Here is a 288,358-nt window from a genome sequence, read left to right as displayed (position 1 = left end):
TCTTTTATAACTGCGCGAAAAGCATGTATTCGTGCTTAAAACAACGAAACAAGCTGTTTTAGACCAAGACGGGCTAGATTTGAACACATCGATTTTACAAGTGTCCGTGTGATAAGCGCCAAAACGTTTTCTCTCATAACTGCGCGAAAAGTATGTATTCGTGCTTAAGATAACGAAACAAGCTGTTTTAGACCAAAACGAGCTTGATCTGAACACATCGGTTTTACAAGTATCCATGTGATACGCTTCAAAACGTTTTCTCTCATAACTGCGCGAAAAGCATGTATTCTTGCTTAATGCAGCGAAACAAGCTGTTTTAGATCAAAACGAGCTAAATCTGAACACATCGGTTTTACAAGTGTCCGTGCGATACGCGTCAAAACGTTTTCTCATAACTGCGCGAAAAGCATGTATTGGTGCTTAAAACAACGAAACAAGCTGTTTTAGACCGAAACGAGATAAATCTGAACACAACGGTTTTACAAGTGTCCATGTGATACGCGCTAAAACTTTTTCTCTTATAACTGCGCGAAAACTATGTATTCGTGCTTAAAACAACGAAACAAGCTGTTTTAGACCAAAACGAGCTAGATATGAACACATCGGCTTTACAAATGTCCATGTGATACGCTTCAAAACTTTTTCTCTTATAACCGCGCGAAAACATGTTTTGTGAGCTTAAAACATCGAAACAAGCTGTTTTAGACCGAAACGAGATAAATCTGAACACATAGGTTCTACAAGTGTCCGTGTGATACGCGTCAAAACTTTTTCTCTCATAACTGTGCGAAAAGCATGTATTCGTGCTTAATGCAACAAACAAGCTGTTTTAGACCAAAAAGAGCTAGATCTGAACACATCGGTTTTACAAGTGTCAGCGTGATACGCGTCAAAACTTTTTCTCATAACTGCGCGGAAAGCATCTGTTCCTTAAAAAAACGAAACAAGCTGTTTTAGACCAAACCGAGCTAGATCTGAACACGTCGGTTTTACAAGTGTCCGTGTGATACGCGTCAAAACGTTTTCTCTCATAACTGCGCGAAAAGCATGTATTCGTGCTCAATACAACAAAACAAGGTGTTTTAGACCGAAACGTGCTAAATCTGAACACACATTCTACAAGTGTCCGTGTGATACTCGTCAAAACGTTTTCTCTCTTAACTGCGCGAAAAGCATTTATTCGTGCTTAATACAACGAAACAAGCTGTTTTATACCGAAACGAGCTAGATCTGAACACATCGGTCAAAACGTTTTCTCTCATAACTGCGCGGAAAGCATCTATTCTTGCTTAAAACAACGAAACAAGCTGTTTTAGACCGAAACGAGCTAAATCTGAACACATCGGTTTTACAAGTGTCCGTGTGATACGCGTCAAAACGTTTTCTCTCATAACTGCGCGAAAAGCATGTATTCTTGCTTAATACAAAGAAACAAGCTGTTTTAGACCAAAACGAGCTAGATCTGAACACATCGGTTTTACAAGTGTCCATGTGATACGCGTCAAATCTTTTTCTCTCATAACTGCGCGGAAAGCATCTATTCTTGCTTAAAACAAAGAAACAAGCTGTGTTAGACTGAAACGAGCTAAATCTGAACACATCGGTTTTACAAGTGTCCATGTGATACGCGTGAAAACTTTTTCTCTCATAACTGCGCGGAAAGCGTCTATTCTTGCTGAAAACAACGAAGCAAGTTGTTTTAGACCGAAACGAGCGAAATCTGATACATCAGTTTTACAATGTCCATGTGATACGCGTCAAAACTTTTTCATCATCATCATCATCATTTATTTACCCTTAAAGGCCCTTGGTTTAGGGCATTACATAAGGGGGGAGTAGTCGTTACATATACAATGGTACAACAAAAATCAATACAAAGTGCAGGGTTCTTGTTAAACATTAACATCATTACAAGCATCAACACTAATAAAGACACAGCGGCTCAAGAACAACTTGGAAAAAACAAAAAAAAACAAAAAACAGACGCATACACATTCAAAAACACGGCAAAATATCTCAGCCCTTAAAATGTGCTGTTAATAAGTGCCTGAATTTATTAGGTTTTACTTCAGTGACTATGGAATCGGGTAAGTCATTCCACAATGTAATGGAGCTAGGTAAAAAGGATTTAATAAATGAGTTTGTGGAGCCATGTGTGCGCTGCAAACTTAAAGAATTGAAATGTCGGCGTGAGGTGCGAAGCGGCAGGTGTAATACAGAATTTCTTAGCTGTGGGAACGTATGGTACAATTTGTGAAATAGGCAAAGCTGTGAAATTTTACGCCGTAGTGCCAGGGGTTGAAGATCAAGGGATGCCTTGATAAGAGTTATACTGTGTCGTCTGTCATACTGCGATGTGATAAAACGGGCTGCGCGATTCTGGATGGCTTCAAGCTCATCGACTAGATATTTCTGATGGGGATTCCAGATCGCCGAGGCATATTCGAGTTTCGAACGGATGAATGTTACGTATGCGAGTTGACGGATAGAACGGGGTGAAAAAGCGAGGGATCGTCTGATAAACCCAAGCAACTTGGAAGCATCTGTACAAAGTTTTGCAATGTGCTCAGACCATGTTAGTTTGTTGTTCACGATGATTCCAAGATACCTGTATGATTCTGTTTCAGAGAGTGGTGTAGAATTTAATGAATACGGATAGCTGAGGTTATTTCGCTTTCTTGATACATGCATGAACTTACATTTGGAAATGTTCAGTGTCATAAGCCATGACGTACACCAGGTTTCTACGAGATTTAGGTCGCGGTGAAGCAGAGTGTGATCATCGGGAGTAGATATGCGGCGGTAAAGGACGCAATCGTCTGCGAAGAGGCGGATACAAGATGATATGGCATTAGGAAGATCATTTATAAAAATCAGAAAATGGAGTGGTCCCAGCACCGATCCCTGGGGGACACCAGAGATGACTGTAGTATTTTGCGATCTGTGGTTCTCTATTACTGTATATTGTGAGCGTTCGCGGAGAAAGCAGTCAATCCATATCAAGATTAAAGGGTTAATGTGGAGGCAGGACAGTTTTGCCATTAAACGCTGATGTGGAACGCGATCGAGGGGTTTAGAGAAGTCTAGGTAAATGACGTCAGTTTGAAAGGAAGAATCTAAGTTTAAGTGAAGGTCTGTGGTGAATTCAAAAAGCTGGGACTCGCAAGAATGGCCTGTTCTAAAACCATGGTGTTTTTCATAAAAGAAAGCATTATTGTCGAGGTGTGATGCGATCTGCGAATACAAAATGTGCTCCAGTAACTTGCATGGAATAGATGTTAATGAAATTGGGCAGTAATTAGAAGGATCGGATTGATTGCCTGCCTTAAATACTGGGGTTACTTTACTAGTTTTCCAATTATTTGGTATTTCGCCGTTTGAAACAGACTGCTGAAAAATAGTGTGCAAAATACGGCTAGAAATACTCACGGTGCCCTTCAATATTTTGGCAGTTATGTTGTCTGGCCCAGGAGCGCTTGACAACTTAAGGTTGTCGATGAGTTTAGCGATACCCTCATGGGTTATAAAAACTGGTGGCATTTGGGAAAAATTAGTGGCAGGTATTGGGGGAATACCAAGTGCAGGTTCGTGGGTGAACACGGAGGAGAAATATGAATTCATGACATCTGCGCGCTCAATATCAGGAACATGTAAGCCATCATGGTTAACCAAAGAAATGTTTTGAGTACGGCTTTTGCACGGGGTCACCAGATTCCAGAACTTTTGGGGGTTAACTGGCATAATGTTTTCAAGATCTTCGTGAAACAATTTCTTTTTAGAACGTCGTAGTATGCTAATGTATTCATGTAGGCATTTGCTGTACGTTTCCCATTTTTCTACAGCATTTGTGTGCTGGGCCGCGCGATAGAGGCGCTTCTTTCTGTTTGCTAACTGTCGCAAGGCGTTGTTATACCAGGGCTTGTTACAGTCACCACGTATGCAGACAAGGGGGACATAGGTTTCGACAAGAGATAAGATTTTATTTTTGTAGAGCAACCAGTTTTGTTCTACTGATCCAATGGGTGCGGCCTGCTGGAAAAGGTGGAAAAAAGTTTCTAACTCACGGTTAATAGTGCGAAAATCTGCTTTATTGTAGTCGCGGATGTACTTTGTGGAGCGTTGCTTTGTGAGGATAGGAACGGAAAAATTGAACACAAGCACCTCGTGATAACTTAGACCAGTGATGCTAGTTAATGACTCAATTAACTCCGGTTTGGAAGCGAAAACAAGATCTAGAATGTTGTCGCCACGAGTAGGCACTTTAACTGTCAGGGTGAAGTTAAACGTGAGGACTAAGTCAATAAAATTCGTCGACGGACCGGACCGTGCTGACAAGGTTTCCCAGTCGATATCTTGAAAGTTAAAGTCTCCACAAAGTAGGAAGTTCGCATGGACAAACCGAGATTGCAGATCAAGTAGGACGGAGCGAAGGTCGGTAAGAAAGGAGGAGTCGCAATTAGGAGGCCGATAACAAACAACAATAATGTTCGTACAGCTAGGAAGGGCCAGTTTAACGCAAAGTATCTAGTGAGAGAAACTAACATGGACGGATGATGTATGCAATTCTGATTTCGAGAGAAGAAGAACGCCGCCACCCCTTCTTCCCGCTCTGTCGCGCCTGTAAGCAATAAAAGGTTTCGTTTCGGAAAGAAGTTCTGTGTCCTCGATATCTGGAGTTAGCCAAGACTCTGTGAAAATAGCAATGTCCGCGGAACTATCTGCAAGAAGGGACCCTATTGCTTCTTTCTTTGGGAGGTAACTGCGGATATTTGTCAATAATAGAGTCATGTTCTTAGAAGACCGCGCATTTCTGTCAGCAAATGATGATTGACGAGGATTGGCACGTAGTGAGCGGAAAACAGGTGGTGGTGATAGCTATGATGACGATAGCTCTGATACAGTATCGGTTGTGTCATTGTAGACGTATTGCTTGCTACCAATAATAAGTTTGTTGAAACGTATCTTGAATGTAGCGCTAGATTGCTGAGCATACGCAAAAAGTTTTTTCCAGGCCAATCTGACACGGGCTGAATAATCTTCGCGAACGGTATACCCTGAATTTTTAAGCTGAGATGTTGCTGAAAGTATTAAGGATTTGGTTTTGAAATGCGAAAATTTTACAATAATGGGGCGTTTCTTTGCTTCCGTGTAACGACCCATTCGGTGCGCGCGCTCAATGTCAGCCGGATCAATTGTCACAGAAAGTTTGTCGCGGCAGAAGGAAACGACATGTTCTTCAGATTGCGCCCACGTTTCTTCTTTTACATCCGAAATTCCAAAAAAGATTAGGTTCGACCTGCGGAGGCGGTTCTCCGCGTCATCACATTTTTCGGCGAGCTGTTTGATTTCAAACGTAAGCTTAGTACTGTTCTGGCTTGTATTATTGTGCGGGCAGGGGCTACTCGATTGAACATTCCCAATATTTCTTTCCAAATCATCGACACGCAGCGACAGACGATTGACAGTTTCTTCTATGTTAGACTGCTCACCACAAATAGCTGACAACTCGGCAATTATTGTGGCATGAGATTGCTCGAGGCGAGCGAAAGCTTCAGAAATATCCTCTAATGACACAGGGGGCCAAGGGTTAAGTTCAATATCGGCTGACTGAACAAGCATAAAAAAACAAGGAATGCATTAAAGTAGTGGAAACATGACAGGCGAAGCATTCGGCGACAACAATCAAGCATTTCAGGGGGCACGCCACCGCGAGCAAGAACGGGTCATTTGAACGGAACGATACCGAGGACGGCAGGTAACTAACCTGCGTAAGAAGGGGCGAAATCATGACCAAATTCCGAGCGGTGATGTGCCCCAAGTGGCTCCAGAGCAGATGCGTCTTTTGTAGTCGATGCGTATCTCCCGCGCTAATAGTTCCGCCAGGTTGCCAGATGTCGTACTTGACGAGCGGCTGGAACGGCGGTGGAAGGCAGGTTTCAAGTTCTTCGTGGACAGTGACGGAAAGGTTCCAAGGTGAGTCGATGAAATCGAAGAATCCAAGGGGATAGTTGAAGCAGGAAGGCGGTGGGGTGGTGCAGAGCAGAATAAAAGCCTGCGTAAGAAGGGGCGAAATCATGACCAAGTTCCGAGCGGTGATGTGCCCAATGTTTACAACTCTTATAACTGCGCGAAAAGCATATATTCTTGCTTAAAACAACGAAACAAGCTGTTTTAGACCGAAACGAGCTAAATCTGAACACAGATTCTACATGTGTCCGTGTGATACGTGTCAAAACGTTTTCTCTCACAACTGAGCGAAAAGCATGCCTAATACAAGGAAACAAGCTGTTTTAGACCGAGACGAGCTAAATAAACATTGGTTTTACAAGTGTCCATGTGATACGCGAAAAAACTTTTTCCCTTTTCTCTTATAACTGCGCAAAAACCATGTATTCGTGCTTAAAATAACGAAACAACCTGTTTTAGATCGAAACGAGCTAAATCTGAATACATCTTTTTTACAAGTGTTCATGTGATAGGCGTCAAAAATTTTTCTCATAACTGCGCGGAAAGCATCTATTGCTTAAAGCAACGAAACAAGCTGTTTTAGACCGAAACGAGCTAGATCTGAACACGTCGGTTTTACAAGTCCGTGTGATACGCGTCAAAACGTTTTCTCATAACTGCGCGAAAAGCATGTACTGGTGCTTAAAACAACGAACAAGCTGTTTTAGACCGAAACGAGCTAAATCTGAACACATTGGTTTTACAAGTGCATGTGAGACGCGTCAAAACTTTTTCCCTGATAACTGCGCGAAAAGCATGTATTCGTGCTTAAAACAACGAAACAAGCTGTTTTAGACCAAAACGAGCTAAATCTGAGCACATCGGTTTTACAAGTATCCACGTGATACGCGTCAAAACTTTTTCTTTTATAACTGCGCGAAAAGCACCTATTCTTGCTTAAAAACACGAAACAAGCTGTTTTAGACCAAAACGAGCTAGATCTGAAAACATCGGTTTTACAAGTGTTCGTGTCATACGCGTCAAAACGTTTTCTCTCATAACTGCGCGAAAAGTATGTATTCGTGCCTAATACAACGAAACAAGCTGCTTTAGACCAAAACGAGCTAGATCTGATCACATCGGTTTTACAAGTATCCATGTGATACGCTTCAAAACATTTTCTCTCATAACTGCGCGGAAAGCATCTATTCTTGCTTAAAACAAAGAAACAAGCTGTTTTGGACCGAAACGAGCTAAATCGGTTTTACAAGTGTCCATGTGATACGCGTCAAAACTTTTTCTTTCATAACTGCGAGAAAAGCATATATTCTTGATTAAAACATCGAAACAAGCTGTTTTAGACCGAAACGAGCTAAATCTGAACACAGATTTTACAAATGTCCGTGTGATACGTGTCAAAACGTTTTCTCTCACAACTGAGCGAAAAGCATGTATTCGTGCCAAGTACAAGGAAACAAGCTGTTTTAGACAGACACGAGCTAAATGTGAACACATCCGTTTTACAAGTGTTCATATGAGACGCGTCAAAACTTTTTCTCTCATAACTGCGCGAAAAGCATGTATTCGTGCTTAATACAACGAAACAAGCTGTTTTAGACCAAAAAGAGATAGATCTGAACACATCGGTTTTACAAGTGTCCGTGTGAATCGTGTCAAAACGTTTTCTCTCATAACTGCGCGAAAAGCATGTATTCTTGCTTAATACAACGAAACAAGCTGTTTTACACCGAAACGAGCTAAATCTGAACACATCGGTTTTACAAGTGTCCATGTGATACACGTCAAAACTTTCGCTTATAACTGCGCGAAAAGCATGTATTGGTGCTTAATACAACGAAACAAGCTGTTTTAGACAAAAACGAGCTAGATCTGAGCACATCGGACTTACAAGTGTCCGTGTGATACGCGTCAAAACGTTTTCTCTCATAACTGCGCGAAAAGTATGTATTCGTGCTTAATACAACGAAACAAGCTGTTTTAGACCAAAACGAGCTAGATCTGAACACATCGGTTTTACAAGTATCCATGTGATACGCTTCAAAACTTTTTCTCTCATAACTGCGCGGAAACCATCTATTCTTGCTTAAAACAAAGAAACAAGCTGTTTTAGACCGAAACGAGCTAAATCTGTTTTACAAGTGTCCATGTGATACGCGTCAAAACTTTTTCTTTCATAACTGCGCGAAAAGCATATATTCTTGCTTATAACAACGAAACAAGCTGTTTTAGACCGAAACGAGCTAAATCTGAACACAGATTTTACAAGTGTCCGTGTGATACGTGTCAAAACGTTTTCTCTCACAACTGAGCGAAAAGCATGTATTCGTGCCAAATACAAGGCAACAAGCTGTTTTAGACCAAAACGAGCTAGATCTGAACACATCGGTTTTTTAAGTGTCCGTGTGATACGCGTCAAAACGTTTTCTCTCATAACTGCGCGAAAAGCATGTATTCGTGCTTAATACAACGAAACAAGCTGTTTTAGACCGAAACGAGCTAAATCTGAACACATCGGTTTTACAAGTGTCCATGTGATATGCGTCAAACCTTTTTCTCTGATAACTGCGCGGAATGCATCTATTCTTGCGTTAAACAACGAAACAAGCTGTTTTAGACCGAAACGAGCTAAATCGGAACACCGATTCTACAAGTGTCCGTGTGATACACGTCAAAACGTTTTCTCATAACTGCGCGAAAAGCATGTATTCGTGCCTAAACAAACGAAACAAGCTGTTTTAGACCAAAACGAGCTAAATCTGAACACATCGGTTTTACAAGTATCCATGTGATACGCGTCAAAACTTTTTCTTTTATAACTGCGCGAAAAGCATGTATTCGTGCTTAAGACAACGAAACAAGCTGTTTTAGACCAAGATGAGCTAGATCTGAACACATTGGTTTTACAAGTGTCCGTGTGATGCGCGTCAAACCTTTTTCTCTCATAACTGCGCATAAAGCATCTGTTCTTGCTTAAAACAACGAAACAAGCTGTTTTATACCAAAACGAGCTAGGTCTGAACACATTGGTTTTACAAGTGTCCGTGTGATACGCGTCAAACCGTTTTCTCTTATAACTGCGCGAAAAGCATGTATTCGTGCTTAATACAACGAAACAAGCTGTTTTGGACCGAAGCGAGCTAAATCTGAACACATAGGCTCTACAAGTGTCCGTGTGATACCCGTCATAACGTTTTCTCTCATAACTGCGCGAAAAGCATGTATTCGTGCTTAATACAACGAAACAAGCTGTTTTGGACCGAAACGAGCTAAATCTGAAAACATCGGTTTTACAAGTCCGTGTGATACGCGTCAAAACTTTTTCCCTGATAACTGCGCGAAAAGCATGTATTCGTGCTTAAAACAACGAAAGAAGCTGTTTTAGACCAAAACGAGCTAAATCTGAACACATCGGTTTTACAAGTATCCGCGTGATACGCGTCAAAACTTTTTCTTTTAAAACTGCGCGAAAAGCACGTATTCTTGCTTAAAACAACGAAACAAGCTGTTTTAGACCAAAACGAGCTAGATCTGAAAACATCGGTTTTACAAGTGTCCGTGTGATACGCGTCAAAACGTTTTCTCTCATAACTGCGCGAAAAGTATGTATTCGTGCTTAATACAAAGAAACAAGCTGCTTTAGACCAAAACAAGCTAGATCTGATCACATCGGTTTTACAAGTATCCATGTGATACGCTTCAAAACTTTTTCTCTCATAAATGCGCGGAAAGCATCTATTCTTGATTAAAACAAAGAAACAAGCTGTTTTAGACCGAAACGAGCTAAATCGGTTTTACAAGTGTCCATGTGATACGCGTCAAAACTTTTTCTTTCATAACTGCGCGAAAAGCATATATTCTTGCTTAAAACAACGAAACAAGCTGTTTTAGACCGAAACGAGCTAAATCTGAACACAGATTTTACAAGTGTCCGTGTGATACGTGTCAAAACGTTTTCTCTCACAACTGAGCGAAAAGCATGTATTCGTGCCAAATACAAGGAAACAAGCTGTTTTAGACAGACACGAGCTAAATATGAACACATCCGTTTTACAAGTGTTCATATGAGACGCGTCAAAACTTTTTCTCTCATAACTGCGCGAAAAGCATGTATTCGTGCTTAATACAACGAAACAAGCTGTTTTAGACCAAAAAGAGCTAGATCTGAACACATCGGTTTTACAAGTGTCCGTGTGATACGCGTCAAAACGTTTTCTCTCATAACTGCGCGAAAAGCATGTATTCTTGCTTAATACAACGAAACAAGCTGTTTTACACCGAAACGAGCTAAATCTGAACACATCGGTTTTACAAGTGTCCATGTGATACACGTCAAAACTTTCGCTTATAACTGCGCGAAAACCATGTATTGGTGCTTAATACAACGAAACAAGCTGTTTTAGACCAAAACGAGCTAGATCTGAGCACATCGGACTTACAAGTGTCCGTGTGATACGCGTCAAAACGTTTTCTCTCATAACTGCGCGAAAAGTATGTATTCGTGCTTAATACAACGAAACAAGCTGTTTTAGACCAAAACGAGCTAGATCTGAACACATCGGTTTTACAAGTATCCATGTGATACGCTTCAAAACTTTTTCTCTCATAACTACGCGGAAACCATCTATTCTTGCTTAAAACAAAGAAGCAAGCTGTTTTAGACCGAAACGAGCTAAATCTGTTTTACAAGTGTCCACGTGATACGCGTCAAAACTTTTTCTTTCATAACTGCGCGAAAAGCATATATTCTTGCTTATAACAACGAAACAAGCTGTTTTAGACCGAAACGAGCTAAATCTGAACACAGATTTTACAAGTGTCCGTGTGATACGTGTCAAAACGTTTTCTCTCACAACTGAGCGAAAAGCATGTATTCGTGCCAAATACAAGGAAACAAGCTGTTTTAGACCAAAACGAGCTAGATCTGAACACATCGGTTTTTTAAGTGTCCGTGTGATACGCGTCAAAACGTTTTCTCTCATAACTGCGCGAAAAGCATGTATTCGTGCTTAATACAACGAAACAAGCTGTTTTAGACCGAAACGAGCTAAATCTGAACACATCGGTTTTACAAGTGTCCATGTGATATGCGTCAAACCTTTTTCTCTGATAACTGCGCGGAATGCATCTATTCTTGCGTTAAACAACTAAACAAGCTGTGTTAGACCGAAACGAGCTAAATAAGAACACCGATTCTACAAGTGTCCGTGTGATACACGTCAAAACGTTTTCTCATAACTGCGCGAAAAGCATGTATTCGTGCCTAAACAAACGAAACAAGCTGTTTTAGACCAAAACGAGCTAAATCTGAACACATCGGTTTTACAAATATCCTTGTGATACGCGTCAAAACTTTTTCTTTTATAACTGCGCGAAAAGCATGTATTCGTGCTTAAGACATTGAAACAAGCTGTTTTAGACCAAGACGAGCTAGATCTGAACACATTGGTTTTACAAGTGTCCGTGTGATACGCGTCAAAACGTTTTCTCTCATAACTGCGCGATAAGTATGTATTCGTGCTTAAGACAACGAAACAAGCTGGTTTAGACCAAAACGAGCTAGATCTGAACACATCGGTTTTACAAGTATCCATGTGATACGCTTCAAAACTTTTTCAGTCATAACTGCTCGGAAAGCATCTATTCTTGCTTAAAACAAATAAAAAAGCTGTTTTAGACCGAAACGAACTAAATCTGAACACATCGGTTTTACAAGTGTCCATGTGATACGCGTCAAAACTTTTTCTCTTATTACTGCGCGAAGGCATGTATTCGTGCTTAAAACAACGAAACACGCTGTTTTAGACCAAAACGAGCTAGATCTGACACATCGGTTTTACAAGTGTCCATGTGATGCGCGTCAAACCTTTTTCTCTCATAACTGCGCATAAAGCATCTGTTCTTGCTTAAAACAACGAAACAAGCTGTTTTAGACCAAAACTAGCTAGGTCTGAACACATTGGTTTTACAACTGTCCGTGTGATACGCGTCAAACCGTTTTCTCTTATAACTGCGCGAAAAGCATGTATTCGTGCTTAATATAACGAAACAAGCTGTTTTGGACCGAAGCGAGCTAAATCTGAACACATAGGCTCTACAAGTGTCCGTGTGATACGCGTCATAACGTTTTCTCTCATAACTGCGCGAAAAGCATGTATTCGTGCTTAATACAACGAAACAAGCTGTTTTGGACCGAAACGAGCTAAATCTGAAAACATCGGTTTTACAAGTCCGTGTGATACGCGTCAAAACTTTTTCCCTGATAACTGCGCAAAAAGCATGTATTCGTGCTTAAAACAACGAAACAAGCTGTTTTAGACCAAAACGAGCTAAATCTGAACACATCGGTTTTACAAGTATCCACGTGATACCCGTCAAAACTTTTTCGTTTATAACTGCGCGAAAAGCACGTATTCTTGCTTAAAACAACGAAACAAGCTGTTTTAGACCAAAACGAGCTAGATCTGAAAACATCGGTTTTACAAGTGTCCGTGTGATACGCGCCAAAACGTTTTCTCTCATAACTGCGCGAAAAGTACGTATTCGTGCTTAATACAAAGAAACAAGCTGCTTTAGACCAAAACAAGCTAGATCTGATCACATCGGTTTTACAAGTATCCATGTGATACGCTTCAAAACTTTTTCTCTCATAACTGCGCGGAAAGCATCTATTCTTGATTAAAACAAAGAAACAAGCTGTTTTAGACCGAAACGAGCAAAATCGGTTTTACAAGTGTCCATGTGATACGCATCAAAACTTTTTCTTTCATAACTGCGCGAAAAGCATATATTCTTGCTTAAAACAACGAAACAAGCTGTTTTAGACGGAAACGAGCTAAATCTGAACACAGATTATACAAGTGTCCGTGTGATACGTGTCAAAACGTTTTCTCTCACAACTGAGCGAAAAGCATGTATTCGTGCCAAATACAAGGAAACAAGCTGTTTTAGACAGACACGAGCTAAATATGAACACATCCGTTTTACAAGTGTTCATATGAGACGCGTCAAAACTTTTTCTCTCATAACTGCGCGAAAAGCATGTATTCGTGCTTAATACAACGAAACAAGCTGTTTTAGACAGACACGAGCTAAATATGAACACATCCGTTTTACAAGTGTTCATATGAGACGCGTCAAAACTTTTTCTCTCATAACTGCGCGAAAAGCATGTATTCGTGCTTATTACAACGAAACAAGCTGTTTTAGACCAAAAAGAGCTAGATCTGAACACATCGGTTTTACAAGTGTCCGTGTGATACGCGTCAAAACGTTTTCTCTCATAACTGCGCGAAAAGCATGTATTCTTGCTTAATACAACGAAACAAGCTGTTTTACACCGAAACGAGCTAAATCTGAACACATCGGTTTTACAAGTGTCCATGTGATACACGTCAAAACTTTCGCTTATAACTGCGCGAAAAGCATGTATTGGTGCTTAATACAACGAAACAAGCTGTTTTAGACCAAAACGAGCTAGATCTGAGCACATCGGACTTACAAGTGTCCGTGTGATACGCGTCAAAACGTTTTCTCTCATAACTGCGCGAAAAGTATGTATTCGTGCTTAATACAACGAAACAAGCTGTTTTAGACCAAAACGAGCTAGATCTGAACACATCGGTTTTACAAGTATCCATGTGATACGCTTCAAAACTTTTTCTCTCATAACTGCGCGGAAACCATCTATTCTTGCTTAAAACAAAGAAACAAGCTGTTTTAGACCGAAACGAGCTAAATCTGTTTTACAAGTGTCCATGTGATACGCGTCAAAACTTTTTCTTTCATAACTGCGCGAAAAGCATATATTCTTGCTTATAACAACGAAACAAGCTGTTTTAGACCGAAACGAGCTAAATCTGAACACAGATTCTACAAGTGTCCATGTGATAGGCGTCAAAACATTTTCCCTTATAACTAAGCGAAAAGCATGTATTCGTGCTTAATACAACAAAACAAGCTGTTTTAGACCAAAACGAGCTAGATCTGAACACATCGGTTTTACAAGTGTCCGTGTGATACGCGTCAAAACGTTTTCTCTCATAACTGCGCGAAAAGCATGTATTCGTGCCTAATACAAGGAAAAAAGCTGTTTTAGACCGAGAAGGGCTAAATATGAACACATCGGTTTTACAAGTGTCCATGTGATACGCGTCAAAACTTTTTCTCTTATTACTGCGCGAAGGCATGTATTCGTGCTTAAAACAACGAAACAAGCTGTTTTAGACCAAAACGAGCTAGATCTGAACACATCGGTTTTACAAGTGTCCATGTGATGCGCGTCAAACCTTTTTCTCTCATAACTGCGCATAAAGCATCTGTTCTTGCTTAAAACAACGAAACAAGCTGTTTTAGACCAAAACGAGCTAGGTCTGAACACATTGGTTTTACAAGTGTCCGTGTGATACGCGTCAAACCGTTTTCTCTTATAACTGCGCGAAAAGCATGTATTCGTGCTTAATACAACGAAACAAGCTGTTTTAGACCGAAACGAGCTAAATTTGAGCCCATCCGTTTTACAAGTGTTCACGTGATACGCGTCAAAACTTTTTCTCTGATAACTGCGCGAAAAGCATCTATTCTTGCTTAAAACAACAAAACACTCTGTTTTAGACCGCAACGAGCTAAGTCTGAACACAGATTCTACAAGTGTCCGTGTGATACGCGTTAAAACGTTTTCTCTCAACATCGCGAAAAGCATTTATTCATGCTTAATAGAACGAAACAAGCTATTTTAGAACGAAACGAGCTAAATCTGAACACATCGGTTTTACAAGTGCATGTGATACGCATCAAAACTTTTTCCCTGATAACTGCGCGAAAAGCATGTATTCGTGCTTAAAACAACGATACAAGCTGTTTTAGACCAAAACGAGCTAAATCTGAACACATCGGTTTTAAAAGTATCCATGTGATACGCGTTTAAACTTTTTCTCTCATAACTGCGCGGAAAGCATCTATTCTTGCTTAAAACAAAGAAACAAGCTGTTTTAGACCGAAACGAGCTAAATCTGAACACATCGGTTTTACAAGTGTCCACGTGATACGCGTTAAAACTTTTTCTCTGATAACTGCGCGGAAAGCATCTATTCTTGCTTAAAACAACGAAACAAGCTGTTTTAGACCAAAACGAGCTAAATCGGAACACAGATTCTACAAGTGTCCGTTTGATACGCGTCAAAACGTTTTCTCATAACTGCGCGAAAAGCATGTATTGGTGCTTAAAACATCGAACAAGCTGTTTTAGACCGAAAAGAGCTAAATCTGAACACATCGGTTTTACAAGTGCATGTGATACGCATCAAAACTTTTTCCCTGCTAACTGCGCGAAAAGCATGTATTCGTGCTTAAAACAACGATACAAGCTGTTTTAGACCAAAACGAGCTAAATCTGAACACATCGGTTTTACAAGTATCCATGTGATACGCGTCAAAAGTTTTTCTCTTATAACTGCGCGGAAAGCATCTATCCTTTCTTAAAACAACGAAACAAGCTGTTTTAGACCGAAACGAGCTAAATCTGGACACATCAATTTTACAAGTGCATGTGATATGCGTCAAAACTTTTTCTCTGATAACTGCGCGGAAAGCATCTATTCTTGCTTAAAACAACGAAACAAGCTGTTTTAGACCGCAACGAGCTAAGTCTGAACACAGATTCTACAAGATTCCGTGTGATACGCGTTAAAACGTTTTCTCTCAACCTCGCGAAAAGCATTTATTCATGCTGTTTTGGATCGAAACGAGCTAAATGTGAACACATCGGTTTTACAAGTGTCCGTGTGATACGCGTCAAAACGTTTTCTCTCATAACTGCGCGAAAAGCATGTATTCGTGCTTAATATAACGAAACAAGCTGTTTTAGACCGAAACGAGCTAAATCTGAACACACATTCTACAAGTGTCCGTGTGATACGCGTCAAAACGTTTTCTCTCATAACTGCGCCAAAAGCATTTATTCGTGCTTAATACAACGAAACAAGCTGTTTTAGACCGAAGCGAGCTAGATCTGAACACATCGGTCAAAACGTTTTCTCTCATAACTGCCCGGAAAGCATCTATTCTTGCTTAAAACAATGAAACAAGCTGTTTTAGACCGAAACGAGCTAAACCTGAACTCATCGGTTTTACAAGTGTCCATGTGATACGCGTCAAAACCTTTTCTCTGATAACTGCGCCGAAAGCATCTATTCTTGCTTAAAACAACGAAACAAGCTGTTTTAGACCGAAAAGAGCTAAATCTGAACACATCGTTTTTAGAAGTGTCCGTGTGATACGCGTCAAAACGTTTTCTCTCATAACTGCGCGAAAAGCATGTATTCGTGCTTAATACAACGAAACAAGCTGTTTTAGACCTTAACGAGCTAAATCTGAACACATCCGTTTTACAAGTGTTCATGTGATACGCGTCAAAAATTTTTCTCATAACTGCGCGGAAAGCATCTATTGCTTAAAACAACGAAACAAGCTGTTTTAGACCGAAACGAGCTAGATCTGAACAGGTCGGTTTTACAAGTGTCCATTTGATACGCGTCAAAACTTTTTCTCTCATAACTGCGCGAAAAGTATGTATTCGTGCTTAAGACAACGAAACAAGCTGGTTTAGACCAAAACGAACTAGATCTGAACACATCGGTTTTACAAGTATCCATGTGATACGCTTCAAAACTTTTTCTTTTCTCTCATAACTGCGCGGAAAGCATCTATTCTTGCTTAAAACGAAGAAACAAGCTGTTTTAGACCGAAACGAGCTAAATCTGAACACATCGGTTTTACAAGTGCCCATGTGATACGCGTCAAAACTTTTTCTCTTATTACTGCGCGAAAGCATGTATTCGTGCTTAAAACAACGAAACAAGCTGTTTTAGACCAAAACGAGCTAGATCTGAACACATCGGTTTTACAAGTGTCCATGTGATACGCGTCAAACCTTTTTCTCTCATAACTGCGCATAAACATCTGTTCTTGCTTAAAACAACGAAACAAGCTGTTTTAGACCAAAACGAGCTAGGTCTGAACACATTGGTTTTACAAGTGTCCGTGTGATACGCGTCAAACCGTTTTCTCTTATAACTGCGCGAAAAGCATGTATTCGTGCTTAATACAACGAAACAAGCTCTTTTGGACCGAAGCGAGCTAAATCTGAACACATAGGCTCTACAAGTGTCCGTGTGATACGCGTCAAAACGTTTTCTCTCATAACTGCGCGAAAAGCATGTATTCGTGCTTAATACAACGAAACAAGCTGTTTTAGACCGAAACGAGCTAAATCTGAACCCATCCGTTTTACAAGTGTTCACGTGATAAGCGTCAAAACTTTTTCTCTCATAACTGCGCGGAAAGCATCTATTCTTGCTTAAAACAACGAAACAAGCTGTTTTAGACCGCAACGAGCTAAGTCTGAACACAGATTCTACAAGTGTCCGTGTGATACGCGTTAAAGCGTTTTCTCTCAACCTCGCGAAAAGCATTTATTCATGCTTAATACAACGAAACAAGCTGTTTTGGAACGAAACGAGCTAAATCTGAACACATCGGTTTTACAAGTGTCCGTGTGATACGCGTCAAAACGTTTTCTCATAACGGCGCGAAAAGCATGTATTCGTTCATAAAACAACGAACAAGCTGTTTTAGAGCGAAACGAACTAAATCTGAACACATCGGTTTTACAAGTATCCATGTGATACGCGTCAAAACTTTTTCCTTTATAACTGCGCGAAAAGCATCTATTCGTGGTTAAGACAACGAAACAAGCTGTTTTAGACCAAGACGAGCTAGATCTGAACACATTGGTTTAACAAGTGTCCGTGTGATACGCGTCAAAACGTTTTCTCTCATAACTGCGCGAAAAGTATGTATTCGTGCTTAAGACAACGAAACAAGCTGGTTCAGACCAAAACGAGCTAGATCTGAACACATCGGTTTTACAAGTATCCATGTGATACGCTTCAAAACTTTTTCTCTCATAACTGCGCGGAAAGCATCTATTCTTGCTTAAAACAAAGAAACAAGCTGTTTTAGACCGAAACGAGCTAAAAATGAACACATCGGTTTTACAAGTGTCCATGTGATACGCAACAAAACTTTTTCTCTTATTACTTCGCGAAAGCATGTATTCGTGCTTAAAACAACGAAACAAGCTGTTTTAGACCAAAACGAGCTAGATCTGAACACATCGGTTTTACAAGTGTCCATGTGATACGCGTCAAACCTTTTTCTCTCATAACTGCGCATAAAGCATCTGTTCTTGCTTAAAACAACGAAACAAGCTGTTTTAGACCAAAACGAGCTAAGTCTGAACACATTGGTTTTACAAGTGTCCGTGTGATACGCGTCAAACCGTTTTCTCTTATAACTGCGCGAAAAGCATGTATTCGTGCTTAAAACGAAACAAGCTGTTTTGGACCGAAGCGAGCTAAATTTGAACACAGGCTCTACAAGTGTCCGTGTGATACGCGTCAAAACGTTTTCTCTCAAAACTGCGCGAAAAGCATGTATTCGTGCTTAATACAACGAAACAAGCTGTTTTAGACCGAAACGAGCTAAATCTGAGCCCATCCGTTTTACAAGTGTTCACGTGATACGCGTCAAAACTTTTTCTCTGATAACTGCGCGAAAAGCATCTATTCTTGCTTAAAACAACAAAACACTCTGTTTTAGACCGCAACGAGCTAAGTCTGAACACAGATTCTACAAGTGTCCGTGTGATACGCGTTAAAACGTTTTCTCTCAACCTCGCGAAAAGCATTTATTCATGCTTAATAGAACGAAACAAGCTGTTTTAGAACGAAACGAGCTAGATCTGAACACATCGGTTTTACAAGTGTCCGTATAATACGCGTCAAAACGTTTTCTCTCATAACTGCGCGAAAAGCATGTATTCGTGCTTAAAACAACAAAACACTCTGTTTTAGACCGCAACGAGCTAAGTCTGAACACAGATTCTACAAGTGTCCGTGTGATACGCGTTAAAACGTTTTCTCTCAACATCGCGAAAAGCATTTATTCATGCTTAATAGAACGAAACAAGCTATTTTAGAACGAAACGAGCTAAATCTGAACACATCGGTTTTACAAGTGCATGTGATACGCATCAAAACTTTTTCCCTGATGACTGCGCGAAAAGCATTATTCGTGCTTAAAACAACGATACAAGCTGTTTTAGACCAAAACGAGCTAAATCTGAACACATCGGTTTTACAAGTATCCATGTGATACGCGTCTAAACTTTTTCTCTCATAACTGCGCGGAAAGCATCTATTCTTGCTTAAAACAAAGAAACAAGCTGTTTTAGACCGAAACGAGCTAAATCTGAACACATCGGTTTTACAAGTGTCCACGTGATACGCGTTAAAACTTTTTCTCTGATAACTGCGCGGAAAGCATCTATTCTTGCCTAAAACAACGAAACAAGCTGTTTTAGACCAAAACGAGCTAAATCGGAACACAGATTCTACAAGTGTCCGTTTGATACGCGTCAAAACGTTTTCTCATAACTGCGCGAAAAGCATGTATTGGTGCTTAAAACATCGAACAAGCTGTTTTAGACCGAAAAGAGCTAAATCTGAACACATCGGTTTTACAAGTGCATGTGATACGCATCAAAACTTTTTCCCTGCTAACTGCGCGAAAAGCATGTATTCGTGCTTAAAACAACGATACAAGCTGTTTTAGACCAAAACGAGCTAAATCTGAACACATCGGTTTTACAAGTATCCATGTGATACGCGTCAAAAGTTTTTCTCTTATAACTGCGCGGAAAGCATCTATCCTTTCTTAAAACAACGAACCAAGCTGTTTTAGACCCAAACGAGCTAAATCTGGACACATCAATTTTACAAGTGCATGTGATATGCGTCAAAACTTTTTCTCTGATAACTGCGCGGAAAGCATCTATTCTTGCTTAAAACAACGAAACAAGCTGTTTTAGACCGCAACGAGCTAAGTCTGAACACAGATTCTACAAGATTCCGTGTGATACGCGTTAAAACGTTTTCTCTCAACCTCGCGAAAAGCATTTATTCATGCTGTTTTGGATCGAAACGAGCTAAATGTGAACACATCGGTTTTACAAGTGTCCGTGTGATACGCGTCAAAACGTTTTCTCTCATAACTGCGCGAAAAGCATGTATTCGTGCTTAATATAACGAAACAAGCTGTTTTAGACCGAAACGAGCTAAATCTGAACACACATTCTACAAGTGTCCGTGTGATACGCGTCAAAACGTTTTCTCTCATAACTGCGCCAAAAGCATTTATTCGTGCTTAATACAACGAAACAAGCTGTTTTAGACCGAAGCGAGCTAGATCTGAACACATCGGTCAAAACGTTTTCTCTCATAACTGCCCGGAAAGCATCTATTCTTGCTTAAAACAACGAAACAAGCTGTTTTAGACCGAAACGAGCTAAACCTGAACTCATCGGTTTTACAAGTGTCCATGTGATACGCGTCAAAACCTTTTCTCTGATAACTGCGCGGAAAGCATCTATTGCTTAAAACAACGAAACAAGCTGTTTTAGACCGAAACGAGCCAGATCTGAACAGGTCGGTTTTACAAGTGTCCATTTGATACGCGTCAAAACTTTTTCTCTCATAACTGCGCGAAAAGTATGTATTCGTGCTTAAGACAACGAAACAAGCTGGTTTAGACCAAAACGAACTAGATCTGAACACATCGGTTTTACAAGTATCCATGTGATACGCTTCAAAACTTTTTCTTTTCTCTCATAACTGCGCGGAAAGCATCTATTCTTGCTTAAAACAAAGAAACAAGCTGTTTTAGACCGAAACGAGCTAAAAATGAACACATCGGTTTTACAAGTGTCCATGTGATACGCAACAAAACTTTTTCTCTTATTACTTCGCGAAAGCATGTATTCGTGCTTAAAACAACGAAACAAGCTGTTTTAGACCAAAACGAGCTAGATCTGAACACATCGGTTTTACAAGTGTCCATGTGATACGCGTCAAACCTTTTTCTCTCATAACTGCGCATAAAGCATCTGTTCTTGCTTAAAACAACGAAACAAGCTGTTTTAGACCAAAACGAGCTAAGTCTGAACACATTGGTTTTACAAGTGTCCGTGTGATACGCGTCAAACCGTTTTCTCTTATAACTGCGCGAAAAGCATGTATTCGTGCTTAAAACGAAACAAGCTGTTTTGGACCGAAGCGAGCTAAATTTGAACACAGGCTCTACAAGTGTCCGTGTGATACGCGTCAAAACGTTTTCTCTCAAAACTGCGCGAAAAGCATGTATTCGTGCTTAATACAACGAAACAAGCTGTTTTAGACCGAAACGAGGTAAATCTGAGCCCATCCGTTTTACAAGTGTTCACGTGATACGCGTCAAAACTTTTTCTCTGATAACTGCGCGAAAAGCATCTATTCTTGCTTAAAACAACAAAACACTCTGTTTTAGACCGCAACGAGCTAAGTCTGAACACAGATTCTACAAGTGTCCGTGTGATACGCGTTAAAACGTTTTCTCTCAACCTCGCGAAAAGCATTTATTCATGCTTAATAGAACGAAACAAGCTGTTTTAGAACGAAACGAGCTAGATCTGAACACATCGGTTTTACAAGTGTCCGTATAATACGCGTCAAAACGTTTTCTCTCATAACTGCGCGAAAAGCATGTATTCGTGCTTAAAACAACAAAACACTCTGTTTTAGACCGCAACGAGCTAAGTCTGAACACAGATTCTACAAGTGTCCGTGTGATACGCGTTAAAACGTTTTCTCTCAACATCGCGAAAAGCATTTATTCATGCTTAATAGAACGAAACAAGCTATTTTAGAACGAAACGAGCTAAATCTGAACACATCGGTTTTACAAGTGCATGTGATACGCATCAAAACTTTTTCCCTGATGACTGCGCGAAAAGCATTATTCGTGCTTAAAACAACGATACAAGCTGTTTTAGACCAAAACGAGCTAAATCTGAACACATCGGTTTTACAAGTATCCATGTGATACGCGTCTAAACTTTTTCTCTCATAACTGCGCGGAAAGCATCTATTCTTGCTTAAAACAAAGAAACAAGCTGTTTTAGACCGAAACGAGCTAAATCTGAACACATCGGTTTTACAAGTGTCCACGTGATACGCGTTAAAACTTTTTCTCTGATAACTGCGCGGAAAGCATCTATTCTTGCTTAAAACAACGAAACAAGCTGTTTTAGACCAAAACGAGCTAAATCGGAACACAGATTCTACAAGTGTCCGTTTGATACGCGTCAAAACGTTTTCTCATAACTGCGCGAAAAGCATGTATTGGTGCTTAAAACATCGAACAAGCTGTTTTAGACCGAAAAGAGCTAAATCTGAACACATCGGTTTTACAAGTGCATGTGATACGCATCAAAACTTTTTCCCTGCTAACTGCGCGAAAAGCATGTATTCGTGCTTAAAACAACGATACAAGCTGTTTTAGACCAAAACGAGCTAAATCTGAACACATCGGTTTTACAAGTATCCATGTGATACGCGTCAAAAGTTTTTCTCTTATAACTGCGCGGAAAGCATCTATCCTTTCTTAAAACAACGAACCAAGCTGTTTTAGACCCAAACGAGCTAAATCTGGACACATCAATTTTACAAGTGCATGTGATATGCGTCAAAACTTTTTCTCTGATAACTGCGCGGAAAGCATCTATTCTTGCTTAAAACAACGAAACAAGCTGTTTTAGACCGCAACGAGCTAAGTCTGAACACAGATTCTACAAGATTCCGTGTGATACGCGTTAAAACGTTTTCTCTCAACCTCGCGAAAAGCATTTATTCATGCTGTTTTGGATCGAAACGAGCTAAATGTGAACACATCGGTTTTACAAGTGTCCGTGTGATACGCGTCAAAACGTTTTCTCTCATAACTGCGCGAAAAGCATGTATTCGTGCTTAATATAACGAAACAAGCTGTTTTAGACCGAAACGAGCTAAATCTGAACACACATTCTACAAGTGTCCGTGTGATACGCGTCAAAACGTTTTCTCTCATAACTGCGCCAAAAGCATTTATTCGTGCTTAATACAACGAAACAAGCTGTTTTAGACCGAAGCGAGCTAGATCTGAACACATCGGTCAAAACGTTTTCTCTCATAACTGCCCGGAAAGCATCTATTCTTGCTTAAAACAACGAAACAAGCTGTTTTAGACCGAAACGAGCTAAATCTGAACACATCGGTTTTACAAGTGCCCATGTGATACGCGTCAAAACTTTTTCCCTGATAACTGCGCGAAAAGCATGTATTCGTGCTTAAAACAACGATACAAGCTGTTTTAGACCAAAACGAGCTAAATCTGAACACATCGGTTTTACAAGTATCCATGTGATACGCGTCTAAACTTTTTCTCTCATAACTGCGCGGAAAGCATCTATTCTTGCTTAAAACAAAGAAACAAGCTGTTTAGACCGAAACGAGCTAAATCTGAACACATCGGTTTTACAAGTGTCCATGTGATACGCGTTAAAACTTTTTCTCTGATAACTGCGCGGAAAGCATCTATTCTTGCTTAAAACAACGAAACAAGCTGTTTTAGACCAAAACGAGCTAAATCGGAACACAGATTCTACAAGTGTCCGTTTGATACGCGTCAAAACGTTTTCTCATAACTGCGCGAAAAGCATGTATTGGTGCCTAAAACATCGAACAAGCTGTTTTAGACCGAAAAGAGCTAAATCTGAACACATCGGTTTTACAAGTGCATGTGATACGCATCAAAACTTTTCCCTGCTAACTGCGCGAACAGCATGTATTCGTGCTTAAAACAACGATACAAGCTGTTTTAGACCAAAACGAGCTAAATCTGAACACATCGGTTTTACAAGTATCCATGTGATACGCGTCAAAAGTTTTTCTCTTATAACTGCGCGAAAAGCATTTATTCTTGCTTAATACAACGAAACAAGCTGTTTTAGACCGAAACGAGCTAAATCTGAACCCATCAGTTTTACAAGTGTTCACGTGATACGCGTCAAAACTTTTTCTCTCATAACTACGCGGAAAGCATCTATCCTTTCTTAAAACAACGAAACAAGCTGTTTTAGACCGCAACGAGCTAAGTCTGAACACAGATTCTACAAGATTCCGTGTGATACGCGTTAAAACGTTTTCTCTCAACCTAGCGAAAAGCATTTATTCATGCTTAATACAACGAAACACGCTGTTTTAGAACGAAACGAGCTAAATCTGAACACATCGGTTTTACAAGTGTCCGTGTGATACGCGTCAAAACGTTTTCTCATAACGGCGCGAAAAGCATGTATTGGTTCATAAAACAACGAACAAGCTGTTTTAGACCGAAACGAACTAAATCTGAACTCATCGGTTCTACAAGTGCATGTGATACGCGTAAAAAACTTTTTCCCTGATAACTGCGCCAAAAGCATGTATTCGTGCTTAAAACAACGAAACAAGCTGTTTTAGACCAAAACGAGCTAGATATGAACGCATCGGTTTTACAAGTGTCTATGTGATACCCGTCAAAACTTTTTCTCTGATAACTGCGCGGAAAGCATCTATTCTTGCTTAAAACAACGAAACAAGCTGTTCTAGGCCGAAACGAGCTAAATCTAAACACATAGATTCTACAAGTGTCCGTGTGATACGCGTTAAAACTTTTTCTCTGATAACTGCGCGGAAAGCATCTATTCTTGCTTAAAACAACGAAACAAGCTGTTTTAGACCAAAACGAGCTAAATCTGAACACATCGGTTTTACAAGTATCCATGTGATACGCGTCAAAACTTTTTCTTTTATAACTGCGCGAAAAGCATGTATTCGTGCTTAAAACAACGAAACAAGCTGTTTTAGACCAAGACGAGCTAGATTTGAACACATCGGTTTTACAAGTGTCCGTGTGATAAGCGTCAAAACGTTTGCTCTCATAACTGCGCGAAAAGTATGTATTCGTGCTTAAGACAACGAAACAAGCTGTTTTAGACCAAAACGAGCTAGATCTGAACACATCGGTTTTACAAGTGTCCGTGTGATACGCGTCAAAACGTTTTCTCTCATAACTGCGCGAAAAGCAAGCAGGTATTCTTGCTTAATACAACGAAACAAGCTGTTTTAGACCAAAACGAGCTAGATCTGAACACATCGGTTTCACAAGTGTCCATGTGATACACGTCAAAACTTTTTCTCTTATAACTGCGCGAAAAGCATGTATTGGTGCTTAATACAACGAAACAAGCTGTTTTAGACCAAAACGAGCTAGATCTGAACACATCGGTTTTACAAGTGTCCGTATAATACGCGTCAAAACGTTTTCTCTCATAACTGCGCGAAAAGCATGTATTCGTGCTTAATACAACGAAACAAGCTGTTTTGGACCGAAACGAGCTAAATCTGAACACATCGGTTTTACAAGTGTCCATGTGATACGCCTCAAAACGTTTTCTCTCATAACTGCGCGAAAAGCATGTATTCGTGCTTGATATAACGAAACAAGCTGTTTTAGACCGAAACGAGCTAAATCTGAACACACATTCTACAAGTGTCCGTGTGATACGCGTCAAAACGTTTTCTCTCATAACTGCGCGAAAAGCATTTATTCGTGCTTAATACAACGAAACAAGCTGTTTTAGACCGAAACGAGCTAGATATGAACACTTCGGTCAAAACGTTTTCTCTCATAACTGCGCGGAAAGCATCTATTCTTGCTTAAAACAATGAAACAAGCTGTTTTAGACCGAAACGAGCTAAACCTGAACTCATCGGTTTTACAAGTGTCCATGTGATACGCGTCAAAACTTTTTCTCTGATAACTACGCCGAAAGCATCTATTCTTGCTTAAAACAACGAAACAAACTGTTTTAGACCGAAAAGAGCTAAATCTGAACACATCGTTTTTAGAAGTGTCCGTGTGATACGCGTCAAAACGTTTTCTCTCATAACTGCGCGAAAAGCATGTATTCGTGCTTAATACAACGAAACAAGCTGTTTTAGACCTTAACGAGCTAAATCTGAACACATCCGTTTTACAAGTGTTCATGTGATACGCGTCGAAAATTTTTCTCATATCTGCGCGGAAAGCATCTATTGCTTAAAACAACGAACAAGCTGTTTTAGACCGAAACGAACTAAATCTGAACTCATCGGTTCTACAAGTGCATGTGATACGCGTAAAAAACTTTTTCCCTGATAACTGCGCGAAAAGCATGTATTCGTGCTTAAAACAACGAAACAAGCTGTTTTAGACCAAAACGAGCTAGATATGAACACATCGGTTTTACAAGTGTCTATGTGATACCCGTCAAAACTTTTTCTCTGATAACTGCGCGGAAAGCATCTATTCTTGCTTAAAACAACGAAACAAGCTGTTCTAGACCGAAACGAGCTAAATCTGAACCCATCGGTTTTACAAGTGTTCATGTGATACGCGTCAAAACTTTTTCTCATAATTGCGCGGAAAGCAGGTATTCTTGCTTAATACAACGAAACAAGCTGTTTTAGACCAAAACGAGCTAGATCTGAACACATCGGTTTCACAAGTGTCCATGTGATACACGTCAAAACTTTTTCTCTTATAACTGCGCGAAAAGCATGTATTGGTGCTTAATACAACGAAACAAGCTGTTTTAGACCAAAACGAGCTAGATCTGAACACATCGGTTTTACAAGTGTCCGTATAATACGCGTCAAAACGTTTTCTCTCATAACTGCGCGAAAAGCATGTATTCGTGCTTAATACAACGAAACAAGCTGTTTTGGACCGAAACGAGCTAAATCTGAACACATCGGTTTTACAAGTGTCCATGTGATACGCCTCAAAACGTTTTCTCTCATAACTGCGCGAAAAGCATGTATTCGTGCTTGATATAACGAAACAAGCTGTTTTAGACCGAAACGAGCTAAATCTGAACACACATTCTACAAGTGTCCGTGTGATACGCGTCAAAACGTTTTCTCTCATAACTGCGCGAAAAGCATTTATTCGTGCTTAATACAACGAAACAAGCTGTTTTAGACCGAAACGAGCTAGATATGAACACTTCGGTCAAAACGTTTTCTCTCATAACTGCGCGGAAAGCATCTATTCTTGCTTAAAACAATGAAACAAGCTGTTTTAGACCGAAACGAGCTAAACCTGAACTCATCGGTTTTACAAGTGTCCATGTGATACGCGTCAAAACTTTTTCTCTGATAACTGCGCCGAAAGCATCTATTCTTGCTTAAAACGACGAAACAAACTGTTTTAGACCGAAAAGAGCTAAATCTGAACACATCGTTTTTAGAAGTGTCCGTGTGATACGCGTCGAAAATTTTTCTCATATCTGCGCGGAAAGCATCTATTGCTTAAAACAACGAACAAGCTGTTTTAGACCGAAACGAACTAAATCTGAACTCATCGATTCTACAAGTGCATGTGATACGCGTAAAAAACTTTTTCCCTGATAACTGCGCGAAAAGCATGTATTCGTGCTTAAAACAACGAAACAAGCTGTTTTAGACCAAAACGAGCTAGATATGAACACATCGGTTTTACAAGTGTCTATGTGATACCCGTCAAAACTTTTTCTCTGATAACTGCGCGGAAAGCATCTATTTTTGCTTAAAACAACGAAACAAGCTGTTCTAGACCGAAACGAGCTAAATCTGAACACATCGGTTTTACAAGTGTTCATGTGATACGCGTCAAAACTTTTTCTCATAATTGCGCGGAAAGCATCTATTGCTTAAAACAACGAAACAAGCTGTTTTAGACCGAAACGAGCTAGATCTGAACACGTCGGTTTTACAAGTGTCCATGTGATACGCGTCAAAACTTTTTCTATCATAACTTCGCGGAAAGCATATATACTTGCTTAAAACAACGAAACACGCTGTTTTGGACTGAAACGAGCTAAATCTGAACACATAGATTCTACAAGTGTCCGTGTGATACGCGTTAAAACTTTTTCTCTGATAACTGCGCGGAAAGCATCTATTCTTGCTTAAAACAAAGAAACAAGCTGTTTTAGACCGAAACGAGCTAAATCTGAACACATCGGTTTTACAAGTGTCCATGTGATACGCGTTAAAACTTTTTCTCTGATAACTGCGCGGAAAGCATCTATTCTTGCTTAAAACAACGAAACAAGCTGTTTTAGACCAAAACGAGCTAAATCGGAACACAGATTCTACAAGTGTCCGTTTGATACGCGTCAAAACGTTTTCTCATAACTGCGCGAAAAGCATGTATTGGTGCCTAAAACATCGAACAAGCTGTTTTAGACCGAAAAGAGCTAAATCTGAACACATCGGTTTTACAAGTGCATGTGATACGCATCAAAACTTTTCCCTGCTAACTGCGCGAACAGCATGTATTCGTGCTTAAAACAACGATACAAGCTGTTTTAGACCAAAACGAGCTAAATCTGAACACATCGGTTTTACAAGTATCCATGTGATACGCGTCAAAAGTTTTTCTCTTATAACTGCGCGAAAAGCATTTATTCGTGCTTAATACAACGAAACAAGCTGTTTTATACCGAAACGAGCTAAATCTGAACCCATCCGTTTTACAAGTGTTCACGTGATACGCGTCAAAACTTTTTCTCTCATAACTGCGCGGAAAGCATCTATCCTTTCTTAAAACAACGAAACAAGCTGTTTTAGACCGCAACGAGCTAAGTCTGAAAACAGATTCTACAAGATTCCGTGTAATACGCGTTAAAACGTTTTCTCTCAACCTCGCGAAAAGCATTTATTCATGCTTAATACAACGAAACACGCTGTTTTAGAACGAAACGAGCTAAATCTGAAAACATCGGTTTTACAAGTGTCCGTGTGATACGCGTCAAAACGTTTTCTCATAACGGCGCGAAAAGCATGTATTGGTTCATAAAACAACGAACAAGCTGTTTTAGACCGAAACGAACTAAATCTGAACTCATCGGTTCTACAAGTGCATGTGATACGCGTAAAAAACTTTTCCCTGATAACTGCGCGAAAAGCATGTATTCGTGCTTAAAACAACGAAACAAGCTGTTTTAGACCAAAACGAGCTAGATATGAACACATCGGTTTTACAAGTGTCTATGTGATACCCGTCAAAACTTTTTCTCTGATAACTGCGCGGAAAGCATCTATTCTTGCTTAAAACAACGAAACAAGCTGTTCTAGACCGAAACGAGCTAAATCTAAACACATAGATTCTACAAGTGTCCGTGTGATACGCGTTAAAACTTTTTCTCTGATAACTGCGCGGAAAGCATCTATTCTTGCTTAAAACAACGAAACAAGCTGTTTTAGACCAAAACGAGCTAAATCTGAACACATCGGTTTTACAAGTATCCATGTGATACGCGTCAAAACTTTTTCTTTTATAACTGCGCGAAAAGCATGTATTCGTGCTTAAAACAACGAAACAAGCTGTTTTAGACCAAGACGAGCTAGATTTGAACACATCGGTTTTACAAGTGTCCGTGTGATAAGCGTCAAAACGTTTGCTCTCATAACTGCGCGAAAAGTATGTATTCGTGCTTAAGACAACGAAACAAGCTGTTTTAGACCAAAACGAGCTAGATCTGAACACATCGGTTTTACAAGTGTCCGTGTGATACGCGTCAAAACGTTTTCTCTCATAACTGCGCGAAAAGCAGGTATTCTTGCTTAATACAACGAAACAAGCTGTTTTAGACCAAAACGAGCTAGATCTGAACACATCGGTTTCACAAGTGTCCATGTGATACACGTCAAAACTTTTTCTCTTAAAACTGCGCGAAAAGCATGTATTGGTGCTTAATACAACGAAACAAGCTGTTTTAGACCAAAACGAGCTAGATCTGAACACATCGGTTTTACAAGTGTCCGTATAATACGCGTCAAAACGTTTTCTCTCATAACTGCGCGAAAAGCATGTATTCGTGCTTAATACAACGAAACAAGCTGTTTTGGACCGAAACGAGCTAAATCTGAACACATCGGTTTTACAAGTGTCCATGTGATACGCCTCAAAACGTTTTCTCTCATAACTGCGCGAAAAGCATGTATTCGTGCTTGATATAACGAAACAAGCTGTTTTAGACCGAAACGAGCTAAATCTGAACACACATTCTACAAATGTCCGTGTGATACGCGTCAAAACGTTTTCTCTCATAACTGCGCGAAAAGCATTTATTCGTGCTTAATACAACGAAACAAGCTGTTTTAGACCGAAACGAGCTAGATATGAACACTTCGGTCAAAACGTTTTCTCTCATAACTGCGCGGAAAGCATCTATTCTTGCTTAAAACAATGAAACAAGCTGTTTTAGACCGAAACGAGCTAAACCTGAACTCATCGGTTTTACAAGTGTCCATGTGATACGCGTCAAAACTTTTTCTCTGATAACTGCGCCGAAAGCATCTATTCTTGCTTAAAACAACGAAACAAACTGTTTCAGACCGAAAAGAGCTAAATCTGAACACATCGTTTTTAGAAGTGTCCGTGTGATACCCGTCAAAACGTTTTCTCTCATAACTGCGCGAAAAGCATGTATTCGTGCTTAATACAACGAAACAAGCTGTTTTAGACCTTAAAGAGCTAAATCTGAACACATCCGTTTTACAAGTGTCTATGTGATACCCGTCAAAACTTTTTCTCTGATAACTGCGCGGAAAGCATCTATTCTTGCTTAAAACAACGAAACAAGCTGTTCTAGACCGAAACGAGCTAAATCTGAACACATCGGGTTTACAAGTGTTCATGTGATACGCGTCAAAACTTTTTCTCATAATTGCGCGGAGAGCATCTATTGCTTAAAACAACGAAACAAGCTGTTTTAGACCGAAACGAGCTAGATCTGAACACGTCGGTTTTACAAGTGTCCATGTGATACGCGTCAAAACTTTTTCTATCATAACTTCGCGGAAAGCATATATTCTTGCTTAAAACAACGAAACACGCTGTTTTGGACTGAAACGAGCTAAATCTGAACACATAGATTCTACAAGTGTCCGTGTGATACGCGTTAAAACTTTTTCTCTGATAACTGCGCGGAAAGCATCTATTCTTGCTTAAAACAACGAAACAAGCTGTTTTAGACCAAAACGAGCTAAATCGGAACACAGATTCTACAAGTGTCCGTTTGATACGCGTCAAAACGTTTTCTCATAACTGCGCGAAAAGCATGTATTGGTGCTTAAAACATCGAACAAGCTGTTTTAGACCGAAAAGAGCTAAATCTGAACACATCGGTTTTACAAGTGCATATGATACGCATCAAAACTTTTTCCCTGATAACTGCGCGAAAAGCATGTATTCGTGCTTAAAACAACGATACAAGCTGTTTTAGACCAAAACGAGCTAAATCTGAACACATCGGTTTTACAAGTATCCATGTGATACGCGTCAAAACTTTTTCTTTTATAACTGCGCGAAAAGCATGTATTCGTGCTTAAAACAACGAAACAAGCTGTTTTAGACCAAGACGAGCTAGATTTGAACACATCGGTTTTACAAGTGTCCGTGTGATAAGCGTCAAAACGTTTGCTCTCATAACTGCGCGAAAAGTATGTGTTCGTGCTTAAGACAACGAAACAAGCTGTTTTAGACCAAAACGAGCTAGATCTGAACACATCAGTTTTACAAGTATCCATGTGATACGCTTCAAAAGGTTTTCTCTCATAACTTCGCGGAAAGCATCTATTCTTGCTTAATACAACGAAACAAGCTGTTTTAGACCAAAACGAGCTAGATCTGAACACATCGGTTTTACAAGTGTCCGTGTGATACGCGTCAAAACGTTTTCTCTCATAACTGCGCGAAAAGCAGGTATTCTTGCTTAATACAACGAAACAAGCTGTTTTAGACCAAAACGAGCTAGATCTGAACACATCGGTTTTACAAGTATCTATGTGATACGCGTCAAATCTTTTTCATTACTGCGCGGAAAGCATCTATTCTTGCTTAAAACAAAGAAACAAGCTGTTTTAGACCAAAACGAGCTTGATCTGAACACATCGGTTTTACAAGTGTCCGTATGATACGCGTCAAAACGTTTTCTCTCATAACTGCGCGAAAAGCATGTATTCGTGCTTAATACAACGAAACAAGCTGTTTTGGACCGAAAGGAGCTAAATCTGAACACATCGTTTTTAGAAGTGTCCGTGTGATACGCGTCAAAACGTTTTCTCTCATAACTGCGCGAAAAGCATGTATTCGTGCTTAATACAACGAAACAAGCTGTTTTAGACCTTAACGAGCTAAATCTGAACACATCCGTTTTACAAGTGTTCATGTGATACGCGTCGAAAATTTTTCTCATATCTGCGCGGAAAGCATCTATTGCTTAAAACAACGAACAAGCTGTTTTAGACCGAAACGAACTAAATCTGAACTCATCGATTCTACAAGTGCATGTGATACGCGTAAAAAACTTTTTCCCTGATAACTGCGCGAAAAGCATGTATTCGTGCTTAAAACAACGAAACAAGCTGTTTTAGACCAAAACGAGCTAGATATGAACACATCGGTTTTACAAGTGTCTATGTGATACCCGTCAAAACTTTTTCTCTGATAACTGCGCGGAAAGCATCTATTCTTGCTTAAAACAACGAAACAAGCTGTTCTAGACCGAAACGAGCTAAATCTGAACACATCGGTTTTACAAGTGTTCATGTGATACGCGTCAAAACTTTTTCTCATAATTGCGCGGAAAGCATCTATTGCTTAAACCAACGAAACAAGCTGTTTTAGACCGAAACGAGCTAGATCTGAACACGTCGGTTTTACAAGTGTCCATGTGATACGCGTCAAAACTTTTTCTATCATAACTTCGCGGAAAGCATATATTCTTGCTTAAAACAACGAAACACGCTGTTTTGGACTGAAACGAGCTAAATCTGAACACATAGATTCTACAAGTGTCCGTGTGATACGCGTTAAAACTTTTTCTTTGATAACTGCGCGGAAAGCATCTATTCTTGCTTAAAACAAAGAAACAAGCTGTTTTAGACCGAAACGAGCTAAATCTGAACACATCGGTTTTACAAGTGTCCATGTGATACGCGTTAAAACTTTTTCTCTGATAACTGCGCGGAAAGCATCTATTCTTGCTTAAAACAACGAAACAAGCTGTTTTAGACCAAAACGAGCTAAATCGGAACACAGATTCTACAAGTGTCCGTTTGATACGCGTCAAAACGTTTTCTCATAACTGCGCGAAAAGCATGTATTGGTGCCTAAAACATCGAACAAGCTGTTTTAGACCGAAAAGAGCTAAATCTGAACACATCGGTTTTACAAGTGCATGTGATACGCATCAAAACTTTTCCCTGCTAACTGCGCGAACAGCATGTATTCGTGCTTAAAACAACGATACAAGCTGTTTTAGACCAAAACGAGCTTAATCTGAACACATCGGTTTTACAAGTATCCATGTGATACGCGTCAAAAGTTTTTCTCTTATAACTGCGCGAAAAGCATTTATTCGTGCTTAATACAACGAAACAAGCTGTTTTAGACCGAAACGAGCTAAATCTGAACCCATCCGTTTTACAAGTGTTCACGTGATACGCGTCAAAACTTTTTCTCTCATAACTGCGCGGAAAGCATCTATCCTTTCTTAAAACAACGAAACAAGCTGTTTTAGACCGCAACCAGCTAAGTCTGAACACAGATTCTACAAGATTCCGTGTGATACGCGTTAAAACGTTTTCTCTCAACCTCGCGAAAAGCATTTATTCATGCTTAATACAACGAAACACGCTGTTTTAGAACGAAACGAGCTAAATCTGAAAATATCGGTTTTACAAGTGTCCGTGTGATACGCGTCAAAACGTTTTCTCATAACGGCGCGAAAAGCATGTATTGGTTCATAAAACAACGAACAAGCTGTTTTAGACCGAAACGAACTAAATCTGAACTCATCGGTTCTACAAGTGCATGTGATACGCGTAAAAAACTTTTCCCTGATAACTGCGCGAAAAGCATGTATTCGTGCTTAAAACAACGAAACAAGCTGTTTTAGACCAAAACGAGCTAGATATGAACACATCGGTTTTACAAGTGTCTATGTGATACCCGTCAAAACTTTTTCTCTGATAACTGCGCGGAAAGCATCTATTCTTGCTTAAAACAACGAAACAAGCTGTTCTAGACCGAAACGAGCTAAATCTAAACACATAGATTCTACAAGTGTCCGTGTGATACGCGTTAAAACTTTTTCTCTGATAACTGCGCGGAAAGCATCTATTCTTGCTTAAAACAACGAAACAAGCTGTTTTAGACCAAAACGAGCTAAATCTGAACACATCGGTTTTACAAGTATCCATGTGATACGCGTCAAAACTTTTTCTTTTATAACTGCGCGAAAAGCATGTATTCGTGCTTAAAACAACGAAACAAGCTGTTTTAGACCAAGACGAGCTAGATTTGAACACATCGGTTTTACAAGTGTCCGTGTGATAAGCGTCAAAACGTTTGCTCTCATAACTGCGCGAAAAGTATGTATTCGTGCTTAAGACAACGAAACAAGCTGTTTTAGACCAAAACGAGCTAGATCTGAACACATCGGTTTTACAAGTGTCCGTGTGATACGCGTCAAAACGTTTTCTCTCATAACTGCGCGAAAAGCAGGTATTCTTGCTTAATACAACGAAACAAGCTGTTTTAGACCAAAACGAGCTAGATCTGAACACATCGGTTTCACAAGTGTCCATGTGATACACATCAAAACTTTTTCTCTTAAAACTGCGCGAAAAGCATGTATTGGTGCTTAATACAACGAAACAAGCTGTTTTAGACCAAAACGAGCTAGATCTGAACACATCGGTTTTACAAGTGTCCGTATAATACGCGTCAAAACGTTTTCTCTCATAACTGCGCGAAAAGCATGTATTCGTGCTTAATACAACGAAACAAGCTGTTTTGGACCGAAACGAGCTAAATCTGAACACATCGGTTTTACAAGTGTCCATGTGATACGCCTCAAAACGTTTTCTCTCATAACTGCGCGAAAAGCATGTATTCGTGCTTGATATAACGAAACAAGCTGTTTTAGACCGAAACGAGCTAAATCTGAACACACATTCTACAAATGTCCGTGTGATACGCGTCAAAACGTTTTCTCTCATAACTGCGCGAAAAGCATTTATTCGTGCTTAATACAACGAAACAAGCTGTTTTAGACCGAAACGAGCTAGATATGAACACTTCGGTCAAAACGTTTTCTCTCATAACTGCGCGGAAAGCATCTATTCTTGCTTAAAACAATGAAACAAGCTGTTTTAGACCGAAACGAGCTAAACCTGAACTCATCGGTTTTACAAGTGTCCATGTGATACGCGTCAAAACTTTTTCTCTGATAACTGCGCCGAAAGCATCTATTCTTGCTTAAAACAACGAAACAAACTGTTTTAGACCGAAAAGAGCTAAATCTGAACACATCGTTTTTAGAAGTGTCCGTGTGATACCCGTCAAAACGTTTTCTCTCATAACTGCGCGAAAAGCATGTATTCGTGCTTAATACAACGAAACAAGCTGTTTTAGACCTTAAAGAGCTAAATCTGAACACATCCGTTTTACAAGTGTCTATGTGATACCCGTCAAAACTTTTTCTCTGATAACTGCGCGGAAAGCATCTATTCTTGCTTAAAACAACGAAACAAGCTGTTCTAGACCGAAACGAGCTAAATCTGAACACATCGGGTTTACAAGTGTTCATGTGATACGCGTCAAAACTTTTTCTCATAATTGCGCGGAAAGCATCTATTGCTTAAAACAACGGAACAAGCTGTTTTAGACCGAAACGAGCTAGATCTGAACACGTCGGTTTTACAAGTGTCCATGTGATACGCGTCAAAACTTTTTCTATCATAACTTCGCGGAAAGCATATATTCTTGCTTAAAACAACGAAACACGCTGTTTTGGACTGAAACGAGCTAAATCTGAACACATAGATTCTACAAGTGTCCGTGTGATACGCGTTAAAACTTTTTCTCTGATAACTGCGCGGAAAGCATCTATTCTTGCTTAAAACAACGAAACAAGCTGTTTTAGACCAAAACGAGCTAAATCGGAACACAGATTCTACAAGTGTCCGTTTGATACGCGTCAAAACGTTTTCTCATAACTGCGCGAAAAGCATGTATTGGTGCTTAAAACATCGAACAAGCTGTTTTAGACCGAAAAGAGCTAAATCTGAACACATCGGTTTTACAAGTGCATATGATACGCATCAAAACTTTTTCCCTGATAACTGCGCGAAAAGCATGTATTCGTGCTTAAAACAACGATACAAGCTGTTTTAGACCAAAACGAGCTAAATCTGAACACATCGGTTTTACAAGTATCCATGTGATACGCGTCAAAACTTTTTCTTTTATAACTGCTCGAAAAGCATGTATTCGTGCTTAAAACAACGAAACAAGCTGTTTTAGACCAAGACGAGCTAGATTTGAACACATCGGTTTTACAAGTGTCCGTGTGATAAGCGTCAAAACGTTTGCTCTCATAACTGCGCGAAAAGTATGTGTTCGTGCTTAAGACAACGAAACAAGCTGTTTTAGACCAAAACGAGCTAGATCTGAACACATCAGTTTTACAAGTATCCATGTGATACGCTTCAAAAGGTTTTCTCTCATAACTGCGCGGAAAGCATCTATTCTTGCTTAATACAACGAAACAAGCTGTTTTAGACCAAAACGAGCTAGATCTGAACACATCGGTTTTACAAGTGTCCGTGTGATACGCGTCAAAACGTTTTCTCTCATAACTGCGCGAAAAGCAGGTATTCTTGCTTAATACAACGAAACAAGCTGTTTTAGACCAAAACGAGCTAGATCTGAACACATCGGTTTTACAAGTATCTATGTGATACGCGTCAAATCTTTTTCATTACTGCGCGGAAAGCATCTATTCTTGCTTAAAACAAAGAAACAAGCTGTTTTAGACCAAAACGAGCTTGATCTGAACACATCGGTTTTACAAGTGTCCGTATGATACGCGTCAAAACGTTTTCTCTCATAACTGCGCGAAAAGCATGTATTCGTGCTTAATACAACGAAACAAGCTGTTTTGGACCGAAAGGAGCTAAATCTGAACACATCGGTTTTACAAGGGTCCGTGTGATACGCCTCAAAACGTTTTCTCTCATAACTGCGCGAAAAGCATGTATTCGTGCTTATATAACGAAACAAGCTGTTTTATACCGAAACGAGCTAAATCTGAACACACATTCTACAAGTGTCCGTGTGATACGCGTCAAAACGTTTTCTCTCATAACTGCGCGAAAAGCATTTATTCGTGCTTAATACAACGAAACAAGCTGTTTTAGACCGAAACGAGCTAGATATGAACACATCGGTCAAAACGTTTTCTCTCATAACTGCGCGGAAAGCATCTATTCTTGCTTAAAACAATGAAACAAGCTGTTTTAGACCGAAACGAGCTAAACCTGAACTCATCGGTTTTACAAGTGTCCATGTGATACGCGTCAAAACTTTTTCTCTGATAACTGCGCCGAAAGCATCTACTCTTGCTTAATACAACGAAACAAGCTGTTTTAGACCGAAAAGAGCTAAATCTGAACACATCGTTTTTAGAAGTGTCCGTGAGATACGCGTCAAAACGTTTTCTCTCATAACTGCGCGAAAAGCATGTATTCGTGCTTAATACAACGAAACAAGCTGTTTTAGACCTTAACGAGCTAAATCTGAACACATACGTTTTACAAGTGTTCATGTGATACGCGTCGAAAATTTTTCTCATAACTGCGCGGAAAGCATCTATTGCTTAAAACAACGAAACAAGCTGTTTTAGACCGAAACGAGCTAGATCTGAACAGGTCGGTTTTACAAGTGTCCATTTGATACGCGTCAAAACTTTTTCTCTCATAACTGCGCGGAAAGCATCTATTCTTGCTTAAAACAAAGAAACAAGCTGTTTTAGACCGAAACGAGATAAATCTGAACACATCGGTTTTACAAGTGTCCATGTGATACGCGTCAAAACTTTTTCTCTTATTACTGCGCGAAAGCATGTATTCGTGCTTAAAACAGCGAAACAAGCTGTTTTAGACCAAAACGAGCTAGATCTGAACACATCGGTATTACAAGTGTCCATGTGATACGCGTCAAACCTTTTTCTCTCATAACTGCGCATAAAGCATCTGTGCTTGCTTAAAACAACGAAACAAGCTGTTTTAGACCAAAACGAGCTAAATCTGAACACATCGGTTTTACAAGTATCCATGTGATACGCGCCAAAACGTTTTCTTTTATAACTGCGCGAAAAGCATGTATTCGTGCTTAAAACAACGAAACAAGCTGATTTAGACCAAGACGGGCTAGATTTGAACACATCGGTTTTACAAGTGTCCGTGTGACACGCGTCAAAACGTTCTCTCTCATAACTGAGCGAAAAGCGTGCATTCGTGCTTAATACAACGAAACAAGCTGTTTTAGACTGAAACGAGCTAAATCTGAACACATCGGTTTTACAAGTGTCCATGTGATACGCGTGAAAACATTTTCTCTCATAACTGCGCGGAAAGCGTCTATTCTTGCTTAAAACAACGAAACAAGCTGTTTTAGACCGAAACGAGCGAAATCTGAATACATCAGTTTTACAATGTCCATGTGGTACGCGTCAAAACTTTTTCTCTTATAGCTGCGAGAAAAGCATATATTCTTGCTTAAAACAACGAAACAAGCTGTTTTAGACCGAAACGAGCTAAATCTGAACACAGATTCTACAAGTGTCCGTGTGATACGTTTCAAAACGTTTTCTCTCACAACTGAGCGAAAAGCATGTATTCGTGCCTAATACAAGGAAACAAGCTGTTTTAGACCGAGACGAGCTATATAAACATTGGTTTTACAAATGTCCATGTGATACGCGTCAAAATTTTTTCTCTTATAACTGCTCGGAAACCATGTATTCGTGCTTAAAGTAACGAAACAAGCTGTTTTAGACCTTAACGAGCTAAATCGGAACACATCCGTTTTACAAGTGTTCATGTGATACGCGTCAAAACTTTTTCTTTTATAACTGAGCGAAAAGCATGTATTCGTGCTTAATACAACGAAACAAGCTGTTTTAGACCAAAACTAGCTAGATCTGAACACATAGGTTTTACAAGTGTCCGTGTGATATGCGTCAAAACGTTTTCTCTCATAACTGCGCGTAAAGCATGTCTTCGTGCTTAATACAACGAAACAAGCTGTTTTAGACCAGAACGAGCTATATCTGAACCCATCGGTTTTACAAGTTTCCATGTGATACGCGTCAAAACGTTTTCTCTCATAACGGCGGGGAAAGCATCTATTCTTGCTTAAAACAAAGAAACCAGCTGTTTTAGATCGAAACGAGGTAAATCTGAACACATCGGTTTTACGTGTCCATGTGATAGGCGTCAAACCTTTTTCTCTTATAACTGCGCGAAAAGCATTTATTCGTGCTTAATACAACGAAACAAGCTATTTTAGACCGAAACGAGCTAGATCTGAACACATCGGATTTACAAGTGGCCGTGTGATACGCGTCAAAACTTTCTCTCATAACTGAGCGAAAAGCATGTATTCGTGCTTAATGCAACGAAACAAGCTGTTTTAGACCGAAACGAGCTAAATCTGAACACATCGGTTTTACAAGTGTCCGTATGATACGCGTCAAAACGTTTTCTCTCATAACTGAGCGAAAAGTATGTATTCGTGCTTAATACAACGAAACAAGCTGTTTTAGACCAAAACGAGCTAGATCTGAACACATCGGTTTTACAAGTGTCCATGTGATACGCGTCAAAACGTTTTCTCTCATAACGGCGGGGAAAGCATCTATTCTTGCTTAAAACAAAGAAACAAGCTGTTTTAGATCGAAACGAGGTAAATCTGAACACATCGGTTTTACGTGTCCATGTGATAGGCGTCAAACCTTTTTCTCTTTTAACTGCGCGAAAAGCATTTATTCGTGCTTAATACAACGAAACAAGCTATTTTAGACTGAAACGAGCTAGATCTGAACACATCGGATTTACAAGTGGCCGTTTGATACGCGTCAAAACTTTTTCTCTCATACCTGAGCGAAAAGCATGTATTCGTGCTTAATGCAACCAAACAACCTGTTTTAGACCGAAACGAGCTAAATCTGAACACATCGGTTTTACAAGTGTCAGTGTGATACGCGTCAAAACGTTTTCTCTCATAACTGAGCGAAAAGTATGTATTCGTGCTTAATACAACGAAACAAGCTGTTTTAGACCGAAACGAGCTAGATATGAACACATCGGTCAAAACGTTTTCTCTCATAACTGCGCGGAAAGCATCTATTCTTGCTTAAAACAATGAAACAAGCTGTTTTAGACCGAAACGAGCTAAACCTGAACTCATCGGTTTTACAAGTGTCCATGTGATACGCGTCAAAACTTTTTCTCTGATAACTGCGCCGAAAGCATCTATTCTTGCTTAAAACAACGAAACAAGCTGTTTTAGACCGAAAAGAGCTAAATCTGAACACATCGTTTTTAGAAGTGTCCGTGTGATACGCGTCAAAACGTTTTCTCTCATAACTGTGCGAAAAGCATGTATTCGTGCTTAATACAACGAAACAAGCTGTTTTAGACCTTAACGAGCTAAATCTGAACACATCCGTTTTACAAGTGTTCATGTGATACGCGTCGAAAATTTTTCTCATAACTGCGCGGAAAGCATCTATTGCTTAAAACAACGAAACAAGCTGTTTTAGACCGAAACGAGCTAGATCTGAACAGGTCGGTTTTACAAGTGTCCATTTGATACGCGTCAAAACTTTTTCTCTCATAACTGCGCGAAAAGTATGTATTCGTGCTTAAGACAACGAAACAAGCTGGTTTAGACCAAAACAAGCTAGATCTGAACACATCGGTTTTACAAGTATCCATGTGATACGCTTCAAAACTTTTTCTCTCATAACTGCGCGGAAAGCATCTATTCTTGCTTAAAACAAAGAAACAAGCTGTTTTAGACCGAAACGAGATAAATCTGAACACATCGGTTTTACAAGTGTCCATGTGATACGCGTCAAAACTTTTTCTCTTATTACTGCGCGAAAGCATGTATTCGTGCTTAAAACAACGAAACAAGCTGTTTTAGACCAAAACGAGCTAGATCTGAACACATCGGTATTACAAGTGTCCATGTGATACGCGTCAAACCTTTTTCTCTCATAACTGCGCATAAAGCATCTGTTCTTGCTTAAAACAACGAAACAAGCTGTTTTAGACCAAAACGAGCTAAATCTGAACACATCGGTTTTACATGTATCCATGTGATACGCGTCAAAACGTTTTCTTTTATAACTGCTCGAAAAGCATGTATTCGTGCTTAAAACAACGAAACAAGCTGATTTAGACCAAGACGGGCTAGATTTGAACACATCGGTTTTACAAGTGTCCGTGTGACACGCGTCAAAACGTTCTCTCTCATAACTGAGCGAAAAGCATGCATTCGTGCTTAATACAACGAAACAAGCTGTTTTAGACTGAAACGAGCTAAATCTGAACACATCGGTTTTACAAGTGTCCATGTGATACGCGTGAAAACGTTTTCTCTCATAACTGCGCGGAAAGCGTCTATTCTTGCTTAAAACAACGAAACAAGCTGTTTTAGACCGAAACGAGCGAAATCTGAATACATCAGTTTTACAATGTCCATGTGGTACGCGTCAAAACTTTTTCTCTTATAGCTGCGAGAAAAGCATATATTCTTGCTTAAAACAACGAAACAAGCTGTTTTAGACCGAAACGAGCTAAATCTGAACACAGATTCTACAAGTGTCCGTGTGATACGTTTCAAAACGTTTTCTCTCACAACTGAGCGAAAAGCATGTATTCGTGCCTAATACAAGGAAACAAGCTGTTTTAGACCGAGACGAGCTAAATAAACATTGGTTTTACAAATGTCCATGTGATACGCGTCAAAACTTTTTCTCTTATAACTGCTCGAAAACCATGTATTCGTGCTTAATGTAACGAAACAAGCTGTTTTAGACCTTAACGAGCTAAATCGGAACACATCCGTTTTACAAGTGTTCATGTGATACGCGTCAAAACTTTTTCTTTTATAACTGAGCGAAAAGCATGTATTCGTGCTTAATACAACGAAACAAGCTGTTTTAGACCAAAACTAGCTAGATCTGAACACATAGGTTTTACAAGTGTCCGTGGGATATGCGTCAAAACGTTTTCTCTCATAACTGCGCGTAAAGCATGTCTTCGTGCTTAATACAACGAAACAAGCTGTTTTAGACCAGAACGAGCTATATCTGAACCCATCGGTTTTACAAGTGTCCATGTGATACGCGTCAAAACGTTTTCTCTCATAACGGCGGGGAAAGCATCTATTCTTGCTTAAAACAAAGAAACCAGCTGTTTTAGATCGAAACGAGGTAAATCTGAACACATCGGTTTTACGTGTCCATGTGATAGGCGTCAAACCTTTTTCTCTCATAACTGAGCGAAAAGCATGTATTCGTGCTTAATGCAACGAAACAAGCTGTTTTAGACCGAAACGAGCTAAATCTGAACACATCGGTTTTACAAGTGTCCGTGTGATACGCGTCAAAACGTTTTCTCTCATAACTGAGCGAAAAGTATGTATTCGTGCTTAATACAACGAAACAAGCTGTTTTAGACCAAAACGAGCTAGATCTGAACACATCGGTTTTACAAGTGTCCGTGTGATACGCGTCAAAACGTTTTCTCTCATAACTGCGCGAAAAGCATGTATTCTTTCTTAATACAACGAAACAAGCTGTTTTAGACCAAAACGAGCTAGATCTGAACACATCGGTTTTACAAGTGTCCATGTGATACGCGTCAAATCTTTTTCTCTCATAACTGCGCGGAAAGCATCCATTCTTGCTTAAAACAAAGAAACAAGCTGTTTTAGACCGAAACGAGCTAAATCTGAACACATCGGTTTTACAAGTGTCCATGTGATACACGTCAAAACTTTTTCTCTTATAACTGCGCGAAAAGCATGTATTGGTGCTTAATACAACGAAACAAGCTGTTTTAGACCAAAACGAGCTAGATCTGAACACATCGGTTTTACAAGTGTCCGTGTGATACGCGTCAAAACGTTTTCTCTCATAACTGCACGAAAAGCATGTATTCGTGCTTAATACAACGAAACAACCTGTTTTTTAATAAGACCTTTGCACAAAAAAGGCTCTAAAAGAGATTTTAATAATTACAGGCCAATTGCGATCTTGTCCGCCATCGCTTGTATCATGGAGAAAATTGTACACGTCGGCATGACGTCCTTTTGTTATAAGTACCATCTACTAAATCCCGCCCAGTATGGTTTCCGCAAAGGTAAAAGTACCATAAGCCTACTAGAAGATTTTCATGATTTAATCTGTAAAGAAATAGATAACAATAACACTGTCCTTACACTTTTTATTGATTTGCAAAAAGCGTTTGATACTATTAACCACAATTTACTATTAGCCAAACTCGATAATTTTGGTTTCAGAGGTCCTTATATGTCGTTTTTCAAGAGCTACTTTACTGATCGAGAACAATGCATTCTAATAGGCGAATCATATAGTACAATGTTACGCGTTTCTACCGGTGTTCCTCAGGGCTCAGTTTTATGACCGTTATTATTCAATATTTACGTCAATGACGTGACCTATCTTCCTTTAAGCTCTCAGATTTTTTTATATGCAGATGACACTGCTCTTGTGATACCAAGTGAAACTTATGAAGAAGCATGTAGCAGGATGCAACGGGATGTTCATTTTTTGATAGAATGGTTCAACGCTAATCAGATTTATACTAATATCTCAAATACCTGCCTTCTTTGCTTTCATAGTCCATACAAACAACTTAAAATATGCTCTAATATATATCTTCATGATAAGAATTGTTCATACTGTTCATGCCCACCTTTGGAACTTAAATCGAGCTTCAAGTATCTTGGCATGACATTTGATGAAACTCTGTCATGGAATTTTCATATTCAAGAGCTAGCCAAACGTTTGCGTCTGGTGTGTGTTTATATGTATGCCCTACGATCTATCTGCGATCTGTCGGTTCGAAAAATGGTTTATAAAGGGTTAGGAGAATCCATATTGCGATATGGAATAACAATTTACGGAACCGCATCATTATATAAACTAAACATACTAAGCCGCAAACTGTACAGAATTGCATCTAATCTCGCCTACGGAACTATCTGTCATGATAAAGCAGTTATAGCTAGTATGGAACATTTTGAGATGCTACCTGTACACAACCAATTTATTTTTGACATATTGCGAAAAAATTTCTTCCACAGCGTCTTTAAAATCGACAACATCAAAGTACGGCCTCTCCGTCAGTCGGAAAAATACGTCTTACCACGGATTTACACTAATTATGGAAAAAAAACCCGCAGTCATTATGTTCCTTATTACTTCTATAAGATACAAACCACCCCAAGCATTAATGAATTAAAACAAATTAACAAGTTTCTTCGGTCGTGGTTGAATAGTAATATCGAGTGACAAATTTCTGATCTATTTTTTTCCATGTTCTCAGCGTTGTCATTTCATGCATGAAAGTGATAATTGTGGAATGCTTTCTTTCACTCCACGTCTCTTGTACATGTGTTCGCCTTGCAATTTCTGTGTCTGTCTGGTTCGAGCTCTTTTGTGTGTTTTTGTGTTTATATTTTATTGCATCGCGGTAGCAATTTGTGAGTCTATGTCTTGTTCGAGCTCTATTTTTGTGTTTCTATTTTTATTTCACTGAATCATGTACTTCACACCCCGGCTGCCCAGCCACGCACACAAGCGATAACGCTTACGCGGGCTGGAGCATGTACTTGTGAATGGAAGTGAATAAAATATATTATTATTATTATTATTATTATTATTATTATTATTATTATTATTATTATTATTATTATTATTATTATTATTATTATTATTATTATTATTGATCGTATGTTATTAATTTGGACATCCCAATTAAGCGATTCCGAGAAAGTTACTCCCAGACATTTGATAGTACGCACGATTTCAGTATAGTTGTTCCCAAACCTAAGCATAATATCTTTTACAACTTTGTTTTTCGCTCGAAATACTATGCCTTTAGTTTTGCTTGTGTTCACCTTTAGGTAATTTTCCTGCGACCACTGACACATGTATTGCAAAAACTCATTGCCTCTAGAGGATAAATCATCTTCTCTACTACCCGTAATGAGCACCGTAAGGTCATCAGCGTAGGCAGTAAGGTTCACCGGTAGCTTAGTGTAAAATATATCATTTAAGTAAACTAAAAACAACAAAGGGCCTAAGATGCTGCCTTGCGGCACGCCCGATTTTATGTATTGGCCATCAGACAGAAACATCATTGTGTGCTACAATTTGTTTACGATGTTGAAGGTATGACCGTATCAAATAATTAGGAATCCCTCTTATACCATAGTTGTTTAGTTTGTTTGCTAGCAAGTCATGATTGACTAAATCAAAGGCTTTGGAAAAGTCAATATATATTCCGAGGACAAGGAGCTTGCCTTCAAATGCATTTATGATGAGTTCCTTTTGCTTGAGCAGTGCAAACTCAGTGGATCTTTTCGGTCTAAAACCGAACTGATCATTAGATAGAACGGAATGCTTATCTAAAAAGTTGGTTATTCTCGTGTGAATAATTTTTCTATGCCTTTAGAAATTACCGGTAGAATAGAAATTGGCCTATAATTTGACAATTCAGAGGTATCGCCTCCTTTGTGTATCACGATAACTTTTGCAATCTGCATCTGCTTAGGAAATACTCCACTATTGAGACAAAGGTTGAATATGTATGTTAATATTGGGGCTAACAAATCAATTACATACTTTAGAGGTTTTATTTGAAAACCGTTAATATCTAAAGCCCTAATGTTTTTAAGATTTCTGAATACAGAAATTATTTCATTTTCGGTTGTAGGGGACATAAAAGTCGACATCGAGACTCCTGGTGCTTGGTGAATGGACGTGTTTGTTGAATTAATAGGAGAGCTTGCTGTATTTGTGATATTCACAAAGAAATCATTAAAAGCATTTGAGAGATCCTGGCCTGTCAGCACAGCACCATCGCGCATAATGCAGTTTGGACCACTGTTGTAGCGACGTCCAAGCAGTTTACCTAGTTGATGCCATCGATGCTGAGGGTTTGTGCTAGAATTATCTGAGAATGAATAGCTGAAGTATTCGTACTTGGCTTGACGTAGTTCTTTGGTCAAGTTATTGCGATATTTCTTATATTGAGACAATTTCACGGGATCCTTGAATTTAATGAATTGCGCATATAGTTTCGTTCTTCTTTCTATTTTTTTCAATAAGGCATTTGTAATCCATGGTTTCTTCGATTTTCGTTTGCGCCAGCATTTTAAAGGAAAGCGGTTTTGATATATTTGGTTTAACACAATCATTAGTGCATCGTACGCAACATCTGCGTCATGTAGCGACAATATATGTGAGAAGTTGGCAGTACATATTTCATTACGAAAGGTGTCCAGGGATTTTGAATAAATGCAGTGATAATAAGACACCGGTGATTTAGAAGCATGTTTAGGGTTGGTATTAGCAATAAAGGCAAATACTGGAAAATGATCACTGATGTCAGTTATCAAAACTCCGGAAGTTATAGTGTTTTTATCGTTGTTAGTGATAATTAAATCTAAAGTAGTTGAAGTGGAACAAGTTACGCGCGTTGGTACAGTAATTACATTCACAAGAGCGTAAGAATCAAATAAAGAAGCAAATTCTGCCTGCTCTGGTGACGCAGTACGCATATCAATATTCATATATCACCAGAAAGGTATAGCATGTGCTCATTTATAGACACATAATCAAAAAGTGCTTCTAACGATGAAAACAAATTTTCAATTTTTCCGTCTGGGGGGCGGTAGACAACACAAAATATATTTTTGTCACTCTGAACGGTTAACACTTCACAGTCCGGAGTGCAGTACGTGAATTTCTCAAGTATTGTTGCAGGAAGCGAATTCACAATTTGCAGAGATACACCACCACCTCTTCGAGTTTCCCTGTTATTAGCAAAGTGAGTATAATTGTCTAGCACAAAGTATGTCGAATCAAGGTACCAGGTTTCAGTAAACATTATTGCATGGAACGAAAAATTAAGGGAAGTAAGCATGCTATGTATTTCATCAGTCTTGTTGCACACAGAACGACAGTTCATATGAAAAACAGCAAAGCTATTTTTACAGTAAACGCTATCTAGATCTGCGATAGAAGGAAGTTCGAGGCATCTCATGGGGGCATTCATGTTTTTAGCTTATTTTATTCAAGTCATTCGAGCTAGTGATCCTTAGTCTGGCACTGTGTTCAGATTTGCGGGCATAAATGTGCCCATCACGCACCCAAACAAACTTCCAATTTGTTTCACGCTTTTTGGCAATGGCCTGCTCAAGGAGGCGCTTCCGTTCAGGACTCAGGTGCTCATTGACGTAAACGGGAACAGATTCAGAAAACCGAAGTTCATTAGCCGTTAGGCGCTTTCGTCTTCCTTTCTCCAACACAGCATTTCGTTTCCTTCGGAGTGCGAACTGGACAATAATGCTCTTTGCAGTTTGGCTTCCTGGCATTGAAACCCGGTGGCACACGTCAATATCAGATGGTGATATGGGTTCCCCAATATAGTCACCAAGCTTCATCATGATTTCCGTCAGTTTTTCATTAGCATTCACTGGTATTCCTTTTATTTCTATATTGGCGTTTCGCGAGTACTGTTCGCAGTCCACGATTCGAGACTCGTTCGATTGCGCTTGACTTTCTATTTGATCACAACGTGAATTTAGGTTGTCATTTTCTGTGCGCAAGCGTTTATTTTCTTCTAGAACTGCTTTCAGATTAGTTACCATCTCATCAAATTTGTCATCAGTAAACTTTAGATTAGCTTTTATTTCTCTGAGTTCATTTCGAAGGTCCCGTTCCAGAGAATCTTTCAGATTCTTGAGGTCGATCTTAATTTCTGTCTTCAGGTCCTCAAAGGCACATGCCAATTCTTTGCTTATTTTTGCCATGATCGCCAACAGTAAGTTACAACAAACACTGATATGCTATCGTATGGCAGCAGTGGCGTGGTACTATTTCAAGTGCAGTGACGAAGTTGCAAAAGGAGTAAACAAATGTCACCAACCTGCAGCAAAAAGATATTGCTGTCAGTCCATGCGGATGATCCAGTGCTGTTCACGCCACTGCTGCCATTTGGTCGGTGTCCGACAAGGTCCCGGTATTTGTAGCCTTTCCGCTGATGACGTCAAAATGTTTCAGCAAACCAGCAGCTAGGACCAGACCGCACGTGTCGTCTTGTGGTCAGCGCTTTGCTCGGGGTAGCGGCCGAAGGGCGAAACTTGACCGCACGTGGCAGGTAGGCCCAGGACGTATATAGAAAACGGATGATCAGAATGAACTGATAACCGAACCTGCAGCAAAAAGATATTGCTGTCAGTCCATGCGGATGATCCAGTGCTGTTCACGCCACTGCTGCCATTTTGCTAAATCCCCGGACAAACGTCAAGAGCAGGAAAACCGGCAACAGAATAGGCATCTTTGTGACCTTGCTCGTGCCGGTGGCGAGCCCCAACTGGCCTCTGTGCGGCGGCTCATTATATAGGCTAGGCGGATCACCCCCGCTGATAGTAGCGCATGGCTGACAGGCGAAGAAGATGTCGATGTCAGGAACAGGTGAGTGGATGGTGTCGTGGCTCTCCGTCGCTTGGGGATCAGGAAAACAGTAGTCCGGGTCGCTGAAGGGTAAGCCTGGATGGAGTCGGCCGAAAGTACGTTGCTAAATCCCCAGACGAACGTCAAGAGCCGGAAAACCGGCAACAGAATAGGCATCTTTGTGACCTTGCTCGTGCCGGTGGCGAGCCCCAACTGGCCTCTGTGCGGCGGCTCATTATATAGGCTAGGCGGATCACCCCCACTGATAGTAGCGCATGGCTGACAGGCGAAGAAGCTGTCGATGTCAGGAACAGGTGAGTGGATGGTGTCGTGGCTCTCCGTCGCGTGGGGATCAGGAAAACAGTAGTCCGGGTCGCTGAAGGGTAAAGCCTGGATGGAGTCGGCCGAAAGTACGTTGCTAAATCCCCAGACGAACGTCAGGAGCCGGAAAACCGGCAACAGAATAGGCATCTTTGTGACCTTGCTCGTGCCGGTGGCGAGCCCCAACTGGCCTCTGTGCGGCGGCTCATTATATAGGCTAGGCGGATCACCCCCGCTGATAGTAGCGCATGGCTGACAGGCGAAGAAGCTGTCGATGTCAGGAACAGGTGAGTGGATGGTGTCGTGGCTCTCCGTCGCGTGGGGATCAGGAAAACAGTAGTCCGGGTCGCTGAAGGGTAAAGCCTGGATGGAGTCGGCCGAAAGTACATTGCTAAATCCCCAGACGAACGTCAAGAGCCGGAAAACCGGCAACAGAATAGGCATCTTTGTGACCTTGCTCGTGCCGGTGGCGAGCCCCAACTGGCCTCTGTGCGGCGGCTCATTATATAGGCTAGGCAGATCACCCCCGCTGATAGTAGCGCATGGCTGACAGGCGAAGAAGCTGTCGATGTCAGGAACAGGTGAGTGGATGGTGTCGTGGCTCTCCGTCGCGTGGGGATCAGGAAAACAGTAGTCCGGGTCGCTGAAGGGTAAAGCCTGGATGGAGTCGGCCGAAAGTACATTGCTAAATCCCCAGACGAACGTCAAGAGCCGGAAAACCGGCAACAGAATAGGCATCTTTGTGACCTTGCTAGTGCCGGTGGCGAGCCCCAACTGGCCTCTGTGCGGCGGCTCATTATATAGGCTAGGCGGATCACCCCCGCTGATAGTAGCGCATGGCTGACAGGCGAAGAAGCTGTCGATGTCAGGAACAGGTGAGTGGATGGTGTCGTGGCTCTCCGTCGCGTGGGGATCAGGAAAACAGTAGTCCGGGTCGCTGAAGGGTAAAGCCTGGATGGAGTCGGCCGAAAGTACGTTGCTAAATCCCCAGACGAACGTCAAGAGCCGGAAAACCGGCAACAGAATAGGCATCTTTGTGACCTTGCTCGTGCCGGTGGCGAGCCCCAACTGGCCTCTGTGCGGCGGCTCATTGTATAGGCTAGGCGGATCACCCCCGCTGATAGTAGTGCATGGCTGACAGGCGAAGAAGCTGTCGATGTCAGGAACAGGTGAGTGGATGGTGTCGTGGCTCTCCGTCGCGTGGGGATCAGGAAAACAGTAGTCCGGGTCGCTGAAGGGTAAAGCCTGGATGGAGTCGGCCGAAAGTACATTGCTAAATCCCCAAACGAACGTCAAGAGCCGGAAAACCGGCAACAGAATAGGCATCTTTGTGACCTTGCTCGTGCCGGTGGCGAGCCCCAACTGGCCTCTGTGCGGCGGCTCATTATATAGGCTAGGCGGATCACCCCCGCTGATAGTAGCGCATGGCTGACAGGCGAAGAAGCTGTCGATGTCAGGAACAGGTGAGTGGATGGTGTCGTGGCTCTCCGTCGCGTGGGGATCAGGAAAACAGTAGTCCGGGTCGCTGAAGGGTAAAGCCTGGATGGAGTCGGCCGAAAGTACGTTGCTAAATCCCCAGACGAACGTCAAGAGCCGGAAAACCGGCAACAGAATAGGCATCTTTGTGACCTTGCTCGTGCCGGTGGCGAGCCCCAACTGGCCTCTGTGCGGCGGCTCATTATATAGGCTAGGCGGATCACCCCCACTGATAGTAGCGCATGGCTGACAGGCGAAGAAGCTGTCGATGTCAGGAACAGGTGAGTGGATGGTGTCGTGGCTCTCCGTCGCGTGGGGATCAGGAAAACAGTAGTCCGGGTCGCTGAAGGGTAAAGCCTGGATGGAGTCGGCCGAAAGTACGTTGCTAAATCCCCAGACGAACGTCAGGAGCCGGAAAACCGGCAACAGAATAGGCATCTTTGTGACCTTGCTCGTGCCGGTGGCGAGCCCCAACTGGCCTCTGTGCGGCGGCTCATTATATAGGCTAGGCGGATCACCCCCGCTGATAGTAGCGCATGGCTGACAGGCGAAGAAGCTGTCGATGTCAGGAACAGGTGAGTGGATGGTGTCGTGGCTCTCCGTCGCGTGGGGATCAGGAAAACAGTAGTCCGGGTCGCTGAAGGGTAAAGCCTGGATGGAGTCGGCCGAAAGTACATTGCTAAATCCCCAGACGAACGTCAAGAGCCGGAAAACCGGCAACAGAATAGGCATCTTTGTGACCTTGCTCGTGCCGGTGGCGAGCCCCAACTGGCCTCTGTGCGGCGGCTCATTATATAGGCTAGGCAGATCACCCCCGCTGATAGTAGCGCATGGCTGACAGGCGAAGAAGCTGTCGATGTCAGGAACAGGTGAGTGGATGGTGTCGTGGCTCTCCGTCGCGTGGGGATCAGGAAAACAGTAGTCCGGGTCGCTGAAGGGTAAAGCCTGGATGGAGTCGGCCGAAAGTACATTGCTAAATCCCCAGACGAACGTCAAGAGCCGGAAAACCGGCAACAGAATAGGCATCTTTGTGACCTTGCTAGTGCCGGTGGCGAGCCCCAACTGGCCTCTGTGCGGCGGCTCATTATATAGGCTAGGCGGATCACCCCCGCTGATAGTAGCGCATGGCTGACAGGCGAAGAAGCTGTCGATGTCAGGAACAGGTGAGTGGATGGTGTCGTGGCTCTCCGTCGCGTGGGGATCAGGAAAACAGTAGTCCGGGTCGCTGAAGGGTAAAGCCTGGATGGAGTCGGCCGAAAGTACGTTGCTAAATCCCCAGACGAACGTCAAGAGCCGGAAAACCGGCAACAGAATAGGCATCTTTGTGACCTTGCTCGTGCCGGTGGCGAGCCCCAACTGGCCTCTGTGCGGCGGCTCATTGTATAGGCTAGGCGGATCACCCCCGCTGATAGTAGTGCATGGCTGACAGGCGAAGAAGCTGTCGATGTCAGGAACAGGTGAGTGGATGGTGTCGTGGCTCTCCGTCGCGTGGGGATCAGGAAAACAGTAGTCCGGGTCGCTGAAGGGTAAAGCCTGGATGGAGTCGGCCGAAAGTACATTGCTAAATCCCCAAACGAACGTCAAGAGCCGGAAAACCGGCAACAGAATAGGCATCTTTGTGACCTTGCTCGTGCCGGTGGCGAGCCCCAACTGGCCTCTGTGCGGCGGCTCATTATATAGGCTAGGCGGATCACCCCCGCTGATAGTAGCGCATGGCTGACAGGCGAAGAAGCTGTCGATGTCAGGAACAGGTGAGTGGATGGTGTCGTGGCTCTCCGTCGCGTGGGGATCAGGAAAACAGTAGTCCGGGTCGCTGAAGGGTAAAGCCTGGATGGAGTCGGCCGAAAGTACGTTGCTAAATCCCCAGACGAACGTCAAGAGCCGGAAAACCGGCAACAGAATAGGCATCTTTGTGACCTTGCTCGTGCCGGTGGCGAGCCCCAACTGGCCTCTGTGCGGCGGCTCATTATATAGGCTAGGCGGATCACCCCCGCTGATAGTAGCGCATGGCTGACAGGCGAAGAAGCTGTCGATGTCAGGAACAGGTGAGTGGATGGTGTCGTGGCTCTCCGTCGCGTGGGGATCAGGAAAACAGTAGTCCGGGTCGCTGAAGGGTAAAGCCTGGATGGAGTCGGCCGAAAGTACGTTGCTAAATCCCCAGACGAACGTCAAGAGCCGGAAAACCGGCAACAGAATAGGCATCTTTGTAACCTTGCACGTGCCGGTGGCGAGCCCCAACTGGCCTCTGTGCGGCGGCTCATTATATAGGCTAGGCGGATCACCCCCGCTGATAGTAGCGCATGGCTGACAGGCGAAGAAGCTGTCGATGTCAGGAACAGGTGAGTGGATGGTGTCGTGGCTCTCCGTCGCGTGGGGATCAGGAAAACAGTAGTCCGGGTCGCTGAAGGGTAAAGCCTGGATGGAGTCGGCCGAAAGTACGTTGCTAAATCCCCAGACGAACGTCAAGAGCCGGAAAACCGGCAACAGAATAGGCATCTTTGTGACCTTGCTCGTGCCGGTGGCGAGCCCCAACTGGCCTCTGTGCGGCGGCTCATTATATAGGCTAGGCGGATCACCCCCGCTGATAGTAGCGCATGGCTGACAGGCGAAGAAGCTGTCGATGTCAGGAACAGGTGAGTGGATGGTGTCGTGGCTCTCCGTCGCGTGGGGATCAGGAAAACAGTAGTCCGGGTCGCTGAAGGGTAAAGCCTGGATGGAGTCGGCCGAAAGTAGATTGCTAAATCCCCAGACGAACGTCAAGAGCCGGAAAACCGGCAACAGAATAGGCATCTTTGTGACCTTGCTCGTGCCGGTGGCGAGCCCCAACTGGCCTCTGTGCGGCGGCTCATTATATAGGCTAGGCGGATCACCCCCGCTGATAGTAGCGCATGGCTGACAGGCGAAGAAGCTGTCGATGTCAGGAACAGGTGAGTGGATGGTGTCGTGGCTCTCCATCGCGTAGGGATCAGGAAAACAGTAGTCCGGGTCGCTGAAGGGTAAAGCCTGGATGGAGTCGGCCGAAAGTACGTTGCTAAATCCCCAGACGAACGTCAAGAGCCGGAAAACCGGCAACAGAATAGGCATCTTTGTGACCTTGCTCGTGCCGGTGGCGAGCCCCAACTGGCCTCTGTGCGGCGGCTCATTATATAGGCTAGGCGGATCACCCCCGCTGATAGTAGCGCATGGCTGACAGGCGAAGAAGCTGTCGATGTCAGGAACAGGTGAGTGGATGGTGTCGTGGCTCTCCGTCGCGTGGGGATCAGGAAAACAGTAGTCCGGGTCGCTGAAGGGTAAAGCCTGGATGGAGTCGGCCGAAAGTACATTGCTAAATCCCCAGACGAACGTCAAGAGCCGGAAAACCGGCAACAGAATAGGCATCTTTGTGACCTTGCTCGTGCCGGTGGCGAGCCCCAACTGGCCTCTGTGCGGCGGCTCATTATATAGGCTAGGCGGATCACCCCCGCTGATAGTAGCGCATGGCTGACAGGCGAAGAAGCTGTCGATGTCAGGAACAGGTGAGTGGATGGTGTCGTGGCTCTCCGTCGCGTGGGGATCAGGAAAACAGTAGTCCGGGTCGCTGAAGGGTAAAGCCTGGATGGAGTCGGCCGAAAGTACGTTGCTAAATCCCCAGACGAACGTCAAGAGCCGGAAAACCGGCAACAGAATAGGCATCTTTGTGACCTTGCTCGTGCCGGTGGCGAGCCCCAACTGGCCTCTGTGCGGCGGCTCATTATATAGGCTAGGCGGATCACCCCCGCTGATAGTAGCGCATGGCTGACAGGCGAAGAAGCTGTCGATGTCAGGAACAGGTGAGTGGATGGTGTCGTGGCTCTCCGTCGCGTGGGGATCAGGAAAACAGTAGTCCGGGTCGCTGAAGGGTAAAGCCTGGATGGAGTCGGCCGAAAGTACGTTGCTAAATCCCCAGACGAACGTCAAGAGCCGGAAAACCGGCAACAGAATAGGCATCTTTGTGACCTTGCTCGTGCCGGTGGCGAGCCCCAACTGGCCTCTGTGCGGCGGCTCATTATATAGGCTAGGCGGATCACCCCCGCTGATAGTAGCGCATGGCTGACAGGCGAAGAAGCTGTCGGTGTCAGGAACAGGTGAGTGGATGGTGTCGTGGCTCTCCGTCGCGTGGGGATCAGGAAAACAGTAGTCCGGGTCGCTGAAGGGTAAAGCCTGGATGGAGTCGGCCGAAAGTACGTTGCTAAATCCCCAGACGAACGTCAAGAGCCGGAAAACCGGCAACAGAATAGACATCTTTGTGACCTTGCTCGTGCCGGTGGCGAGCCCCAACTGGCCTCTGTGCGGCGGCTGATTATATAGGTTAGGCGGATCACCCCCGCTGATAGTAGCGCATGGCTGACAGGCGAAGAAGCTGTCGATGTCAGGAACAGGTGAGTGGATGGTGTCGTGGCTCTCCGTCGCGTGGGGATCAGGAAAACAGTAGTCCGGGTCGCTGAAGGGTAAAGCCTGGATGGAGTCGGCCGAAAGTACGTTGCTAAATCCCCAGACGAACGTCAAGAGCCGGAAAACCGGCAACAGAATAGGCATCTTTGTGACCTTGCTCGTGCCGGTGGCGAGCCCCAACTGGCCTCTGTGCGGCGGCTCATTATATAGGCTAGGCGGATCACCCCCGCTGATAGTAGCGCATGGCTGACAGGCGAAGAAGCTGTCGATGTCAGGAACAGGTGAGTGGATGGTGTCGTGGCTCTCCGTCGCGTGGGGATCAGGAAAACAGTAGTCCGGGTCGCTGAAGAATAAAGCCTGGATGGAGTCGGTCGAAAGTACGTTGCTAAATCCCCAGACGAACGTCAAGAGCCGGAAAACCGGCAACAGAATAGGCATCTTTGTAACCTTGCACGTGCCGGTGGCGAGCCCCAACTGGCCTCTGTGCAGCGGCTCATTATATAGGCTAGGCGGATCACCCCCGCTGATAGTAGCGCATGGCTGACAGGCGAAGAAGCTGTCGATGTCAGGAACAGGTGAGTGGATGGTGTCGTGGCTCTCCGTCGCGTGGGGATCAGGAAAACAGTAGTCCGGGTCGCTGAAGGGTAAAGCCTGGATGGAGTCGGCAGAAAGTACGTTGCTAAATCCCCAGACGAACGTCAAGAGCCGGAAAACCGGCAACAGAATAGGCATCTTTGTGACCTTGCTCGTGCCGGTGGCGAGCCCCAACTGGCCTCTGTGCGGCGGCTCATTATATAGGCTAGGCGGATCACCCCCGCTGATAGTAGCGCATGGCTGACAGGCGAAGAAGCTGTCGATGTCAGGAAAAGGTGAGTGGATGGTGTCGTGGCTCTCCGTCACGTGGGGATCAGGAAAACAGTAGTCCGGGTCGCTGAAGGGTAAAGCCTGGATGGAGTCGGCCGAAAGTACGTTGCTAAATCCCCAGACGAACGTCAAGAGCCGGAAAACCGGCAACAGAATAGGCATCTTTGTGACCTTGCTCGTGCCGGTGGCGAGCCCCAACTGGCCTCTGTGCGGCGGCTCATTATATAGGCTAGGCGGATCACCCCCGCTGATAGTAGCGCATGGCTGACAGGCGAAGAAGCTGTCGGTGTCAGGAACAGGTGAGTGGATGGTGTCGTGGCTCTCCGTCGCGTGGGGATCAGGAAAACAGTAGTCCGGGTCGCTGAAGGGTAAAGCCTGGATGGAGTCGGCCGAAAGTACGTTGCTAAATCCCCAGACGAACGTCAAGAGCCGGAAAACCGGCAACAGAATAGACATCTTTGTGACCTTGCTCGTGCCGGTGGCGAGCCCCAACTGGCCTCTGTGCGGCGGCTCATTATATAGGTTAGGCGGATCACCCCCGCTGATAGTAGCGCATGGCTGACAGGCGAAGAAGCTGTCGATGTCAGGAACAGGTGAGTGGATGGTGTCGTGGCTCTCCGTCGCGTGGGGATCAGGAAAACAGTAGTCCGGGTCGCTGAAGGGTAAAGCCTGGATGGAGTCGGCCGAAAGTACGTTGCTAAATCCCCAGACGAACGTCAAGAGCCGGAAAACCGGCAACAGAATAGGCATCTTTGTGACCTTGCTCGTGCCGGTGGCGAGCCCCAACTGGCCTCTGTGCGGCGGCTCATTATATAGGCTAGGCGGATCACCCCCGCTGATAGTAGCGCATGGCTGACAGGCGAAGAAGCTGTCGATGTCAGGAACAGGTGAGTGGATGGTGTCGTGGCTCTCCGTCGCGTGGGGATCAGGAAAACAGTAGTCCGGGTCGCTGAAGGGTAAAGCCTGGATGGAGTCGGCCGAAAGTACGTTGCTAAATCCCCAGACGAACGTCAAGAGCCGGAAAACCGGCAACAGAATAGGCATCTTTGTAACCTTGCACGTGCCGGTGGCGAGCCCCAACTGGCCTCTGTGCGGCGGCTCATTATATAGGCTAGGCGGATCACCCCCGCTGATAGTAGCGCATGGCTGACAGGCGAAGAAGCTGTCGATGTCAGGAACAGGTGAGTGGATGGTGTCGTGGCTCTCCGTCGCGTGGGGATCAGGAAAACAGTAGTCCGGGTCGCTGAAGGGTAAAGCCTGGATGGAGTCGGCCGAAAGTACGTTGCTAAATCCCCAGACGAACGTCAAGAGCCGGAAAACCGGCAACAGAATAGGCATCTTTGTGACCTTGCTCGTGCCGGTGGCGAGCCCCAACTGGCCTCTGTGCGGCGGCTCATTATATAGGCTAGGCGGATCACCCCCGCTGATAGTAGCGCATGGCTGACAGGCGAAGAAGCTGTCGGTGTCAGGAACAGGTGAGTGGATGGTGTCGTGGCTCTCCGTCGCGTGGGGATCAGGAAAACAGTAGTCCGGGTCGCTGAAGGGTAAAGCCTGGATGGAGTCGGCCGAAAGTACGTTGCTAAATCCCCAGACGAACGTCAAGAGCCGGAAAACCGGCAACAGAATAGACATCTTTGTGACCTTGCTCGTGCCGGTGGCGAGCCCCAACTGGCCTCTGTGCGGCGGCTCATTATATAGGTTAGGCGGATCACCCCCGCTGATAGTAGCGCATGGCTGACAGGCGAAGAAGCTGTCGATGTCAGGAACAGGTGAGTGGATGGTGTCGTGGCTCTCCGTCGCGTGGGGATCAGGAAAACAGTAGTCCGGGTCGCTGAAGGGTAAAGCCTGGATGGAGTCGGCCGAAAGTACGTTGCTAAATCCCCAGACGAACGTCAAGAGCCGGAAAACCGGCAACAGAATAGGCATCTTTGTGACCTTGCTCGTGCCGGTGGCGAGCCCCAACTGGCCTCTGTGCGGCGGCTCATTATATAGGCTAGGCGGATCACCCCCGCTGATAGTAGCGCATGGCTGACAGGCGAAGAAGCTGTCGATGTCAGGAACAGGTGAGTGGATGGTGTCGTGGCTCTCCGTCGCGTGGGGATCAGGAAAACAGTAGTCCGGGTCGCTGAAGGGTAAAGCCTGGATGGAGTCGGCCGAAAGTACGTTGCTAAATCCCCAGACGAACGTCAAGAGCCGGAAAACCGGCAACAGAATAGGCATCTTTGTAACCTTGCACGTGCCGGTGGCGAGCCCCAACTGGCCTCTGTGCGGCGGCTCATTATATAGGCTAGGCGGATCACCCCCGCTGATAGTAGCGCATGGCTGACAGGCGAAGAAGCTGTCGATGTCAGGAACAGGTGAGTGGATGGTGTCGTGGCTCTCCGTCGCGTGGGGATCAGGAAAACAGTAGTCCGGGTCGCTGAAGGGTAAAGCCTGGATGGAGTCGGCCGAAAGTACGTTGCTAAATCCCCAGACGAACGTCAAGAGCCGGAAAACCGGCAACAGAATAGGCATCTTTGTGACCTTGCTCGTGCCGGTGGCGAGCCCCAACTGGCCTCTGTGCGGCGGCTCATTATATAGGCTAGGCGGATCACCCCCGCTGATAGTAGCGCATGGCTGACAGGCGAAGAAGCTGTCGATGTCAGGAACAGGTGAGTGGATGGTGTCGTGGCTCTCCGTCGCGTGGGGATCAGGAAAACAGTAGTCCGGGTCGCTGAAGGGTAAAGCCTGGATGGAGTCGGCCGAAAGTAGATTGCTAAATCCCCAGACGAACGTCAAGAGCCGGAAGACCGGCAACAGAATAGGCATCTTTGTGACCTTGCTCGTGCCGGTGGCGAGCCCCAACTGGCCTCTGTGCGGCGGCTCATTATATAGGCTAGGCGGATCACCCCCGCTGATAGTAGCGCATGGCTGACAGGCGAAGAAGCTGTCGATGTCAGGAACAGGTGAGTGGATGGTGTCGTGGCTCTCCATCGCGTAGGGATCAGGAAAACAGTAGTCCGGGTCGCTGAAGGGTAAAGCCTGGATGGAGTCGGCCGAAAGTACGTTGCTAAATCCCCAGACGAACGTCAAGAGCCGGAAAACCGGCAACAGAATAGGCATCTTTGTGACCTTGCTCGTGCCGGTGGCGAGCCCCAACTGGCCTCTGTGCGGCGGCTCATTATATAGGCTAGGCGGATCACCCCCGCTGATAGTAGCGCATGGCTGACAGGCGAAGAAGCTGTCGATGTCAGGAACAGGTGAGTGGATGGTGTCGTGGCTCTCCGTCGCGTGGGGATCAGGAAAACAGTAGTCCGGGTCGCTGAAGGGTAAAGCCTGGATGGAGTCGGCCGAAAGTACATTGCTAAATCCCCAGACGAACGTCAAGAGCCGGAAAACCGGCAACAGAATAGGCATCTTTGTGACCTTGCTCGTGCCGGTGGCGAGCCCCAACTGGCCTCTGTGCGGCGGCTCATTATATAGGCTAGGCGGATCACCCCCGCTGATAGTAGCGCATGGCTGACAGGCGAAGAAGCTGTCGATGTCAGGAACAGGTGAGTGGATGGTGTCGTGGCTCTCCGTCGCGTGGGGATCAGGAAAACAGTAGTCCGGGTCGCTGAAGGGTAAAGCCTGGATGGAGTCGGCCGAAAGTACGTTGCTAAATCCCCAGACGAACGTCAAGAGCCGGAAAACCGGCAACAGAATAGGCATCTTTGTGACCTTGCTCGTGCCGGTGGCGAGCCCCAACTGGCCTCTGTGCGGCGGCTCATTATATAGGCTAGGCGGATCACCCCCGCTGATAGTAGCGCATGGCTGACAGGCGAAGAAGCTGTCGATGTCAGGAACAGGTGAGTGGATGGTGTCGTGGCTCTCCGTCGCGTGGGGATCAGGAAAACAGTAGTCCGGGTCGCTGAAGGGTAAAGCCTGGATGGAGTCGGCCGAAAGTACGTTGCTAAATCCCCAGACGAACGTCAAGAGCCGGAAAACCGGCAACAGAATAGGCATCTTTGTGACCTTGCTCGTGCCGGTGGCGAGCCCCAACTGGCCTCTGTGCGGCGGCTCATTATATAGGCTAGGCGGATCACCCCCGCTGATAGTAGCGCATGGCTGACAGGCGAAGAAGCTGTCGGTGTCAGGAACAGGTGAGTGGATGGTGTCGTGGCTCTCCGTCGCGTGGGGATCAGGAAAACAGTAGTCCGGGTCGCTGAAGGGTAAAGCCTGGATGGAGTCGGCCGAAAGTACGTTGCTAAATCCCCAGACGAACGTCAAGAGCCGGAAAACCGGCAACAGAATAGACATCTTTGTGACCTTGCTCGTGCCGGTGGCGAGCCCCAACTGGCCTCTGTGCGGCGGCTCATTATATAGGTTAGGCGGATCACCCCCGCTGATAGTAGCGCATGGCTGACAGGCGAAGAAGCTGTCGATGTCAGGAACAGGTGAGTGGATGGTGTCGTGGCTCTCCGTCGCGTGGGGATCAGGAAAACAGTAGTCCGGGTCGCTGAAGGGTAAAGCCTGGATGGAGTCGGCCGAAAGTACGTTGCTAAATCCCCAGACGAACGTCAAGAGCCGGAAAACCGGCAACAGAATAGGCATCTTTGTGACCTTGCTCGTGCCGGTGGCGAGCCCCAACTGGCCTCTGTGCGGCGGCTCATTATATAGGCTAGGCGGATCACCCCCGCTGATAGTAGCGCATGGCTGACAGGCGAAGAAGCTGTCGATGTCAGGAACAGGTGAGTGGATGGTGTCGTGGCTCTCCGTCGCGTGGGGATCAGGAAAACAGTAGTCCGGGTCGCTGAAGGGTAAAGCCTGGATGGAGTCGGCCGAAAGTACGTTTCTAAATCCCCAGACGAACGTCAAGAGCCGGAAAACCGGCAACAGAATAGGCATCTTTGTGACCTTGCTCGTGCCGGTGGCGAGCCCCAACTGGCCTCTGTGCGGCGGCTCATTATATAGGCTAGGCGGATCACCCCCGCTGATAGTAGCGCATGGCTGACAGGCGAAGAAGCTGTCGATGTCAGGAACAGGTGAGTGGATGGTGTCGTTGCTCTCCGTCGCGTAGGGATCAGGAAAACAGTAGTCCGGGTCGCTGAAGGGTAAAGCCTGGATGGAGTCGGCCGAAAGTACGTTGCTAAATCCCCAGACGAACGTCAAGAGCCGGAAAACCGGCAACAGAATAGGCATCTTTGTGACCTTGCTCGTGCCGGTGGCGAGCCCCAACTGGCCTCTGTGCGGCGGCTCATTATATAGGCTAGGCGGATCACCCCCGCTGATAGTAGCGCATGGCTGACAGGCGAAGAAGCTGTCGATGTCAGGAACAGGTGAGTGGATGGTGTCGTGGCTCTCCGTCGCGTGGGGATCAGGAAAACAGTAATCCGGGTCGCTGAAGGGTAAAGCCTGGATGGAGTCGGCCGAAAGTACATTGCTAAATCCCCAGACGAACGTCAAGAGCCGGAAAACCGGCAACAGAATAGGCATCTTTGTGACCTTGCTCGTGCCGGTGGCGAGCCCCAACTGGCCTCTGTGCGGCGGCTCATTATATAGGCTAGGCGGATCACCCCCGCTGATAGTAGCGCATGGCTGACAGGCGAAGAAGCTGTCGATGTCAGGAACAGGTGAGTGGATGGTGTCGTGGCTCTCCGTCGCGTGGAGATAAGGAAAAAAGCAGTCCGGGTCGCTGAAGGGTAAAGCCTGGATGGAGTCGGCCGAAAGTACGTTGCTAAATCCCCAGACGAACGTCAAGAGCCGGAAAACCGGCAACAGAATAGGCATCTTTGTGACCTTGCTCGTGCCGGTGGCGAGCCCCAACTGGCCTCTGTGCGGCGGCTCATTATATAGGCTAGGCGGATCACCCCCGCTGATAGTAGCGCATGGCTGACAGGCGAAGAAGCTGTCGATGTCAGGAACAGGTGAGTGGATGGTGTCGTGGCTCTCCGTCGCGTGGGGATCAGGAAAACGGTAGTCCGGGTCGCTGAAGGGTAAAGCCTGGATGGAGTCGGCCGAAAGTACGTTGCTAAATCCCCAGACGAACGTCAAGAGCCGGAAAACCGGCAACAGAATAGGCATCTTTGTGACCTTGCTCGTGCCGGTGGCGAGCCCCAACTGGCCTCTGTGTGGCGGCTCATTATATAGGCTAGGCGGATCACCCCCGCTTATAGTAGCGCATGGCTGACAGGCGAAGAAGCTGTCGATGTCAGGAACAGGTGAGTGGATGGTGTCGTGGCTCTCCGTCGCGTGGGGATCAGGAAAACGGTAGTCCGGGTCGCTGAAGGGTAAAGCCTGGATGGAGTCGGCCGAAAGTACGTTGCTAAATCCCCAGACGAACGTCAAGAGCCGGAAAACCGGCAACAGAATAGGCATCTTTGTGACCTTGCTCGTGCCGGTGGCGAGCCCCAACTGGCCTCTGTGCGGCGGCTCATTATATAGGTTAGGCGGATCACTTCCGCTGATAGTAGCGCATGGCTGACAGGCGAAGAAGCTGTCGATGTCAGGAACAGGTGAGTGGATGGTGTCGTGGCTCTCCGTCGCGTGGGGATCAGGAAAACTGTAGTCCGGGTCGCTGAAGGGTAAAGCCTGGATGGAGTCGGCCGAAAGTACGTTGCTAAATCCCCAGACGAACGTCAAGAGCCGGAAAACCGGCAACAGAATAGGCATCTTTGTGACCTTGCTCGTGCCGGTGGCGAGCCCCAACTGGCCTCTGTGCGGCGGCTCATTATATAGGCTAGGCGGATCACCCCCGCTGATAGTAGCGCATGGCTGACAGGCAAAGAAGCTGTCGATGTCAGGAACAGGTGAGTGGATGGTGTCGTGGCTCTCCGTCGCGTGGGGATCAGGAAAACAGTAGTCCGGGTCGCTGAAGGGTAAAGCCTGGATGGAGTCGGCCGAAAGTACGTTGCTAAATCCCCAGACGAACGTCAAGAGCCGGAAAACCGGCAACAGAATAGGCATCTTTGTGACCTTGCTCGTGCCGGTGGCGAGCCCCAACTGGCCTCTGTGCGGCGGCTCATTATATAGGCTAGGCGGATCACCCCCGCTGATAGTAGCGCATGGCTGACAGGCGAAGAAGCTGTCGATGTCAGGAACAGGTGAGTGGATGGTGTCGTGGCTCTCCGTCGCGTGGGGATCAGGAAAACAGTAGTCCGGGTCGCTGAAGGGTAAAGCCTGGATGGAGTCGTCCTGGAATGCTGGGCCATGCTAAAAGCATTTTGAAGTGTTTCTGCGCATCCTACCGAGATGGCACAATGTTTCAAGGCACTGCCTGCAGCTATTCAGGGGGCGTTGCTTATGTGGCTCTCGGTGCAGAAAAAGTACGTTTTTCGGGGAATCTCTCTTTGGTCATCTTATGGCAACGTTCTGCAATCAAATTTTCTCTTACGGTGTCTGATATAACTTTGTTTTTCGGTTTGTGCTTGGCTAAGTATGAAATTAACGTCAGCTTTTAGCAGCGCTGTTGTTCTTGCTGCATTTTATTGCAAGGTAGCTATTAGCAAGTGTAATTTGCATAAGCTTCTGTAATCTACATGCCAGGCGAGAGGAGCAGTGCCGTTGGCTCGCTTTGGTGCAAATGGCCTCAGTGTGCCGCATTGTGACCCCACTACCCATGCTGTTACTAGAAAGGCCCAGGTTTGAACCACGTTTCAGATAGTCTGTGGATTGATGGATAGATGGACAAAATCTGCATGCAGAGAGATGAAAATAATTTTTAAATGCATTCCTACATTAAACATAGGTTACATAGTCCCCTGCATAGCTTGGTTGGTACAGCAATGTATGCGACATATGGAGAACACGGGTTCGGATCGCCCATGCAGTACGTGGTAGAGCCACCGCAGTGGCTTAGTGTTTATGATCTTATCTTAGTGTTGTGAACTTATCTGGAGGCAGTTACTACGATGTTCCTCGTACTCCTAGTTGCTTTGGGACATTAAGCCCCATAAAACCAAACCCATCATACTGTTTTCAACTTTTTAATCAGCTTTCAGTGAGAAAATGATTATGCTTGCAGTATACACAAGTATCTGTACCCACCTATAAGAACTGTCATTACCATACGGAGCTATCTATCCATGCGATCCTTCTTTGTAAGCACCGAGGAAGGCCATACTTCTCTTCACTATAGCTACCGCGGCGTCCCGCAGGGCGGTGTACTTAGCCCCGTGCTATTTAATCTAACACTAATTGCTCTCCTTGAGCACGTGCCAACCACATTCAGGCTATCAATGTACGCGGATGACATCTGCATATGGACATCTGCAGTAACACGCCTACAGTTGCGAGCGAGAATTCAGAGAGCCGCCACACAAACTGTTATCTACCTCCGTAATCGAGGCCTGGAAATTTCCTCCGAGAAATGCGCACTACTGCCATTTACGCGCACACCCATGGCAAACTACAGTGTAAAGATAAATGGCCAAATAATACGACGGGTCCGATCGTACAAGTTTCTAGGCGTCATAATCGACAGGGTCTTGTCATGGAGCCCACACATATCATACGTGAAAAAACGGTTGACAGGCATCTGCCACCTGTTCAAGTTTTTCGCTGGCAAGACCTGGGGAATGTCGCCTAGTGCCATGTTACATCTGTACAGGGTGCTTTTTCTAGGATTTCTGCGATACAGCTTGCCAGCAATAAACAACACAGGCAAAACGAATCTACGCACAATACAGTCTTCAAGGTCAAGTGCTCCGGATCTGTCTAGGCCTGCCTCAGAGTGCTTCAACAGTGGCTACGATAGCAATCGCTAGAGACCACCTTGTCAAGACCCACATTGAAATTGAAGTACTCAGGACCCATATAAGGCATCTAGCCAGGAATCCTCGTCACCATTTAGCCTCTCTACCAGCGGACAGGCCACACACATCTTTCAGCCAAACGATAACTGCATATGATGAATCATTACCAGCTTGTTTCACTCCGGCTGCGAGACCTTCGATCCCTCCATGGTGCCTCGCTCAGCCAAAAATCAACCTCGCAATACCTGGTATCTCGAAAAAAGCTGACCTGTCATCACCAGCCCTTAGACAGCTCACGCTACTACATTTGTACGAGAACTACCGTGACTCAACGCATATTTACACTGATGGATCTGTCCTTCCAAGCAGCTCCGCGGGGGCAATCGTCATTGCAGCGAAAGCTACAACAATCAAATTTAAGACGACCCACGCGACAACATCGACGGCAGCAGAGCTCGCAGCGCTCTTAACTGCCCTTCATCACATTGGTGATGAACCGCCACACAAATGGACAATATTCTGCGATTCGAAGGCGGCACTGCAGTCTCTACTGTCAGCTCTACGACGCGGACCGCACGAACAACTAATCTTCCATATTACAGAGACGTTACACCATATAAGTGATGCCGGCCATGAAATAACGTTCCAGTGGCTTCCAAGTCACTGTGGGATTATCGGCAATGAACGGGCGGATCACGCTGCCCGCTCAGCCCACACTCAGGAGCGCCACGTCCCAATTCCTCTTTCTAGAACTGACGCAGCACGGAAGCTCCGCCTACTTGCTCGGCAGTGCACCGAGTCGCAATGGAATGAGCCACATTTAAGAAATACGCTACTGTACTCACTTGATCCAACATTAAGTCTTCGAGCGCCATCACAGCTTCGCCGTAGAGACGCCACGCTTTCATATCGACTTTGGTTGGGTGTTGCCTTTACTAAAGCCTATGCCTTCCGCATAGGGACGACCGACACCCCAACCTGTGACCACTGCGGTCATGAAGAATCAAATGGCCATATATTGTGCTCCTGCCCGCAGTACAGTCCACAGAGGGCATGCCTTAGCCACGAACTTGACCAACTGGAAGACCAACCGCTATCCGAAAAAAAATTCTACAACATCGAAAGGACCTACCGTCGCAGAAGAAGGCCGTGCAAGCGCTTTTGCGCTTCTTACAATCTACCGGCCAGTGTGAAAGACTTAAACTGGAACGCCTTGTGTGTGTGTGTGTCTCCATGTGTGCACGTTCCTTTTTTTGCGTTTTCCTCTCTGTCATCTTTCTAACCCCTATACCCCATCCCCAGTGTAGGGTAGCAAACCGGAGACTCACATCTGGTTAACCTCCCTGCGTTTCCTTTTCATTCTCTCTCTCTCTTTTGTGACCTTGCTCATAGCGATGTTGAGCCCCAACTGGCCTCTGTGCGGCGGCTGATTATATAGGCTAGGCGTATCACCAGCGCTGATAGCACTTGGTTGACAGGCGAAGAAGCTGTCGATGTCAGGAACAGGTGAGTGGTTGGTGTCGCGGCTCTCCGTCGTCTGGGGATCAGGAAAACAGTAGTCCGGGTCGCTGAAGGATAAAGCCTGGATGGAGTCGGCCGAAAGTTTGTTGCTAAATCTCCAGAACATCAAGAGCAGGAGAACATTCAACAGAATAGGCATCTTCGTGACCTTGCTCGTAGCGGTGGCATGCCCCAACTGGCCTGTGAGGCGGCTGATTATAAAGGCTAGGCGTATCACCCGCGCTGATAGTGAGTGGATGGTGTTGTATCCCGTACCGTTGGGGAACTGCCCGGTCCGACTGCCCGGAGCAGCCGGAGCACCACCACGTCAAGCACCCGCCACGTACATACTTCGACCAACTCTCTTTTATTCCAGTTCAATGATGAATATATATACAGATGTGCGAGTCAGCTGACCAGATAGGGCGCATGCCTAGCGCCACCTAGTTTATACAAACATAACTACAGAATACAATACCACATTATTCCCCCTCAAAAGAGTTAGCAACTAACACTGGAAAAACACAATAAACACTCAATGTCTTTCATAGTCTTTAAACCACACTGGTGGTCTTCTTTGTCTCGTCGAATGCCTCAGTCCTGGAACGTCCCTTTCAACTGGCGTCTGAACAGATGGCTGCTGGGGTGGGTCGTGGTTCTCCTGCTGTGGTTCGCCAAGTGTTTTTGCTGATTCAGGCGAACAACTTTTCGGAACTGTAGGTGGTGGAACTGGTTGGGGGCAAGGTACCAGCCGACTCCGATTCCATGTGCGGCCATCATTGAGCTTGTAGGTATCTTGACCACATTGGTCCACAATGGTGAATGGACTCGAGTAGCTCAGAGCGCCCTTAGGCACGTGACCAGGCAACTTGACTCTCACCGGTTGACCTGTTGTTAATGGAGAGTACTTTGCAGCTCGTCGACGGTCAGTGTAAGTCTTACTTGCTTGTTGCCTTTGTGCTACTCTGCTGTGGATGGACTTCATCGCTGCCTGCGGATCTTGAAAAAACTCTTTACCTGGCGCTCCTACAAGATCAAGTTTTGTTCTGGGATGACGGCCGTGAAGAAGGACGGAAGGCTTCACTCCTGTGGTCGCATGCGGTGTGAAACGGTAGACTCCCAGGTATTCGGTGATAGCTTCCTTCAAAGGCCGATGTTCTTGTGCGCAGACTTGAACGTACTCTTTGAGTACTCGATTAAACCTCTCTACCTGCCCGTTAGCTTGCGGATGATAGACTGCCGAATACGTATGAGCGATGCCACGTTCTTTGAGGAAACTGTCAAACTCCAAGGCTGTAAACTGAGCACCATGATCACTCACAATCTCGTCTGGATATCCTTCCCTGCTGAAGATGCTTCGCAGAAAGGAGATGACTGTTGCAGTTGTCACCCTTGCTGAGAAACAAACCTCAGGCCACTTGCTGTAGTAATCGATGGCTGTAATGGCAAAACGGCAATCTGCCGGCACTTCGGAAAAAGGGCCCACAATATCGATGCCTAGCTTCTGCCATGGTGCAGATGGGAATGCAACTGGCTGCAGAGGTGGTGTCACGGGTTTTGCAGACTTGTCAACAGATTGGCATACCGCGCAGGATGCAATGAATTGTTCTACTTGCTTGCACATAGCAGGCCACCAGTATTGCTCACATAGTCGCTGCTTTGTCCTCGTTATTCCCGGATGAGACTCGTGGGCTGCGTCAAGAAGCCGTGCTACGAGGGACGAAGGTACTACAAATTTGTCACCACGAAGCAGGAGGTCTCCAACGACTGAGAGCTCAGTTTGCACCCGGTAGAACGGAACTGCTTCGGCAGGCAACATCTTCACTGCGGGCCATGCCGATGTCACCCACTTTATAACCTGCTGCAGCAACGGGTCCTGCATCGTTTCAATGACAAACTCTTCATGAGTAATGCATGTTGAGACAACACAAACAGTCTCTTCTTCCTCTTCCTCCACACGACCTGGAAGGGGCATCCTTGAAAGAGCATCAGCAACAGTATTCTTGTCACCCTTGTGAAATTCAATCGTGAAGTTGTATGCCAACAGCCTGGCGTGCCACCTCGCAATCCGGAACGGTCGGCGACCTACTCCCTTTGTACTAAGGAGTGTGACCAGAGCCTGGTGATCGGTGCGTAATATGAATGAACGACCCCAAAGGTACACTCTCCAATATTCGCATGCCCACAAGCAAGCAAGGGCTTCCAATTCCCCTACAGAATACTTCTGTTCCTGTGAAGTAAGCCTGCGAGAAGCAAAAGCAATCGTCACCAGTTCATCATTCCTTGTCTGTTGCAACACTGCTCCCAAGCCAATGGATGAGGCATCCGTAGTGACAATAATGTCACCCGCAGGATCAAATAGCTGTAAACATCTTGTGGCCAGGGAACATTTCAGTTGCTCGAAACAAGCTTGTCTTGCAGGGTTCCATGTGAATGTGGCATTCTTACGTAGCAACTCTCGAAGAGGCTCGACAACCACCGCATAGTCAGGTATAAATTTGGCGTAGTAGCCTACCATGCCCAAGAATGAACGCAGAGTACCGACATTTGTTGGGGCTGGCACAGCCTTGATGGCGTCAATGTTACTTTGTAAAGGGCGTATTCCCTTGTGACTGATCCTGTGACCAAGGAAGTCGACTTCTTGCACATTAAAAATGCATTTGTCATTCAACTTCAATCCAGCCTTTGCAATCAAGTGCAAAACTTGTTTCAAATTCTTGAAGTGCTCTTCACGTGTGCTTCCGCACACAATGACATCATCTATGTAGCACAAAGTGTTTTTGCAGTTCTGCAAAATAGTGGCCATCATTTTCTGAAACGCAGACGGTGCTGATGCAAGACCGAAACAGACGCGCTTGAATCTGTACAGTCCACTATCGGTTATGAAGGTAGTCAGTTCCCTGCTTTCAGGGCTTAGCAGAACTTGGTGATATGCAGCTGCTAAATCAATCTTTGAAAAGTAATTTGCGCCATGAAGTTTGTGCAATATTTCTTCCGTGTGCGGCAGTGGAAATTTGTCAACGACAATCGCTTTGTTTGGTTCGCGCAGATCGACACAAATTCTTATCTTGCCGTTTTTCTTTGCTACTACTACGATTGGAGACACCCATTCAGACGTGTCAATCTTTTCTATGACATCTTCTTGCTCAAGGCGCTGCAGCTCTTCGCGTACTCGGTCTCGCATTGAAAATGGCAAACGCCGCAACTTAGCAACAACAGGCGTGATTCCTTCTCTTATCTTGACCTTATGGACAAAATTTGTTGCAAGCCCTAACTTGCCATCAAACAAGTGCGGAAACTGGCAAAACAGTTCACGGTCAAGGCCTTCTGGCGCTTGCGTAATATGGGTGCATTGTAATGACGTACCGTTGATTTGCAGACGCAGCGTTTCGACAGCGTCGATGCCGAGAATGTCAGTACCGTCCTTGACGACGTAGAAGAGAATGTCGGCCTGCCGATCCTGGAAGATGACTGGCGCCGTGAAACACCCCTCGATGGTTATTCTGCGGCGAGAGAAATCGTAGAGTGACGCTGATGTTGGCTGCAAAGGGAAGCGTTTCAACCTTGAATACGTGGCGTTCGACAGAATGGAGACAGCAGAACCCGTGTCTACGAGGAAACGTATAGGAACATCTTGTACGAAGACTTCTGTGTGTATCCCTCCTTTGCACTGCCGGTCGAGAAGCAACACGTTGAGATCGCCGGATGCACTGCAGGTGTCGACTTCTCGGACAGCAAGGGCCCTTTCGTCAGGCATGCCGCTTCTACAGACACGCTGAAAATGTCCTCGTTTGCCACATTTGCTGCAAGTTTTACCCCGCGCCTTGCATGTCTTGGAATCTGCAAGATGCCCTGAAGACCCGCAACGGAAACAGGACTTCGGCTGCTGCGAACGCGGTAACTGCGTTTCTGAGCGGCATGGCATCCGATGTTTTTCGACCTTTTGAACGCTCGCAGCCGATGACTGCAGCTCAAGTGAGTATTTCGTGGCTTCTTCGATACTGTTTGCAATAGCCAGTGCGCGTTCAAGAGTGAGCGAAGTGCCTTCAAGCAGTAAGCGTTCCCGAAGAACAGGGTTGCACGTTTTCGCTACAAGTTGGTCACGAATAAAATCGTCAGCCTGCTTACCGAAGTCGCAACTTAATGCCAGCTCACGCAACGCCGTGACGAACGCTGTTGCAGTCTCCCCGGGCAGTTGGGTGCGTTGTCCGAACCGATGCCGCTCCACGACGACGTTCGTTTTAGAAGTGAAGTAAGCGTCCAACGTAGCCACCGCTGCATCGTACTCGTCGCTCGTACCGCTTCCTTCCTTTCCTTCTGTAGGCGGCGTCGACGATTTCTCCTCCGGCAACGCGTAGTACAAGCGTTGGCCTTCCACACCCAAACAGTGTAGCAGCAAAGCTTTACGGCGCGCAGGTGGGTGAGCGTCGCTCCCGGACGCCAGGAGATAGTTCTTGAAAAGGCGGTGCCACTGCGTCCAAGGAATGGCGGGCTTCCCGGGCGTCGGCAGGAACTCGGGCGGTTGATGCAGGCTCATTGCTTCCGCGTTCGGTTACTTCACCACTCGTCGCCAACTGTTGTATCCCGTACCGTTGGGGAACTGCCCGGTCCGACTGCCCGGAGCACCCGCCACGTACATACTTCGACCAACTCTCTTTTATTCCAGTTCAATGATGAATATATACAGATGTGCGAGTCAGCTGACCAGATGGATGGATGGATGGATGGATACGGCTGAACCCTTTACATCGGGCGGTGGCTCAAGCCACCTAGCCATGTCTTGTGAAATTTTACTCCTGTCTTGCTTTTAGCCACCAATCAGATAACCTTCGCTTGGTTACGTCTAACCTCATAAAATCCACTTTCCCTTCACTATCCCTAAACCCCAATGCCTTGGGTAAGTCAGCCCCGCTGCCTTCCACTGTAGGGTGAAGCCCTTTACAGAAAAGTATCAAGTGTTCAGCCGTTTCCTCCTCCTCTCCGCACGCAATGCACAAAGTGTCTATCCCCTGGTACCTGACTCTATACTTCTTAGTCCGCAAAACTCCAGTCCTGGCCTCAAACAACAAAGAACTTCCCCTACAATTATCATAGATATTTTCTTTGACAATTTCCTGTTTAAAGGTCCGGTATGTTTCTAGTGCCGATTTCGTCAGCATCCCTGTTTTCCACAAAGCTCTCTCTGTTCCTTTAACCTTTTTCTTAACCGATAATTGCTGATTTGCCCCCTTACTGCTGTCCAGATATTTGCTTGTCAATTTTCTAGTTCGCTTTCTCCATTTCGTGTCAACATTCTTTATATACAGGTATCTGAAAACTTTCCTAGCCCACCGCTTTTCCTCCATCCTTCTCAATCGTTCCTCAAATGCTATCTTACTGCTAGCCTCTCTGCTCTCGAAAGACGCCCATCCCATATCACCCTGTACCCCCTGATTTGGTGTATTGCCATGTGCTCCCAAAGCTAACCTCCCTACTCCCCGTTGCCTAATTTCCAGCCTTGCTTGAACATCTGGCCTCATACACAGGACCGCATTCCCGAAGGTCAGGCTAGGGACCATCACCCCTTTCCAGATCCCTCTTACCACCTCATACCTATTGTAATTCCACAGTGCCCTATTTTTCATGACAGCTGCGTTCCTACTAGCTTTATTCATTACATATTTTTCATGCTCTGTCAGATACTCACCGCTGTTATTTATCCACACCCCAAGATACTTGTACTCATTCACTACCTTTAGCACGAACTCCTGTATTCTATGCTCGCCGCCCTCTTCATTAAATGTCATGACTGCAGATTTTTCCTTACTATACTTGAAGCCTAATCTATCTCCCTCTGTACTGCATATGTCTAACAACTTCTGCAGGTCTTCCTTGTTGTCAGCCATTATCACTATATCGTCCGCATATATTAGTCCCGGTAATGTCTGTTTAATCAATTCCCTTTGCTTGAAAAAAGATAGGTTGAAACCTAGTCCGCTCCCCTCTAGCTTGGCCTCCAAACCTTGCAGGTACAACATGAACAACAAAGGGGACAGAGGACATCCTTGTCTAAGCCCCCGCTGTATCTCTACAGGCCCTGATACATTTTTTTCCCATTTTATGAGCACTCTTTTACCTCTATATATATCTTTTAAAAGATTAATTACTCCATTTTCCACATCCAATGTGCCCAATATGTCCCACAAATGCTCCTGAGTAACGTTGTCATAGGCTCCCCTAATATCCAGAAATGCTAGCAATAAGGGCCTATGTTCCTTTTCCGCAATTTCTATACACTGTGTCAATGAAAATAGATTGTCCTCCAACCTCCTTTGTTTCCGGAACCCATTCTGTAGTTCCCCTAGCACCCCCTCGTTCTCCACCCAAGCCTGCAGTCTATCCTTTATAATTTGCATCACCACCCTGTAAACCACAGACGTCACTGTTATGGGGCGATAGTTACTTACGTCTGCTTTGTCCCCCTTTCCCTTATATATCATGTTCATTCTACTTAATCGCCATTCATCGGGGACTTTCTCATCCACTATCATTTTGTTCACTACCTGTATTAATGTTTGCTTGGATTTTGGTCCTAACTTCTTTATCAACATAATCGGGATACCATCTGGTCCTGTTGATGTGCCACTAGGAACCTTCTTCTCTGCCCTTTCCCACTCTCCTTGCTCAAGTGAAGCTATTGCTGTAACCGGTCTATCCTCCTTCGATAAATTATGTACCACGTGCTTTGCTGAAAATTTTTCCGTCATCCTTGTTCCTATGTGTTTTATTGCTTCATCCCCTTCTAGTCGAATACCCTCATCTGTAACAATAAACCTTTGTTCTAGCCTAGTTTTATTACTCATTGCATTTAGATGTTTCCAGAATTTTTGGGCTGCTTTTCTATCCTTTTTATTTACTTTTGACATCCATTGGGCACCCTTTCTTCTAATTTTCTCATTAATCAAATAGGATGCGTCCCTTCTACACTTTATGAAGGTATCCCATTTTCTGTCTACTTCGGGTTTTGGTTCCCCCCTCTTCTTGGAATATCTGTGTTCCCTGGCGCATGCCTAGCGCCACCTAGTTTATACAAACATAACTACAGAATACAATACCACAGATGGTGCTTTCGCGCTTCTCGGACAGGGCGTGAAAAGTCCTCCCATATGCTGTAATCTGTGCCTTTAAACTTACGGCCATTTAAAAGAATCAGTTCCTTGGTTTTAAGAAATGTAAATTTGACTATTATGGGCCGAATGCGGTCAGGAGAATGGCGTCAGAGACGGTGAGCCCTCTCAATTTCGTTGGGGTCAATGGATAAGTCTAAGTGATCACAGCAGAGGTGGAGGACTGTTTCCTCAGATTCGGGGTATGTTTAGTTGCTACAAGGTGCTACAACACTTGATCTACCCGGTTCTTCGTGAACACAATCTCGGCTATAGTACTCATGCGCGCTCAACTCGCTGTCACTTGACTCTACCAGAGCCCTTGAACGTCCCGGTTGCGGTTCCAATTCGTCATGAGCAGTGACCACACTCTGTCCTAGTGGTGTGTCTACACATTCCATTCCGCGGTCCATGCTGGAACGATCTCCTGAGGAGATCGCGCCGAATTCAATAACCAAAGCAGAGCGATCATCTGGCTTATGTTGCGCTGCTTCACAAGAAGGTCTCTGTTCTCGTATGGTTCTTTCTAAGTCGATCTCACGAACTAATGGCTGAATGAGGGCATCAAGTCTACGATGCCTCTGAGTTCGCGAAAGCGCGTCAATGGCCTTTCGTTTTCTTTCCATACGTGCGTAACCTCAACTCACTCAAAAAGAGACTTCTCGGCCAGGACAGCCTTAGCGCCGACAGCAAATAAACAAGATAAATTGCGTCTTCAGCAGGGTACACAAAGGCAGCGCTGAGAAAAAAGAACGGCGTACAGAGTTCCTCTCATTAAACTTTCAGAGGCCATACTGCACGTATGATATGCGAGACCGCAAACATATTGGCCAAACTGAAACTATGGGACCATGTTTACTCACACCTGGAAACAAGGTGTTGCAGGAGTAACGAAGAGCGCCTCCACTTGCCTTCACTCGTCGCACACAACGCGGTAGTAACGCAGCACTTGCTCGCTCACAATGACATTGACCGCGCAGAAACAAACGAGCTTAGTTCAAGCGCTGGAACCGAAAAAGGCGCGCGCAAGATGCAGTCACGTGGTGCCGATCTGTTGCAACCAACCACCTAGTGACGATCAGTAGTTAAAACCATTAAAGAAAACATTACTTGAAATACCAGCAAAAAGCAACATAAAATTGTTAATGTAATATAATAAATTTATTTTTTATTCTGATGATTGCTTATGACATGCGCTTGTTTCATTATGGTTGCGCGAAAAGCTAACGATAGCCAAAGCCAACCGCAGCCAGTCGTGTGTTTTCTTGAAACGTGGTTTCGTGTTTGGTCGTATACAGTAAATGCGGGCCCATTTTTTTGTCTGCGTGTTCCTTGCTCTGTCGTGTGTATGATTTTAATTATGTGCACAAGCTGCAGCAAACCAGCCCGTCTTTGTACCATGTACGCCACAACGGAAAGCCTTCATGTACTGAACGCGGTGACCGGCGGTGGCGGACAGAATGTGTACGGCACACGCGTTACAGCCTTGCAAAAAGCCCTGCATAAGCATCCGTGGCACGATCTGTGAATTAAAATGACACGTTGATCTCTGAAAACAATTTTTATTGCCTAGCTCAGGCGAAGTGCGACTGACGCTGTTCGATTGTATCGGAATTGGGTTGCTTTTCGCGCCGCATGACAACAGACGCGGATTCCTGTTATATATATTGCATATTTACATGCATTCGTCGGCCGCGGTGCTCCCTGTTTCTATCTCCCGTAACAAATGGCACACGTCTTCGCATGTTCTCAAAAGGGACGTTTAGAAGAAGTTCACTAATAAACCTATTGATGTCTATTAAACGTTCGAACAGGGAACAAGACGTCTGCGGCCGTTTGTAGCTGTTTCTAGATTTCTCAGAGACGTTTTGTGTTTCGTGGGTATGCGCATGCTCGATATCCAAGACATATTTGATTACCACGATCGCTGGTTATCGCCGACATATAGAGTAGAAAAGAAAAAAAAGTAAATTCACAATAGATTGAAGCGCGTGCTTTTTGCCAGGTATGCAATTTCTACTCGTGAGGGCTATTGAAGGGGAGCTCACGCATCTCTCTCCTGCTTCATCGATACAGAAAGCCTCAAATATTTCCCTATCAATCTGCTTGTCGAATCGCCTCAGCACGCGAGTGCTGTGAAAAAGAGGGGTGCACTCTTCCTCCTCTATTTCGCCATCTTTCGTCGTTTTGCACTTGCGGCATTGGGCCACCAAATGGCCACCTCCCATCAGCGCTGCGATTGTTCTATGCTTCCGCAGTCTTTCAATCAGGCACTGGCCCGTCTGGCCTATGTAGCACTTGCCACAAGACAGTGGTATCAGGTAGACCACTCCAATTAATGATGCAGTTAACAAACAGACGCGTGCTTGGTTCCACAAGCTCTGGCTTCCTTTTTGGTGTTCACCACGCGGCACATCCTGGAGATTTTGAAAGGCACCGAGAAAACAGCGCGTACGCCGCACTTTCCCGCCACCTTTTTGAGGCGATGGGACAGGCCATGAATGTATGGCACACACACAGGTCGTCCCTGGGAACCATCAGTGCTGAGGTGTGCTGACCTACGTTCATGCCTTACCTCTTTGACAAGGGTCTCGGCGATGGACGTGAGAGTGCCGTCTGGGAAGCCAGTACTGCTCAGTACTGCCTGTTGTTGAACACTGAAGTTCACCTTGTGTTCGCATGATTTCTGAAGGGCGGCTCTCAAGCAGTTCAAAGCTATCCCTCTCAACAATTTTTGAATGGGCCGAAATATAGCTTAGGATTGGCTTTTTTGACCAAGGACCATATGTCCAACAGACCGAATGATCATTAAAATTAATGTTTAAATCAAGGTACTGCAAGCATCCTTCAATCGGAACCTGACGAGATAATCTGTCCCTAAATTTGCACAACCTTTAAAAACATTAAAAACGCCCTCCACAATTCAATCTCTTTCCTCAGGCGTCACTCCTTTCAACAGAACACGATAATCGTCGACATATCTAAAAATTTTTGCAACAAAGGTCTTGTCAGTGCGCGAAAAGATTTTTTTTGATACAGGCTAAAAACAGGTCACTTAAAACTGGAGCAATGCACGAACCAATGCATATACCTTGCTTCTGTACGTAGGAGTCAACTTTAAAACCAACACAAGAGTAGAGGAAAGATAAAAACTCAGCAGTTCCAAGTTGTCAACTGACAAACCAGAATTCTGGAAGGTGACTGGAATATGGGACTCGATGCTCTCCCTAACAGCGATAACAGAGCTCTGCCTGAGGTATGGAGTAGAAAATTCCTCCACGTCAATAGAAAACCCGTAACGCATATCTGCGCTGTCCTCGTGTGTCGAAAGAAAATCAATAACCTCATTCGAGGTCCTTGCAAGAAAAGGATCATTCCATTGCAGCAGGTTAAGGCTCTCTTGCAGGAACTTCGAGAGTTCACCCTGCCAGCAGCCCTGCTCAGTGACAATAGCTCTCAGAGGTATCCCTTCCTTATGTGTCTTGGCTGAGAAAAACAAGCTTAGCTTGTCCCTTTTCATACCCATAATACTTCTGGCGAGGCTATCAAGGCTATTTTCTTCGCCTTTGCCGGGACACTCTTGGAGTGCACAAAATCTTTTTCCACAGCTCTGCATGCTTTTTCACTGAACGTTGATGCAGGCATAACAACAAATCAACCTTCTTTATCGGAAACGAGTAACTTGAGATCCTTTTCCTTTAAAAATTCTACTGTATCTTTTACCGCCAATCTTAAGGCTGATTTCTGCAGTTTTGAGGGGAGGCATTCCACAGTTTCTGACACACACCTACTCTTATCGCTGCTAGTGCGGCTCGCTATGTGCCTGACCTTGCCTAAAAGAGAAGCAGGCGATTCCTCCGGTTAAATGCTAAATTTAGGTCCGAGTTTCAGCACTTCCTCGACTTCAGCAGGTAGCGGTTCCTGTCCAATGCAAGTTATCTGCGCAGACTTAGTAGGCACTTTTCTACTACAATTCTTCCAGGCAATAAGGGTTGGTAGGCACTGCTTCCACAGAAAATCACAAGCATGTGAAGCCTCGCGAGTTCTTGTCCTAAGCACAACTTCCCAGTCATGCTGAGCACTCACTTGCGACGAGACGACACGCAGGCAATCATGCAAGTACCTTACTTGCCGCCACAGCTCTGACCTCATAATCTTGACGATGCGTCTTGCATGTTGAACTGAAGGAGCACAGGGGGCAAACAAGGCTTGAACTTCCAACAGAACCAAGCGATTGTTCACCGCGGGAGAATCCTGGCACGCACGTTGTGATGGCTAGCAAATTCACATATGTAGTTGGGAGGTCACGTAAAAGAAAGTGAGGGAGAACAGGGCCCAATGTACTAGAAAGGAGCGTGATTAAAGAATTACGTTGGGCTAGTTGGTGCTTTTAATCCACAGACTGCGACATATCACTAGCGTTAAAATTCTATTGTATCACTAGCATTAAAATCTATTGTGAATTTACTTTTCTTTTGTACTCTATATGTCGGCGATAACCAGCGATAGTGTTAATCAAATTTGTCTCGTATATCGAGCATGCGCAGATGCGCATAGTGATTTCTTATACGTGTGCAATAAACAGCAGTTGAAGTCTAGCGTCTGTCCTGTGTTTTTGCTCTTTGTCCTTCGTATTTTAACACTAGTAACATGTCGCAGTCTGTGGATCAAAAGCACCAACTAGCCCAACTTAATTCTTTAATGACGCTGTAGCTATCGCGTCACTCCAAATTTAACCAGAGCTAAACCACCGCCAATTTTTTTTTCCCCAGGTTGCTCTTGAACTGCTCTGTCTTCAATGTTGATGTTTCATGTTTTTAGAATAGTTGCAACATGAACCCAGTGCCTTGCATTTCTGCTTGTTATTATTGACTAATACATTCTGTCTCGGCTGCTCCCCCTTATGTAATGCCCTAACCCAAGGGCCTTTCAGGGTAAATAAATGATCAATCATGATAATGACGGATTTTGCCAATGTCTGTCCAAGGTCTCTCTCTCTGTGAACGTGAAGCGTAAAAAGTTGGCGATGCAATGAGGCGGTGTGGCCACACAGCTGCAGCCAATGACAGAGTGGCTCATATCGCAGTTGCGGCTGTCACCGGGCAGTGTTGTACAGCGCGTTACTCTGGACTGTCACTCCATTTGCCAGAGCAAAAGTACTTGTCGGCTTGCCTTGCATACACCTAGACCAACCAAAATCCACGCTCTCCATGGGACGCATTCTTCGCTGCAATGTTTATCCCAACACATGAAGGTAGCGTGGTGGCTCTTGCTTGGCTCCATCCTCAACAGTGATGCATCGGAGTGTTGCCGAATGAGATCCTAATTGGGTAGGGCCCAGACCTCTGTAGGTGCGGACTGCGCGCGAACGCTTCACTCGTGCCACTTTCATTCGAGGACTTGTACAGAATGGTGCACTACATTTATTACTACTGTCTGGCCAAAAGCATTTTATTTGGGTTTAAGTAGCCGGGGAAATAACACTGGGTTCCATGGCATTAGTGCCACAGAGAAAAGCATGACAGACGCCACTTTTCATGAATATTCTGTTTACTACGCATAGGCACAATGGAGCCTTGCAGCTGCCACAGGGATAGGCAGGCATACAACACTCACTGGTGACATCAGGGCCATCACACATGGTGGCCAAGAACAGTTCAGCGTATTCAAGTGGAATTTATTGCCGCCATCTGGACAGACATACAGCATGCTACACTACAAACACTCAAATTTACAGCAAAGCATCTGTATACTATTTGTATACATATCACTCTATAAATACCCCGAAAAAAGGAAACAAAATTAAAAGGCGCCAATATGTGCCAAGAGGCCTTCCTCAGCCCCCTGCCCTGAATCCACAATGTACAATTCAAAAGAGCCCTGCGTGGGCCTGGGCCAGAGCTTTTGGCCCAAGCCCAGAGGCAAAGTTTGAGATTTCCACAGCAAGCCAGCATGTATCAGTGGCCATTATCAAGTTATACACAAATAACCACACTAGTGATGCCAAAACCGCTGGCCGCCATGTATATGATGCTAACAGATTGCTTAGCTGATCAGGGCAGATTTGCAATGAGAATAAGCCCTCAATACCCAGGTGTTGTGCCCGAAACACACTTTCTGCACAGGACTGGTTTTGCAGGCACACAGATACTGCGGACTATGACTGCAGAACCCTTGGTGCACATGATTGCAATGAATGTCTCCATCCCTTCGGCAGATGCCGAGTGACAACACGGAAGTGCAGCCCACCTCTTCTATTTCTCATTCGACGGTGGAAAAAGAGGGAAAAAAAGAAAGCCCCAAAAAGCAAACAAGTTCCTCCTGGTGGTGTTTTAAAATGCCAGAGGCACGAACTCTTGCGGGCTTGACAGCGCACGCTGTTTCAGGTGAGTCCTCCTAATTTGGGAGAGGAAAAAAAAGCAAAGTTATGCTACAGCTGCACAACCTGTCCAGCAAAGCTGGTGTAACACTGTCTGGTAGGAATTTTTGCACTGCTCTCAAAATAACATAAATGCCGGCACAGCCAAGAGAAACTGCCAGCAATGGTGCAATGAACACACCAAGAATGGAAAACACAAAAACGCCACATAGCATGCCTCATCCTGGAGCTCTGCCTGTCCACTTCCTGCTTGGCGATGCTAGCAGGACTGAGAAATTTGACTGATCACTGTAAATGATGCAAGTTTCAAGAAACCCTCATTCTTGTCTGTGCAGGCTGACACAAGAGCATTACAAGTGTCCAAGCATGAGATCCAGGGAGCATGGTGCAAGCATCAGTATCCCGTTAACTGGCCTTGCAAATAAGATAGAAATCCATCTGCACTCAAGCTGAGAAACTGAAAAGACAGAGCTCAAGGAAGAAACATCTCAAAACATGTTTTTCCATGTTTCTTGGGCCATTTTTTGCACGTTCCATGGCACAGTCACCAGTGGTGCAATGCATGTCTGACGGTGTGACTTTATAAGCAGCACCCCTCTGTCAGGTATAGCCAGCAACAACACCGGTATAGCACAATGAATACAATGTTTTGTTTGTAAGCTTGAAAAAACTCCAGCTGCGAGTGCAGTGTCAGGTCTGTCCCTTCGGGATGTACATACACCTAGCGAGCAACGCTGTTGCATGTAAGAATCAGAATTGAAGATATAGCCGAGACCTGGTTTCCCCACCACAATGCCACTGGGATATGTAGAGTACTCACCTTCAAGGTGACTCTACATTGACTTTTCAAGATGACTTTGAAGCAGACACCAGATTCACAGTTAATATACCCCTCTGTATGTACCAAACTGTGAAAATGAGGGCTGAGCCGTCATCATCATCAGAAGGAAAAAACCTCTCCCTTATCTCGCCCTGTCCTGTGCCAGCTGCCCTGCCCTCTTATCCCAGCAAACTTGCGAATTTCATTTGATGATATCATTGTCCACCACCCGCTGCCTTCTCTCGGTCCACCACCCTGAGGGAGCATTGCCCACCCTGCACACCATTTCTCCTTCTTGATTGATGTCCTTAACTTGAGTTAGGTCCCTGACACACTGTTCCTGAATGTTACAACTTTGCATAGCACAGCTCTTAAGCACTCGTTTGCGGGTTGAGCTGCACTGCATACAGGTAAACCATGTTAAAAAAAATTAAAAATTGCCGCAAATGAGATTCGAACCCGCGGCACTGCAAACAAACCAGCTTCGCTGGCCACTGCACGAGAGCACTATGCTATCGCCGCAGGCGGCCACACCTTGTGTTAGGCTGCAACACACTCTCGCACTGTACAATGCACATCCTTGTCTTCTACAAAAGACTGCTACCGAACTAATATACACATTCTCGCGCACTGTGTACTGCACATCGTCTTCTTCATCAACTAATACCACTATCAAACTAATATCGTCACCAGACGTGCCGATGACCCAGCAGAGCAAAACAGTGAGCCTACAGAGACAGAGCACTCGGCTATCGCTGCATTCAATCACGCCTAGTGCTAAACTGCAACACACTCTCACACTGTGCGTTGCACATTGCCGTCGTCTTCTACAAAAGCTGCTATCGAACTTGTTGTGTTCGGAATTAAGAGGTATGGAAGTTGCGCATTAAGCCTGCATGGTGGGGTGCTCAAGACTGGCAACAATAAGCAAGTAGACCCATTTTTGCTCTGCCTTGCTCAGTGCGACTTATCTTTGGCGCAGCTGCAGCCATGACCAAGCTTTAATATAAGTGATGAACCCTAAGCGACTGGGCTCAGTGAGGCAACAGGGATCGCGCGCTAATGCAGATTCCTGCTTACGGTCCAGGTTGCCCTGTTAGCCACAGCCAGTGCGTCAAAGTTCTCAAGTATGTGTGAATACTTAGGACCGGATGACAGCAAAGGTGGCTCCGTCGGTGAAAGCTGCCCATTAACGGACACAGACTTTCTGCCGGACATGTGCAGTGTTCCACATAAGGAATTTTCCTCATCGAAAATGTCACGAGCATGGGCTATAAAAGACCGTCCTCAGCGATACTTCACCAGCGGGCTCGGCGAGCCGACGGAGATCATATTGTTAATGCAATGATTCCTGCTTACTGTCCAGGTTGGTAGATTTTGTTCGTACAGAAGGGACAAAACATGTCTTGTCATTACGCCGAGCACACATACAGTTTTGACCATTGCTTATGAGTGCTTCTGTGCGTTGATGCTATTGCTCTGCGGAGACATTAGAGACATTTAGTATAGCGTATGAGCGCTTGCGTACGCTATACGCAAGCATTTAGCGGGAGGTAAAAGAGGTCGCACGACCACTTTTAGTTTATCGTATGGTAACCTGAACGCAACGATAGCGTAGGTTGCAGTGGCGCCATCTGGTGTTAAATTGTGAACATATGTTGCGACAAAATGTTTTCTATTTAGCCAAGGCGTGGCCAAGGTTGTCCAAGTCGCATCACGCAGATAGCCGGTTGCGTGGCCAAATGGTTCGTGCTCTGCACAGTGGAGGTAGGGCCCGACTTTTTTTAGGTAACCAAACCGAGCGAGGTTCTTAATAACGTCATGGTGCGTACTAGCATCTTTTCGGACCCCTACTGCCTAGCGTTTTTAAGCTGGGACGACATCGAAGCCGTGATGATGCGCGAGCGTGAACAGCAACGCAGACTCTATGCATCCAGGCGCGGCCTGCTGAATCTGGACACCATGCCGACAGCACGTTCCGAAGTCACTTTAGGTTCGAGAACGCAGACTTTCGAATGCTTGTGAACGCTTTAGAAGTGCCCGGGCAGTGAACGGCTTTCCGCAGGCGAAATTCACATTTCTCAAAATGTTTTTCCACTGTGCAGCGTCCTTGAAGGGATTTTGTGCGTTTACCTCCCTAAGTAACGCTAAATCGTCTGCGAATGTAAATCGCAGGCGAGCGGAATTTTTTTGCGCTGTAAACACGGTGGCTGCCATCTGAGAAGTACGACCACGATGTCAACGCACACACGTACTACGAGCACTGCGACGCAGCAATGCTGCGACGGGCTTGGTGGCTAGCCTAGACGGACCAGCTAACCGCCGAAACGGCTACTTTTGGCAAGGCTGCGACTACATTTCCTTAAGAATCCAAATCAAGGAAATCCACAGTCGGTTCTGTCTTGTTGGGGTTAAGAGCTGCGGAATCGTTACACAGAATCGAAAATTGGGCAAGTTTATCGCTCTTTCTTTATGCTGTTGGCGAGGCGAGGCAAAGTGAATATCACGTGTGCCATTCAAAGCAATGAATATGCGTAAAAACCCAATAACATTGACGAATACTCTCTGAAGAGGGGGACGTGGGCGCCGCCATCTTGACAACGCTATTTTTCCTAGCGTACGCAAGAGTAGGCACGCTAAATTCTAGAAATAGCGTACGTAACGCGCACGTACGCTAAACCTCGGTTTGCAATAGCGTTTAGCGCATGCGCAGTACGAAGCACGCTATTTTATAGCGTACGCTATACTAAACATCTCTATTGAGCAAAACCTTGGTTCCGATTGTCACGGAATTGCTTCAGCAACTTGTTGAAGGTCAGCAAGCTATACGCAGTGATTTGGCCAATGTGATCAGTAGACTAGAGCAGACAGAAAAAGCTCTCGCAAACTCTGTCATGCACGTGAATGAACTTGAGAAAACATAAAAGAAATATGCGCCAAAACGAAGGAAATGGATAACCTACATGAAAAAGCTTAGCATAAGTCCAAGAATCATTGAAATCACAGAAGGCTAGCTTAGTTGATCGAGAGGATAAAACTGGCAGGAGCAATTTGATTGTCTTTGACATTAAAAAATAAGAAAACGAGACTGAAAAAATATTGTGCAGTAAGGTGATAAGCTTGGACTTGCCTGTCATTCAGTGGAGCGCATTCAGAGGTAGGTGCAAATTCACCAGTTATCTTATAAGTGGAAACCCGTTCATACGTTTTTCACCGGACCGCGAAAAAAAAAACGTAACAGCCGGGAAAATGCAACAGTGAGGAAAGGTCCGAAAATTAATGAAAACAGTGCAGCTTTACATTGAAGAAATTTATTACGACATCACGTGAGCTTAGGTCTTAAAAAAATCGAGAATGGTCGATTGCCGTTTTTTCCGCTCGCTGGAAAACGCGTTTCTCGATGGCCTGGAAAGCCGCATTACTCTCAGCGTCGCTTTGAGGTGCGACATACCTGCGGAGGAGGTCCAGAACCACGACCGCTTCTCCAAATTTCGGGTCCGCCAACTCCCCGGAATCATGCGGCTCGTGCTCCTCGTCGTCATCACAGTCTGAGGCTTCACTCGCGACCGAGTCTGCAACGATCTCGGCGATACTCTGACATTTGGATGTCACGACAGCAGCATCCACCACGACGTAGTTGTCACACGTAAGCAGTGCTGTGCAGTTGAAGCGCTCACTGCAGTCCACGCTGAAGCGGCATTTCCTTGTATCTCGGCACGCTTCGAGACGATGCTGTTAAGCGTCGAGGGTGGCAGACCAAGATCCTTGGCGATGTCAACTCTTTTCCGCGCTGGCTGCCTGTCGACTGCGTTGAGAACATCCAGCTTTTCCTCGAGGGAAAGCGCCTTGCGCTTGCGCGACGCCATGAAAGGACGACAAATCGCTCGCGGTGTTAGCGAGGCCCGATGAGGCATAGGCAGCGTAGGTGTTGACGGGAGGACACGGACGACTCGGATGGGTTGAACCGCACAAACAAGAAAGACTAGATTAGCGAGGCCTGACGAGGCGTAGGCAGCGTAGCTGTTGACGGAAGGACACGGACGACTCGGATGGGTTGAACCGCACAAACAAGACTCGATTGCTGCGGGCCCGTGGGTTTTACTCGCTTCGGCTGACGAGGCAGTGGCCATCTAGTGGCAATCTCTCCAACTCACGTTCGGCTTTTTATGGCCTCCGAGATTACCCACACGCGTGCAAGGGGGTGATCTCGGAGGCCATGGTCTTGTAGCCAATTTCGTAGCCAAGCCTGGCCAAGACTCGTCAAAATGGCGGTTGGCGCGCGTTGCCCGGCCGGGTTCGGGGTGCCAGGTTGCGCGTATCACGCGGGAACGTTTGCACAGCTACAACGTAACAGCGGGGTACCCAATACATTGGATCCCATGGGAGCTATGCCGGGATCGGACGAAAACGATGTAACAGCCGGGAAAACGCAGCAGTGAGGAACGTAACAGCGGGGTTCTACTGTATTTCCAGCATTACTTTGAAAAACAACAAGTGTGGAGCAATGCTGGAAAGCTAAAAAGGACCAGCATGTCTATCCAGAATGACTATTCTGCTGAAACAGTTAAAAGGCATAAATTACTTTGGCAGAGTGCAAAAATGGCAATCACAATGGCAAGGTTTCCTTTACTAATGATAAACTGCTAATTGATAACAACTACCTATAACAGCGCCTATGAGGGGAGGCAAGAGTTCTGAAAGATAGCGGTTGCAGGCCCAAGCACAGGAACTACATGTGTTGCCTGTAAACTCCAGAAGTACTAAGAATAAAACCGATGCCCTTGAGCTACTGCTCCTTTCTTATGATGCACATATTCTTGTTCGTTCAGAAACATGGCTGGATGATAAAATAAATGACAAGATTATTCCCCCCCCCCCCCGACTGTCAGATGTTTTGAAGGGATCATGGTTCAAGGGGCAGGGGTATCGCAGTTATTGTTAAGTCATCTATCCAATGTTATTTTCAAGTCTTCTGTCCTTGGCAAAATTCCTGATCACGAAAGCCTCGTGCTGGGGCTTGACCTGTTTGTTATGTGCGGTTTACCATGCTCCACAATCTGAAATCGTGTTTCATTGAAAGCTTATGCGATCATTTGCTAGCCAAACGTGAAAATGGTGCAATTATGACAGGGGATTTCAATTTACCAGGCTTGGACTGGGAGAGTCCAGCTTAGAGGAGCTGTGTTTTTGGTGATGTAATTATGGAGATTATTAGTTTTAAGCCTTAACCAAATTGTGTGTGACTGTACCTGCAGAGATGACCTCCTAGATTTGTTTTTTTTTGTGACTGAATTGTTTTTTAATGGTGAAGTGAGCCTGGTATTTCAGATCACCATTCGTTGTTTTTGTAGCGATAGCTACATTATTGTAGCATTTTGAGCCTTCAGCATGGCGCCGTGGCTGTGCCGTCATGCTGTTGCTTGGTGCGGAGCAGCTGCCAGCGGCGCGGCGCCGTGGCTGATCACGTGGTTCGTCACCAGGTTGGTCATGTGACCAGCCACGTGGTGCAGAGCAGCTGCTGCTGCCGGCGGCGCAGCACACCGGCGAAACCGAGCTGCCACAGCTGTGGGTATGCGCTGTGTCAAGTGGCACGAAGATTAAGAAGGAACGCCCAGCGAAACGGAGCGGCGAAAGACTGACTTTGCAATTCAACTCAGCAAGTTCCACCCGGCCAGCTGTAGCTATCGCGTCACTCCAGGTTTAATGAGAGCTAAATCACTGCCAATTTTTATTTTTTTAGGCACAGAATTTCACGAGTGTTTCTACTCCAGAAGAGGCACTGCACATACAAGCATACTTTACCTTGATGTACAATTACCATATGGCCTTTTTTCAAGTGCAATTAAGAAAAAATTTCGTTCAAAATGCCTGTTTTCATAGAGGCTACCTGTACAATAAATACTGCACGGTACAGTGCCCATAATGCATTTTCAGGACTAGAAAACATTTTTTCCCATATAAGACGTGTGAATACCAAAGCTGAGCTTTTAGCTTGATGGTATGTGGCTAGGTGTATCACTCGGTGCTAAAAGCTGTACCTACTGCAAGGAGACCGCTGTACAACAATGCATAAGAAATATTGTAAGGTGCAGTGGCTACAATGACTGCTGAGTGACAGAACATCTTCACTGATAGACAAAGATGTGTAAACATTACAGACACATCATCAAGGAGATGGCGTGAGAGTAGAGGTTATTTTACAATAACAAAACATGCAACACCATGACTGGGAATGCTCTACAGTTCTAAGAATATAAGGGCAGCTCCACTATGGGAAATCTTGAGCACTTGCTCATTCTCCCATAAGTGACACCTAGCTTGCTTTGCGATAACACAAGGCTATGAAGTCTTGCCCGTGATGACACGAGATGATGACAATGCCAAATGGCCGGACAAGCTCCTTATGCTATCACATATGTGTGACAAGTGTAACTGTTTTCAAGCTACTTTTCCTCTAGGTATTTAATATCCTAGTCATGTTCAACTGGTTGTTCCCTTTCCTACTTGAGCGGCCTGTATACAAGGTGCCTCAGGTAAGATGGACCATAATTTAAAAACAAGAAAACCTAGGTGTTCTTCCAAGCTGAAAGAAAGTGTACGTTGTTAGAAGCTATGTAAAGTATTTAAAGCCCTTCAAACACTGCCCTCCCCAAACCCAGCGATACCAACATCACTTTATATTACACATCAGCGCCCTTTCCTACCTACCTCACTGCCCTGGATCATACACAAACTTGAACATTGCCTCTACAAATTTATTTTGGAGAATTCATGAGCTGTGTACCAGCGAACGTGAACAAACTTGCTCAACTTTCTGCCCGGTTGTAAATAGCATCTACACAAGCCATACAAGCAAACTACTACTTGCCTGGTTGACCCCGGATCTATTAGATCAGCAAATGATGTTAATGAAACAAGCTCGTTCGCTCCTTGGTGCTAATAGAAAAGTTATCAAATCAAGTGCTTCCTTTCTGTCTAAACAAACTAAGTGAAGCATAAACATCACAATTTCTGCATCTTGCACAGCAAAAAAAAAGAAAGAAACTATTGCAACAACTGAACATCAACCGAACAGAACACCACCACCAACGGAACATCAAGTGCTTAGCCCAATGTGGGCGGCATCACTTGGTTACGAGGCAGAAGAGTGATTGTTGCCACAGGGGCAGGTCGTGTCGGCTCTCATTACCCACACCAAAATCGCTAGCTATCAGCAGCTGTCTGCTCCTGTCAGCCAGCAGTTGCTTCTGTGTGATGATTCATGGTCGTCTGGTATTTTGTAAAGAAAAATAAACAGAACCAGTCGTCACATGGTCAACGATAGTAGGCGCCGACCGAGAACAAAGACTAAATTTGTCTTCGTCGATTTTCGGGCCGAGCGTTCCTTGCAAGTTGATCTCCGCAGGCCCGTAGCATTCACTGCCTTCAAACAGATTTTTCCGCGCACTTAAGACATCTGCAAACAACCTTGACTTTAGATGACACGCAAAAAACAGCAACTAGCCATGGAATAAGCTGTTTTCTTGCAGGCCGCCATGTTCCAGGGTTCGTAGCAGTTTTAGTTGAAAAAATTCAAGGGTTTTCAAGGACTTTCAAGGCCCTGGCATACCAATTTCAAGGACCTCAAAAAATGTTGTGTTTAGCAGCTCAAACCAAAAAAGAAATTCAACAGCAAAATCATTCATTGTATTGAAAAACAAAAAAGGAAAGAGGCATATACCACCTTAAAACACATATCAGTAAACAGACACACATTTCCTTGAAGCACACACTCGTTAAGTATATCAAGAAAGCGCTTGAAGTTTTTCCGCAATTGCACGATCAATTGCTTGAAGGTCCTGCATCTTTCGCAGTTTTTCTAAGACTGTTTGATTTCATAATATATGTGTTGCCATTTGCTGCTTCAGCTTTTTCGGAGTAACTGTCTGCAGCTGCCATCAGGACCGCAATAGTTTTTTCTAGTTTCTTTTTCTTGTGTCAGTTGGCTTCAATTTCCAATAAGGCTTCTCTTTGACTGTCTCAACTGCTGAGCTTCTTGCTCCTTCTGTTCCTCCAAATACGCTTGGTACCGGTTCCAAGCGGCTGCTTGGAACCGGGAACAAGGATGCTTCCCGCCTTATTTATGGCATCACACACAATTCTTCGCGCCGTTTCCTTCATGTTTTCAATGAAGATGTGGCGATTAATGCTAAATCCTCTTTCTACAGTAGCTTGACCATGACTTAAAATAAGCAGAACTTTGACCACACCCCAGAGGTTTGAGCATGAAGTATGGAACTTCAAAAGATTGCAAAAAAACTCATCCAAACTTTTGGAATGCTTCTCAAATGATCCAAGGGTGTGCTTTTCTTCCTGGAGCAACTCTGTGTACTCGGCAAGAACTGCATCTCGCTGGTGCTCGCTCAACCAGTTCGCTTCAATGAGGGCATCCAAAACTTTCCTGAAGCCTGTAAGGCACTCATCAGGCCTTGAACACATCTGTATAGGATCTAAAGAGAGGGCCCTAACAAGAGGGTATCTTAGTGTGCTTTTATCCAAAATCTTCTTCGTTGCATTAATCAGAAACTGTTAGCACTCCATCTTAAATGCAAACACATCCTTTACACTTATCTTGACAGCTTTCACAACTTGTTCTGCTGCAATGTCTACTTTTTCAAGGGGAGCATGATTCTTTGGATCATCGATGTCAATCTTGTGGGGACCTGCCCTGCAGCCCCCTGTGTTTGCTTTCCCACGAGGCACCATGCAGCGGCAGTCTCACCTCGAGGATGAACACATTCCCTTGTCAGTTACATTAACTGGCAAGAGAGGGCCCCAGCATCGCTACGCGGGAGACTTCCAAAGCTTGCGCGCGGGAGAGGGGGCATGGGGCTCTTCGGCTGGGATCGTCGGCGCGAGCGGACGTGTCGCTCGCGGCTCCGCTCTTCACCGGCGGTGCGAGGAAGAGACAGGGAGACAGGCTCCCGTACTCGTCCCGTCCGGCCTTCGGAGTATTCCTTACCCTAGCGTGGGCGAACATTCGCTCGGAACCTTGCTGGTGAGTCGGACGACCTCGATTCATTAGCGTACCTTGTTGATAGCTGGCGTTATTGTTTCTGTAGCAATAAATGCCTGTTTGTGTCAGCCAATGTGTCGTTCCTTTGTTCCCTCAGAGCAAGGCCCGCCGTGGTTGGCGTGCGCTCGGTAGCGTACGCGATCACGGGGTGGGGTCCGGGCGGCTTTGAACCATGTCAGCCGCGATTGAGTAGGGAGAACGTATTTATATCTCCCCAAATCAGCCCCACATCTGGCGCCCAACGTGGGGCCCGCTCTTGGAACATTGGACGACTGTCAGTTCGGTTCGAGGAACGCTCTTTGTCCGGACTTGACAAGTGCTAGGCCTAGAGTGAATTTTGATCGCTAGGACCTGCGGCATGCTTTCTTGAGTGCGAGGTGTATTGCACTGCAGCATGTTTGAACTTTTTCACATGCTCAGCACATTTTTTCCCTGGAGTTTCTTCATGAGAACCACTTGGTCCGCATCAAGGGAGCGCGAGGCCTAGCGCCCGCGGAGTTGCCGAACCAGAAGCGAGTGAGTACGGAAGCCGCGTGGGTGGTCCGAGTTTCTGTATATATTTTCTCTACTGTCTCTTTTTCGACTCTGGGAGTCGCGGCTCCGGGAACCGGGTGGCCTGGGGCCACAGGTGCCGCTACGAGCTCGCTGGTATTGCAGCTCGGCACCGGACGCTCCGACACCATCCGATACGGTGGGCGCCGACCGCTCAGGAGCTGCTTCGAGCAGTGAGCGGGGTAGGAGTACCCCACAAAGCTGATGTCTCCTCGCGGCTGCGCGCACGTACCCCGTTTCGGGTCTTTGTTGTGTTCACGGTCGTTGTCGGAGTGGTAGTTAGGCCTAATGCTTTTCGGAGCTGCCTGCACCACGTCAGAAGAGGCACGACCACCGGACCGTGGTGCTGAGAGGGGGCGCACTTTGCTGCACACCCGTTTTTTTTTGTACCCTCGCACGAACTGAGCAGTCACGTTCAACTCAAGAAAGGGCTTTGTTCACTCGAAGTGTGCATTTACACAGGCGCCGACACGTTTTGCTAGCGAGTTAGGCATTGTGCCACGAGGCCCTTGTGGATGCCGTTTCCCCTCCCGTGACCTACGTTAAAGGCACGCCGAGAGCGTTTCGGCAATTTTGCAGATCCGGTGGAGCCACCCAGGCTTGCTGTCCGGTGCACATCGTCTCGCTGCCATCTGCTGCGACGGAGCGGCCTGTATCCCGTTCGCCGCATCCATCCGGGGCAGCTGTGGCGAGAACAGTCAGCAGTCACCTCCGGCTGCTGCTGCCCTGGCGACCACTGCAGAATCCTGGCCTGCAGTTTTCCCACCGGCCTTCGATTCGCGGGCCTGCGGACACGGTAGTCCGCGGGCCATGCGAGTCGTCTCAGCGGAGGCCTTCACGCCGCTTTCGGAATACCGCGGAAGTCTGCGTGGACGCTGTGGGCGTGACCTCTGCTGCAAGACGTGCCTCAAGGACATGAAGACCAGGAGACTCCTCCATAGCATGTACTTTCAGGCGCGTGGGTCTACTTAAGGTTGGGGGGATGTGGGGACCAGCCCTTCAGCCCCCTGAGTTTGCTTTCCCGCGAGGCACCGTGCAGCGGCAGTCTCACCTCGAGGATGAACGCATTCCCTTGTCAGTTACATTAACTGGCAAGAGAGGGCGCCAGCATCGCTGCACGGGAGACTGCCGAAGCCAGCGCGCGGGAGAGGGGGCAGGAGGGCTTCGGCTGGGATCGTCGGCGCGAGCAGACGTTTCGCTCGCGGCTCCGCTTTTCGCCGACGGGGCGATGAAGCGACGGGGAGACAGGCTCCCGTACTCGTCCCGTCCGGCCTTCGGAGTATTCCTTGCCCTAGCGTGGGCGAACATTCGCTCGGAACCTTGCTGGTGAGTCGGACAACCTCGATTCATTAGCGTACCTTGTTGCTAGCTGGCGTTATTGTTTCTGTAGCAATAAATGCCTGTTTGTGTCAGCCAACGTGTCGTTCGTTTGTTCCCTCAGAGCAAGGCCCGCCGTGGTTGGCGTGCGCTCGGTAGCGTACGCGATCACGGGGTGGGGTCCGGGCGGCTTTGAACCGTGTCAGCCGCGATTGAGTGGGGAGAACGTATTTATATCTCCCCAAATCAACCCCACAATCTTCACGAGGCTGAAGATTGCAGCAGACGCTGCTACCACAGAGCACTTCACAAACCTTGTCAGTTTTCTCACAACACTTTCAACGTCGTTTGCTAAAAAGAACACCAGAGGTTTTTCAGCATGGTATTCAGTCAAAAATGGCCTGAATACCACTGCAATTCCCAGAGTAAATTGAAGCTTTGCTGGCGTCAGCGGATCAGCGCAGACATCACACACACGTTGGAATGCAATACACTTAGGCAAACTTACTTGTTCACATCGGGCCACAAAAGAATGGCGCGCTCAATAAGAGGTGCATTTTCAACCCAGCGATACGAGACAAAGTTGAGAGGGCATGTTGTCTGGCCATTAACAGAGGCAAAGTCATCTCTCCGTGCAGGTGCATCGTGAAACAGGCCGCTTAGGCTTGAAAGGAGGGTATCCAGGCACCACTTGCTGGCAACAACACCTGCTCTGTACGCATTGTGCAGAGTGTGAAGACCACAAGTCCCCAACTCCAGGCACTGAACTTGATAGTTGTTCTGAAGGTGACTTTGAAATTTTTGAAACGTTTCAAATTCACATTGGACCCATCCATAGACAAGTGAACCATTTTTGAAAGTAGCAAACAATCCAAGGCACTCAAAAGCTTTTCCTGAATGTCTTCTGCAGCACTGTGTCCCATGAAGACTGATGTACGGTACCTGGTAGTTACACGTTCAGAAACGGCATCCCAGTACCGCACGTGGATATCCATCTGCTTCCACTGAAGGTAGTCGTTCAGTGACTCATCGAACAGGACAGCGTAAGAGCTGCACTGCTCTATTTCGCGCTGCGAACACGAGAGAAAATACGGCGACAGGCAGTGACAAAGGACGTACGCGCATTTCTTTTCACCGCAGGAGAAGGCTTTCGCGATTTCGCTGTCGGGAAAAATCTTTTGAAGTAGTTCCCCTGTGTGCGAAGACAAATTGTACGAGTAATGGGAAGATGCCACTTTAAATGTCCACAGTACCTCGGCATCGGTCACAAGTTCGTTCATACTGCACGCATGACGCAAGTCTGATGACACTGAAGGCATGACGCTTTCTGGTCGCTCACTGACGGTAGCCGCCACGTAGTTCCGAATCGAGTTTCCTTGCGCTCCATTTTTTACATTAGCAATGTGCTTTGCGCTTCTCATGTGACTTTTAAGTGCCGACCTGCCCATGGAGGAAACGCCAAATGCTTTACAACACACCCTACACTTCGCGCGATGACAGTCCGAGGGATCCGAAGCAATCCACTGCTTATAAACATTATAGTCCAGCCAGGACCACTGAAACTTGCACCTTTCTGGCATAGCGAAAAAACTCGGGAAGTTTTCTTCACAGCCTGTGAACCACGCTAACCACCAGGAAATGGTCTAGAAACAAGTACACTGGATTGACATGGATTAGGACTTGTTGAATGTAGCCCAGTCAATTCCGCTAAGCCTAGCCAAGGGTAAAATTCAAGGACTTCCCAGCACCTAAAAAAATTCGAGGGTTTCCAAGGCCTTGAATATAGAATATAGTTTTAAAAATCACGGGTTTTTAAGGGTTTCAAGCTCCTCTACGAACCCTGTGAATCACGCTATACCACTGACAGCGCGCCCTGATGACATAAGAAGTTACCCTACAGCAAATTTAATTGCAGAACTGAGAACACTTCTAATTTTCATTCGTGTTGTTGACTTTTCGACACAGTTTATTACCAAAATAAAACATTTGTTTTCTTCATTGCGTTTCTGTGAATTTATAGACATGTTCCCTCTTAACCGCTGACAGCACACCTTCGTGGCAACAAAAGTGACTGACCAGAAAACTTAACTGAAAAACTGAGAACACTGCTTGTTTTGCTTGGTGTTGCTGCATCTGAGATACATTTTCTTAACAAAATAAAACAATACTAATTTTATTTGGTGCGCCTTTACAGCAAAACTTTAGCCTACGGTCCCTTGCCGTGCAAATAAATGCTTGCGGGGTGGAGCACTGCTACTAGCCACCACAACCTTGCTTCTAATCGGTTGATCCCGCGGTCGGCGCCTTTCGGTGCCATCATTTTGACGTCATGCTCTCAAACTTGAGAGCGATTTAGAGAGCGGTACTGAATACTGCCCCTGTTTGGCCCACATAGGCCTTCCCGCATGACAGCGGTATTTAATACACCACCCCGACGCAGCAATTAGTGAACTACTTGCCATGTTTGATGCGGCAACCACTCTTGTCCTTGCTCGCAATGCGCGCTGTGCCAGCTTGCGTGGGGCCGAGAAAACAACCGGCACACCATGTCTGTTGGCCACTTTTTTCAAGCGGTGGGCTACCTTGTGCTCATAAGGCACTACCTAAGGTTTGACAGCCTCTTTTCTGCTGCCACATGGCTGCTGCAACGTGGTGCCTTTCATAGTATGTAAGAGCAATACGTCTGCGACGTTAGCAATGCATATGTGATCCTCTTCAAATCGGAAATGGCATATCTTGAACATTTTTGAAAAAGACAGTGCATGACGACAGGACACGCTCGAAATGCTAGCATACCAACAAGCCCAAAGTTCTACTTTATTAATATTGTCACAGGCCAGACGGAGAACAGTCGTAGACGTAGAGGGGGACCGCAGAACGGCCGAGGTTTTTAATCGCCCAGAACAGAGCCAGCTCGAGCGCGCCTCACGCGAACGCGACCACTTCGTCCTCGTCACGGCTTAGCGCGCAGGTAGCTCGAGCCAGGTCCGTGGCATTAGTCCCCCGAAAAAGAAGAGCATCGTCCCGATGCGAGGGTATGTACAAAGCAGAAAACGAACAGGAAAAGCAGGAAGACAATGTTTAAAAAAAGAAAGGAACAAAAAGAAACAAATTAAAACGCAGAACCCGAACACAGTTTAAAGTGTAGCGTCATCGCTCTCACGCGAGAAGTATGGCTTAAGTCGCATTACATGCACAATGTCAGTCCGTGGTTGCCGACGACCGGTAGCCACAGTTCCAAGTGGAACAACCTCATAATCCACGTTTCCAACACGACGGAGCACCTCATAAGGTCCGAAATATCGGTGCAGCAGTTTTTCGGACAATCCCTTTTGGCGGACAGGGGTCCACACCCACACACGGTCACCGATGTTGTAGGTAACCTCCCTGTGGCGCCGGTTGTAACGTCTGGAGTCCGTGTCTTGTTGAGCTGTGATGTGCAAACGAGCAAGCTGACGAGCTTGCTCGGCTTGTTCGACAAAGGAGCCCGCATCTGGTGTCAAGTCATCATCCACGCACGGGAGCATGGCGTCCAGCATCATCCGCACTTCTCTGCCGTAGACTAGACGGAATGGTGTAAAGCGGGTTGTTGAGTCGCAGTGTTGTACGCGAATGTGATGTAGGGGAGTATTTGGTCCCAGGTTCTGTGCTCCACATCCACGCACATGGAAATCATGTCGGCCAGTGTTTTATTCAGGCGTTCTGTGAGCCCATTTGTTTGGGGATGGTATGCTGTCGTTGTTCGATGGCTGGTGTGACTCAGCTCAAAGATGTCGTGGACAAGCTGAGCTGTAAATGCCTTCCCTCGATCTGTGATGACGACGGACGGAGCGCCGTGTCGAAGCACTATTGCACGCATAAAGAAGTGCGCAACTTCGAACGCTGTGCCTTGAGGGAGAGCCTGCGTTTCGGCGTAACGCGTCAGGTAATCGGTTGCAACAGCTATCCATCTGTTTCCTCCCGACGACAAGGGAAATGGTCCGAGGAGGTCCATGCCGACTTGTTCAAAGGGTATGTTAGGAGGCATGATAGGTTGCAACATGCCAGGCGGTTTCAGAGGCGGCGTCTTCCTACGCTGGCACTCACGGCAGGTCCGAATATATCGCTTCACACATGAGGCAAGGTTGGGCCAATAGTAGTTCTGCCGCACTCTGGCAAGTGTGCGCGTGAATCCAAGGTGCCCAGAGGTCGGCTCGTCGTGGCAGGCGAGGAGGATCTCGTGGCGGAGGGCGGCTGGTATAACCAGAAGGTAGCTCTTACCACTGGAGGCGGAGTTTTTCTTATACAACACTCCGCCTCGAAGACATAGGGATGGCAGCCTACGAGCCAGGTGGGAGGGTATCGAGGGATGGTGACCTTCTAGATGCTCCATGATCAGCTTCAACTCGTCGTCCGCACGTTGTTGTGCGATGATGTCGGACGACGTGACTGCACCAAGGAATGCTTCGTCTTCTGCGTTACCTTCGTAAGGTTGCAAGGGTGAACGCGACAAGCTGTCAGCGTCGGTGTGCTTGCGACCAGACTTGTAGATGATCGTGAAGTCAAATTCCTGTAAGCGTAATGCCCAACGTGCTAGGCGGCCACATGGGTCCTTCAAGTTTGTCAACCAGCACAATGAGTGGTGGTCAGTAATAATCTTGAACTGCCTGCCATACAGATAGGGGCGGAACTTTGTGATGGCCCATACTACGGCCAAACATTCCTTCTCAGTTGTAGAGTAGTTACACTCTGCACGGGAAAGTGCACGGCTAGCATAAGGGATTACTTTTTCGACACCGTTCGGACGCTGGACGAGAACCGCTCCAAGACCGACGTTGCTGGCGTCCGTGTGAATTTCAGTGGCGGCATCATCGTCAAAATGGGCTAGTACTGGTGGTGATTGTAGCCGACGTCGTAGATCGTCAAAAGCAGTTTGCTGCTCGGCACCCAACAGAAATGGCTCCTCATCTCGTGTCAAGCGCGTCAGAGGACTGGCCAGCTTAGGAAAGTTTTTTATGAAACGTCGGTAGTACGAACAAAGGCCTAGAAATCGTCGGACGGCTTTTTTATCAGTGGGAACCGGGAAGTCCGCGACGGCAGAAATTTTGTCAGGGTCTGGCCGGATGCCCTCGGAGCTGACGACATGCCCGAGAAACTTCAATTCAGTAAATCCAAAATGGCATTTTTGCGGCTTTAGAGTAAGATGAGCTGATCGGACGGCTTCTAACACCACTCTGAGCCGCTGCAAATGTTCCGAAAACGTTGTTGAAAAAATGATTACATCATCCAGGTATACTAGACATGTTTGCCATTTAAGGCCGGTGAGCACGGTATCCATCATTCGCTGGAACGTTGCTGGAGCACAGCAGAGTCCGAAGGGGAGCACACGAAATTCATAGAGGCCGTCCGGGGTGACAAAGGCGGTTTTCTCCCGGTCCCTCTCATCAACTTCTATTTGCCAATATCCGCTGCGCAGATCTACCGAAGAAAAGTATTTTGCTTGGCGCAGTCTGTCGAGGGAATCATCTATACGAGGTAGCGGATAGACATCTTTTTTTGTTACGCTGTTAAGTTTTCTGTAATCCACACAGAAGCGCAGCGTGCCATCCTTCTTTTTTACGAGAACGACAGGAGACGACCAGGGACTATTCGATGGCTGGATTATGCCGTCATTGAGCATCTCCTTCACTTGCGTTTGGATGGCCTCCCGCTCTCGGGGAGATACGCGATAAGGCTGTTGACGTATTGGGCGCGCGCCATCGTGCGTGACTATCCGATGCTTAGTGATGGGCGTCTGACGTACCTTAGACGACGAGGTAAAGCAGTCCTTAAACTGCAGCAACAATTCTTGCAATTGCTGCCTTTCTGCGGGCGGGAGGCCCTCGTTTATGTGAACGGCGCGTACTGCCTCTTCGTCAACTTCACCAGGCGTGTCTTCTAGGCATGCGAAACACTCAGCCACCTCTTGGACGGGGTCGACGTGGGCGATGGCTGTGCCACCAAATAAATGGCGGTGTTCATTACTGAAATTGGTCACGAGGACTTCAGTGCGACCGTCAGATAGAAAGGCGAGCCCTCTTGCTACGCAAACACCCATGATGAGCAAAAGAGAGACATTTGGCTCAACAACACGTTGTCCGCAATGTGGCGCGTCGCAAGTGACCCTAGCCAGAATACTCGCCCGTGGAGGCACCGTTACGGCATCGTCGGATATACGCAGTGCGGCTCTGCAATTCTCGGGGGCGGGTTTGGTGGCAGCGAGTTCAGTTGAAAATGTAACCAATCGATTTCGAAGGTCTATAGTCGCACCATTTTCTCGAAGAAAGTCGAGACCGAGAATGACGTCTCGTGAGCATTCAGGCAAAATGAGGAACGTTGCCACGAACGTGCATCCGCGCACCGTAATTCTTGCCGTACACATTCCGAGCGGCGTAACCACGTGGCCACCAGCCGTACGTATCTGTGACCCTGCCCAAGGCATCATAACTTTCTTCAGCACCTTAGCCATCCTACCGCTCATTATCGAGTAATTCGCACCCGTATCCACTAGTGCGCTAACCTCCTTAGAGTCAATCAGCACGGGTATGTCAAGGGAGACCTTGGTCTTACCAGACCCAGTCGTCGGCGCCGTCTTCGTCGTCGTCATCGGTATCGTGGTCGTCGATTCGGGAAGGGTCAGTCGGCGCGTCGGTGGAAGCTTTTCGGCAATACGGCGTTCGGCGGCCTCGCCTCCAAAGGTCGCCTGTTCTAGTTTCCCCGGTGCGGGCTCGAGGACCCACGCTGTGCACCAGGTCCATAACCGGACTGATGAGGCGACGGATGGCGAGGTGAGGGCGATCGGGACGTTCGGCGCGGAGGAGGTGGTGAACCACGCCGGCGGGTGACGTATTCGTCAAACTCCTGGAGGCTGTTCGGCATGCCGCGGACGGGGACTACCTGCAGACAAGCCTCGCAATCCCAGAGGCCGATATGGACACCGCCGGAAGATGTGACCGGCCTCGCCACAATGGTAACACAGGGGACGTCGGTCTGGCGCACGCCAAATATCGGTCTTCCTCGGCGCCTGTCCTCGAGCTTGCCAGTAGGGAACCGGCTGCTCGGCGTGTACTGCGACTACCGAAGGGGCATACGGTGGCGCGCAGGGAACCGGCGCAGGACGGCGCAGCACGTCCGCATACGTCGCTGGCGGCCAAGCAGCTGGCTGTGGTGGCGGCTCTACTGGAGCGACGGGCGATCTGAGCGCCTGCTGAACTTCCTCCCGAATGGCGCTAGTCAGAGAGTCCACAGGAAAAATCCCCTGAAGTTTCTGCAGCTCCTCACGGACCACAGAACGCACGATGTCCCGAAGGGAGCTTGTATTGGCCCCCGAAGCAGCATCCAGGGGGTGTAGAGCCGAGATAGGGTTTAGCTGCCGGTCGTAGAAATTGTACCGTTGCTGGAGCGCCCTCTCCATGAGCACGGCCTCGGAGAGGAACTCAGCGACTGTTCTGGGCGGGCTTCGCACAAGACCGCAGAACAATTGCTCTTTCACACCTCTCATCAGGTGTCTGAGCTTTTTCTCTTCCGTCATGGTCGGGTCCGCTCGGTTGCAGAGGCGCGTCGCTTCCTCCACGTACATCGCTACGTTCTCGTTTGGTAGCTGAATGCGAGCGGTCAATTCACGCTCGGCCTGTTCACGGCGATCGCTGCTGGTGTAAGTCTCCAACAGCTGGCGACGAAAGTCCTGCCACGTCGTTAGACTCGTCTCGCGGTTTTCGTACCAGATCCGAGCGGCGTCTTCTAAGCTGAAGTAAACGTTCCGGATCTTAGCACTGTCGTCCCAGCCGTTGAAACGCGCAACGCGCTCGAACTGATCAAGCCAGTCTTGGGCGTCCTCCGAGTATCCGCCGTGAAATGGCTTCGGGATCCGGGGATTTTGCAGGCTCACAAAAGAAGAAGGTATGAACGGGCGCTGTCTGACCTTGCTGCCGTGGTCGTAGCCATGGGTGCGCTCTCTTGAGGCTGGAGTCCGAATTCTGGAGACAAGCCGCGGAGCCTGCAGCTGACACGATGGACGGGGGTTCGCACAAGAGGCACCGGGCTTGTGCTTCGGCTCTCCGAGGAAGGATGGAGCATCAGCCTAGAATACCCAAGCGACCTCCACCAGATGTCACAGGCCAGACGGAGAACAGTCGTAGACGTAGAGGGGAACCGCAGAACGGCCGAGGTTTTTAATCGCCCAGAACAGAGCCAGCTCGAGCGCGCCTCACGCGAACGCGACCACTTCGTCCTCGTCACGGCTTAGCGCGCAGGTAGCTCGAGCCAGGTCCGTGGCAATATCTTGAACAGTTTTGTTGATAATTTTGTGTGAACTGGTATCTGCACATGACTTGGTTTTGTAGTGATAGCTACATTACGCTAGCATTTCGAGCCTTCAGTGTGGCCACCGGGGCGGCACCATGGCTGGTCACGAGGTTGGTCCTGAGGTTGGTCACGTGGTGCGGAGCAGCTGCCGGCGAAACCAAGTGGGGGTGGAGTGGAGAGGGGGAGAGAGTGAAACCACGCCCAGGGACAAAGGTGAAGAAGGAACGCCCAGCGAAACGGAGCGGCGAAAGACTGACTTTGCAAATTCGACTGAGCGAGTTCCACTCGGCCAGCCGTAACTATCGCGTCACTCCAGGTTTAACAAGAGCTTAACCACAGCCAAATTTTTTCCTTATATTTGCTGCGCTGTCAGTAAATAAAGTTACACGAAGTTTAGCGCTAGTCCTGTGCGGTCCTTTCTTGTGTTCGTCTTGGTTGCACTACAGTTCTTTTGTTACAACATGCACCATCTAGCCCAACAAAAAGTTCTTCTAAAAAGTTTTTCCAAATCAATGATTTCTACATCCTGTAAGCTTTTAGAGCACATCGCGGCCTGCTTTAAAAACGACTTTTTTAAATGAAAAGAATATCCTATCACCTTTACAGCATGGATTCAGGAAGAGTATGTCAACCATTACTCAACTAGTTACGGCATATGATTTCTTTAGAGTGCTGGAAAACTAGGGACAGATCGATGTTCTTTTTTTTGGACATGGAAAAAGCTTTCGATAATATTGGGTTTGGATTAGGGGGTATAACGTCCCAAGGCGACTCGATAAGGTGCCACATTCAAAGCTCCTTCATAAATTGCAGTTAAATGGTCTTCCCTTGTATCATGTTGAATGGGCCAGAGCATATTTAATTGGTAAAACACAGTCTGTTGATGTGAATGGAACCTTTTCTGAATCGCTTGCTGTTACTTCCAAAGTGCCTTAGGGTAGTGTGTTAGGACCACTGATGTTTTTAATATATATAAATGATTTAATAGATACCATTCCACGGTCTGCATCAATAAAATTGTTCACTGATGACTGCGTTGTATATAAAGAAAGTGTCAACTGGAGACCATCAACTGCTCCAAGAATCTTTGCTCAAAATATGTCACTGGCGTGAAGAATGGAATTATGGATTTAAACAGTCAGTATGCTACTCCGAGTTACGAGGAAAAAAAATTCTACTAGTTACCAATATCGTCTTCACAACAGTAATATTAGACAGACATAATTATCTAGGAACCACTCTTAACAACTGATTAACCTGGGGCACTCATACCTCTGAGATCTGTTCAGCTGCTTTCTCGAAGGTTTGTTTTTTGAGACGCAAATTAAAACATACTGAAGCAGAATTGACATCTGAGCTAGTTGGTTTTTCATTTTCAAAAATTATATAAAGCGCACTTAGGACAACAGACAAGGGAGACCAAACAACACAAGCGCTTGTGTTGTTTGGTCTCCCTTGTCTGTTGTCCTAAGTGCGCTTTATATAATTTTTGAAAATTAAAATATACTCCTGGAAATATTAAACTCTCGGCTTATGAAACTTTCGTCAGGTCTAAACTTCAATATTCGTCCGAAATTTGAGACCTACACACTAAGAAAGTTATCTATCAACTACAGCTTATTCAAAGAAAGGCAGTACGTTGCATTTTTCATAAATACAAAATGCCCGACTCCCCAACACAGCTCATGAAAGACAATAGCATCTGATTACCTCATAAAACTAAACCGTATTTCTTTCCTTCACAAAATTTTGGCAGGTAAACTTGGCATTTCTCTCCCTTCATTCGTCCACTGCTCGAAGGACCCACCATAGTAGGAAGCACTCTTTACAGTCTCTTTTTGCCAAAATTAATGCCTTTAAGCCCAGTTTCTTCCCTTAAACAATAGCTGATTGGAACGTGCTTCCTGAATCGAATTTTCACTCTCTTAACATGGAAAAGGCGCTACAAACGTTGTTGCTTCACTAGTGTGACGATTCGTGCACATGCACCGGTGCCACGGCGAGCCGGTCAGTGACTTTTCCTGGAGACGGTTGGCCGCGCCGTCCTGGCATCGGGTCGCAGCGGAGAGACATGACCATATTTGGTTGTGGCGGAGAAACATGACCATATATGGTAGCCGTCGATGGCCCTGCCGAACGACGCTTGAGTGTCCCCGTCATTATGCACCCCTCGAGAGCCACGGGGGAGTGGACAAAGGCGCGGCCACGGCTGAAGAAAGAAGCAAAGGCTTTAAAAGCGGAAGCCGACGGGAGGAAGGGGGGAGCGATCGGGGGCGAGCGGACGAGAGGGCCGGAGACGGAGCGAGGCAGAAGACTGGGGCTGCGCATTGACCTGAGCCCGGGGTCTAGCCGTCGCTAACGTTCGACCTTCGCCAACGCGCCTCCACGCCTGGCAGCTCATCCAACGACCAGCCGAGAACGAGGGCAGCACAGCCACGAGGAACTCCCAGCCCGGCCGCTGCAGACAACCAGCCATTCATCGAGCCCGTGCCACACCATGCTGACTCAGCCCCGGCGACGACGAGCCCAGCTTCTGTCCCGTAAGCAGCATCGAGCCAGATGCTTTAATTAAATCACTTCAAAATCATTCTGGAGTCTGTGCATCAATCTCCTCATGCCCAGTGTGGACCCAGGGCCATTTTAAGAAACTGGTTCATCACACTAGAAAGGAAGCGACCTTCCTGTACTTATTTTTAGTATGTATTGATATACAGCCAAACCCACTCATAACAATACAGCTTTTAACAATATATCGGGTATAGCAATGAACAGCCGCGGCACCGTCACCTTTGCAATGTGTTCTATGGTAAAATAAACCGCTTATAACAATGCTATCATACTAGATTGTCGGTTATAACAATTAAATGTAGTCATTTGGAGCCAACCCTCAAAAAAAAAAACTCACAAACGCAGCTACCACACCAGCCAAACTACGCTTACGGCGCAAAAAACGCGCGCGCGTATGCGGAGCCGCCCGCACAGCGGCCACAGCGGCTGCGAAAAGATCACGTGACGATGCATATGAGGCATATGAGGCGAGGGGCATGGGGTGAGCCGGAGAAGCTTGTATGACTCGGAGGAGGAGAAAAGACGGGCACTTTCCTCTGGGCAGAGGTAGAGAGGGTAGGGAGGCGCTTCCTTTTGTTGCATTTGTATCCGCGCGGGGAGCAGTCCATTCTGAGGGTGCGCCGCCCGTTGAAAACGCGCCACGGCATTTCAGCGTGGGCTGCCCCATCTTTCCCACTTTCTTTGGCTCCTGCTTCACGAGCTGCACATGTACTGAGGGCAGCGTACAGTGTCAAAGCACGTGCGTTGCCAGCGTGGTTTTTATCATCTGCCATCACCGGCCTCGGTCCTGCTGGTTCTGCACGCCCATCGGATTCCTCCCCAGAGTTCAACAATGGATGATTCTCCTTCATCAAGAAGCGCAGCCAGCGTAGCTCTACTGGATCAACTGCCGCAGAAGAGAAAGCAAGCGGCAATATCTTTGGAAACGAAGAGGAACATTTTGAGGGAGCAATGAGGTGGTGAAAAAGTGTGCAACTTAGTACGCAAGTACGGCCTGTCACAGCCGTCGGTTTCAACCATTATCCGCAACGCGCTCAAGATGACTGAAAACGAATGCCATGCTAGTGCTGGCCATGCTATGGAGGACGGCCGGAAGAGGATTCGGCATTGTGCCTACAAAGACGTGGAGGAGGCACTGTATCAGTGGTTCCTTGGCGCACGTGCTATGAACTTGCCAATTAGTGGCCCGATTTTAGCGGAGAAGGCGAAGCACTTTGCGTATATCTTTCAAAACACCGATTTCCAGCCTGGTGGTGGCTGGATTCAGCGCTTCAAGGAGAGGCACGGAATCGTCTACAAGGCAGTCGTGGGCAAGGCAGGGTCGCTCGATGTCAACGCTAGACGGAAGTGGTTGGGAAGAGACACTGCCGTACATCCGCGAAGCATATGCAGACCGGGACTTTCACAATGGTGACGAGACCGGGCTATTCTTCGAAATGCTTCCGTCGAAGACGCATGCACTCAAAGGCGATCCCTGTAAGGGCGGCAAGCAGAGCAAATTGCGGCCACCGTTTTCCTCTGTGCGAATATGGACGGCAGCGACAAGTGCCCCGCCTTCGTAATTGGAAAATCTAGGAATCCCCGCTCTTTCCGTGGCACTGCAAAGGATTCCAGTTCGTTACCGTGATAATAAGAAAGCGTGGATGACGCGTGAACTTTTTCGCGAGTGGCTGTGCGAGTTCGGTCAGCAGATGCAGCATGAAGGCAGGAAAATGGCGTTGGTCCTTGATAACTGTACTGCACACCAGACTGCCCAGAAGCTGTCGCATGTGAAAATTTTCTTCCTGCCGCCGAACACGACTGCAGGCTTGCAGCTCATGGACGCAGGCGTGATTGCATGCTTCAAGGCATTGTATCGCCGGCGTGTGTTGAGCAGGCTTGCTCTTAACCTGAACATTGCTGTGCGTAAATGCCGACCCACTCCAGACTTTAAGATTTCACTCCTGATGGCTGTTCAATTCATTTTTGGGGCATGGGCAGAAGTCAGCTCCTCCACCGCCATGAATTGCTTCCGAAAAGCGGGCTTCGCCGGGGATATCAGTGACGCGGAGGGTCGCGAAGCTCCTGCCGATGGAGCGATTACAGAACTTTGGTCTAGGGTGCACGGTGATGACGGCGACACGGAATGGCTTGAATTCTTGCACGCCGACGATGCAGTCACCACAAACGAAGAATTGACTGACAAGGCGATCGTTGCAGCAGTCACCGGCACGGAAGACGATGACAGCAGCGAAGACGAAGATGAACCGAAGCCTGTACAAGTTGTCTCTCATCAGGAGGCCTCAAGAATGATAGAGTCCCTGCGGGACTTCATTTTTGCAAAAAAAAACCTTTCACTCGGACATGTCCAACATTTGGATGCCCTCCAGAACGATGTCAGCAAGATTGCCGCGAAGCAGTGGAAACTCGGCGATTGCGGGTTTGTTTCAGCAAAGAAGTGAGAAGTGCAAGCTATTTTGCCCTATTTAAATGCTTTCAAGTTTTCATGTTTTCTTTTTTTTTCGGGCACTAAGGGATTTTTCAAGCTGAGAGGCAGCCGCAGCAACCTTCTCGTATTTTTTACAATGCCCCTTTCGGTGCCACCAAAACGATGCCTCGGCGGAGCTCGCATGTCACTTGCCGTCCATGACCCCTCTTTGCAGTTGTTACGCTTTTTTTCGTGCAACCCGTTTATAACAATTATCGGTTATAACAATGAAATTTTCGTGGCATTTGAACATTGTTATAAGTGGACTTGACTGTATTCGTCTTTGCTAGGGTGGGTATCTTTTAGATTTTATTTCGTTAAGTGTCACATGCAATGTATGTTTTTTTTCCACACGGTGTTCTGATTTGTGTTTTTGATGCCCCTCCTGCCTGGGATAATTTTGGCCTGCAGTACTGTGAAATAAATAAATAAATAAACCTGTCTTAACACTGGCGATAAGGGTGGGACCCTCATTCGATGTCAACACTGCAGCCGCCAAGGGAAGCTGAGACATCACTGGTGCCCACCTGCACAGCATGGCCGCCACCCCCACCGAGGCGTACATTGAAGCTTTTGACTTCCCCCACCCCGAGGACTGGGAAGATTACACACAGCGGTTCGAGCTTTTCCTGGAGGCGCATGGTTTACAAACATAACTGAACAAAGTGCGAAGGTAACATATGGATGAAGAAAAGATACACAAGGAGAGGAGCTAACTCGCAACTCAAGTTTATTCAAGATAAGTACACGTATAAATAGGAACACAAACAGCACAAAAAAACACACCAATCTTCATATTTCACACTATGCATTGAAATCAAATCACTAAGATCATCATTGCAACCCAGGTGCTGAGGCCAAAAAAGCAAATTTCCTATCAGTCAGTCCTACAGAAGTTTGACAGATACCATAGCGCTATTCAAGCGCATGTGAAGGGCTTCTGTGAGTTCACGAACCAACTGGTCATTGTGCCTAAAAAGGATGGTTGCGCTGCCAAAGAGCGGTGTGCACTGTTTCTTTTCCTTTTTGTCATTAGTACCGCATGTGAGGCAATGCTGCAGCAGGTTATTCAGGGAATCTCCCCAAAGTAACCTCGTGTGCTCTCCTAATCTTTCATGAATACAACGCCCGGTCTTGCGTATGTATAAAGCAGCACAGGAGAGTGGCAACTTGTAGAGAATCCCGACGCCCCTTGGAACGAACGGGGCTGTGTGCTTAATGATGCACTCATTTCTTTTTTCTTTTTCCACCACTCTCCCTCCAGCGCACCTGAGAATAGACTGCACCCAGCTTCCCAGGTGCAGAAAAGACCACCGAGGCGTTGTAGCACCCTGCTACATTTTTAAGCACATGCGCAATTCGGTGCACGTATGGTAGCGCTGCAACTCTTTTACGCTCTGTGACCAAGGGTTTTGGTCCTGGTGCAGCCTTGATCAACTTTAATAACCTGCCGTACGCTTGCATGATCACATGCTCAGGGTATCATGAAACAAATGCACACTGGTCTTTGGCAGGCACAATGACCAATTGGTTCGTGAACTCACGGAAGCCCTTCACATGTGCTTGAATAGTGCTAATTGTATCAGTCAAACTTCTGCAGGACTGACTGATAGGGAATTTGCATTTTTGGCCTCACCACCTGGGTTGCAAATGATGGTCTCAGTGGTTTGATTTCTATGTGTGGTGTCAACTACGAAGGTTGGTGGGTTTGTGTTTTTTTGTGCTATCTGTGTTCCTATACATACGTGTACTTATCTTGAATAAACTTGAGTTGCAAGTTAGCGCCTCACCTTGTGTATCTTTTCTTCATCCATATATTACCTTCGTGCTTTTTTCAGCTATGCATTTCAACCAACTCGTCTCCGATCTTCTGGGTATTAGTACAGACGATGGTAAGAAGTGGTACACATTCCTTAGTCATGCTCCAGCTGGTGACAGGGCTTGTTGTGTCTGCCCAACTCAAGGATACGCTGTTTGTAACAATGGGAGCACCTAGCCCTGAAGCCACGAGGCAATACGAGTTCCGCCGCCACGACCAGGCATGCGGAGAGCCCGCAGCCACACACCTTGCTGCCCTTCGAACCACGGCGCAGCATTGCCATATCACCGCCCACGACATCGCGCTTCGAGACCACTTTGTGTTCGGGTTGTGGAATGACAGGGTGATGCGACAACTTTTGGCCAAGAAAGAAGTGACCTCCGCTAGTGCTGCATCAGGGAATCAGCACGGATGTCAACAACGAGCAAGACACCACCGAAGGTGTCCTACAGTTGCCGAACATTCCTGTCCAGCGAACAGACTCTGCAGGAACAGGGGGTCCCCATGAATGACGTCTATGCCATTTCTGTGATGCCAAGCGTAGGGAATGTGGAGACACTGGTCACATGTTGAGAGTCTGCCGTCCTCAAAGGCCACAGGACTACTGTCAGGACTGCGAAACTTACGGCAGGACGCCTTGCATGAGCATTTCGTACTGCAACGACCAAACGTCGACCGCTATCCACGATGTGCCTGCACCTGCCCGAAGGAAGATACATGTGACGGTGAAAATTGAAGGCAAGCCATGTCGAATGCAGGTGGTCAACCTTTTCACTCATCTCTGATGCCAGGCGGATGTTCCCAAATGCCCGTTTACCAACGCTGAAACTGCTTGATATGATGTAGCCAATCGCATAGCTGTGTACGGATATGGCACATTCAGACTTTTACGGCCTATTACGTCTTATCATTGTCCAAGCCTGCTTGGACAGGACTGGTTCCCCGAGCTTGGTATCAACATCAAACAGCCATTCCACTCGATTGCTGACATAGTTAGGTTCAGTGTTTGATGGGGTGTTACAAAGGGCCACCTGAGCAGTTTGCACTCAATCCTGAGGTTGCCCCAATTTAGGCATCAAGAATAGCTTTCGCATTTTGTCCAAAAACTGATGCAGAGATGGACAAGCTCATACAGCAAGGGATCCTGGAGCCCCTAACATCATCAACCCCTTGAAGGCTAATGGGGACGTCCGTATCTCTTCAGACTACAAGTGCACAATAAACAAAGCATAGCAGCAACATGCATATCCAGTACCGGTGGTCAGCCATCTGCTGGCATCCCTCCCTGGTGGAACCGTTTTTGCTACAGTGACTCATCGGGGAGCTTTCCATTTCCATAGACTTCAATTTGGGGTCAGCAATTGCACCCGGCATTCCTCAGTGTCTCATAGAAAACCTTCTGCGGGGAGTACGTAGGGTCAATGCGTACTCCGATGATGGGGCTTCACAAGAAGAGCTGCTCGGTCGCCTTCAAGAAGGTCTCGGACGATTCCAAGCTGTGGGGCTCAAGGTCAAGAAAGAAAAATGCCAACTCGAGGTCGCTCAAGTAGATTCTTTAGGGTTTTGAGTCGATGCCGAGGGAATTCATCAGACGCCTGAAAAGGCTCAAGTGATCATGAGTGCACCATGCCCAGTAGGTAAGACTGGGCTACACGCCTTCCTGGGGCTCCTCAACTTGTACCATGCGTTTCTTCCCCACAAGGCAGCTGTTGCAGAACCACTGCCCCGAATCTTGAACAAGAAAGCAACCTGGGGTCTCGGATCATACACAGCAGAGAGCATTTGATAATGTGAAGCGACTACTGTCATCCAACCAGGTCTTAACGCACTTGATGAAAAGAAAACACTTATCCTGGCTTGTGACGCCTCTTCATATGGGCTATGCTGAGCCACAAAATGCCTGATGGCAGGGAAGCACCAAACACGTTCTATTCAAGGATGCTGTCTACTACTGGGTGGAATTATGCTCAGATTGATAAAGAGGCACTTGCAGTAGTTGCAGGTGTAAAAAAGTTCCATGTCTACGTATTTTCCGCCCATTCCAGATCCACACAGACCACAAGCCACTTCTTGGGTTGTTCATGCCAGACGCCACAGGCGTTATCAACTCGAACTGGCCCATTTTTCTGAAAGGGTACTCTCTCCTCCACCAGCCTGGAAAACCATGCCGCAGAACAAACCAGCACCCTGATGATGCTCTTGGACACTCTTCCAGAACCTCCAGTCCATGCGGCTGACATACTCTGGCAAGGACCATTTCATATCCTATGTAATCAACTGGGCATGGAAGGGGTGGCCACCAAGGCCCAACATGAGTTCTGAGTTCACACCATTTCCGGCCAGGCAACATCAACTGTCGGCCCACAAAAGCTGTTTGCTGTGGGGTGACCACGTGGTGATTCCCCAGAAGCTACTCCTTGAAGCCTTGCATGCCGGGCATTGTTCGGATGAAGGCACTGGCCCGCAGTTATGTATGGTGGCCGGGAATCAGTGCAGCTATTGAGGAATGGGTGCGAAAATGCTCTCCGTGTCAGGAGACACGGCCAGAGATGCCCAGAGCAACACACAGTCTGACAATGGGCCTCAGCTTATGTCTGCCTGGTTCTGGGGTTTCCTCAATGCCAACCTAATGCGCCACGTGACCTTTTCATCTTTCTACAAATGGCCAAGCTGAAAGGAAGGTGCAAACCACCAAGGAGGCAGGGAGGTTGGACTAGCAGATTTCATAATGCAACATGCAACCCCAAACAGAGGCACAGGACATTCACCAGCCAAACTTTTGAGGGGCCATACTGGACCGACCGCATCCAGACAGGGCCCCACACAAGTCCTCCCAGCATACAGGACAGCTGCCGATGCAAAGTTCATTCCAGCCTTAAGACCCTGTTTTTGCACACAACTATGGTCAGGGTCCTCCATGGCTCGCCCCTGGGATAGCGCAAGCCACAGGCCCAATCTCCTATGAAGTTACTCTACTCTTCTAGATAGTCGAGTGTTGCGCGTTGTCCAGCTCCATCGCCGGCCCATGTGGGGGACCAGTGCCCACAGAACCACAGCCAGACAGTCACCGGAAGTTTATCCCATGCAAGGGACACCACTAGACAAAAGGGAGCAGATGATACAGCCACACCACAAATTGTGCCAATGGGCCTGCTGATCGCTCACAGCAAGCTCAGAGGGCCCACCTGAGGGACTCTGGCCGACAGCAGAGTCCAAGGGACGTTGTGTTCCCAATCAAGTGGTGTGCAAGACTGGCAACAATGAGCAAGTAGACCCATTTTGGGCTGCCTTGCTCAGTGCGACCTTTACCTCTGGCGCAGCTGGAGCCGTGACCAAGTTTAATAGAAGTTGTGATGAACCTGACTTAGCGCAACTAATATACACATTCTCACGTGCTGCGCATTGCACATCGTCGTCTCCATCAACTGATACTACTATCCAACTAATATCGCCACCTGATGTGCGGATGACCCAGCAAAGCAAAACAATGAGCCTACACAGCCTGAGACACCAACAGAGCTGCACTCAAATTTCGCATTAGGGAGAATCGTAATCATCATTATAATTTTTTAAAAAAGGATCATACTTTTATAGCTGCACCTGCTTACTCTAATAAAACACCAACACCAAGCTTCAACACCACCATTCTTATTTCATGATGGATTCTGATGAAAATTTGAGCTTTAGTAATGCTCGCAAACTTAAGTGCACAAATATACAGCATTATATCAGCAAGTTTTTTTCTACAAATTTTTTCTCTCCTAGACCTTGTGGAAAGCCTGCAGGCTCGACAAAATGGTAGAAGACTGGTTCAGCATTCACTGCATTTCTGAATGCGTGCTACGTGGAATGGAGACCTACTCCGCAAGGTGAGCAAATCTATTAGAAAATTGGAAAGGAGAAAAACGCTGGTTTTCCAAGCAGTTCCTCGATGCACAGTGCCACTGCTCGTCATGAAACAATTTTTTCAGAGTGCTTCCCCGTTGATTTGAGCAATGAAACTTTGGGGCTGCATAAAAAAAAAACGAGATGCACTGGTGGATATGGTGATATTAAAAAATCCAATTTTCTGTTTTTTTTTCTGCTCTATGAAAGCAATGTTCCCCCAGGGTACATTTTGAAACTTGATTTTTTTTTGTGCGTATGGCTTCAATGTTTACTTGTGGACTTGTAGAAAATGTGGCAGCCTTACTTTCTGGCACAAACCATCTCAATTACAAAAGGGGCCACTCCTTTGAGTGCAGCACAGTGGGGTGCAGTAGAACTTTCTGACGGGCTAGTTGGTACATCTCTATTAAACAGCATGCGCTAATAGGATGTACACAGGAAACTTGGAGACAGAGGAAAGAAGCGGTTCTTTCCTCTGTCTCCAAGTTTCCTGTGTACGTCCTATTAGCGCACACTGTTTAATAGTAGGGTGCACATGACAGGCATCAAACAAATGACTCAGGATCACATGCACAGGTTAAACACTGCATGTGCAGGCCAGCTTGATGACTCACCCGAGTGCGGTGACACCCACTGCAGCGTCTTCGGCTTCCTCCCTCTGGGGGCTCTTGACAAAGTTGCGGCACGATGCCAGCTTGGACTCCAGGGTCTGCCAGGAGGGAAGGCGGGGTGGGGGTGGGGGGAGGGTGGAGGGGAGGAGACAGACACCCATGTGGGGGGAAGAGAGCACCCAGGCCACTGTTGGTTTCCACAGGGTGACACGATGGGCATGCACACACTCACATGCCAGAGTCTCCAACAAAGCCAATGGTGCCTACCAATCAGCCATGATAGTCGGCTGACACCATTTGATCAAGTTGCATCAAACTATGAGATGCACTTTTGGAAGCCACGCTGCAGTCAGTGTGTGTGCTGAGACAGGCATACAACACTTAAGTAATAAGAGCTACAGCCGCAGCACATACCAAGTGGCCCCTTTAAGTGTGGCCAGAAATGACAACACCGGCTGTGGAAGCTTTTTGCCTGGGCACCATGGAAAGTGGATATTTACACCACAGCACGAGGTGCCATTAAAAGCCACACACAAAACGAATCCGCCGCCCCCCCCACACACACACACTGGCAGCAACTTACTGAGAACAATGGGGTACTGCACAAGGCTAACCTCCTCCATTTGTTGAAATTCGGGCTTGTTGGTTCATACTACGGAGCAATAGGACAAACAGGACAAGGAACCAAGAAGGAGTAGACAACACAGTGTCTACTCATTCTTGGTCCCTGGTCTCTGGCTCTGAACTCTTCCATCTGGCTGGTGCAATGCCAGGAACATGCCCCTAGGCTACAGCTGCCAGAAATGATGTCTCAGTCCTGTCTGGCACACATCGGCTCAGAAGTTGCTTTTCTTTGCACTGTACAAAAAGGTAATTAAAAGCATGAACCCCCCTGTTGTTTACAGTCCACCAGAGGGCTTTGCAGTGCATCACATCTTGGTACTGTGGAAGAGCGCTTGAGTAAACCTGAAAGGGGCAGCAAACTGGCTAGACAGTAAACAGTTTAACTGCAGCATGGCACTTAAGACCCTCATCACAATAGGTTGCTGCATGTACCATGGTGTTGAGAGTCAGTTGCTCTGCACTGCTGAAAAAACTTAGACACACTACAGATGGTGCCACTGGTGATTTATGTCAAGTCCACCCGAGAAGAGAACCTCAACTCAATGCCAGCTAGCCGTTCAGCACCTTCAGTGCAGACACCTCAAGTAAACAAAGGTACAACGGAAAAAAAAAGACCACTTTTAATCAGCACCTGAGTAGTGGTACAACAAGAGAGAAGGTGCCAATGCAGCAGCAGCAATCTTTGGTGGGAAAACAGCAAAACGAACAAAAGTACTAAGACAGAGGGAAGGCATAGCAGGTGTTGCTTACGGATTTCGCTAGCGACTTCGTTTTTGCTTCAAACAGAACAGTGTCTAGAGGGGTGGCAGAAACAGAAACAGAAGCATGCAAGCACTGTCCATATACAATGGCTACAAACATAGCACATACAGCATTTTTTGCTGTGTCATTCATAAACACTCATGAATCAAGGAGGACCATTTGCCCGTCAAGAACCTCCCATGAAGCTGCAAACCAATACCTGAGAATGACATTCTTGGCTCGTGTGCTGCCATGTGGGTTTATGTCTATTTTTCCAACCAAAAAAGTGGGATATTCTGCAAGACATTTCTGAGATTACCTCTGAGCAATTCTGGCGAGATTTTGTGCTCAACTGGTCATAATCGGGTGAAAATTGTTTATTGCTTTTCAGGCACCATCTGCACTACAATGTATGCATGATAACATTAAATCTGGACATGTAGCATCAGTTACAAACTTGTGGCATGGGTACTTTGCAAACAGATGCTAATCAGAAAGCAGCCTTTTCTTTATAGGAAATCCATTTGTGAGCTGCCCCCCAAGACAGGCTAGTGTGACCAACAGTTGTTGTGACACAGTAGAATGACGATACTGGGCTAGGATGGGCATGCAAGGCTGCAGCAAATGAGCACCACCTTGTTGGTACCATCTGACCAGCTCAAGATGCCTTTTAATATTATTACTACGTGTTAATACCTCATGTGCAAACTACAAATATTTGCTGCACTGGCTAGTTTACCAATTAATGTTATCGCAGTGCTCACAAAAAAAAAAAAGATGCACAACAAGCGCTACAAGGTCTTTGCCAATTAGGAAAGCAGTAGCATGCCAGTATGTGGCATGTTACCAAGCTCTGCACCATAAAGGGGCACTCTGACATTTTTTTTCCCCCTGCCGATTATGGTGATCCAAATGAATGCAATTCAGAGACCAAAGTGAAAAAGAATGATAGAAATTGGCATATGCAAGTGAGAACATTTGAAATACAAGCAGGTAAACAGACTGGATTGCACAGCAATGATATTGGGCACACATGCAGGGGAAGCCTAGTTAACCTTGTTTGTTGACTGCGCTTTCTCTTTTCCACTGCCTCCTCAGCACATGCGCAGCCAAGAGACAAGCAGCATTATTTTTCACAAGTTATGTCCTGCTGCAGTGGACGATGATCCTGTCCCAATAAATCCACCTTGGAATTACCCGAAGGCTGCAATGGCCCAGTCAAGAACTGCTAGCCTGACAGTGAATTTATTTGGTCACAGATTGGGCAATGGCTGATAACGAGAGCAGCATTGACTGCTTTATACTGTCAGGACTGCCTCGCAAGAGTCACGAAGCGATAGATATGGTGGAGCACCACTGCGTCAAACCAATCAACAGCGCCACATGTGACAAGTTTTGGCACAAGAGATCAAAGGAATGGGAAGAGAACATTAGCTGGGTAGCCGCCATCGCTGCAACCATTTCGACCATCTCTAGGCACATCAGTCATACCTGGATGCAGCCTCCTGAATAAACCGGTGTGAGACCCGCAGCGACCGAATCAGCGGGCTTGCATCGGCACTGGCTTGGCTTGAGCCAGCAGTTGGAATTATCGGAATTGACGGGGTCGAATCACCCAGCTCTTACTGTCACTGTTTTCTATTGGGTTAGCTGGCATCTGGCAGCATAGCCACTACCTAAAATATTTAATATTATAATCACACTGGGTGATGAGACATCACTGAGACAACCTCAAAATCATACTGCCAAAATCGGCAGCCTGACAACGCATGCAGCCCAATAAACCGGGACGTGCCTGAACTAAGGGCACATACTGTCAGTGTAAAATTAAACAGAAAGAAGGCAAATGAAATGGGAAAAGAAAAAAATTTACTGAATGCTAGCAGACTGGATTTTTACTGGAAGTAAAGGACACACCATCATCATCATCATCATCAGCCCCCTGCTACGATAGGCCTCCCTGGGAGTCCAGTCCTTTGACACCATTCAACCGTGCAAAAGCAAACTGAGCGCATTGCACCTAGCAGAGATTCCTTTGTCTCAGGCGAATTTAGCATCACTCATGTCGTAAACACTTTGGTATGCCACATAGTAATCGCAGTAAATAATATTTCACGAGACAGTGAGTCTAATAGCATGTGTCCACCATTTCTCAGCAAACAGATTTTCTGAATGGTGCAAACATTGTTTTTCCGCCACAAGTTCAAGCGTAATATGCCTCTTCCCAATAGAAATTGACTCCATAATCTTTCGCAGGTTTGCTTCACAAGTCCTGGCATTTTGATCTCGCTATTTTCATCAAATGTGACACTTTGTACGAAATTTTACACACCCCTGTAAAAAATTAACCACTGGTACTTTGGGCTGGAAAAGTAACAAATTAATTAACATAGGGGGAAATTATTTGTTTAAGATGGAAGGAAGGGTTGGGGCAAGAAAAACAGCAATGCTCTGCCATGCTTGAAATAGCCCCTTTTGAAAGTTAGCCTTTGTGAATGAGCAGTGAGCTGTGCCAGCCTCAGGGGGATCAACCACTTTGCAACGGTGACTTGGCCTGCATTTGCTACAAACCTCCTCGTGCACCAAAACGGGATGAGAGATGCATTTGGCTTACCTAGCTGGCTCACAAGCCACCACAACTACAACGTTCTCCTTTTAAGGATTATTTCTGTTCCTCACAGGAGACCAGCATTTCTTGCTTCTTCATTCATTCTGCACAGCTGCAAGTGATACTGGCTGCAAGTGATTTTTGTTTGCTAATGCTTGTTGTCTAACCACTGTTGCCTACACAGGCAGCAGAGTAAAAGATACTCTTATTCCTGGATAATGTGGTAACTACGCTTGTAATTTTGCCAAACACTCATCACATGCGACAATGACTGAAGAGGGTCAGCCAGGGCAAATCCTCCGCAGTGCAGTTTCCTCCGTGCTGAAGACAAAGCAGATGCTGACAGAAAGCAGTTCACACCTCCTGTCAACAAGTACAAGAAGCGAGTGCCAATAAATGTCTCTGTCTTGAGGCCCATTTTTCAAAAATCCTGGTGGGCTTGCATCATCTGGGTTGTTACAACTTCACCCCCCTCTTGTTGTTTAGAAAATGGGGTTACAAATACCTGCACTGCCAATGCATGTTCAAGTCCTCAGATGACACACTTCCTGAATTCAGCACTGAGTAAAATCACATGCACAAAAACAAACCAAAAGTGAACAACAGAAAGGGGCCCTAGTGGTTGCTAGCTCGATCGGCACGCAGGTGGGGAGTCGCAAACAAGCTTCCGTCTGCTGCCGTGGTGCTCTGGCGTCGACGCGGTGTTGCAGCGGCCACTGTTACCATGGTCTGAAAGCAGAGGAGTCCATGTCGCATTCTACACTTGGTCCATGGCCTCGAGACAATGAAGGCGCCGCAACACAAACGCACCACCTCCCAACAAATGGCCACCAAATAGTCCGTTTCATTGGCCAGTGCAACTGAGCTAAGCCTACACTTGTGAGCATGAGAAGAGGCAGCTGGAAACCCCAGTCTGGTGAGGGGGCACGCTTCCACAGACATGCCCACATCTGTGCCTTCAAGAGCACCTTGGCCCGGCTGATGCAGTCTCAGCACCTTTTTATTTCTTCCAAAAACTTATGCTTGGCACATATGACAAGGCATTCCCTTGACAACAGTGCTACAGTCGATTCCATGTTTTTCGGCCCCACACCAGACGACTGGATCCCTTAATGCGATACAGCACGAATAAAGACGGGGACGAAGCGAGACAAGACACCTAGTGGGATAAGATCGCCCAAACAGCTGCTGCTGCTGCCAAGCCCACCCAGCAACAGCACGCCACAAGCAAAGCCTTTCCTTCCAGTCATGCCACATTCCCTCACAACAGCCTTCCGTCATGTCTGCGCCAAACCCCACAGAAGACCATTCACGGGTGCCTGCAGAGCACGGCCCTGAGAGCAGCTTCCATGGTCTGCAGTGACCACAATTAATTAAGGATGCGAGGAATCCTTATAATTTCCAGGAAAACAACAGACAAGCGCACACCTCCTTGCCATGGTGCATAAACAGGTCATCTCAGTGTTACTGATGGATCGCTTATGTTATCATGAATATGAAAGGCTTCTAAAATTTCATGTTCTAGCTGGTCTTTAAGTTTGCCGGGGATGACAGTGTTAGAAGGAGTGCATGTGCCTTCCTCCAATGATCACTGCAATGGAAATTACTGTGCTCACTTAAGTAGAACATGTTGGGGGGCTAGTTGGTGCATATCAAGAGAACTAACAGGTGCCAAATCAGACAGCAAGAGAGACTTTACAGGCGCAACTTTCAACTGTTTATTTTTTGCAGCGTGAGCGAGTGCCTATAAGCAGGTGTACATCAAGAGGGTAAGGAGAACCCACCCATGCGCACAAGGAAATGCGTTTCAGGAAGAAACAGCAGCCCACACATGTCTCACCTCATTCTTTCTAAGAAAACACTTTCATTCTTATACATGATGATTGAAGGGGTGCTTACACAATCACTAGCCTTTTCACAAGGGTGTGGTTGCGGGCTAGTTGGTATAACATAGCTGAAAAGGGAGCAGCGCGAACACAGGACGAAGAGAGGAACGTAGGCAGCGCCTGTGTCGTACGTTCCTCTCTTCGTCCTGTGTTCGCGCTGTTCCCTTTTCAGCACTAGCCTTTTCTCTGATAAGGAAAGCCTGGATCTTATCATTACTCCTTTTTAAGATATTGCTGTCTTTCAGCCTGGCCACCCAAGTGCTCTTGTCTTCTTTACTGGGAATTTGGAGCTTTTTTCCAGAGTTCCTGACTTGTTTGGCAAATGCTTCAGAGGCACCTGGCAAGCTACTGACAGCAAGTATTTGCGGCTGCCTCTCAAAGATCCTTTTCTGGACAATCACTGCTTTTCAGCATCTCAAATCCGCCACCTGAGCGTTTTTCATAAATGTCCAAGATTTATATTACTCTATCCCGCATGGAAACCTTCTCCAAGATGTCCGAGACGAAATTGCTGGCACAGACAAGATAAGCTTACAGAATTCCTCTGAGATCAGCATAGAGAACTTTATTACCTTGCTTGAATTCTACCTGAAATCGTCAGCGATATCCTTCGAGGGAAAGCCGCATAAAGGAAAACCTGACAGAAAAGGCAATACTCAAAATTCTAAGGTATGTGGACGACTACCTCATCATATTAGATGCTTCCTCAGAAAGCAATATTGAAGGCTTCGTGCCCGAGATTGTCAATATGTTCACCGCAGAGTCTAACGGCCTGAAGTTTACATGGGAACTCCCTCAGGGTAACAGCATCCAGTTCCTGGATCTTCAGATCATCACCTTTGGTCAATCCAGTCGCAATCTGTGCAACCCGCACACGAAAACAAGTACAACCAGCACACAAAAAAAAGGTCTTCCATACGAAAGCGCTCACTCCAAACTGATAAAGCGTGGAATTATAGCACCACTTCTTCGAGCGGCGCTCAACAAGAGCTATCCGCAGTTCATAAAAAAAAACATCTTCAAAACCCAGATCCCCCATACGGATCGAAACCAAGATCACCTGTATCTTTTTGCAATTTTCGAAACCCACCTTTCCCCTTTTCGACTGACCAAGGAACTACTGAATGAAGGGCAGTTACGTTTCCTGGACATGACAATCATCACTCGTGGCGAGCACCTCTGCTGGCACTATGAGCCTCGAGCTCGCGAAAGTTTTCTGCCATACACCTCCGCGCACTACAAGATCGTCAAAAGGCAGGTCGTCTCAGGAAACATCAAGAATGCCATCACCAGGTCGTGCAAGCACCAATTGCAGGAAAGTTTCCTAGCGCGGATTGAACGGCTGGAGTTAGATGGATTTCCAAAATCTGTCTTGTACAGTGTTGCTGAAGAATTATTGAACGGCTGCCGAAATCCTACGAACTGCAAAAAATTTGAGCAAAGGAATGGACAGTAAGTCGCAGTCATCCCGTACATTCGTTCTCACACAAACTCAAGCACGTTGCACGCAGAGTGGGAGTACATGTGATGCTTAGTGCCCCATGCAAGCTGCCGCATCTGTGCAAAAAGGTGAACTCTTCGGGCCCCCGAAGGGTTGCATGCAGCAAAAGGCATGAGAAGCATTTTGTTGATTGCTGTACCCTGGTGGCTTATGAGGTGCCCTTTTCTTGCGGAACCTCGTACGTTGGTCAGACGGGGCGCCGTACAAATGATCGCCCCAGGGAGCACCGCCTCATCCTTGGAGGACATTGTTCCCAAAAGCGACCTGGTCTTACACTACAGATTGTGCGAGAACTGCGTCCCCCTTTTTCAACAGTGCAAAATTCTCAGATGCTACACCGAGCAACGCACGAGGGAAATCTATGAGGTCCTTGTCATTGCGCGCAAGGGATCTTCATGTGCCAGCAAACCTTCCGTTTCATTATCATGCCACAAGCTGAACTATCTTAACTCAGACTGACGAGCTTGGCACCCTTGCCTTGACGTCGTTGCTTTTTCCTTTTCTGCGCCTGTGCATCAGTCTTTTTTCCGCGTATTTTTTTTTATTCGGTCTCGCACTAAATACACTTGGTTGTTAGTCAGCGCTCAAGCCTGTCTGTATTTATCAGCATTGACGGTGCGGGCTGGGCAACATTATTTTTATTTCTTTTTTATATGCCCACACTAATATATGTCTTTCTTAGTCCTGTGTTTATTGCGCTGTTTTTCCTACAGAATAGTGTACAGCATTTATTTATCCTGTGGTAGCATTTACATTTGACAACAAAAGACTTGGGGAACACGAGAGAACTATAGAAAACAAAGAAAGACAAGAGCATACCGTCAGTCAGCCTTTGTTTAGAAGTGGAAGAACCAAACTTGAGAGAGAAATAATTGACGCCTTTCATATTTCCAACACTGGAGACAGCACAGCTTCAGTTCTACTGTTGAGGGAAGACTCCTAGATGGACACGTGTAAATTTGTCATTTTTGGTGGGAGTGGCATTCGCCTCAAGTGTCCTTACTCCGCTTGTTCACCCTCTTGACTGGCCATTTTGGTTTATGAACAATTTGCTTCTCTTGAGATTGCTTTTGGTACAATGAGGAGAGTGACAAGTTTCAGTGAGTTTTTTTGTGTTTTTAGGTTTCTTGACACTGCTTTTGGTACGACGGGTTTAAGCACTGCCATTGCTAAGACATGTTTTCGACACTACTTTTGCTACAACAGTTATATATAACGACAGTTATAAGATATGTTATAATGCACATACTTTCATTGTTTACCTCATGATTCATCACTTTTGCCTGCTGCTCTAAGGGGGTCGATGTCTATCAGATTTAGATGTGATGACTCTGGAAGCCTTCTTGGTGATGCATTACTGACACAAAGTGTGCACGTGTTTGAATCTTTTCATCTTCGTGATTGCCCTCACTGGTATATATATAGCTGGCTTCTTGAAATTAAACCAGTTAGAAGTTGCGCGCTGAACACATCATACGTGTTTCTTCATTTTTGTCCTCTACATGCCTTACCAGAGATGAACCAACTTGCCCAACTCACTTATGACGTGCTTTTTTTAGCTGTGCTCTGAGCAGGCATGCGAAAACTGTTGGATCTCGTGAATTGTAGCTATGTGGCTGTTTTGAATATAAAATGTAGTTGTGAAACAGCGCTCGTCTATCAGTTCCTTTTTGTCTTTCGTCCATTTGTGCTGTTCCACCCAAAATTTAAAAAAATACCATATGCTCTTTCTTGGTCTGCCCGCACTACAGCGATTACTAACGAAGCTAATCATGCCCTGTCTTGCAATATAATTTACCATCAGCTTTATCTTCTAGCAAACTAGTTAGCTTGTTCGTTCGAAGCTGTAATATGAATGTGCTGCATGGGAACCTGATATTTCTTATGTGACTAAAACACTTGAATTAGTGAAAAACCACACAGTTCTGAGTCGTGCACTCAAATTACTTTTACCATTCTAGTTGTCCCTGCATGAAATCTAAAGCCAACATGGCTAACGTTGAGATATGACGGAAAATTCACAAACTGAGCCTCTTTCATATACAGTCGACGAACAAAAATTTGGACACCTTATTTTTGGGACATGCTTGATTATTCGGACCTTTTCGCGGCACCGCGGCATGGCCCATAGAGCCAATGTATAAGAGCGCTTGAAATTTCGGAGGCACGGGAACTGGCTGCTCGATTTTTTCGGACCTTGTTCGCACTCGCCGTCAATACCCAAGCCGCCATATATACCGTATTTATTCGCGTAATGAACCCACTTCCAGAAAAGTTGACATCAGTTTGGGGAAGGGTTCATTACACGGGAAAAAAAAGTTTCGAACAGGTTTTTTTTTGGAAGGGTCAAGATTTCACATATCACCCTCCCTCCCTCCAGTCATCAACAAACGTAAGCGGTCAGACCGGTTTGTGTTCGCGCCGCTGCTGTCAGCATCGTTCACTGACGCGATCCCGCAATTTTGTGGCAGCCGGCGGCGCCGGCCATTTGCGTCGAGACAAGGCGAACATGCTGAACACCGGCCCTGAAGGTCACGCGCGCGTAGAATTCGTAATGCGAATGACTATGCCTTATCTTACAGCATACAACGTCTTGGCGCGCTGCGAAGTTCGCCGAGCGCGCCGCGCCCTCCCCTCCCGCCACCCCTCTGGCAGGAGCTGTGAAAAGAAGATAAACAAGTGATGGTATCGGCATCCGGGAGCATCTTGGCGCGCTGCAAAGGTCTGCACTGTGGATGGCGCGAAAACTGAGGAACCAGCTACAAAAAGCTGAAGGCTGAAAAGAAAAAGTAAATTCTGACCGACAAAAGTGTGTGTGTGTGTGTGTGGGGGGGGGGGGGGGGGGGGTCATTATGCGAGTGGGCCCATTACGCGAGTAAATACGGTAATGCGTACAGTGGAACCTCATTAATTCAAACTGCGGGTGAGATCGAAAACTTGATCAAACAAAACTAAATTCAAGCTTAAAGGAAGCCTTTTAACTTCAGATGCTGAAATTCTGCGCGAGTGAGTCGGTACATTGCGCCCGCATGATTTTGAATCCGTACTGTTTTTGAATGTCTCTTCCGCTGCACGAACTTGAACAGTAGTAAGAGTTCGCGGGACTCATCTGTGTCTTTCGTCATGGATACAGAAAGAGGTAGCAGCGAAGCGCGTGGGAGGCGTACGGCTCCACGGGAACGGTCAGCGCGGGAGGAGATGGTGGTGCATTTCAAAGCGAGGTCAGCGTACCCGCGGCAAAACGCACGCAACCCTGACTTTTCTATCGTAACACCGTAAACAACTGGCGTTTTGATGACAGACAAGACGCCTCTCATTTACGCAAGCCACCGCATAGCGCATATCACCGGATACGATGCCGATTTCGGCCCTAGTGGCTAGGCCTAATTACGAAGGCCAACGCCGACAGGGCGCTAGCTCCGGCTGTTTCTCGCTTCTTATTGTTTCGCCATCTTCGCGTTCTCGTTCCAGGCCCATCGTACAGCGGGCGCAGCACAGTTCCCGAAGCGGCGTGTTCGCTTTCCCATTTAGACTTTATCCCAACCCGTGCGTTCATCGGCGACATGCCGCGGGCAGCACAGCCAGGCCGAGCTCATGAAAGCGGTCGCCGTCCTCGTCCGTGCACATGTCGCGCGACGAAATTTAGTCATGAGGAGCTTTAGAATGTGAGCAATATAAACCTGATGCCTTCCTCCGGCATATTGGTAACAAGTTCGTGATTTTTATCGATGAAATTTGATTTTCCGGACTGCCCGATTTTTCGGTCGTTTTCGCGGTCCCTTAAGAGTCCGAAAAATCGGCCGTCTACTATTTTACCACTTATGCCTCACAAAAGACCTCTCCTCCTACAGTCCAGACAGCAGTGGAGTGGAATGGCCAGTGCCACATTCCACACCATCCTTTGGAAAATATGTCATTCATTTCCATTTATTCTCCCCTCATGTAAATACCAAAAATTATCTTGTTTTTGCATTGCATGCCCTGCCCATACCCATTTCTCCGAATCCTTGGTTTCGAATAGGATGTTGTTACCACCCTTGTTCTCCGACTCACTCTTAACCTATCTTCATAGCTCACTTGGCTGTCCTCAACTTAATTTCATCCCTTTTCATCAGTCTCTGAGCTTCTACCCCATAGGTGAGTACTGGTAGGATACAGGTGTTGCATAGTTTCTTCTTGAGCCTCAGACTACCTGCCAAATGACACCATTCTTATTCTTCTGGTTATAGATTTAACGATCAGAGATTTATCAACTCTCCCACTGCCCTTGTGTAAAAATACAGGATATATAACGATGAAATTACTGCCGAAATAGAGGATACAATGATAAGATTCTGGTCACCCAGAAGGTGTTTACTCCCAAAATTTGTCTGAAAGTTTGGTAAAAAATAAAGTAGCTTGAAACGAATGATGTGAACACTCCACTAACGGACTGGCATAGCAGAATCCATGAGTGGGGTATCACCTTTTCAATCACTGGAGGGAGGAGAGAAGAGCTTGCTTGGCCACACAAACCTAGTTACCACCCATTTGTGCATTCGTGAACTGGGTAACAACTAAGCACAAGACGATGAAAAGGGTTAAGACAAAGAGATAGGAACACACACGGCGTTAGTAAGTGTCATGTGTGTTCCTTTCTCTGTCTTGACACTTTCACGCAGTTTACCCTTTCCACTCGGTATGAACCAACTAGCCCCAATAAATCCTGCTGCAACAAAACGATATCCCGCCTCACACTGTACAAACCTGTACAAACCCGCTGTACAAACCTGTACAAACTGTAGAAACCCGCAGCACAAACCTTGGCAGCGCGCCAGGCCATACATCTTTTCATAGGTGGGCTCGGCAAACTTGGCAGTGCACCAAGATACTGTGCACCCTTGACAGGAGCGCAGGTGGCTACATGCATGGGGAATACTAGGTGGGTGTTTTCTTTTGGCCTTCTCTTTTTTTGCCAGTTCTGATATAACGATAATCAGTGATAACAATCGTATTTTCCGGTTTTCTCAACATCGTTATAAGAGGACTGCCCTGTGAACCAGATCTGCGGGCACTATACCTGCCCTGAGTAAATGTACTGCCAGACAAATTCCAATGCTACCCTGCCTATTGTAAACTGTTGTGTCTGTCTGAGGCTCTTGAACCTTACTTTAGTTATCTGCCCATTGATTTCCAGACGCACCCCCCAGCCACCGTGGTGGCTAAGTGGTTATGATGCTCGGCTGCTGTCCCGAAAGTCACAGGTTCGATCCTGGTCGCGGCATCCGAATTTTGATGGAAGTGAAATTCTAAAGGCCCGTGTACTGTGCGATGTCAGTGCATGTTAAAAAACCCCAGGTGGTAGAAATTGGCGGAGCCCTCCACTACGGCGTCCCTCATCGCCTGAGTTGCTTTGGGACGTTAAACCCCATACACCAAACCAAACCAGACACACCCTGCCCCTCTGGGTTTTCCAGAGTTTGGCACCTCTTCAGTGCCCACAATGCAGAACTCAGCAGAGCTCCTACGGCCGATGTGGCCTTTATTGATGCAAAAAACAAGTCCTATGCCACGCTGAACTGCGAGAGGAAGCTTGGTCTGGACCGCACTCTGTGCTCGACAATGTGCTGCCCATCTCTGTCCAGACGGACACGCAACACGACAATGTGGAACTGCAGCAGCAACCATTGCCAGAGGATTCAACGGCAAGCGCAGACATTACCGTCCACGTGGGTGTACGAAAGCAATGACGACCCAAGTCCAGTGTCGTGATGCGGGGATGTGAGTGCATGGTGCCACACAGTTGAAAGCAAATCACATTCCAACAATGGCATGGGGCACCCCCATGGTGCAAGGAACAGGGAGGAGGGGTGGGAAACAAGGAAAAGAAAAAAAGAAGCAGCATTCTCTACATCACCCTCTTGAGACACACATGCAATGCAGCATTAACAAAATTAAACAAAATGTGATATGCTGTCAAGTGTGACCATTGGCACTGCACTTTGCTGTGCAGCATCCTCTACAATTAATGCCCCCTCCATCGTTGCCTCCCCTCACGTACATCCTCAAACTCATGTCAGTGCATACTGCCATTCTTATCCGAATAGTACGTGACAATGTGCACTTTAACCAAGTGCTCTTCTCAGGCCTCTCCTGCAAGGCTGTTGTGATCACCACTTTTACAGGCGCCACAAGTTGGAGAAGCTTTTAGCGGCATAGTACTACCAGTGTTGGCTAACACCAAAGAACAGACAAATTATGATAACTAGTAAAATGATTAACTAAATTCCAAGTTAACTTTTCAACTATTGCTGACCTGACTGCAATTATAGATTTGTACGTGGACGTTAGTGATAGCCATATCAGTTATAAGAATTTCAAAAACGCGATTCCCTCACGGCTATGGCTCAACTAATTTTCCATTTAGATCATCATCTGAAAGTTGAAGAATACCAGCTCCATATATATATTTAAAAACTCATTCTTTCTTAAAACACTGCATGACTGTCTTAGCCCCGCCACCTTTTGAAAGATCCCGCTTTTCCCCACATTTGGCCGTCGTCTGTCAGAAAGCTGCCCACCTGACCACTGCAATGGGGCCAGGGGGTTGTGTATAACCACGAACGCTATGCTAGGACCAGGATCAATTTTTCTTGAGCTGAGCAGTTCCAGTGGAAGCCCCTTGGGTGGAGTAATTTGCTCCCTTATTACAAGATTAGTTGTAGGAAGCATCCTACTGAAGGGCTCCTGCAAAAATCCTAAAAAACCACCTACCTAAAACCTAAAAATCTAAAACCTAAAAATCCGCCTCTTGGCACAGTGTTTATGCTGAGTGTGTTATGGAATGATGTTATACACAACTGCTTCCAACATTCTGGTTTCTGCTGTGCCGGAGAAGATGGAGCAAATGCTTTAAAGGGTGAGTTCGACGAAGCTGTCTTGCTGATTTGTGGAACTAGTTTTCCCAATTTCCTGGTGCTATTTGTGATAAGGCAACCATAGGCGAGTGTCTCCGCGGACGACGGTTGCAAAGACACCGTTGCCGGTGTTGCGAATAACCAGGACAAAACTGATGCAAATTTTGATAAGGATTTGACAGAACTTGTGCCCACATGCTCCGTGCACTGAGCATGGTACTGCGTATCGATAAAAGGCTGCGGTCTCAGCTGTTCAGAGCCCATTGATAACATTGAAAAATGTGTTTTCTCTGAAGCAGTTGAGATGAAGAAACATAATTCATGACTATTTCGCTCAGTAATCTGCACGCATTAAGTGGCTATCATAGAAATACATTTTTTTTTCTGCCTCAACATGTTTGTATGTTGTTAAATTTACTGCTATTTTTATATCGAATTACAGGTTATCTTGAACTCGAAGGCGTTTTTTTGGAGAGTTTGATACATGCGGGTTCGACTGTGTGACACTTTCTCTCTTTACCATGACAATTTGTTTTTTAGCATGCCTTCTTTGGCACCTGTTAATTCTCAGATTAGAATGCTTTGTTTTTTGCACAGCGTGCCATCTGCATGACAACGTATGCTTCGCCCTGTATCCTCCCCTACAAACATGGCCTAAACCAAGAGAGAAATGCCAAAGCGGCTCATTAAACCAGGCACCACACCTGCCGAGGCCTAGTTGTTCCCTGTCCCCATTCTGAACTTTTCTTACCACATTCCTCCCTTCATGCCTATTCATGTCACCAGATGGAGCAGAAAAGAGGCTGCTTATGTGCTGTGAAAGCGAAAGTATTAGTGCGTCATCATGAGCATTCAACCTATACTCCGTTTAAAACATCATGTGGAACGCTGTCAAAGCTAACGCTCCCCTTTGCACTGCCTGCATCTGTGACCGAAAAGTAGTGCACTAGTTGTGGTGAGCGAAACGTAGGAAATGCTTTCCCTGTAGGCTTACCACCTGACACATTTGTCATAATCTTGATTAAATGCACTGTTATTGCTGACAACACGATGTCGCTTTCATGTGCCTTAGACCACTGGGGCACAGAACAAGTGCGGAGTAACATGCCTCCCTTTATTTTCCCGTCCGGACTACTTCTATACCTTCCACAGCATTGCATTTGATGTATGAAATAAAGAATAGCCACAGGTTGAACACTGAGAAATGAAACGGAGACGCGCCTCCAAACACTGATTCCACAAAGGTCCGACTGAAACATTCTCACACACTGTTCAAATACCTGTCGCGAGCTAGCCTCCAACCCAACTAAGAAATGCATGCTATATAGGAGAAACCATATTGTTACGGGGATGTTACGGCGGTAAGTCTATATTGGCGGCTGCTCTGAGATGGCCAGCACTCAGCTCAGAACCGAGCGCCCAGCTACCAACTGTCAACGTCGTCGTCGTTCAGCGCACCGCCACTTCTTCGTTCATGATTCGTCCACTTGTAACACTATCCCCATCGGCTGAAAGCAACGTCCTGGTGCGTGTTAGGCGGGCGATGTCGATGGTGGGTGATAGGGCTTGAGGCGAGCTACATGAACGACTTCGGACTTGAGTGGAGCGGACGTCGACTTTGGGTGCAGCGGCGTGATTTCATACGTTACGTTGGTCACTGCCCGTAATACACGATAAGGACCTGTGTAGCGCGGCAGAAGTTTTTCACATAACCCTACACGACGGGATGGGAGCCATAGCAAGACGAGAGATCCGGCAGGGTATCGCACATCACGGTGCAGGCCATCGTAGCGGTGTTTTTGAGCCTCTTGGGAGGCGGAGAGCTTGTGTCGAGCAACCTGGCGGGCGACGTCTGCTCGGGCGATAGCGTCACGCGCATATGTAGTGACAGGGCCAGCTGTGGGCAGCAGAGTGTCGAAGGGCAGTAAGGGGTCTCGTCCAAAGAGAAGATAGAAGGGCGAGTAACCAGCGGTATCATGGCGCGAAGAGTTGTAGGCGAAGGTGACAAAAGGCAAGCTTATGCCCCAGTCCCGGTGGTCGTCGGATACGTACATGGCGAGCATGTCTGTCAGCGTGCGGTTGAGACGCTCCGTAAGGCCGTTCGTCTGAGGATGATAAGCAGTGGTGAACTTGTGACGAACGGAGCACGAACGAAGGATTTCGTCAACAACTCGGGAAAGGAAGCAGCGGCCACGGTCGGTAAGGAGTTGACGGGGAGCGCCATGGTGTAATATGACGTCGTGCAGAAGGAAGTCAGTGACGTCAGTGGCGCAGCTGGTTGGAATGGCGCGAGTGATCACGTACCGCGTGGCATAATCGGTGGCGACGGCAATCCACTTGTTCCCCGTGGAGGACTCCGGGAAGGGCCCAAGTAAATCTAACCCAACACGAGAAAACGGGTCGGTCGGGATGGGGATCGGCTGCAGGTGTCCAGACGGCAGGACAGCGGGCTTTTTTCGGCGCTGACAGACGTCGCAAGCGGCGACGTAGCGTTGGACGGAGCGGTACAGACCAGGCCAGAAGAAACGCCGGCGCACGCGGTCGTACGTACGGGAGACATCAAGATGACCAGCCATAGGTGCGTCATGCAGTTGTTCGAGGATAGTGGACTGTAGGTGGCGGGGAACAACGAGCAAGTGCTCAGCGCCATCAGGTCGCATGTTGCGGCGGTACAGCGTGTTCCCGTCCAGCAAAAACCGGGCCAGAGAAGTGTCGCGGCGGTCGGTGCTGAGGCGGCCGATGAGAGAGGTGAGGGTGGGATCCAAGCGCTGTTCGTCGGCAATGTGGGAGAGGTCGGAGATGGAGAGGACACAGGCATCCGACTCACAGTCTGTAGAAGGAGGATCAACGGGATAGCGGGACAGGCAGTCTGCATCTTGATGGAGGCGACCGGACTTGTGAACCACGGAAAAGGTGTATTCTTGCAATCGCAATGCCCACTGGCCAAGACGGCCAGTAGGGTCCTTGAGAGATGAGAGCCAACACAGGGCGTGGTGGTCGGTTATAACAGTGCATGGGCGGCCGAACAAGTATGTGCGGAATTTTCCAATGGCCCAAACAAGAGCCAGGCACTCGCGTTCTGTGATGGAGTAATTCTTCTCGGCGGAAGAAAGAAGACGGCTGGCATACGCAATCACGCAGTGCTGGCCGCGTTGTCGCTGAGCAAGGATGGCGCCAATTCCGTGACCACTGGCATCGGTGCGAAGTTCAGTCGGGGCAGACGGGTTGAAATGGGCCAATACAGAAGGGTTGGTGAGGACGGCGATAAGGCTGGAGAATGCAGTAGCCTGCTCTGGGCCCCAGGAAAAAGGAACGCCTTTCTGCAACAGATTGGTGAGAGGGCGAGCGACGGCTGCGAAGTTCGGGACGAACCGGCGAAAGTAGGAACAGAGACCGATGAAGCTGCGGACATCACTGGGCGAGCGGGGACAGGGAAAAGCACTGACGGCACGAACTTTATCAGGGTCAGGTTGTATGCCACTCGCATTCACCAAATGGCCGAGGACTTTGAGTTCGCGGCGGCCGAAAGTGCATTTTTTTTAGTTGAGTTGAAGACCTGCGCGGCGGAAAAGTGCCAAGATGGACGAAAGGCGAAGCAGGTTGGTTTCAAAGGAGGGCGAGAAAACAATTACATCATCTAAGTAACAAAGGCAGGTCGTCCACTTGAAGCCCCGGAGTAACGAGTCCATCATCCGTTCAAATGTGGCAGGGGCGTTACAAAGGCCGAAGGGCATGACCTTAAAATGGTAAAGGCCATCAGGGGTGACGAAAGCTGTTTTCTCGCGGTCTCTTGCGTCAGCAGAGATTTGCCAATACCCGCTACGAAGGTCGATGAAAGAAAAGTAGCGGGCGCCATGTAAACAGTCCAGGGCATCATCTATGCGCGGAAGGGGATAGACGTCTTTCTTCGTGACCTTGTTGAGATGACGATAGTCGACGCAAAACCGCCAAGTTTGGTCTTTCTTTTTCACGAGCACGACAGGAGATGCCCAAGGGCTGTTTGAAGGCTCGATGATATCGTTGGCCAACATCTTGTCCACCTCCCGCTGGATGATCTGGCGCTCTGGTAGCGACACACGATAAGGCCTCCGGTGTATAGGTCTGGCATCGCCGGTGTCAATGCGGTGAGTCACTACCGATGTTTGACCCAGAGGAGCAGAAGCGAAGTCAAAAATGTCGGAGTAGGACACCAAAAGGTTGTGAAGATCCTGTGCATGCTCGGGGCTCAGGTCAGAAGCAATCATCGCAGAATTGGATTGCGGAACGTTGGCCGGGATGTCGGCCGCTTGAGAGACAGTAGAAGGCGGTCCAGGTGAGAGAGCAGTGACGGTACAGTCGGTGAGAGAAGACAAAGTAGCAAGCGATATGCCTGCAGGAAGAACTTGTGGTGACAAGCTGAAGTTGAGGACAGGAAGGGAGGTGCTATTCTTGGTGACGGTCACGATGAGGTGCGGAAGAACAACATTGCGGGAGAGAACGACATCGGCGAGTGGACAGGCAAGATAATCCCCATCAGGAACCGCAGGAAATGGGGACATAGGCAGATAAACGGCAGAGTCGGGGGGCAGGCGAGCGTACTCGGTGGAGCGAAGGCGGGGCGTGGAGCTTGAGGGTGTGTCGGCTGAGCTGAGAGGCAGGTCCAATCGTAGAAGGCCGCTGGAGCAGTCGATAAGGGCAGAGTGAGCGGTTAGAAAGTCTAGACCAAGGATCACATTGTGAGGGCAGTGTTCGAGGACGGTGAACAAAACTGGGATGTGACGATCGGCAAGAGTGACGCGGGCAGTGCACAGGCCAGTGACGGCAGCAGTGCTGCCATCGGCAACGCGAACGGTGGGCGAAGCGGCAGGGGTCTGAACTTTTTTGAGGCGACGGCAAAAGGATGAGCTAAGAACCGAGACTTGGGCACCAGTGTCAATGAGGGCAGAAACAGGAACACCGTCCACAAAAACGTCGAGCAGATTACAGGGCGAAGGCTGGGTCAGTAGAGGATTTTCAGGTCGGGGCACCAATGCAGCATCACCTCCGGGAGCTCCACTGGCTAGTTTCCCGCGAAGCGGCCTGCAGAGGACGGTGAGTAACTGCGGTGCGGAAGAGGCGAGCGGGAACGGTGGGCTGTCGGGGAGGGAGAGCGGCTGGTTCTACGAGGAGGCGGTGTGGACTCGGCGCTGGGTGGGTCATTCCGAGGCGTGAAGCGACGTCCATAGTCATAACGGCGGTCGACGTAGGGCAAAGGTCGGGGAGGTGCGGACCAACGGCTGCGGCAGTGGCGGGAGATGTGGCCTACGCGCGAGCACGTAAAGCAGATCGGCCGGTCGTCAGGGGTACGCCACTCATCCGGATTGCGATACCTTGTGTAACTTGGGACGAAGGTGTTGCGGGCCGTAGCAGTAGCGACCACGGGAGAGATGGGGCTCGCACTCCGAGGTTCGACGGGACGATGGCTGGAGGGCATGCCCAAGTTGGCGACCTCCTGGCGGACGACAGCTTGAATAAGGGATATTGTGGCCAGGGTGTTGTCCGACAAGGGCGCGTTGGGCGTAACAGGAGCCAGCGCCTCCAGTTCACGGCGCACGATGCGAGTCACGTTGTCGGGGTTGGAAGGCTGCCTTAGTGTCGGCAGATCCTAGCAACTGGAACTGGCAGCTGTGTTAGGCAGGCGGTCGAAGCGGTGTGCAATGCGCCGGTGCTTGGCCTGCTCGAAGCGTCGACACACCTGCAGAACGGAGTCAACCGTAGAGCAGTCCCGGCAGAGATGAAGGTGGAAGGCATCGTCGGCAATGCCTTTAAGAATGTGGCCTACCTTATCGTCTTCGGTCATGTTGGGATCGACCTTTCGGCACAGTGCCAAGACGTCTTGAATGTATGTAATATATGATTCAGTGGCCGTTTGGGCGCGAGCTGCAAGTTCTTTTTTGGCAACAAGCTGACGGCCAACTGGTTTCCCAAACAGGCCGCGGAGCTTTCGCTTGCAGGCATCCCACGTGGCAATCTCTTCTTCGTGTGTTTCGAACCAGACGCGTGCGGTGCCGGCGAGATAAAATATTACATTGGCCAGCATCGGCGTGGCGTCCCACCTGTTGTGCTGGGTAACACGCTCATAAAGCGAGAGCCAGTCCTCGACGTCCACGCCATCTGTACCGCAGAATGTGCCCGGGTCGCGAGGGTGGGCTACGACGACAGTTGGCGTGGCAGGCGCAGACGGAGGGGCCGGGTCGGTAGTCATCTCGCCGGTTCGGCCCGTCGTCTCGTCGGCTCGTCGGGTCGTCGGCATGTCGGCTCGAACCCGCGACCTCCACCAAAAGATGTTACGGGGATGTTACGGCAGTAAGTCTATATTGGCGGCTGCTCTGAGATGGCCAGCACTCAGCTCAGAACCGAGCGCCCAGCTACCAACTGTCAACGTCGTCGTCGTTCAGCGCACCGCCACTTCTTCGTTCATGATTCGTCCACTTTAACAATATGACACCACCCGCAATGATTGAGTCACAATTTTAATATGGAAATCGGTTTCGAGGAGAGCAAATGGCACAGTAACTGTCTCACATCTCGGTGGACGCCTCAACTGCGCCTTAAGGAAAGAGGTGAAGTCTGGGAAGGTATACATTTGAAGGTGCATATGTCACTGGTTCGAATCCCTGTCGCAAGCTAGCCTCCTGCTTGACCAGAACATGTAAGCTATATGCAAAGAGAAATCATATGACACTACCCCGAACGCTGTACGACGAACGGTTGCTCACATCGTTGGTACGAATGTAGTCGGGAATACTGGCACAACATTGAGGTCAGCCAGTGGGGGATATATGAGGGATCAAACTTATATGATTGTCTGAAATTGCGACGCTTGGCTTGATGTCACCCTATCTTTCTTGTCATCAAGTACACACACCCCACCAGCGCTTCTCGTAATGGGGCCTTAAAATGGTCACCCACATGAGAGCTGACTCACAACTGGCTGCTCATGAGCACAGAATGTGCATTACAGTGAACTGGAATAGGGGCAGTGTGCTCACTGCACAGCCTGGAGTGAAGCCACCGCTGTCGTGTTCACTGCAGCAAGGCCGGGAAAGCGGTCCAAGATTGCAGCTTGCATCATGCTTGTGTTCAACATTAGCAGATGAAGGTTTAATAAAATCCTCATAAGCGCGAAGGCAGGGCTGAGTCAAGTGTGTGGAGCGCAGCTGCATAGCGGCCACCACTTTGTGATTTCAAGCACTCATCAGCTGAAATGGCGGACTCGACGCTCAGCATCGTCCTACCAGCGCAACTTAAAGCAAATGGGTTCAGCAGCACAGCGATCGCTCGAGCTAACCAGTCCTTCTTCATGATGCAGCTCTTCCGATTCGTACCTCTACTGCCGCTTCTGGATGGTCCGGTCGATCCCCTGCCCTGTCCTGATGCTGGCTGGAAAACGCACCTGGAATCAGCTCTGCTGACATGGTCGATTGGAGCGCGGCCCTGCTTGGAACCATCACACACGGAATTCGGCGCGCTGCGGGACGACAGCTCGTCACGATCAGCGCAGCACCACTGATTTTCACCACCGTATCTGGACGTTACCTCATCATTACCAAGTGACAAGTGCCACACAAATCAACCAGGATATAAAGCCCCTTCACCCAGACACCTCTTTCAGTGGGTTCGGCAGCGGATCGCTCGAGCTAACCAGCCCTCCTTCCTCATGATGCAGCTCTTCTGGTTCGTACCTCTACTGCCGCTTCTGGATGGTCTGGTCGATCCCTTGCCCTGTCCTTCTGATGCTGGCTGGAAAACGCACCTGGAATCAGCTCTGCTGACATGGTCGATTGGAGTGCGGCCCTTCTTGGAGCCATCACACACCGAATTCTGCGCACTGCGGGACGACAGCTCGTCACGATCAGCGCAGCACCACTGATTTTCACCACCGTATCTGGAAATTACCTCATCATTACCAAGTGACAAGTGCCATGCAAATCAACCAGGATATAAAGCCCCTTCACCCAGACGCCTCTTTCAGTGGGTTCGGCAGCATGGCGATCGCTCGAGCTAACCAGCCCTTCTTCATGATGCAGCTCTTCTGGTTCGTATCTCTACTGCCGCTTCTGGATGGTCCAGTCGATCCCCTGCCCTGTCCTTCTGATGCTGGCTGGAAAACGCACCAGGAATCAGCTCTGCTGACATGGTCGATTGGAGAGCAGCCCTTCTTGGAACCATCACACAAGGAATTCTGCGTGCTGCGGGACGATAGCTCGTCACGATCAGCGCAGCACCACTGATTTGCACCACAGTATCTGGAAGTTACCTCACCATTAGCAAGTGACAAGTGCCGCGCAAATCAACCAGGATATAAAGCCTCTTCACCCAGACGCCTCTTTCAGTGGGTTCGGCAGCACGGCGATGACTCGAGCTAACCGACCCTTCTTCTCAAGGTGCAGGTAACAAACTGTCACTGCCTTTTTGCCAAGAGGTCGAGTTACCGGGGGTCCCTTGATCACATAGAGCGCCGCATGGAAGGACTGTGGCTTAAGTACGGTTAAAATTGCGTAATGTCCTATTGTAGATCTCTGAAAGACTACCACGTGTCCTGTTAAGAGCATGCTTCGTGTTATGTGTATGAAAAGATTCTAAAAGAAGGCGCGATGATAAGTTTTTCTCTGTGGCAATGACTGATGCTTCGTCCCAATCGATGGTGTGTCCCGTTGATACGCTGTGTTCCGCCAAAGCATTAGGTGTGGAGTGGCCGTTCATGACGTCATTCTGATGCTCTCTGAGCCTGCGTCTGAAGTTTCCAGTTTCTCCAATGTAAGCGGTGTTACAGACTTGACACGGTATCTTGTTTTCTGCCCTTGTCCAGGACGGGAGGCGTGAGTGGAGTGCTCTTGGCTTTTCATTAGCTGCTGAGGATATCCATTGTTTTTCAAATCTTGCTTCACTTTGTCGATTTCGCAGCGGAGTTTTTCTTGGGTCGAGCATAGGGTGAAAGCGCGATTAAAAAGCGATTTGGTGACTGACCGCTTGTGACCAATTGGATGAGCGGACTGAAAGTTGACGAGCGAGCATTCCTTATGCTTCCTAGGTAGGCGACGCACTTTCACGCATCTTCAAAGGCTATGATGTGCACATTTCTCATGTGCCTACCAGCAACTCAAAACAACAGCTGGTCCGGGTAAAAGATCGTCTAGATCTCTCAAGGTACCCGGGCGTAGTATACAAGATACCGTGTCAAGTCTGTAACGCCGCTTACATTGGCGAAACTGGAAACTTCAGACGCAGGCTCAGAGAGCATCAGAATGACGTCACGAACGGCCACTCCACATCTAATGCTTTGGCGGAACACAGCGTATCAACGGGACACACCATCGATTGGGACGAAGCATCAGTCATTGCCACAGAGAAAAACTTATCATCGCGCCTTCTTTTAGAATCTCTTCATACAAATAACACGAAGCATGCTCTTAACAGGACACGTGGAAATCTTCCAGAGATCTACAATCGGACATTACGCAATTTTAACCGTACTAAAGCCACTGTCCTTCCATGCGGCGCTCTACGTGATCAAGGGACCCGTACAGGCCTCGAAACGTCATGTTTCCTTTTTTCATCGAAACTTTTGGCAAGTGTATGTTTATTTCTACAATGCTCGCCCCTCGCCAGACGGTATTCCGTCAAACTCTGGACTATATTTATACTGTATTGTGTTGTGTTGGGTTTACTGGCACATAGGGAGCTAATACCCCTGTCACACTAGCACATCTAATGTCATGCCATTAATCGGCTGCTACACAGGAATATTTAATGTCATGATTTTCGAATAACATTTGCCATCAGATGAGTTTGGGGAACTCATTCGCAATTGATGTCGAACGGAAATGTGTGCTCTGGACACCATATGCGCAGCAGAAACAAGCGACGCGAAAAAATAGTGTGCGCAGTGCCAAAGATAGGAATTGCATTTATTTAGTTCTGCTAAAAATGTTAATTTTGGTGCGAACCTCTTCACACTAGAAGCTGTTGTGGATAGCTGTTACTCTCGGTCCCAGCAGCAGCCAACGGTAACGGCCGAGCATGAAGCAGGGCCTTTCCCGCGACCATCGATCATTTTGGGTTGCGTGCTTCTTGCTGGTTGGAGTTCCATGTTTGTTTAGCTCGGAAATACTTAACGATGTAAATGAGCACTTCACCCTTTGGAAGTCATTTACACACACTCCGCGCGCCGCTATGTCAGCTATTTTCTTTGTTCACATTTATCGGATTTGTGGTTGACTTTGTACTTGGCTTGGCTTTTAATGTCTAATGAGCTGCAGAATGGCCAGAAATAATATTTTAAGGTTATAATATTGCACAGAAATGTTCTCACCCGCTTTTAAAACACTACACAACAATTTCAAACATCATTTATGTGTGCTGATGTGTTTGAATTGGACTTTTTTTTTTCACTAGTTGTCACTGCCATCATTTTCGAATGACATTATTTTTTACCATGTACCACCGAAAGAGACCGAATGACATTCGATTGGAATGACATTAAATTACAGGGGTATAAGGCTATCATGCGCCAAGCACAAGGTACAGTTAAACCTGAATATAACGAAGCTGAAAAAAGTCCAGGATTTTTCGTTTCATGCAACTTTTGCGAGAAAGCCCGAAAGGGTAATGCAGAACGGAAACCAAAATTAGAAATAAATGTAGATGAAATCCCCGTGAAAATGTTTTACAGAAAGCCCCATTGCTTGAAGTCATATAAACACGGCGATATCTTCCGCAATCGCGCTGATAGCGCGACTGCTGCAGCAGCCTCCGTCACCTCCGCCGCAGCTCGCACAACGCCGCTACGAGTGGGAGAGGTGGGGGCACCGGTCGAGCTAGAGGAGAGTGCACGTGGTCGTTCCGCCGCCGTAGACCGGCCGTGGAGGCACATGCTTCTTGCCATATGTTCCCCCTCTCGGTCTGCCCGCCGCTGTTGCCCCAAGAAACGGACTCTTCCCCCTGCGTCGCTGGCGCTCTCCGCCGTCCCCGCTCCAGAGTCCCGACACGCAAGAGCTATCAGCACCGATATCACGCGAGCAACATACCACGCGCCGACGATGGGCGCGCACTGCTCGTGCCATTTCACATTTGTTATGCCCCATCATTTTTCGCTCCTTCTGAGCATGAACTGTTGTAATGCCACGTGATATCACGTTCCAAGAGCAACGGAGATGCACCGACGGCACTAGAGCACGACGCGTTGTCTCAACTGTGGTCTCTTGACATTCCTTTCATGTGAGTCATTTGGTGCTTCATTGTCGTGAAACTCTTCTGTCAAATTTCGTAACTGAGCACAAGTTAACAAAAGGTCTGCTTAGCGAGTTCGTTATATCAAGGTCAACTGCCGCAACACGTTCGTTACATGGAGGTCTCAAATACACGTGTTTCAATGGGGGAAGCGTTGGGGAATTAAAAACTGTTACATCGAGCAATTCACTATATGGAGGTTTGTAACATCCAGGTTTAACTGTGTAGAAGTCTTGTGCAGAATTTCATAAAAATGTGAAAAGTGATTGGTAGTGTAGAGGGCCTAAAACGTTTTACTACCTAGTGATGACAAAGGAACGACATTTTAAAAATGACCACTAGTAAAATTTTTAAAGCAGGTCAGCAGGTCAGGTAACCTCAGTGACCATCCTTGGCTGAGCAATGATCTCGAGTCTCCCAACAAACCAAATAAAGACCTCAGCCTTCTGCTCTGGAATGAAAAAGTGGCTGAGGTTTGGCTAAGAGAGCCTGTTTGTGATAATAAATTACTCTATTTTATCGAATCTGCAGCTTGCTTAAAACATCTGCTCTCTTTAAGAACATGTGACAAGGTAACGAGTGCATCTTCAACTAAGAGCAATGTGGGATGGAATGGCATGTGTTGGTTGTAAAAAACTGCAAAATGCTTTTTCCTTACTGCTTCGAGTTTTCTGCATTAAAATAGAACATGTTTAACTGTTAATTCATCTCTACATAATTTACATTTGGGTTTTTTGTTTTGTAATATGAAGTTATGTGTGAGGTGTATGTGTCCTATACAAAGACAGCACATAATCACTTCCTTGAAACATTGGTGTTGGGTGCATGACTTCCATTCGCCTAAAGCTGGCTTTACAAAGTGTAGTTTATTATTTGCTTTATTGTTCCACGCTGAATGCCATTTTTGTCTTAAGTTACAATGAATAAAGTTGATATGCACTCCACTCAACCGCTTATTTTTGCTCCGGTTCATTTCCAACTTTCCACTTCCGGTTCATTTCCATTTGTTGCCATGCACGTGACTAAAGCCTGTGTCCCAAACTCTGTTAGGAAGCCCAGCATCTTGACAATAAACAAACTGCCCAAGGGTGTCCCACAGTTCGGGAGGCAACGCTTACACCCATGCACGTCACTAAAGCCTGTGTCCCAAACTCTGTTGGGAAGCCCAGCATCTTGGCAATAAACAAACTGCCCAAGGGTGTCGCACAGTTTGGGAGGCAACGCTTATACCCCTGTCACATGGCCAGTTTCAATGGCCATTGAGTCGAGTGCCTTCGGAATTCTCAATTGCCACCCAACTCGAAGGAGTTGTGTCGCTGCTGCACGGAAAATCTCTATGGCCATTGAAATGGTTCTCGTGTCTTACTTGGCGCCAAGCTTGTGTGGTGCCACAATCGCTACTTTCGATTTTGCGCAAATAACAAAAATATTTTATAAATTCTGAGGAAAAAACAGCGCAAAATCACACAGGACTAAGAAAGAAAGACAGACTCGAGCGCTGAATAACAGGTTGTTAGTCAGCGCTCGAGTCTGTATGTCTTTCTTAGTCCTGTGTGTTTCTGCGCTGTTTTTTCCTCAGAATGTCTCACCAACTTGCCCAACAATACACCTTGATGTATTTTATAAATATATACTAAATGCTGAAATATGCGCATGTCGCTTAAAACCGTTTTAGTTTCACGTATGTGACGTTGCGCAATGTTGCCGCGTTGTTCCTAGCGCCATCTACTCACAGGTGCAGACACTGTTGTAACCACTCTAATACAAGATGAGTCAAAACCAAGCCAGTTGAACTGCATCAAAGCGCTGCTTCGTCAGGCTTAGCAGCTGGCAAATCGCCGTTATATCTGAAAATAAAAAGCTATTTGTCTCTTGAAACTTTATGCGAGGGTAGGAGTGGGCAAACTGAAGGCGAATACAACAGTTTAGAATATGATATTGCTTTCAGGGATTAGTGACAAAGCTGTTATTGCTGTGAAGCGGGCGGGCAGGGCGCCGCCATGTTGTCGACGCTACATACGCAAGCAACGCAAAGACCACAACGTAAAAATTAATGCACTTAATGCGCTTAAAACCAGACAGATACAGTTTTAAAATTAATGTACAGACTGCTTGCATTAAAGTTTAGGCGAATGATGTTTGTTCATGCTTTTGTACCGTGAATGTATCGTGTACGAAAGTGCACTTGGCGCCACTTGAAGCAACGCTAGCAACCTTGGCAAGCCCTCAAAGGCCTTTGAAATCTCGATGGAGTTCCGCGCTGCTCCGTTGACTCGATAGCCTATTAACTCGATGGCCACTAAAACTGGCCATGTAGCAGCGCTCGATTGCCTTTGAGTCGATAGACTACCGGTTTGAGGGCCTTCGAAATGTGACAGGGGTATCAAAGGACAAATCCTTCCAGGCACCTGCTGGGTCACCACAGATGGTGTGGCACAGCAAGAGAGAGCAAGAGAGCATTTTCTCCCCGTCTGTGTTGCTACAAAGCGTCTGTCGTGGGCTACCTATGCACTTTCCAACAACAGGAAAGGGCTACGCAGACAGGCTGCTGAGGTGAGAGCAGAGAGCTTTCTAACCCTTGATGGTGGGAGAACAAAACCAAGCAAAGGCAGGCCTTCGCAACCCAGTGGCAGCTCTGGACAACACTTGTGTCTGGCTACGATGCAACGAGAAAGTAACACTCACACCGACTTTGCGCAGCAGGTCACCCACAATGTTGAGGGCTGACACCCGTGCGGAAGGCGTCAGCGGTGTCTGGCCAGTCGGAACACCCAGGCTGGGTGGCGGTGGCTGCTGCGATGCCCCACTGCCAGAAGACACTGCAAGGGCAAAGATGTTCGCTTTTATGGCGCAAAAAGCAGCTAAGGCTACAGTTGAACAGTTTGCTGGCTATGTTGACACCTTCCAAAAATTTTCAACATGCAATTTTTACTTCCTATACCAAACAAAACTAATATATGGTAGACTACTTTTAAGACAATCTTGAAAGACCAGAAAATCTGGTTATGTTATCAGAAGTTTGTTTTCATAGAAGTGCCCCTAAAAAACTAAAATGATTCGCGAATGCAAAATAAAATGAAGAGCGATAGCTAAGTTAGTAATAAGGGAGTGATTACTCATTGCCAATGAGTAATTACTCCCATATTACAAATCTACTCCACCTTGGGGGATTCCCCTAAACATTTCACCGATAGCTAAGTTGTTTTCACCAATGCTTTCGACAAATTACCACCCACATCACTCTGCGATCGTCTGCCATGGCCCTTCGAAGGTCGCCCCCCTCCCCCCTCATAACGGTTTCGAGGACCAAAAGCCGTCGGTACAAATCCCTCACACACACCAGGCTTCAACTCAACAAACAACTTTGTGCGCCGAATCGAACCGATTCATTTGCCACCACTCCAAACCCTCTGCGCAAACGGGTGGGCAACAATTTTGTCACCAATGGCAACCCAAAGTGGCACCAGTCACCAGCTCAGACGGTACATATATAGCGGAACGCCAGCACACGGGGGTTAACTGGCTGGCATTAAAAGGACGACAGCATGCACGTGGTCACGTGAATGGGTGGTCACGTGAATGGGTGGTCACATTTTGTTGACCTGAGATTTCCGGCTGCCATCTTGAAACCTCCGACGGACAAGAAATTTTCAAATGTGAGTAGTAAGAGCTAACACTCTTAAAAGATATGTGAGCATGCAAGATGAAATGAACGGCTGTGCAAATCAGGACACAGACAAGAAAGAGACACCACATGCACACAATAGTGCGCATGTGGTGTCTCTTTCTTGTCTGTGTCCTGATTTGCACAGCCGTTCATTTCATCATGCACCAACTTGCCCCTCAGGCTGTTATTCTGAGCATGCAGGTGTATCCATACAGTTCAATAAAACATTTTGCTGGGTGAGTTGGTTCATTTTGCTCGAGGGGATGCTTGTCGCGCTACAAGCATCCCCTCGAGTATCCATACAGCATTATGTTACAAGAAAACAATTAATAAAATAGTCTTCCAGAGAGAAAATAATGGCATGAAGAGGCTGAAACAAGCTCGCAATGTCTTACTTGAGAACAGCACTGATGTAGTAATTTTTTCTCACTGTATTCGCAGCGGCTGCTATTTGCTTTCCATACTGCTCAGAGTGCTTCGAAGGTGCCCAACAGAGTAGCTATGCGTCTTGCTCCTTCCGCAGCACATCACCAGCCGCTTTCCATACACCGGCCATCTCTGCGCTGCTAAAACACGTGTTGCAATGCCACATCAGTTGCAAATGTGGCCCCAATGCCGAGATGCGACCATGTTGTGATAATGCCCAGCCTCTTCCAGACCAATAAAAAATTTTCCCCCAAGAATGTTTCCTCAGACTCTCGAGCGAAGATGCCATCTTGTGGCGTGCACTTTTTTGCCTATTTTTAATGTGACAGCATTAGAGCCGACGTCACACCAAAACTCCTCAGTCAGATATCAAGAAATTGCTCAAATCAGTGATGTCAAAGGTCCCAAATATGAAAATCCATACCACCGGAGCTGGGAGGCAGTGATAGTAACGATCACTACTGGAAAGGACAAGCGCAGCAGGGGGTGTGAGGTGGCCAGATGATGTAATAAATCAAACACTTTAAGGTCACGAACGAGATAAGATTCTATGCCAGAGTGAACACATGCTGAACACTGCATTAGACCCCAACACCACCTGCGTGTTTAAATGCCAGTCTGTGCTTTGGACGTCTTCCATCCATGCACAATGGATCCAGAACACACCGCTTAAAATGAATCAAATTGGCACTTTTTCTATCCTTAACAGTGCGCCCCACGAGTGCAAGTCGCCATGGTTCATGTTCACGTGAAAAAAAAACAGCGAGAAAAGACGCAAGACCAGAGGAAGACACACACAGACTGTCGTCGGACTTTCAACTGAATTTATTAAGGTTCCACCACATATTTATAGCCACTACTTGCGCAGGCGCACATACATGCCACATTCAACAAAGTCCGGACGTCATTACTGGCCAGATAAAAAATTCCATTCTTTGTCAGCGAGAATAACAGATGGGTCACTGATACAAACACGCAGTTCGGAGCTTGGCATCCCTGGTGGAAAGCCTTAGTGACTGTTTTCCCAGTGCCAATGCTGCTTTCTCGATTGACATAGAGGACTTGTTTTATTCAATACCGCAGGACGAGCTTCTACAAGCAGTGCGTGATGTGATTGAGACCAACGGGATTGTTGCATTCCAGAACAAATGCGGAATAGCACTCGACTCTTTCCTGGAACTGCTGGGTGTGTACCTAAGGTCCACTATCATACAGCACGGCGACAACTACATTGTACAGAGGCAAGGCATCTGCATAGGATCGAGTGTAGCGCCTGTACTGTGTAACGTTTTTTTGGCCAAGTTCGATTCGTTGCTGCAGAAAGCACTTCAAGACAAGCGTGTTGTAAAAATTTTTCGATATGTGGATGACTTTTTAATCATTTTAAACTTATCATCAACTGACCAGCTAACCTCTGCTCTGTGGCGGACCGGATTTTAAATGTTTTTAGTGCCTGTTCAATGAACATGGTCTTCACCAAAGATTTACCCTCTGACAACACCATTAGATATCTAGATTTAGAACTCAAGTTTTTAGCTGACAAACCCGTTTGCTGGAAGTATGCCCCTCGGTCTAAAAAGGCACTTTTGCCTTATGCTTCCGCTCACTCGAAGCTGGTAAAACGTGGCATTGCCAACCTGTGTTTCTCAAATGCACTGAGAAAAAGTTGACCGCATGCTATGCAGCAGAGTCTTGCCGAGCAGGTAGTTCGACTAGAGGCCTCTGGGTTTCCTTCCTCTTTGCTGTTGGCGGTCGCTGAAACCTTGGGCAAGAAAATGAAGAAGCCGCCAATACCGAGCACCCAACAGAGAGGACAAGGAACTTTGAGGTGATTCCCTACTACCATGGAATTTCGCATGGACTGAAAAAGGATTCCCAAAAATTTGGAGTGAATTTGGTGTTTTCGGCCCCCTGAAAGCTTTCCAGCCTTTGCGTCCGTATCTCCGGCTCCAAGCGACAACCTGCCTGCAAAACTAAGCACCAAACAAAGTTCACGAAGTGTGCTGTGGGTGTAGTATACTCTATCCCTACTTCTTGTGGGAAAATTTACATTGGGCAGACGAGGCAATGTTTGAACGAGCGACTCAGAGAACATGGCAGAACGCTGCGCTTAGGTACAGGGAGCAACCTGGCCATACATGTCAAGGAGTGCAAAAATTGCTCAGCTTTGCTGAACACTGCTACCATTATCGGCCGCGGGAAATCCAGGCACGAACGCGAGCTGTTAGAGGCGTTTTTAATCAAAAATAATGAGCGTGTTTATATCAGCGACCCATCTGTTATTCTCACTGACAAAGAATGGAATTTTTCATCTGGCTAGTAATGACGTCCGGACTTTGCTGAATGTGGCATGTATGTGCGCCTGCACAAGTAGTGGCTATAAATACGTGGTGGAACCTTAATAAATTCAGTTGAAAGTCCGGCGACAGTCTGTGTGCGTCTTCCTCTGGTCTTGCGTCTTTTCTCGCTGTTTTTTTTTTCACGTGAACATGTACCAACTCGCCCAACAATTCACGCTTCTGAGCCATGGTTCATCCACAGTTGCTGCAAAAGTTCATCTTAAGCAGACTTGTTTTTATATCGAGTCTTATGAGAAACCAGCCAAATGGTCTCATCTTATCCGAGGATTTGCATTAACCAAATTCATCTGAACGCAGGTCTACTGTGTTGAGAATCGGCACATAGAAATACATTTTGCCTCAAGATTTCACAATTGTGACTTTTATAATACAGTAGAACCTCAATTCACGGCTTTCGGAGACAACGTGAAACCGTTGCATAATCTAATCTCACACAAGTGACGCATTCGTGTAATAAATGCATCTGCTACTCTGGCCTTCAAAAACTATATAAAGTTCTTTTCCCCGCGAGTCATAGAAGCGCCCATTTTTGTTCCGCGAGAGTTCACGCAGACAGGCTTTTCACCATTGACGTTCCAGAAATATGGCTGCTCTGATGCTTCAAAGACATATTGAGGCGTGCAGCAAAACCATGCCAGCGTACTTTCCATTCAGACTTCCTAGCTGTCACTTCGCAGCAGTAGTATCTCCACAAAGAATTCGGATCATAAAATGAAAAAAGAAAACACGATGGCCGCCTGTGAAGCGCATGCGCCAGTGGCACAGCGATGTGCCACCTACCTACCAGGTGACGGCACGCTGCTTGCTCGGTGTTGTTAGGCCTAACATGCTCCACGCTGAGGCCAGAGTGGAAAGCACTTTCGAACTTTATTCTTTATTCAATTTTTACCCCACTTAGCCCGAAGGCGCTACAGCAGGGGGGCTGCAATGATGAAAAAAACACACATCTTCATTTATACAGCACACTTGCTGACCTGAAAAGCGATTCCATTCACTGATAGAACGTACAAAAAATGAATTTGCATACACATTAGTTCTGGTACTGTATTCCAAAATCTTAAAGCAGTGATTAATACGAGAAGAGACATAATGGGGCCTGTGTAAATATTTTTCCTTTTGAATGCCGGTTTTATCACGACATATTTGATACAGCAGTTTAAGGCGCAATTTTCTTCTCCGAGAAGAAAGACTTGGCCACTCTAATTCATTTTTCATGTCGGTACAGCTATCACCTCTGGAGTGTTGACATAGGACAAACCTTGCAGCCCTGTTTTCGATTTTTTCAAGCTTATTGCTCAGTGTTATTTGCCATGGGTCCCACACCGCACATGCATATTCGAGCATGGGTCGAACGTATGTGACAAAAGCAGTTGATTTTAGTTGAGGCAGCGCGTGAACAAAATTTCATTCTAAAAATTTTCGGGTCTTTGCTGCCTTCGCGACTACCGTGTCAATATCAGTATTCCAAGAACAATCGGCCAAAAATGTCACACCCAAATATTTATACTGTGATTTTTGCATCTGTGTATTGTTGTTGATGGTGTACTGAGATGTTAACTTCGTTTTTTTACGTGTGATGGTAACGTGCACACACTTTTTGGTGTTTAAATTCATTCTCCACTGCGAGTACCATTCAAGAACAAATGATAAATCCCATTGTAACTGGGCAACATCACATTTCTCCACTGCGAGTACCATTCAAGAACACATGATAAATCCCATTGTAACTGGGCAACATCACATTCATTTCTAATTCTTCCATATGAAACACAATCAACAGCAAACAACTGTATATTAGAACCGATCCCTGAACAGATGTCATTTCATCATCATCATCAGCCTGACTAACCCACTGCGGGGCAAAGGCCACTTCCCATGTCTCTCCAATTAACCATGTCCTTTGCATGCTGCGCCCACCCTATGCCTGCAAACTTCCTAATCTCATCCGCCCACCTAACCTTCTGTCGGCCCCTGCTACGCTTGCCTTCTCTTGGAATCCACTCCATTACCCTTAACACGTTCACTGCGTAGCCCCTTATCATAGTTTTGATCTCTATGCGTCGTGACCTACCGGTGGGTCACCCGATGTTTTCCGCGGGTGCGGCGTGACACACCGGCTGTTTTTTCCGCCTGCTGAAAGATGGCTCTACTGGCACTTTCAGCCGCAGCAGCTTGCACGGGCTACTTAAATCATGTATGCTAGCACAGAAAATCATCACGTGGTTCACTTGGCCCGTGCATTTCCAGGAAGTTGCTTTCCCTGGGGCCGCATTTTATAAGAATCCATTGTCCATTTTCCGCTCCATTTCTCGTGACGTAAGCCTGACGGAATCATCAGACTAAAGCAGTAACCGCATGAGGCGAAAATTCGCGGCGACACGCCGTGCGATGGCATCGCGCGGTGGGCTGAGGGCCGCCGAGGCACTGTCGCTCATCGCGTCGCCAAGGTTCTGGGTTTACAGAAAATTTCGCCCATCGCCCGGAAGTACCGTGTGAGACTAGCCAATGACGGTAGGCCTTGCGGGTGTGTAACTTCCGATCCGTTTTGCGCGCGAAAGTAGAATTTTTTTTTTTCAGCGGAGCAACAGCCGACGCATCCCTCACCATGGCAGCTATGCAAGAATTTAATGAAAGGCTCATTAATGAAGTTCAAAAGTAAAGGGTGTTGTGGGTATGTCCTACACGCACTATAAGTCGCAAGAGCGCAGGAATGTCGCCTGGCGCCTCATCGTAGCGTCCCTCGGGCGCGCTTGTCTGCGTCACGTGACTTCGTGTAGTCGACTTAAAATAAAATTATTACCTAAATATATTTTTTCAATGTTTTTATTGTGTTTTATCTTGTATGAAGCCTTAAGAGCGTTGTTCTACGCGTTAACGCAAAATGGCTGAACACTGAAGCTGCCGCAATCGAGCAACACTGAAAATGCGCCGCTCCGACGCCGAGTTCCGTCGCTTCGTGCGGTTTGCGCCAGCGGCAGGGATGGGCGACGGCGGTGTCATCGCGCGACGTATCGCCAAGGAATATCGCCTCATGCGGTTATCGCTTAAAGCAGCAGTCGACCAATCACAGAAATGAAAAGTAGCAGATACCGGCGTGGATGATAGTTTTCGCCATTCGTTGCGCGCTGTGGTTTAATATGGGCTGCAAGGTGCATCCAATAGTGAGGTCCAGTCGCCAATGGCCCTGGTCGCTTCCCACGGACGTTTGAACGGCACGGCTATGTCATCGAACAATATAATGACCTGACGTAAAGGACCAAATGGATCATAAAAACAAAATGGATAATGGATCCTTGTAGCATACGGCATCTGGAGAATTTATCGAGTCATTACCGCGACTCTGCTCGCTTCATCCCCAGTGAACGCGAACGAAGCGCGTTCTCAAGGATGTCCTTGAAAAACGGCGCCCTTTCTGTCTACAAAATTTCTGCTTTATGTAACTAGAGCGCGGCCAAGAGTTTCAGTTGTTCTGGTCCGAACAAGTGCCAGAGGCGCTTGTTGCTCTCGCACCCTCGATTCTTCTTTCTTTTCCTGGGCATGCACAAGTTTCCACAATAAAGAGTTTGCATTTTGAAGCCGTTGCCTGCTACATTTACTACCCACCGACCAGCTCCCGTTTGTGGGACAACGCCACGTGACCCTGCTTTTCAGCATTCACTAAGCACCAAGATTCAAGACCAAGACCTCAAACTCGACATTTTATTGAAGTACTTCCAGAATAATTTTCGAAGGAAAAAAAAAACAGTTCAAATCACAGCATTTGCAACTAAACGTCTTACGTGCCACCAGCTCACGATGTCTAAAACGTAGTCTATGTTCAGGACTTCTACTCATGCAGAAGATTGAAACATGGCAAACACATAAATGGCCTTCCCGCGCAATTTGCGCAAAATGTAACAACTTTCTTCGCCATTACCCTTGCCTGCTCTGGACTTCTGCGAGCTCTCAGCGATGCATAGCATCCAGTACATCTCCTTCGGACAGACCGTGCAGGTCCATCGGCCTTTTTCAGCGTATGGGCGCGCTTTGTTCCACGTGTCCTTTCGGTCTCAATCTGAGCTGTGGCAAAGAGTGCGTGTGCCAACTCCTCGCGGAATTCCATGATTGGCGACTTTTTACCGACCTCCATTGAATGGACAACCCATGCGTTCACAACTGCAGTTCCAACGATGAGCTCCACCGCAGCTTTCCTATACCACTTGAGCCCTTTTCGTAGGCAGGAGTAGTAGGACGTCATTTGGTCACTGTAGTCTACGCCCTTTTTCGCCACGTTGTAGTCGAGGACTGTGCGCGGTTTCATGATCGGCTCACCCTTTCTCGTTTTTTTTCCAATGTCAACAGCTGGCGTCATGCTCAGCAACTGTCGTCATCATGAGGATGGATGGCTTACCATTCAATAACACACACTGTCAGCGAGAAGATAGATAGTTTTTGATCCAGGCAAGAACTGTACAGTCAATATTTAGTGCGACAAGCAAAGAGTGGGAAACAGTATCAAATGCTTTGTGAAAGTCCAGGAAAAGGCAATCTATTTGTCCGCCGTTGTCCATATCAGATGCGAGGTCATGATAAAATTCAATCAGTTGTGTTGTGCAAGATAAACCCTTACGGAAACCATGTTGTTGTGAAGCCAGCAAGTTGTTTGTTACTAAGTGCGTCGTTATCTCTTTGTATGGAATGTGTTCCAAAATTTTACACAGTATGGACGTAAGCGAAATTGGTCTATAGTTACATCCTTTTTTGGCCCACCTTTATGAATGGGAACAATGTGTGCACGTTTCCAGTCGTCTGGAAGGGTACCGGAAGAGAGAGACTTGGTGTAGATTACACAGAGATAAAGGAAAATCGGTTCAGCACATCTCTTTAGATTTCCAGGAGAAATTTCGTCAGGTCCAACTGCCTGCCTTACCATCACTAATTTTGTTTAGCAATGCTCTGATTCCATTTACACTTAGCTCTACTGAATTCATAGTTGGGACTGAACTTATGTATGATAATGGACTATAGCTTTGTTTTGGTAAATACACTGAACAAAAGTAGTTATTTATACAAGTAGCCTTCTCAGTGTCGTGCAATAATGACCCATTATTAAAGACAATTTCGGTGATGCCCGTTGGCTCTGCTCCGCAGCCTTTCATATGCTGCCGAACGCCTTAGCATTCGCTTTGTGTCTATGTGTCTTGTTGACATTGCGCATGTGCGCTGTTTTTTCGTGACTGTATATATGACGTGCTTCTTCCCAATAAAAAATCAATTGTAAGTTCAGTGCTGGTTTGTGTGTCTCGTCTCCTAGTTGGTCTGTGTGTGCTGTTGCGCTGTTGAATCACCACCATTCACTTTTATTTTACTGCCGAGGTTTTCAAAATAGCGCCCCTTAGCTTTCTTTATATTTTGCTTGTATTCGCGGTTTATAGCACGCAGATTAGATTATCAAAGTGGCAATTACCCTTAGTTCTCTGGTATTTTAAAAATACATGCTTTCTTTTCCGAACTATTCTTAAGATACGCGCTGTCATCCGCGGCTTGTTAAGCTTTTTAAGTTTAATGTGCTCGATGCTAGGAATGCAGGCACTGGCAAGCTCCTTGAGTTTAACTCTTCTGTAAAGCTACTCCACAATTCCTGAACGTCGCAATCATCAGAAAGGCATTCAAAAACTGGCAGATGATCAAAAACTTTCGTTGATATTTCGTTGATATAATCCCCTCGCTCATATAGGTACACTTTTCTGGTTTCTTTTTTCCTTTTCCTGCTACTTATTGCTTTAACACTTGCGATGACAGCATGATGGTCGCTTATTATCGGAATGACACGTACAAAATTCACAAAATTTGGTGGGTTACGAAAAATCAAATCTAATATGTTTGTGTCACGAGTTGAATCCACGACATACTACGTTACTCCAGAAGAATCAGTAATACTTTTCATCTCCAAGTTTAAGCTTCCACCAGCTGTGAGCTCACAGGTGCTGTCGCGCCACTTTAGATCAGGCAAGTTGAATTCACCTGCCAATAAAAAAGTATGAAAAGATGCCTCGGAAACGATATCATCTATAATCTGAAGGGTGTTGACGGTCAAGTTTGGTGGCTGATAAAAAGCACCTGCAGCAAAAGAAGAACTGTCTGGCAAGGTAATTTTGCACCATACTGATTCCACAGCGTCATGGCGTATATCTAGTTCACATGAGTTTAAAGAGCGACGAACTAGAAGAAAGGCGCCACCCGCACGGGACCTGTCTTTCCGATAAGCAATGAAGTCACTGAGAAACACTTCACTATCGCTAATGGAAAGGTCTAGCCAAGATGCAGTCCCAAAGACTATATCGGCCTTCTGCAATTCACTGTTACTGCAGCCAGATCAAAATTTTCGTGCCCTTTTTTCCCATGTTTCGGTCATTTATTTTTCACAATTTCAACAACTTCTCCTTTTTCTTTACCCCACCGAAACGTCTTGCCATTAGCAACCACTTTATCAATGCTTAGTTAACTCGAGTTTTTCCATCCATTTTAATAACCTTCGCATACTCCCAAAGCCATTTATGAATATTTCTTGTTTCAGATGAGCTATCTTGGTCGATGCTGTATGAAGTTCCTTTGAGAACGTTAGATTTTGTAGCGAAAGCTACACTGGCCAAAAACTCGCAATTTCGCCGTGCTTGCATTCCCACCGTGCTCGCATTCCCAGGTGGTCGCACCGCACCAGGTGACCAACCACGTGACCAACCACGTGACGAACCACCTGACCAGCCACGGCGCCGTGCCGCCGGCAGCTGCTCCATACCACGTGATGGACCACTTGGTCGGTGGCAGGAGCCACTGAAACCCCCGCACACTCACTGAATAAAAAAAACCCCTGTGTCGAGGCTGGCAATCGAACCATGGCCTTTGGCGTTTCAGGCGAAGACGCTACCACTCCACCACGACGGCTCGCATGTAGTGAATGCGCGCCTTTCATATATTAACCCTTCCAAACCAGATGTCGCCGCGCTTTTGCTACGTATATCCTGGCCTGTCGATGGTGCTGTCAATGAAGGTTATCCAAAAGTGCGTGCTACAGTTGGTGTCCCTCGGTCAACATCAAACATGAGTGCAGCTACAAAGGTGACAGCAACCTGCAGCAACAGAAGAGGTGTAAGTTGCATGTCGGCAAGCGTGCCGGCTCAAAATCCCTGCCACTGATGCCACTGGTGATCATAAAAATGTCTAATCTTGTTACCGCCTCTACAATAACTTCATGCTAGCATGAATGTATAGTTGATTTCCCTAATGTCTTCGTCAGTGAAGTGCACAGCAAAATGGGCCAGGCGATCGAGACGCCTTGCACCGACAGCCGCGGGTCGCATGCGCAGAGTTCGAGTCGTGGCAGAGGCCATCGTGGCCCCATTTGCATCATTGCGTGCACGAGGGTGTCGGAGGTGGTGGCGAGTCGTTTTTTTTTTCTTGGCCGGTCAGCGAGTTGATCGCACCACTAAAGAAACTTGCCGATGACTGCAAGTTTGCATTGTTTCGTGAGCGGATGCTACGGGACCGAATCGTGAGTGTAATCAACGACATCACAATGCAGACTTGGCTGCTGGAAACGGCAGAGTTGGAGTTCAAAGCCACGAGGGCCTTTAAGGTATGTAAATAAATAAATAAACAAAGGATACCATCACTGCCATGAAGGCTGCAAAGAAAGATTCCCATGCATTATGTGTGGATAACGGCACCACTCTGTCAATTATCAGAGAGATGAAGTTTAAGGAGCTGTTTTCTTCGGCGACACTGGAGCCATTGGAGGTTCAGCTCACATGATTTTTTGGCAACACAAAGCCGGTGGTGGGCAAGTTCGCGGCAACCGTGAAGCTTGGTGAGAACGAGTATGCGCTGCCTTAGTTCGTTGTGAAGTGTCCGTGTCTTACACTGTTCGGAAGAAGCTGAATGAAGGAATTTCAGCTTGGGATCGGCAAGCCAGAAGCAGTCAATGCAGTGACGTCCACGAAAGAAGCGGTGAGCCAAATTTTTCTGAGGAACTGAGCACCTTTGATGCTGTGACCACTCAGATTGCCGTGCAAGAGGGTGCTAAGCCAAGATTTTTCAAGCCGCAGGTTGTCCCGTTGATGCTACGAGACAGAGTTGCCTAGGAGTTGCAGAGAATGGAGCGTGAGGGAGTCATCCGACCTGAGAAGACATCCGAATGGGCCGCGCCCATCATTCCCGTAGTGAAGCATAAATGGCCGTGCTGGTCTGTGTGGCAACTTCAAGATGACAGTCAACCCCTAACGGTCGTATCCAATCCCTTCCATCGAGGAGCTGCTTGCAAGGCTGACAGGGGGAGCTAAGTTTAAAGAGCTCGGCCTGAGATGTGCCTACCAGCAATACGATGTATAACCACCAACTCGCCCAATCCTCAGTTCTCCTACCAGCAGGTCGAGCTCCACAAATGCTCTCAAAGGTTTGTTACCACCAACACCCCGAAGGGCTTGTACCAGTTCACCAGACTTCCGTTTGGTGCGTCATTGCCCCCGTTTCGAAATGAGATGGAGAGCCAATCTTGACCCTGCCACAGTATACTTCGATGGCATACTGGTGACCGGCACCAACTGCAGCGATCATTAGGCTCATGTGTCCCAAGTCCTGGAGCCAGGCTGAAGCCTTCCATATGCGAGTTCCTGGTACCTAAGGCTATGTATCTGGGGCACGTCATAAGTACAGCTGGCCATAAACCGAATCCAACAGAGATCAAAGCTGTGTAATGGCAGGGTGGTACTGGGCGTACGAGGAGGAGCACACAAAAGCAAAGAGTTGCTCAGGTCCTCTAGAGTTTTAGCACATTGTGACATTGCAAGGCCGACAGTGCTGATCAACCATGCCTCTCCTTATGATTAGAGCATTAAATTGGGCTCGCTGGTATTTGCTTGCCGCATTCATTTTCTGAGCGATTTAAAAACACAAACACTACATGTAAGACAAATGCACAAGGGACACCTGCTAGACTTTAACTAACTTTTACTGGAAGCATACAAGACATTTATAGCTTTCACTGAGCAAACGCAGGTGCCTCGTCATTTGCAACAGGTCTAACTACCCCCTCCCCCCTCCTGCGTGGCATGTGATTGCACTGATAATCAATTTCTTTCACTGCCAATGCCAGGCAAGGGGTGCTAATGCACATGTCGTTCGCCTCCTGAATTTGAAAGGCTTCAATAATTTCCCTTTCTTTTTTTCTAAGCTCCCATGTACATCACAGACTTAGCATCGTATGCCGGGAAACAATGCTCGCAACTTTTTCTGCTCCTCCGGCCAGTGATGAAACAGCCCTTTGGCGCTCTGTTATCCGGTAGTTCATGGCATGCCAGCGAAAACACGAGGCCGCATACACAAGAAAAAGGTGGTAGGCAGGGACGGACGCTGGACTTACTTTCAACTGTGCTTTATTGAAACAGACACTGCCACACAAACCTTCTGACGCATGCGCATCTTGACATCCTCCTGTCACTTGCAATGATGTCAACCCTTATCAGCTTGCTAGTATGCACACTCCTTGTTTGTGAGACACAAGGAAGTGTCATTAATGCAGTTTTCTTTCTGATTGCTGATGTGAAAGGCTTCTAGGATTTCACGCTCATATCTGGTCCTTCCCTCCCAGCACTGTCACATGCGAGTATGTTTTTGCAGGCTAGTTGGTGCCTAAGCATTCTGGGTTTTTTGCGCAAAAGACACGACACAAAAGAAACAAGGTAGACAGGACAAGCGCTTACTAACAACTCAGGTGTTTATTGATGGAACATTTGCTTAAATACAGCAGCTGCTCTTATCAAACAAGAAGAGGGAAAGAAGAGCCTTCGCATACATATATATCATAACAGCACAGATCCCATCATCGCACGAGAGAAGGCATGTGTCGAGCTCTAATTCTGCGCAAGATAACTGATTTCTTTTTTTGAGAGCACAATTGAAGGATTGCTGACACACGAGTTACCCGATTTTTCTATCTCATTAGCCTCAATTATCTCTCTTCCAAGTTGTGTCTTGCACCGGCGCAGTACTGACGTTTTTTCGAGCGCGGGAGTGCAGTTGCGGCAATTCCTAATATGGTCAATCATTTTCAATCTTCTTGTTTGATAAGAGCAGCTGCTGTATTTAAGCTGTATTTCAATCTTCTTGTTTGATAAGAGCAGCTGCTGTATTTAAGCAAATGTTCCATCAATAAACACCTGAGTTGTTAGTAAGCGCTTGTCCTGTCTACCTTGTTTCTTTTGTGTCGTGTCTTTTGCGCAAAAAACCCAGAATACTGTCACATGATTGAGCACTTATCGCAGCTATGGCAGTGAGGTGGCAAATGCCTACCTTGGCAGTGATGTGTTGTGTTCTTGCAGTCACCTGTTAGTACAACTGCCTATGTGGTCTATACACACTATGCCGCAGGTCAGTACGCCACAAGAGATTTCACATGTCTGACTTTGCACTCACTTTTCTTCCTTCCCTCATTCCTAATCATCGTGCACAGGGCAGCCAGATTGCAAGGTGCTGAAAACACAAGACTGGGAAATTTGATGCATGCATGGCATTACCTCCCGGTTTTTGCGCCTGCTGGCCTTCACACACCCTGACTTTCCTGCACCCAGTTTCGCCTTGAGAACGGAAAGCCTGCTGTGTCAGGCCATGCGGTCCCTCTTGACCAGCTTGGAATGATTCGATGCTTTCTCTGTTTGGGGTGCGAACACCCAGCAGACATGATCATTGGTTAACCATCAAGGAAGGGCGCGCACATGGAGTGGAACCCGGTGGTTTTGAATTGTGTCAGCCGCGGGGAAAACGTATTTATCTCCCCCTCTTACAAACCTCACACTGCGGAAAGCGAAAATGGTGGCGCGAAACAACTGTAAAACTAAGCTCGCTCTCCCATATGTTTGTACAGCCGAAACAACAGCTAAACCAAGTCAAATGTCTTACTCGGTTTAATGTTCGTTGAAACCCTGCAATTTTTTTTTCCTAAGGCCAGCTCCCCCCTTAAGGCGAACTTTTGCAGCAACCGCAAACCGCAGTGACCCTGCCCAACAGCAACCACTTATGGTTCACCCGCACAGCACTGCCATGGAGAGAAAAAATAGGGACAATCAATTGGACTGGTGTGAAGGAAATGAGATAGCATTCTTCTTTCACTGAACAATCTATTCAGTCCTGATTCAATTACAATTTTTTTTTTTCTTTCTGACTCTGGGTCCACTGTCTTTCACTCCCCAATCTGTCTTCCCATTTCAACAACGCAAAATGTGCCACACTGATAGATCTTAACGAGCCCTCTTACCACTACCGGCGGCGCACTGGTTAAGTAATGGGCCACTGCCCCTGCAAGAGGCTCAAAAGCAGAGAGGTTAGAAGAATTATAAATGGAATTTAAGAAAATGGCAAATTTACAGACCGATTTACAGCCCCATTGAAGAAATACAAGGAAAAAAAAAAACAAGCATGGTGTCAGCTGCCAGCACCCAGTTTCAAAGCGGATGCTCCATTTATCATACTGAGCAATGCGAGAAGGAGCAGCTCCAGCAAGCCTCATTTTTGCACAGAGAGTTCTTTGGGAGGCTGCATATTTTGCAGAGCCATTTTCATTCTCCCTAGAGACAGCGCCGGACAGTTTTTGCCTTCTTGGCCCTCCTAATGCTATCACATCAAAAAGACACGCACGTGTCTTGTAGGGAAGCCTGCACAGTGATCTGATCTCTTCACAGCACGCGTGCTGCCTCCAACAGACTAAGCGCCACACATGCGCTGAGCACACCTGCTCGCTGCTTCAAAGAAGAACAACTCTATAAATAATGTTAGCAAAATCCAGTAGTTGAGCATTTCGCGGTTTTGTTGTTGCTTGTCTGGTGGCAAAAGGTCCATTTATTGCTAACGGATTTGGATTCAAAGTTTGTGGAAATATGGGGGGACAGCCTTCCGCCTCGCACTCCCACTACGCGGATGCTGCGTTTCCGCTCGCTAACCGCGGAGGGATTCGTGCTCTAGAGAACAAAGGGAGGGACGACAAAGCATGAAGACTCATATGCTGTTTATTACACTTGCAATTAATACACAGAGCGGGCCAGCTAGCTACAGAACATCAACGAGGCATTCCTCGGAACTAGAGGGCTACATAAGAAGGGCTTCTGGCTTGGGCAGGGGCACGACTTCGGAGGTATCGGCGGCAAACGTTTGTATGCGGCAACAATGGCGGCTGGGTCTTCCCGTGCGCACCGCGTTCTTGGGGCAAAGCCATCCCCAAGCATCTGCTGGGGAAAGTGCCGAGAGCAAGCGTTTGCTGCGCTCACTTCGCTGTCTGGAACCAGAAGCCATGGCACGACGGATCTCTGTGCGCCTGCCGCGAAGGATGACGAGAACGTGCGGCTGCAACCGCTCGTGACACTGGCCGGATCCTGACCTTGGAGGTGGCGCTCCCGTCACATCCCCCATGAGGGAGAGCTCCCCCCTCACCCAGCCGGTGCTGTCCTGAAGCACGATGGTCGAAATGGAGGGAGGAAACAGGTTCTCCACAAGTTGAAAAACATTTTCCTGCCAAGACGGGACTCTCTGACGATGAAACAGCCGAAAGTGATGTAAACTGACATAAATGTGGACTCCATGATTACTGGCTGCTGGCGGTACAGCCTAACAGCAGCCAGAATGACAACTACTGCCGGCTGGACGTTGGTCCTTTTGCATGGCGAGGGAACAGCACAAGACCGTATGTCTAGAGAGATAATTGAAGCCATCAAAATCCGTCGTGCCAAGGATTACTGTGTTAGTACACTGTGTCTATCTGTCTTTCTAAGAAACAATTCAAGTTCCTAAGCACATGCGCTATGACTGGTCGCTTGGCTCGAATGTATCACTGTTCCTATCATTGTGTTTTATAGTTTAACTCCTGGATTTTTGGACTTTTGGCCCACTTTTTATTATCCGACTGGTTTATTATCCGACACTTAAGCGGGCTAATTCCCATATATGTGGAACATCATTCTCTACTTCACATTCACAGATCCCTGAGAGTCCTCACACCCCTCCTGGCACACCGGTTAAGCGACGCGCCACTGCCCTGCGATGGCAGGCGCTCCCAGCCTTGTGCGGCCCAGGTTGCTCTTCCCGAGCGACCAATCATTAATTAATTCAACTGCCATCTGTCACGGCAGGCAGGTTGTGATGACGCCGCAAGGTCAGGTGACCTAAATGGAGTCGCGTGCCCGGCGCGAGGAGGAAAAGGAGCTTATGCAGTTGATACTGCAAGTAAGTGCGCGCCTGCCTTGGCGCGAAGAACGAACAGATGTGGACCGCGCCTAAAAGTGAGGGGCTTTAACCGCTGTCTGTGAGCCCGAGCCGCCGTTTAAGCTTCAGAGAAGCGCGCCCGCTCGAATCCTGGGAGGACACCAATCGACCAGCCATGGACCAGCGAGGCAACGTGCGCCGACCTGCAGAGCGGCCCCGTCGTGTCCCGGGCACTGTGCCCGGTCAACAAATTGTGTTTTGTTTGTTTGTCTCTCTCTGAGTTAGTGCACGCTAGGTGCAAAGATTTTGTTGAATTGTAATCTCTGTCGATTGTTACTCTGCACGAGTTGCATTGTTTTGTAATTCACTTTGCATGTGCTCATACGAGTGATTGTGAAGTCCTCTGTATCGTCTCTTTGCTGTATAAACTTTGTTTTGTTTTGTGAACCTTTGGCTCCGACCCATTCTCTGGCTTGAGACCAGCGAAAGCTGAGCACCAAACGATCATCCCCTTGTCACTTGGTATACCTGGTCTCTGGCTGAGCTTGCCACGCTGAGTCGAGGACTGAGACCGCTTGCCCCACACGCTCTAAGGGTGTGTGGGAGTGCACGCAAAAGTGCGCGAAGTGGTGACAGCCAGTCATCCTGACCACAGGTGCGTGCTGCGGCGCCAACTTGGTCTGAGCAGTTCCTATGCACTTGTAAATTGAGATGCATTTTACACTGACGCAGCGTAGTAACACGTGTCACAGAGATGGCCAGATATCGGCACACTGGAGTTAGTACTACACCTTGGACAGAAAAAGAGCACACACAAATAGCAGCCGTTGCGGATACAGTGAGAGAAAAGAATAAATCAATGCCATTTCCAGGTAGGATAATGTGAGCTTGTTGCATGATGCTCTCTCACTGCAAGGCCATTTTATGTATTGCTTGCATGTAATTGTAAACATCTATATCTTGTCTGGGACATTTGTGTTATCGGCAGTAGTCAGGCAGTAGGCACACTGAGCAGCAGCGTGCAACTAGCACTGCACCCAAGTCGTGCATCAGCAGTGGCGCAATAGTAAACCTCGTCAGCCATAAACAGACGCATAAATTCTGCAAACAAATTTTGTTCCTTTTGTGATATGAATAGCCGGAAATTCATACGGTCGAGATTCTACTCTATTACACGATCCCCTTGATAGAATTCTATATATCTGATATACAATGCACCGTGCTCTCGAAATAAAATTTCAGTAGGCAGCAGGTGTAGCTAAACCTGGATATAACCATAACCAAGTTGAAAAAGTCCGGGATTTTCGTTACATCCTGTGCCGTACAGGCACGACAATGGCATGCTCATGATAGCAGTTAAATACACCGACACAAAACATAGCACTGATAAATTTTCAAATGCTGTCTACCGACAGCACACATAAGATACCTTAAATGCTTGCACGAGGTACCTCAACAGCGAAATGGCTTTCAAATCAACTACCCTATATACGCGTAATGAACCCACTTTTTTTCCAGGAAAGTTGACATCAGTTTGGGAGGAGGGTTCATTACGCAGGAAAAAAGGTTTCAACAAATTTTTTTGGAAGGGTCGATATTTCATATCATACCTCCTTTCCTCATCAACAAACGCAAGTGGGCGGTCAGAGGCGTTTGTGCCGCTGGTGTTTAGCATCCCATCATTCACTTTGAAGCGATCCCGCAATTTTGAATCGCATCCAGATAAAGCAAACATGCTGAACACCGGCCCTGAAGGTCAGGCACGCCTATGCGAGGTTAAAAAAAAAAAAACACAGGACGGTGACAAGTGCCTAATCCGAATGACTATGCCTTAGCTTACAGCACACGTCTTGGTGCTCTGCCAAGTTCGCCGAGCGCGCTGCGCTCTCCCCAACCCCCTCCCCCCATCGATAAACAAGTGGTGGTGGTGTTATCAGGGGCTGGCAGCATCATGGCGCGTTGCCAAGATGTGCGCTGTGGACGGCGCAAGAACTGAGGAACCGGCTACAAAAAGCTAAAGGCTGAAAAAGAAGAAGTAAATTCTGGCCGACAAAAGTAGGGGTGGGTTCATTATGCGAGTGGGTTCATTAAGCTAAAATACGGTAATAGCCAAAAACAGAAAGACTGTGACGCACTGCCCCCGGTGGTGCCAAAAGAGTACGAGATGATGTGCTACAACTTCCTTGGAAGCAACAACATGCATCTGAGAATCATGAGCCAAAGTATGTTGGCCTCTAGCACATGAAACTGCCTGCAGAGCGAACGAACTGTTGAGCAGCACTCTGTGTGCTCTTCAAAGTTCTGCCTCTTTGTTTACCCTCAAACAGTGGCAACACACAGGCACTGGGGGGCTTTTCCAGGCTTGTTAGTTCCTGGCAAACAAAACAGACTTGAGAAGTTTTATTCTTGAAATGAGCCACATCTGGAAAATGCCGTATATGCTTGTGCAAGGGCCGAACTCTCTTGTTTTTCAGGTTTTGACAGGGCATGGCCCTTACATGGAAAAATCGGCACATTTCTCAGCCTACAGCAGAGACACGCGTCCCCACTACACCCACTACAGAGCAAAGGCCACGCTCATATCTCTCCAATTAACCCTGTCCTATGCCAGCTGCGGCCACGCTATTACCTGCCTCCTCTTGGAATTCACTCCATTACATTCAAGGACCAGCGGTTATCTTGCCTTCGCATTACATGCCCTGCCCATGTCCATTTCTCCTGCGTTTGTTCCCTCACCCACTCTGCCCGTTTCTGGTCTCTTAACGTTAGACCTATCATTTTTCATTCCATAGCTCGCTGCGTTGTCCTCAACTTAAGCTGAAACCTTTTTGTTAGCCTCCACGTTTCTGCTCCATAGGTGAGTAGTACCGGTAACGTAAAGCTATTGGTCTTCAGGGATATTGCTTAACTACCATTCATAACCTGGCAGAATATGCCACATGCACTCCACCCCATTCTTATTCTTCTAGTTCTTTAACTCTAAAGATTCGGATGTGCGGTCACTACCAGTCCTAAGTAGACATATTCCCTCTGCCTGTCTAAGTCATTGATCATGCTTTGCAATTCAATGTGATCAGCAAGTCACTGATTATTTAGGTATTATCCCCAGCTGTTCCCAATCCAGGGCTCTGAATGCATCCTGTAAACAGGTGGTGAACAGCAGTGGTAAGGTCTTGTCTCCCTGCGTGACAACCTTCCTTACTGGTTTATGGGGTTTAACATCTCAGAGCGACTCGGGCTATGAGGGACATCGTAGTGAAGGGCTCCTGAAATTTCAAGCACCTAGGGTTCTTTGATGTGCACTGACATCGCACAGTACATGGGCCTCTAGCATGTCGATTTCATTGACATGCGACCATCATGCAGAAAGGTTGAAATGCGGGCCAGTTGGTTCATAGTAACTTGACCATCATGGCCGGGATCGAACCTGCTCCTTTCGGGTCAGCAGCAGAGCGCCATCACCACTGAGCCCCCACAGCGGCCCCCTTCCTTATTGCAATTATACTGCTGACTTTATGGACGACTATGGGGGCTATGCAGCCGTTATAGATATCTTTCAGTATTAGGGCACATCCTATGCCCTGATCCCATAATCATTCAAATACATTGCGCATCAAAAGTATGGATGACGGGCGAGTGCCCGACGACTGGTGCGAGTTAACCACCCGGAGTAAGATAGCTTGCTAGATCAGTTTACTGCCAAAACGTCCCGTGCACTCCACAATCCAGTCTCGCAGAAATCGATCATACATTCATTTGAAAGTGAGCTTATTGTGCAATCGTAAACTGGTTAGACCTTTCATGATACACCGTGAAAAAGCACCTTCGCTGTGGCCTCGATGCAAAGTATGCTATTCCACTGGCACCAGAGCCTGGCGGGCAGCCACAGCACACCATCCCTCTAGCTTTAGTGCAGCATAATGCTTTGTCCTTTCTTGTGAGAATACCAAGCACACAAGATGAGGCGGCAGCGCTGATGCTTCATGTGTTCGCGAGTCCAGTGCATGCATCTATGGTCATACAGTTATCGTCTATTCACTCCCATTGGAGCTCACTCCGATCAAAATTATGCACAGATAAAACGATTCTTTTGGCTGACAGTTGCTTCTTTTTTTGGGGGGAAAACCGGTTGCAGTTGGAGGTGGGGCCCTTACACGAGTACTGTATAACTGTATATACTCGTATATAGTACTGTATAAATGTATATACTCGTGTAAGAGCAGCACCCGTTCATCTGCTCGTCTTTCTTCTGCTGCGCTACATGCATTCCCAATAGCCGGATAGGAAGAGATGAGCGAAAAATCTGGAGACATACATTGCAGCTACGTGCGGGCTAGTTGGTGGTTCATACTTCTTTTAAACAGCGCAAAAGACGCGGACGCAGGACACACACAGCGCGGTGTGTGTCCTGTGTGTCCCTTCTGCTTCCGCGTCTTTTAAAAGAACTAGAAAAGAAGAGGCCTGCTCTCACATTTATCTGCTTGTGTTGAAGTACAGTGGTGCCCCTGATGGCACAATCATTTCTAAGCATTATTTCTATACACAGAGCTGGAAAGCAAGTGTAGAAAAAGTTCCATGAAAACAGTCGTACCCAAAGTAGTGACTTAATTATTTGCATAATTTCTCATTAAATCCAACTAACATGTAAAGCACACCATATATTGATAGCTTTGTATGAATAATAGCAAACGAGTCCTGACCCTTGGGGCTTCCTCCCTCGGTGGCCAGACGGTTGGAGTCAGCCAGGCCTGGAGTGTAGCTGCCCCTGTGGTGGGGTGTGTCCCGCCGTGGAGGGCTGTCCCCTTCTGCCTCTTTGTGCACACTCTGCTGGATCATCAGCTCCTGTTTCAGGTCTGCAAAGGGGCAATGCCCGCTAGTTCTCACTCTCGTTGACCGCTTCGGAGTCAACTCGCAGTGCATTAGCAGCTCAGGAGCCTGCATGCCCAAGGCCCACATATTTTATCCTTGCTGCCAAACAAGCTCAACTCCACCCCAGAAACACTACTTAATGCTGCAGCTGTCATGGTAATAAGAGAGTAATTACTCATTGGCATCCACCTAAGCACACACATACGGCTACAAAGGAAAGAAACTTGCTAGTTAAAGAAAAATTCGTCCTGGTCCGGGGTTTGAACCCGGGACCATCGCTACAACGGAGCAGTTGCTGCTCGACCAACTGAGCTAACCGGGACGGCAAGCTTATGGTAGGGCGAGAGCGAAATGATCAATAACTGGAAGTGGGAACAGTGTTGGTCAGATGTTTTAGAGGAATCCCCCAAGGTGGAAAAGATTTGTAATAAGGAGTAATTACTCATTGACATCCATCCCAGCGCTGCGCTCGGGTGGATGTCAATGAGTAATTACTCCCTTATTACAAATCTACTCCCCCTTGGGGGATACAATTAAACAATAAAGGCCGAGTTTGGGCAAGTTGGTTTTCCATGCTGAACGTAAAAGCGTAAAAACAAAGACTTAGAATAAGACACACAACACGAGCGCTCACTTCCAACTGATCTTTATTACATGCAAGAAACAGAACATTTGACCAGCTGTAATAGTGTGCTTTATCATTTGCTGGGTACAGTCAAACCCTGCTACTACTAACACCACTGTAGCGAAATTTAAGCCACAAAGAAGTACCGCATTTACTCGCATAATTTGCATGCCCCTAAATTATTAAAAAGAACATTTACTTGCATAGTTTTCGCTCTCTGATGCACCAGCATACTGGCATGCATGCGGGTGCGTGCAGGGTAGGCTTCGGAAGATCGGAGCAGCTTTTGCAGCTGTGCCGTGAGTGGTGTCAAAAAAAGTCAGGATTCGTTTGTAAATTGATTCCGGTAGTGAAGAAGAGTCAACTGCGCACCAGCACTCACTTTCCCACATTAACGGCTATGTGAGCAAACTTCTAATAACCTCCCAAGCTTGTGTCACGCAAGAATGTGAAACTAGCGAACTGCCTTGTAGTACATTGGCCTCTGACTGCTGGCTTTGGGATTGCATCGTTCCACGCTCATCACTCTGAGCTGCACACACGCTATCATGCCATCACGCTGGGAACATAGCTAAATAACATGGTGGGGGGGGGGGGGGGGTTCAGCTTATATATGGAGTCAACTTTCTTTTGGCCAGTGACAGGAGCGAGTTGTGGGGTCGACTTTTACACGGCAATATATCGTACACATTGCGCATTATGACCTCTGTAGAGTTTTTTAGGACGTGTTCGTGAAATCTCCATGTAATTTGCGCACCCCCTTTATGAAGCCTTAATTCTAGGGAAAAAAAGTGCACAAATTATGCGAGTAGATACAATATTGCAGCGAAACTTCGTAATGTTTGTTCAAGCGGCGGTAATAGACGCAGAATACAAGTGCGCCGTCTTTCTTCCTCACTAGAACAACCGGTGCCGCCCATGGGCTGTTTGATGGCTGGACGTCGTCGTCGCGAAGCATTTCTTCCACTTGGTTCCGAATGGCTTGTCGCTCTTACGGTGACACACGGCAGTGGCTTTGGCGGAGAGGTCGGGCGTGCTGGTTGGCAATTGGTGTTCGATGGACCTTTGGCGATGACGAAAAGCATTCGCTGTAGCTTCGAAGCAGAATGCGAATCTGGACTTGTCTGTTCCGGGGCAGGGCTGAGTTTATATCCATGACGTGCTTGCGACCTTCCTTAGGTGAATCTTCTGGGGCTCGATCGAAGAGGGTGAATGCGTCACGAACGTCGGATAGGTCGTCAAAGAAAGCAATCTTTGTTCCTTTGTTAACATGCAGTTATTCTTCAGTGAAACTCGTCAGCAGCACTTCAGCATAAATGTGCAATACCTCTTGCTATATCGATTCTTCGCTCTAGAAGCAACTCAGTGTTCCTTTCGATGAAAGCTTCCATGTTCTTGGCACCCGTGGCACCTACGGCGACCATGATGCTTGATCGGGGTGGGACTCTCACTTGTTCATCCAGGACACTCGGGGCAACATGCTGCTCCACCAGATGTGCTGCGCTGGGGTAGAGGGAGAGGAGGTGTCACCTCGCGGGGGGTATATATATACACGCTTCGGTGCAGAGTGTTGTAGCCGTTACGGAGAGTGCAAGAGAGACGCCAGAAGAACGCGCCGCACTACTCGAGAAGCGTTGTAACGAAGATGCGGCTAGAAGAGGTCATGCCGCGTCCCGGAGTGACTTTTCAACTGCGGAAGAGACCGGTTTGAGTTCTCGAGAGCATCGGAATGAGACGCTGCATAGATGACGTGCCGAGGAAACGAAGCTTTCGCTATTCAACTACGGTCAACCAGAGCTAAACCACAGCCAGTTTTTGTTTTCAGTTTAGAACGTGAGGGGGCGCCGTGAAAAATGAAACTTTGAATTGCCGCAGCAGCGTCAGCCGGCGAACATCGAGTCCGAATCGCCGCCCGCTCCTCGAAATCCGACAATGAGTGCTTTGGCTGGTGTCGGTTCCGGTTTTTGCGACGAAAGCAGTGGTGATAAGTCAAAACTGATGTACAAACGTCAGATTTTGGTTCCGACAGCGAGAATTCGTCTCACGGGCCTAGAACATCAGCATGCATTCGCACGTAAGTTTTGTTTTCGTTCGTTCTCTGTTTTCTGCGGAGCATGCGGTTTGTAACTGATGAGTGCGGTTTATTATTGTGCTTCAGGGCCTTCACAACGTATGGCCAACACAGTTTGCCAAATTCTCAAGGTCACGTCACATTTCTTCAACCGAGACAACGGCCAGGTGTCCATGTCGGCGCATCACTGCGAAGCGGCGTTCGGAGATTCGCTCAACCTCTTCGCTTCTTCTTGATGTTCTTCACACCAGAGGTGATGAAGTCTCTGTATGAAAACACTAATAAGTATGCTTAGATGAAGTTTTTGGACAGGCAAGCATACGCTTGGCCTGACAGCTCATGGGAAGAGGTGAATTCGTTGGACAAGTTCATTGGAATCATTATACACATGGAATTGTTGACCTGCCGCGACTATATCTCTATTGGAATACAGGAATCATCTATTCTGGCCTTCAGCCACCAAATAGCATTTGTTGAAGTCAGTTTTTCGCTTTGCTTGTTTTTCTGCACTTAGCGGACATGGAGGATTCAGTGGTGGCTGCCTCTATTGGCAAGACTTGAAAGTGCCCTGGCTTTTGAACCACATCAATGAAAGTTCATCGATCCTGATGTTCCAGAGCTTGCCCAAAATGCCAAATTTGGTCAGCTGGTTTTCAGGAAGCAGCTCATTTAACAAATCTTAGAGTATGGATGAAGTAGAAGTCCACGCCCCCAATCCTCCCATAGAATCATTTGTCACCAACCGAAAAAAAAAAAGAAAGAAGGAACTGCAAGCTCTGCTATCAGAGAACAAAACATGAACAAACATCAAACGTTATGTGCAGCACCTGTCAAGTCTACCTCTGATTCACTCTGATTCACATCTTCACGTGATTGCTTTTCACAGTGGCGCCACAGTGATGACGGCTGACTTGACCAGCTGTGGAAAGTGCAATAATTTTTCCTCAGAGCTGAGACTTGGAGGAATGACAGCTATAAGCATGTGAACCAGTTTGCCTATTCACGCTTAGTGCAGCTGGTAATTTTTGTTTTTTTTTCTACTTTTTCTGTTTTTGCCACATTTGACTAATAAACGTTCAAGCACTTTTGCAAACACGCTCTGCTGTTTGTTTCATTCAGAAGTGTAACTAATAAGCTACAATTTCATGTGTTGCAATATGCGCTGGGTTTGTTACTTGTGAAAGAAAATTTTCTTTCAGTACACTCCAAATCGTCCATATTTCCGTGGTAGCGAAAGAGTTAAAAAAAGTGCCCAAAACTAGCCAATTCCAGTTGTTTTTTCAACAACCTGCAAACTGAAAATCTATGCCCTAGGGCGAATGGTGAACGAAGCACAAGAGGCTGCCTAACGAATCGCAAATTCAAATATGTTGGTTGCAAGGTTGGAATCATTTATGAAATACTACCTCTTACTTGCGGAAGAGTGTACGTTGGGCAATGTGGACGTTGTTTAAATAAGCGCTTACGGGAACAAGAAAGGTGCCTTGAGCAGGGGCCCGGAACGAACTTGGTTGTTCGTTGTAGGTCTTGCGATCGACTGGGGACATGCGCGCCATCACTAAAACAGACACAAGTAATCGGAATAGGCAATGATGAGTCAACGCGGGTGTTGATTGAGGCATTCCACATCAGGGCATTCCACATCAGGAAGAAGGGGCCTAATTGTGTCAGTAGCCCTTTGGTGAAGCTGTACTCTAACGAGTACAACACTTACCTGACGAGGGTGTGAGATCGACAGCCTCCCTGGCATTGCGCATGTATGCAGTCTTTGGCATGTGTGCAGTTTCTGCACATGGAATCAGTGCATAAAATGACTGTTCCTTCTGCCAATAAAAATTAGTTGAGAGTAGCGCTCCTTCGTCTTGTGTTCTGTCCTCGTCCTTTCTTAGTTGTTTTGTGCTAAAAGTATTCTTTTTCATCATTATAACGAAGTCAGCGGGACGGTGAAAAAATTCGTTATAAGCGGTAATTCGATATGAGCGACAGCCCGAGAAAATCTATCAGGCGAGTGCAATCCCTGCTCTAATCTGACCAAGCACTGCACGAGGCCATGGTCACCACCCATGTATTCAACATTCGGGGTATTTCGAATCACGAAGGCCACGGTAAGAATAGACTAGGTGCCTGAATGGCGGCGCCTCTCCAGCGGGCGATGTTGACGACCACCGGGTCGTGTTTTCAGGGAGTGCCGTGAGATGGCGCTGGCAGGTTAGAGGGTCAGCAGGCAGCACAAGCGCGCGGGCGGCCGCAGTTGGTGGAGAAGCAGTGATCGCTGCACTTTTGCGCGTTTTTTTTTTTGCGCATTACATTTTCCGTCATGCACTCGTGTGCACTGTGGTAATGGGCAAAAGCTGTTTTGTTCCCCGCTGCTCTACGGGATACAAGTCCGGCCGCGACAAGTTCTCTCTCTTCTCAGCGCCAAAGGATGAAGAGCGACTACACGTGTGGCGACGCGCCATCCCAAGAAAGGATCGTCTACTGCAGGCGACAGACTACGTGTGTGAGCGGCATTTCGAGCCTCACCTTGTTTCAAAGACTTGGACTGCAGAGCACAATGGACACGTCCTGGTAAGCACGCCTCGTCGAGCTTTATTAGCAAAGGACGCCGTGCCCACGAGGTTTCCCGATTGCCCTGCTTATCTGTCTAAAACTCTGAAAAGCAGGAAGCGGCCAGCCGAGAGACAGCTGCTCGCCCCATCGAAAAAGAAAAACAGCCCATTGTGTGTCAGCTCCAGTTGCGACAATTCCGACAAGGTCCAGGATCTTTGCATGCCATGAGTACCAGTGCGCGGTGATGGCTGCACGAACGCAACCGAAGTTCAAGAGGAAGCCGGGCCTTCTGCGGCAGTGGCACCTTCAGCTTTTGATATGTTGTTCGACGACCCGTCACTCGTATGCCTGCCCTCCAAATCGTGGGGATATCATCGTATTGAAATGGGTGAGGCAAAGAGCATCGTCTTCCTAGAGTTGACGCAAACTAGGACCCCTCAGAACCGCTCTTCCAAGCCAGCACTTGCGGTTTCTGTGCGAAGCACATCGGAAGCTTGTCCTCCAGAGAGTATTGGCGCCGGTGGTTTGTTCGCCGCTCCGCGGCTTGTTGAAATTGACGAGACCATGGAGGTCCGCACAGTGCTGATGGGGAGGTCTGTTTCCATTGAAAAGCTCCAACATTCAAACAGTTTGGCAGCAGTTGGGGACGTGAAGTCCTTTTTACAGTACGTGCAAAATATCAAACTTTGCGCTGGTGGACCAAGCACTGCTGAATACCCCCAAGCAGAACCAAAGAGTGCCTTCATCGAAATCAGCAGCAAGTGGCGCCACAAGGAATATGAATTCTTCCTGAGTGGCGAGGTGTCAGTTTGCCAAAAATGCCTCAGTCTGTCAGACACTTTGAGGATCCACCAAACACGGGCATTGAAGAAAAAGAGCAGCTCAAATCCAGGTGGTATTCACTTTTAGCCTTCCCAGCAAAGCAGTGAAAGACTTGCTGCACTGCGGTGGGCAAATTATGCCCTGAAGAGATCGAAAAACCGCCTTCTTCACCGCTTTAAGGACCTTTCGTTACAGCTTAAGGAAGCCTGTGAATGTTTGCAAAAGATTTCTGAGGAAGAGCTCGAGACCAAGCTTTGCAAGCTTGAGCTTCCAAGTGTGCAACTAACTGCAATCAAGGAATTCTTAGCTGCAGCAAGGCTCGCCAACAAGAAAATTCGTCGCTACACTAAAGATTGGCTCCTGATGTGCCTCTTGTTGCATATACGAAGCCCATCAGCGTACACATTCCTACGTGAAAACAATGTGCTCCCTCTTCCATGTGTGACAACAGTGCGGAAATATCTTAGCATGATCAGGGTGAAATGCAGCTTTGATAGCAGATTTTTTGCTGCATTTAAAAGAAAGATGGCTACCAAAGAAGAATATCAGCGTCACGGTACCTTGGTCTTTGATGAAATGTGTGTGAGAAAGGAAATGCGTGTTCATTCGAAATCGATGACCTATGTAGGGTTCAGTGACTTTGGTGATGGTGTAGGGACTAGTGATGACCTCACTGACCCCGGACTCGTGTTTGCATACCGAGCATTCGGAGACCGGTAGGTGTTTGCCAGCAAAGGACCGACAAAAGGAACAATGCTTGCACAGCTTGTTTTGAAAGCTGTTTTTATGCTGGAGGAGGCTGGCGCTTTAGTTGATGCAGTGGTGTGTGACGGAGCAGCCACCAACCGGTATATGTGAAAAGAGTTTGGAGTAAGTGGCAGCCTAAACTGCACCAAAAGCTCCTTCACACACCCTGTTGATGACAAGCGCAGCATTTTTGTTTTTTCAGATGCTCCGCACCTTATGAAGTGTGTGCGGAACCGTTTGCATGCTCAAAAGCTTTTGAACTTTCATGGTGGTCGTGTCCAGTGGGCACGCTATGATAAGCTGTTTGTTGAGGACAAAAAGCAGCCTGAACACTTGCGTGTTTGCCACAAGCTTACATATGCTCATCTCAATCCATCAAACACTGAAAATGCGAAAATGCGAGTAAAGCTCGCTACCCAGCTGTTCAGTCGAAGTGTGGCTAGTGGGTTGGAGTTTTAACAGAAAGACAATTGGACTGGAGAATGTTGAAGCAACTGTGGAATTCACTTTGAAATTTAATGATCTGTTCGATGCTCTTAACCGGAATTATCCTAAAGAAGGAATCACTACAGGAAGCAAGGGCTTGAGAGTTCTTGCCTCTTTCTTGTACTGGTTGAACAAGTGGGAGGGAGAAGTGGTGGCTGGGAGGATATCCCGTGCACATTTTTTTACCGATCAGACTGCAGCAGGCCTGCGTGTCACAGTTCTTTCAGCTTTAGAGCTAACAAGGTATTTGCTGAAACACTGTGGCTTTAGGTATGTCTTGACTGGCAAATTTAACCAAGATATACTGGAGCATTTTTTTGGGACCATCCACCAAGCAGGAGGTCAGAATGACCATCTCTCCTTGCCCACTTTTCTTCAGTTGTACAATATGCTTTCAGTGTACACTCTGATAAAACCGCCAAAGTTCGGAAACTGTCAGGTAGAGCAAGCTCGAGAAGCATGTGCTCACATTGGCTGATCTCAAGTTTGAATTTCAGGCAGACGAAAATCAAGAGACTCGTCTTCAGCAGTTGAAATGCAAAATGGATGGTTTGGTTGCCGCTGAGGTTGAGTGTGATGAGGCTTTTCACGAGATCTACTCAAAGCCAGAGGCAGTTGACTGCATTGTCTATTACTTGGCTGGTTTTATGTGCAGAAAAATTCTTAAGTATTCAACTTGCTCAGTGTGCCTACAGAGAAGAGAGTGAGATTCATGCTCCGCCTGAAAGCATACTCTTGAATTTTAAAACGAGAGGTAGCCTCCTACATCCAAAGATTCGAATTTTTTCTTTGCTGCAGGTGGCTGAAAAAGAGTTTCAGCAACATGCCAACTCATGAATGCATATGAGCTGACAGTAGAGGCTATGCTGGAAAAGCATACCTTCTCGATGCCATGCAGGGACCACAAAGAAGGCATTATGGCAAATTTGTTGCACTATTATATAGTTATGAGGATGACGCAGGTCTGCAAACAAAGAAAGATAGACTACAAGACAAACATGCAGCATCTCAGGAAGCTTTCTAAGCTTGTCTAGGATGAACATCTTTGAGAGCTTGTAGAACTGTTTCCTCATGTGCTACCATGCTTATAACGTGTGAAGTAATAAATTTTCTTTTTCTGTGTTCCCGGCAGTGTTGCGTGAAATTTCAAAGACACGGCCTGCAAATGTTACTTGGCGTGTGTGTGCGCTCGCAGTGAACACGCAGCATCGGCGACGCAGGTACTAGAAAAAAGCGGCCGGGAGCTCGCGCAGGGTCGTAATTTTTGCGTTAATATGGAGCTGCAAACCAAGATACCTACAGGCCTCTGACGAATAATGCGAGAGGGAAAAATGTGTACGGAACAACGATCGCCTTCCTTTATTTAGCAGGAGCCCGTTAGTCTGACATGTGCGGCTAGAGACAGCCTTGACATCCAAATCGCTTGCAGTTAGAAACCACTTCCCAAGCATTTTGCATTCCGCAATAGCCGGATTGTTTTGCATTCGTAACAAAGCTGAGCAATAGTAAACACGCAGTCTCTACGGATCACTAGTTGCGAAGCACATTTAGGTCTGGATAAGGCTACTAAGCTTAGATATCTAAAAGGATATACCTAACTTTGCTTCCCAAAGGCTCGCCAGAACCTCAGACTGGTACACAGGCATATACGGAATAATTTACAAGCGATTCTTTAACGCACGCGCATGTTTGAGGAGCCCCGCGTGCCGCGCCAGAGGCTGTGGTTGACCCCCCAATGATCCGCGCCATCTGCCGAGAGAGACGTAAACCACGACCAAAAAAATCGCCGCCGCGGCAGCCTCGTTCGGACACTTAGTCTATTCTTCCCCCGTGACGAAGGTAGTGGCCGCTTTTAAGAGGGGGGGGTTGACTTTCGAATGACTACAAAAGTATCGCGCTGGAAAGCGCTGCAAATGCAGTGGCTCGAGTCTGAGGTTGTGTTTGCTGTGCTCAAAAAACGATTAGCCACTCATTGTGGGTATGCAGCGCAATCATGAAAACTAAACGGTTTTGCAGTAGGGGCTTTGCATGTTACTGGGCACCATTGTTGACGACACCATGCTAATTCTACGGTTCGAGTGTCAGTGTCCACGCAGCGTCGCGTACGCGCCGTAAACAAATGTCTAGGAACAAAATTCAGTGACTCTACCCCGCATTAGACCGTTTGTCTAGTCGGGTAGCACGATTCGAGCATGATCAGCTCGAGAAAATCGCCGGGGAAACACCATGGTTGCGTTAACCCACTATGTTGACAGCCTAACTCGCCGCTGGCAACGCTCAGATTATTCATGTTTTCGGCAAGTTATTGGTCGATTTGCACCGTCAAAAGTGCAACGAAGCTAGGGACGGCAGCCAGGGACTACGGCAGCCCGGCGCGTCTGACGTTGGCGTCGGTACCGAAAGCTTGGCTCTCAGTGGTTTGTGACTTGCAGTCGCAATACTGGAAAATCAAGCATTCAGCGACTGGCCTGCGACTGTCACTTTTCGACCAATGCAACCATTTGCGACTGTCGATTTTCAACCAAAACGATCGCACAACCTCTGCGACTTGCAAATGTGAAGGGACCGACAATCGGAGGGACACTTCTTTCGTGCTTTTCGGCCCAGAAGTGCTCTTTAGAGCGGCAAAACTTGGCTCATCAAGTGCACCCCATGGAATGCTACGGCGCAAGTCTGCCCGCGGTCTTTTGACCACTTATCGGCATCCGCGACACCGCTGTTTTCCGGTATCCAAAAGCGTCAAAAAAACTTCATTTTTGTGTGGATTCTATCACGGGGGGACGCCAGTGATGCGATTGCGACCGAGATTAACGGTCGGGCGCACTGCACCATGGAATTTGTTTGCTCCGTTGTAAACAGCTGGAGGCACTCGGCACTCACTTGGCACCTGCTACTAGGCAGGTCGTGAGTTTGGTACTTTTGTGGCCTGATCTATGCCTGCATGAGACTAATTCGTCGGCAGTATAAATTTGATACTGCATACGCAAAAGGGTCACTGCCACTCGGCGGCGGCGATGCTTCCGCTCGACACTTCGCTCTAAGTGGGTCAAGCTTTTTGTGCGTTTTCGAGTAATGCAGCTAAAATGCATGTGTTTGGGTCAGGACCAGAAGAAATTTCGAATAAAGCGATATTTTGAGTAAAGCGATTTCGTTATAACAAGATTACTGTACTACAAAAATCGCACCAAGGCGCTGATTCTGAGACGGCAAATAAACATTGTTCCTGAACTATGCTGCAGTGGGGGCTTCTTTGCTGTTCATGATGCTTCCTCTTTTCGAGTCCGTTCTGTCCCCCCCCCCCCTCAGCTTTGTCGCGCCAGTTGTGCCACTCACCTCGTGTCTCATCCTTGAGCCGCTGCACCATGAAGCTCATAGCCTCCTTGTCGTCCAGCTCACTCTCCAGGAAGGCATTGCGCTCAATGGCCTGCAACAGACAGACACTACTGTCATTCAGTCCAAACAACTCTGCATGTGCTCAGCTGCAAAATGAACAAGGCAACAGTTAAGACTGAGTGCATGTAATCTACCATCCCACTGAGATGAGCAAACAATGCGACAACATTTTGCTGATTTTTCACGGACTCCACATGCAATTTGTTAGCAGGACCCTTGCAGCACAACAGGACGACACAGAGAGAGGGTGCACACAGGGTGCAAAACAGTGCATTTTATTTACTCTGATTATTCACTCAATACCAGCATCACAGCCTTGAGGAAACGTGCTGATCTTCAAGAATGATACCTCCGCCGTAAATTTTCACCCTTATCACTTTTTCACAAGCTGTATCATCACTCAGCACTTCATACCGACTTTTTCTGTTTGCCGTCTTCCATTTTTGACCAATGCGATCATTCTTTCAAAGTTAAGCGCTTGTCATGTCGTACATTTAACCACGCACATTCATTCATACCACGTACTATAACTGACAGGAACGCTTTGCCATTACATGTTACTACTGTTATTGACCCTGATAAATTTTATAAACTGATGTCTGCCACTACTAGTTCTTAACTTCATTGCGGTCTTTGTTGTCAATTCACTGAGTCTTCTTCCTTTGTATTGTTATGGATTCATGTATTATGTTTCCATGAAGTTGTATAGTTGGTATTAACTATTTCACTGTCTGCTTCTCTCAGGGTGTCTACCAAGTTGAGGTTTCCAAATTCCCCGAGTGTTCCAGGTTTTCCCCGAGTGCATTTGTAAAATTCCCTGAGTGACACAGTACTTTGTTTTATGCGAAAACAAGCCGACACAAAGCCGCCTGATGGTATCACTCTCCAGTAAGCATGTTAAAAAATAAAACAACAATTTAATCCTATTTGAATAGTAAGAAGTAGTATTTATTTCTTTAAAAAAAGGGGAGAGATTAGCAAAATGCATAACAAATCGAATATCTTCGAAAAAATGTTAAAACAAACTGCGAATCGAACTGAAGATTTTAAAGTACGAACTATAAAAGGAAGATGCATGCGGAAACAAATAGTTTCAAATGTGAGATATTTCTATCTACTGATAGTAACCGCAATGGTAAGGGATCTGAACTGTAGCGTCACAAGTGTGATTCTCTCTCAGCAAGTCTATTCAGACGAACTGCAGATTATAGAAACCTTAGTTTGCAGAAGTGAAAGAGCGACATTCCTCAAGTAACACTGGGAAGGCAACCTCAAGTTCGTGCACAAAACGCTTCAGTGTTCTTTCACTGCTTTAGAGAGTTTATTTTCGTTTGGATGAGGGACAGTTGCATCTCAGTGTCAGCCAACACTTTGTTTTCAAGGAGAGGGCTGAGTCGGGCTGGTTGGTTCATGTTGAAATGGTATGCAAAACAGCGCTGACGGACGGGACGGAAGAAGGCGAGACAGACACATGCGCTGAACTAACAACCAAAAGGTTTATTGCGAAAGAGGGGGCAATATAAAGCATAGAAGGGAAGAAGAAATGCGGTGCAAAACATGATATGGCATACATTCGGGATATCATCACTGATTAAGAAAAGCGATCTCCTGTGGGAATAGAGCCACCGATGGTTGGCTTACACATGAGTTGCCTAATGCATGAATGTGAAAGGCCTCCGATATCAGGCGCGAGGTATGATCGTTATATTTGGCGATGATAGTTGTTTGGTTCAAAAACGCCTCACATTCTTCGCAATCTGCGAAATGAATGACCATATTATTTCGGCGTGACTTGTTTTCAATGTCTTTCGCGTGTTCGCGTAGCCGATCGTTGACGCACCGTCCGGTCTCTCCGATGTAGAAACGGCCGCATGACAGTGGGACCTTGTACACTACACCACAGCAACAGTTGACAAATTTGTTTCTGTGTTTCTTCTGACAAGACTTCTTTCCACTCTCCTGATTCACTCTCTTGCACAGGCCTCCCAACTTGGTCCTGGCAGAGAAAAGGAGCTTTACGCCGGCTTTGTTTACAATCTTTTTCAGGTTATGCGAAACTTGGTGAACATACGGAATACATGTTATGTGCTTAGTGTCCAGTTTGCGCGTCTCCTTCTGAATTCTGCATTCTTTTAATATCGACTCTGCTATGCTAGATAAGATCTTCGTCGGGTATCCCGCAGCGGTAAGCCTAGTAACCTGCGCGTCAAAGCTGGCTTGGGTCTTATGTGCACATGATCTAAACAGAGCGGCTTTCATGCATGTTTTCGCTATCCCGCGCTTGACTATCTTAGAGTGGGCCAACCGGAAGGGGAGCAGGCTTTTCTGGGAGCGCAGGGAGTATATCCAACACACATGGTCACACGATAGCACAAGTTCCAGATCCAAAAACCTTAGTTTGTTGTTAGTAGGTAGCTCTGTGGTCAATTGTAGGTTGTTAAGTTCAGTACTGAACACGTCAAGAATCTGAGCAACAGTTTGTTGGGCATTACTTTTGCGATAAAATACTAAAAAGTCATCTACATAACGCATAACCTTAACAACGGTGCCGTCCAGCTTGGCTTGAAGTTGTCTATCGCACGAAGCTAAGAACAGATCGCTGAGAAGGGGAGCGAGGCTGGATCCAATACAAACACCTTGTTTTTGGATGAAAAAACTATCATCAACTCTAGCAAACGTGGACTGTAAATAAAAGCGGAGCATTTCTAGAAACATGCTAACGTTTATACCACTAGAGTTCTGGAACTTGGTGCCTCCGTGACGGTCGATGCACTTGCTGATTTCTGCGATCACCGCGCTTTGCGGCAGGGAGTAGTACAAGTCCTTGACATCCACCGAAAACACGCCAACGTGGGCAGGACACTCGTTTTGAAGGAATTCTGACACGGTCTCCGGCTTTCTGATGAGGAAAGGATCTTCAATCTCAAGGTGCGACAGGCACTTCTGCAGGAACACCGCTACCTCGCGCTGCCACGTTCCTCGTTCGGACACAATGACACGGAAGGGGCAGCTTACTTTATGCGTCTTGGCGCTGAAGAAGACGAAAAGGCTAGATGCCTTCGACGCTTTGACGGAAGAGGCCAGTCTTGCTTCTATGCTTTATATTGCCCCCTCTTTCGCAATAAACCATTTGGTTGTTAGTTCAGCGCATGTGTCTGTCTCGCCTTCTTCCGTCCCGTCCGTCAGCGCTGTTTTGCATACCATTTCCACTTTGTTTTCTCAGCTCAAGCTCTTTCACAGAAGCGGCAGCACGCTTCCTTAGCCGTTCCTTCCTCAGTGCATCGGCCCTTTCTACTCTCGTCCTGTTCAGCTCCTCTTTCCACCGTGCGTTCGCCCCACGGACCATTTGGAGCAACCTCTTGGTCAGCTGAATGTTGGCAACTGTTGTACATGATTCGATGGGTGACTAAAGGCTGTTCCTTTCGATTTTCAACAAGGCATTCCTTGTTAATAGAAAATCCCCAATCGAAAGACGCATTTCCATGCGAAAGAGACAGAATCACATTCACAAATCTGAACAGGTCTTTGTTCGAACCACATATGCCTGCCCAAAGGGCATCCACCCGATGCGTGCTCCTATTGAAATTTTTCAATGCCGCTTGCGTCGAGGCTAGGGAGCATGCATGCTTGTAGGACCGCATTGCCCCGTCAGCTTCTGTTCCTGTCATCCATTGGTGCTCCATTATTACTTCAAGTGCATCATTTAGACACCGTTCCTCGAGATCGGGAATCAGCGCCGGGCATGCGGGATCCAGAGATGACGATCCCCTTGCCAGCTTGAACCTCAACGGCGACCTCTCCGTGATCTTTTTGGTACAGTTCCTCACGAAAGTGGCGCAGTCCCTTCTAAACCCTAGGATAGCCAAATCTGAAAGTTTCGGGGCCTTTCGGAGTGCATTCTTCGTAGCGAACCCAAGGTCAACCTTGGGCGTCACAACTACGTTCGCAGCAAGGTCCCTGTGCTGTCACGAGTCCAGTCCGAATTTCCCGCCTAGGCGCCGACTTCATCTGCAAACACTGGACTCCTCTCAGCTCTTTTTCTTTCTTTCCCCCATGCGCTTTCACTCTCGCATGAGTACTTTCTCCCTCTTTAAAGCTCCCTCCCAGAGTTTTATGTTACGCGACTCGTGACTCTTTCATTCTTTCAACCGCGCTGCATGAGTGTGGCAGCACCATGTTTTTACGGCTTGTAAATGCCTGGATAAAGTTTAATTTTCTTTGCGTTTGCGACCTGTCATCTATATGAGGAGTGGCCGCAGCCGCAACACATGCCATGGAATCAAAATAGTCTATGTCCGCCATGTCCAATGGACTGTCCGCCGCCATTAATACTTCTTTCTTTACTATTCTACTCATTAGTGATCATAGAAAGTTCTCCAAAGCTGCGCCAAGAAATGGAAGCATAGGCAAATCAGTCAGGAACTGAGCCAGGAACGGCTGCAGTTCCTCCGTGATGCCAAGCATACAGGTTAGCTTTGCGGAGGATCGCGAATGGCTGTTTCCACCACGCAGTGACTGGAGCTGGCCAGTCGGCTGTTCTCGCTTCGACACGACTTGACGTACACTTTTAGGTACGGCAGAATCTCAATAGCTCTTGAAATCACACAAACATTTTCAAGCCATCGCAGAGCGCAAAACTTCACAGGGTAAATGTTGCTCCCGGTTACGTGTGCGTATTAAGCACGTTGGGCAGGTACACATTTGAGTAAGTTGTACAAAGCATGAAGGAATTCCACGAGCTGCCAACCTGTTGCCGCGTGTCCGGTTTTGAAAGCACCGTTCACAACACGAATGCCACAGCTACCGACTTCGAGAATACAACGGCCGTCACTGGATTTACAAAGTTCTTTTATGATCTCACGGAGAAATTTTATATTTACATTTGGCCCATCCATTGAGACCTGAAGAATTTTTGATCAGGAGAAACCATCTGTGGAAGTTTTAAAAGTGGACACCAATACTTCCGCCCGCATGCGCCCCAGAAAGCATGGCGTCAAGCAATGTGTTTTCACGCTCTACCATTACCCCCTGAACAGCTCTCAGGCCTGTGCCCACAATTTTGACGTCACATCCGGCAGGCTGACACTTGCAGAAGCCGCATCGCCAGCGACATGATTTTAGACCCTGCTGTTCTTTCTTTCACGCTCCCTGCGCCGCGCAGGCCGGGCAGCGGCGTGGTCGCGTTTGTTGTCTCTCGTCGTTGTTTTGCGGAAATTTTGTTTCCGTGTGCGATGTGCAGTGGACACTAAAATGCCGAACAAGTGTTGTGTGCCGGGGTGCTCCGGCAATTACGATACGGGCAGAAAGATACAAGTGCTTTCTTTCCCAAAAGACGACGACACCTTCAAGAAGTGGTTACGCACCATTCCAAGGAAGGACTTCGTGCCCACTTCGTACACTAAGGCAAGTAATGTTTATGGTACTGTTATGTGCTCCTGGTTGCTTTTACTTAATCTGCACGTTTATTGTGATACTTCCGAAGTCCAGATGGATTGATTGTGGCCACATTTCTTTGCTGCAAACACGCTTATAGACAAAGGGGCTAGCATTAGGCTATTTTAATAAGTGGATTCTGAGATGTTTACGAAACGTTTGTACGTTCGTGCAGGTTTGCGCCGATCATTTCGACGCTTCATGCATTGAGACGACGACATCGTACACGGATCCAAGAACAGGAAATGTTCTTACAGTTCGATTGCCAGTACCGCGGTTGCACCTTGGATCGGTGCCTACCGTATTTCCCAACTGCCCTTCGTACCTTTCAGCACCAGACGACAGCAAGAGAGAAGCACCTGATGCTAAGAGGAGCCAACTAGAAGCTTCCCAACTCGCCCATGTGGTCAAAGGATTACTGGCGTCATATGAAGCGGAGCAGGAGAGAGACCAATTTTTGTCACTCAAAGAACTAAAGGCGCGCCTGCAAGTGGCCTTAGTGTCAGTGCAGTGGACTGTGATTGATAAAGAAAAGTGTACGATGTTTTTGAACATCATCAACGATCATGAACCTTGGTTGAAGGCGTCATTGACAGTGTTCGAAAACCTCCAAGTCTCAGCCTGCTACCAAGGATCCGCGATCAAGAATCTTGGTAGCGCTGTCGTGCCAGACTCGGTTTGCAAAGTAAGCTCCTTGTTGGAAATTTTGAACAACCTGTGCATGCTGCCTGACGAGTCTGGCGAGCATTGTAGTTCTCGCCACCTGTTGCTTGCAGTAAATTCCCTTCTAGACAAATTGGAAGCAAGCATCAATGAAAACAAGAAAGAGGCCGTGAAATTTTTAAAGGAACAGCTAACACTGTTCTCTGCAGAGCGTATTCAGTACAGCACACAGGTAATGATGTTTGCATTCATTCTCCACACAATATCACCGCATGCCTACAAGTATTTGAGAAAAACAAGTACACTAGCCTTGCCCCATCCGAGCACTATTAGAAAGTGTGCTCATCTGTACAAATGTGCCCAGAAATTGATTCTTGTGATGCAACTTTTCTTCAGTATGTCTCCCAGAGATTTACACATCTGCAGCCACATGAAAAGGCAGTGAGATTGATGCTTGACGAAATTCATATCAAGCCTTGTTTTGATTATAAGGGGGGCAGCATATGTGGTGCTGCAGTGAATTCCAGCGAGGCAGCCACATCTATACACGTGTTTATGATACAAATTCTGCTGAGCCCATTCAAGGAGGTAGCACACATTCTTCCGGTAAAAACCATACAGAGCGATCAACTTCATGCCATATTGAAGAAGGTGATCATACGCTTAGAAGAGATTGGGTACAGGGTCATAGCCGTTGTTTGTGGCAATACCTCTCTAAACAGAAAGGTAATGAAGATGTTTCTGCCAAAGCCAATGCTTCGTCCTGTTTACCCACATCCGGCAGATCCAGATCGGCCATTATTTTATGTGGTAGATGCTGTACATCTTTTGAAGCGTATCAGAAACAATTGGCCGAATCAGAAAAATGCGGGGACTTGCTTTCTCTACCCACGCTTTGAGCTTTCAAACAATGATGTTCGTCCTGAACGCAAAATGACTGCCTCATTTAAGAATTTGAGAGATTTACATAAAGAGGAGTCATCTCTACTGATAAAGTCTGGGTATGGCCTGACATCCAAGGCACTTAATCCGAGCAACTTGGAACGGCAAAATGTGAAGCTGGTACTGCAGGTTTTTAATCCGCACGCAGCCACAGCCCTGGCAGATCGCAGTGGTGAAGCTGATTTTCAACATGCGGCAGCAACAGCAGATTTCATCAAAATCATTCTTCACTGGTGGAGTATTGTCAACGTAAAAACGCCAAATAAAGGCTTCCATCATCGTACTGTTTACGAAGAACCCATGTCTTGCAGTACAGATGACCCAAAAGTAGCTTTTCTGTAATGTTTCATTACCTGGCTTGATGTCTGGGAATTTTATGGGCATGACACTGGGGTCCTTACCCAGGACACATTGAGTGCCCTAAGGCTATCTGCTCAATCATTACTGGCATTGGCAAGGTACTGCATAAGTGAACTTCATTTTAAGTACGCCCTACTAGGGAAAGTTCAAACGGATCCTCTCGAGAGTCGTTTTGGACAGTACCGGCAAATGGCTGGTGGGCAGTACCACATATCTGTTCGACAGCTTTGTGAGACAGAGGGCAGAATTCGCCTTCAAAATGCCCTGCCAAAGATGAGCACTGATGACTTCAGAAACATCGAAGAGACAGTGTCAGAAATGTAGGAACCTCCTTTAGTGTTCAAGTTGTAGACGCTGACCTTGATGCACTCAGAGAACGAATGCCAGTTATTGGTTATGTTGGCGGGTATTGTGCACATGCTACAATGGAAGTTTTAAAGTGTGAAAGTTGCTGAGGACACTTGGTTGTTACCAGAAGTGAGACGAAAATGGAAGAAGACACCCATTCCTTAATCGCACAACTGTACAGAGGTGGACTCAAGTTTCCCTCTACCCTTGTGATTATAATAGTCATGTACACGGAGGTTGTAGTTGCAAAGCTTGTGACACAAATTGCCTGCACACAATTTCTCCATGGGCACAACCAAAGGAATGTTGTTCGGCAACTGACGCTCAACTCTCTACCGAGGCTTGAGGACATAGATGCATGTGAAAATGGGCATGCCTACGAGCTCCTTGTCACACTTGTTCCAAACTGTGCAGCAAACATAATGCTTAACAGCTTATGCAAACAAAGGAATGATCAACTTCATATTATAAAAGAACAGAAGGCAGAAAACAGAAAAGCCCAAATCTTTCTTGAAAAGTAATTTTCCATAACTTGTACACTGCACATTTAATTACTTTAAATTGCACTGCAGGTAGTTTATTGCAGTTTCCTCATGTGATTTCTTTGGCGAACTTCTGCCTGTTGTAGTGCAATGGGCCTTCTTTTGTTAGCGTCATGCATGCTTTCTAGCCCGGAGTTTAAATGACAGTTCTTTGTTTTTAATCTGAAATTTTAAAGTATTTTGGCAATTAAGTTAAATGTTGTTTTTTTACTGAGCTGAACCTCAGACAGTGCCTGCTGTGGCAGGTGAATGACTTATTTGTCATACCTTTTGTTTGTATGTGCTCTTCTTGTGCAGTGTCTATTATTGTACTATTGTTGCAGTGTCTATTATATATTATTGTATTAGTGTCTATATTATTGTGCAATGCAGTTTGTGCAGTGGATACTTTGTGCATTCCTGTACCTGCAGCGGTGAAATAAGTGGTTCTTTGTGTCACTTATTTATTATAACCTAGTGCACAGTTTAGTCACAGGAGTGATTAATGTACTGTGGTTTCTTTGCATGTCTTCGACTATACAAAGTAATATGTTGTGTTTTATGCTATTGAAGGGCGGCCACATACTGTGAAAAATGGATGAAATAATATTTTCTTCTAACCTACAGTTAAGATGCAAGCATGGTTTTCGTTGTCTACTTCTTGGCATTGCAATGTGCTATGTTTTGCTTCCTCTCATTCATCTGAAACTCGTACCGTGCCACAGTGCCTACTTTAATATACAGATTGGTATTGTAACTATGTGTATCTCTTATCGGTGCAACAACTTGTTTCGGCTGTCAGATGTTTACGATTTTATAGCATGCAGTATAAATGGCAACACCCGTCTACATTACAGCGCAATATCATTTTCTGTCTGTCATGCATTTTGGCCGCGAATGATGTGTAGTCGTAAATATCTGTAAATATGCATACAGACAGAGTCTGCTGTGATAAATAAATATGTATAATTCTGTCCGTAATCTTAATTATTTGTCTTTGCCCTGATAAATCGCGCGGACATGGCGGTCGACGAGCCTGTCTGTGGCATCAGTTCCCGCGAGGCGAGCACGCGGCAATCGCTCGCGGCCCTCAGCCGGCGCGCAGTGACGACGTTGACGTCGCATCACTTGACGCGCAGGCCTGAAAGCTGTTCAGGGGGTAATGGCTCTACTCTACATCCGACCAAAAGCGAACCAACATGTATATTTACTTTTTGTGCAATTTTGTTTAACGATTCATCAAACGCCATGACGAGGTGGGAGGCTTGGCTTACTTCCGACATGAGGTTCTGCTTGAAGAAAAGTCCATGGCCATAGACAATAGTATATCCTACCTTGTCTTTGCCAAGCTGCATTTTCTTGGCTGTAGCTGATGATGGGAACATCAAAGGGAACAGAGAAGCCGATGCCGTGGCCGCACGGAGTGATGTGTGCGTAATAACAGCGTTGAGGCACCATAGCACTTTGGCATTTATGACCTCTGAGTCACGCTGAGATATCCTTTGCTGTACGATCGGGTAGGATGTCCATCGTAGTAGTTGAAGCACTTGAAGGATGCGCAGAAACTGATGGCACTGGCCCGGCATTGGTCACAACGGTGGTCGACGGTGTCAAAAATGAGGCCAGTTCTCACAACGTTTTGTTGGAGCTGTACACTCGGAAACAAAGGAAAACAAGGGGAGGACGCTGGCCGGCGAACCGTAGGAAGCGCAGGCTGTGCCGTCAGCCACAGTGCCGGGGAAGCACGGGAAAGTGTCCGCTTTCAATGCAGTACGCTTCGAAATTGGAAGCGCCACTGGCACCACAAAAACGCAAAGCTTTTTGCCACCTTGCTGGGATGCTCCACTTGCTGAGGAAAAAAAACAGTCAAAAGACGTGAAGTCGTCGTATGTGCGCCTCGTCTCTTCGCTTTGTTCCATCTTTTGTCTGGTTTTTTTTTTTCCTGAACATGTACCAACTGACCCAGATTTCAACTCTGCTGCTCCACTTGACAACACAACTTTGGAGGCCAGCAGTCGCTGAGGAGAGGACGTGTAACGCCGCACTGGACAATCCCTGCAATGCCAGTCCGCACTGTTTACACGAGGCAGCATTATCGCGGCTTTAGTTCCTTTTATGTAGAACTGCAGCTAATTTTCCCTGATATAAGCACAAATCCCCTGAGTTTTTCCAGATTATCCAAATTTCCTGAGAATTCCCAGTTTTCACTGTTTTCCCAGTTGGTAGACACCCTGTTCTCTGCTCAAACGTTGCTTATCTTGATTTTGTTTTTCCCTTATGCTCGAATGTTAATTATTACTAATTATTATTTTCCTTCCAATGTCATATGCTGTATTTTTCCTTTTCGTGGCTTTTTTTTATGATTTGCGTGTAACAGACCCCTCCCCAAAGGGTATTTTGTACAAATAAAAAAATAATACAGTGCTTCTAAGCTAAACCAGCTTCGTAGTAACTGAGCCACACTGCCTTGTGACTCAGTGCCTGCATCATGCACAGTGCTACTTGGAGCACCTGCGTAGTGCCACGCTTGCAGCAAGGAGAAGGCAAGAGCAATCGGGACCTAGGTCCACAAACAGGCTATGTAAGCTCTCCGCTGCTTGTGTAGGGCAAACACAGGATGTTTTGGTTTTATGGTGTTTAACGTCCCAAAGCGACTTAGGCTATGAAGGACACCGTAGTGAAGGGCTTTGGAAATTTAGGCCACCTGGAGTTCTTCAACGCGCACTGACATCGCACAGTACATGGACCTCTAGCATTTTGCCTCCATCAAAATGTGACTGCCATGGCAGGGGTCAAACACAGGATATGAGAGGCACCATCATCACCAGCAGCAGAAGCAGCACCCCACAACGCTCCACACTGCGCCTGGTCATGCCCTGTTTGCAACCAGTGTACTCCACCCATATAGCCAGTCTTCCTTTTTCTTAATGCGAAAGCATTATATGCCTCAGTTGTGTCCACAAAACTTGTCCGAAAAACTTGTCCGCAAAATGTGTCCACACGATGACGTCACTCCAGATGAGCGTGTAAAAGCTTAATGATAATTCCAGATGAGCGTGTAAAAGCTTAATGATAATAAGTAGTAAATTGCTAGTGTTATATGACGTGAAGAAGAATGTCACACTGTTCATTAGTAAAAGCAGTTAAGGAATTCGCACAATTAGGAAAAAATGAGTTAATTAGCAAAAGCTGAAAATGAAATTAAAAATGATGACATCAACACTAATTAATTATGGAAAGAGACATTTTGGGGCACAAAAACCACATCCGCTGGTTTAAGCATCAGCTATCGCAGGTGCAGATGAAATCCTAGCGATGTCGTGACTAGGTGGCCTCAATGTGGTGGCAATATTCCCATCATGGTGGGTGGAACAGCACGAACAGACGATAGACGAGAAGAGAAGACACAGACAAGCGCTGACTCGCAACTAATGTTTTTATTAAGAAGAACATACATTTTATATTCAAAAAACACGTGATATATCAGGCACATAGCAATTGCATTGGCACTTTTCAATGGTTACCTCGCTGAAATCAATGGTTACATCATGAATTATCTAAAAAAGACACCTCCTTATCAACAAGAATCAAGGAAGGCTGGCTCACACACTCTACTTGTCTTTTCCTAATGAAATATGCCTCCATTATTTCCCTGGTTGTTTTTTCTCTATGGCGAAACAAAATCTTTGTTTTGGTGACCAGGGGGCGGCATTTTTTCTTTTTCTCCTGTTTTCCGCACTCTCGGCAGTGATCTTTCAAATGGGAATAACTCGAATCCGAGAGCGAATTCAAGTGTTCCCACAACCGAATATTAATGCAATGACCGGTTTGGCCTATGTAAACTTTCTTGCAAGAGAGTGGAAGCTCATAAACGACTGAACATGCGCAATCGACCAACCGTGACCTGTGCGCCACTTGGCAATGGAACGGGCTAGCTCTTTTTATATGTTCGTGGCGATTCCTAATGGCTCGGCATAGCCCACTCAACTTATACGGCGCCGAAAAAACATCGTCTACTTCGAAACGGTCAGCCACATTTTTCAAATTGTGCGCTATCTTGTGTGCATATGGAATAACAGCTAGATTCTTATGTGACCTTTCATTTTTTGGTTTCACAAATTCTGCCCTTACCAATCGCAAAAGTTTTTCACAAGTTGATCAAATACCAATGTCTGGAAAACCTGTGCTTTTTAGCCTACGTACTTGTGACAGCACACTATCTGTAACGCAATGGTGACATGAATGCTGAAGGCTAGAGTGAATGCAAGACATCGCAATTCCATTTTTTACAATCTTCGAGTGCCCGGATGAATAGTTTAAAACAGGTTTTTGGGACCTTGGTGAATACTCCCAACACACGTGGTCATTTTTGAAAAACAATTTGAGGCTTAAAAACTGGAGAGCATCGTTTGATGGAACCTCAAAGGTGAATGACAACCCCTTAGCATTCTCACGAAAGAGCTTCAATATGTCCACTAGCCTCCTGCTGAAGTTTTCTTTCTCAACCAGTACTAGAAAACCGTCTACAAATCTGAAAATGCGTATCGCCAGTCCATCGATGTGTTTGTTAATAGCTCTATCAAATTGACCTAGGAAAATATTGCTTAATGTGGGCGCCACCTTCGATCCAATACATATGCCCTTTTTTTGGACATACACTTCATCTCGCCACCCAACATATGTGGACTTCAAATAAAACGACAATATTTCAAGAAAGGTCTCGACAGATACCCGGCATTGACCCATAAAACGCACTTCATCATTTTCTTCAGCGATGCACTTTTTGACTGCTTTCAACATTCCTTTTTGAGGCAGAGAATAATATAGGTCTTTAATGTCGACACTGAAGCTTAAACACAATCCCGGATTGCTAAGCTTTAGGAACTGGGTCAACCTATCTGTCTTATCAACCACAAATGGATCGTTCACAGTTAACTTTGAAAGATGCTTTTGCAAGTAACTTGATACAGAGTATTGCCAAGTGCCTGCTTCAGAAACGATGGCTCTGAAAGGAATGTTGCTTTTATGAGTTTTTGCAGAGAAAAACAAATCTAACTTATCACGTTTCATTTTCAGTGTAGTCCCGAGATTACATTCGTTTACATTGAAACGGCCCGCTCTTTTACACCACTGCAATCCACATTAACTCGTTTGAAGCACTTCTCAACGGCTTCCAAAGCCTTTTCTGCATAGATGCCTTCTGGGGCTACAACAAAATGACCTTCTTTATCGGACAAAATAAGCCGCAATTTGCTGCAATCGAAAAACTCAACCAGGGCACGCAAGTCCTTACTCCTTCGTGACGCTCCCGGTGAAGCTACCAGGGCGTTGACGCTCTCTTCTAGGAATCTCGGGCGTGCTCCCTCGACGACCTTCCTGGAGATGCTCCTGGAGAGGGCCAACCTTTCCACCGGCGAAAATACAGGCTCCTTAGAGAACTTTGGTCCCTGCTCAAGGGTCTTCCGATGTTGCTGTGGTAGATGCGCACCGGCCAGCAGCTGCACTTTTCCAACTGGTGCTTCTGTCTTCCTCTTCCTAGGAAGATGCGGAATGGCGGATGCCCACAAAATTTCCGTTGTCTGTTGTGAGGTGATGAGCCACTCCTTGTACATCCTGTGTCGTTGATGTTCACTGCCAAAGTTTCCACAAGCCACCCGCAAGCATTCTTTGAAGTAGCGAGCCTGTCGCCATAACTCAGAGCGAAGAATGCAGCACATCCTTCTGGAATGCCCCACTGACAGCTGTAATGGACCGCAATAGACTTGCAAACCCGTAGGGCAAAGCCCATTCTTGAAGTGCCAAGCAACCACTCGTGCTCTGCGGTGTGTATTGCGGTCCGTTACAGCTGTCAGCGGGGCATTCCAGAAGGATGTGCCGCATTCTGCGCTCCGAGTTATGGCGACAGGCTCGCTACTTCAAAGAATGCTTGTGGGTGGCTTGTGGAAACTTTGGCAGTGAACGTCAACGACACAGGATGTACAAGGAGTGGCTCATCACCTCACAACAGACAACGGAAATTTTGTGGGCATCCGCCATTCCGCATCTTCCTAGGAAGAGGAAGACAGAAGCACCAGTTGGAAAAGTGCAGCTGCTGGCCGGTGCGCATCTACCACAGCAACATCGGAAGACCCTTGAGCAGGGACCAAAGTTCTCTCAGGAGCCTGTATTTTCGCCGGTGGAAAGGTTGGCCCTCTCCAGGAGCATCTCCAGGAAGGTCGTCGAGGGAGCACGCCCGAGATTCCTAGAAGAGAGCGTCAACGCCCTGGTAGCTTCACCGGGAGCGTCACGAAGGAGTAAGGACTTGCGTGCCCTGGTTGAGTTTTTCGATTGCAGCAAATTGCGGCTTATTTTGTCCGATAAAGAAGGTCATTTTGTTGTAGCCCCAGAAGGCATCTATGCAGAAAAGGCTTTGGAAGCCGTTGAGAAGTGCTTCAAACGAGTTAATGTGGATTGCAGTGGTGTAAAAGAGCGGGCCGTTTCAATGTAAACGAATGTAATCTCGGGCCTTTGGCGACGACTACACTGAAAATGAAAGGTGATAAGTTAGATTTGTTTTTCTCAGCAAAAACTTACAAAAGCAACATTCCTTTCAGAGTCATCGTTTCTGAAGCAGGCACTTGGCAATACTCTGTATCAAGTTACTTGCAAAAGCATCTTTCAAAGTTAACTGTGAACGATCCATTTGTGGTTGATAAGACAGATAGGTTGACCCAGTTCCTAGAGCTTAGCAATCCGGGATTGTGTTTAGGCTTCAGTGTCGACATTGAAGACCTATATTATTCTCTGCCTCAAAAAGGAATGTTGAAAGCAGTCAAAAAGTGCATCGCTGAAGAAAATGAAGAAGTGTGTTTTATGGGTCAATGCGGGGTATCTGTCGAGACCTTTCTTGAAATATTGTCGTTTTATTTGAAGTCCACATATGTTGGGTGGCGAGATGAAGTGTATGTCCAAAAAAAGGGCATATGTATTGGATCGAAGGTGGCGCCCACATTAAGCAATATTTTCCTAGGTCAATTTGATAGAGCTATTAACAAACACATCGATGGACTGGCGATACGCATTTTCAGATTTGTAGACGATTTTCTAGTACTGGTTGAGAAAGAAAACTTCAGCAGGAGGCTAGTGGACATATTGAAGCTCTTTCGTGAGAATGCTAAGGGGTTGTCATTCACCTTTGAGGTTCCATCAAACGATGCTCTCCAGTTTTTAGGCCTCAAATTGTTTTTCAAAAATGACCACGTGTGTTGGGAGTATTCACCAAGGTCCCAAAAACCTGTTTTAAACTATTCATCCGGGCACTCGAAGATTGTAAAAAATGGAATTGCGATGTCTTGCATTCACTCTAGCCTTCAGCATTCATGTCACCATTGCGTTACAGATAGTGTGCTGTCACAAGTACGTAGGCTAAAAAGCACAGGTTTTCCAGACATTGTTATTTCATCAACTTGTGAAAAACTTTTGCAATTGGTAAGGGCAGAATTTGTGAAACCAAAAAATGAAAGGTCACATAAGAATCTAGCTGTTGTTCCATATGCACACAAGATAGCGCACAATTTGAAAAATGTGGCTGGTCGTTTCGAAGTAGACGATGTTTTTTCGGCGCCGTATAAGTTGAGTGGGCTATGCCGAGCCATTAGCAATCGCCACGAACATATAAAAAGAGCTAGCCCGTTCCATTTAACAGAGTATACTGAGGGGCCAGTTGGTCAAACATATTATAAACAAGGATTTGAAGTTTTTAAAACGCACTTGAGTTTTCTTAGCAGCTTTTATTATCTATCACTCTTTCTCTTTTCTCCTTTTTTATCTTTTTCCACACATTTTAAGATTATCAGTTTGTTTTTACCTTGTTTTATGCTATGCGCATGCGTGTTGTTGCTCTGGGATGGGCTGTGGTTTACTGTCGCATTTCATTCATTTCAGTTGCAAGTGTAGCAACCGTCCTGTCTTCGCCCTTCTACGTCCCGTTCCATTGCCAAGTGGCGCACAGGTCACGGTTGGTCGATTGCGCATGTTCAGTCGTTTATGAGCTTCCACTCTCTTGCAAGAAAGTTTACATATCACTGCCGAGAGTGCGGAAAACAGGAGAAAAAGAAAAAATGCCGCCCGCTGGTCACCAAAACAAAGATTTTGTTTCGCCATAGAGAAAAAACAACCAGGGAAATAATGGAGGCATATTTCATTCGGAAAAGACAAGTAGAGTGTGTGAGCCAGCCTTCCTTGATTCTTGCTGATAAGGAGGTGTCTTTTTTAGATAATTCATGATGTAACCATTGATTTCAGCGAGGTAACAATTGAAAAGTGCCAATGCAATTGCTATGTGCCTGATATATCACGTGTTTTTTGAATATAAAATGTATGTTCTTCTTAACAAAAACATTAGTTGCGAGTCAGCGCTTGTCTGTGTCTTCTCTTCTTGTCTATCGTCTGTTCGCGCTGTTCCACCCACCATGAACTGTTACCAACTAGCCCAACTTTCCATCCCTCGGCAGTATTCCCGAATACATTCAGCAAAATTTTGAGCAACTGTTCGTAGAACAGCATTCTGGGTGGTGTCATAGCATTTCTCTTTGCACATAGCTTATATGTTTTAGTCAAGTTGGAGTCTAGATTGCAACACGTGTTCAGACCAATGACATATGCACCATCAATTGCATGCTTTCTGAGACTTGCGACCTATTCAGACCAATGACATATGCACCATCAATTGCATGCTTTAAGGCGAGGTTGAGGTGTCCACCAAGATGTCCAGAACTACTGCCTCCTTTCCTTTCCTCAAAACACATGCTTTCGCATTTCTCTGTAAGAAGACCATGGATGCAAAAAAGAAGACGTGTAAAACATGAGAAAGAACATGTGCATATATGAAGTACTTCCGAGATATTTTTTAGCACACGCAAAAGCACATTTGCCTTTCTGTACAGAAAACATGAAAGACCTACATTCACATAGTGTTTCCTGCTGACAACGAGTATGCATGTGTGTGTCTGCGTAAGCACATACTAAATAAAATTGAACCCTGATATAACGTGCTCAATATAATCAAGTTTGCGATGCAACAAGCTTTCATTGTTTCAGTTTCTTGCTTTTATTGGAATGTATGTATTTTTTCCCTCAGTTTAATAAAGTAGTTTCGTGGACACAAAAAGCAAATTCAGGCAAATTCCACCATTTTGTAAACTTAAAATATTTTTACTTGTAAAAACGTGAAAATTGCTAGAGGTAGCAACCTATGGGTGCCACATAACAGCAATGCTCTTGAGCAAATGTGAGCCAAAAATAGTTTGGTTTATGGGAATTTAACGTCCCAAAGTGACTCTGGCTATGAGGGACGCCGTAGTGAAAGGCTTTGGAAATTTTGACCACCTGGAGTTCTTTAACGTGCACTGATATCGCACAGTACACGGGCCTCTAGAATTTAGTCTCCATCAAAATTAAACTGCCGTGGCCAGGATCCCACCCATGTACTTCGGGTCAGCAGCCGAGCCCCATAACCACTGAGCCAACGCGGCGGCTGAGGCAAAAATAGACTTCATGGCCGCACCATGAAGTCGGTTACCTTGTGCAAAGCTTTTACTATCGGGGACAAAAGCCTTGAGGATGCAGGGAAAGCGATCTTGGCGCATAGGTGTAATGCCTGCTAGCAAATATTTTGTTTCACTGCACCACATTTGAGTCCAACTACCGCTTCCACAAGTTTGGTTTGGTTTGGTTTATCGGGGTTTAATGTCCCAAAGCGACTCAGGCTATGAGAGACGCCGTAGTGAAGGGCTCCGGAAATTTCGACCACCTGGGGTTCTTTAACGTGCACTGACATCGCACAGCACACGGGCCTCTAGAATTTCGCCTCCATCGAAATTCCACTGCCGCGGCCAGGATCGAACCCGCGTCTTTCGGGTCAGCAGCCGAGCGCCATAACCACTCAGCCACCGCGGCGGCTGCTTCCACAAGTTTGGTTCGGATGAACAACGTAATAACGGAGCTGTCGTCTTTGCTCCCGGATAGTTTTGTCCTCGACAGTACAATGGAAGTTTCTTGTTGTGAACAATGCTTGCCATAACTCGCTGCTGTGCCTCAGTGTCAGTGCTCGACTGCTGATCCAGAGGCAGCCACATATTGGTGGAGGTGAAACGCAAGGAACCCAAGTACTGTCTCGCATAGCATCAACAACACCGCGCTAGCCCGTGCAGTTGCACTAAGCGCAGTATACTACTGTGCGACGTCAGTGCATGCTTAACAACCACAGTGGTCGAAATTTCCAGAGCCCTCCACTACAGTGCCCCTCATACCCAATGGGACGTTAAACCCCTTCAATCAGTCTACACCATCATGCCTGCTCCCGTGAAGTGCAGATACAGTCGAAGGTCACACCTGGCGCACACACTGTCTATGGCAAAGTGCAAAAAGTACATTATAGACCAGATTCTTTTACCCTCGCATGCAGGCTCCTACTCTGGACACCATCTGTTGGCGCATGTGGCCTAGTGGAGTGCGGGTCGCGCTGACACCGTGCGTAGAACACGTGTTTACGTGTTCTTTGGTTCCATCGCAGATGCACTCCATCATATGTAGGTGTAATAAGGGAGTAATTACTCACTGACATCCACCCGGGCGCAGTCATACGGCTACAAAGGAAAGCTATAGAGCTAAGGTGACATACAAGGGTAGTTAACCAGGTAGGGTGTAGACGGCAAGCCGGTACTTATAAGCAGGTTTCTGCGCTGGCATGTCGTTTGTTGCAGTCCTTTGCATGCGCTATCACCTATGATAATTTTATGCATCAGAATGTAGATTTATTGATTTGACTCGATAGTGTAGTGATGTGCAAACAGTAACCATATCAGCCAGCTGCATGCAGACTGAAGGTTGTCGAGGCGAAGCACGTGTTTTCGATCACCAGTACGTTTTTCGCGCCCATGCGCTGAGCTTGCAATTATTCCCATTAAGTAAAATTCGTGTAAGGGAATGTAAGCACGACCGCTACCAATTCAAGTTGCTATTTCTGCATGTTTTTCAGAGGGGTCAGCAGGGTAAAAGGCTAACCGTGGTTTCCGGTATCTTTCTGCTGTTGGTATCTGCCTGAATCACAGCAAAATATACACGACTTTATGGTATTCTGCGACACTTGGCCAAAAGGCTACGCGATGCTGTCACGCGCGCTGAGAGCTTCAGAAAAAAATAAATGCGACTCTGGGCTGCAGAATTCGTGAAAGCTGGCTTCTCTGCAAATATTTATTCAAGCTTTGATAAATTAAGCGAAAATATGTTTTTATGCGCCAGGTAACATAAATCATGAAAAAATTTGTTTTCTGTTAGCCCTGCGGTTAAGTTGAGCTCACAACGATAATTTGTAGTCACTGGAACACCACCACGCAGGAGACAACAAAGCCCAATTTGTGGGTGCTTTATGGCCGGCAAGAAGGATTAGGAGCATATTGGAATTGGAACTGCATGCTAGCCATACACCTAATGCTTGATATTGACCAAAAAACTTTTTTCAGCGACGGAGCACCAAGATGGTAGCGATAACATAAGTGCGTGATAAACACCGGCACAACTAACGTGAATGTCAAACTAAACGTCATGATTCAGGCATCAATTTTATCCTTTTGATAATGCAAAAATTCCCTGCAACGCTACCGAGTTGTGGAAGTATGCTTGGCAATGTTTCTTTAGTGCCCAAAGGGCAGTAAATCATGGCTATATGCAGGCGTGCCAGTAAATGGCCACACTGGAGAACAACAGTTCTGGCTTCTGGCCTATAGCACAAAGCAAGCCAAACCAGCTGCACCACTGTTTTGCAGGGACCTCCTTCGTGCACGTCCTGTTCCCATGAGAACACGTGATGGTTTGCACCACTATTTTGCAGGGACCTCCTTGCACGTCCTGTTGCCACGAGAACACGTGATGGTTTGCAGAGTTGCTCGAGAGGGAGGTGTGCGCATCTTCGGCTGGGCTGTGCCCATTTTCATGACGAGATCTTTCATGTAATTAGCCGCGTCAGCCTTGACACTGTCTTGCTTTACTCCCCGCCAGAGTGTGATGGATTCTCGTCGCAACAGAACAACACGAAGTTATGGGGCTCCAAAGCACAACAGTGGACTCGTGCACAGTCAAGCCGGAATGAAACACAACAAACAATACCTACAAACCAAGTACTATATTTGCCCTCTTTAATGCCAGCTGTACTATATAGCCAGTGTGGCTTTCGTTCATGGATAATGAAGCAAGAAATGTATAGAAGCATAGACAATCCGGCTTGTTGGTTCATTTCAAGGGCAAAAAATGTGGCACAAAAAAGACAAGGACTCGGCAAGACAACACACACAGTGCTAACTTCCAACAAAGATTTATTTCGCAAAGGAAGGGTGGTTTTTTTATACTGACTTATCATACATGCGCCATCAAAGCATGCACTAGTAAAGCATATCAGCCAGATATGAGAGCTCCTTTGGCAACACAGCGACTGAAGGGCTAGCCACACAGTCATCTGCCAGCAAGGAAATCCATTCAGCTTCAAGGATTCCCCCTGTTAAACGCTTTTTGTGCACTCTTAAGACCACACATTTTTTGAGGAGCGGTATGCAATGACAAACACAGCAATGGGCTGACAAACCTTTCCCACACATATCCTTTACGTCCCGCCCATGCTCCCGAAGCCTATCGTTCAGGCATCTGCCTGTTTGTCCTACATCTGCTTGCCACAGGAAAGAGGAATCTGGTGTACGACATTTCCAATGCAATCAATAAATCTATTTTTATGTTTCTTCGTACAGCCAACCGCCTTTTTGAATTGTCAAATTTTTTGTGCACAAATGATTCAATTCCTTTAGGGGCCGAAAAAACCACTCTAGCTCCCGAACGCTGCGCTATTTTTTTAGATTATGGGACAGCCGATGAAAGCAAGGAATGATGGCAACTTTTTCTTATTTACGCGTATCCTGTTGATTGTCCTGCACTTTTTTCTGGCAGAATTTTTTTAGAGTGCCTTCCGCAACAGAGACCAGGACATGGGAAGGGTATCCAGCATTCTCCAGCCGCTTACACTGATGAGAAAAACTTTCATGCATGAGGTGCCGACAGGACTTCATGAGAACTAAGAAATGAAAGGCGAGCAATGGACCTTTTTACGAGTTTAGAGAGCGCTGAATGAAAAGGTAACAATGGTTTTTCCAACGAGGTAAAAAGATATATTCATAAGCTCCTAAAAAGATCCATCGCTCGCCTTTCCTTTCTTAATTCTCTCATGAAGTCCTGCCCGCACGTCATGCATGAAAGTTTTTCTAATCAGTGCAAGTGGCTGGAGAACGCTGGATACCCTTCCCTTGTTCTGTTCTCTACTGCGGAAGGCGTTCTAAAAACATTCTGCCAGAAAAAACAGCAGGACAATCAACAGGATACGCGTAAATAAGAAAAAGTTGCCGTCATTCCTTGCTTTTATCGGCTGTCCCATAGTCTAAGAAAATAGCGCAGGGTTCGGAAGCTAGAGTGGTTTTTTTTGGCCCTTAAAAGAGTTGAGTCATTTATGCACAAAAAATTTGACAATCCAAAAATGTGTGTGGTCTTAAATGTGCACAAAAACTGCTAAACAGCAGAAATCATTGAAGCTGAATGGATTTCCTTGTTGGAAGATGACTGTGGCTAGCCCTTCAGTCGCTCTGTTGCCAAAGGAACTCTCATATCTGGCTGATATGCTTTGCTAGTGCATGCTTTGATGGCGCATTTATGATAAGTCAGTATAAAAAAACCACCCTTCCTTAGCGATATAAATCTTTGTTGGAAGTTAGCACTGTGTGTGTTGTCTTGCATAGTCCTTGTCTTTCTTGCGCTACATTTTTACCCTTGAAGTAAGGTATATTTGTGAACTGGCTCCAACGAAAGCAATATATCGCTGCACAGTATAAAAATCCCAAGTGTATGTTGGAGTTTCACTTCAGTTCGATTATTACACGCAGGCAGAGGATATCTAGTAATTTCATCCAAAAAAACTAAATACGAATTTGCAGTATTTGATATAAAAGACTTAGTTTCCACGATTTCATGATGAAAAAAATGCGAAGGGAACATGAAAGATGGACATAACGATGCAGACATGCGTGGCATTCAGTCCGTCTTTGGCCTTTCATCATTTTTGGTCATTGATTTACACGAAAAAATTTTTTCTCTTTATTCCAAGCGAAAACCTTGGTTGCCCACACCAAGCTATCTGTGAACATTTAATGCTGAGAAATAAACTGCCTTTCATTTTTCCTTAAGCTCACAACGATGCTTCGTTTATGGCACTGGACTCTCATTAAATGCTTCAATGTGCTGAAACAAGTAGTGCCGAAAGAAAATGATTTCCCTTCTCATTTAACTGATGAGAGTTTAAAGATCACAGTTGGTTACATCAGTCGTGCAATTAGCATTCGATAAAGGGCGCGAATAATCAAACAAGAATAACATTGCCAAGCTAGTAGTTTGCGCAAGCTTTTGACATTCATTGCAGCGTGTTGTTTTGAACGTGCGAACCTGCGCGCTAAGCTACTAACAGTCAGCAATGCAATAAGCGGGCTTAATTGCAGGATGGGTGTTTTGCATATACAAAATTCACTGAGACTTGACAAGTCCTTCAGGACGCACATACTATTAGGCACTGCAAGAGAGCACCGCATGAGAGAGTGAAATCCCCGCAGCGTAGAGGCATCTCACTGTAGCCCTGAATGGCTTCTTCGGCCTGCCACCACCACAGTGTTGCTTGGTGCCATTAATAAACTTCTGCAGCGCCCCTTGGTTTCGTACTATTTGGTGAGGGTACCCACTTCGTGGCATTCGCTGCAGCAACACATGAAGCTGACTATAATTTTTCTATGGCGGAATTTACCTCCAGCCATCGGTCAAGATTTTGAGACATTTGCAATTCATTAAACCTCCAGCTATCAGTCAAGGTTTCAAGATGATCCAGAAAGGAAAACAGTAGCGCCGAAAAAACACACAGACACATTAGAAGAACGACGTAGCACGAGCGCTAACTTCATCTGACTTTTTTCCTTGAAAAGCGAGCCAATATACAGAAAAATCTAGGCATGCGCAGACAGAAATCTGACGTGCTATCAACAAAACCGTTCAAGATATACAATCTCAGCCCAAACAAGGTTCACAGACGGATCGCTGACAAACTCTTTTTCTCTTTTCCTGATGTGGCACGCCTCTAAAACCTCTCGTGCCCTACTATCACCGCTCCTGCTCAGAATCTTTACCTCATCAAGTCGTGGTTCACACTTTTTACATTGTTTGCAATTTCCCCCCGCCGAATGTTCCGCCGCTCGGTGACACACCTTGCACTCTGCGCAGTGTTTGGGTAGATGCGCTCCTCCTGCTTCTTTGAGCGAGCGCGCATGCTCTGCTGCACGGTCATTGATGCACCTGCCCAATGGGCCCACATAGGCCTTCCCGCAGGTCAGTGGTATCTCATAGGCCACACCGGTGCAGCACTTCACAAAGCGTTTCCTATGATTTTTGCTGCAACCGTTCCTCTTTCCATCGCTGGCTACGCCTGCGCAGACCTGACCAAGCTTCCGTGGAGCCGAAAACACGACTGGCACGCCATGCCTATTTGCCACCGTTTTTACGTTGTGGGCGACCCTGTGCACATACGGTACAACTTCAGGTTTCGCAGCTTGCCTCTTTCGCTCCGATGGCCGCTTAAACATGGCGCCCTTGACTTTTTGTAGGAGGCCTTCTGCAACGCCTGTGATTACCAAGCTTGGGAACCCGGCCTCGAGGGCCATACTGCCAACATACAGTAATAACTAAGGAAAAATAACGAATCCTGGGAGCCTCGCCCCCCATTGCGCAAATCACAAATGTTCACCTTACTTTGAACGGACTACAATTTTAGCTCGGGCAAAGGACAAGAAAGAAAGAGAAATAAAAGAAGCCTTTGAGATATGGGAGGCCAGTGAAGACGAGAGCATAAGCACACCCTCGGTGTTATCAAGTGAGGAGTTACATCTAATCAAGAAACGAAGGAGCGTGCGACACAGCCGTTGGCAATGAATTGATTGTTTCAGCATGTGAAGGAATGTATTTATGTACCCTCGTACCAGAACAGACCTCAGTTGTTAGTTCGCGCTTGTCCTGTGTCCCCCGTTCTCACAGTTGTCATTTTGTTAGGGTGTAGCATGTTATTGACACCAAAAGCTTGTGATATAACCAAGTTTTTTTCTGGAAAGCACTACTTCGGTTTATTAAGGTTCAAGTATATAAACAAACCAATACTTCTGTAATGCCCGCAGCCTGCGCAAAGTATGCGATTCGATGGATGAAATAAGAACGACACTGCTTTGCTGGCCGTGTAGCAAACACACACAGCGTGAATGAAATTGCCGCGTGCAACGGCTGCATGCAGCCAAAAGGCATGAGGCAAAAGCTGCAGTGTTTGCGACTAACCTTTCTCAGTATCATACTTTCCTTGTATTTCGATGGCCCATCGAGATGGCGAAATAGAGTTTATTCTTGAATACTGTACGTCACTTGCCACCTCTGCATAAATCTTGCCTCACTTTTACTCCATTTTCTGGCTTATGAAAGCATTGTTTTCTGTAGAAATGACATATCTGATATCCTATCAGGCTAGCCTGATAGGACAATAAATCGCACCATTCAAAGATATTAAAATGCAGAATTATTGTTTCATCCTTGTCATCGGCGTTGTCAAAGTCATGGCACCATGCCATGAAACAAAGCTTCGATGATCAGGTTAAGAGGCTTATGGATGCAGGTTACCGAGATGAACTCATCACTTTGGGGTGCAATAAAAAAATTAAAAAGCTGAAAACCTTGGCTTTGCCGCGTTCTTCACAGAAGGAACAAGAGAGGAAAAAGTTTGCAGTTCTTTCCGGTGTACACCACCTGTCACATGGTCTTAAAAGTGTGGCCCATAGGTATGAAGTTGGTGCTGCTTTTCGGCCCCAAATAAGCTCAATAAAATTTGTTCAATTGTAGAAAATAAGGCTCACAATCCTAATAAATCTGTAGCGCCTTGTGGCATTTAGCATGACAAGAAATTTTTGCTGTCCTTTGACGGCGTAGTGTATAAAATACCTCTGTCCTGTGGTCAAATCTATTTAGGTCAAACGGGACGGTGCATTAACACACGACTCAGAGAACATCTTAACTCATTAGATTCCGCCTGCTCCACTAATTTAGTTGATCATTGCCGAGAGTGTCAATCCTGCTTTCCTTCCTTATACTACAGTGACATATTGTATAAACACCCCGACCAATTGACCAGGGAAATCGTAGAAGCCTAACAAATTAGAAAGAAACCAAGATTGTGTGTCGGCAAACCATCCCTGCTCCTGCATGATAGTGAGGTTGCCTATCTTGACCGAACATAGTAGCACGTGCCTTGTGTTTTTGTTGTTTGGTTTTTGCCTGTTCCCTTATATTTTTCTGTTTCCTGTGATTGAGCTTTAGTTGAGAGTCAACGCTTGTCCTGTGTTTTCAACCCTTTGTCCCCGTTTTTCGCGCTTCTATTTCTCAATATATATCATCAGCTCGCCCGCCTAGCTATCATGTTGAATCTATTCTTTGCCCCTCACCTTTTATGTCAGCCAGACAGGTAGATGTCTGAATGTATGTCTACTAGTACACAAAAACAAGGTAGAAAGTATAGCCGTACCTAGGAACCTGGCGGCCCACTGTTGAGTCTGCTGCAAAGGAAAATGTCGGCCGATATATGGAGGCTGTCAGGAGGCTGTCAAATTTTGGCCAAGAGCAGATCCCGGCTAACAAGGGAGATTATAGAAACATTGTGAAACACCGTGCTCCATGTGTCAGTGACCAGTCTGTTTCATTAAACCCCAATACCTAACCCATGGATTGTAAATCTACATTTTTCAGTCATCACACGGTCTCTTTTTCCTAAGTTGTCATGCTTTGTTTTCAGTATATATTGACCATTTCCTTGAATAAACTCATGAGTTGGTAGTCAGCGCTCTGCGTGTGTTGCACTTGTCATTTTCTCATTGCAATGTGATCCCGGGCGGATCTGCCCACTTGTGTTCTCCAACCTTCCAGGGCCTCCTTCCAGTGTCTTCTTGCAACCTGGCCCTCCTCCCCCACACAAGAGTAGTGGATACCCACCTGGTTCAGCTTGGATTCAAACTCTTCGAGGGATGCCACAGTGGCCCTGCACAGCAAGAGGAGGAGGGGTCAGAATGGCAGAAATTAATCCAACTGATACGCACTCGCTTGCCCTGCCAAACAAAGGCAAAGCCAGAGACCACACCATCCATGACACTTTCCCAAAGCACCATAATCAGCAGGCTACACTATACCATCATTGCAAATGGAGCCTCCAATATCTTTTTATTAGGAAATAAAACCTGACAGTCTGAAAAAATTGGCATCCATTCCTCAGAATATGCTTTCTCCAAGCCCTATCATGGCTTTCCAAAATGGTCCTGCTTCAGCAAAGCACTGACGGTAACTGCTCTCACAGAGGCATCGCTAGGGCCACCATCCTTTCTCTTGCACCCAGCGCAGTTAATACCAATGTCAGTGCTGTATTCTTTCTTTTTTTGGCTTTTCTCAAGTGGGGTAGTGTGGGCTGAGAGACGCACACTGTGCTGCTGGCTGAAACTGTCCGGTGCGGCCTCGGTTATTCACTGCATCTGAGACGTACGTAGTGCTGTTGCCCTAATGTAGCAATGCCCTTGTTTGAAATAAGCAAGCACTGTTGTAACTGCAACTGTGGCCCCAGCTGTTTGGAAAATTTCGAATATGAATTGAATGTCTGAATGAGAAAAAATGGTTTCGAATAATGAATGCCTGTTCAGGAAGGAAAGGGAAATGAAGAACGGCAGATTGGGCGAGTTGGAAATGCTCCATATTAAAACAGCGGTAAGCAACAAAGACCAAGATCGAAAGGAACACACACAACGGCGCTGATGTAGCGCCGCTGTGTGTTCCCTTCGTTCTTGGTCCTTGTTGCTTAGCGCTGTTTTAATAATAACGAAAAATGACCTCGGAAAAAGTTAAACAAGCAAACATTGTTTTCTTTGTTTTTTTGTTTTTACATACAGCAGACTCTCGATGATGTGAAGCTCACAGGGTCGCAAAATATATTCATACTATCATCGTAAACAAACAAAATACATATGCAGAAGCATGGGAAATACAGTGCCACAAGATCTGTTTATGATTGACTACGTCAGCAATGCACGGGTTTTCGGAGCACCCAAAATTATGCACAATGTACACAATGCACTCTGAACATAGAGTTTAATAAATTTGTTATCACCTCACATTTTGTATCCACCATTATCGTATCGTCAAGATTCCGCTCTAGCATAAGGCTTTTGCAGCTGAACTTAACTCACCGCTTGGCCCGCTCAAGGTCATCATTGGACTGCTCCAGCTCTCGGATGTAGTTGTGCATCTCCTCGCGGGAGGCAGAGACCTCGGCCAGCTGCGACTGCAGGTCGTGCACCTGACGGGTGCCCTCCCGCTGCACCTGCTGAAGCTTTTCCTGCAGGTTCTCGTTGTCCGCCTGCAGGCGCCCGACTGCTGCCCGCAACTCCCGGTTGGAGGCCTCGAACTGCTCCAGCTGCGTCTCCAGCTCTGCCTCCAGGTCCCGGCTGCTTGCCTGGAACTCCTCCAGCTCCAGCTGGGCCTCACGCCACCTGCACGGCAGTCACTTAAGCATCTTCTGCAGCACCCTTCCAGTTTATTTTCAGACTAGAGTTGACTCTCAATCATTTAAACTCAAAGAGAACAAAAATATTTTTTATTTAAGGGGCCATAGCAAAATCGATTATGGTAATCATGCTTTGTAATTGCGCACAGCAGACTGCTTCACTACATGGCCAATCATTGATTTAATTTGGTCATCTCTTAAGGGCCTCTGCATCCGCATGATCAATTTTTGGATGCATGTCACACAGGAAGAGATATAACACGCGGAGTTCCTGAGCACCTTTGGGAAGTCTCTGCCACCTAACAAGGAGTAGCCATTCTTTGTAACAAAGCAGCACACGTCTAAATGATGGCATCTCAAAATGGCCAATTCCAAGTGTGCACCGAGTCAGTTCCCAAAGAGATCTAGGGAACTCAATTCAAGAGCCCCTGTTGCTAGAAATTACCGTAAAATTCCAAACAAGTGCCCCCACCCATGCAAGGGACCCCCCTTATTTTACCATTAATTTCACGTTTCTGTGCCATTCCGGGAAAGCGCCCCCCCGACCGCTCCGCACCCTATCACACACCGTGCCCAGGCAACACTGGCCTGCCCCATCTAGTCCAAGAATCTGACCCAATCCAATCCTGCTTTTCAAGCCTTTCGCATGCCATTTGTCTTGTTTTGGCATTGTCAAGTCGGCAATGCATTCGTACACAGTGGTGAAGAAAATTGAGGTCATACAATGACATCGGGAAAACGGAAGGAACGTTCACCAAATGTCTCGAGACTTCAAGCTCGACCGGAAACGGATACGGGAATAGGACAAGAATTTTGAGAAGTTGCTACAGCAAACCTACAGGAAAGCAAAAGAAAAACTTTGAAGAAAGTTGAGTCATGGCCAGAGATGGGCATCCTCACGAGGGCGAACTTTCATGACGGCGTCCTCACCCTCGCCTCATAAGGATTTCACTCGGTGAGGTGAGCGTGAGGGAGGATGGGCGCATGAAAATACGTGAGGGTGAGGGAGGAAAAACATGGTGAGGCGAGGACGAGGAAGGGAAGACATGATGAGGTGAGGGTGAGGGAGGGCAAGATGCACTGTCTGAGGGTGAGGGTGGCGGCCTGAACCCTACCCCGGGCTAATGCTTTTGTCTGTGCCGCCCGTTATGAATTCCTATTTAAAGCGCTACTTCTTGGGGTGAAGGTTCCTGGGGAAGACGTAGTTTCTGCACTCTGGAGGTACACGAGGTGAACACGGAACACGGGTGCAGCACACCTTCTCCATCGCCGTGATGTACTACACCACCGAAAAATGCGCTCTTCTAACTCAAAAACCTTTTTTTTTTTTAATTGTGTAAAGCATTCGGTGATATACCCTGTATAGTGCGCCAACAAGGGGCCACTGGCCGGGCCAAGCGGGCGGCCGCCAGTCCAACGGGAACCATGGCACCGGAGTCACCAATTTCATTATCAGCCCCAAGTCTGTCGCATGATTAGAGTGAAGAGTAAAACACGTAGAAATTACACCTAGCAAGGTAGTAAGGCTGCTGAATTCCCAAGTTCTAGGCCTTCTTTGCAGGAACGAAGTCCAATTTCAGCTCAGTGAGGTTTCACAGAATTGGCTACAGCGCAAAAAATGCTTTTGCCAAATTTCACTGCCAAATCAAAGCCTGTTGTCGGCGTCGGTGTGGAATTCTTTTATTCTTTGAAAACTTTTGAAAGCACTGCGACACTGGACACAAAGAGAAAGGAATGAAGGACAAGCGCTTGTCCTTCGTGTCTTTGTCTTTGTGTCCCCTGTCGCAGCGCTTTCGAAAGTTTTCAAAGATGTACCAACTAGCTAAATTGCACGTGCTCTTTTATTCACGCTGTGAGTAGTTCAGTCCAGTCATATCTTCTTTCTACTTTCTATTTTCTCTGGAATTGGGGCATAGGAAAGCAGTGCTACAATTTGGCGGGCAAAGCCGACCACTATAGTATTACCATGAAAATAAAGCAGCACCTTAACCACCTTGGTCTGAATCATCGCTCGCTCCGCCTTGCATTTTACGATGTGCTAAAGAAGAAAAAGTTATGCTCACAGAAGAAGAAGGAGAAGGGACATCGCGCCCCGTTCGTGTCGTTCGTGGCTGTCCCTGTTCCCACAGGCGGGCGTGGTCTCACTGGGCGGTGACTGTTCGTATCACTAGCTTCTGATTGCTTGATTGTCTTTCGCTTTTGCAGGGCGCTTGCAGGTCGCTAGGGGCGCATGTCGACGTCCTCTCCTGGCCAGGGGAACTCCCCCTGGTCGGCCAGCCTCCCCCCTAACCAACTCCCCCTGGACACCTTCTTTCGGGGTGGCGTCGGCACTATTCCCGTGGCCTTGGTTCCATCGGATGGTGGCGCCATTCGACTCAATAACCCGGATGCGGTTCAGACTGCGCTACAGGCGATTACGCCTCATTTCTTAAAAATCTGTGATGTCCGGCAGTACGGCAAAGGAGGCGTGGTGTGCAGGTCAGCCGACCAGGCCTGCATCATGGATTTGTTAACGTGTACAGCTTTTGGAAGCCAGTCAGTAAGCGCATTTACACCGCCGCACTTGGCGTGCTCTAAAGGGCTGGTGCGAGGGGTTGACCCACGCCTTAGCCCTAAGGAAACGCTAGAGAAACTCTCCTCCGCAGGGGTGATTTCTGTACATCGGTGCACTCGGGTAGTTGAGGAAACAAAACTTCCAACTGAAACGGTAATTGCCACCTTTGCGGGTCTCTCCTGTCCATCTGAGTTGAAGGTGTGGCCCCTGGTCTTCAGGGTCGATCCGTATTCTTCAAGGCCACTTCAATGCCGCAACTGCTGGAGGTTTGGCCACAGTGCGAATGCCTGCAAGTCGAGCTCAAGGTGCAGTGTGTGTGGTGGTAATCATGACCGTGTAGGAAGGTGTTCAAAAGATGAGATGTGTTGCTTGTGCAGCGGTAGTCACTCCGCCACATATTCTAATTGTCCTGCAAGGGCTGAGGAGGTTAAGGTGCTGGAAGTGTTAGAAAAGCGCCGGTGCTCAAGGCGCGAGGCTATGACTATTGCTAAGGAAAGGACGTACGGGTACTCAAGTGTGGCAGCACGGCAGACGACTGCGGTCGTGGATTCAAGCCTGTCAGATGCGACTGCTACAGCGGTTGAAAAGGCAATGGCCAAGGTCATGGATCGGCTAGTGAATTCAGTAAGAGTGCATATCGCAAGTCATGGTGGCGCAAATGACCTCTTCAATAATGACCTCCAATGCTGCGTTGAAGTCATCCGTGGATCCTGCAGTACCTACTGAACTCAGTGCGGAGACGCCTTCCCTTATTTCAATGCAGCCGCAAAAAGAGCGCACGCCTCCAACTCATGTACCTGAAGTCACGACCGGAGCAATTGATGGGTGTGTTGAGCTGATGGAGCTCGATGCTCGAGCTCAGAAACGTAGCCGGTCTCCTTTGGCCGTTGCTGGTCCGTCTAGCTCCCCTCAATCCAAAACAAAAAAGAGTAATTCAGGAAAAACTGGTCACCACAGCATTTTGGAAAAGGCAGTTGCTGCTGCAGATCTCTCGGCAGAATAGGGTCTCTGAGAGTGCTGCAGTGGAACTGCCGTTCCATTCAATCAGCTTTCACTGATTTAGTAACTCTTTCAAATCGATTTTCTCCTCGTCATTGCGCTTCAAGAAACCTGGTTGTCGAAAGAGTTTTCATTTCAAATGGAACATTATCGAATTTTTAGAATGGACCGCCCATCAAGGGGGGGCGGTTTGCTTCTGCTGGTTTCATCCAGATTCTGTCACAAGGCACGATTGGTGTTTCAGCGGGTGGACGCTCATTGCGAAATTCAGGCAGTGGATCTTTCAGTTCCTGGTTTCCATCCCATTACTGTCGCAAATGTATATTTTTCATCTGGGGTTCATGACACACGGCCATTAGATTCCTTGCTCTCTGTCAGCAGATCACCTGTGTTGCTTGTTGGGGATTTCAATTCGCATCACTTGACTTGGGGTTATCGAACAGACCAGTGCGGTTTGCGTTTATGGGATTGGGCTTGTGTGAATAACCTAAACTGTCATAACTCGGGTTTTGCGACCTTTCTCCGTGGGCACTCCCGATCAGCATTGGATTTAACGTTTTCAACCCAAGGGGTAGCAGTTTCCTCCTGGACTCCGATTGACTCTGCAACAAGCAGTGACCATTTCCCACTCACTTTTGACATTGTGTGTCCGATGACTTCTATCGGCGGATTCAGTTGCACCCTAGTCGACTACAAGTTCAAAAGTTCACTCAGTTCAGAACTACACTCTTTGCCGAATTTGTCTCAGGAGAGCAGGGTGTTAGGCTTATGCTCTATTTTAGATCGGGTACGGAGGCAATCAGAGTTTACAGTGTGCGATAGCATAGGCACTTCTCAGAGCCCTTGGTGGAATGCAGAATGTTCAAAGGATTATAGGCGGCGCAAGGCAGCCTGGAAGAAACTTATCCATAATCAATGTCCCCGGAATTGGATCGATTATAAGTTTCTTGCAGCTACCTTCAAGCGCACAGTCGCTAGGGCAAAAGAAAAATATGATGAAGAGAATTATGACCATCTATCAAAATCTAATAACAGACAAGCCTTGTTTCGCGTTCTGAGGTCAAGGAACAGGCTGCCACCGCCTCACAACATTCCCTCTAATGTGCTGACTCCAGTAGAGCTTGCCAGGTCATTAGAAGAAATTGGCAAAGGCTTGGAACACCGTTTTTCGGCTGCGCTCTCTCGCCCACAACTGCTTGGGAATCACTATGATGATTTCCTTAATGTCTCGGTTTCTGAGCTCTCCCAGGTGATAAATCGGTTACCTTCTGCAGCTCCTGGTCCTGACCGTGTCACCTCTGCGATGATTAAAATACTGTTCGACGAATCCCCCAATGCTATATTGGAGCTGGTAAATTACTCTATTAGAACCCCATAGATCCCGGATGTATGGCGTGTTTCCAAAATTATCCCGGTGCTTAAAAAGCCAGGCGAAGGGTTGGTCTTAGACAACATTCGACCAATTTCATTGACATCGAATCTGGTGAAATTGGTTGAACGCGTGCTGTATGGACGAATCATGCCCATTATTACTGAAAAGGGACTACTTAACCCTTGCCAGATTGGTTTCAAGCCTGGGTGCTCTATATGGTGTGCGCATACTGACCTCGAAAGCCGTGTCCGACTAGCGCGCCTGCGTCGACAGTATGCTGCGCTGGTAACTCTAGACATCTCGAAAGCATATGACAGTGTCGAACATGGGCCTCTGATGTACAGACTACGTGCTCTGGGCTTGCCAAGTTATTTTGTGGAATGGGTGTCAGCTTTCCTGGCTGACAGAGAATTTTATTGTTGTCAACGCGGAGTTTCTACAAAGAAATTTCATCAATCTAGAGGTGTGCCTCAAGGTGCAGTTCTCTCCCCTGTTCTATTCAACCTCTTATTCAGTTCGATTCCGACTTCCCCTGACGTGACTACGTACGTGTATGCAGACGATATAGCTTTCTTTGCTGCTGCGAGTGATTTACATTCTGTGTATACGGTTTTACAGTCATATTTAAATTCCCTTGACCGATGGTTATCTGAATTACACTTAAGTCTTAATGTAAACAAGTGCGCTTTGTTACCTTTTCCGGTTACTCAACAGGTACACATTTCATTGTCTTATCGTCATCATGTCATTCCTCAGGTATGTTCCCTAAAGTATCTCGGGGTAACTTATGACTCCTCTCTCTCTTGGCGGTCACATATAGATTAGGTTGCTGCGAAAGGCATTCGGGCGGTAGGCCTTCTGCGAAGGATGAGTAGCCCTCGCTGCGGTATGCGCAGACATGCTCTTCTCCTGATTTACAAAATGTATATCCGGCCAATCTTGGAATTCGGTTGCGTTTTGTTTTCTGGAGCAGCTGCATACAAACTGCGCCCACTTCTGCTCCTAGAGCGAGAAGCTCTGCGCCTGTGTTTGGGTCTCCCTAAATACGTGGCAAACAATGTTTTGTATCTGGAAGCGCGGGTGCCGTCTCTTACTGCAAGGTTTCGCCTTTAGACAGTACAAACGTTTTTAAAGTTTTGCGACTCGGAGCAGCATGCATCCGAGTTGATCTTCCTAGGGCAGCGAGCGGAGTTCTTGGGTGTCGGATGGTCTCACCTTCAAACTCCCCAAATCTGTTTCGTGATGACATTTATCCACGTAATGCAAAATTACTGCCTTTCTCATGGTTAAATGGTATGTTGCAGGATTATTTGTCGACCTTCAGCTCACATGTTGCAATTGCGACTGATGGCTCGGTGTGTGCAGAAAAGGCAGGTGTAGGTATTTACTCCCAGTCCCTTGACTGGTCTTTTTCTTTCCGTCTCCAAGATTTCACTCCTATCTATCTGGCTGAGTTTCTAGCAGTGGTTCTCGCTCTGCGCAAGGTACCAATTTCTTTATCAGCAGTCATAATAATTACGGACTCGTTATCTTTAAGCACTTCCCTCTCGGCGTCCACTAAATCGCAGCTCTTTCGGATTCTAAAATTCCTGATCCCTCCACACATCACATCAATTCGATTTCTTTGGGTTCCTGGGCACAGGGGTCTTCTATTAAATGAATCAGCTGATGCTTTAGCGAAGGCAGCCCTGAGTGGACCGATTGTTGACCCGCTTCCAACAACTGCTTACATCACGGCGGCACGCTTTCGACGGTACACTGTAATGAACGAATTGGGCGCATCAGTGCTTACTTCCTTGGACGACTTCCAGCACCTACTGTTCCCATGGAGAAGCTCAGTCTGGCGATCGCGCAATCTTGAAGTTTCCTTCACGAGGCTTCGTTGCCGAGTGCCGCAACTAAACTTTTACCTATACAGGCCTGGCCTGGCGATCTCCCCATTGTGTCCGTATTGTGCGGAGCCGGAAACAATAGAGCACTTTCTTCTTTTTTGCCGTCGCTACTCATCGATTAGGAGGCGACTATTAGAAGTTCCAATACAGAATCTCAGTTTGCGCCTGTCTTCTGCGGTTGTTCTGTCTCTTGGCGCTTCTATGCTTGGCCATACCAATGGGAATGTTTGCTCTGCCGTTCAAAATTATCTACTAGAATCAAAACGTCTACCTTCATGAGCTTTCGTCCTGCCCATCCCATTATCAGCTTCTGTATTTCGGTTTTTACAACCTCTTATAGTAATCCCTACCCCTTCTTTGCCTAAATTTTAGTTTGTATGACCCCCCTAACCTCCTGCAACCACCTCGGCTACGAAAACTGTGCGATCCAAATTTTGGTAGGTCATCCCATGCTTGCCACATGCAACTGGTCATTTAAATAGTCACCGCATGGTTATGGCCAATCCCCCTTGTCGGTATGTGCCATTGTGTGAGGTCAACAACAACAACAACAACAAATGTCTTGGTTTATTTCTGTCCCTGCTAAGACCTGTGACCGTGTAATCGTGCGCCTGGTTTTATGAACCAAATTTCTAGCAGGCATGGTAAGGAATTGACACTCAGTGTTTGAGTAAGGCGTAGACGTACAAGGAAAAAAATCATGGGCGGTTTCGCTTGGGGTTAACCATGAATTATCGTATGCTAGCACCGTTAGTCCTGTTTCACATGGTTTATCTTGACTTTCTATGCTGTTGCTTGGCCTGATCATGCTTACTTTAGTTACTATGTCATATGATGTAAGTTTGCGTGTTACTTCATCATTTTCGACTTGTACTGCCGTAGAGTTGGTCATTCTGTATATTAACAGTACCTGGGAGTCCTGATTCCGCTGCTGACGCAGAGGTGCAGCGGTTAAGCTACGCGCCACTGCCCTGCAATGGCAGGTGCTGCCATCCGTGGGCTGTGAGACCTATGTTGTTCCTGAGGACTCTCGCGACTAATCATTAAATTGAACTGCCACGGTGGGCAGTTTGCTCACAATCCGATGGGCAGTTTGTGATGACGCCACGACGTCATGTGACCAAGGTGGCCTACGTGCTAGAAGCAGGCTTCGGACAGACAGACAACCACTTTTCGGCGGATTGGAAGCGCTAGAGCACTAAAATGGCAACCACAGGAATCGTTCACTCCAGACTCAGGGAGTTAGTGATTACTATTATTCAGCCCAAATGCTGTATTTTAGCGAGCAGTTTGATTTTCAGGTAGCCTCAATAATGTTTCACTGCAGCGGAAAGCCGTAACCGCACTGGGGAAAGACACTAAACAAATAAAAAATTTTAAAGCAGGGGGAGCGGGATCCGAACTCGCGGCAGCACTAAAAAATCAGTTCCGCTGGCCGCTACTTCAGACCACTACGCTGTCACCACAATATTTTCTTAAGCATGACATTTATAAGATTCAAAATATATTCTATTTACATCATCTAAATTATTTACAAAGCTTTTAAAATATGCCACGAAACGCATCGCAAAACGACAGCAACAGAGCAGTAGACGCAAGGTATAGGCTGGTCACAGCCCCACGAAGGATTGCCACTCCGGTTTTAAGTCGGTCTATTCATACATTTCTCCAATTTGAACAATCAGTTGTGAGAAATCCTAACAACCTGCCTGTACGAACTGCCAAGCTCTCGTGCTGTGCTTGCAATGTCATCTTCGTCACGTAGCTGCATTCACGAGAAGTTGCTGTTGAAAGTGCCAGTCTCTCGCGCTGCAGATTGAAAGCGTGGTCATCATCATCTTCCATCCGTGCGCGTGGAAGCATCATCAGACGAGCATGTAGCAAGCCGCACAAAATGGCGGAAGATTAGAAGCAGTGAAATTCAAAACACTCAGTGCAATCACAATCTGGTAACGGTAATTAGGCAACCGAAAAAATTTCCTTGTTCTGAGTCTATTCTGTACGTGCTTAGCACTTACTGTAATTATCATGGTAAACACTACTGATTGTAACAAATTAGAACTGTAGCGCAACCAAGACGAACACAAGAAAGGGGCACACAGGACTAGCACTAAACTTCATCTAAGTTTATTCACTGGCAGCGCAGCAAATATAAGGAAAAACCAGAGCACGTGCTGATACCAGTTCACACACACCACTATCAACGGAACCATTCAAGATATGCCATCTCCGATTTGTATAGATTCACAAGACGTATCGCTAACACAATATACACCTCTCTTCCTTATATGAAATGTCTCCAGTAGTTCCCTTGCCCTTGTATCTTTGCTTTTACCTAAAATCTTTATCTCATGAAACCGTGGTTGACACTTTTTTCAAGACTGGCAACTAGCCTGCGGCAAATGTTCTGCCGCTCGAGGGCACTCAAAACACTCAGCGCAGTGCTGAGGAAGATGTGCACCACTTAGGTCTTTCAATGAGCACGCGTGCTCATCTGCCCTTTCACTGATGCTCCGCCCTGTTTGGCCCACATAGAGCAGGAGGTTGTGCGCTAAAACAGACGTTCACAGGAAAAAGGAGATTGTCACATATATTAAGGAGCCTAAATTAAATTTTAAAGGAAAAAGGTGTGAAGAAGACAACGTGAATTAACCCAAGAATAAAGAAGAGGAAGAAGAAGCATTCGGCGAGGTGGAGGGAGACGATTGGTGGAGAAGCATTCGGTGAGGTGGAGAGAGATGATTGGTGGAGAAGAGAAGAAGACGAAGACAAGGCTTACGTGGACTAACACCGAGGCTATAAAAGGGCGAGTGAGAGCGAGGCACGGGGGGGAACAGCAGAGAAGCGGAGGCTCCGGCGGGTCAGGGCCACCTTGGCTGGAAGAGAGTGACGCCGGCTACTGCTCCGGTGGGCTCGCGTTCTACGACTCCGTATCGTGGACTTCCTGCCGTGCCTGAGCCCGTTCCGGGGAGTCGACAGAGGACGCTACCACCTGCTACGGCCAGGGGTGTCTCCAGTGGTGTTGCCACCCATCCGGGTGGTGCCCCCAAAGCCAACAACACCGGCATCACCTCCACGGGCACTTGGACCTGGAGCTTGTACGACGCAGCCAGCAACACCAGCCTAAGCGCGTCGAACGCAGCCAGCGACGCCAGCTCAAGCACGGCGAACGCCGCCTCAACGCCGCCTACTGGATCCATAACGCCGCAGCCACACCGAACCAACCGTGAGCACGAACGCCGACCGCTAATAGTAGAACACTAGTAGTAGACGCTAGTAGCAGTGTGTCCGGGTCGTGTGTATTTATAGTCTTTGTGCTTTGTGTTAGTTTTGTTAGTTTTGTGTTCTAGTATGTGTTCCACGTAGGGTGTGTTAAATGTGCGTGTGTGTGGGTACACCCGTCTCCTAGTCCATTCTTTCAGTCCTAGTGTTCTCCGGAGAGATCCGTGACAAAGATAAGTGGCGAGCCTGTGCCCGGATACATTTCCTTTTTTGCTTTGTCTCGGATCTTTCCGATCTCTCGACGGCAGAAAGGATGGATTTGGCAAGAACGTTAGAGCTGGCGCTCAAGCTAGGGTTAAGCAAGGAAGAGGCGATGCATCTCTATGAGGAGGAGGGAAAGAGGCAGAGAGAGGAAAGGGCGCAAGCACGCGCAGACGCTCATGAAGCATAACGCGAGGCGAAAAGAGCTCGTGAGGCAGAAGAGCGCGAGGCGAAAAGAGCTCGCGAGGCAGAGAGAAGAGCTCGCGAGGCGGAAGAGCGAGAAGAGAAAAGAGCTCGCGAGGCAGAAGAACAGGAGAAAAGAAGGATAGAACGGGAGGAGTTTATTTTGTGGAAACAGGCACATGTCGCGGGAGGATATGAGGAGATCACGGACAATGATCAGCGTTCCTTAGCGGGTACAGAATCTCCTAGACCAGCCAGAGTTTGTCCAAGGAAGCTGATGGCTCCTTTCGATGTCAAAAGAGATGATCTGGACGCATATCTGCAACGATTCAAGCGGATAGCTTTGGGGCAAGGCTGGGAGTGCTGTGAATGGGCCACGGCATTGAGCATGTGTTTAGTCGGAGAGGCGCTGAATGTGTTTGGAAGGATGCCCGCTGCTGATTCCATGGACTACGAGGAAGTCAAAAAGGCACTCCTCCAAAGATTCAGGCTTACGGCAGACGGTTTTCGTGAGAGATTTTGAACCGTGAAACCTGAGGATTCGGAAACCGCGAAGCAGTTTTCCTGCAGGCTGATTAACTATTTTGATAGGTGGCTTAATATGTCGAACACAGGAAAGAGTTTTGAAGGTACGCATGACAAGTTGGTCACAGAGCAATTTTTAGCGTGTTGCAGTTCAAAGCTGGCGCTATTCCTGAAGGAAAGAAAGTTGTGTTCGTTGGAAGAGTTCGCCGACACTGCTGACCAATTCCTCGAGGCTCAAGGGTTAAGGAATTTGAGTAAGGCGAAAGAGGAAAGCCAAAAGACCCTAGAGACAGATGCGGCAAAACCAAGAGCATATGGCGGTGCATCTAAGGCGCCAGTAAGGTGTTTTCTCTGCGGCAAGGTGGGACACCGTGCAGCTGACTGTCGGACTAGTAGCGCTGCCCAAAAAACATAAATTGTGTGTCAAGGTTGTAAGAGGAAGGGTCGTACTCTGGATGAGTGCCGATACAGAACGCAGGACCGAGCTGCATGCGTTGTCGACTCAAAGGTAGAACTTGTCACGCCACCCGAAGTTCCACAGCTGAAAGGAGAGCAAACGCCGCTGGAAAATGAGGCAGTGAGTGGGACACCCAAGTCGAAAGCAGCAATGCCGGTGGTGGTTGGGCAAATAGGGGACAGTTCTATATTGGCGCTTAGAGACAGCGGAGCTAACACAGTCTTGGCTCGTAGAAGCCTGGTGAAGGACGAGGATCTTACAGGGGAAGCGTCGGCCGTCACTCTGGTAGACAGCACAGTAAGGTACCTTCCTGAAGCTAGGATTCTAGTGTCCACGCCATATTATACTGGGCAGATAGTGACAAAATGCGTAGACCAACCCATCTACGATCTCATCTTGGGGAACATTACGGGTGCAAGAGGTGTCGAAGACCCCGATCCCGAGTGGAGGATGCTCGACGGTGAAGAACATCCAAAGGAGGAAAGGCCTGCGAAAGCTCAGACGGATGCAGTCAGTTTCTCGTCGGCAGTGGAGACGAGAGCTCAAGCGACAGCCCGAGCAACGCAGCGTCCGCTCTCCACTCCTGTTACGATGTGCTTGAGCGTAACACCGGGCGAAATTGCAATTAGGCAAAAAGAAGACCCGAGCCTAAAGACCTGCTTCGAAAGAGTCGGGGAAAAAGTGAAAAGAAAGAAGAGAAAAAATGGTGTCTAGGATCACCGAGGAGTTCTTTTGGCCGGGTGTTCAGAGAGAAGCGCATCAGAAACTCTTACTACATAGACCTACCTTCCCGCATGACAGCAGCATCTAGTAAACCACCCCGATGCAGCAATTCGTGAACTTCTTTGCATGTTTGACGCGGCAACCACTCTTGTCTTTGCTCGCAATGCACGCGCAGAGCTGTGTCAGCTTGTGTGGGGCCGAGAAAGCAACCGGCACGCCATGTTTGTTAGCCACTTTTTTCAAGTGGTGGGCTACCTTCAGCACATATGGCACTACCTCCGGTTTGACAGCCGTTTCTCTGCTGACACATTGGCTGCTGCAACTTGATGGTTTTCATCTTCTGTAAGAGGGCTTCAGCAACCGCTGTGATGACTGTGCCTGGGAACCCTGCCGACAGTAATCTGTCTACCTGCTTGTCATAGCTCCCTTGCATAGTATGACAGCACGATTTCATGAGAGACAATTCAAGGCAAAGCTTGGCAATGGCGCGTTTCACAGTTTTCGACTGAGCCGAAGCATACGGTAGTAGCTCCTTCTGTGCTCGCGGTGCATATTGCCAGCATGCGTGACATTCACCCACAGAGATGTTTATGTCTAAAAACTGTAAATAACCTCGCACAGCCCATTCATGCATGAACCTCAGTCCCCCTCCCATTTCTGTAAAGGTATTTAACACTGTGCTCACAGCGTCTGTGCAAGTCAACTCATTCTGTTTTTTAAAAACTACCAGGAAATCGTCAACATACCTAAAAACTTTCAGAACCCCTTTCCCCATTAAACTTACATCAAGGGCGCGGTCAATAGACGTTAGAAAAATGTTAGTAAGTACAGGCGCTATGCAGGATCCAATGCAGATCCCTTGTCTTTGGCGTTAAAATTTGTTGCCGTAAGAGACAAACGTCACACTGAGGTAAAATTCAAGTATCCTCATAAAATTATCAATTGAAACCCCTAAGGAAATCTGAAATTGAACAGCATCGCTCTCTTCTATAGCTATTCTTACAGCTGCAAACAACTCACTGTGGGGCACAGAATAAAATAAATCTTCTACATCGACAGAAAACACATAGCCAATGGAAGCATTTCCTTCTAGAAAACTAATAACATCTTTTGAACTCTTAGTATGAAAAGGATCAAATACAGGAAGATGACTGAGGTGCTTTTGCAGGTATCTGCTTAGATTAAGCTGCCAAGTGTCCGTCTCGCTAACGACAGATCTAAAAAAGGCACTGACGGTTTATGCGTTTTCGCAGTAAAAAAACACTGTAAGTGATGCTTTTTACTGTTCATGATGCTAGGAGCAGCAATGGCGCAGAGGCAGAGCGTCCGTCTCGGGTGCAAGAGGACCGGGGCTCAAATCCTGGTGCCGCGCAATTCTCCACCGGGTTTAAAAAAAAAACAAGCGTGTCGATGGAATTGCGTAACCAGGCCTGGGGTGCGGCCTGATCTCGGTGACCAATACCGACAGCGCACTCCCTCGCCAGAACAGGACTTGGCCACCCTGGTGTAGTACTTGGCCACAACCTTTTATGAACAAACTAATTAACCCTCGGCCCTCAGTCCCCAGCGGCTGCGGAGCAACTGACCACGGCAGCAGTCAGACCTGTGACGCAGCAGAGGGTGCTAAGAGTTTCTGGCTCCGGACAGGCCGCCATTGGAATCTGAACCTAGCAACGTTTAACGGTAGAACTTTATCTAGTGAGGCTAGCCTAGTAGTGCTGTTGGAGGAATTAGCGGGAATTAAATGGGATGTCATAGGGCTTAGCGAAGTGAGGAGGACAGGTGAGGCGTATACAGCACTAAAGGATGGACACAAACTGTGCTATTGCGGATTAGCGGATAGACGAGAACTAGGTGTGGGATTCCTTATTAATCAGGATATAGCTGGCAACGTAGAGGAGCTCCATAGCACTAACGAGAGGGTAGCAGCTGTCATCCAAAAATTGTATTTCCTGAACGAGAAGGTGCCGTTGCACATGCGCTTTAGGGTGTGATCCATTGTACATGTTGCCTATATCTTGAATGTGTCTGTCTGGAATAAAACCAGTTGATGTCTAGCGTTCGTGGTGTCCGTCTTTCTTTCTTTTGTCCTTGTCTTTAGCGCTAGTTACCATGTGCATTGAACCTAAAGATCACCAACTAGCCCAGTTGTCCGCTTTAAAAGCTATAGTAATTAAGCTGAATAGGAGGTACAAGCTGAAAGTGGTGCAGGCCTACGCGTCCACATCCAGCCATGATGACCAGACCGCTGAAAGTTTCTACGAGTACGTAGAATCGGCAATGAATAAAGTAAAATAACAGTGCATTGTACTGATGGACGACTTCAAAGCGAAGGTGGGAAAGAAGCAGGCTGACGACCACGCGTTAGGTGACTATGGCATAGGTTCTAGAAATAGCAGGGGAGATCTATTAGTCGAATTTTCAGATAGAAATAATTTACGGATCATGAATACCTTCTTCCGCAAATGCGAAAACAGGAAGTGGACCTGGAAGAGTCCGAATGGTGAGGCTAAAAATGAAATCGACTTCATACTATGCACTAAACCTGGCATCGTTCAGGATGTGGCCGTCCTCGGAAAGGTGCGTTGTAGCGACCACAGAATGGTAAGGTCTCGAATTAGCTTAGACTTGAAGAGGGAATGGAAGAAGCTAGTGAAGAGGAAGTCCATTAATGAGTTAGCCGTAAGGGGGAAAGTACAGGCGTCTAGGATAGCACTGCAAAACAGATATTCGGCTTTAACTGAGGAAGACGATCTTGATGTTCATACAATGAACGACAATCTCACAGCCATCACTACGAGGTGCGCAGTAGAAGTAGGCGGTAGGAGAGTTCGACAGGATACCGGAAAGCTATCTCAGGTGACGAAAGATCTGATTAAGAAGCGCCAAAGCATGAGGGCATCTAACCCTACCGACAGATTAGAACTGACAGAGTTATCAAAGTTAATAAATAAGCGCAAGGTAGTCGACATAACAAAGTTTAATATGGAGAGAATCGAGCATGCTCTAAAGAATGGAGGTATCCTAAAAGCGGTGAAGAGGAAACTAGGCATAGGTAAAAACCAGATGTATGCATTAAGAGACAAGCAGGGCAATGTCATTAGCAATATGGATAAGATAGTTAACGTAGCCGAAGAGCTCTACACAGACCTGTACAGTAGTCAATGTAATCAGAGCGTTAATGAGAAAGACAGTAGTGCACAGCAATGCGTCATCCCGACAGCAATGAAAGATGAAGCAAAGAAAGCCTTAGGAGCAATGGAAAGGGGAAAAGCAGCTGGGGAGGATCAGGTAACAACAGATCTGTTGAAGGATGGAGAGGACATCGTGCTAGAAAAACTAGTCACCCTGTATACGCAATGCCTTATGACCTCGACTGTACCAGAAGCTTGGAAGAATGCAAACGTTATCTTAATTCACAAGAAGGGAGACGCCAAGGACTTGAAAAATTACAGACCGATCAGCTTACTATCCGTTGCCTACAAAGTATTTACTAAGGTAATCGCTAATAGAGTCAGGGAAACCTTAGACTTTAATCAACCAAATGATCAGGCAGGCTTTCGTAAAGGATATTCCACAATAGATCATATTCACACTATCAATCAGGTGACAGAGAAATGTGCAGAATATAACCAATCCATATATATAGCCTTCATTGATTACGAGAAAGCATTCCACTCAGTGGAATCCTCAGCAGTCATAAAGGCATTGCGTAATCAGGGTGTAAAAGAGCCTTATGTCAAAATACTGAAAAATATATATAGCAACTGCACATCTACCATAGTCCTCCATAAACTCGGCAATAAAATTGCAATAAGAAAGGGCGTCAGGCAAGAAGACACGATCTCGCCGATGCTATTCACCGCCTGTTTACACGAGGCATTCCGAGCCATGAATTGGGAGCAGTTGGGAATAAGAATAAATGGAGAATACCTAAATAATCTCCATACGATAGCAAGGCGGGCGAGTTGGTGATACATATTTGAAAATGTACCGCGCGGAAAACAGGGACTTCAAGGGTAGAAACCACAGGACAAGTGCTGACTAATCGCGCTGAAATAATTTGCGATTCGCTGATGACATTGCCTTGCTGAGTCACTCAGGAGGTGAACTGCAAATCATGATCAATGAGTTAGACAGGCAGAGCAGAACGATGGGTCTAAAAATGAACATGCAGAAAACCAAAATAATGTTCAACAGCCCAGCAAGGGAACAACAGTTCACAATTGGCAGCGAGAGCCTGGAAGTTGTGACGGAATACGTCTACTTGAGGCAGGTAGTGACAGCTGATCCGGATCATGAGAGGGAGATAACTAGAAGGATAAGAATGGGGTGGAGCGCATATGGCAAGTTCTCGCAGCTCACGAGTGGCAGTTTACCAATTTTCCTCGAGAGAAAAGTGTACAACAGCTGTATCTTGCCGGTACTCACCTACGGGGCAGAAACGTGGAGGCTAACGAAAAGAGTTCAGCTTAAGTTAAGGGCAACGCAGCAAGCCATGGAAAGAAAAATGATAGGTGTAACGTTAAAAGACCAGAAGTAGGCAGAGTGAGTGAGAGAACAAACGCGGGTTAATGACATCCTAGTCGAAATCAAGAGGAAGAAATAGGCTTGGGCAGGGTATGCGATGCGAAGGCAAAATAACCACTGGTCAACAGATTGGATTCCAAGAGAAAGTAAGCGTAGCAGGGGGCGGCAGAAGGTTAGGTGGGCAGATGAGATTAAGAAGTTAGCAGGCAAAGGGTGGATGCAGCTGGCAAAGGACAGGGTTAATTGGAGAGACATGGTAGAGGCCTTTGCCCTGCAGTGGGCGTAGTCAGGCTGATGATGATGAAGACGATGATGCTACTCGCTAGCCTGTCCAATTTCAAGTCCTTGCCCATTTGGACTGCCTTGCCTTTCACTCTCGTGGCACTGGCTTTCATAGGAACAAAGTTTTTGGCAATAGCTTCACCGGCTCTGAGACCAAACTCTTCCTTGGTGAATACCACAAATCCGCCCTCCTTGTCGGCTTGGAGAAGCTGGAGGTTGTTTCCCCTGAAGTAGGACACTACTTTCGTCATGGTATGCTTGTTAGCCCTTCTGCCAATGTTGCACGTAGATCTTGTTAACGCATCCACTCCATCCAGTAGGCAACTTGCTTTGTTTTCTTCACAAGTCTTTCCCACTATACGCCTATTCAAGGCCAAAAACTCGTGCGCTTCAACATGCGCCTCATGGCTAAACTTCGGTTCTTTGCTGAAAATTTGGTTTACTTCACTAGGAAATTCAACTTCCCCCACAATAGTCACCAGTCCCTTTACCTGCGTCTTGCTCTTCGTCACAGCGGTCCGTGTCACTTGGTTGAGTGTGTGGGCCCACTAAAACTCCGTCATTCTTCCAATTAGGCGGCGAATTGCTTGGAGCTTCGTCTCTGCTAGCCATCTCGGATCCATGTTGTAGCATATTGTGCGCACGTGGTCTTCGCACCTTCTAATCTGTCGCCACAGCTGATGTTTCAAAAACATGCACAACCGCTTCAGAAGACCTACCGGAGGCTGCAAGTAACCAAAAAGTGCACTCACTCTGTGCAGGTCTTCTAACTCAGTGCAGGTCTTCTGAAGCGGTTGTGCAGGTTTTTGAAAGATCAGCTGTGGCGACAGATTAGAAGGTGCGAAGACCATGTGCGCACGCTATGCTACAACATGGGTCCGAGATGGCTAGCAGAGATGAAGCTCCAAGCAATTCGCCGCCTAATTGGAAGAATGACGGAGTTTTAGTGGGCCCACACACTCAACCAAGTGACGCGGACCGCTGTGACGAAGAGCAAGACGCAGGTAAAGAGACCGGTGACTATTGTGTGGGAAGTTGAACTTCCGAGTGAAGTAAACCAAATTTTGAGCAAAGAACCGAAGTTTAGCCATGAGGCGCATGTTGAACCGCACGAGTTTTTGGATTGAATAGGCGTATAGCAGGAAAGACTTGTGAAGAAAACAAAGCAAGTTGCCTACTGGATGGAGTGGATGCGTTAACAAGATCTACGTGCAAAAGTGGCAGAAGGCCTAACAAGCATACCATGACGAAAGTAGTGTCCTACTTCAGGGGAAACAACCTACAGCTTCTCCAAGCCGACAAGGAGGGCGGATTTGTGGTGTTCACCGAGGAAGACTTTGGTCTCAGAGCCGGTGAAGCTATTGTCAAAAACTTTTTTCCTATGAAAGCCAGTGCCACGAGAGCGAAAGGCAAGGCAGCCCAAATGTGCAAGAACTTGAAATTGGACAGACTAGCGACTAGCATCACAAAAAGTAAAAAGAATGCGCCAACAGTGTTTCTTTACTGCGAAAACGCATAAACCGTCAGTGCCGTTTAGATCTGTCGTTAGCGAGACGGACACTTGGCAGCTTAATCTAAGCAGATACCTGCAAAAGCACCTCAGTCATCTTCCTGTATTTGATCCTTTTCATACTAAGAGTTCAAAAGATGTTATTAGTTTTCTAGAAGGAAATGCTTCCATTGGCTATGTGTTTTCTGTCGATGTAGAAGATTTATTTTATTCAGTGCACCACAATGAGTTGTTTGCAGCTGTAAGAGTAGCTATAGAAGAGAGCGATGCTGTTCAATTTCAGAACTCCTCAGGGGTTTCAATAGATAATTTATAAGTTTTAAAAATTTCGAAAGCGCTGTTACGGGGGACATCAAGAGAAAGAAAACGAAGGACAAGCACTTTTCTTTCTCTTGGTGTCCCCCGTAGCAGCGCTTTCGAAAGTTTTAAAATGATGTACCAACTCGCTCAACTGTCCGTGTTACTATAATTTATGAGGATGCTTGAATTTTACCTCAGTGTGACATTTGTCTCTTACCGCAACAAATTTTATCGCCAAAGACAAGGGATCTGCATTGGATCCTGCGTAGCGCCTGAACTTACTAACATTTTTCTAACGTCTACTGACCGCACCCTTGATGTGTAAGTTTAATGGGGAAGGGGGTTCTGAAAGTTTTTAGGTATGTTGACGATTTCCTGGTAGTTTTTAAAAAACAGAATGAGTTGACTTGCACAGACGCTGTGAGCACAGTGTTAAATACCTTTACAGAAATGGGAGGGGGACTGAGGTTCATGCATGAATGGGCTGTGCGAGGTTATTTACAGTTTTTAGACATAAACATCTCTGTGGGTGAATGTCACGCATGCTGGCAATATGCACCGCGAGCACAGAAGGAGCTACTACCGTATGCTTCGGCTCAGTCGAAAACTGTGAAACGCGCCATTGCCAAGCTTTGCCTTGAATTGTCTCTCATAAAATCGTGCTGTCATACTATGCAAGGGAGCTATGACAAGCAGGTAGACAGATTACTGTCGGCAGGGTTCCCAGGCACAGTCATCACAGCGGTTGCTGAAGCCCTCTTACAGAAGATGAAAACCATCAAGTTGCAGCAGCCAATGTGTCAGCAGAGAAACGGCTGTCAAACCGGAGGTAGTGCCATATGTGCTGAAGGTAGCCCACCACTTGAAAAAAGTGGCTAACAAACATGGCGTGCCGGTTGCTTTCTCGGCCCCACACAAGCTGACACAGCTCTGCGCGTGCATTGCGAGCAAAGACAAGAGTGGTTGCCGCGTCAAACATGCAAAGAAGTTCACGAATTGCTGCATCGGGGTGGTTTACCAGATGCCGCTGTCATGCGGGAAGGTAGGTCTATGTGGGCCAAACAGGGCGGTGCATCAATGAAAGGGCACGTGAGCACGCGTGCTAACTGAAAAGACCTAAGCGGTGCACATCTTCCTCAGCACTGCGCTGAGTGTCTTGAGTGCCCTCGAGCGGCAGAGCATTTGGCGCAGGCTAGTTGCCAGTCCTGCAAAAAGTGTAAACCACGGTTTCATGAAATAAAGATTTTAGGTAAAAGCAAAGATGCTAGGGCAAGGGAACTACTGGAGGCATTTCATATAAGGAAGAGAGGTGTATACTCTCTTAGCGATACGTCTGTGAATCTATACAAATCGGAGATGGCATATCTTGAACGGTTGCGCTGATAGTGATGTGTGTGAACTGGTATCTGCACGTGCTCTGGTTTTTCCTTATATTTGCTGCGCTGCCAGTGAATAAAGTTAGCTAGTCCTGTGTGCCCCTTTCTTGCGTTCGTCTTGGTTGCGCTACAGCTCTAATTTGTTACAACATGCACCATCTAGCCCAACAACCTGTAATGTCCCGTCAGGGACCCTTGAGGTTCAAATAAATAAAACAAAATAAATAAAAACAAAAAGTTCTTCTAAACATTACTGATTGTTTTCTAAATACTCTTGGCGTACATTAGTTTTTGTACACAGACACAACAACGCGCTGACAGATTTTAGCCGTCCATTTTAGCACAGTGGGCATGGCAGCAGCAAACGAGGCATCATGCTAAGCACTCCTTTCTGAAATGAACGGCGGCGCAAACAAGGACAATAACAAGAAAGAAAGAGACACCAAATGCGCACACTACCAACTGTTTATTGCGTGGAAAGGTGGCATATTTAAACTTTCAGCTCAAGCATGTGACATCGCATTATTGCTCCGAGCGCAACACGTGGAGAAAAATCATCAACATCAGGAAAACGAACAATAAAATTTAACCCCTGCATAAAAAAGTAACAGATTCTGATATAAGCAATTAAAAAACTAAAAGAAGGGGTCAATCTCATAGAAAAAGCAGTGTCACACGATCATAGCAATAGCAGAGTCATACATGAGAAGCAAAAGCAGTCAGACAGTAAAAACCAATAACAAATAACAATCGTAGCAAAAGCAGAGTCAAAGAAAGGAAGCAAAAGCAGTCAGACACCGAAAAAACAACAAACACTAAAAAGATAAACCCAATAAAAAAATAAACAGACGGCCACTAGAAAAGGAGAGCTGAAATGTCCCACTGAGCATGATGTCACAAAAAACCATCAAGAAATGAAACTTCATTTTTATGGAGGGATATCAAAGATTCGCTAACACAACTGCTTCCCTTCTTTTTAATCATAAAAGCCTCAAGAATTTCACGTGCCACCAGATCGCGACTCCTTCCGAGAATCCTTATTCCATAAGCCTTGGCTCGCACTTGCATTCTTTACAATGAGGAGGCAAATTCGACCCGCCTTTGTTTTCTAGCGTTTCTCATGCTCCCGCGCCCTGTCGTTAATGCAGCGTCCCGTCTGGATTATAGACCCTTCCACACGGCAGTGGGATTTCATATACCACTCCAACGGCACAGGATACGAAATTCTTGCCGTGCCTCTTTTCGCACAGAGCTTTCTTTTTCTGGCTAATCCGGGAGCATAACCCGCTCAGCTTTTTCGGCGCGGAGAAAACGACAGGAACGTCGCACCGGCCAGCAACCTTCTTCAAACTGCGCGCCACTCGGTGTATATAGGGGACCACTTGTGGTCTTCTTGATCATGGCTTAGCAAGGGATTTTTTCTTCTTGCCTTTCATTTTTTGAAGGAGGGTCTCTGCTACGCTGCAAACGACAGAACACGGGAAGCCAGCCATTTGAAGCCTTTCGATCTGATGGTTGAAGCTAGCTTCAGCCATATAAGCACAAGACTTAAGCAATGCAGCCTGGAGGCAAAGTGAAGCGATAGCCCTTTTAACTGTCTTTGAGTGCGCTGATACGTACGGAAGCAGTTCCTTTTTTGCTCGGGGGGAATACATCCAACACACTCGCCCATCTGAAAACTTGATATTAATATCTAAAAACTTCAGGCTGTTGTTGTCTGGTAGTTCATGAGTAAAATCCAGCCCTTTTCCTTGTTGTCTAAAAACGGATAGGACTCTTTCCACTGTGCTGGGGAGCGTCAATGCAGAGTTAATACTTTTTAGTATCACCAAGAAGTCGTCCACGTATCTAAAAATTCGCAGGACTGGGCCACTGTCAAAGGAAGAAGCTAAAGTACGGTCAGTAGTTGATAAAAATATATTACACAACGCAGGGGTAACACAGGAACCGATGAAAATGCCTCTTCTCTGCAAGTACATTTCTGTTTCAAAGCAAACAAACGTAGACCTAAAGTAAAATTCAAGTAGTGATAAAAAACTGTCCACACTTAGTCCAGCTGAGTACTGAAATGCAATGGCCCCATTAGATTCAATACACTCCCGTACGGATTTGAACAGGTCACTGTGCGGGACTGAATAGAATAAATCTTCCACATCCGCTCACTAACAATGGTTCTGAAAGGCATGTCTTCCTTATGGGTTTTCACGGTAAAAAATACATCATGGGACCCTTTCTTGCAATTGCTGATTTCCTTGGCCAGCCTGGAGAGCTGTAGGTCATCACAAAGCGAGATGGTTTTCGTTTTCATAATGGCTTTCGTTTGGCTTTCGTTTTCGAGATGGCTTTCGTTTTCATGGCTTTCGAGCATAACCCACTCAGCTTTTTAGGCGCAGAGAAAACGACAGGAACGTCGAACCAGCCAGCAGCCTTCTTCAAGCTGTGCGCCACTCGGTGTATATAGGGGACCCCTTGTGGTCTCCTCGATCTCGGCTTAGAATCGGGTTTTTTCTTTTTGCCTTCAATTTTTTTTTTGAAGGAAGGTCTCTGCTATGGACAAAGAAGGCGGTTTTGCGGTGGTTCCGGTTGGACTATTCAAAGAAAAGGCGACGCAGGCCATATTAAAGAACTTTGTTCAGGTGAAGAAGAGTGCTTGTAGTGTGAAAACGAAAGCCATCTCGCTTTGTGATGACCTTCAGCTCTCCAGCATGGCCAAGGAAATCAGCAATTGCAAGAAAGGGTCCCTTGATGTATTGTTTACCGTGAATACCTATAAGCAAGACCTCCCTTTCAGAACCATTGCTAGTGAGCCGGACTCTTGGCAACAAAAGGTGAGCAAGTTTCTTCTGAAGCATTTGGAAGGACTGGAAGTGGATGATCCCTTCACCACCAAGAATTCTACAGAGGCGACTGCTTTTTTAAAAGACCAGTCTTCTATTCGATACTTGTTTTCTGTGGATGTGGAAGATTTATTCTATTCAGTCCCGCACAGTGACCTGTTCAAATCCGTACGGGAGTGTATTGAATCTAATGGGGCCATTGCATTTCAGTACTCAGCTGGACTAAGTGTGGACAATTTTTTATCACTACTTGAATTTTACTTTAGGTTTACGTTTGTTTGCTTTGAAACAGAAATGTACTTGCAGAGAAGAGGCATTTTCATCGGTTCCTGTGTTACCCCTGCGCTGTGTAATATATTTTTATCAACTATTGACCGTGCTTTAGCTTCTTCCTTTGACAGTGGCCCAGTCCTGCGAATTTTTAGATACATGGACGACTTCTTGGTGATACTAAAAAGTACTAACTTTGCACTGACGCTCCCCAGCACAGTAGAAAAAATCTTATCCGTTTTTAGACAACAAGGAAAAGGGCTGACTTTTACTCATGAAGTACCAGACAACAACAGCCTGCAGTTTTAGATATTAATATCAAATTTTAGAAGGGCGAGTGTGTTGGATGTATTCCCCCCCGAGCAAAAAAGGAACTGCTTCCGTACGGATCAGTGCACTCCAAGACAGATAAAAAGGCTATCGCTTCACTTTGCCTCGAGTCTGCATTGCATAAGTCCTGTGCTCACATGGCTGAAGCTAGCTTCAACCATCAGATCGAAAGGCTTCAAATGGCTGGCTTCCCGTGTTCTGTCGCTTGCAGCGTAGCAGAGACCCTCCTTCAAAAAATGAAAGGCAAGAAGAAAAAATCCCTTGCTAAGCCATGATCAAGAAGACCACAAGTGGTCCCCTATATACACCGAGTGGCGCGCAGTTTGAAGAAGGTTGCTGGCCGGTGCGACGTTCCTGTCGTTTTCTCCGCGCCCAAAAAGCTGAGCGGGTTATGCTTGCGGATGAGCCAGAAAAAGAAAGCTCTGTGCGAAAAGAGGCACGGCAAGAATTTCGTATCCTGTGCTGTCGGAGTGGTGTATCAAATCCCACTGACGTGTGGAAGGGTCTATACAGGCCAGACGGGACGCTGCATTAACGACAGGGCACGGTAGCATGAGAAATCGCTAGAAAATGGAGGCGGGTCGAGTTTGCCACCTCATTGTATAGAAAGCAAAAGTATGCCAAAGTAGAAGACTGGGCGAGTTGGTATGTACTCATACTGAAAAACAGCGCACACAATACAGGGACGAAAAAAAAGAAAAGACAACACGCAGCACTCGTGTTGTCGTTTCTTTTTTTTCGTCCCTGTATTGTGTCCGCTGTTTTTCAGTAAAAGAATGCAAGTGTGAGCCAAGGCTTAACGGAATAAGGATTCTGGGCAGGAGTCCCAACCTGGTGGCACGTGAAATTCTTGAGGCTTTCATGATTAAAAAGAAGGGAAGCACTTGTGTTTGCCACTCTTCGATATCCCTCTGTAGAAATGAAGTTTCATTTCTTGATGGTTTTTTGTGACATCATGCTCAGTGCGACTTTTTAGCTCTCCTTTTCAAGCGGCCGTCTATCTTTTTATTGGGTTTATCCTTTTAGTGTTTGTTGTTTTTTCGGTGTCTGACTGCTTCTGCTTCTTTTGTTTGACTCTGCTTTCGCTACGATTGTTATTTGTTATTGGTTTTTACTGTCTGACTGCTTTTGCTTCCCATGTATGACTCTGCTATTGCTACGATCGTGTGACACTGCTTTTGCTAAGAGATTGCCCCCTCCTTTTCGTTTTTTAATTCCTTTTATCAGAGTCTGTTACTTTTTTATGCAGGAATTAAATTTTATTGTTCGTTTTCCTGATGTTGATGATTTTTTTCCCCGTGTTGGGTTCAGAGCGATAATGTGATGTCACATGCTTGAGCTGAACGTTTAAATATGTGCAATAAGCAGTTGGTAGTGTGCGCATGTGGTGTCTCTTTCTTTCTTGTTGGTGTCCTTGTTTGCACCGCCATTCATTTCATCATGCTGTTATTCTCAATCCTTTCTGTTTTGCTATCCAGATTAGTGATTTCAAATCGGCACATTGCTGCAGGAGTGACGATCGCTTTCTAGTGCTAACGCCCTGCCCACTGTGTGTTCAGCGTTCCCTGTCTTGCGTGATTGCATTGTCAAAATATCTGTCGTCTTGTGGAAGTGCTGAAACAAATTCTGGCCCAACTGAAAAACAAATGCTATCCGAATTGCGAGAAGGCCAGATCAAGATTAATTCAACAGCGGAGGGCCTGCCGGCGTCTCAAAACATAACTAAGAATAACTTTCCGGTTTAACTGAGCGAATTGATGGTATTAAGAAACAGTTATCGGGCCTAAATGCCTTAGCCATGAAGGTAAAGGACATGGAATCGGCAATATCGGAACTTCAGGAGCAGCTTAGTACAGTTAGGAATCAGACAGACGATTTTAAAACAAAGGCAGGAGAAATAACCTCATCATTTACGGAATAAGACAGTTTAGCAAGGAGACTAGTGAGGAACTGGGAAAGGAAGTCATTGATGGTGTTTTTTTCTGCAACAAGGTTTAACAATGAGTGGTGTAGAAAGATGCCACAGGGTACGTAAAAAGGAAATAAATAAGGTGCAACCAGTCGTTTTGAAACTCCTAGACTTCTGTGAAAAAATTTTAATATTACAACCATGCTATTAACTCAAAAACACCAAAATCAGCTCAACATACAAACACCAAAAAAGCTAAAACTCATCAGCTGAGGACTTTCTAAACGAGTTAGGGAAATACGAAAACAACAGTGGAAAAAGCTCTGAAGAACAGAGGAAAGAGGGTGCCAAGCTTTAAACCTAATCTATGATAAGCTAAGCTCTAATAGCGTACTGTATATATGATTGGGATGAAACAAGAGCTCTTTGCTTTAGGCTTAGAAAGTAAACAAACTGACTCAGACCCTGAAAATAATAAATGTTAATTGCAGAAGTGTCAAACAAGACAACTGAGTTGGAGGCTCTTCTGCTTTTGCATGACCCTGAAATAGCGGTTTTGACAGGAGCATGGCTTAACAGTGTTTGACAGTGAGTTCGTTATCACTGGCTACAGTCCGTACCGAAAGGATCGTGATGGTAGAGGTGGAGATGTCAACATTTGGTTTAAACCATCCCTGCGAATTTTACCAATGACTGATATACCCAATGTAGGGTGCATTTTTTGCACAATGCACTATGAAAACGTTAGATATATTATTGGAGCAATGTACAGGCCCTCCAACTCTACCGTTGCCGTATTATAGGAACTGAAACAATATTTGTGCACGAATGTTAAACCAGATAATCGTATTATAGTGCAGGATATTTTAATTTGCCTGAAATAGACTGGTCACATTTTTCTGTTAAAAAGCATGACCCCCAAGGTGAAGCTATGTTGGACATTGCTTTTTCCCTCGACTTATTGCAAACTGTAGATGAAAATACCACATTTCAGGGTAATTCTCAATCAATGCTTGACCTATTTTTGTTAGCGGGTGAATTACAGCCAAAACAAATAGCCAGATAGTAGGTAGAATATCGGACCACAAAGCTGTGCTGCTCACTACTGCAGACACTGCTCTAGATAAGAAGCCTAAACATTCATCCTATTGAAGCTTTTCTCGAAGGCATTTGATCGCGTACCTCACAACCATCTGCTTGCGAAACTTTCGTTCCTGGGAATTCCTGCTAATCTGATATGCTGGCTCGAACATTTTCTAAAAGGACGCTCGCAGTTCACATCCGCCAATAACATCCAGTCACCCTTAACAGATGTAACATCTGGTGTCCCTCAAGGGGCCGGGTTATCACCATTACTCTTCTTAATATACATCAACGACCTGCCCTCTAATATTCAATGCAAATTGCGACTCTTTGCGGACGATTGTGTCATCTATAATGCAATAAGTAACCCAACCGATAACCTCACTTTGCAACTGGACCTTGACGTTATTGCATCATGGTGTGAAAAGTGGCAGATGCCTTTAAATCTTACTAAGTGCAAATCGTTGTCCTTCACTCACAAACACACTTTGACGAATCACACTTACAGTATTTCATCAGTCCCTATAACCGTTGCAAAATCTTACAAATATCTAGGTGTACATCTCACATCAACACTTTCTTGGGTCACCCACATTAGAACCATTTGCTCCGACACTTCACGCACACTTGGCTACCTGAGAAGGAATCTGAAATCTGCATCCCCTAACATAAAACAACTCGCGTATGAAACATTTGTGCGGCCAAAATTAGAGTATGCATCATCCATCTGGCACCCATGGCAATCGTATCTCACCATCGAATTGGAATCAATTCAAAATCGTGCAGCTCGGTTCATCACTTCATGTTACTCAAGAGAAGCCAGTGTCACCGCCCTCAAGCAGTCCCTCCGTCTCTCAACACTGGAATCACGCCGCGTCGTTTCCCGCCTATGCTTACTTCATACATTTTATCATAACACAAGATCACGGCACGCTCTATTAACCGCCCCACTACGAACGTCCTCCCGGCTTAGTCACGGTAACCCGATAGCACGCATCAGCGGCCACACGTCAGCTTACAACAACTCATTTTTCCCCAACGCAATAGCACTATGGAATTCACTGCCTAACGACATCGCTGCATGCACTGATCACAAAACATTCCGCGAGAAAATAAAAATTCACCTCACATAAATCTTGATCACTTCTGCGCTCTTTTGTAGCGAGTATTGCTTGACTTATCTTTGTTAAATGATGTATCACTTGCTGGAAAACCCTGATATGACTACAACCCCTTTTATGTTTGTTTGTATGTTCGTTCTTTTTATTGTTATGCATGTTCCCATCATCGCCGTTGGAAACCAATATGCCCCCCCTTATGTAATGCCTTCGGGCCTTTAAGGGATCAATAAATGAAATGAAATGAAATGAAATATATTATAAGTACCTCGGACTCTTGATCACTAATGACTTGACTTGGACTAAGCACACTGACTACATAATGGCTAATGTTAATCGCAAGTTGTTCTTTCTGAGGAGAGCATTGAGACTTTCGGCTCCTTCTGTCCGACTGCTCGCATACAAAGATGTAATTCTGCAGATACTAGACTCTGCATGCGTTATTTGAGACACTTTCACTAAAACTTACACTAATAAGATAGAAATGGCACAACGAAAAGCAGCTCGCTTCATTTATAAACATTGGATGTGCATCAGTGACAGAACTCTTAACTAAAGCAGACTTGCCCCCATTAATGCAAAGAAACCCTGTGTAACGACTAAAATTCTTCCAATTTATTAACGGCCACTATAAGACAGATCTCACGAGAATAGTTTCTTTTTCATCTCGTTAGGCCACTAGGCAAAGACATAGCCGCACAGTAACGCCATTTACCACGCGTAATAACCGTTTTATATATTTTTTCTTTTCACAAACAGTAATTGAACGGAATCTCCTAACCAATGACCATGTTTCAAAATCAAAGTCGACATTTCTTTCCAGTATTGTTTAAAAATCTGTTGTGTGTGCTTATTTTCCAAAATTTTCAAGCTACGTTATTCTACTTTGGTCTTGTGTTCATTGCCTGTGTTATTACATTGTGTTTTCTAAACTGTATGCCACCCTTCTAAAATTCCCAGTGGGGATTGCAGTATAAGCAAAATAAATATAGATAACAATGAAATGTTATAAGTGCAGGGCACATGTATGCATGCAGTGCGTGCCAGAAATAAAGCCAGAGTGATATATCAGGGCCCAACTCGTAACTGTCTCCGTTTTGTCTCACGAATTAGCTCAGACAGCTCACACACACGTACCCGCACACACACAACAGCATAAGCGTCTGGCCTCTCGTTCAGCAGCCTTGAGGGCTTGTCGTGTATGTTTATCACTCAGTAATATTGCCAGAAGTTGCAGGCTCGAAAATATAACTCGAATCTTAAAATGACTGTTTGTGAGGGTGAAGGTGAGGGAGGGCCGACGGACGATGTGCGGGTGAGGGCGAGGAAGGGCCAGCAAATTTTTCGAGGTGAGGGTGAGGGCGAGAGAGGACCAGACAACTTTTAAAAATGAGGGCGAGGGTGAGGGAGGGCCATGGATTCAAAAGTGAGGGTGAGGGAGGTAAAGTAAAAATGAGGGCATTTGCCCACCTCTGGTCCTGGCGCACCACCGGTGTTAAGTGAATGCGTGGACAAAGCACTCTTTGAGTTCTTCGAGCCGGAAAGAATGGCAGGACGTTTTAAATCCACATGCACTGCAATTTGTTTTTGTTTTTTTCTAACGGGAAAATGTCCGCTGCCATCTTCAATTTCGGTGCTGTTCCGGGATAGCCACCCCCCCTTCCCCGCCCCCACTTTGCCAGTAATACTGACTGCAGGGGTGGGCCGCTTGCTCGGAATTTTACGGTATAAAAAGATATCAACAGCAAACAGGATAAATGCGGTTCACAGTCTCAAGGAGCATCATAACGCATACACAAGAGAAGAACGACATGGGAGGTCAGGTGAGCAGCCCCAATGTAAGCAATGTGCCGTAAAATGTGATGCAAGAAAGGAGGGACGCATTTATCTGCTCCCACAGGCAGTAGAATAGGGGCACAAAGGCAGCCTTTTAATACTTACGCTGATGCATGCTGTCTCGTTAAAGTAAGACATGATGTTGGGCTAGTCGGTTCACAGTGAATGTCAAAAAACTGCGAAGACGACGGGATAAGAAGAGGCCCAAGAGGCGCTTTGTGTGTGCGTCGTTGTACATCTTCTTGCACCATCGTCTTCATGCAGTTTTTTGGCATTCACTGTCTCGTTACTTCCCCATGCTTTGCTGACAGCAGTCGGATCAGTTTCCTCCTTTTTCATGTGCCTAATAATACTTCCTGAAAAAAATGTTGAAGAAATTGCATTACAGTCAATCTGGCTGCATTTAAAATATTGCGTCAAGCACAACAAACTGGAAGGCCACACTGCAAAGAGCTTTACGTATCATGCTGCAGTGGTTCTGCTGGCTTCTCGCTAAGCCATGCCCATCAGGTGCAGCAGTTTGTGGCAGAACTAGACATAAAGGGGGAAAAGGGAAGGTGTCACCCACTTGGCCTCGAACTTGAGGGCCTGCTCCCGGTAGAAGGCCGCCTCCTCCTGGGGGCTCTTGAAGGACGGCTCCGTGTCCCCTTCCATTGCGGTGTGATGGCCTCACACCACCGTCATGCTCCCCTGCAGCAGAGACCCACACACATCCACTGAGGCAAACAACGGAAGTAGCCCTGTGGGGCACGAAACAAGGTCGCCTGACACAAGCTGCTGGAAGGCACCTCAGGTGTTGAGATAAACAAATTCTGCGGGCACTTAAGTCAGCTTAGTTGGAGGAATGCGAAAGCACATGTTTTGAGGAAAGGAAAAGATGCAGTAACTTTTGACATTTTGGTGCACACTTCAACCGGGCCTTAAAGCATGCAACTGAAGGTGCATATCTCATGGGTCTGAAACCCCGTCGCAAGCTGCCTCCAACTTCACATCTAGACACCTGGGTGCGCACCTCATCTGCACCTTAAGGAAAAATGCAGTCTAAGAAAGCATGCAACTAAAGGAGCATATGTCACTGGTCAACCCCTGTCGCAAGCTAGCCTCCAACTTGATTAAAACATGTAAGCTATGTGCAAAGAGAAATGCTATGACACCACCCAGAATGCTGTATGACAAACGGTTGCTCAAAATTTTGGTGAACGTATTCGAGAATACAGCCACTACACTGATATCAACCAGTGACGACATCGGTGGGATTTGGTCTGCACTTGCTCAAACCAGTTGCTCAAACCAGGGTCGCCGAAGCGGCGACGGCGCATCTCTTTCCCTCAGTCCTCCTCTCACCTGTCTACATGTTGGATGTAGTTCATTTTGGCGGTAAATTCGGCGCGGAGGGACAAAAGACACAGAAAGGGGGCAAACATTTAATTTTTATTTTATTTTATTCAATACTGCCAGCCGCCATTTGGTTGCCAAGGCAGGAGTGGAACAAACATACATCGTTGATATAATGCGATGCAACAAAGCAAGCACACACAAAATAAAAAGTGAGCACAGAAGCAATAACAAACACTCTGCACTTCTTAAGAATACAAAAATGCAAAAGTAAGAGCATGAACAAACACACTGCGTCTATAACAGCGACACGACAGCAGATAAGAAGGAATCTTGGTTTGTCAAGCTGACAACGTCACGCGGAAGCCCATCACCACTACGTGACTCTATGATCCTGAGCTTTTTGAATAGGTAGGTATACAACGCAGTCGTCTGCGAAAAAACGGCATTGCACTGGGGAATCGAAACTTAAGTCATTTAAATAAATAAGGTACAGAAGTGGACCAAGCACAGAGCCTTGGGGGACTCCCAAAAGAACTGCAGCTGGCGGAGAATTAGAACCAGAGATCTGGACGCACTGGTGTCGTTCAGAAAGGTAGGAGTCAAGCCACTGAACAAGATGCTGATTTTGCAGCAGATGTTGGAGTTTTACCATTAGCTTACGGTGCGAAACACGATCAAAGGCCTTCACGAAATCTAGAAATATTGCGTCTATTTGCCCACCGTTATCCAGGCATGCCAAGAATTCATTGGTTGTGTGAATTAGTTGTGTTACAGTGGACAGGCCATATAAATATTTTTTATCTACGACTGACAAGCGTATTCCTGCGTCCCTTTACAACGCAAGCATGCAAAAAGTTTTTAGGTATGTAGACGACTGCCTTGTGGTAGTGAACGCGATGGAGGCTCAGGATAGAGGTTAGGCTGTGAATAACATTCTTGAGATTTTTGCCTGTAACGCCTTTGGCATGAAGCTCACCCACGAACTACTGCAGGAAGGTCGCATCCAGTTCCTTGATGTGTGCTCCGTATTTGAAGAAATGCGCATGTGCTGGCAGTACAAGCCACGGTCGAGAATTCTCAATTACCAATCGGCCCATTCCAAGCTCAAAAAAAGAGCTACAGCAAAAAATTGCGTCCGCTCTGCTCTTGCCAAGTCGTGTGAACATCAAGTCCGTGACAGCGTCAATGCCAAACTAAAGCAACTGGAGCAGGCAGGGTTCCCAGGAGAAATTGTGGCCTCAGTGGTGGAAAGCCAGATTCGCGAGGTGAAGTCTGGTGGGCGGCACAAGCCAGAAAAAAACACACGTTCGGAACAGCAACCTGTTGTTGTGCCCTACTGCCATCAGGTGTCACACCGCCTCAAGAAGATCGGCGAAAAATGCAGTATACGTGTCGTATTTTCTGCCCCTGAAACGCTGGGACGCATGTGCCGCCTGGTAAGTGACGTCAATAAGAGGCCTGCCTGCCAAATTAAGCACACCAAACCCCTCATTAAATGTGAGGCTAGCGTGGTGTATAGCATCCCGCTTGCCTGTGGCAAACATTACATCGGACAGACGGGGCGCTGCATCGGTGAACACTTGCTTGAGCATTGCAGGACAAAAAAGTACTTGCAACTGGGCTTGTTGGTGCGTATTCGTGAAAGACATGAGAGCGCAAAAATGGCGACACGGATGAGTAAGAAAACAGGACGAGGGCTGCACTTTCAACAGGACTTATTCAAGGAAGAGCGTCTATATAGCCCCTGCCCTTATCCATGCTCTTAATCGCAGTTGACAAACAATCGCCTCTCACAGATGTGCATCAAGAAACAGCATTTCACTGGCGAAGAACCCTTTTGAAAGTGCAGCGCTCGTCCTGTTCCCTTACTCGTCCGCATTGCCATTTTTGCACTCTCATGTCTTTCACGCATTGCAGGACAGCTGATTCATTAAGTGGCGGAGGTCATTCAGCTGACCACATTCGCCGTTGCTCGCACAAGCCAGCATGCAAGGCGTTTTTGAAAGAAACACATGTGTTGCACAAGTTGAGCACTCAGAAGAGCCGGGAAAATTTTGAAGCATTCTGTATCTCTGCTGAAAAAGAGAACTGCATCAGCAGCCCTTCTCACGGGCTTCTAACGTACAAGGTGTACGTTAGACCGAAATTTGAATATGCCAGCGCAATATGACAGCCCTCACCAGCAATATCTAATTGAATCACTTGAAAGCATCCAGAACAGGGCGGCTCGCTTCATCTGTTCCCAATATGATAGACGAGTTAGCGTTAGTGCCATTAAATCATCCATTAACCTTGAATCATTAGCGCATCGAAGGAAGATTTCATAGCTGTGCCTATTCCAAAATCTATATTATAATCGCCCTGACCTGAGAATATTCTTTTAGTACCACCTGTACGAACATCACGTCGTCTTTTCAATTCTATGAGCGTGCAACGCATAACTGGTTCGACGAACGCATTTAATAAATCTTTCTTACCCTTGGCCATTGAAGAATGGAACTCGATTCCTGAACCTATAGTCTATGAATGTGACACCTCTAAATTCAGGCAGCTAATATCAGCTCACTTTGCCAAATAATCTTTTTATCAGCAAACATTTCCAGGTTTACTCAGATACCAAACGCGAATTTTGCTTTGTAGATGTTCCCTATGCCCATGTATAGGTCATTATTTCTGCTTTGTCTTGTATCCTTTTTCTTCTCTTTTCTGTATTTGTAATAATGGTGCATGTAAACATTTGTATAGATTTGTAAAGATATGCGAAAATCAATCGCATGGGTGTTCTTTTCGTCTTTTCTACATTTTTCTTTTTCAATAACCATGGTTTCATAAGAATGTGTAACTTTACTTGCCTCTCCGGTTTTTATTTCGCTTTTATATGACCACATGATTACTGTATTGTTATCCCCCCCCCTTATGTAATGCCCAATCCAGGGCCCTTAAGGGATAATAAATGATGACAATGATGATTGGATTGGACTGGATGGGGCAGGCCAGTGTTGCCTGGGCGCAGAGCAGGCGGGGGGTTGGGGGAAATGGGGGGGTGCGCTTTCCCGGAACGGCGCGGAAATGTGAAATCAAAGGTAAAGTTAGGGGGGAAGGGGCCCTTGCATGGGTGGGGGCACTTGTTCACACTTTTATGATATTCAAACCATAAGCCATTCCCGTACCAGTGATGACAGCAGCCCATTTCACACTGACAATCCTTTTCATTTTACATAACTTTCTGTACCAGAGGTTGAGCCCATGTCGCATGCTGTAAGATGTATCTTTGAAAATTGTATGTTTGTATCTCCCCTGAAATTATGCCTTCACGGCGCTGCAGGAAATGTGAATAAATAAATAAATAAGCCCGGATGCAACGTTTACCGCAAAAGTCGGGATGTTGAAAATGCTGACAGTTTTTCACGGTTACCACTAGCAAATCACAATGATATCTTGGATTATGCACATTTCTTTTCAGTTGTCGATGAAGTAATGTTGTTTCCAGTTGAAATTCAAAAATGCACTAGAACTGACAGAGTATTGTCAAAAGTGTTGGGGTATACGATGAGTGGTTGGCCGGCGCATGCCACAGATGGCGACTTAATGCCTTATTTTATTCAGTGACATGAGCTGTCAGTGGATTAGCAGTGTGTTACATAGGGAAATTGAGTGACTATACCTCGTGGGTTACCACGAACAGGTGTTGCATCTTTTGTACGAAGGACACCCTGGGATGATGCGCATGAAAATGCTCGCCCGTAGCTTTGTGTGGTGGCCTCAGCTCACGGAGGACATTGAGCAGATTAGGAAAAGCTGTGGCACATGTCAGGTAACACAAAATGCTCCGCTAACTTGGGGTTGTCCGACTCACAGATGGCAAAGAATCCATCTGGACTTAGCTTTCATGGATAACCAGTGGCTCCTAGTGGATGCGCACTCCAAGCGGACAGAAGTGTTCATCATGCCATCCACCACTACCGAAAAGACCATTGAAAAGCTCCAGAGTGTCTTTGCGTCGTAAGGACTACCGGAAGAAATAGTTACAGGAAGGAGACCATGTGCTCGTGCAAGGACTACGTCCAGGAAAGGCAAAGTGGTTGCAGGGCGTCGTAGAACAGCGGTGCAGTGCATCCACCTACAATGTTAGAACAGGGCAGCAACAGAGGTTTGTGCATGCCGACAATCTACGTCCATGTTCGTTTCAAAGTGTTGAAGCCAGCCAGACTGTGTATCCTTTCGTGCCCAGTACCAGAAAGGTCATCTGCCGCGAACCCTTCCTTGGCTACGTCTGAGCCACAAGATTTATCAGCACCACAGCCTGTGCACCCCGACCAAACATGTATGTTGCCGGGACAGAACGCCAGTTCGCCCGCAAGGTCCACACTGCATGCACCACCACTCCGGGAGCCTGCGCCACCTCCGAACACACCACCTCTTCGGCGCAGTGCTCGTTCTCGGAAGCCTCCTAATCGTTACACCCATAGAGCTTGTGTAAAGCAGTTAGAGGGGGAAGGGAATAAAGTGTCATGTGATCGCATTAAGAGCGACTGGAATGTAATGTCGCGTGATCGACTGTGACGTGTGATGATTCAATGCTGAGGGGATGTTGCTCTCTTGATAAAAAGACGGCGTTAGTCTTCTTCTGTACGGCCCAGCATGCCGAATAAACATGCTGCTTAGTCATTCTGCCGCCGCTTCGCTCACCATGGCTGCAACACTTTCGAATTATGCTAAGATATCAGTAAACATGAACCACCAAGTGAGATTCGCCTATGCTCTGTGCCTAATTTTGAACTGAATTCATTTTTTCATGCAGTTTCAGTTTCAGCAGTCGAATGATGGTTGCAATGTGATAAGTAAGTACCAGATCATGTGAGGTGTAGGAAAACTGCAGTGTAATAGGTCTTTGTTCACTTGCTGCCATTCCGGTTTGTGGAGCAGAGTAAGAGTCTGAATGAATTAAAACAACACACCAGAGGTTATACTGCAGCTTTTGTATAGCTCACGTGACCTCATACTGACTTGTGATGTCGCAACTATCGTCTGGGCAGCTGCAACCGAAACTAGAGAGGAAAAAAATTCAGTTGCAAACTATTTAGCACTGATGGACTGCACGTGCTCATCCATGTTTACCAATGTCGTATGCATCATTACAGTGCATCTCCACTTCTTTAACTGAAGACTCAGGTGCAAATCAGAAAACGTCATGGAAACGCTGACTCCTGCTAACCTTGCATGGAGAGGATTTTCCAAGTGCAGCACAAAGACGAGGCAAAGCCACATTTGGCTTTGCTTTTGTCAAGCGCACCTTGTGCTCCCAGTAAATATGACTGTTGAGGTTAAATACGGACAAATGCCTAAAAATTGCACAGACCTGTTTTGGGGGAGCCCAAATGTAAAACTAAGACGCTTCGAGCAACTTTTAAAAGCATTAAAATACCCCGCAATATATTCCAAGCAGTCACCTGTCTCCCCTCGTGTCCGTGTTCGTCTTTGCGCTGTGAATGTAAGTCACCTTCGGACAAGTGAGCAACGTTCCTAAACACTTCGACTACTGCAGCAGATTTTATTCCGTGTGAAAGAACAGTACTCCACTCATGCCAGAAATATTTTATATGGAACGCTTGCAGTCAGTTTTATGTGTGAACATCCAAAACGTGTCGAGCACAAGGCAAAATGGCACTGCGAAACTGGTTTGCAATACCACAGTTGTATCCCTGGTTCCAACTGCATTGAGGTTTTCCACCAGTTTCCACACAATGCAGCAGCTACCATCACAGGGGACGTACACATGCAAAGCAGGAACCTGTCAAATTCACCTTCCAGAGAATGTATTTTCGTCAAGATTCAGCTTCCACAGTCTCGTTTCCCTAGGTCACTGTGCAGCTTTGTTTACAGGCTCCATGCATTAGTATGGGGGTGCCAGCTGAACCCTTTAAATCGGGCAGTGGCTCCAGCCACCTAGCCATGACTTGTGAAATTTCACTCTTTTCTTGATTTCAGCCACCAATCAGATAACCTTCACTTGGTTATTTCTACCCACTTAATATGTACTTTTCCTTCACTGTCCTTAAACCCCAATGCCTTGGATAAATCAGCCCCGCTGCTTTCCACTGTAAGGTGAAGCCCTTTACAGAAAAGTATCAAGTGTTCAGCCGTTTCCTCCTCCTCTCCGCACGCAACGCACGTGTCAATCTCGTGGTACCTGACTCTATATGTCTTAGTCCGCAAAACTCCCGTCCTGGCCTCAAACAACAAAGAGCTTCCCCTACAATTATAATAGATATTTTCTTTGACAATTTCCTGTTTAAAGGTCTGGTATGTTCCCAGTGCCGATTTCGTCAGCATCCCTATTTTCCACAGAGCTCTCTCTGTTTCTTTAACCTTTTTCTTAACCGATAATTGCTGATTTGCCCCCTTACTGCTGTCCAGATATTTGCTTGTCAATTTTCTAGTTCGTTTTCTCCATTTTGTGTCAACATTCCTTATATATAGGTATCTGAAAACTTTCCTAGCCCACTGCTTTTAGCCAATTTTTCTCAATCGCTCCTCAAATGCTATCGTACTGCTAGCTTCTCTGCTCTCGAACGATGCCCATCCCATATCACCCTGTACCCCAGATTTGGTGTATTGCCATGTGCTCCTCCAGTTAGCCTCCCTATGCCACGTTGTTTGATTTCTAACCTTGCTTGAACATCTGGTCTCATGCACAGGACCGCGTTACCGAAAGTCAGGCTAGGGACCATCACCCCTTTCCAGATCCCTCTTACCACTTCATAACTATTGTAATTCCACAGTGCCCTATTTTTCATGACAGCTGCATTCCTACTAGCTTTATTCATTACATATTTTTCATGCTCTGTCAGATACTCAGCACCGTTATTTATCCGCACCCCACGATACTTGTACTCATCCACTACGTACTTCTAGCGTGAACTCCTGTGTTCTATGCTCGCCACCTTTATCATTATATATCATGACTGCAGATTTTTTCCTTACTAAACTTGAAACCTAATCTATCTCCCTCTGTACCACGAATGTCTATCAACTTCTGCAAATCTTCCTTGTTGTCAGCCGTTATCACTATATCATCCACATATACTAATCCCGGTAATGACAGTTTAATCCATTCCCCTTGCTTGAAAAATTGAAAAAAGAAAGGTTGAAGCCTAGTCTACTTCTCTCTAGTTTGGTCTCTAACCCTTGCAGGTAAAACATGAACAGCAAAGGAGACAGAAGAAATCCTTGCCTAAGCCCCCGCTGTACCTCTACAGGCCCTTATATTTTTTTTTAAGGAAGTATGTGCGTCAGCAATCCATCCGTATCTGCATCCGTAGGCTGCAAAGAAATTTTTAACCAGTGCACTCGCATATCGATCTTGATCTGATTGTGTTCCTTGCGTCTAAGACGGCTGTATAAGTGTGTGGTGTGCCTCCGAATAAAGCAGTTGTATGTGGCGCTTTGTCCCATATCCTTCCTTGTGTCTATGTGTTTGCGCCTAGTGCCTAAGATGAATTCCATCAACTGATAGTAACCGCAACGGTGTGACCTGAACTTTAGCGTCACAAGTGCAATTCTCTCTCAGCAAGTCTATTCAGACGAACTGCAGATTATAGAAACCTTAGTTTGTAGAAGTGAAAGAGCTATGAAGTGAGAAACTTCAAAGGGTAACTGTTGCTCACGGTTATGTGTGCGTATTCAGCGTGTCGGGCAGGTACACATTTGAATAAGTTGTACAAAGCACGAAGAAATTCCACGAGTTCACAACATGAAGGCCACAGCTACCAACCTCGAGAATACGACGGCCGTCACTGGATTCACAAAATTCTTGTTTGATCTCACGGAAAAAGTTTATATTTACATATGGCCCATCCATTGAGATCTGAAGAATTTTTGATCAGGAAAGTCCATCTGTGGAAGTTTTAAAAGCAGACACCAATTCTTCCAACTGCGTGTGCCCCAGAAAGCACGACGTCAAGTAGCGCGTTTTCACGCTCCACTCTGCATCCAACCAAAAGAAAACCAACACGTCCATTTGCTCTTTTTGTGCAACTTTGTTTAACGAAAGTTCAAGGATACATCAAACACCACGACGAGGTAGGCTTGACTTACTTCCGACATGAGGTTCTCCTTGAAGAAAAATGCGAGGCCATAGACAATAGTATATCCTACCTTGTCTTTGCCTAGCTGCATTTTCCTAGCTGTGGCTGATTATGGGAACACAGAAGCCGATGCCGCGGCAGCACAGAGTGATGTGTGCGTCATAACAACGTTGAGGCACAACACCACTCCAGCATTTATGACATCTAAGTCATGCTGAAAGATATCCTTTGCTGTGCGATCGGTTTGGACGTCCATCGCAGTAGTTGAAGCACTTGAAGGATGCGCAGAAACTGATGGCACTGGCCCGGCATTGGCCACAACGGTGGCCGTCGGTGTAAAAAAGAGACTACAGAGGGTGTCCCGGCTAAGGTAATGGCCAGTCGGTGCTAATTACTTTCAGCATTACTTGTCACTGCTCTTCTTCCCATGTTGCTGAGCGAAAACTGGTTCCTGCCCAGTGCACAGTACGCTGTGTTTGGGTTACTTTCGATCGGCCTAATCCAGGCTGCAAACTCGCAATGTATCGCATTCGTCCAGTCCTGGACAAAAGTGCACTTGAAGGCCGTCATGCTTGACACGTCGCACACAGCTTGCCTGCAGCACCACAGCAGTCAATAAAAATAAGTCTGTTCAAAACGGCGCAGCTAAGTATGAACAGAATTCGTTGCTTTGCTAGCATTGGCAGATCGTGAAAGGGCGCGAAACTATTTCACTTTCTCCCAAAGCTGCGCCACCTGCATCGCGTGCGAGCGTGCCCTGTGGCAGAAATGGACGCTTCCATCAAAGAGATGCGCAGGGAGGAGGACTTCATTTGGGACCATCACAAGTTCTCACTAGGTCTTGGTTTTCACGTTTACTGCCGCCTTGTTGGAGCTGTCTACTCGGAAACACAGGAAAACAAGGGGAGGCTGCTAGCCGTCGAACAGCGCATGTGCGAACTATAGGAATCGCGCGCTGTGCTGCCGGTCACAGCGGCAGGGAAGCGCGGGAAACTGTCCGCTGTCGATGTAGTACGCTTCGAAATTGGAAGCGCCGCTGGCGCCGCAAAGCTTCTTGCCGCCTTGCTGGGAGGCTCCACTTGACAGCACAACGTTGGAGGCCAGCAGTCGCTGAGGAGAGGACGCGTAACGCCGCACTGGACAATCCACGCAATGCCTGTCCGCATTGTTTACATGAGGCAGCATTACCATGGTTTTAGTTCCTTTTATGTAGAACTGCAGCTAATTCTCCCTGATATAAGCACAAATGCCCCGAGTTTTCCACGAGTTTTCCCAGATTATCCAAATTCCCTGAGAATTCCCAGTTTTCACGATTTTCCCGATTGGTAAATACCCTGCTACTTCCAATTGCTTTTCTGAGTAAAAGTTCCCCTCCGATTGTTCATCCCAGTTTAACGCATTGAAAATTAATACTTTTAAGAATGAATGCCCCAATTCCAGCCCCCTTTCTGCTGCCCTCTGTTCTATTGCAATATTCTCATGAGTAGTCTGGGTTACAGGGTGGTTGCTCCATGTCTCTAAGATGCGTTTCCACTAAACCACATACCATTAATTCCTCCTGCCTTAACTGTTCTTCTATTTCCTCCCATTTCAGCCTATTCCTGCCACATTCCATGTTAATGAAACCTATATCTGAATTAACTTGGTCCTGGCGCTTGCATCTCTTTCTTCCCCTATGGTTCCATTGTTCCTTTGATCTTAATTCTTCTTTCTCTACACTGGTTCCTTCAGAGCTCTGGGTCCCCCCAAAAAAGCTGTTGCCTGGCAACCTATCCTACTACCCACCCTCTTGCCAGTGGCACCACCGTAGTGGATGCCATCCTGTGCAAAAGGGTGGGGCCTAACCTCGTACACTTCCCTGTTGACTTCCATCACCCCATATCTTAGTCGTCGACTTAATAGCCTAATTACACGGTTAGCCTCAACGACCCTCCTTTCTGTTTTGTGAGCCTGCCTCTGGACCTCTGGGATTGTGCATACGGTCACATGCACATTCTCAGAGCCCGCTCTAAGCCTGCACATCCCCGCTTCTAACTGCTTCTCGAGATTTTGGACCCTCCCCTCCAGCACATCGTTGAGACAGCATGGATAACGACAAGGTGTTCGCCATCCATGCTGCCCCCCACCACCTCCTGGACTTTGGCCATTGCATCTACCATGCACTTCCCTGACTGGGCCTCCACCTGCACCTGCCTGTCCGCCTTCACTGTCGTCAAAACGCCTCCCTCAACCCTTGCTACGTTCGAGTCACCGACTACCAGAACCCTTCTCCGCTCTAACCGTTTGCTTCCTGACTGCAACTGTCGCCCTCCGGATCGCATTAGCTGTCTCTCCCGCCACAGTACGCTACTGTCATGAGTCTACGTTCCCGTTTTTACCTCTCTCTCTTCCCCACTCAAAGCCGGCTGCGCTACAGCACTGTAGGATCGACGAGCCTCGTCCCCCACCTGACACTGCTCCGAACCGGGGTGCCCTGCCGGCTGCAACCTGAGCGCTTCTACTTGCTCTTCTAGCTAAGCCCGCTTTTCCCGCTCCTCCTTCAGCTCGCCCACAATTCGCTCCAGCAGGTCGGCATTAGCCCCCTCCCTCTTAAGCGACTCGGCGACCTGAGTTTCTAGCTTAATCCGTTCCTCTTGTTCCACCTTCAGGTCCCCTTCTAGTTCCTTAATCGTAGCTGCCCATTCCCCTTTCAACATCTGAACGGCCTCCTCAAAACGCTTACATATCTTTCACGCGAAGCTAGCCCCATCTGCCTCGGCTAAGCTCCTGAACTTGGTCTCGTCTAAATAGCACCAACGGTCACACTCCTGGCTCTGCACTAACTCCCCATCCCCGTCCACCTTGACTTTCCTAGCTTGCCGACCCATCGTCCGGCCGACTACGCAACGTAAAAGCCCGCCAAAGTTCCTACACAAAAGCTTTCTGCACTACGCAACGTAAAAGCCCGCCAAAATTCCTATACAAAAACCTTCGGCACTACGCAACGTAAAAGCCCGCCAAAATTCCTACACAAAAGCCTTCTACACTACGCAACGTAAAAGCCCGCCAAAATTCCTATACAAAAACCTTCGGCACTACGCAACGTAAAAGCCCACCAAAATTCCTACGCAAAAACTTTCGGCACTACGCAACGTAAAAGCCCGCCAAAATTCCTACACCAAAAACCTTCGGCACTACGCAACGTAAAAGCCTGCGAAAATTCCTACACAAAAACCTTCGGCACACACACTTCCGCTAGCCTACCTACCCCTAACACGGTTTAAAACTACCAACCCTACAGTATGTACAAGCGCAAATACCAAAAAGCACTTAGCTTCGGACGTAGTCGCTGGAGATCCAAAAAAAGCGTCCTCCTCCGACGGCGATAGCTTCCACTACCTCCTAGCGCCACCTATCGACCACACACGAATCTTACTAAAACAAGCGCCCATGCTCCCGCATCCAGGAGCACGTCGAAAACAAAGCAATGGAATATAAAGCACCCATTGTTCGCTACCTCTGAGATGCTTAGAGGTGAGGTAGGGGAGGGGTGTGAACGCGGCATTCAGACTCAAGCAGGCATTGAAGCTCAAGCAGTTTCCAAGGAAACCAACAAGGGGATCCGACAGAAGCTGTGGTCTGTGCGCTTACCGACGAGTGCTTGGAAGTGATGTTTTGTCCACAGTCGGAAAAGTTGGACAAATTCAGTGACGAGGATTAGCCGTGTTTTAATCACCTGGTTTATCATGTCTTCTAATAAGCTGTTCAAAATTTTCCTCTCGCCTTTGCTGTCCCCTTCCACCCCCCCGATCAAGGTATACAAGGAATGCAATCAGATTTAAATAATTTCAATGGCCCCTTCTTGAAAATCAAAGGTATTAATAGCCTGTGCAAAGCCTGTTGAATGCACAAGCCCAACCTATTGTCCACATGACAATCTCCACCTCCATGATGATCTTCTCCTAGTGCGTAATGGTGGAACCGCAGGACAAGAAGGAGGCACACACACAACACCGCTGGACTTGGAAACTTTTAAGTGCAGCGGTATTGTGTGTGTGCCTCCTTGTTCTTGTCCTGCGTCTGTTATGAACCAACCAGCGCTGCAATTTACTCTACTGAATGATCTCCTACTTACTGTGAGTTTATCCATATAACAGAGAATTAAATATCTACCCTGCTATGATCAGTGCACTTTTTCCTTCATTTATTTATTACTGTAATGCCCACAGCGCCACAAGATGGCATTAATGCGCGGAAGGAATAACAAGAACAAGCACTGCATCGAGAACGCAGTTCTAAACAAGGCAGCCTATCCTTTCCTTTCTTTTGGTCGGCGCCTTCTATTTTCGTCATGTACCATCGCGACCAGACGGGTTTCTGTCAGACATTAGACTTCAAATGTGGACAGACCACATGGCATAATTAAAACTTGTTTATACAATTCCTCGCAGACCGAAGAAAGAAAAAAAGGAGTAAACCAGATGCTAACGTCCTTATTTCTTTAAAAATATGCCTCCAAATCTGGCACTCCTAACACCATTCATCCAGAAAACAAAACAGAAGACACGGTAAGATTTTTATGTGTGGCGGCCCAGGCTCGAAACAGCAATGAGCCGCCGCGGTGGCTCAGTGGTTAGGCGCTCAGCTGCTGACCCGACGATCCCGGCAGCGGCCGTCGCATTTCGATGAAGGCGAAATGCTAGACGGCGATGTCAGTGCACGTTATAAAGAACCCCAGCTGGTTGAAATCATCCGGAGCCCACCACTACGGCGTACCTCATAGCCTGAGCCGCTTCGATGCGTTAAACCCGATAAAGCCAAACCAAAAATGTATAGTGTATGACACACCTTAAGTTTAGCAAACAGACTGAGCTGCATACACTTAAGCTCAGAATTGAAATATCAAAACCACTGTCATGTAGTTTTGTAGTAGAACACGTTCTTGGGCAAGTTGGTTCATAGCTTGAGTGGATGAAGCGCACAAAAGACACGGCACATAGGCAAAGACGGACACGACACAGGCGCTACTTGCAACTGTTTATTGGAAACACGCACGGCTTATTTATAGCCAAGAGGTAGGGGTGATGGAAAAAAAAACACAAGCAAAGTGTAAAAGATACTGGCGATGGTATGGATACTGCATTGTAGGGAACAAAAGTGACTCACATCTTTCTAAACTTATCTAAAAATATACTCTCATTCTTATGTATGACTAGCGATGGGGTGCTGATGCAGGAACTCCCGCCTTTTTTAATCCGGTGGGCTTCTAGCAGTTCTCGGGCAGTCTTATCTTTACTTCTGCAAAGGATTTGAGTTTCCTGGAGCTTTGGTTGACAATTCTTCTTCTCTTCTTTGCCGCAGTCCTTGCAGTGATGCGGCAAATGTGACCCGGTACCAACTCTTAGTGATCGTTTGTGCTCGGTTAAACGTGCATTAATACATCGGCCTGTCTGGCCGATGTACACCTTTCCACAGGTCAGCAGGATGCTATAAACCACCCCAAAAGCGCATTTCAGAAACGGGTTTACATGCTTAATTTCACATTCTGTTGATTTGGCATCATCATTTCCTATCTTTCGACACAGCGATGCAAGTTTTCTGGGTGCAGAGAAGACCACTGGTACTCTGTATTTTGCAGCAACACGCTTAAGATTATGAGCCACTTTGTGGGAGTATGGAATCACCACCGGTTTGAGTTTCTTTTCAGATACTTCACCATCTTCCCTCTTTCTTTCTCTTTCTTTTTTTACTTTTTTCAGTAATGCTTACGTGACAGAACTAATCACCAGGGAAGGAAAGCCTGCCTGTCTAAGCTTTTGTATCTGTATATCGAAGCTTTCCTGTACTTTATGACAGCACGATTTTTTGAGAGATGTTTCAAGGCACATGATGGCAATGGCACGTTTCACAGTTTTAGAGTGCGTCGAATCGTAGGGCAACAATTCTTTGCAGGCACGAGGTCGATACATTCAGCAAACGCCTTCGTCAGTAATGGTTATGTCAATATCTAAAAACTGCCACTTTTTTTTCTTCCGCGAGTTCATAAGTAAAATCCAAACCCTTGCCATGTTCTTTAAAATCTAAAAGGATATCCTGCACAGTTTGCAAATAAGTCAAGGGTGATTGCTTAGTCAAAATAATTTAAAAATCGTCAACGTACCAAAAGGTCTTGAGAACTTTGCTTGCGTCAAATGCCACCGATAAGGTTCTGTCAATGCCCGCAAGAAAGATGTTGCACAGTACGGGAGCGACGCACGAACCAATGCATATTCCTCTCTTTTGCACATACATTTCACTTTGAAAAGAAACGCTTGTCGAAGACAAATAAAACTGAGAGTGCTAAAAAGTTATCTGCAGATATTCCAGCAGTATTTTGGAAAGCAATCAGGCCGCTTGTTTCAATGCAGGCCAAGACAGATGCCATCAACTCTGCATGTGGTATAGAGTAAAAGAGATCAACCACATCTACAGAAAAAATACAACCTAGGGATTCGTTCTCCCGCAGAAATTGAATGATTTCCAGACTGTTCTTGACACCAAACGGATCTTCCACTACCAGGTTACTGAGTTGTTTTGAAGGTAGCGGCTAACATTGACAGAACCTTATCGGTGGCATTTGACGCAAGCAAAGTTCTCAAGACCTTAAGGTACGTTGACGATTTTTTAATTATTTTGACTAAGCAATCACCCTTGACTTATTTGCAAACTGTGCAGGATATCCTTTTAGATTTTAAACAACATGGCAAGGGTTTGGATTTTACTTATGAACTCACGGAAGAAAAAAAGTTACAGTTTTTAGATATTGACATAACCATTACTGACGAAGGCGTTTGCTGAATGTATCGACCTCGTGCCCGCAAAGAATTGTTGCCCTACGATTCGACGCACTCTAATACTGTGAAACGTGCCATTGCCATCATGTGCCTTGAAACATCTCTCAAAAAATCGTGCTGTCATAAAGTACAGGAAAGCTTCGATATACAGATACAAAAGCTTAGACAGGCAGGCTTTCCTTCCCTGGTGATTAGTTCTGTCACGTAAGCATTACTGAAAAAAGTAAAAAAAGAAAGAGAAAGAAAGAGGGAAGATGGTGAAGCATCTGAAAAGAAACTCAAACCGGTGGTGATTCCATACTCCCACAAAGTGGCTCATAATCTTAAGCGTGTTGCTGCAAAATACAGAGTACCAGTGGTCTTCTCTGCACCCAGAAAACTTGCATCGCTGTGTCGAAAGATAGGAAATGATGATGCCAAATCAACAGAATGTGGAATTAAGCATGTAAACCCGTTTCTGAAATGCGCTGTGGGGGTGGTTTATAGCATCCCGCTGACCTGTGGAAAGGTGTACATCGGCCAGACAGGCCGAAGTATTAATGCACGTTTAACCGAGCACAAACGATCACTAAGAGTTGGTACCGGGTCACATTTGCCGCATCACTGCAAGGACTGCGGCAAAGAAGAGAAGAAGAATTGTCAACCAAAGCTCGAGGAAACTCAAGTCCTTTGCAGAATTAAAGATAAGACTGACCGAGAACTGCTAGAAGCCCACCGGATTAAAAAAGGCGGGAGTTCCTGCATCAGCACCCCATCGCTAGTCATACATAAGAATGAGAGTATATTTTTAGATAAGTTTAGAAAGATTTGATTCACTTTTGTTCCCTACAAAGCAGTATCCATGCAAACGCCAGTATCTTTTACCCTTTGCTTATGTTTTTTTTCCATCACCCCTACCTCTTGGCTATAAATAAGCCGTGAGTGTTTCCAATAAACAGTTGCAAGTAGCGCCTGTGTCGTGTCCGTCTTTGCCTATGTGCCGTGTCTCTTGTGCGCTTCATCCACTCAAGTCATGTAGTTACAGTTGCCTTCACCCAAAACGACAAAAACCGCGTCCCTGCAGCACCTGCCGACATCAAGGTAAGCAGGCAAGCTTTCAGGAGCAGCGACAAGGACAGCGCAGGAATTTCGAGAGAGTTGGTTTTCCTGGCGAGTTGGACAATCTGGTCGAAACACATGATTCGGTTTTTGTTCCGTCCACTGCGTCACCCTGCACGCGCGCAAAGGGCTTGAACGATCGCTGCCGAAACAGCTGACGCCGGTCAGACAATGGAGGGGCCGAGCAGCGATCGCAGAATCCGACAACAAACGACGGGTGCCCATTCAAACGGAGGACGAGAAAAAAGAACGAAACACTTCGTAAAACAACACAGGGGCGGGGCGGGAGGTAAGCGGTGAGAGAAGGTCCTACCTGTGCGCCCAAGCACCGCCGAGGTCGGTTCGGGAGCTCACCAGCGACTCTCCGAGATCGGCATCCAAAGGCGGTGTCCAGGCGTTAAGGCGGCACTGCGATGCTCGACGCTAGCGCACTCGGTCCCGAAACTGTCAGCACTTCACTTAGCAATCCTCACAAATCGTACGACGACCAAACCCGACATCACCGGACCATCCTCGTTTCGCAAACGACCCACGAATGCACAAGCGTAGTTTCTGGAGAATTACTATTGTGTTTGAGAGGGCGCAAGCATACGAAAACTGAAAAAAAAGTATACTTATTAATGTGATGAAAAATATAGTTGAAGTAAAAATTAAAAAGATATACAAAAATTCTGGGTTAGCATTAGTAGAAAGCGATGTTCTTAGACAGCTTATGGTGAATTCCAATCGCAGGCCCAGAGCGGTCTGCACGCTCTGTGACAGAGCGCCTGAATCCGGCGCAGAGCGCGCGACCTGAAATTGCGTTTGGAGTACACTTGCTCTGGCCAGAGCATGTAGGGCGCCGCTAGCGCCGCTGAAAAAGAACGTCACGCAAACTTCCGGCCGGATCCGCCGATTTCGGCGAAGCAGTCCCGACTGCTCCACGGAGCAATCTCGGCGCGGCAACCGCTCCCCGTCTACGATTGGAAGACGTGATCCGTGCCTCAGATCTGCGTTTGGAATACAGTTGCTCCGAAAAGAGCAGAAAACGTTGCTCCAGAAGTGCTCCAACTCTGCGTTTGGAAGTCGCCATAGCTCGTAGGATTGATGGATGGATGATGGATGAATGGGTGGATGGATAGATGAATGAATGGATGAATAAATAAAAACAATCAACCCATGACGTCACATTCGGTTTAAAAAAAGAAAGACGTTTGGCAGTTCTTTTTTCTTGTTATTGTTTGAGCCAAGCCGAGCATTGCTTCAGAAGCACTAGAAATATACTGGCTAGTGTGCGCAGCGCGCGCGTTTCTAACGGGAGGGCGAGGCCCCCGCCGCGATGACTGCGCGGAGAGGCCGCAAGGGGCGCTGCCGGTCGAGTGGGGGCGCCTGTCGACGGCTGTCGCGCCGATGCCGCAGTATGGATAGAGTGTGGACCTCCTTCACACCTCGATGTCACGAAGATGCGGTGGCGCTGATGTCAGCAGCGACTTTCGCATAGTAGGCAAAACAGCTACCGCCAGCCGGTGCCTACCGCAGCTGCTGCAGCTACCGGCGGCTGCATCATGCCTGCGCACTGCAGAAGCAGCATGTATTGATCAGCTGCGTCACTGTTCGATCCACATAGTAGCATAAAAGGAAATTTAAATTAGCCCTGATAGGCTTCTCGCGATAAATACCGCATTAGTAAACTGGCTAACGGGGAATGGGCCGCGGTACTAAACCACGAAGTCTGGGAGTCGATCGGCACTGCCACTCAATGTACTTAATAGCATATAAGTTACTGCATTCATTCACCTGAACATCAGCATAGTACGCTTATTACTGCGGAAGGAAAAAAAAGCACGTATGTAGCTGCGCACGCATTTATCACCTTGAGCCGGTGTGCACGATGACCCCGCCGGCAGGTTCACTCGCCCCCAAGGAATGCGTTCTTTTGTTAATAGCACAGCATGTTTTAATGGCACGTTTTATGGCATTTGATATTTACTTGAAAATGTTTCTTAATATGACAGACGTTATTATTTGATTCGAGTAGAAAGAAATCTGGCAAGTTCATGCGCGGTCACGTTGGCGTGCTTAGAATAGCGTACATTAACTGTGCTAAAAGCCACATGCTTTTTCATTGCATCATGCATGCGTCATGTTTCATGATGCAATCCATGACCGCGAAGGTTGTCTGGAAAGAAGCAGCCGCAGGCGTGCTACGAACAGACGTGTCGAGATTGAGAGGGGGCGCGGCAATGAAAAGTGTTTTCGCTATTTATGCACGCGATATGAAACTAAATTTGGTGCAAACATGAAATTGCTACGCTAGTTTCTGTAATGCCTTTTATTTTTAGCTATACCTGGTGCAGTTCTTGGGTAATTATAATTAACACCCTCGTCAAGTCATCTCAAGGTATTAAATAATTGAGTAGAAAGTGCGCAAATTTTCTATGCCAGCACATGTTCACAAAGCCCTGTCCTGTATATGACGTTATTACTTCTTTTTTAGATGACCATGTACTTATGCATGCATAGTTACGTGAAAACTTTTCTTACAAAAATAACGAACATAATACTCCACGTGTAGGAAAAAAAATTGAGAGATAAATTACACTCCTCAACGTCTCAGGAATCGTTTGCGACAAATAGAATCATTCTATTTTCATGCGTTACGAAATCACGAAGGTGTGAGTGATGCCAATCGCAGAAAATGTGAAAGGCCAGAAAGCGAACCTTAACGTTTACTTCCTCGTTTTTGGCCTCTTCGCTTGCGCTTTGGTCAAAGAAATGCGGCCCTGAACTCAAAGAAAGCCTCAAAGAAATTACCTCACAATTTTCGACGACCACGCATCTCGAAAGCGTACTTTATAAATTTCTACAGAATATTAAGCTATAATTTTTCGTCACGAAACAGAACACCCAAGGGCTAAGAAAGAAAATATTTCCTGAAATCAAGAATTTTAACCAAATCGACCAGTTTAACAAGGGGAGAAGTCGGCCTGGCTGGTGCGTGATCCTGCGGATAAAAACAGCGCTTAAGCGGGGCAGCTAGAGGAGAATGGGGACACGACGCTGTCCCCACTTTTCGCACAGCACGACTCCTACGTATGGCAGCAGACGGTGAGCGCACGTCTGCACCGCCGAAAGAACGCCAGCACATTCTCTCACTACTGTCCCGAAGTAAATTATTCTGGCTAGAGCAGAGTGTCAAAAAATTCCTATTTTATTCAATGCCTAGCGTAGAAATCAACGCCAGAAACGCTTTATGTTTACTACTAACCATATATACAATACACAGTGGCGAACTATTTCTCTGAATACGCCGCACGTGGCCAACGCGAGCTGGTGTACTTCAAGAAATTACTAAGCTGTAAACATCAACCATTGCTGTGATTCGCAGAAACTGAAAACGCGCCTACAAGCCTTGACAACTCGCGCTCAACGCCTCTCCGCGACGACACTCTTTGCTAACATTCACAGCGCAAGACGAACACGGACACGAGGGGAGACACCACAAAGCGCCGACTTCAACAAAAGTTTATTGCTGTGCGAGCGACTATATATGGTGCACAGCGGGCATGCGCAGCAACGAAAAGGTACAATCATGAGCATCTGGTTGCTAACATTCACAGCGCAAGACGAACGCGGACACGAGGGGAGACACCACAAAGCGCCGACTTCAACAAAAGTTTATTGCTGTGCGAGCGACTATATATTGTGCACAGCGGGCATGCGCAGCAACGAAAAGGTACAATCATGAGCATCTGGTAGCTAACATTCACAGCGCAAGACGAACACGGACACGAGGGGAGACACCACAAAGCGCCGACTTCAACAAAAGTTTATTGCTGTGCGAGCGACTATATATGGTGCACAGCGGGCATGCGCAGCAACGAAAAGGTACAATCATGAGCATCTGGTTGCTAACATTCACAGCGCAAGACGAACACGGACACGAGGGGAGACACCACAAAGCGCCGACTTCAACAAAAGTTTATTGCTGTGCGAGCGACTATATATGGTGCACAGCGGGCATGCGCAGCAACGAAAAGGTACAATCATGAGCATCTGGTTGATAACATTCACAGCGCAAGACGAACACGGACACGAGGGGAGACACCACAAAGCGCCGACTTCAACAAAAGTTTATTGCTGTGCGAGCGACTATATATGGTGCACAGCGGGCATGCGCAGCAACGAAAAGGTACAATCATGAGCATCTGGTTGCTAACATTCACAGCGCAAGACGAACACGGACACGAGGGGAGACACCACAAAGCGCCGACTTCAACAAAAGTTTATTGCTGTGCGAGCGACTATATATGGTGCACAGCGGGCATGCGCCGCAACGAAAAGGTACAATCATGAGCATCTGGTTGCTAACATTCACAGCGCAAGACGAACGCGGACACGAGGGGAGACACCACAAAGCGCCGACTTCAACAAAAGTTTATTGCTGTGCGAGCGACTATATATGGTGCACAGCGGGCATGCGCAGCAACGAAAAGGTACAATCATGAGCATCTGGTTGCTAACATTCACAGCGCAAGACGAACACGGACACGAGGGGAGACACCACAAAGCGCCGACTTCAACAAAAGTTTATTGCTGTGCGAGCGACTATATATGGTGCACAGCGGGCATGCGCAGCAACGAAAAGGTACAATCATGAGCATCTGGTTGCTAACATTCACAGCGCAAGACGAACACGGACACGAGGGGAGACACCACAAAGCGCCGACTTCAACAAAAGTTTATTGCTGTGCGAGCGACTATATATGGTGCACAGCGGGCATGCGCAGCAACGAAAAGGTACAATCATGAGCATCTGGTTGCTAACATTCACAGCGCAAGACGAACGCGGACGCGAGGGGAGACACCACAAAGCGCCGACTTCAACAAAAGTTTATTGCTGTGCGAGCGACTATATATGGTGCACAGCGGGCATGCGCAGCAACGAAAAGGTACAATCATGAGCATCTGGTTGCTAACATTCACAGCGCAAGACGAACGCGGACACGAGGGGAGACACCACAAAGCGCCGACTTCAACAAAAGTTTATTGCTGTGCGAGCGACTATATATGGTGCACAGCGGGCATGCGCAGCAACGAAAAGGTACAATCATGAGCATCTGGTTGCTAACATTCACAGCGCAAGACGAACACGGACACGAGGGGAGACACCACAAAGCGCCGACTTCAACAAAAGTTTATTGCTGTGCGAGCGACTATATATGGTGCACAGCGGGCATGCGCAGCAACGAAAAGGTACAATCATGAGCATCTGGTTGCTAACATTCACAGCGCAAGACGAACGCGGACGCGAGGGGAGACACCACAAAGCGCCGACTTCAACAAAAGTTTATTGCTGTGCGAGCGACTATATATGGTGCACAGCGGGCATGCGCAGCAACGAAAAGGTACAATCATGAGCATCTGGTTGCTAACATTCACAGCGCAAGACGAACGCGGACACGAGGGGAGACACCACAAAGCGCCGACTTCAACAAAAGTTTATTGCTGTGCGAGCGACTATATATGGTGCACAGCGGGCATGCGCAGCAACGAAAAGGTACAATCATGAGCATCTGGTTGCTAACATTCACAGCGCAAGACGAACACGGACACGAGGGGAGACACCACAAAGCGCCGACTTCAACAAAAGTTTATTGCTGTGCGAGCGACTATATATGGTGCACAGCGGGCATGCGCAGCAACGAAAAGGTACAATCATGAGCATCTGGTTGCTAACATTCACAGCGCAAGACGAACGCGGACGCGAGGGGAGACACCACAAAGCGCCGACTTCAACAAAAGTTTATTGCTGTGCGAGCGACTATATATGGTGCACAGCGGGCATGCGCAGCAACGAAAAGGTACAATCATGAGCATCTGGTTGCTAACATTCACAGCGCAAGACGAACGCGGACACGAGGGGAGACACCACAAAGCGCCGACTTCAACAAAAGTTTATTGCTGTGCGAGCGACTATATATGGTGCACAGCGGGCATGCGCAGCAACGAAAAGGTACAATCATGAGCATCTGGTTGCTAACATTCACAGCGCAAGACGAACACGGACACGAGGGGAGACACCACAAAGCGCCGACTTCAACAAAAGTTTATTGCTGTGCGAGCGACTATATATGGTGCACAGCGGGCATGCGCAGCAACGAAAAGGTACAATCATGAGCATCTGGTTGCTAACATTCACAGCGCAAGACGAACACGGACACGAGGGGAGACACCACAAAGCGCCGACTTCAACAAAAGTTTATTGCTGTGCGAGCGACTATATATGGTGCACAGCGGGCATGCGCAGCAACGAAAAGGTACAATCATGAGCATCTGGTTGCTAACATTCACAGCGCAAGACGAACGCGGACGCGAGGGGAGACACCACAAAGCGCCGACTTCAACAAAAGTTTATTGCTGTGCGAGCGACTATATATGGTGCACAGCGGGCATGCGCAGCAACGAAAAGGTACAATCATGAGCATCTGGTTGCTAACATTCACAGCGCAAGACGAACACGGACACGAGGGGAGACACCACAAAGCGCCGACTTCAACAAAAGTTTATTGCTGTGCGAGCGACTATATATTGTGCACAGCGGGCATGCGCAGCAACGAAAAGGTACAATCATGAGCATCTGGTTGCTAACATTCACAGCGCAAGACGAACGCGGACGCGAGGGGAGACACCACAAAGCGCCGACTTCAACAAAAGTTTATTGCTGTGCGATCGACTATATATGGTGCACAGCGGGCATGCGCAGCAACGAAAAGGTACAATCATGAGCATCTGGTTGCTAACATTCACAGCGCAAGACGAACGCGGACACGAGGGGAGACACCACAAAGCGCCGACTTCAACAAAAGTTTATTGCTGTGCGAGCGACTATATATGGTGCACAGCGGGCATGCGCAGCAACGAAAAGGTACAATCATGAGCATCTGGTTGCTAACATTCACAGCGCAAGACGAACGCGGACACGAGGGGAGACACCACAAAGCGCCGACTTCAACAAAAGTTTATTGCTGTGCGAGCGACTATATATGGTGCACAGCGGGCATGCGCAGCAACGAAAAGGTACAATCATGAGCATCTGGTTGCTAACATTCACAGCGCAAGACGAACACGGACACGAGGGGAGACACCACAAAGCGCCGACTTCAACAAAAGTTTATTGCTGTGCGAGCGACTATATATGGTGCACAGCGGGCATGCGCAGCAACGAAAAGGTACAATCATGAGCATCTGGTTGCTAACATTCACAGCGCAAGACGAACACGGACACGAGGGGAGACACCACAAAGCGCCGACTTCAACAAAAGTTTATTGCTGTGCGAGCGACTATATATGGTGCACAGCGGGCATGCGCAGCAACGAAAAGGTACAATCATGAGCATCTGGTTGCTAACATTCACAGCGCAAGACGAACGCGGACGCGAGGGGAGACACCACAAAGCGCCGACTTCAACAAAAGTTTATTGCTGTGCGAGCGACTATATATGGTGCACAGCGGGCATGCGCAGCAACGAAAAGGTACAATCATGAGCATCTGGTTGCTAACATTCACAGCGCAAGACGAACGCGGACACGAGGGGAGACACCACAAAGCGCCGACTTCAACAAAAGTTTATTGCTGTGCGAGCGACTATATATGGTGCACAGCGGGCATGCGCAGCAACGAAAAGGTACAATCATGAGCATCTGGTTGCTAACATTCACAGCGCAAGACGAACACGGACACGAGGGGAGACACCACAAAGCGCCGACTTCAACAAAAGTTTATTGCTGTGCGAGCGACTATATATGGTGCACAGCGGGCATGCGCAGCAACGAAAAGGTACAATCATGAGCATCTGGTTGCTAACATTCAAAGCGCAAGACGAACGCGGACGCGAGGGGAGACACCACAAAGCGCCGACTTCAACAAAAGTTTATTGCTGTGCGAGCGACTATATATGGTGCACAGCGGGCATGCGCAGCAACGAAAAGGTACAATCATGAGCATCTGGTTGCTAACATTCACAGCGCAAGACGAACGCGGACACGAGGGGAGACACCACAAAGCGCCGACTTCAACAAAAGTTTATTGCTGTGCGAGCGACTATATATGGTGCACAGCGGGCATGCGCAGCAACGAAAAGGTACAATCATGAGCATCTGGTTGCTAACATTCACAGCGCAAGACGAACACGGACAAGAGGGGAGACACCACAAAGCGCCGACTTCATCAAAAGTTTATTGCTGTGCGAGCGACTATATATGGTGCACAGCGGGCATGCGCAGCAACGAAAAGGTACAATCATGAGCATCTGGTTGCTAACATTCACAGCGCAAGACGAACGCGGACGCGAGGGGAGACACCACAAAGCGCCGACTTCAACAAAAGTTTATTGCTGTGCGAGCGACTATATATTGTGCACAGCGGGCATGCGCAGCAACGAAAAGGTACAATCATGAGCATCTGGTTGCTAACATTCACAGCGCAAGACGAACGCGGACACGAGGGGAGACACCACAAAGCGCCGACTTCAACAAAAGTTTATTGCTGTGCGAGCGACTATATATGGTGCACAGCGGGCATGCGCAGCAACGAAAAGGTACAATCATGAGCATCTGGTTGCTAACATTCACAGCGCAAGACGAACACGGACAGGAGGGGAGACACCACAAAGCGCCGACTTCAACAAAAGTTTATTGCTGTGCGAGCGACTATATATGGTGCACAGCGGGCATGCGCAGCAACGAAAAGGTACAATCATGAGCATCTGGTTGCTAACATTCACAGCGCAAGACGAACACGGACACGAGGGGAGACACCACAAAGCGCCGACTTCAACAAAAGTTTATTGCTGTGCGAGCGACTATATATGGTGCACAGCGGGCATGCGCAGCAACGAAAAGGTACAATCATGAGCATCTGGTTGCTAACATTCACAGCGCAAGACGAACGCGGACGCGAGGGGAGACACCACAAAGCGCCGACTTCAACAAAAGTTTATTGCTGTGCGAGCGACTATATATGGTGCACAGCGGGCATGCGCAGCAACGAAAAGGTACAATCATGAGCATCTGGTTGCTAACATTCACAGCGCAAGACGAACACGGACACGAGGGGAGACACCACAAAGCGCCGACTTCAACAAAAGTTTATTGCTGTGCGAGCGACTATATATTGTGCACAGCGGGCATGCGCAGCAACGAAAAGGTACAATCATGAGCATCTGGTTGCTAACATTCACAGCGCAAGACGAACGCGGACGCGAGGGGAGACACCACAAAGCGCCGACTTCAACAAAAGTTTATTGCTGTGCGAGCGACTATATATGGTGCACAGCGGGCATGCGCAGCAACGAAAAGGTACAATCATGAGCATCTGGTTGCTAACATTCACAGCGCAAGACGAACGCGGACACGAGGGGAGACACCACAAAGCGCCGACTTCAACAAAAGTTTATTGCTGTGCGAGCGACTATATATGGTGCACAGCGGGCATGCGCAGCAACGAAAAGGTACAATCATGAGCATCTGGTTGCTAACATTCACAGCGCAAGACGAACGCGGACACGAGGGGAGACACCACAAAGCGCCGACTTCAACAAAAGTTTATTGCTGTGCGAGCGACTATATATGGTGCACAGCGGGCATGCGCAGCAACGAAAAGGTACAATCATGAGCATCTGGTTGCTAACATTCACAGCGCAAGACGAACACGGACAAGATGGGAGACACCACAAAGCGCCGACTTCAACAAAAGTTTATTGCTGTGCGAGCGACTATATATGGTGCACAGCGGGCATGCGCAGCAACGAAAAGGTACAATCATGAGCATCTGGTTGCTAACATTCACAGCGCAAGACGAACACGGACACGAGGGGAGACACCACAAAGCGCCGACTTCAACAAAAGTTTATTGCTGTGCGAGCGACTATATATGGTGCACAGCGGGCATGCGCAGCAACGAAAAGGTACAATCATGAGCATCTGGTTGCTAACATTCACAGCGCAAGACGAACACGGACACGAGGGGAGACACCACAAAGCGCCGACTTCAACAAAAGTTTATTGCTGTGCGAGCGACTATATATGGTGCACAGCGGGAATGCGCAGCAACGAAAAGGTACAATCATGAGCATCTGGTTGCTAACATTCACAGCGCAAGACGAACACGGACACGAGGGGAGACACCACAAAGCGCCGACTTCAACAAAAGTTTATTGCTGTGCGAGGGACTATATATGGTGCACAGCGGGCATGCGCAGGAACGAAAAGGTACAATCATGAGCATCTGGTTGCTAACATTCACAGCGCAAGACGAACACGGACACGAGGGGAGACACCACAAAGCGCCGACTTCAACAAAAGTTTATTGCTGTGCGAGCGACTATATATGGTGCACAGCGCGAATGCGCAGCAACGAAAAGGTACAATCATGAGCATCTGGTTGCTAACATTCACAGCGCAAGACGAACACGGACACGAGGGGAGACACCACAAAGCGCCGACTTCAACAAAAGTTTATTGCTGTGCGAGCGACTATATATGGTGCACAGCGGGCATGCGCAGCAACGAAAAGGTACAATCATGAGCATCTGGTTGCTAACATTCACAGCGCAAGACGAACACGGACACGAGGGGAGACACCACAAAGCGCCGACTTCAACAAAAGTTTATTGCTGTGCGAGCGACTATATATGGTGCACAGCGGGCATGCGCAGCAACGAAAAGGTACAATCATGAGCATCTGGTTGCTAACATTCACAGCGCAAGACGAACACGGACACGAGGGGAGACACCACAAAGCGCCGACTTCAACAAAAGTTTATTGCTGTGCGAGCGACTATATATGGTGCACAGCGGGCACGCGCAGCAAAGAAAAGGTACAATCCTGAGCATCTGGTTGCTAACATTCACAGCGCAAGACGAACACGGACACGAGGGGAGACACCACAAAGCGCCGACTTCAACAAAAGTTTATTGCTGTGCGAGCGACTATATATGGTGCACAGCGGGCATGCGCAGCAACGAAAAGGTACAATCATGAGCATCTGGTTGCTAACATTCACAGCGCAAGACGAACACGGACACGAGGGGAGACACCACAAAGCGCCGACTTCAACAAAAGTTTATTGCTGTGCGAGCGACTATATATGGTGCACAGCGGGCACGCGCAGCAAAGAAAAGGTACAATCCTGAGCATCTGGTTGCTAACATTCACAGCGCAAGACGAACACGGACACGAGGGGAGACACCACAAAGCGCCGACTTCAACAAAAGTTTATTGCTGTGCGAGCGACTATATATGGTGCACAGCGGGCATGCGCAGCAACGAAAAGGTACAATCATGAGCATCTGGTTGCTAACATTCACAGCGCAAGACGAACACGGACACGAGGGGAGACACCACAAAGCGCCGACTTCAACAAAAGTTTATTGCTGTGCGAGCGACTATATATGGTGCACAGCGGGAATGCGCAGCAACGAAAAGGTACAATCATGAGCATCTGGTTGCTAACATTCACAGCGCAAGACGAACACGGACACGAGGGGAGACACCACAAAGCGCCGACTTCAACAAAAGTTTATTGCTGTGCGAGCGACTATATATGGTGCACAGCGGGCATGCGCAGCAACGAAAAGGTACAATCATGAGCATCTGGTTGCTAACATTCACAGCGCAAGACGAACACGGACACGAGGGGAGACACCACAAAGCGCCGACTTCAACAAAAGTTTATTGCTGTGCGAGCGACTATATATGGTGCACAGCGGGAATGCGCAGCAACGAAAAGGTACAATCATGAGCATCTGGTTGCTAACATTCACAGCGCAAGACGAACACGGACACGAGGGGAGACACCACAAAGCGCCGACTTCAACAAAAGTTTATTGCTGTGCGAGCGACTATATATGGTGCACCGCGGGCATGCGCAGCAACGAAAAGGTACAATCATGAGCATCTGGTTGCTAACATTCACAGCGCAAGACGAACACGGACGCGAGGGGAGACACCACAAAGCGCCGACTTCAACAAAAGTTTATTGCTGTGCGAGCGACTATATATGGTGCACAGCGGGCATGCGCAGCAACGAAAAGGTACAATCATGAGCATCTGGTTGCTAACATTCACAGCGCAAGACGAACACGGACACGAGGGGAGACACCACAAAGCGCCGACTTCAACAAAAGTTTATTGCTGTGCGAGCGACTATATATGGTGCACAGCGGGCATGCGCAGCAACGAAAAGGTACAATCATGAGCATCTGGTTGCTAACATTCACAGCGCAAGACGAACACGGACACGAGGGGAGACACCACAAAGCGCCGACTTCAACAAAAGTTTATTGCTGTGCGAGCGACTATATATGGTGCACAGCGGGCATGCGCAGCAACGAAAAGGTACAATCATGAGCATCTGGTTGCTAACATTCACAGCGCAAGACGAACACGGACACGAGGGGAGACACCACAAAGCGCCGACTTCAACAAAAGTTTATTGCTGTGCGAGCGACTATATATGGTGTACAGCGGGCATGCGCAGCAACGAAAAGGTACAATCATGAGCATCTGGGGGCTAACATTCACAGTGCAAGACGAACACGGACACGAGGGGAGACACCACAAAGCGCCGACTTCAACAAAAGTTTATTGCTGTGCGAGCGACTATATATAGTGCACAGCGGGCATGCGCAGCAACGAAAAAATACAATCATGAGCATCTGGTGGCTAACATTCACAGTGCAAGACGAACACGGACACGAGGGGAGACACCACAAAGCGCCGACTTCAACAAAAGTTTATTGCTGTGCGAGCGACTATATATGGTGCACAGCGGGCATGCGCAGCAACGAAAAGGTACAATCATGAGCATCTGGTTGCTAACATTCACAGCGCAAGACGAACACGGACACGAGGGGAGACACCACAAAGCGCCGACTTCAACAAAAGTTTATTGCTGTGCGAGCGACTATATATGGTGCACAGCGGGAATGCGCAGCAACGAAAAGGTACAATCATGAGCATCTGGTGGCTAACATTCACAGCGCAAGACGAACACGGACACGAGGGGAGACACCACAAAGCGCCGAATTCAACAAAAGTTTATTGCTGTGCGAGCGACTATATATGGTGCACAGCGGGCATGCGCAGCAACGAAAAGGTACAATCATGAGCATCTGGTTGCTAACATTCACAGCGCAAGACGAACACGGACACGAGGGGAGACACCACAAAGCGCCGACTTCAACAAAAGTTTATTGCTGTGCGAGCGACTATATATGGTGTACAGCGGGCATGCGCAGCAACGAAAAGGTACAATCATGAGCATCTGGTGGCTAACATTCACAGCGCAAGACGAACACGGACACGAGGGGAGACACCACAAAGCGCCGAATTCAACAAAAGTTTATTGCTGTGCGAGCGACTATATATGGTGTACAGCGGGCATGCGCAGCAACGAAAAGGTACAATCATGAGCATCTGGTGGCTAACATTCACAGCGCAAGACGAACACGGACACGAGGGGAGACACCACAAAGCGCCGACTTCAACAAAAGTTTATTGCTGTGCGAGCGACTATATATGGTGCACAGCGGGAATGCGCAGCAACGAAAAGGTACAATCATGAGCATCTGGTTGCTAACATTCACAGCGCAAGACGAACACGGACACGAGGGGAGACACCACAAAGCGCCGACTTCAACAAAAGTTTATTGCTGTGCGAGCGACTATATATGGTGTACAGCGGGCATGCGCAGCAACGAAAAGGTACAATCATGAGCATCTGGTGGCTAACATTCACAGTGCAAGACGAACACGGACACGAGGGGAGACACCACAAAGCGCCGACTTCAACAAAAGTTTATTGCTGTGCGAGCGACTATATGTGGTGTACAGCGGGCATGCGCAGCAACGAAAAGGTACAATCATGAGCATCTGGTGGCTAACATTCACAGTGCAAGACGAACACGGACACGAGGGGAGACACCACAAAGCGCCGACTTCAACAAAAGTTTATTGCTGTGCGAGCGACTATATATGGTGTACAGCGGGCATGCGCAGCAACGAAAAAGTACAATCATGAGCATCTGGTTGCTAACATTCACAGCGCAAGACGAACACGGACACGAGGGGAGACACCACAAAGCGCCGACTTCAACAAAAGTTTATTGCTGTGCGAGCGACTATATATGGTGTACAGCGGGCATGCGCAGCAACGAAAAAGTACAATCATGAGCATCTGGTTGCTAACATTCACAGCGCAAGACGAACACGGACACGAGGGGAGACACCACAAAGCGCCGACTTCAACAAAAGTTTATTGCTGTGCGAGCGACTATATATGGTGCACAGCGGGCATGCGCAGCAACGAAAAGGTACAATCATGAGCATCTGGTTGCTAACATTCACAGCGCAAGACGAACACGGACACGAGTAATAATAATAATAATTGGTTTTGGGGGAAAGGAAATGGTGCAGTATCTGTCTCATATATCGTTGGACACCTGAACCGCGCCGTAAGGGAAGGGATAAAGGAGGGAGTGAAAGAAGAAAGGAAGAAGAGGTGCCGTAGTGGAGGGCTCCAGAATAATTTCGACCACCTGGGGATCTTTAACGTGCACTGACATCGCACAGCACACGGGCGCCTTAGCGTTTTTCCTCCATAAAAACGCAGCCGCCGCGGTCGGGTTCGAACCCGGGAACTCCGGATCAGTAGTCGAGCGCCCTAACCACTGAGCCACCATGGCGGGGTACGGACACGAGGGGAGACACCACAAAGCGCCGACTTCAACAAAAGTTTATTGCTGTGCGAGCGACTATATATGGTGCACAGCGGGCATGCGCAGCAACGAAAAGGTACAATCATGAGCATCTGGTTGCTAACATTCACAGCGCAAGACGAACACGGACACGAGGGGAGACACCACAAAGCGCCGACTTCAACAAAAGTTTATTGCTGTGCGAGCGACTATATATGGTGCACAGCGGGCATGCGCAGCAACGAAAAGGTACAATCATGAGCATCTGGTTGCTAACATTCACAGCGCAAGACGAACACGGACACGAGGGGAGACACCACAAAGCGCCGACTTCAACAAAAGTTTATTGCTGTGCGAGCGACTATATATGGTGTACAGCGGGCATGCGCAGCAACGAAAAGGTACAATCATGAGCATCTGGTTGCTAACATTCACAGCGCAAGACGAACACGGACACGAGGGGAGACACCACAAAGCGCCGACTTCAACAAAAGTTTATTGCTGTGCGAGCGACTATATATGGTGCACAGCGGGCATGCGCAGCAACGAAAAGGTACAATCATGAGCATCTGGTTGCTAACATTCACAGCGCAAGACGAACACGGACACGAGGGGAGACACCACAAAGCGCCGACTTCAACAAAAGTTTATTGCTGTGCGAGCGACTATATATGGTGCACAGCGGGCATGCGCAGCAACGAAAAGGTACAATCATGAGCATCTGGTTGCTAACCTTCACAGCGCAAGACGAACACGGACACGAGGGGAGACACCACAAAGCGCCGACTTCAACAAAAGTTTATTGCTGTGCGAGCGACTATATATGGTGCACAGCGGGCATGCGCAGCAACGAAAAGGTACAATCATGAGCATCTGCTTGCTAACATTCACAGCGCAAGACGAACACGGACACGAGGGGAGACACCACAAAGCGCCGACTTCAACAAAAGTTTATTGCTGTGCGAGCGACTATATATGGTGCACAGCGGGCATGCGCAGCAACGAAAAGGTACAATCATGAGCATCTGGTTGCTAACATTCACAGCGCAAGACGAACACGGACACGAGGGGAGACACCACAAAGCGCCGACTTCAACAAAAGTTTATTGCTGTGCGAGCGACTATATATGGTGTACAGCGGGCATGCGCAGCAACGAAAAGGTACAATCATGAGCATCTGGTTGCTAACATTCACAGCGCAAGACGAACACGGACACGAGGGGAGACACCACAAAGCGCCGACTTCAACAAAAGTTTATTGCTGTGCGAGCGACTATATATGGTGCACAGCGGGCATGCGCAGCAACGAAAAGGTACAATCATGAGCATCTGGTTGCTAACATTCACAGCGCAAGACGAACACGGACACGAGGGGAGACACCACAAAGCGCCGACTTCAACAAAAGTTTATTGCTGTGCGAGCGACTATATATGGTGTAGAGCGGGCATGCGCAGCAACGAAAAGGTACAATCATGAGCATCTGGTTGCTAACATTCACAGCGCAAGACGAACACGGACACGAGGGGAGACACCACAAAGCGCCGACTTCAACAAAAGTTTATTGCTGTGCGAGCGACTATATATGGTGCACAGCGGGCATGCGCAGCAACGAAAAGGTACAATCATGAGCATCTGGTAGCGGCGCCACATCGCAAGCGAACACATCATTTTCTGCACACGACAAAAAAAGGGAAAAAACAAAAAGCTAAAAAACCTAAAAAGCAGTACGCGCACAAGAACGTCGAAGCCATAATACTCATTCCGAAATTCGCAAGATATGACGCTCCTTATCACTTAACAGCAATGATGGAGTGCTGACACAGTGATCCCTTTTTTTTTTGCAATCTCTGCAGCCTCAGCAATCTCCCTGGCTGTTTTGCTTATGTACTTGTGAAGGATGGTGGTTCCTCCCAAAGAAGGACCCCGTTCCTTGCACTGTTAGCAATCACGGCAGTGTATGCCGAGATGACGAGATGCCCCGATGACGCTGTTGTTAGGTTCCATGAGCCTCTCGTTGAGGCACCTGCCTGTTCCGTTTCCTCCTTCTCTCCGCACGCAACGCACAACGTGTCTATCTCGTGGTACCTGACTCTATACGTCTTAGTCAGCAAAACCCCCGTCCTGAGCTCAAACAACAAAGAGCTTCCCCTACAATTACAATAAATATTTTCTTTGGCAATTTCCTGTTTAAAGGTGCGGTATGTTCCCAGTGCCGATTTCGTCAGCATCCCTGTTTTCCACAAAGCTCTCTCTGTTTCTTTAACCTTTTTCTTAACCGATAATTGCTGATTTGCCCCCTTACTGCTGTCCAGATATTTGCTTGTCAATTTTCTATTTCGCTTTCTCCATTTCGTGTCAACATTCTTTATATACAGGTATGTGAAAACTTTCCTAGCCCAGTGCTTTTCCTCCATTTTTCTCAATCGTTCCTCAAATGCTCTCTTACTGCTAGCCTCTCTGCTCTCGAAAGACGCCCATCCCATATCACCCTGTACCCCCTGATTTGGTGTATTGCCATGTGCTCCCAAAGCTAACCTCCCTACTCCCCGTTGTTTAATTTCTAACCTTGCTTGAACATCTGGCCTCATACACAGGACCGCATTCCCGAAGGTCAGGCTAGGGACCATCACCCCTTTCCAGATCCCTCTTACCACCTCATACCTATTGTAATTCCACAGTGCCCTATTTTTCATGACAGCTGCATTCCTACTAGCTTTATTCTGAACGTAAAAGCGCAAAAAACAAGTTAGAGAATAAGACACACAACACGAGCGCTCACTTCCAACTGATCTTTATTACATGCAAGAAACGGATTTTTATACTCTTGATAATGCCTGCAAGGCATTACTACAGAGTAGTGAAAGATAGACGAGTCATCGAGCGTCACACTTGAATGATGAAAGATAGGACATCTCTTTTTGTGAGAGCAGAATTGACGGAGCACTTACACAGTCATCCCCAGCTCGCGCTATCTCCAACGCCTCAACAATTTCGCGCGTAATTTGACATTTGTTCCCGTAAAGGATTTTTCACTTGTGAAAAAGAGGACGACAACCCTCTTTTCCTTCTTTTCCTTTGCTTTTGCATTTTAGGCAATGAATGCTCATGTGCCCCCTTTTTTATTGTTCACAACATAGTCATGCTCACCCAATCGCTCATTTATGCATCTTCCAGTTTGTCCTATATAATATTTACCCCAGGATAATGGCACTTTGTAGACAACACCTTTCGTGCATCTCGCGAACGGCTTTTGATGCCTGATCGTGCAACCAGTTTTTCCTGGGCTTTCTGATGTGCTAAGCTTGCATAGTGAACTCAGCTTATTTGGAGCAGAGAACAACACGCCAACGTTTACCTTGTTGCCAATTTTTTTAAGACTGTGCTAAAGCTTATGTTTATAAGGAATGACTGCAAATTTCTTATCGACTTTTGTCTTATCCTGAGACTTGGCTTCCCAGTTTTCTTTTTTGATAAGTCCTTCCGCCACAGAAACCAGCACGTGCAACGGATAACCCACTTCCTGCAACTTGTTGGACTGCAGAAAAAGGCTTTCTTCAATTGCATGTTCGCATGACTTTTTTATGCAGTTGACAAACCCTAAACGAGCTATGTTTCTTTTTATGAGCTTTGAATGCGCGAAACTGAAAGGTAGGGGCATCTTTCCATCCCGGGGATGATAAATCCAGCAAGTGTGGTCTTTTAAAAAAGTTAACTTGATGTCGAGGAAGCGTATGCTACCGTTCTCAGGAAGTTCATGCGTGACGACAAGTGGAGATAAGCTATGCTTAAAATGATCTAAAACGCTTCCTACCGCTTCATCGAGGGCGATTGCAGTGGTTTCTAAAAAGATTAAAAAATCATCCACAAAACGAAAAACTTTTAACACCCCAACGTCTTCAAGACAAGCAAAAAGCCTTCTGTCCCGTTCAGCTAAAAATAGGTCACTTAACAAAGGCGCAACGCTGGACCCTATACATATTCCTTGTTTCTGCAAAAACAGGTCATCGCCGCACATTACAAAAGTGGAATTAATAGACGTACTTAAGAGCTCTAAAAATCCCCCAACACTTACTCCCACTGAATTCTGGAAAGCAATATGGCCAGCGTTCTCAATACATATTTCAACGCACTGCAACAATCAGTTTTTCGGCAACGAGTAGTACAGGTCTTTTACACCGATTGAGAAGGCAAGCATGTTCTTTCCTTCATTTTGCTTCAGAAAATCAATTACACATCCGGAATTTCTTATCATGAAATGATCATCAACAACTAGCTGTTTTAGACTTTTCTGTAGGAAGTCAGAGACTGATTTTTGCCAAGTGCGCGCCTCCGAAACGATAATTCTTAAAGGACATTCCATTTTGTATGTTTTAGCGGAAAAGAACATGTTCAGACTTAGACCACTGGCCTTTTCCACAGACTGAGCTAAGCGGGTGAGATTCAAGGAGAAACACAACTTTTTTGCTTTCAATCTTACTTTTGACAGATTTACGCCTTGTTGCCTATCAAACACTTTCTCGGCAGCATCTTAGGCGTCACGGCAAAACCACCCTCTTTATCACATGGAAGAAGACATAAATCGTCTTGCTTCAGGACTCTCAAAACACTTAAAGGGGAAACTTGAGGCTTTGTCGTCGAACACTTCTTTAAAACGTCGATGCCCTGCGACACGCAGCTCCCTTGATCACTCGTAGGAGCAAGTTTCGAGACAGTTCGGACCATGGCCAAGAGTTCCGGTTTTGACTTCTTTTGTTCCACAGCGAACTTTGGCCCCAGCTGAAGTGTACGGCGCACCTCTTCAGGAAGTGTTACCTCCCCAAAGGTTCGGACGTAGTTGTGCGACCTACTAGACTGTCGTGGAGGGACCAGTTTGCGTAGCCCTGGCAGGACAGTACTCCACAAAAACTCAGAGGCCTGTGTCGTATTTGGCCAAGAGTCCAACAGATGGCGGCACCGCCCCATTGCTGTGCTTAACTGCACAGTTCGCGGAGCGCGCGAACATGAATAAAGTCAGTCGTTCACCGGACTCTGTGTTGGCTGTTCGTTCTCTGGCGCTCGCCCGCAACGCGCGGGGCTCGGACATCACAATGGCGACGAGGAACACGTGTTGAACTGTTTGAAGCGTTCCTGTACTTCGGAAATGCCAGGCGTCGGCAAGCTAGAGCCGTTCGACACGCAGACGAACTGGGACGAGTACCGAGAGAGAGCTGTTCAGTACTTTATTGCCAACGATGTGCCGGATGACAAGAAACGAGCTGTCTTGCTCACGTGTTGTGGCCCGGCCACATACACCTTGCTGCGGAATCTGCTGGCGCCCGTGAAGCCGTGCGAGGCAAGTTTGACTACCATTTTTGATGTCCTCGGGAGGCATTTCTCGCCACAGCCGTCGGAAGTTGTTGCCTCATTCAAGTTCAACTCCAGAACACGACAGGCGGGTGAAGCGGCTGCTGACTACTTCGCAGCCCTGAACAAGCTGGCCGATGAATGCGGGTTTGGCACCTTTCGTGAGAGAATGCTGCGCGACCGTATAGTGGCGGGAATTAACGATGAATCGATGCAGAGACGACTGTTGGAGCTGCCGGACTTGACGCTTGACATGGCGAAGAAAACGGTTATCGCGATGGAAGCGGCAAACAAGGATTCGCAAGTGCTTTCAACGGCGCCCGCGCCCTTTGTCGCGCCGACCAACGCTGTGTCACGTGACTCTACGAAGCCGAGGCGAGAAGAAACGGCCATTTTGTGCTTTCGCTGTGGTGGCGGGCATCTGGCGACGCAGTGCCGACATCTAAACAGTGTCTGCCACAACTGTGGGATTAAGGGCCATCTCTCTCGTGTGTGCAAGGGGAGAAAAAATGCGACAAACACCAGGAGAGCGAAAGATGTAGCAAATACCAGGAAAGCGGCGCCGCCGTCTGTGAACAAATCTGTGCATGTCGTGAACGATGCCAGGTGTGATGAAGCCAATGAGCGACCGGATGCGCTTCAGGTATACGAATTGTGGAGTCTGCAAGGCACTGCAGGAGTTACTCAGCCATACCGCGTGGAAGTCGCGGTGAATGGAACTTCGCTGCTAATGGAAGTTGACACGGGAGCAAGTGTATCCGTCGTATCTGGGGACACATTTCACCGAAAGTTTCCGTCGGCACGTCTGAAGCCTTCAACTGTTGTGTTGAAGAGCTACTCAGGTGAACTGTCTCCTGTACTAGGAAGTTTGCCTGTGACTGTTCAGCTGGGGAACCGGAAGTGCGAGGAGGTGTTGTACGTTGTTTCTGGTGATTGCCCGTCCCTCATGGGGCGCGGTTGGATGAAGGGTCTTGGTTTGGAATTATGCAATGCGAGAGAGCTCAATGCTGTGTCGTCGCTTGAGGATGTACTGGCTGCGTACTCCACTGTTTTTGATGGCAAACTTGGAACTCTCAAGGGCGTGGCTGCCAAGATCACCATTCAAGACAATGCCAAGCCAAGGTTTTTCAAGCCTCGATCTGTACCGTTCGCGATGATCGATCATCAGAATGGGCTGCACCCATTGTGCCTATTCTCAAGCGCAACGGACAGATTCGAATCTGTGGTGACTTCAAGGTCACGGTGAATCCTGTGACTGTGCCGGAGAACTATCCGATACCGCGTGTTGAGGATCTATTCGCCAGACTGAGTGGGGGTGAGAAGTTCTCCAAGCTCGACCTCAAGGATGCCTACTTGCAAGTGGAGCTGGACGAGGCGTCCTCGAAACTGCTGACCGTCAACACGCCAAGGGGGCTGTACCAATACACACGCCTGCCTTTCGGCGTAACCTCAGCACCGTCGATTTTCCAGAGGGAGATGGACAACTTGATGCGCGGTCTACCACACGTGGTCGTGTACTTCGATGACATCCTGGTGACTGGGCGCAATGATAAGGATCACCTTCAGAACTTGTGCCGAGTACTGCATCGCTTGAAGGAAGCCGGTCTGAAGCTGAAGCTTGACAAGTGCACCTTCATGGGTCCAAAAGTGGAATACCTGGGCCACGTTGTCACGTCGGCTGGTTTCCATCCTAACCCTGAAAAGACTGAGGCTGTGCTGAAGGCCCCCAAGCCTAGCGATGTGAAGTCACTGCAAAGTTATTTGGGACTGGTAAATTTCTACCGGCGATTCCTGCCAAATCTGTCTGCTGTTCTTCATCCACTGAATCAATTACTTGGAGCCAAGACACCGTGGATGTGGGGTGCTGACCAGGAACGCGCGTTTAGGGAAAGCAAGGAGTTGCTGGTGTCTGCTGCGGTTTTGGCACGCTACGACCCTAGGAAAACATTGGTGCTGATTTGCGATGCATCACCGTATGGAGTGGGGGCTGTGCTGGCTCACCGTGAGGACACGGGCGCTGAGCGTCCGATCGCTTTTGCATCAAGAAGTCTCACATCAGCTGAGCGTAACTATAGTCACTTGGATAAAGAGGCACTTGCCCTGGTGTTTGGAGTGACCAAGTTTCGGCAATATGTCTGGGGCAGAGAGTTTGAGGCGGTCACCGACCACAAGCCTTTGCTAGGCCTGCTCTCCGCTGACAAACCCGTGCCAGAGACGTGCTCTCCTCGAGTGCTGCGCTGGTCACTGATGCTGGCCGCTTATAACTACAAGCTTAAGTACAGACCCGGAGCCAGCATCGCCAGCGCTGACTGCTTGAGTCGACTGCCGCTGCCTACTTCGGAACACACTGTTGAGCGGCCAGCTGAAGTATTCATGCTTGAGGCTGTTTACCCCAGGGTTTTGGTGGCGTCTGTTGTGGCGGAAGCCACTTCCAAAGACCCTGTGTTAGCAAAGGTTCGCGAGGCACTGTGGGCTGGAACAGAGCTGCGGGATCCTGTGCTAAAGCCATATGCCAATCGCACAACGCAAATGAGCGTCCAAGAAAATTTCATCCTGCTGGGTTCGCGAGTGGTTATTCCTAGTACACTGCAACCTCAAGTGCTGCGTCTACTCCATGAAGGCCACCCTGGAATTTCAAAAATGAAGGCAGTTGCTCGAAGCCATGTGTGGTGGTCGACCCTGGATGAAGACATTACGAATACGGTGCGTGGATGCCGTGTGTGTCAGGAGAACCAGAGAACTGCGCGGCCAGTAGCTATGACGCCATGGCCGTATCCCGAGAAGCCGTGGTCACGAATTCACATCGACTTTGCTGGACCTCTCAAGAATCGCTACTTGCTGATCGTGACGGATGCTTTTTCAAAATGGATAGAAGTTGTTCCTGTGACCACACCATCAGCAGATGCCATCCAAAGTGATGGATGATACTCGCTATTATTTTCCCAGTGATGTGGATCAAGTGGTGTCAGATTTTCCGGCGACCTCTTACAAATGTATTCACCTGAATACTAGGTCTGTGAAAAACAAAGTATTCTGCCTGGAAGAATTTTTCGCATGTTTTTCCTTTGAATTCTCTGCAATAATGTTAACCGAGACGTGGAGCACAAGTGACTGTGATGTCTTCAGGTTGAAGAATTATACGACATATTATGCAAACAGACATGTTCGCGGCGGTGGTGTTGCATTATTGCTTCAGGATGACGTTGAAGGCGAATTACTTGAAGCATACACTTTAATTACCCCAGATTATGAAATTGTTTCTGTTTCTACACAAAGTGCTGTGGTTTCTGTGTGTTATCGCCCTCCTAACGGTAATATTGCATCATTTTTACAGTTTTATGACATGTTCCTGGCTTTTGTTGTTCAGTATCACAATAAGAAAACCTTAATAGCTTGTGGTGACTTTAATATTGACATGGGTAATCCAAACCCATCTGCTAGAGATTTTAATATGACTATTATGTCTAATGGCTTTGTTAACCTGATCAATACACCAACCAGAGTCACAAGCGAAGGCCGTTCTGTTCTCGATTTAATTATTACTACCTCTATGCAGCTGAATGCTTTTTCTGGTGTTTTATCTTGTTGTGTTAGTGACCATCTTCCTGTGTTTGCTTGCATTGAGAACGCTAGTACAATAGGAAGTAAGTCCACATCAATCACATACCAAGCTATTACAGAATGAAAGTATATTGGAGTAAGATAGCTGAACTTCGTGATGCAAATGTTGCCTATAATACATTTGTCGATTGCTTTAAACAGATATATCACGACTGCTTTCCTCTTGTAACACGTGTGAAAAGTCGCAGAATCCGCAAGCCATGGGTAACGCCAGAGCTTCGCAGAGAAATACAAATGAAAGACAAGCTGTATAGAAAATTTTTGAGCAGCCGGAAGGTTGAGGACCTTGCGGTATTTAAGAAATATAGGAACAAATTTACTAAAAAACTGAGGTCTACACGAACAGCCTATCACGTGTCACTTCTAGATGTTAAGAATGCTCGAAATGGTGTACTATGGTCGAGATTAAATACACTTCTGCAGCGGGACAATTCCCGCACTGCATTAACAAAATTAAATATTGATGGAAAGGAAGTTTCTGGCATTGAACTGGCTAATGTATTCAATACTTTTTTAACGAGCTTGGTTACCTGTGCTGTAGCACGTGCTGCCGGATCTGACGCTTGCAAATATGTTCGAATTCAGAATGATGAAACAATTTTCCTGCATCCAGTCACGGTAGACGAAGTAGTGTCGGTGATAACAAATCTTAACAATAGCAGTAGCTGTGATATTGATGATATCCAAATACGGCCAGTCAAGCATGTAGTTGACATAATTGCTCCCATACTTGCTCACATCTTTAACATCTGTTTAGAAACTGCAGTTTTTTCGGAAAAAATGCAATTAGCAAAAGTTGTTGTTCTTTACAAAAAAGGAGATCGCAACGCCCTCGCCAACTACAGACCAATCTCTATTTTGCCAGTGTTTTCAAAAGCATTTGAGAAAATGCTCCATCTAAGAATGTCAAATTTCATCCATAAATTTAACTTGCTAACACCATTTCAGTTTGGCTTCTGCAAAAGCAAATCAACTGAACTTGCATTACTCCAATAAAAGGAATATATAATAAAGCAACTTGAAAACAAAGCTATTGTCATTGGTGTATATGTGGACTTCTCAAGGGCTTTTGACCTGGTAAATCATAAAATCTTACTAAACAAATTACACTACTATGGTATCCGAGGAAAAGCACTCTCATTGTTAAGTTCTTATTTGTCGTTTAGACAGCAAGTGGTGTACATAAATGGTATACGGTCTGAACCGAAGCCGCTCTTCTGCGGTGTCCCCCAAGGCAGTACGCTAGGGCCTCTACTCTTCAATATTTACCTAAACGATATTGTCAACATTAGCGATAATACAAAGTTTTTCATCTATGCTGACGATACGAGCGTATTTTTTTCGGGTGAAAATGTTCATGAACTTATCAAACAATGTAATGCCACAATGAAAGCCCTTGAGGTCTGGTCTGCAGTTAACCTGATGCAAATAAACGAGAGTAAGACCAAAGCTGTCATATTTAGGCCGAAAAATAAAGTTATCCCACCGCACGATAATATTATATTAAACTTGCGGGCTGTAGAAATTGTTGAGCAGTTTAAATGCCTTGGGGTCATATTTTCTGCCAGTATGTCATGGGATTATCATGTCAATTATATCTTGAAAAAAAATAGCTCAAATCACTGGTGTTATAGACCGTCTAAAATACATACTCCCCACAAAAACTAAGATGCGTGTATACAATTCAATATTCAACTCGCATTTAAACTATTGCCAGTTGGTGTGGGGCACTACAACATTCACTAACCTTGAACATATTCATTTAATGCAAAAAAGATATCTCCGAAATGCATATAATTTACCGTTCCGACATCCAAGTGCACCTTTCTTTTGTCATTCCAGAGTTATTAAAGCACATAATCTTTATAAATATCGCCTCAGTGTTACATTTAAAACAGAAATCAAGAAGAATGTAACAAATCTTAAAAATTTAGCAGAACTAAGGAAAAAAGAATCAGTCTATCCAACAAGACGTGGCGAAGAATGGACAGTGCCAACACCTCGGCTAAATCTTGGTAGGGAATGCCTTCAGTACACACTTCCATCCCTTCTAAATAGGTATATCCACATTAACCTCGATTTGTTTTCTTTTTCACGTCGTGAACTACATAATTTGTTTTTGAATAACATTGTTTAAGTTTCATTATGTATACATATTGCTGTTTCGTGTATTCTCCGGTGCTTCCTTGATGTGCTTGTTTTTTTTTAAAATTGTATAAACTCTTGTGTTGCCTCCCTGTCAATAATTAGGATTGTAGACTCGTCAAGCTGCCCAAGGGCAGCTTTTTTCTACGATTCCTCCATCTGTAGTGCTAGATGGGAAATAAATTTTGATTTGATTTGATTTGATTTATTTTTTTTCAAAAATGCGAGAGCACATCCGATGGGTATCCGGCGCAAGGCCGAGAAAACATCATGGCAAACTTATGTCTCATCTATAAACCGCTCAACCACATCAAGAAAAAAATGTGGGAGCAAGTCCGAAAATTAGATGGCCTCTGCTCACCTTTCACAATTCCTCTTTTCACAACACCTGGTACACATACGAATTTAGGGGAACAAGCAGACATATTGGGGAGCACTTCGTTGTAGTTTCTGGTTCATCACACTATACGCAGTCATTTCAAAAATACAGAAATATAGCCGAAAATCAATGGCTGCCAACAAGTGGAGGTGCTAATGAAAAATATTATGGTTTTCTTACACTCCAAGAAATCAACACTGTACTCTCTGCCGGTAAAACTGCTCCAGGACCCGACCAAATACTGTATGAAATGCTTGCCCTTCTTTCCAAGCCTGCTGTAGCGGCACTTTTAAGATTTTTTAACGAAGTATGGGTTTCGGGGAAAATACCCGGAGCCTGGAAAAACGCTATTATTGTACCGTTCCTTAAACCTGAAAAACTCCCAACCTCTCCTAGCAGTTATAGACCCATAGCCCTGACTCTATAGTTGCCTCGCAAAATCCTTTGAAAGTGTCCTTAATATAAGATTAACGTTTGTCCTTCATTCCTGTGAACTGCTTGATGCTCATCAGTGTGGTTTTAAAAAGGGATGCTGCACAACAGATCACCTAGTCCGTCTTGAAAATACTGTTCGAGAAGCTTTCGTTCATAAGCAACACTGTCTCGCTCTATTTTTCGATTTAGAAAGGGCATACGATACGGCCTGGCGCTTCGGGATTCTTCAAGACCTTGCCGAGCTAGGAATCCGAGGAAGAATGTTGAACTGCCTAAAACACTTCTTATCTGATCGTTCATTTCATGCCCGCCTGGGTACAACCTTTCGAGGAATTTCATTCAGGAAAACTGAGTGCCTCAGGGGTGTATTTTAAGCACAACTCTCTTCGTTGTGAAAATGAACTCTCTTATGAAAATAATCCCAAGCTCCATTATTACTCAGTCTATGTGGACGACCTTCAAATAGCTTGTACATCCTCCAATGTATCAATATGTGAAAGACAAATACAAATAACAATAAATAAACTTGCAACATGGGCTAACAGAAATGGTTTCTCGTTTTGCCCACAGAAATCGGTAGCAATTCTGAACGAAATAGAGCTACCAGTGATAAATGAGCATAAATTTCTTGGTATAACATTTTACAGAAAGCTCACTTTCTTACCTCACATAAATGCGTTGAAAAAGAAAACTTCTCGATCCCTAAACATACTTAAAGTGCTGTCGAGAAAACACTGGGGAGCTGATAGGACATGTCTCTTACAAATTTTCCGCTGTGTAGTCCGCTGCACCCTGGATTACGGATGTATAATGTATGGGTTAGCGAGGCCATCGTACCGTAAACGGCTAGATCCAGTACATAATTTAGGCTTGCGTCTTTCCACTGGTGCATACAGGACGTCGCCCATAGACAGTCTGTATGTAGAAACGAACGAACCATCACTTACAGACAGAAGAACGATGCTCACGTGTTCCTACATCCTAAAAATTCGTTCGCTACCAAAACACATCTGTCACCAAATAGTCCCAAAGTGCACATCCAGAATACTGTCTAACAGCAAACCGCAAAGTAACAGGCCACTGCTCTTGCGTTTTGAAGAGATGTGCCAAAATCTCAGCGTACTGCACACATTGCCTGGAATTGCTGGGAGACGAGACCCACTGCCGTCATGGTTCAATTTCCCGGAAATCTGTGATATCACTCTTACACATTTCAGCAAAAATTAAACTCCACCACAGCATATAATACAAGAATTTTTTTCACTCCAGGAAAAATACAGTACTTGCACAGCTTTTTATACAGATGGCTCAAAAACAGATTTTTACGTTGAAAGTGCAGTCGTGCAGGGTAATTGCAATCATACAATGAGGCTACTACAGTGTGCATCAATCTTCACTGCCGGATGTTACGCCGTGTCCGTAGCCATTGAACAAATAGTAAAAGAGAACCTCGCAAACAGTATGATTTACACATACTCCCTAAGTTTACAGCTCTCCACTCTAGAAATGCAGTCATTCCTATACTTTGGTGATATCATATACAAAATAGTAATAGCCACAGCTAAAGGACAAAACCTAAAACTCTGCTGGGTACCGAGTCATATCAGAATTAGAGGCAACGAGAGAGCAGGCTTCTGCGCTGCTCATGCACGTGACAAGCAAATCAAGAAAGTAAATATTCCATAAAAATATTGCATAACCTAATACATCGTAGTATAAGACAGAAATGGTGGTGGGCGTGGTATATCGAAGTAAAAACAAACTGCACAATGTAAAACCAGTTATAAGTGAATGGAAATCCTAAATCCACCAGGAACGTTTTAAGGAAGTGATTATCTGCCGTCTTCGTATAATCAAATCAAATCAAATCATATTTTATTCTCCAGAAAGTATCTGGATGGTCACCTGGGCTAAAAGCTGTACGAACAGCTTGACGAAGGCCCAGGAAACCATTACATGGCAGCAGCAGACAAAACGAAATAACAATTAATGAACAATACAGTAATAATATAATATTCCATTTATTTCCATCAAAGATGGGGGAGGCGAGGCAAAAAGCTGCGATAGCAGCTTGACAAGTCCTCGTCCCCTACAAAGCAGCAGCAGTACACGCCGACAACCCGACATATCTTTCATCGAAGAAAAACATAATAATACATAATAAAGTACAGAATGCACTACTCGTACATGAAAAACATAATAATACATAATAAAGTATGGGATGTACTGCTCGTACAAAAAGTGAATACAAGTTTCTAAGTGGGAGGAATATTAGATACTAATATCTAAGAAAAGTGTAATGGTAAAAATGAGCGCACAAATGTAATACAGCAACATAAAGGCGACATTGTTTGATAGTTCATAACAAAGAAAGCATTCACAAATGTATGCATTCATGACAACTGAATTAGGCAAAGCTTAAGTATAAGTAAAAAATATATAGGACACACAAAGGTAACATTACAGGAATAAATATTTCAGTTCATGTGGCTTAAGATCAAGAATATGAATGTTATCCTTTAGGTATGTGTTTAATATATTAGGAATTCGATATTTTAGTGTCTGAAATCCATAATTAGTCCGGAAGGAATGCACTTTCCAAAACTCGAGATTGCGTGTGGGGTAGCGTGATGGACCTTTTATGGCTAATTCGGCAAACCTTATTAAACTATTGCATTTAGCTTTCTTTTCCCTGATAAGCCCAAGGCACAGGTGATAATTGTACATGTTTTCAAAACGTATTATGCCAAGGTTTTGCATTACAGAGTATATATCACAATCGTATTGAGAGCGTGTAATAATTCTAAGAACCCTTCGCTGTAATATACTCAACTTGTTTATGTTAGTTAGGGTAGTAGTACCCCAGACCAGACTACAATATTGTAAATGAGAGACAAACAAGGAATTATATAGGAGTAACAAAATATTTTTAGGGAGGAAATCTCTATGTCTGTACAAAATGCCGTTAATCGAGGCGAGCTTACTTGAGATGTAATCGACGTGTCTGTCCCAGGACATATGTTCCGTGAAGATCACTCCCAACGTTTTAAATTCACTCACTATTTCTATCTCCGTATTATTTAAACTAAGCGTTAAATTAGGTGGAATCTGTCGTGTCTTAGGACGGAAAACAATCGCTTTTGTTTTAGGAATGCTGATTACCAAGCCATTTTCCTGTGCCCAAGCAGCTACCTTAGCGAGTACAGAGTTGGCTATCATAAACAATTCAGTGCTGTCATCGGAAGAAAAGAATATGCTAGTATCATCGGCGTAAATTACAAACTTAGCTCGATCATCAAGACTGTCAATATCATTTAAGTATAGATTAAACAAAAGGGGGCCAAGAATACTCCCTTGAGGAACTCCAGTGTGAGTTTGTATTAAATGTGAAGGGTGACCATTGACCTCAACAAATTGACAACGATGAGAGAGGTATGATTTAATTAATTCCCATGCATTTCCGCGAATGCCATAAGATTCCAACTTTTCGAGGAGTAAGGTTCTGTTCAGGTAATCAAAAGCTTTAGTGAAATCAATGAACACACCCAACACAAGTTTTTTTGCTTCGATATTATGTAAAATATACTCCTTTTGATCAAGTAGAGCTAATTGGGTAGACCGATGTTTCCGAAACCCGTACTGTGCGCTCGACAATGCGTCTAATGTATCTAAAAAGGAAACGAGGCGAACCAGAAGAAGTTTTTCTAATCCTTTAGAGAACGCTGGCAGAATTGATATGGGACGGTAATTGCCGAGGTCATTGTGATCTCCTTTTTTATAAATTAATTTTTATAAGTGGTCGTCAATAAATAAATAGAAAAGAAATTATACAGCGTATGCATGAGAGCAACACAGCAGAAATAAGATAACAGAATGTTTATCAATAATGAATGAATGCAAAAAAAAGAGTACAGTGATGACAGACATTTTCTCAGATGACATAAGAATAAATACAGATTACATTTTCACAAAGTATGTTCGCAGTTGTTTTGGACTAAATCCAGCAGTATCTTTATATTTATTTAGAAAAAATGGCAGATTGTGAGCCAAGGATTGCAGCTTGTAATCAGTTCGAAACTGTGGTAAGGACCAAGTGTCAGTACAACGAGTGTTAACTTTTGGTGTACGATATTCAAGGGAAGCAAGTTGTGTCAAGAAATTACTCATACCTGTGGAAGAAAAGTATGTTATTTGTAACAAACGAAATTCATATATATTATTTACACGGATCATATTGAAAGATGCTATTGTGGAATTAACGCTTGATGTTGGTTCGGTGTTTGCGATAAGACGAACAATTTTCCTCTGCAAAACGAGAAGCTTGTTAATATTTCTTTTAGTTGTTGTTGCCCATACCAGTGTACAGTAGTTAATATGAGAAAGAAATAGAGCGTAATATATTTGTAGTTTAGCGCTTGTGGGAAGAAATGTGCGGCAGCGTGAGATTACGCCAGTAACAGCAGACAGTTTTCTAGAGATATAAATAATTTGAGCGTCCCATTTAACATAGGATACACGCACCTCACACGCAATTTCCTGCCGACAAAGCAAGATCAACCTGTTGGAGAAAAATGCGAACATGAAGTTACGATTAAGCACATCTTAATTTCTTGTGCGAAACTGGAAAACCTAAAGAAAAAGTACTTTACTCAGTTTTATAATGAATACATTCCTTTTCATCCTGCTCTGCTTTTAGGAGATGATGCAATTGTTGATATATCATGCAGGGAGGTGCTGCATGGCGACTTTTTTTCGTTACGTTGAAGAGCGAAGTCCCTGGGCAATCAACGCATGAAGACCAACGCCACCACCAAAATACGTCACTTTACCTTATGTAGGAGGTGTCAGCGAAACCATCGCCCGAATCCTGAAAAAATCGGGTCTCCAGGTTGCGCACAAGCCCACAAACACTGTTGCGCTTTGCCTACCTGTTCCCAAAGACCGGCCGCCGAGAGAAAGAGCCCAAGGCATTGTCTACCAAATTCCATGCGCCGACTTCGACGTAAGCTACATGGGCGAAACCAAACATTTCAAAGAAAGAATTCGGCAACATAAGAACGACATTCGCAAATTCGCAAGAGAGCGCAATCCAGTAGCCGAACATTCCCAGGACTCCGACCATAGAATCAACTTTGAAGAAACCCGCATCCTAGTAACCGAAACAAATTACCACAAGAGGCTCCTTCTGGAATGCTGCATATCCAAACCACCCCGAACAATATCAACCGCACAAAAGGAAACCTGCCCCCAGTATATGCCCAGGGACTTCGCTCTTCAACGCAACGAAAAAAAAGTCGTCATTCAGCACCTCCCTGCAGTGCGCCAGCGTGACTAACAGTCTAAACCCCCCTCCCCCGCGCCTTTCGCGACACAGCTGTCGTTCTTTCAACCCCCCCCCCCTCCCCTCCATACTTATAAGACGCTAGCTACTGCCCTCAGTCACCCCTGATGAAGGAGCCGAGTCTTCTTCGAAACGTTGGGTTAAAGTTAAAATTTTGGTTGGAGATGTGCAGTTTATTATAAGTCTTGATATCCTTGCTAAGGATTTTATTGGGGCTAGTTTGTTGTCGCAGTGAAACATATTGACACAGTGCATTCCGCGTTTTCGCTTAGCGCTGACCTGAAGCACGCGCCGTCTCGAAGAAGAGGAAGCGGACGTGTCAGCGATCTTGAGCTGTGGGTATGTGGTGAGTTTGTATGACCCCCCTAACTTCCTGCAACCACCTCGGCTACGGAAACTGTGCGATCCAAATTTTGGTAGGTCATCCCATGCTTGCCACATGCAACTGGTTAATTAAATAGTCACCGCCTGGTTATGGCCAATCCCCCTTGTGGGTATGTGCCATTGTGTGAGGTCAACAACAACAACAACAACGTTCGTCGGATCCTGCGTTCCTGTGTTCAGTGATCACCGCATTCACGCGTGACATTTTGGTGGAGCTTTGCTGGGTACTGCACCCCATGCTCAGGACCCCTCCAAGAAGCCGGGACTCCAGCCCGCTTGACACCTTGAGAGTCGAAGTTACGCCCACCCATCAAAGTAGCCGGTGGCTGCAAGGACTGCAACCAGAGTTCGGGCCTCTGCAGTCTCGTCCGACCGCCAGGAAACTGACCTCAGGGCGACCATCAGTGCCCACTAACACCCCCGTCAGCATTCCGGATGCCATCCCTTTGCCGTCTGTCGTGCTGCAGCAGCCACGCGAACCACCCACCTTTCAAGGTTTCCCAGGTGAGGACTCGGAGGACTGACTCGAGAAGTTCGAGCGCATAGCCCAATACAACAGTTGGGCTGACGACTCGAAGCTGCAGCACGTGTTTTTTTCACTGGAGGGTGCAGCTCGTATTTAGTTTGAGAACCGAGAAGCCACAATAACAACATGGGGCTCCTTCAAGACTCAGTTTTTGCAGGCTTTTACCACCGTCCTCAGGAAAGAACGTTCCGAGCTTCTCCTCCAGACACGCGTCCAACTACCAAGCGAGACCGTCCTCGTTTACTCCGAGGACATGGCGAAGCTCTGCCGCCGGACTGATCCCAACATGTCCGAAGAGAAGAAGCTGCGTTTTCTTATGAGGGGCATCAAGGAGCAGATCTTCGCTGGGTTAGCTCGAAGCCCGCCCAAAACGGTCGCCGAATTTGTTTCCGAAGCCACTACGATGGAAAAGATGCTCGACATGAGATCCAGACAGTACGAGCGTCCGCCGTCGCTGATGTCTACCAGCGGTGTCTATGCTTCTAGCCACGATATCCTTCGGGAAACCATCCGGACCGTCGTACGCGAAGAGCTTCAAAAGCTCTTTCCAGCCCCGAAGTCGCCGCAAGTTTCTTCCATTTCGGACATTATTCGTGAAGAGGTCCAACAGGCGCTCACGCCGCCAGCCCCTCTTTACCCGAACACAACACCCCAGATGATGACATACGCCGCAGCCGTTCGCCGTCCACCGCCGCCTCCAAGTCGCCCGGATACACCTGGCCACATTCACCGCCAACCACACCCACCTCACCCTTCTCAGGTTCTCCCTCGGAAGAGTGACGTCTGGCGTACCGCCGATTATCGCCCTCTGTGCTATCACTGCGGCGGGCCCGGTCACGTCTACCGCAACTGTCGTTACCGACGTATGGGTCTGCAGGGATATCGTGTCGATGCGCCGCGACCGCAGCGTGGTCAATGGCCTCCAGAAATAAGCGATTACCTGACCGCGACACCCGAAGCACCACACTGCTATGCCCGGTCGCCGTCTCCACGTCGTTTCTCGTCTCCGCGACGTTTTTCCGCCGACATTTCGCGTGGAAGGTCTCCTAGTCCCCGTCGGGAAAACTAGAAGCGGCAACCTTTGGGGGCAAGGTTGCTCACCTGCGACATGTCCAAGATCCTCCACTGCTGCACAAACATGATAGATCGACCGCTTATACGACGCACCGACGATCACCAGACCGATAACACGCCTCGCCACATCAATTCTTCGCCGCAACGAAACCGCCTGGTGCCGCACCGCAGCCATGAGCGGACTCCGCGACGTTCCCGTACACCTACGACTACAACTGCTGATCTGAACATTTCAATCGACGGTACCGACGTCACCGCACTTGTGGACACCGGCGCCGACTACTCGGTAATCAGTGGACCTTTTGCCGCGACTCTGAAAAAGGTGACCACACCTTGGACGGGCCCACAGCTTCGTACTGCCGGGGGTCATTTGATCACCCCAGCTGGCACGTGCACATCACGATTAACCATCGAAGAGGACACGTACCTGGCCACCTTCGTCGTACTCGACCAGTGTTCCCGGGACGTAATCCTCGGAATGGATTTTTTGACAGAAAATGGCGCGGTCATTGACCTTAAATCGAAGTCAGTGACGTTCTGCACCGAGAACGCAATCCACAGTGCTTTCGAACGTCCCGCGGCTCTTTCCCTCCTTGATGACGTCACCATTCCACCCCTTTCGAGCGTTGTGGTCTCTGTCGGCGCGAAGACGCTGCGAAAGTTTGAAGGTGTCGAAAGCAAACCAGTTATGCTTTTCGACCGCTGCCTTGCTGTCGCCAGAGGGGTCGTTTACCTCGAAAACGGAGAAACCGAAGTCCTGCTTACGAATTTTGGCAGAGAGCACCAACATCTTAGCCTTGGGACTACTGTGGCCCATGTTCATGGTATCGCCGACATTCCACGAATGCCCAGTCTTGCCATGGTGTCGTCAACAGAAGTTCACACCGGTGTTCCCGACTTCCAGTACGACATTAACCCCGCACTTTCGCCGCAGCAGAGAGGCCAAGTAGAAAATCTCCTCCAGCGCTACGGCGATACCTTCTCGACTTCTTCCTGCGTCGGCAGAACACACTTGGCCAAGCATCGGATAATTACAGATGACGCCGTGCACCCTCTCAGACAGTCACCTTACCGCGTGTCTTCCACGGAACGCGCCGCAATCAGCCGTTAAGGTAAGGAGATGCTTCGAGACGACGTCATTCAGCCCTCTCGTAGTCCCTGGGCGGCACCTGTCGTCCTGGTGAAGAAAAAAGATGGTACACTGCGGTTTTGTGTGGACTACCGTCGCCTAAACAAAGTAACTAAAAAAGATGTTTATCCCCTTCCTCGAATCGACGATGCTCTCGATCGCCTCTGCTATGCAAAATATTTCTCATCCATGGACCTCAAATCAGGATATTGGCAAATCGAGGTAGATGAACGGGGCCGAGAAAAAACCGCATTTATTACTCCGGACAGGCTCTATGAGTTTAAGGCAATGTCATTTGGTTTGTGCTCTGCACCCGCGACGTTCCAACGGCTGATGGACACAGTTCCGGCAGACCTGAAGTGGCAGACATGCCTCATCTACCTTGATGACGTTGTTGTGTTCGCCCCAACGTTCGAGGAGCACCTTCGGCGCCTTGAAGTTGTGCTGCAAGCCATAAAGTCTTCTGGGCTAACGTTAAAAAATGAGGAATGCCGCTTTGCTTACACTGAGCTAAAGTTCTTGGGTCACGTCGTCAGTTGCGAGGGAGTTCGGCCGGACCCGGACAAAACCAAAGCTATTGCCAATTTCCCTCCACCGCAGGACCAAAAGGGAGTCCGCCGCTTTCTAGGATTATGTGCCTACTACCGTCGCTTTGTGAAAGATTTCGCTCAAATCGCCGAGCCCCTGACGCGTTTGACAAGGACAGACACGCCTTTCACGTGGGATGCCCCTCAAGCACAAGCATTTGAAACTCTTCAACGCCACCTGCAAGGACCTCCAGTTCTGGCTCACTTCGACGAAAACGCAGATACGGAGCTTCATACTGACGCAAGCAACGTAGGCCTGGGTGCCGTTCTGGTTCAAATCCACAGCAGTCGAGAGCGAGTCATCGCTTACGCCAGCCGCTCTTTGTCTCGCGCTGAAGCTAACTACTCAGCAACTGAGAAAGAGTGTCTAGCGATCGTGTGGGCGACGTAGAAATTTCGACCCTACCTTTATGGAAAACGTTTTACTGTAGTTACGGACCATCATGCCTTGTGTTGGCTTGCGACTCTCAAAGATCCATCAGAGCCCCGCAGGGGGGCGCCTGCAGCTTGCAGGCGTCGCGACGGTGAGTGGCGACACCGCGGGTTCCCGAGCATCCGCAGGGACATCTCCGCAAGGGGATGATGGTGAACTGTGCATCACCACGGACCCGAGCACCCGCGCCTCGCCGTGCGTGGCATCGCCGTGTCCGGGGAAAAGGGGATCCTGGTGGTTGAGCCGATGCCGAGCGTTTGGACCCTTAAGGCCCCTTGGCGGAAGCAACACACCACTTTGGCCCCAGCTTCCTGCAGACGGCACCTCCGGCCTGACCCGACCGGGGGGAATCGGCAGTCGCCTTTTCCTATCCTCCTCTTCATCTTTAACTTTCCTATCTCTGTCTCACAACTCTCCTATATCCTACTCACTTCTTGGTTTTTCCTTTTTTCCTGGCGGCGAGGGTTAACCTTGTGTGACCAACTACCCTGAGTTGCGTCATATTTGGTTATAGTTGAGGTGTACAGCTGGCGTGGGCAGGACTTGCTATCAAGTTCCTGTCCCGTCCCCTTGTTGGACTCCGTGGTGGGTGGCTGGCACCATGACCGAAAAACAAAGTTTTTTTATGGCTCCCCAACTTTCAAAACCTGATCGCTCTCTCAAAAGAGGGCGGAACGAGGCAGACAACTTCTTTCAAAAAAGAAAAGTAACTTTCCCCAAATATCATGTGATCCACAGTGAACAACAAGATAAACAGGCAAGAATAATATCCCCCTTCCTTGTGTCAAAGTGCTTGACTGAAACCCTAGGCATTGGTTATAAGCTGTCAAAAATGGCCAGCGGCGACTTACTGCTCGAACTGTGTGACAATGTCCAACATTCTAAGCTCTCCAACCTAACGTCCATAGGGGAAATCCCGGTCTCCGTGACTCCTCATCGCTCACTAAACACTGTCCGAGGCGTAATATCGGAAAATGATTTCCTTCACATAACTGAAAAAGAAATGCTCGAAGGGCTCATCGACCAAGACGTCATAGATGTCCACCGAATCAAAATCCGGAAGGACAACAAGGAAATAGACACAAAACACATGATCCTGACGTTCAACACCAGCACCCTGCCCGACACAATCGACGTGGGATATTTGAAAATCAATGTACGACCATACATACCAAACCCTCGCAGGTGTTTCAACTGCCAAAGGTTCGGCCACGGCTCACAGAGCTGCCGCGGTCGTAAAACTTGCGCAAAATGTGCCTCTAAGGATCACCGGTCTGATGTATGTGACGCAGCCCTGTGCTGTCCAAACTGTGAAGGAGAACATGCTGCATACTCCAGGGCGTGTCCGTCCTGGAAGAAAGAAAAAGAAATTATCACCATAAAGACCAAAGAAAACATTTCGTTTAAAGAAGCGAGAAGGCGTTTTGCGCTTACAAACACATTCTCCTTCACAGCAAAACAAAACTTCGCTGATGTGGTGCGCAGGGGCGTAGCACCGCACAGCACTCCGGCACCTGCCAAGGCCGCTCCCACCGAGCCTATGGCAGGGCCATCCACGCCCCAGGCAGGGTCAGCGAAAGCTGCCCTGTCACTGCCAAAGCAGGGACCGCCGGTCCATGGGTCGGCATCCCGCAGGACCTCCCCCCGTCGGGAGAGGCCTGAAACTAACACAACCGCGGCTGCGCGGTCCTCCAGCACCTCTGTTGAGGTGATGGATACAACACCCACTCCGCCTCCATTACAGCGGCGGAACAGCTCTCTTGAGCGAAAAAAAGACAGGCCCCTCATAACGGGCCCACCTCATAAGTAAATCTCCTTTCATTTTCTTTTAAAAACACAAGCATGGCTTTTTTAATTCAATGGAATTGTAGAGGACTTATGCGGAATTATAGTGACATAACACATATTTTAGGGTCAATGTTACCCATAGTTTTATGTCTTCAGGAGACCAATCTTGGTCCACAACATGTACATATCCTTAAACATTATCAAACTTTTAGACGCGATCGCGAGCAGGCAAATCGACTCTCAGGAGGCGTCGCAATTGTCGTCCAAAGCGGCGTCCCTGCTCGAGAAATCAAGCTCAATACAAAACTTGAGGCGGTTGCAGTCAGCATCGTCAGCTATAAAACACTAACAATCTGTTCCGTATACATTCCTCCACATTTTACACTAACAGTCCATGATCTAGAAGAATTGATAGATGAACTTCCAGAGCCATATCTGGTAGTTGGGGATTTTAACGCTCACTCCCCTTTTTGGGGAAGCGAGCGCTGCGACTCTAGGGGGCAAACAATCGAAGATTTTATCCTCTCAAATAACATCTGTCTTTTAAATACAGGAAAAGCAACTTATTGTTGCCCAAGCTCGGCAAAAATGAGCTTTCTCGATTTAGCTTTCGCATCACCATCGCTTTTTACAGATTTTAAATGGGATGTTTTAAATGACCCCCTGGGAAGTGATCACCTACCTATTATCATCAGCCTCTCATCGTCTACTGCAGTCATCCCCACAAGACCACGGCGCTGGAAACTTCACCTCGCCGACTGGTCACTTTTTACAGCAAGTGCCACACTAGAAAAAGAATTTTGTGAAGATCTCAGCATAGACGAAATTAATGGAAAATTTACTACATGCATAATATCGGCCGCTACACTAGCCATACCACAAACAACAGGACTCGTACACAAAAAACATAAAGTATGGTGGACACAAGAATGCACATTGGCAAAAAAACAACAAAATAAAGCTTGGGGCTCTCTGCGTCGGTATCCCACAGCGGAGAACTTGATTGCCTTTAAGAGGGCCAAGGCCAGAGCGCGATTCGTTCGGAGAACTGCCGAGAAATCCTCGTGGCAGAAATATGTGTCCTCTATAAACAGCTCAGTAACCTCAAAAAAAATGTGGGAAAAAGTTCGAAGATTCAGTAGTGACCATACCCCTTTCACACTTCCTCTGTTGACTACACCCGGGACACAAACATCATTAGAAGAACAGGCCAACATACTAGGTGAGCATTTTGCTGAAGTTTCCAGTTCGTCCAAATACACAAACACGTTCCAGAAGTACAAAGCAATAGCAGAAAAACAAAAACTTCCACTTGCAGCAGGTATGCACGAGGACTACAATCAACCCATCACACTCCAGGAATTGATCAGGGCATTATCTTCTGGTAAAAAGACAGCACCAGGCCCAGATAATGTGCATTACGCAATGCTTGCCCATCTCTCTGAGGCTGCCGTGCAGGCATTGTTGAAATTCTTTAACAAAATATGGACAACTGGAAATATACCTGAGGAGTGGAAGAAAGCAATAATAGTACCTTTTCTGAAACCCGGAAAACAACCAACAAGTCCTAACAATTACAGACCGATAGCCCTCACCAGCTGCATCGCTAAATCTTTCGAAAGCATAATAAACACTAGACTGACCTTCACACTTGCATCTCGCCGACTCTTAGATTTACATCAATGTGGATTTAAGAAAGCATGCTCGACCACTGATCACCTTGTCCGCCTAGAAAACACCATCCGAGAGGCGTTCATCCACAAACAGCACTGTATCGGTGTCTTCTTCGATTTGGAGAAGGCATATGATACCGCGTGGAAGTTCGGCATCCTCCATGACCTAGCAGACCTAGGGATCCGCGGCAGGATGCTGAACTGCTTGAACGATTTCCTGACTAACCGCACATTCAGAGTCCGTCTGGGAGCAACTCTATCAACGACATTCACCCAAGAGAACGGCGTACCCCAGGGATGCATTTTAAGTACGACACTCTTTATAGTAAAAATGAATTCTTTGGCCAAAGTAATACCTAAGTCCGTAATGTATTCAGTTTATGTAGACGACATACAGATAGCATACACTTCTTCCAACATACTGTCCTGCGAGAGACAAATACAAATCACACTCAATAAACTGGCTGCTTGGGCAGAGAAAAATGGATTCAAGTTCTCCCCTCAAAAAACAGTAGCTGTTTTATTCTCATTACGACGAGGCCTACAGGTCGATCCCAATCTGTGCTTGAATCAAACCACACTGCCAGTCAAACAGGAACATAAATTTTTAGGCGTCACTTTTGACAAGAAACTTACATTTCTGTCACACATTAACAACCTGAAAAAGAAAGCATCCCAAGCCCTCAATGTATTAAAGGTACTCTCGCGAAAACGGTGGGGGTCCGATAGAGCATGCCTATTGCAAATATATCGCTCTTTGGTGCGCTCCAAGCTAGACTACGGGTGTGTGGTATATGGTTCGGCAAGAGCATCCTACTTAAAACGACTGGACCCTGTTCATAATCTTGGTTTGCGCCTATCAACTGGAGCTTATAGAACATCCCCGGTAAAGAGTCTTTACGTTGAAGCTAATGAGCCCACACTAGAGGATAGAAGAGTCGCACTAACATGCACGTACATCCTAAAAACCCGTTCTCTCCCTAAACATCTCTGCTATCCCATTGTTACCAAGTGCCCATCCAAAAGATTATTTAACATTAAACCACAATCCATCCGGCCACTAATAATGCGCTTTGAAGATAAATGTGAAGAGTTAGGAGTACTGGATGCCCTGCCGAATATTGCACAAAAATATGAAAATTTACCACCATGGTACAACCTGCCTTCAGTGTGCGACTTCACACTGACACACTTACATAAAAAGGAAATGCCACATCAGCTCATACTACAAGAATTCTTTGAACTGCAAGAAAAATATGACACCTTCACTGAATTCTACACTGATGGGCCAAAACAGAAAGTCATGTTGGATGTGCAGTAATTCAAGACAAAAATGAAAAAAATGATACGACTGCCACAGTATTTATCGGTTTTTACTGCTGAGAGTTATGCAGTCTTTGTAGCCGTAGACCAAATAGTAAAAGAAAACATTAAAAATAGCGTCATTTACACCGATTCACTGAGTATGCTCAAAGCGCTGCACTGTAGAAACGCCGCTGAACCCATTATAGGAAACATCATACATAACATAATTAAAATAAAAAAACAAAATCATTATATTATATTCTGCTGGGTGCCCAGCCATGTTGGAATTGTAGGTAATGAGAGAGCAGATGCATGCGCAGCACAAGCTCGAATTGATCAAATAAAACAAGATAACATACCACACAGGGATTTTTTGAAATTAGTGCACAGTAAACTCAGAATTAAGTGGCAGGCTGCATGGGAAGAACAGGCAAACAACAAACTGCATTCTATAAAACCCGTTTTAGGAGAATGGAAATCATGTAGACATCAAGAACGTTTTACCGAAGTTATTTTATGTCGGCTACGCATTGGGCACACACACCTTACACACAACTTTTTACTGACAAAACAAGACAAACCTCTTTGCGAAATGTGCGGCGATGTACTCACTGTAAACCACATTTTAATTTCATGTAGAAAACTGGAACAACTAAGAAAAAAATATTTTACAACACTCTACAATGAATACATCCCATTACACCCCAAGTTGCTTTTAGGTGATCAAGCACTGGTTGATCTTTCAAGCATTTTTAAGTTTCTTAATGAAGCCAATGTTTTAAACAAACTCTAGGTATAAAAAGTGTAACATTCAACAAGAACCTAACCTTGTGTTTGGCGCATCATAGCCATAGTTGCTTTTGCGCCATTAAAATCAATATAACTAACTAACTAAAGATCCATCAGCCCGCCTTGTCAGATGGAGTCTGCGCCTCCAAGAATACATGACAGTGGCGTACAAGTCCGGCCGGAAACACTCGGATGCCGATTGCCTCTCGCGAGCCCCCATCGAATCCCCAACGGAGCACGGAAACTACGACGACGACATCACC

At 46.5% G+C, this 288,358-nt stretch overlaps 2 protein-coding genes across 9 annotated transcripts; one reads left to right on the top strand and one right to left on the bottom strand.

Moving 5' to 3' along the window:
• Positions 1-78,409: 78,409 nt before the first annotated feature.
• Positions 78,410-246,957, bottom strand: LOC144102143 (nuclear distribution protein nudE-like 1). Of its 8 annotated transcripts, none has more exons than XM_077635460.1 (9): positions 246,717-246,940; positions 229,637-229,758; positions 199,183-199,485; positions 197,945-197,990; positions 171,489-171,579; positions 160,686-160,838; positions 138,994-139,127; positions 110,806-110,900; positions 78,410-79,400 (listed from the first exon to the last, which is right to left on the bottom strand). In XM_077635460.1, exons 2-9 carry the CDS (start codon positions 229,720-229,722, stop codon positions 79,337-79,339), a joined length of 972 nt encoding a protein of 323 aa, XP_077491586.1. In that variant the 5' UTR covers positions 229,723-229,758; positions 246,717-246,940; the 3' UTR covers positions 78,410-79,336. The 8 variants fall into 8 exon arrangements, with proteins under 8 accessions (XP_077491586.1, XP_077491582.1, XP_077491587.1 ...); XM_077635456.1 differs by lacking the exon at positions 246,717-246,940 and adding an exon at positions 229,174-229,424 and having other exon boundaries at positions 78,542-79,400; XM_077635461.1 differs by lacking the exon at positions 110,806-110,900 and having other exon boundaries at positions 78,542-79,400; positions 246,717-246,936.
• Positions 176,799-178,089, top strand: LOC144101608 (uncharacterized). Its single transcript, XM_077634751.1, has 2 exons — positions 176,799-176,951; positions 177,157-178,089. Exons 1-2 carry the CDS (start codon positions 176,799-176,801, stop codon positions 178,087-178,089), a joined length of 1,086 nt encoding a protein of 361 aa, XP_077490877.1.
• Positions 246,958-288,358: the final 41,401 nt, after the last annotated feature.

This window comes from Amblyomma americanum, chromosome 8 (genome assembly GCF_052857255.1).
Source record: "Amblyomma americanum isolate KBUSLIRL-KWMA chromosome 8, ASM5285725v1, whole genome shotgun sequence".
Taxonomy (NCBI): domain Eukaryota; kingdom Metazoa; phylum Arthropoda; class Arachnida; order Ixodida; family Ixodidae; genus Amblyomma; species Amblyomma americanum.
The sequence above is the reverse complement of the archived record's forward strand: the minus strand, read 5'-3'. Positions and strand labels throughout refer to the sequence as shown.

Excerpts from the sequence above, each read along its gene's own strand:
- LOC144101608 (XM_077634751.1), top strand. The coding sequence starts at position 176,799 with ATGCCGAACAAGTGTTGTGTGCCGGGGTGCTCCGGCAATTACGATACG. Across the intron at positions 176,952-177,156 it reads TGCCCACTTCGTACACTAAG|GTTTGCGCCGATCATTTCGA; the intron begins GCAAGTAATGTT and ends ACGTTCGTGCAG.
- LOC144102143 (XM_077635456.1), bottom strand. The coding sequence starts at position 229,343 with ATGCCAAAAAACTGCATGAAGACGATGGTGCAAGAAGATGTACAACGA. Across the intron at positions 171,580-197,944 it reads TTGAATCCAAGCTGAACCAG|GCCATTGAGCGCAATGCCTT; the intron begins GTGGGTATCCAC and ends TGTCTGTTGCAG. Across the intron at positions 160,839-171,488 it reads GCTCAAGGATGAGACACGAG|ACCTGAAACAGGAGCTGATG; the intron begins GTGAGTGGCACA and ends GCCCCTTTGCAG.